This window comes from Panthera leo, chromosome C1 (assembly GCF_018350215.1).
Source record: "Panthera leo isolate Ple1 chromosome C1, P.leo_Ple1_pat1.1, whole genome shotgun sequence".
Classification (NCBI taxonomy): Eukaryota; Metazoa; Chordata; class Mammalia; order Carnivora; family Felidae; genus Panthera; species Panthera leo.
This window is the reverse complement of record NC_056686.1, coordinates 138315370-138603727: the sequence shown is the minus strand read 5'-3', so window position 1 is coordinate 138603727 and position 288358 is coordinate 138315370. Positions and strand designations below refer to the sequence as shown.

At 37.5% G+C, this 288358-nt stretch overlaps 2 protein-coding genes and 1 long non-coding RNA gene across 4 annotated transcripts; 1 reads left to right on the top strand and 2 right to left on the bottom strand.

The window, feature by feature from the left end:
• Positions 1 to 78766: 78766 nt before the first annotated feature.
• MBD5 (methyl-CpG binding domain protein 5) lies at positions 78767 to 238542 on the bottom strand. Of its 2 annotated transcripts, XM_042948725.1 has the most exons (13): positions 237496 to 238542; positions 220092 to 220213; positions 152039 to 152212; positions 140944 to 141617; positions 131467 to 131569; positions 130164 to 130344; positions 122444 to 124579; positions 109230 to 110255; positions 107386 to 107597; positions 102328 to 103536; positions 91475 to 91548; positions 82829 to 82904; positions 78767 to 79915 (listed from the first exon to the last, which is right to left on the bottom strand). In XM_042948725.1, exons 4-13 carry the CDS (start codon positions 141054 to 141056, stop codon positions 79844 to 79846), a joined length of 5202 nt encoding a protein of 1733 aa, XP_042804659.1. In that variant the 5' UTR covers positions 141057 to 141617; positions 152039 to 152212; positions 220092 to 220213; positions 237496 to 238542; the 3' UTR covers positions 78767 to 79843. The 2 variants fall into 2 exon arrangements, with proteins under 2 accessions (XP_042804659.1, XP_042804660.1); XM_042948726.1 differs by lacking the exons at positions 152039 to 152212; positions 220092 to 220213; positions 237496 to 238542 and adding an exon at positions 149925 to 150026.
• On the top strand, positions 109511 to 115896 carry LOC122226104. Its single transcript, XR_006205472.1, has 5 exons — positions 109511 to 109598; positions 110208 to 110333; positions 112129 to 112165; positions 112871 to 113036; positions 115629 to 115896. It is a non-coding gene; the product is annotated as an uncharacterized LOC122226104 (long non-coding RNA).
• Positions 228490 to 228879, bottom strand: LOC122225999 (ATP synthase F(0) complex subunit C2, mitochondrial-like). Its single transcript, XM_042948662.1, has one exon. The coding sequence runs from the start codon at positions 228877 to 228879 to the stop codon at positions 228490 to 228492; it is 390 nt and encodes a 129-aa protein (XP_042804596.1).
• Positions 238543 to 288358: the final 49816 nt, after the last annotated feature.

Here is a 288358-nt window from a genome sequence, read left to right as displayed (position 1 = left end):
AATACAATAAAAATAATAATAAAAATAATTGGGAAATATATGAATAGAAATTTGTAGGGTTAAAAAAGGGAAAGTGGATGCTGGGACAAATGGATATTGACATATGGAAAAATGAATTTGGATCCATACCTCATAACATATTTAAATGTTAACTCCAAGTGGATCAAAGTTCTCAAAGTGTAAGAGCTAAAACTGTAAAACTCTTAGGAGAAAACATAAGTATAAATCATTGTGAACTTGGACTGGGCAAAGCTGGGTTTCTTCAATATAATGCCCAAAGAACCACAACCAAAGAAAAAATAAATAGGGTTTTCAAAATTAAAAACCTCTGTGCATCCAAAAGACACTATCAAGAAAATGAAGAGAAAAGTCACAGATGAGAAGAAAATATTTGTAAATCATATTTCTGGTAAGGGACTATTATTCAGAATATATAAAGAACACTTACAACCCAATAATTAAAAGTTAAACACTTTTTATTACTTACTTTTTTTAAGTTTATTTATTTTTGAGAGAGAGTGCACATGCACATGAGCTGGGGAGGGGCAGAGAGAGAAGGAGAGAGAGAATCCCAAGCAGGCTCCATGCTGTCAGCACAGAGCCTGATATGGGGTTCAATCCCAAGAAGGATGAGATCATGACCTAATCCAAAATCAAGAGTCAGACACTTAACTGACTGAGCCACCCCAGGCCCCAAAATTTAAACACTTTTTTAATGGGCAAATAAATAAATTTAAAAATGGGCAAAGGATTTGAATAGGTATTTCTTCAAAGAAGGTATGCAAATGGTCAATAACCACATGAAAATCTATTTAACCTCAGTAGTCATTAGGGATATGCAAATCAAAACCATGATGAGGTATGACTTCATATGCCCTACAATAGTTTTCATTGATTTTAGAAAGGAAAATAAATACTGGTAAAGATATATAGAACTGGAACTCTCATATATTGCTGATGGAAATGCAAATGGTACAACCATCATGAGACATAGTTTGGCAGTTTCTAAAATAGTTAAAACATTGCATTCCAATGTAACACAGCAATTCTTTTTCTAGGCATATACTTAAGAGAATTGGAAATACACATCATACAAAAACTTGTGCAGGAATGTTTATAACAATGATATTCACTGGGCACCTGGGTGGCTCAGTCGGTTGAGCATGACTCTTGATTTCAGCTCAGGTCATGATCCCAGGGTTATGGGATTGAATCCCGCATCAGGCTCCACTCTGAGCGTGGATCCTGCTTGAGATTCTCTCTCTCTCCCTTTGCCCCTTTCCCCCATTTGCATGCTCTCTCTATAAAATAAAAAAAAATAATATTTACAATATGCAAAAAATCAAACAACCCAAATGTCCATCAATTGGTGAATGGATAAACAAAATGTGGTCTATCCACATAGTGGAGTATTATTCAGCCATAAAATGAAGTAATGACCCATGCTACGACATGGATGGATCTTGAAAACATTATTATAAGTGAAAGAATTCAGTCACAAAAAGTCATATATTACTTGATTCCATTTATAGGAAATGTCCAGAGATAGGAAGTAAATTGGTGATTATTGGGCTGGGACTTAGGAAGTAAGAGGCTTCTGCTGGGACTGGGGCAAGGGAAATGGGCATGACTGCTAATGGGTATGGGGTTTTTTGGGGGGGTGATAAAAATGTCTTGGAACTAGGTAGAAGTGGTGGTTGTACAAACTTGTGAATGTACTAAAAACCACTCAATTGTATACTTTAAAATGCTGAATTGTACGGTATGTGAATTATATCTCAAAAAAAAATGAAACAAAGCAAGTGGCTAATAAACTTGGGAATAGATGATCAAACTCACAACAATGTTGAATATGTGAATTAAAATAACAGTCAGGATTCATTTTCCCATCATTGGATTGGCAAAGACTTAAAAATCTATACCATACACACTGTTTCATGCTTGTAGAGAAACTGTTATATCCTTTTGAAGGAAGCGTAATTGGCATATTGTGTTCATACTCTGAATAAATAACTTCACTTCCAAGAATTTATCCTATGCTTATATTTGCATATACACACACACACACACACACACACACACACACACACATAGATACATATATGAACAAATGCTTAAAGATGATAGCTGTAGCCTTGTTAAGATCAAAAAAACCATTTAATTGTATAGCCATACAATAAAATATTATGCTATTGCTAGAACAATAAGGTAGGTTTATCAACAGTCCAACACTTAACCAACTGAGCCACCCAGGAGCACCTAAGGTATTTTAAAGACATCATTTTAGAGGAGAAAATAAAATTTTTTAGAATCTGCCATCTAGGATATCCTAAAGTGCTGTTTTCTTTTTTTTGAGTGTTGCTTTCTATGTCCTTATCATCAGTTCATGTTTTTTTTCCCCCCTCCCATATATTTACTTACAGTTCTTTTTATCTTTTTCTACCTAAAGAGAAAAGAGCTGGAGCTTTGGAAATAAGGGGCTCCTGCTGGGGGATCATAATCCTGCTATACAGAGAATAGCTATGCCCTTGGGGAATGATTAATTGCTAACATTACCATGATTATCAATAACTTCATGGCTAACAAAGAACTTCTGCGCATCTCACCTCATTGAACTGGGGGCCTAGAGCTATTCTGTGTACCTTAAGAGCAGGTTCCTATTTCATTAACTGCTGTCCCCAGGCTCCAGCTTAGGCAAAGTGCGCAATAGGTGTTTTCTAAACTGAACTGAACTGGAGCTGGAGAGTGAAAGAGTTGCAAGGATCCCAATTATCCACTTGCATTAGAGGAAATAGGAAGTGAGGAGGAGAATGTTGAAAATAGGAATAGGAATAACCTTTTTTTTTTTTTTTTTTGAGAGAGAGAGAGAGTGAGAGAGCGAGCGTGAGCATGGGAGGGGCAGAGAGAGAGGGAGAGAGAGAATCCCAAGCAGATTCCATGTGTGGAGCCTGACATGGGGCTCGACCTCATGACCCTGGGATCATGACCTGAGCCAAAATCAAGAGTTGGATGCTCGATCGACTGAGCCACCCAGGTGCTCCAGGAATAACCCGTTTAATTGGATATCAAGTTTCTGCCTCCCACCTCTCTCATCCCACCTTTGAAGAAATCTAGATAGGAAGGCAAGACAGGAAGGCCAGAGGAGAGTGATAAGAGACAAATGGACAATGGGAAATGACAAAGTCGAGTTTCACCTAGTCCTTGTTTTCCGGACCCAGCCCTCCAAGCACAGTGAACCGTTTTGTGTTTTTGTGGTGTTGTTGTTGTTGTTGTTGTTGTTGTTTTTGTTCTTGTTTTTTGGAAGCCAAGGTGTGATCTATCTTCAATATGTGGCTGAGTTACACTAGGTCGCTATTTGACATTGTCACAGTCCTCATACATCTCCATGCGTGACAAGCATAGCTCTAAATGCAGGTGGTCCAGAGTCTCCTTCGAACCTGACAAGTTGAGGTTTCGAGCTGTGGCTTGCAGTAGCTTTAAATTTTCTCTTTGCTCTGAATTCTGCTCAGTTCAAATGAAATTAATGCTTCCTACATCAAGAAAGACAGGAACCATGTGAAATTTCCTGAAACACCTGGTGCCAGGCAGGTTGAGGCAGGTGATGCTGTCCCGCTGCCCTTGACAGGTTTGTGATAGCATCTCTTTTTGGTCTTTATGTTATTTACTGGCAGATTCCAGTTAATGTCAGTGCTGATGAATGCAAAACAGCCACTGTGACTGTGCTATCAGTACCCCCTAGAGCACAGGCTTTGACTGATCTAGAGCAGAGTTTTTCAGACTGGAGGTGGTGTGACCCATTGGTAAATTGAAGAAACAATTCAGTTGGACACTTATGTAACACTGTGTTACACTGTGTTTGTGTGTGAGCACCTATAGATGTATATATAAATGTGTGTGTGTGTGTGTGTGTGTGTGTGTGTGTGTGTATAACAGTTCAGTGGATTGTGGCAGCATTTAAAAATAAAACCAAGTAGGATAAAATCAGTTTATTATTCACAGAAAACCCAAGAAACTGAAACTTAAGTTCCTGTATTTGTAGATTATAATATAATATTAAATACCTTTCTTACAGTCATGGTCAAAAGAGGTTGAAAGCCATTGATCTAGAGTAGAAGTTGGCAACATCCAACTCACTGCCTATTGTTTGTATGAACGGCTAGCTCAGTATGACTTTTGCATTTTTAAATGTTTGGGAAAGAAATCAGAAGAATATTTCATGACATGTGACAATTGAATTTCAGTGTCTATCAGGTATTATTGGTACGAAACCAAACCTGTTTATGTATCATCTGCAGCTGCTTTTGCCCAGAGTTGAGCAGACTTTATGGCCCATAAAGCCTAAAATATTTACTATCTTTATGGAAAAAGGTTACTGACCCTGATCTAGAGGAGTCATTTTTATGATCTTTTTTTTTGGTCTGTTCATCTGTTTAATTTGTAGAAGAAATAGGGAAACTATGGTAATTTAGGGGTTGCAGTGGACACCGCTTCTGCTCTCCATATCTCCTGGGATCCCCTGTCCCGTTTTCTGTGGCCCTCCTCTGGAATCTGTGGGTTCTGGTGGCCTGCTCCTGCAGATTTCTGCAGACACTTGCCCTTGTGCTTCTGGAGAGCAGGTTTGCCTACCTGTGTAAGAGCTGGAGGTACCCAGGTGCTTCAGCTCTTGTAAGCAGACCCTTGGCCAAAATGCAAGGGCATGGAATGCTAATTATCTCACCTCAAATCATGAGGACAAAACTGTGAAGGGTCACTGTCATTCCAGGGTGTCCTGTGGGATCAGGCAGAAGCTCTCCCCCTTCAGATTTAGCCAGAATCACTCTCTCTCATGTGGTTTCTCTCCCTTCTCTGTCCTGGAGTACTTTTTAACAGTTGGGGTCATATGAATCCCAGTCACAGAGTCATCTTCTGGCGATCCCAGCCTCAGAGAGAGGGAGTTGGGGGAGAAGTTTATAAAAGGCAACTATTTGACAAAATTCTGGTTCAGTCCCCAGCCTCTCTGGCTCACTGTGGACTCTGCATGCTGTTGGTGCTTTTCAGGAAGGGGAAAGGTGGTTTTCTCATTAAAGATAAATTTGTGATGTGCTGTAATTGCAAAGAGCTCTGGGATAAGTCAAGAGAATTGGATTCTAATTCCAACTGATCCACTGGGCAAACACTAATCTCTGTAAGACTCATTCTGCCCCACTTGAAAAATAGTTAGACTCGCTGATTTTTTAAGGTTTCCTCAAACTTTGAGTCTCCTTGTGAAGTGGGTGGTTAAAACCATCATCTTGAAGCTGAGTAATACTGATAGAGCCATCTAGCCCACAAACTAGGTTGGGCTCCAGAATTTCAGGCTGAAGTCTGCATATTACCCATGCAGTGGAGGTGCTTGCCCTGTGAGCACCCATAGTGAAGCAGAGCACCCCGGGGGTCCAGTGCTCCCCCCCATCACAACCTAGACTTTGATAGCCAGTTAGCAGCATTCAAGACTTGGCTTTCATAACGTGCAGCCACTGCACTAGGTTTTAGGCTTTAAAACTATCAACTCTCTCCTACCCCCTACCCCCCAGTTTCAGCCTGGACTCTGCTGGACTGGGCTTCCTACTTGGCACCAAATCTTTGGTCTGTCATTCTTTTCTGCCATGGTTATGCTCCATAGCTGGCCATTTTTGCATCAGTTCTCTCAGGGTACCAAAGCTCCCAACTGTGAGACAAGAGCAGCTCTCACAGGTAAACCCTGAAAAGGAAAACCTTGAAAAGGAAACAGCATAGGGTGGGGTGGAAAGAAGGTAGACAAGAAGGGGAAGAGGGGCAGAGAGAGAGGAGAGAGAATCCCAAGCAGTCTCTGCACTGATGAAGGGCTCGAACTCATGAACTGTGAGATTATGACATGAGCCAAAACCAAGGTTGGTTGGAAGCTTAACCACCTGAGCCACCCAGGTACCCTGTAATACTTTTAAAATTCTCAATTTTTTCTAACGTTTCATTTATTTTTGAGAGTGCGAGAGAGAGAGAGAACGTGAGCAGGGGAGGGGTAGAGAGAGAGGGGGACAGAGGATCCAAAGTGGGCTCTGTGCTGAGGGCAGACAGCCCAACATGGGGCTTGAACTCATGAATCATGAGATCGTGACCTGAGCTGAAGTCAGATGCTTAACCAACTGAGCCACCCAGGCTCCCCTATCATTTCTACTCTTAATTGGGTTTTAGCTTTTAGAGAAATCCTCTTAAAAACTACTGGTATAAGTGCTTCTGATTTAGGCTTTTGTTGGAACTGGTGACAAAATATTTAAAAAGACAACTATAAATTCTCTCTGAAAACACAATTGACTTCTCAAAAATGAAGCTTCCTGTTGCAAGTGCAGAATATTCCCACCTACCCTGGGTCAGCTGAAACTATTCCAAAGAGAAAGTTTACATTTCTATAGTGTTGTGGGGACTGGGTTAACCACCGTTACCAACTCACCTAGCTACCTTCATTTAGAAACAAAAGTTATGACTACTAATAGCAACTCTGTTACTGAGTGACCTGATCATATCAAACATCAGATTTCTGACCACCTTGAAAGCTCCACAGTTTAGGGGACAAAAAATACAAAGCAAATCTAACACTGGTCAATAAGAGAAGTCTCTCTGAAGTATTATCTGACCACTCTTCTCACTTCCTTTGGCTTTTTTTTTTAAATTGAAATATAATTCACATACCATAAAGTTCACCCTTTAAAGTGTACTATTCAGTAGTTTTCAGTGTTTTTACCCATCACCACAACCAAATTCTAGAATATTTTCATTACCCCAAAACAAATCCTCATCCTCCAGCCCCTGGCAGCCACAAATCTACCTTGATCTTCTTTTACTTACCCCTACTTGATAGTGACTGTAGCCTTGGGGAGGCAGTGGCCATTAGTATCACAGGCCGGGGGAGAGTTCTGTTTCCCAAGATGCTTTTCTCTTTCTGCCACCATCAGTAAATGCTATTGACCAAGCACAGACATCCCAGGGAATTCTCCATATGGCAATTATTCTTTGTCATATATATATATATATATATATATATATATATACACACACATAATGTGTGTGTGTGTGTGTGTGTGTGTGATGACTAGAGAAGGATTAACTGAGGAAGGAGCACATGCACTACTACCTTGGCTGAAGTGGAGTATTGATTGTCATGGACGGCTGAAGATGACATTCTCCCAAAGACATAAAATAGCAGGGCAATTTCTTTTAGAGTTAAACAAAGACATGTGCCATCACAGAGTCCAAGATTGGACCTTAAGTTTGTTAACATAACACAAAACTCTTAACTTGCTGACAATTTGTATCTGGCATTTTGTCTGGAAAGGGAGAAAGTGGCTCAGGAAAGAGCTACACAGGAAGATGTGAGAAGAAAAACAGCCTCAAAATCCAGGATTTGATGTGGCACTGACACCTAGGTCTTGTTCTTTTGTTGAACATAAACAATTTCACAGAACCCTAAAAGCAGACAAGGCCATTCTCTGACCATGAAGGATGAAGAGAAAGCAGAATACTCTGTGATTATGTCTGAACGTGGCCTAAACATGAATGTTGCCCAGACCACAAAGACGGCCCAACATCCTCCTTCCCTGGCTGTGAGGAGTGAGTGCCACTTCCTTACCAACCCCAGTTTTAGCTTATGTCCATTTCTCTCACCTTTTAGATAAGACTTATTAAAATGTCAAGTCACAGAATTACCTTTGCTTTCACACAGCACCCAATCCAGAGCAAGGCTCCACTTCCTTGACCCTCCTCAAAATCAAATAATGCAAGCCAAATCTTATTCATAAGTCCTTTCTAATATCTCTTGCTGAGATATCCCCACAGTTCTCCTTCACTGAAACAAGTAATAGACCCAACTTATTCATCTACAGATGTGTTCCTCTTGGTCTCTGGCTGAAGGACATTGACGGAGAATAGGTCATCTTCTACAAGGATGGTTTCAGGGCACCATACCAGGGCTCCTACCTGAAACTATTTCACCTACTTAACTGCCACAGGAAATACCTGAAATTCCACCATGAGAATGTTATTCCTTTAGGTCAAAACTTTAATGGCTATTAAATCTGAAATGCTCTTAGAAGAGAGTATAACCTGTGAAACACTCGGTGATAGATGTTTGACTTTGAGCAAGACCTTCCATATTTCATTTATTCTTTAAATTTCCCCACATTTTAGGCCTTTGAAATTAGGGCATATCCTATGATTCCTGATGTCTTAAATTCTCTGAGACATAGCGATACTATCTGATCTTCAGTTTCCTCAGTTATGAGTTCTAGTGGTAGGTTATACACTGTTCCCCAAACTTTAGTTATCTGCGTAAAACTCTCACAATTTTTGCTATACACGTGTGCTACAGTAATGATGTTCATATAATATTTGTCTTTACAGCAATTCACTTTGAATTGCTGTAAATGTATCTTTCTCCTCACAATAATATCTATGAAATCCTGGGCAAGATATGCTAGTTATAGCTTTCTCTAAAACATAGTAAGAAATATATACAACTATAACAAAATTATAAAATGGCTGTTCTTGTTCCATCTAAACTCATCTCACTTATCCTGCAGTGGTAGCTGTACCATGGCTGGACAAGCCTGAACTAGCTGATTCCTAGGTGTCTTCCTGTTCCTGTGTTTGGTAGTTTCTATGGTTCTAAGAGGGACACAGTCTATCCCCCAAAGTTTATAATCTAAGGGTCAAGACTGACATGAACAAAAAGAAGAAGAGATACAATCATATACATTTTTCAACGCAAAAATAGGCCCTATTCACTATTTATATGGCTTTTAAGTAAGGATAGTTGTGTTGGAGTCCCCGAAGCTTTATATTGGCAAAAACATCAGATCTCTTGATACCCAGAAACACACATGAAGGATTTCAGATGTGACCTTTGTTTCAAGTAATCTGAGGGAGGATTTTGTCCAGAAGATAAAATAGTTTTGTTTTGAATAGTCTGGGAAAGCCTCTTGGAAGGGAAAAGATTTTAGTAATTAAACAAACTCTTTCTTTTATTGCCAGAGGTCCTCTAAGCCCTTCCTGCTCACGGTATGTTTGGTGGACATTGGCATGGCCGGGGACTTGTTAGAAATACAGGTTCTCAGGTCATAACTGCAGTCCTGCTGAACTGGAATCTGCATTTTTCCTGATCCAGGATGATTCATATGCATAGTAAGTTGGAGAAGGGCTGCTCTAAAGCCACCCAAGCCCACCTTAGCTACTGCTTATCTGAAAATGGTCCTTCAATGACCTATCCCAAGCCAGGTAGCAAGGAAAAGCCTGAGGTCCCTGACAGATGAAATATATCATATTCATGTGTTTCCCCTCTACTGTCTTTGAGGGACACCACATTACACAGTAGACTTAGGAAGCAAACATTTATTTTATTAAGGGGGAAATAAACATCAGTTCAACTAAAATCAAAACCCCAAGCCATAACTTGTGGTCTTTCAGCTGACTGAGGCTAAGAATAAGATTCAAACAGCCCTCATTTTCTTCTTTCTTCTGACCACCCCGCCATCTCACTCCCCTGCACTTACTGGTCCAGAACCCATCCATCCTCCATTGCTTGCAAGCCTCAGTGAGAACACCTAAAGTGATAAAGATCCATATAAAAGAAATCTATTCACATGAAAAAGAAAATGTTATTTTTCCACTTGGGAAAGGCACAGGCATTTCTACGAGAAAACATTTTCTCTGGAAAGCTTTACCCCAGAGGACTCCTTCATTGATCATAGGGTCCCTAATTCCTTCCTTCATTCCTTTAGACAAATACTCAATAAGTATTTGTTGAGTGAATGAATGAAAATAATTTCCCCTCATGGGTAATGGCTTAGAAGGCCTCCTTCCCCTCTCAGCCTCTTTGGAAACTGGATTTTTGCCAAAGGCCATTTGATAGCACGTTTTCTGCCATCCCATCAACAGAATTAAATCAAAAGCATTTAAAACATTTTAGTGACTAAGCAGAAATTGTTTATTAAGAAGGCCAAATGAAATGAGTCAATCAGAAAACAAATTAGCCAGAGGCTACACTGATTCTTTTTAAGTGAGCTATACTCTAATATTTAGAAATAAATGAAAATTGTTTAGTTTTTAGTATATTCAAATTCTTTATTCCTAGGTTTCCATTCTGAACCTAAAATAAACCAGGTTCTAATACTGTCAATGTTATATTTCTGTGCCATATTTCATCAACATATTCAAAAGTTTTCCCAATGAGCCTCTCAGCAGTGATAAAATATTATTGTTTGAATATTATCTCATGTAATTACATATGATAATGAAAACTGATATATTCATATGAATAAGAGTACAATCATTTATTTGAGCTTGTATTTCCCTCAGTATGGACATTTTGGCAAGCACATTTCAAACCCTAAATACTACTGTGCTTTACTTTTCTCCAGGAACTTCCTAGCAAGAAGCAAGAGTGAAAAGGAATAGCCACTTATTGTGTCCCTATTCTGTGTCAGTCTGCTGGGAGCCTGGTAAGGAAAAAAGGTGAACAAAATATTAGAATAAGAGATATTATGGGTGGGCTAGTATGTGCCAGGTATTGTTCAGACTCGAAGTGCCTCAGGCAAAAATTCTAATGTAATGGTTCTCAGAGCTGGTTGTAGAGTAGATTCAGCTGGAGTCTTTAAAAGTATACAGTATAAAAGAATGATATGGACCCCATTCCCAGACATTCTGATACAATTCGTTGAAGTGGGGCTGAGTACTCCAGCATTTTTTTTTAAACTCTCTAGATGATCTGCCTGTGGGCCGAGGTCAAGAACCACTGCTTTGAAACATGTGTATTACAATATTGTAATACCATCCATATGTAAATCAGAGTGGTAAATTTATTGAGATTTCAGTGTAAATAATAGATACAACTTTTCTTTTTTAAAGCCTCTTGGGAAAATGGGCCAAGTCTTTTATCTCCAGTACTTACCACAGTGTACAAAAAGTAAATGTGTGTTAAAGATCTCAACACTGATGATTGGAAAGCTTCTTGAAGCCATACTCAAGCACTTAACTTATGTTTTTTAATTTAATTTTTACTTATTTTTAATATTTATTTTTGAGGGGAGGGCAGGGGAAGAGAGAGAAGGAGACAGAGGACCAAAGCAGACTCTTTGCTGACAGCAGAGAGCCTGAGGTGGGGCTCAAACTCATGAACGGCATGATCATGACCTGAGCTGAAGTCAGATGCTTAACTGACTGAGCCACCCAGGAACCCCTTAACACATGTTTATTAAATGAAAAAAAAAAAGCTTCAGTTAATGAAGGAATGATGATGAGGGGACATAGTACCACATTACTTCCTTGAAACAAGGAAAACAGAAACTGCTGGCTCTACGGTTTCCAGCTCTATGGAACTTCTACTGCCTATGTCCTCAGCAGCAAATGAATAGCATGAGTTCTTTGCCACAGTTGGACTCGAGAGCCCTCGTCCTTCTCTTGGACCCTCCCCTGCTTCATCTGAGGCTCCTCACTGCAAGACTCAAGTTGTGATCAGGCAGGGAGATCAAGTAGGGAGTGCTTCAGTGCGGGGATTAGACAGGACATTAGCACCACTGGTGAAGAAAGAGTTCCATTGACTCTGGTAGCTAGTAAATGAATTCTGCTGTGGGAGTATCTCTTTTCCTTTCTTACTTGGAGTCAAACATTTGTCCTTTTACAAATTCTTCCCTCTTTGATATGACTAACTACAGTGGGACTGAGCTCTCAAGCATTGAATGAGATTCATAAGATCAAGGGATATTATGCATGTACATGGTCTGTAAGATATGTTTAAATGTCACCTTCTTTGAAAGAGTCCTTTGAACCATTTGTGATGCCAGAATCTATGTAATATATCTTGCTGTCTTAGTACATACTAGGTAAGATGTATCACGTTGTGTTGTTCCCATAGGAGCATCCTACTACATCATAACATTTTATTGCAGAGATTTGGATACATTGAGAAATGAATTGTTTCATGAAACTCATAATGCTATAAAGGACACGTTCGAACATTGTCAGCTCCTTTGGTGGATATTAGTCTCTCCCCCAAATACCAGTATGATAAACAACTATCCACTATTTGACACTAATCTACATATCTGCTGCTGTGTGAGGCTCTATGTAGGATATTCTAGGAGGAGGTCACATGCTGCAGCATTAGTCATTGCAAATATAATTAGAGTTTCCAAGTGTCTCACTTGGGAAGATACTATCTCAAATGGAAGAATACACTGTTTCTTGGACTGCAAAGAGCAGCCACGGGGGATACGCACAAGGACAGAAGGAATTTGTCAGAACTCTGGGAGCCCTGACTATACACATATCTGTTCTATGATACCATCTGGAAAGGAAATGAGGACATTGGCACAAAGAGTGTTCACTTCTGTATGGTACAATCGTAGGAAGATTCTATGAACAAATTAAACAACCTCTTTGTAGCTCTTGCCTCCTTGCTTAGTCCATCTCCCACAAATACTCTTACCCAAAACTTCACCCTGTGTTCTTGATGCATTTAAAAATATGGGGTGCCTGGGTGGCTCAGTCACTTAAGCATCTGACTCTTGATTTCGGCTCAGGTCATGATCTCTCAGCTTGTGAGTTCCAGCCCCACGTAAGGCTCTGCACTGGAGCCTGCTTGGGATCCTCTTTCTTCCTCTCTCTCTTCCCCTCCCCTGCTTACGTTCTCTCTCTCTCTCTCAAAATAAATAAATAAACTTAAAAAATACACCTGATTTCTAGAATGAGGTAGAAAATAAATATGTATCTATATTGAATACCATATAAAAATATGTAGATCCAAAGATCTCTTTCCTTGAAGATTGCTTGTTATTACAGTTCATCCCATTTCACCTGCAGATTTATCACCTGCCTCTTTATGAACTTATCTTCTGCCACATTTCTTTACTCCTTCCTCTTGTCACTTACTCTTACTGTTCCAGCATCTCCAAAACTTTCAACTGTTTACCAAACCAACGTTCCCTTTTCCCCCTACTAATATTTAACACTAGGGAATAGTTACTATGAAGAAAATTACATAAGGTGCCAGTCATATTGTCTCCATTTTCCTAGCAAATCTTTCCTGGGATTTTGTTTATAAAATACTAACCACATTGTCTATAGTTTGATCTTTTTTTTTTTTTTTTCATTTCACTTTCCTTCAATTTCTCTGTTTCTGTACTAAAAGGAGACGATTGCAATCACCAAGGGAAATATGCCTGACAATTCAAGTTGGACACCAGAGTGGATATAATAGTTTGCTAGACCTATTGTAACAAAGTATGAGGTAGAATATAAATATGTATCTATATTGAATACCATATAAAAATACATAGATCCAAAGATCTCTTTCCTTGAAGATTACTTGTTATTACAGTTCATCCCATTTCACCTGTGGATTTATTCACCTGCCTCTTTATCAACTTATCTTCTGCCACATTTCTTTACTCCTTCCTCTTGTCACTTACTCTTACTTGTTCCAGCATCTCCAAAACTTTCAACTGTTTACCAAACCAACTTTCCCCTTTCCTCCTACTAATATTTAACACTAGGGAATAGTTACGATGAAGAAAATTACATAAGGTGCCAGTCATACTGTCTCCATTTTCTTAGCAAATCCTTCCTGGGATTTTGTTTATAAAATACTAACCACATTGTCTATAGTTTGATCTTTTTTTTTTTTTCATTTCACTTTCCTTCAATTTCTCTGTCTCTGTACTAAAAGGAGATGATTGCAATCACCAAGGGAAATATGCCTGACAATTTGAGTTGGACACCAGAACGGATATAACAGTTTGCCAGACCTACTGTAACAAAGTACCACGAACTGGGTAGCTTAAACAACTGAACGCTATTGTGTCATAGTTCTGGGGGCTAGAGATTCTAGATCAAGATGCTGGCAGAACTGGTTGCTTCTAAGGGCTGTGTCAAATCTGTTTCATGTCTCTCTTCTAGTTTCTGGTGTTTTGCTGGCAATTTTTGGTGTTCCTTTGGCTCATAGAAGCATCACCCCAATCTCTGGCATCTTGTATGTGTGTCTATTTCCAAATTTCCTCTTTTTATAAGGACACAATCATATAGAGCCCATCCTAATGGCCTCATTTTAACTTGATTACCTCTATAAAAATCCTATTACCAAATAAGGTTACATTCTGAGGGACTGGAGATTAGGACTTCACATTTGGGGGAGACCGCAACTGAACCCTTAATAGGGGGTTACTTTTCTGTATTGTGTATGGCTGGACTGGGCTATGCCTTGCTTCCTCAACAGCAGACTTGACTAGACAATGGACAGTTATTCCCACCTTAATTCTACCTTTTGACCGCATGACATTGGTCTCACTTGGTATCATCCTTCAAAGGAAATAGTCATTACTGGAGAGTGTGAAAATAGTGACTTGATTTTAAATAACCTGCCCATCTTCCCTATAGGAGAACAAAACCTCATTCATACTCTGCACTTCCTTGTTCCTGTCCCTCCTCATCCCTCCCCACTGCCCACTCCTTCTTCCAAGCTGAAACCCATCTGACCCTCCTCAGAAGTCTCTCTGGCTTAAGCTACTACCTGCTGCTGTGCAGAAAGCCAAAGAAGCAGCTTAGCTGGTTCTCCTTCTCAAATAGCAGAACTGCTGAGCCTTCCTGCTGTGAACCTTTGTCCCTCTCAGCCATTACCACAGGGAAAGACCTTCACTGAACCAGAGATCAGCAACAGGCTTATCAGTGAGTAAAGAGGTCAGTGGGATGAGCTGAAAATGCCACACCTGGGGAGCAGGGGGTGGATGTGTTTAAATGAAAATAAATAGGAGAGTCCACGTGGCCATCCAGAAAATCCTGCAGGGTTTTGTTTGTTTTCCCAGCGCCCATGATGTTTCCTGTAGACCTCTTCCTTCTGGAGAGAACATACCCCTTGGCCATCTTTCAGGCCTAGGAGAACAAAGCTGCAAAGCCAAGTGGTGGTCCAGATAGTTCTGTTTCGATTTTTCTAACAGAAAAGCTAGCACTTTGCTCACAACTAAACCATTTGCAATCTTTGTGTTCTTCTGATGCTTTGACATCAACAAAAATAAGAGGTACTTTTGCCTCAGGGAAACTTGTAAGCTAACTGAGTCACAGAGACTAGGAAAACTTATTGAAAATCATCTCCCAGTACATATGGGTATCAGACTTTCCAGAAAGTGATTGGTTACAAGGGGAATCAGAAAGACTAAGAAGAAATGAAAGAGGGAAAGTACCTTTTGACTGAGAAATTGTGGCAAAGGGCTTAACCTGGGTATGGAGGAAAGGGTGATCAGTTTGAAGTAAATGCCTCTTAATACCTCTGTGACTTAACCTTTCTGTTTACTTTTAAACTTGCTAAGTCAGGAAAATAGTCCTGCCTCATGGATGACTATTGCGTTGAGATGACACAGAATTACAATGGTTTTGCCTGGGCGGGTCACTTGGAAGCAAATTCTCCCGCCTATTTCAACGGAAAGATTTCATTATAGTTTTGATTCAAAGGCAGGAAAGGAATGGACAAGAAAGTGAGAGACAATAGCAGGAAAAGTAAAGTAGCTCCTTAGAGCCCAAGCAGGCCTCTGTGCAGATCTTGTCTGAGGAGCCCCTCTCATTCTGAGGTGCCAGGCTGGCCAGAGCAGGGCTGAGACAACATTCCTGGTCTCACACTCCCGATCCAGACTCAGTCCCTCCTAAAATTGCACAGAAACACATCCACCTGCACATGCATGTTCACAGATTGACAGGGAAACTTTATGATTGTTCTGGTGTGGGAGTTGAGGAACAAAAAAGACTTTCTCTGATGACTACAGCTCAACTCCAGCATCTCCTCTCCTAATGGTGTTCTCGTTCTGTAGAGTGCTGTAACTGTTCCATATACTGTCCTCTCTCCCCACATGAAGGAGAGATGGGGAATATGTCTTTTATTCCTCTTTTATGGACTGAAGCTCCACTGAGTAGATAGTAGATAATTAAATGCCTTATTAACTGGATTTCCACTCTGGCTAAACAGTCAACTTGTATGAGACCAACTCCACTAAACACAACTAGAATAGCTGGGTTTTTGTTCTTAGGTTTATTTATTTATTTTGAGGGGGAGCAGAGAGAGAGGGAAGGAGAGAGAATCCCAAGCAGGCTCTGCACTGCCAGGAAGGACCTGATGCAGGGCTTGAACTTAGGAACTGTGAGATCAAGACATGAGCCAAAACCAAGAGGGGCTCGAACTCATGAACCATGAGATGATGGCCTGAGCTGAAACCAAGAGTCAAGTGTTTCACTGACTAGGCCACCCAGATGCGTCTAGAACAGCTGGATTTTTAAAAAGATCCATCTGTTTGAAGTCACAGAGTTACCACAGCAGGCAGAAATTAGAGGCACAGTCCTGGAGAGAAAGGAAGTACACTGCGAGGAGAGCCAGCATGGGGCTCCTTCTCTGCTTCAGGTACTTGCTGACTCATAGGAGGGATGGGGCTGAGAGCTGAGGATACAGTCCATCGGAGAGGGATAGCTAATCAATTCTATATCAGTAAAGCTGGGGAAAACCCCTCCCCCTCAAAACAAATGTTCTTAGAACTCTAAGAAGAATTTTTTTTTTTAAAGAATTTTTTTTAAATTTTTAAAAAATTTAAAAAAAATTTTTTTTTAAATTTTAAAAAAAGAAGAATTTTTGGCTAAGAAACAGAGAAGCTGAGCAGTCTCATAAGGTTGAGGAAATAAAAACTGGGGCTGTGGGCTCATCAAAGAGAAGGGGCCTAGGTCAATGCTTCAGGCTCGCAGTTGTGATCCCTGAAGGGCTGCCCCAGGGAGTAAGGGGGAAATGGGAAATAGTGCTGTTGTCAGCAACACTGCAGCCCAATTCAGTTCAGATCAGTCCAAGTCTAGATTCAGGTGAATGGCCCTATCTGTTGTAACTGCCTTCCAGAAGCAAAAGTAGATCCACTCTGGAGGAAGGTAACATTTAAAACTGCTATACTTTCTCATATAGTTGTTTAATGATATTTATCTTTATGTATCTCCTCTACACTCACCTTTCAAATTCTCTTGGGAAGGTATGGAAAAGGTATGGAGAGGCAGAAACCTTGGCCTCTAGATCTGTTTCCTTATTTACAGGGTGAGACAGGTTTATCCAGCTTTGAAATTCTCCCTGTCTATGTATGGAACTGGACTCTGCCTCACCCTGCTTGTATTGCCTCCTATTTTTTTTTAAGGTTTATTCATTTTTAAGAGACAGAGAGAGACAAAGCATGAGTGAGGGAGGAGCAGAGAGAGAGGGAGACAGAATCCCAAGCAGGCTCCAGGTTCTGAACTGTCAGCACAGAGCCTGACACAGGACTCAAACTCATGATCCGTGAGATCATGACCTGAGCCAAAGTCAGACGCTTAACTGACTGAGCCACCCAGGCGCCCCTGTATTGCCTCCTATTTTAATCACTTCTTATTTGCCCCACTGTTTGGGGAGGATTCCTGCCTAGGGTTCTGGGGATGACTGAATGGGGGATACCCAACACAAATATACCCAGAGCCTCATATACTCACCACCCAGGGAAGACAGACAGGACACTGCATGCCTTGCAGGGCCACATGTGGGCTGTGCTTGAGAACAGAGCAGACCAGGAATCAGGGCTTTGGGAAGCAGGCTTTGTGGTGTCAAATGGGGGAATGACCCCTGGCTCCCATGGAAAGAGGTGATTGGTCTGTTTGAAATGTTCCATGGGCTAGTAGGGAAGTGGAACCCACTTCTCAGGGATAAGCAGGAACTGTGCCTGGTCCCCTTGATAATGAGGGTTGCTGGCAAGAGAATCTTACCTGTGGGAGCAGAGTTGGGGAGGGGAACTTGCAGATAGGCCATTTGATACTTTCATGATTTTACCAATTGATAGGGCAGCACGTAATACTGAGCCTTCCTTTTAGGCCTTACACCACACCTCCCAAGGGAGAAGGCCGTATACTTACACCCAGCGCCCAGCTTCTCCTCCATTGTCTTGACTTTTTGCCTATCTTTACATCTCATACTCCTTTCCTGCATGCTATGGCTCACACTGGACTTTGGGTCCTCGTCATCTCCCATCTGTTGTGATAACATCATGTAACAGATTTCTCTGCCTCTGTTCTCTCCCGATTGAATCTATTCTTGTCACAACTGACATTATTAGTCTTCACAAGATACTACTTTAACCACTTTGGTTCCCGGTAGCTTCTCACAACCCATCAATAACTCCCTACGGGGAACTTGTATTTGGCTTCCCCAAGTTGTGTGAAAACACAACAGTGGCTAGCACAATGGCAGGCTGACCGAGCTAACCGTGATCCACTGAGCTTGGGGAGCCAATTCTCTGACTTCAGCTTGAAACACTAAATTCCCGCCTCCATGCTGCTACTTTCTAAACATGATCACATAATCAAACTTAAAAAGTAAAGGGCTACCTGGGTGGCTCAGTCGGTTAAGCATCCAACTTCAGCTTTCAGCTCATGTCATGATCTCACTATGGGGATGGTGTGGAGCCTGGAGGCTGCATCGGATTCTGTGTCTCCCTCTCTCTCTGCCCCTTCCCTGCTTGTGCTCTCTCTCTCTCTCAAATAAATAAATAAACTTAACAAAAAATTTTTTAAAAATACAGTTAGTGCCAATTTTCTTAGTGACATCTTTTTCAGTAAAATAGGTAATCTTGGTTATAAGAATATGCTTTTTTACTTATCAGAGTCAAAAAGAGCTCTTTTTTTTTTTGGAGAAAGGGAGTACTTTTTATTTTTAATTTTTTAAGTTTATTAAAATTTTTTAATGTTTATTTATTTTTGAGAGAGAGAGAGAGAGAGAGAGGGAGAGAATGAGGGGGGAGGGGCAGAGAGAGAGGGGGACACAGAAACAGAAGCAGGCTCTAGGCTCTGAGCTGTCAGCACAGAGCCTGACATGGGACTTCAACCCATGAACTGTGAGATCATGACCTGAGCTGAAGTCTGGAGCTTAACTGACTGAGCCACCCAGGCACCCCTAAAGTTTATTTTGAGAGAGAGTGAGAGAGTGAGTGAGCAGGGGAGGGACAGAGAAAGAGGGAGAGAGAGAATCTTAAGCAAGCTCTGAGCTGTCAGCACAGAGCCCGATGTGGGGCTTGAATTCACCAACTGTGAGATCATGACCTGAGCCTAAACTAAGAGGCAGACACTTAACCAACTGAGCCACCCAGGCACTCTATTTTTCATTTCTAAAAAGTAAACTCTACCCCCAACATAGGCCTTGAACTCATGGCCCTGACTGAGTCAGCCAGGTGTCCCAAAAGGAACTATTTTCATTTTGAATGATTAAAAACAATGGCTATAACCTTTAAAAATTTTTTCTGAGTTGATTCGTTTCAAGAAAAGATTGGGGAAGATAGGCCCATTATAAAGACTTTCATTTTTTCTGCTTACTCCCTGGATGCACTGCCTATCACTGGGTCCACACAGGATCCCCATCACATAAATTCATCACTCATTCATCTGGCTCACTTTTTAAAAAATAGAATGTATATTTTTAGAGTAATTTTAGGTTCATAGAAAAACTGAACAGAAAGTATAGAAAGTTCTTATATATGCCCTGCCCCCACACATGGGCAACCTCCCCTACTATGTTCATCCTGCCCCATAGTGGCACATTTGTTTTAACAGATGAAACCACATTGACACATCATCATCACCTAAAGTCCAAGTTTTCAGCAGGGTCTGTGCTTGGTGTAGGTTCTATGGATTGGACAAAAATGCATAATGACGTATATCTACCATTGTAGTATCATACAGAATAGTTTCACTGCCCTCAAAAAAATTCTCTGTGCTCTGCCTATCCATTCTTCCCTCCCCACTAATCCTTGGAAACCACTGATCTTTTTACAGTCTGCATAGTTTGGCCTTTTCCAGAATGTCATAAGTTGGAATCGTACTGCATGTGGCCTTTTCAGTTTGGCTTCTCTCACTATATTTACATGCCCTCCATGCCTTTCAATGGCTTGATACCTCATTTCTTTTCAGCACTGAATAATACTTCATTGTCTGGATGAACCACAGTTTATCCATTCACCTACTGAAGGACGTCTTAGTTACTTCAAAGTTTTAGCAATTAAAAATAAAACTGGGGGCACCTGGGTGGCTTAGTTGGTTAACCATCTGACTCTTGATCTCAGCTCAGGTCTTGAGCTCAGTGTTGTGAGTTCAAGCCCTGCATTGGGCTCTTTGCTGGACATGGAGTCTACTTAAAAGACAAAACAAAACAAAACATCTGGCATCTGTGCCTCTGGCACACCTTTTGCCTTGTAAACAAACCTATGTGGGCTGTCTAGGCCAAACAGGACTGAGATGGGAATCTCCATTAACAGCAGCTTCATTAAGTGTGGCCATATGGGGTGTGTTTGGGTAAGATACCAGCTAACTGCACCACACACAGGCTGTATTATAAATTCCAGGGACACCAGATTTCCCCAGTAGAAATCATTCAGGGGGCTCCTGGGTGGCTCAGTTGGCTAAGTGTCTGACTCTTGATTTCAGCTCAGGTCATGATCTCACAGTTCATGAGATTGAGCCCTGTATTGGGCTCCACGCTGGAACCTGCTTGGGATTCTCTTTCTCTTTCTCTTCTTTCTCTTTCTCTTTCTCTTTCTCTTTCTCTTTCTCTTTCTGCCCCTCCCCCCCTTCTCCCTCCCTCTAGCTCTCAAAACAAATACACTTAAAAAAAAAGAGAGAGAGAAATTATTCAGTTAGCCCCTACAAGCATTTATAGAGTAGTATGTATAATCAATGTTAGGAGGATAATGGAGTGACTTAGAGGACTGCCTGCCCTCAGGATGGCTTGTGCACAGTGTAGAGAGCCCATGACAACTATAACATCCATATAACAATAAACCTTTATTGAGCAGGTACTAGGTGCCAAACTCTGTACTTGGCATTTCATTTAATCCACACAACAACCCAGCAAGGACATTTGATAGAACAGGGAATTGAGGCTTAGGCAGATTAAAGGAAAGCCTTCCCCAGCTGAACTGCAGAGACTTGAAGTACATTTGGGACAATCTGGACCTGCCCCTGTCCATTTGTCGATGTCCATAGGAAGCTAATCTTTGGACCCTAAGGTCCAATACTATGTTTTCAATTACTTTCCTTCTAGGCCAAGGGCAGTTTCAAGAATACATTGGAAAAACTCCTTCCTGGGATTCCTGTGATTCACACAAATCACAAAAAGCACAACAGGCCTTTTGTCCTAGCAGGGAAACTTGATGCTTTCCTGACAAACTGTTTGGTGCCCCTGAATTTGAGTAAGATAAAGACATGTAGCCAAAAATGACTACACACCTTAGGAGGTGAAGGAAAGAGGGGAAGTCATTATGAGCCTTTTGGGCAGCAGACTGTAGCTTTTGGCCAATACCTGCCCCCAAAGCTTTCTGTGACAAGCCATTCAAACGACACACTGATTTTTAAAGAGGGTGGGTAGGGAAAGTCAGGAAAAGAACAACCACCATAATAAAATAACAAAACACTAAAGCAAATCAACAAGAAGAAATTAATAAAAATACAAAGAGAAATTAATAAACTGAAAAAATAAAACTAATATAAATAAATGCAAAAGCTTATTATTTAACAGCAATAATACATTACTAATTAGTAATTTGTAATCTATACTACTAAGCACCATGGCTGGTCTAGCTACTGCCACTGTTGAATGTCCAACTACCCCAACAGGAACAGCACTGTGTTCCTAGTAAAGCACCATCCCTCATGGGGACCAGCCAACCAATCAGTGGTGAGCTGGTTACATTGGACTCCTTCCATCTTTCAAGGGTCAGTGATTTCCCTTGACTAGAATGGTCACAGATTACAGATTTTGATTTATCTTTACAACATCACTATCCATCCACTATCCTTTCAATGTTTCATCCACTAAGAGAATCCTGCAGAGTATCACAAAGGATCAAGGGACTCACATTATAGCCAGGGAGGCATGCTGTGAGCCTATCAGGGGATGCATTGATCCTCTTACCCACCACTCCACCCAAAAGTTGTCAACCTGATCAAATAATGGGGATGACTTAATGCCGGGTTGCCTTGTAAACACCATCTTCTAGGATGCAGGATGCACCTTAAGACAATGACCATTGTGAAGGATTGTGTCTTCAGTAGGTAGAATCCATGGGTCCAGGAGTCAAGGGGCAGGGGAAGGGGTGGGAAAGAAGGCTGTGCTCACCATCACTCCCAGTGATTCACTTGGGAATTTTATGTTTATAGCTCCTACAACTCTCTGTGTGCCTGTTTTGAGGTCCTGGCTCCCAGAGGGAGAAACCCTTGCACTAGGATTCACAAAAAAATCTTATTCATTGTTAAGCTATGACTGTTGCTTGTTCACTTTGGGCTCCTTGAGTAGATAGACCAGCAGCAAGCAGAGGTATTACTCTCTTGGCAGGGGTGATTAGCCTTGATCAGGGAGGACTACTTTCACACAAAGTGGCAGGGTAGATTATGTTTGACACCCAGTCATCCACTAGATATCTCTTGATAGTCCTCCGACCAATTACAATGGTAAATCAACAAGTGCAGCAAGTCTGGCTAAAGAAGGGCATGGCAACCGCAGACTCAGAGAGCTTAGAGTTGAGAATCCTCATTCTCCCCAAGAGGATAGTCACCTAGACTAGGATAGGTACTAGCTGAGGCTGAGGAAAATTGAGAACGGGTAGCAGACAATGAGGACCAGTTGTCTCAAGATCAGCTTTAGCTGTGGGGGCTGTAATTTGTGTCACTAACCTTATTTTAAGTTTCCCTAGAGAAATGAAGAATCCTGGGGAACATGTTTCGAATGAGATATGTTTCTTATACTAAAAAGCAGATCTTAATGCACAAGGGGTGGACTGTAGTGCACTGGCTAGAATTCCCCCTTCAGGGCTGAGGCTGAGGCACACACTGTATCAGCTGCTCTAGGAGTGTTGTTTGCCAGAGGCTTGGCTTTCAGTTGAGTCTCTCCCCAAGAATTGCCCTTAGCTGAAGGCAGGGATCTCACCCCCAGTTACAGTTATGCCCCTTGCTGGTCAGCCAGGATCTGATGGACATGAGGGTCTGGAAGGCCATCTTGACTCAATTTGAGACACATCTCTGGAGGGCCACCCCAACTTCAGAGCTGAGGCCTCTGTTGTGACTGCATCACAATGCAACTTCTCTGTCACCCTGTTTCCCCCATTCCCCTACAGTGTTTTTCTGGAGAGTACATTCCAACAATCCACCTGCACACAAATCTCCACCTCAAGTCTGTTTCCTAGGAAACCCAACTCATAATATTGGTGATTGGACATTTTAGAAGCTGATTCCACCTCCGCTTTGTGAATACCCACAAAAGGGAAGCTGAGGGTGGGGGGTGCAGAAAGATGACAGGGAAATCTCAGAGATACCCCCTTGCATCCTTGGCTCCTGGTTGGCTCTGCAGAGCAACAGCAGCAGCAGGAGTGAAGCCAGGAGTTCTACAGGCTCAGACATTTCCCTTTTTCTCTCAGTGGTTCTCCAGAGCCTGAAGCCAGAGGACCTGTCTCATTGCTCTTTTGTGCTGGTTATTCTGCCTTTCCTGACATCCTTGAGAGGCCTCCTGTTAAGCAATCAGCAAAAGAGCTGACTACTGCCAGAAATGAAAATAAAAGTGCTTCTTCTACTCTGTTCTTAAATGTCTCCTAGAAGAGAAACTAAGGGATATTTCCCAAACAGGATGTGGCTTAACATTTTTCTTTTAAAATACATTTTTAGCAACCTACGGTAAAAGAAAGTTTTATCCAAAAAAGAAGCTTTATCAACCTCAAAACCATTTCATCACACTTCAATTCTCTTCAACTTTTAAAAATGTGTCCTTAAAGTCTATTAGTCATCAAAAAAAACCAAAAAAAATTAGAGCAGACCAGAAACAAAGTTGGAGAGACAATGAATGATTCAGAAGATCGCCCTTGTGGTTTGGGGGCCCAGCACACAGTGAGAATTTGGCTGTATATATTTTTGTCAGATTTTCCGCAGTCCCAAATGTAGAAGTCTCCATGTTTTTTTTTAAATTTATTTGTATTATATTATTAGAAGTCTCCATGTCTTAAGGTCAGTGTCAGAGCCGGCACAAATGGCAAGTAGAAGGATGAAAAATCGGTAAATAAAGAGTTGCCTCTGCTTCTTCCCTGTGGTCACACAATCCTACAAAGGGGACTGGAGAGAATAGGCTCATTTAACAGGTAGGTTCAAAGACTGCTGGCTGCTAGCATACTCTACCTTCTTCCCTGTTCCAGTGCCTTCTCTGATGCCCACCCTCCAGGCCCAAGGAAACAAGGAAAGGAGACTGCCACTTAGTTTGTATTATGATTCTCTCAGGCAGAAGGGAAGGTGCTATGAATGCCAACTGGTAAGTGGAAAGGGATGGCTGGAGGTATTTACTTCAGTCTGTCTCTGCTGCCTGTCATAGGGAAGGACTGCTTTGTAGGACGGAAGCTATCCATACCACCTGAGAATGTTCAGGTCATGAAAGCGTCAGTTTACCACAAGATGCATTGATGCAGCATTTCATTGGCCACAGTCAATTTCCTAATAAGCTGACTCTCCTCTTCTCTCTCACAAAGACAGAGCTATCAGGTGCGCTTTTGCTCCAGCAGACTACTCTACATCTGGAATACATAGTTACAGGAACAAGCACAGGAAGAGTAGAGCCCTGCCCTGCCCCCTGCCTCTTTCTCTCCCTCTGTGGGGTCCCCAGCCTTGACCTTCCTTCCTTTCCCTGCTATCATTCTCCAATTCTTGTCCCAAAAGCTGGGGTGAGGATGTTTCCAGAAGGCCCAGGAGCCTTCTTTTATCAGGCTAGCCCTATGGAAGATCCACTTTGTACCTGTTAGCACAAAGAAAGCCAGGATGTGGTGATGCTGAGAAACCCCACATGCACAGCACTCTGGGTGGTGCAATAAGGCAGTGTATTCACCAACGCCCATGCTTCTCTCACCAGCTCACGCCCAGGTCTGGGCAACACTGGCCCCACAGGGAACATTTTCTACACTCTAGAGAGCTTTTAATTTGTGTTAACTTAACAAAATTTTTAACCCTGAGGATGGCCACAGTCTAATATTATGCTCACCCTTGGGCTCAGGAAGGTTTCTGGTTCAAAAGGAAAACAAAGGGAACTGTGGTCCCTCAGGGGCATGGATTCTTTCTCAAACATTTCTCTGTGCTTTTATCTCATGTTCTGTGTCCTTCCATCAGAAGCCTTTCCACCATCTGCAGGTCCTGCCATGTCTTTCAGTCCTGTGGCTTCAGTCAGCTGGCCTACGAAAGAGATGAAACAACACCATGGCTGTGGTGGAACGAGTTGCCAAAGGTCACTTTGTAATTAGGCTGCTTCTAGAAAAATCTCTTCACCTTAACCAACTCCTGTTGGCTATTCCACACTTGATCTTAGCCAAAAGGCTGAGAAGTGATCCTGTGTGCTAATCCAGAATAGGAAGACTGCTGAGAAGGCACAGTTCTGAAGTCCTGCCATTGAGGTATGGCACATGCAGTGATAAAAGGCTGTACAGAGAGACAGCATAGAGGAAGAAGTACATTATCCTTTTTCTTTTTTTCTCTTTTTTTTTTCCCTTTAAAAGTGAGGTGGTCAAGAAGCCCTGTAGAGTAGACAGCTGAGTGAGATGTTAAAGTACAGCTCTCAAAGCTGTTGCACTATTCACAGGTAGGAATATGGCAGTATGGACCCTGGAGGTCAAATTCTGCCTCCACTGCTTGCTAGCTGTGGGGCCTTGGGTAAGTGATTTAACCTCTCTTGTCAGAGTTTCCTCATCTATAAAACTGGAGAAAATAAAAGTTCCTGACTCACAGGTTTATCGTGAGGATTGGGTGAGTTAACATAAGTGAAGCTCTTAGCATAGTGTCTGGCATGTATTAAGTGCTCAATAAACGTTGGCTAGTAGACAATTAAAATTATTACTTTTCTTTATTTTTGAGAGGCAGAGAGAGAGCGCGTGTGGGGGAGGGGCAGAGAGAGAGGGAGACACATAATCGGAAGCAGGCTCCAGGCTCTGAGCTGCCACCCAGGTGCCCCGACAGTTTTCGTGTATCTGCTTTTATCCTTCCTGTGACAAGAGTCTTTTCATCTGGCCAGACAGATATAGAAGTAGAGAAAAAAACAAAACCCAAAAGATGGGGAGAGAAGAGGAGAAGAAAAGAGACGGGGCTGGAAGAGTGAAAGGAAGGGCAGAGCTGCAGGTACATCCGGGGGTTAGGATGGCAGAGACTCCCACAGGCTGCTGTGGCCCAGGTGAGAGCCTTCTCCCCTGGAGAAGGGGTGACTTGGACATTCCAAAGAAGAGGCATTGCCTAAGCTCTCACAAGAATCAAAAGGAGAGTATTTATATGATTTCTGAGAAAACTGAGAAGCTGTGAGACCACAAGTGTGGAAGATACACACCCCCCAGTTTTGCTGTCTACTGGGGATAATGCAGCATCATCAGTGGGGGAGATATGGTGGGGCACCCAGGGAAGTCAGTCCATGCACTTTGCATTGTTTTTATATGAGGTGGTGTAGGATATACAGAATCTTCTGTTGATTACATTTCTTGGTGTACTTAGGATACCATGATCCAGTATTTCATATGTTCAGGAATGCTGGGGAAAAGGGCAGGAAGCACTGTCGTTTGACTACATTCCATGCCACTGATTGCCACTGATGTTTAAAAAATGACTTGTGTGGCTACCACCAAGGGATGAAGAAGACTTCCCAGGTAGATAAGCAGGAAGGGGAGAGGCCTATCAAGCAGGAGGAAGAATGTGCCTAAAAGTCCGAATATGAAGAACAGCTTGGAATGTCTCAGCGACAAATTTTACCTGAGGGTAAAGTGCAAGCACAGGGAGGTGAGGCTGAGAGCTGGGGCTAGGAGGGACATGGTGGGTCTTGCCTGGGTACTTGGACTTGATTTTTCTGAGCTGTGAGAAGTCACTGAAGGATGTTGAGTAGGGGAATGCTATCTTAGAACACAGTGGAGAATGGTTTCAAAGAGGCTGTGACAGACAGTGGGAACAATATTAGAGGCATCCTGCAATAGTGCAAGAAGGACTGATGAAGGTCCGAGCTGCTGCAGGACTCCAGGGGATGGGGCAATTTACCCTCTGGAACTTTGCCAGTGGAACTTGGAGAAATTACCATTAAGAGAAGGGATGATACCCTGGTTTCTGGCTTGGGTGATTGAGGGGATGGCGGTGGTTTAGGAGGCAGTATGTGCAAGTGGAAAGAAAGCATCCCGTATGATGCAGGGCGGTGAGGACAGGCTGGGCGGGGAGGGCAATGTGTATACATATGAGCAGAAAGAGTGGAATTAGTGGAAGATGCCTTTTCTCGGCTAAATGGACAAGACGTTCAGTCTATTTGCGGTTTTTTATGATCATTGCCACCTCTTCTCTTCTTTAGAGAGGGAATATTTAAAGACTCTCCAAAAACAGAGCAACTAATATTTACTAAGTGCTTCCTTTGTGACTTCTTTGGGTGTTAGGCACTTTGCATATATTACTTCATTGATCCTCAAAACAGTCCTATAAAATGAATATTATCATGTCTAGTTAGTGACGAACACATTGAGATTCAAAGGGGTTAAGTAAGGCACTAAAAGCCTCACCGTTAATAAATGATAGAGCTGATACCACTCGAGAAGGATAAAGAAAATTTCAGGACAGAAAAAGTAAGAATTTTTCACCGTTCATATTTCTGGGTGGGGGAAGACAGGCTAAGAAATGTAGGTGAACAAATGAACTTTGGCAATTTTATTAACACCTTATGTTTACATGTTCATGCTTTCAAAACATGTTCACATCCATTATCTCAGATTTCTCTCCAAATGTCTACATGAGGCATCCAGGGCAGATGCTGGCATCTCTATCAATCCATGAAGCAAGTTAGCCAGTCTTTACGCCAACTGAGCTGCTGAGCATCGCCCCTGAGCAAGTCACTGTTCACAGGGTGTTTGCTGAAACTTCACCCATGGTCCTGCTCACAAGAGGTTTACCATCTTGTAAAGAGTTGCTATAGGGGGCTGTGGGGCACACAGGCTAAGTGCTAATTGGAGGCTTTCAACCATTCGTTTTCAAAGGAGATTCCCCAGATTCTAGTGCCTCTAGAGCAATGGTTCTCAACGAGTGGAATGATTTTGCCCCAGACATTTGGTAATGTCTGGAGACTTGCTATATTCTCCCATCTTTGGGGGCGGTGCTGCTGATCTCTCGTGGGTAGAGGGCAGGGATGCTGCTCCACATCCCACAAGGCACAAGACAGCCCCCACAACAAAGAATTCTCAGCCCGGTGTGGCTGTAATGCCAAGGTTGAGAAGGCTGCTCCAAGTTAATATGATTACTTGATTTGAATTTCATTTTTTAAATTACACTTTATTTTAAAATAGCAATAAAACAATAGCTATGCTGAAAATTACATACGAAATTTTAATGCATTGTACTCACCAAAGGATTAAACTTGTGCTACCAAATTAAATGCTTTTGTGGAGACTTGGACTAAATCTTCCCTACACGGTGAGTGTGAAGGAGAACAATGTCTTAACATTACCTGCTATGAGGAACATCCTACAGTTTCCAGATAATTATTGTTTTTGAAAATGTACCCATTTGTGACTATGTATCTGTCAGGATTTTCTCAATAAAATACAGAAATAAATTTGGAAGCTGAGGCTGACACAAGATAAGCAGTCATCCACAACACTCAATTTCATATTTTTGTATTTATCAAACAGCCCAAGTGATTGGCTTTGAAAGTAAATGTTAATGGGGCATGTAGGTGGCTCAGTTGGTTGAGCGTCTGACCTCTGCTCAGGTCATGATCTTGCAGTTCATGAGTTTGAGCCCTACAGATCCTCTGTCTCACCCACCCCCTCTCAGAAATGAATAAACATTTTAAAAAATAAAACAGAAGTATGGGGCTCATGGGTGGCTCAGGTGGTTAAGTATCCAACTTTGGCTTTGGCTTTGGCTCAGGCCATGATCTCACAGTTCGTGGGTTAGAGCCCCTCATCGGGACTGTCAGAGCCTGGAGCCTACTTCAGATTCTGTGTCTCCCTTTCTCTCTGCCCCACCCCTCCCTCTCTCTCTCAAAAAGAAACATTAAAAATATATATTTTTTTAAATAAAAAGAAAAATAAAATAAAAGTAAATATGAAGTTTGAACTTGTACAATTGAATTAATGAATGAATACTGATCTCATTCGGGGAAAAAAACAAAAGGCCTGTGTATTAGAAAGAAATTTGGAAAGCACTGATACGGGGCATAGGATTCGTGGCCTGGCCTTCAGAGAGCACTACTCAGACCAGCAGCGTCAGTGCCACTTAAGCGTTCAGTAAAACGCATGATCTCCGGCCCCGCACCAACCCCCCCTGTATCAGAATTGGCATTTTCAACAAGACTCGACACATATTAGCGTTGGAGAAGCACTGGTCTATAGGACTTCACAGAAAAGGAATCAAGTAGGGCTTACGGTATAAACAGACTGCGCACAAGGTGGGATTTCAACGGGGCATGACTCCAATTAACTAGGCAGGGAAATGTGGGGAGGGCCTTCCAGGTGGGGGGAGGGGCAAGATGAGAGGCCCAGTAATAGACCACCCTGGCCAGACAGAGGATTCTGCGAACAGAACCCTTAGGACCAGTTTGACGAATCTGGGGGCAAAGGGGAACTTGGGGCTGAGGAATGCAGACGGCCAGCCAGCTCGCCGGCTCCAAGCTGCTTCCTCATGGGCTGCTTCCGGCCCCCTTACCTTGTTGACAGAGCAGCTTTGGTTGAATTCTGGGCCAGAATCACCAACCACTTCACCACCATGAATCAATTAAACCTTCAATAGCCCCAAGAAGTTGGGGCTCATTATCTCCATTTTCTGGATGGAGAGCCAACCACTTCCGAAGCTGTAATTACTGAAGGTCAGAGGGCACCTGAGGCAGGAAGTCTGGTCTGTAACAGCACATTCTTAGCCCTCCCAGGTTCTCCCTCTCCAGGGGCACTGAGGAGCTGCTCACAGCTGCTGGGACCCCTTCCAGAACTTAAGGGGCTTCAAGGAGCCCTGGCAAGGAGAAAAGGGACTATCAGTGTCTCCACTAAGGCTGGGCTCTGGGAAAAGAACAAGACTCATCTTGAGTCAGGAAGGGGGAGGCTCCTGAAAGGGTTTGCTGGAAAGACGCTTGGATAGGGGAGCAAGAAGAGGGTGCTGGAGAGGGGTGGAAGAGAGGCAGCCACAGGGGAGAGCCCTGCTTCAGGGGGAGGCCTCTAGTGGGGCGATTCCTGAGAGGAGCTCGAACTATGATAGCCCTCCAGGCCAGCAGCAAAGAAACTTCAGTTAAGAATCACTTATTTTTCTTAAGAATACAAATAGGCTTAACTGAAGCCTTGTGTGTCAGCTGAATTCTTTACAGGCCCACAAATAAACCCTGGGAAATGAAATGTGCAGCTTGGCCGTTGGCCTGGAGCTTTGATTCTGACTGGGTCGTCCCTACCAGCCCTGGTTTTGCTCGGAGTCTGTCACAAGGTCAGCTTTCTCCTGACCTCTTGAGAGACCTGGTGAATTTCTAAGCCAAGGTAATGGACTCGACACCAGTAGAAAGACAAGTGCCTAAGGATAAGAAGAGGTGTCAGGGCGAGCTAGCCCGTCCCTGAGGGCCCCTTCAGCCACCCTGTCCTGAAGATGGAGAGTCTGGGACCCTACGCTCACTGCTCAGGGCATTTGTTGACATTCAGCTGGGGCCCCTTAACTCTGCCTTGAGGCTGATTCATCAACTCCTGGAGGCTGTGTTGAGGCCCTGCCTTCCCTTGATGCTGCCCTTTGATTCCTGGTTAATGACTCCCAGCTGTGCCGTCCTGAGTTTGTTCAGACTTTCTGAGAAGGAATGGCTCTGAAACCTGAGCTCTTCACTTGGTGGCTGTGGACAGGTTTGGGGACACAGCAAGTGCTGCTAATCTACAGTGGAGGCAGCACCATGGCCTGGGGCGTCTCCACACAGGGTGGGAGAAAGAGGCTGGGATTGTCAGGGGCGAAAGCAGGGAGGTCATCCCCACCTCTGGGCCTCTCAGACCTGCCAGACAGGCCTCAGGCACAAGGTCTTTCTCTAAACTCAAGGAATGATCTTTGAGACAGGTCTCAGCCTAAAGAGCCTAGGACTTCACCAGAGCAGAGAGACATGGATCTTGCCTCTCCCCCAAATTCCCGAAACTATTCTCTGATGGTTGCAAAAACCCAGGGAGGGAGTAATCTTAAGCTGAGGGCACCTTACTAAAAGAAGCCTGTTTGGGACCTTCTGCAAAGTACACCTAGGGAGGGGAGAGTGTAAAGAAAAACAGGGAGGCTCCAAGTTCATTATGCATTCAGGTAAGGGGTGACCTAGGAGGGGTCACCTTCCTCAATCAGGGAGGCAATGTGGGCACTTGAGAGTCTCCAGGGGAGCACTTCAGGGTAAGGCAGGGGCTGAAGAGAGAAAGGAAGACAATGAAACTCAAAACTGAGGGGTCAGTGCAGCCCCAGCCTAGGTCCCAGTTCCTGGTGCATTGGAGAGGAAGGCAGGTCTGGGGGCTGGGCTAGATTTGAGCTGCTGGGGCAGGTCATGAGGAGACCAGACACTGTCACAGCTGACAGATTTACCTCTCCAGAGGCCAGGGCAGCAGTGAGGTCAGGTGATTTCAAAACCTGAAGGCCTGGGGAAGTGTAGGATAGCCGTATACCCATAATGTATAATTATATATACATACATGCCAACTAGCCACTAAAAATCAGACTATTCTTTGAGAATACTTATGTGTATGGGGAAATTCTCTTGATACGCTTGCAAGTGAAAAGAAGCTAGTACTACAAATAGTGGACACAGATTCCACTTGCTTTGCTGAATACACACACACGTACACACTGGAAATCCACTGACACATGCACACTGCTTATCTCTGTTATTGTAGTACTGTGAGGAGCGTTTATCTTCTTTATATTTTTCTACACTTTCCAAATTTTCTATAAGCAGCCTGCGTTGCTTTTATGAACAGAGGGGACAATAACCGTTTCCTTCAATGATAGCAGATCTATGTAGAGTGTTAAAGAGTCAGTGGAGCTGTGAGCCAATGTGATGGGAGCTTGGTGAACACTGTTAGTTGCCTAAAAGCACCCATTTCCCCTTCTTCCTTCCTAACTTTGGCCAAATCAGAGGGTAACCTGGGGGCTTCTAGGCAGTTCCTTACTCCTGTGAGAGAATCACAGGAAGAGATGGTCCTTCTAACCCCCTCCTTCCTCTGGACTTTGGCCTGTCTGGGCACAATGCCCACAACTGCTGTGGCTATCAGCGAGGGAGCCAAAGAATCCTCCAGCCCTGAAGGTGGTCTTGCTCTGGACTTCCTGTCATGTGGAATGCCATATTTCTATATGGCTTACTTTGATTTAGGGCTATGTTATTAGTGGCTGGAAGCCTACCAAAGGATAGAGAATTCGATTGGTTGTATATTACCTTAAGCAAGGTAGTTCTAACGGTTTAAAGATCCCAGCACCTTTTTAAAAAACTTTCAAAACTTGGAAGCTCTTGTAAAAAAAAAATTCACCATGTATTCAGTGTGTTTACACGTGGTTGGCAAATGGTAGGGAAGCAAAATGTGTAGAGATTTATAGTCAGCCTCCATGTTAAATAGGGAGAGGGCCTGAAATAATAACGGTAAGGTAACACAAAAGTCTGTGTAACACAACTGGATATTCAATTCAGCAAACAACTATGAAACCTACATGCTAGGCACTTAGCACTGAGGTATCAAATCAGAATCAGACACTGGTCATTTTCCTTGAGGTGCTCTTAGATGGTTAAAAAAAAAAACATTTTTTCTAGGTTGTATTTCATCCAAATCATGGAAAAATAAATGCAAAACTATTCATCTAGCAATAATTGCACCGTTCACCTTCTGTACTGCTCTTGATTATATACTTTGTAAGAAATGTACTGTTATAATCAACATGAATGCAATTCAGAGGCAGAAAAATAGGAAGGGATTTGATTCAGAAAGATCACATAAAGTATGAGAACAAAACTGATCTTTACCCCCAAATGCTAAAAACTATGTTCTGCTTATAAAGTATTACTTGGAACTGTTATAGATCTTTCCCAGGGTCCAGTTGGAAGAGAACTACTTGGGGCTTGGGGGAGTGCGTGCTGGGCCTGCCCACCAAACTTTACAGTAACACAGGTAGAGACGGAGCCATTTCTCCAGCAGCCGACACCCTGCCCCTTAATTCCAGGACCCAGAAGTAGAAATCCCTCAGTGAGTGTAGAGGATTCCTCAATCAAAAATCACTCCCATCTCAACCAATTTGACAGTAAATTTCATATATTAAAAAAAAAAAAAAAACTGAGAACAAACTGAGGGTTGATGGGGGGTGGGAGGGAGGGCAGGGTGGGTGATGGGTATTGAGGAGGGCACCTTTTGGGATGAGCACTGGGTGTTGTATGGAAACCAATTTGACAGTAAATTTCATACATTAAAAAATAAAAAAAATATATATATAAAAAAAAAATCACTCCCATCTCTGTGCTGACAGTGCAGAGTCTGCTTGAGATTCTCTCTCTCTCCCTCTCTCTCTGCTCCTCATCTGCTCACACCATCTCTGTCTCTCTCAAAATAAATAAATACCCTTAAAAAAAATCACTGCTACGAATCTAATTATACACCAGAGAACCTTTCCTTTGGGTCAAGTAGAATAGCTCCATGAATCCTTTTCAAAATTCTAGTTCTCTTAGGAGTGGTGTTCAAATTAATTCACAAGAGTGGCTGATTCAATTTTTCAACAAAGCTCTGGGAGAATGGGACACAGAGGATGAAGAGAGAGATTAAGGGACTGTTGTTTGGGAAGTCTGGCACAGGAAGGAGATTCAGATTGGAAATCCCTGGCAGGTGGAAGGCTGAGTGAGGGGCCGCGAGACAAACCACCTACTTTTTCCTCTCTCCTAGGTCCTATTTCTCATCTCAGCTTAGCCTTCCTCTTTTGAGGAATGCTTAAATAGAAGCCAACCTCAGCCAATAAACTTTCTCAAGTTTTGCTCCATGGAACAAGATACCTTTATCTTGTCCTACAAGATACCCTTAGAAAATTCTGGGTACTGAAAGCTCTTGGAGAGTTACAAATAGGTGAGCACATTGATGCCTCTGCCTCTGATTCCTGCAGTTGGGAAGCCTAAACTGTGATTGTGCAATCCAGCATTTTCCAAACTTTTTTTTTTGATCAAAGAGCTCTTCAGTGCATGCGAATTATCATGTCTCAGCAACATATTCTGAGAAATGCTTATCTGATGCTCAATTACAGTGTTTTTTTTTTTTTACCTGGGTTTTTAGATCACATAGTCCTATACTCCCTTCTTTTTCCATTTCCCTAGTTAAGTGCCACCTACAGCATGTGAATAGGAAAGAGAAGAGGCCAAAGGCACACTGGACCCTCAGCTCTTCTTGTCGGCTTTCTTAGCAAATGATTTCATTGGAAATAAATTTAAGCAATTCCTTACTTTGTAGTTAGCATGTTAGCCACAGATTGCAATTATCTAAACTCAGTTCTTCATTAATCTGGAAGAATTGGAAGTTGGCTTTTACTGACTTGTTCTCAGCAACACTTGGCTCCGTTAAAAGCAGTAGCCTCCCTTAGGAAGCATCTTTTCATTATTCTGTAGTCTTTGGAAAAAGCCCAAACACCTCTCCTCCCCAAGGGGAGCGGGTTCAGGAAAACCACTATTATTCCTGGCCAGAAAACGTTTCAAATAGAATCATCACAGATATAACTGGATATTCAGGATGTTGCCTGGAAGACACCAAACCACTGGATATTTGGGACCACAAGAGACAAACCCAAGAGCTCATTCTAAGATCCTTCCTCAAAGTGATCTCTCTGAACTAAATACTGAGAATTTGTTAAAAATGCAGAATGTGCCCCTCCCCCAGACCAGAGAAGCAGATTCTGTATTTGAGCTAATCCCCAAGTGATTTCTATCACTTGTACATCAGAGTCTAAAAAATATCAGGATTTATCCCATCATTTCTCATTCATTCAACGAGTAATTATTGAGCACCACACGATACAACCGGCTCTCTTCTAGGTATTGAGGAGATGGTGGTTAGAAAAAAAAAGCAGAAAAGTTCCCAGTCCTCATGCAGTTTATACTCTAAGGGAGAGATAGACACAGACAAGTTTAAAATGAAAGATTGCAGGAAATGGTAAATGCTCAAAGAAATAAGCAATTATGGATTAGAAACTGACTGGGAAGTTGGGGGTAAGATGCAGTGGTCAGGGAGGGTCTGTCTGAACAGAGACCTGCACTGTGACACAGAGAGTGGTCCTAGTGGGTACCACTAGGGGTAGAAACATTCCAGGCGGATGGCACAGCCAGGGCAAAGGCAAAGGGGAGAGTAGGAGCTTGGGAACAGCAAGAAAAAAGGCCAGGGTGTCTAAAGCTTGGTAAATTAGGAAACTCAGAGGTCAGGAGGTAGGGAAGGGCCAGATTATGTGCACCAGTGGTTCTCAAACTTAGTGTGCATCTGAATCATGCCAAGGAGGGCTTGTTAGACACAGATTGCTGAGTCCCATCCCCAGAGTTTCTGACTCAGCAGCTCTGGGACACAGCCCAAGAATTCACATCTCTAACAGGTTTCAGGTGATCCTCATGCTGCTGGTCCAGGGACCACACTTTGAGAACTGTGGGGTCTTGTAAGGAGCTCAGTTATATTCTAAGTATGATGGAATGCCATTGGAGGATCCTAAGTAGAGGAGTGAAAAAATCTGATTTTCATTTTCCTCTGTCACTGTCGGAAGAGGAGCAGACCTTTCCTGTCATCCATTATCATCTGAACTCGCATCCCTTTCCTGCCTTGCTCATCTCCTGATTTGGGTTTTGTTTTGACTTGATTTTTAAGCTTTTATTTAAATTCCAGTTAGTTAATATATGGTGTAATATTAATTTCAGATCTACAGTATAATCACCACCTGATTTGACCCAATTTCCTACCCTTCCCCTCCATGTCTTCCCAAACATTTCCACTGTGTCTTCTGGAATCTCCCCACCCCTCATTCTTGGATCTACAATTCTTACACATCCTCAGCCCATGACTGCCTTCCCTGCCACTTCTTGGCTTGGTTAGAGCCAGGCTGGTCCCAAGGACACTGTACTTCTGCAGTTTTTTCTGGGAGAGCCTGTTTGATCTCTTGGAGCACACAACCTTAAAGGCCAGGAGGTGGTAAATGCAGGTGTCTGCTTGTTCTCCATTGTTGTTCCCAGACCATAACTCTTATTCCCTCTTACACAGCCCCTGCCTGGTAGAAGGTCCTCCTGCCTGATTCTATCACTAGATCATGTCCCTGTTCACTGAGGGCTACAGGCCCTGCCTCTCAGTCTTCCTGTCTACACAGCCCTCTTTTGTCAACCTCAGTGAGGTTAACTACACCCATGTCCATTCCAGCACCCTGGGTTCTCTGTTTCCTTGATCTTTTCATCTCTAATGGCCTTTTCTTCATTCCACCTCAAGGTCATAATCTGAACCTTGTCACCACCAGAACTTCATGCCTCTGCAAGCCCCTATGCCCACCATCTTCCCCAGCTTCCTCTCCTTCAATGCACTTGTTCAAGCGCTCACTGAAATAATTCTTCAACTCTGTTGAGATCTCCTTTCCGTTGACTCCAACACTTTTTGCTCTCCATCAGTCACCTCTTGTGTTCAATCTTCTTCTCCAACATAAAGTCCATCACTGTGAACCCTCCCATCAAAACCTCTCATCTGTCTGATCCCCTTGTCTTCTAGGATAGAACCCTACAAAACACCAAATGGATCCAATCATCTATTTCTCTATACTTACACTCAAATAATTTAAAATTGCTATGGAAAACCATGTCTGCCCTGTAAGCAGACTGTTTTCCCTTTATGTTCATGATCACAGACCTCAAAGGAGTGTACATAACTGCTAGGTAACATTACTGTGTTTTCTGGTAAACCAGCATTCATATTTTAATGCCTTTTTTATCTTTAAAAGATTTTTTTAATGTTTATTTACTTTTGAGAGAAAGGGAGAAAGAGAAAGAGAGAGACAGGGTGTGAGCTTGGGAGGGGCAGAGAGAGAGGGAGACACAGAATCTGAAGCAGGCTCTAGACTCTGAGCAGTCAGCACAGAGCCCGATGTGGGGCTCGAACTCACGAACGGTGAGATCATGACCTGAGCTGAAGTCAGATGCTTAACCGACTGAGCCATCCAGGCACCCCCATACCTTTTTTATCTTTAAAGCTCCCATGTCCCTTCCTGCTTCTTACTCAACTGATGAAGCCTTCTCATATTTCATTGAGAAAAGAGAAGCTGTCACATGAGAACTCCCTCATCTCCCCATTGTCCCTGAAATCTACCCAAGTGCACTTGTTGGCCTCTTCTTCCCTCTCTCTAGTCAGATATGTCTGTTCCCATTAAAGGGCCATCAGTCCCCTGGTGCTCAGGGTGGCCTCCCCTCATTCATGCAGTCACCCTCCATAGTGCCTCCATCTCTACTGAATCATCCCCACTGGTGGATGCACATGCTTTGGTATCTCCTGTCTGTTTCTTCTGTGATTTATACCTGTACTTCTAAATAATGCAGCTATTTTTTAGCTTCTTCAATTTTAGACACTTTCAATTGTCTTCCTGAACCCCCTTGTACACATTTCCCCTCCTTCCATCCTCCCAGTGTAGCTATATCACCAATTTTAGTTAAGTCAATGTTCAATATTTGCACTGTGGTCACTTAAGTACTCACAGCTGAACCATTATAATATGTTATTCTTTTATGGGTCGACTTTGTTTTTCTTGGGGTTACTAATTACCTCATTTTTTCATTGCTTAGTTTGTAAAGTATCTATTACTCCTTTCTTTCTTTAACCAAACTTTCTAATCAAATTTATAAAATCCCTCTCATGAGTCACAGGTAGCTAATCAAGATGGCTTCTTCACTCTTGAGTCTGGCACCTGGGTTGTTAAGGCTAAAGTACACAAAGCTGGGAATGTCGACCTGTGTACTTGCATGTAGTCTCTCCAGCATGATGGTCATAGAATAGCTGGACTTCTCACATCATAGCTCAGGACTTTAAGAGTGAGTGTTCTGGCAAACTGGGTGGAAGCTGTATGGCCTTTTAGGACATTGGTTGGGAAATCACATAGTATCGCCACACTGTATCAGTTGATATAGTCATAGGTTCACTCAGAGTCAAAGTGAAGGGACATAAGCCTCACCTTTCAATGGGAGGAATGGCAACGAATAAATGTGGCTATGATTTAAAACTGCCACAGAGACACATTTATACTTGCATATGAGTCAAATGTCTTTGGAGGGAATAGCAAGAAATTGGTAAGGGGAGAAAACTGGGTGACTAGGGAAAGAAGTAGGAAAGAAATTAACTTTGTCCTATAAGCCATTTTGTATCTTTTGAATTTTGTGTCATGTGCCTGAACTTTTTAAAAAATTAAATATTATTCACCATATCACAGCTTTGCCTAGAATTGCATCTGTCTCTAAAGGTCTGACAATTTCTAGGATACTCTAGACCAGTGCTGTTCAACAGAACTTGCTGTGATGATGGAAATATTCTATGTCTGTACTGTCCAATATAATAGCCACTAGCCACATGTGGTTATTAAAATTAAAATTAAACTAGACAAAAAGTTAATTCCTTACTCACACTAGCCACATTTGGAGTCCTCACCACATGAGTCTAGTGGCTACATATTGAATAGTATAGCTCAAGAAAGTGGGAGGGGCTTACACAAGTGGGATGAGGGTAGGGGAGCCTGAGAGGCCTTGGGTCAGTGGTCTCCAAACCCTTTTACACGCGTGCTTCCTAAAGTAACTTTAAGGAAATACATTACCCCCGCAAAAATTAAAGTTGCCATCTAAATCTTTACCTTTAATTTGAAAAATTTATTTTTGGGGCACCTGCGTGGCTCAATTTGTTAAGCGTTGTGGGACTCTTGATTTTGACTCGGGTCATGATCTCCCAGTCCGTGGGACTGAGCCCCACATCCAGCTGTGTGCTAACAGTGCCAGAGCCTGCTTGGGACTCTTTCTCTCCTTCTCTCTCTGCCCCTCCCCTGCTCACATGCTCTCTCTCTCTCTCTCTCAAAATAAATAAATACACATTTTTTTTAAAGTTTATTTTTGTTAGGAGTTACAAAAGATTCAACATTCCGTAAGATGAGAACTAACTATAATTAGAATAAATATTTCATGAGATGGTTTGATAAGATAGGTTTAATTACTGAATCATGCAGATTGAATCTGAGAGAAATTGTGTAAAAAATTTAGCACCACTAACCTATCCTGCTTTAGTTGTTCTAAATTTAGAGTATTTCAATGTGGGCCATGCTTCAGCCTTAACGGAAATACATGCAAGACAGGGAAAGACAGGAAGCCCTAAGAGGCAAAGATGCCTTGATGAATCATTAAAGAGCCTCTCCAGAAAGCAATATATCAATTCCTCCCCACTTTTTGGGGGGGCTTGAGGTTTTCATACCCTAGAGCAAAGCTCCGTGGTGAGATTATCATGAGTGAGGGGGACATGGGAACTTTTGTGAGACAGTTTCAGAAATGTGTACTTGGAAGTAAAGATTCTGAAAGCAAAACTCTTTAGATCATTCATGGACATTTATCCCCTTTAGAGTAGACCCTCAGGTGTACTTGAACCCTGGTTTGAAGATGGCTGCCATAGGAAGATGGAAGCTGGGCTTGACACCCAGGTGCCTGCTGGAGTAAAGATGAGGACAGGTCCCAGGTGCCCCTGAAGCTGAGATGGGATGGCACTGTCAGCGTCACTGCCACAGCCCTGGCCTGCTGTCCAAGGCTTGTTTGTTACTAAGGTGGAACGATTGCCTCAGGTTCTTCCATAGGAGCTTGCTTTCCTTGTGTGGAATTGTTAAGCCTTTTCCAAGAGGAAAGGGCCATGCACAGGGCTTCCCGGACTTGGGAACAATGGGCAAGGGCAGAGTGAGTTTCTTCTTACCAGTTGATTCTGTTCATACCTCCTTCCTCACCACTGATTCCCCCTTCCCTCTCCATCTAATTACTTCAGATGGAATATAGATTAGAGATGAAATTGGACAATCATAGTTCACTAGAATAGGGGCAAAAGGGCTGAGAGGGGCTGACCCGGTGCAACAAAGTGGACAGTAGTCTAACTGAGGTCTGATTAGAGTGGCCTCCCCACAGAGCTGTTTATCTGACAGCAGGAGATTGCTCATAAGATAAAAACCTCACATAGTCAAAATTCCCCTAAAAAGTCTCTGAAGTCAGCCTCTGAATACAGCTCACAGGGTGGTGTTTATGTGCCATACTGGAGACCAATACATCATCTCTCAAAATGTCCAGTATGGAAACCATTTTTTCCTTCTGGCCAAAGAAGGATAGATCAATGTTTCTTTGGTCAGATACTAGATGTGTAGTTGGCTTGCACCTAAGAATTATATTGTGTGAAACATATATTTCTTTGAACCCAGGAATCACACTAAGCATGTAGGGTGCTGACACCGTGAGAGGCTGGAGGGAGCTGAGACCCTGGGGGCAGAGCAGAGCTCTGTTCTCAGGCCTTCCTCACACCAGGGCAGATGAGCATTGTGTGAACTCAAGGGCAGAAGCCCTGAGCACTTATATGGCCATTTAAAAACCTTCCCCTGCTCTTCATTCTTGGCCTAGCAATCTGTAGTTGAATTTTGTGAGCCTGCATCTGTATATGGCATGTCTCTCCTGTATTCTCTCACTTCTTTACTATTTTTGGTTGTCTCAGAAAGGTAGCAGGTACTTAGCAATTGCTGCTCCTTGCCATGCCCTGGGCTAAGCAGCCTGTCCCCATCTTTGAGACAGGGGTTAGCATATAAGTCCTTCAAGGGCACCCCACTCTCCACTTAAAGTAGACCCTCCTCTATCTACTTGCAGAGCCATAAATGATACGGATGACTAGGAAGATAGACATGTTTGGCTTACTTCCTCACACATGAGGGCCCTGAGACTGCGGCAGTGAGAGGAGTATCGGTGATTAAACACCTAATGATCAGATGAGAGGAATGGAGTCCTCCTTGGGGGGTGGCAGAGGGTCCCAGACACACAGCAGCTGAACAATTTGAGTTGAAAATGAAGACAGATAAGTCTGAGAAAGTGAAGGTACTTCGTTTGCCAAGAGGGGTGCCATCTTGATGATCTTCAGTGGAAGAAGTTTAAGTCAGCAATGTATTCCCTCTAATTTTCTGCTTTGGGGTGATGTGTAAAACATCAATTACTAACTATACTGCATGTTAACCAATTTACCTGTAAGTGTCATTATAAAGAAAAGCAATTGCCTACGGTGAACATATTTGGCTTAATAGCTTGTAAGACCTGTCTCCATTTATTCCATCATGTTAATGTTGGTTGTGGATGCTCATCTCTTCTTGGAAATGGATTCCATATTAACATTGTCACAAGAAAATGCACATGCTGTTTTCTCTTGCCATAGCGCAGCCCCATCATTAAGCTTACGTTGTCCATTTCCCAAAGACCACGTGGGAAGGTGTGTGGAGGCAGGCTCAGCAAGGCTCCCCCTTGGCCAACTACCTAACTAGCCCATCTCACCCTGCAGACTCCAGGGAAGACACAAGTACAAACCAACCAGAGAGCAAGTGACATGAGCTCCCCAGGGAATCGTACTTCTGGTCCAACATTACCAATAGACTGCTTCCTGCCATTTTTAATAACCTGACTGATGCTTTATTACCTCTGTCACTGTATTTTATTTGAAGTACTCATTACCAAACTATCAGGATGCTATTTATCCAAGTAGAAAAAAAGGCTGGTGTTTCCCTTTGTAACTTGGAACCCAGCCTTTCTGCATCTCTCTCAGCATCAGGGCTCATCTGTTCCTGAGTCAGAAGCCCAAGTACCATCCACACTAGAGTGTCTGCCCTGGAATTATTAGTTGGCTTGTGCACTCTCTGATCACACATGGTCAGGGCCTGTCTTTTAAACATGTCTTCATGCCTAAACTCGCGATTCTGCTCACACTTCACCCCTGTGATTACCCTTCCACTCTTCTTCTGCTAAGGTCTAGTTGCAAGCAAGGGCATTCTTAGTTCTGACACCCACCAGGCATTCTCTCCCTTTGCCAATGCTGACACCTTTTCTCTCTGAGCTCCGACAGCCCTTCCATGCTGCCCAATTCCACGGCACCTATTTCTGCCCTGGAGTTGCTAATGCATTTGTATGGACAAGTCTTAGCTTCCTAACCAGGTAGGCCTTCATCTTCTTCAGAGCACAGACTTTGGCTTATTTATCTTGGTTTCCCTCTCCCCCCTTACTGGCATGTCTGGCACCAGGCCCTGCACAAGTAGGGGCTCCATCCATGGATGGAGCTCTGTTGCCTGTGCAGCACCCAGGGCCAGAGCTTGAGAGAAACACTTTGGCCTCTCAGCATGCAACCTGTGGGTCCACAGCTCCTCCTGCCCTCAGCCTCCCTGTTCTATTCTGGAGTCAAATAGATCCTTTGGTGGGCAAGGTGGCCTTTGGGGATTCCATGCTGGAGTGCTGAGTGGCAAGCACCTGGGTGGGCTCTATCTATCAGGTGGGATCACTCTGAGAGTCAATGCTTGGGAAACCTTCAGGCAATAGACAACTTGAGACCACAAGATAGAAAACCAAGGTAGGCCCTGCCTTTGCTGTATCTCTTACTTGAATTCCTCAGACAAATAAAAAATAACCTTTTTATTCCCTGCCATTTGACCACGGTAGTCACTGCTCCTAGCCCTGCCACCTTCCTGTCCCCTGCAAAGGAGCTTTAGCCCCTCCATGTGGGCAGGGGTGGAAAGGTCCTTGTTCAGGTCTTTATTCAACAAAGGTTTATGGAGAGCCTACTTTGTGTCAGTGAACAAAACAGACCCTGTCCTCAGGTACTCACAGAAAACACCTGTAAGAATGTAGAGGAAACATTTGGACAGTGGGAGTCAACAAACCACCTCAGATTTCATGTGTCACAGAATTCAAACATATAAAGAGCTCTTTCACTTATGGAAACATCACCCTTATCAGCAACAAGGAGATTTCCAAATAGGAACTGGGAACCTGGTAAAGCTCAGGGTTGGTGGTAGAAAAAACATTCAGAAGTTCCTGGGGTCTTCCTGATGGTCTTTGTGTTCATTTCCTAGGGCTCCCAAAACAAAGTGCTACAAACTGGTTAGCTTAGAACAACAGAAATGTATCATCTCACCGTTCTGGAAGCCAGAAGCCCCAAATAAAGATGTTGGCAAGATGATGCTCCCTCTGAACACGTAGGGGAATACTTCCTTGCCTCTTCTTCGCTTCTGGAGGGTGCTGGCAATCTGTGGTGTTACTTAGCCTGTAGTTTGCTACATAACCCCAGTCCCTGCCTTTGTTATCACACAGTGTTATCCCCACATTTCTGTGTCTTTACATGGTTGTCTTCTTATAAGGGCACCAGTCATGTTGTATAGGCTCCTTATAAGTAGGGCCCATCCTACTTTGCTAGAACCTTATCTTAACACATTATAATGGTGATATATTTCCAAATAACATTTTGAGGTACTGGGAATCAGGACTTCAACATATCTTTTTTAGGGGGACACAATCCAACCATAACAGCATTGGATTGGAAGAAATAGGGCCAAAGATAGATGTCCCTTCACAGCTGGAAATCTAATAAGAGAGAAAGTCAGAGATGACTACAAAACTCCTTTGAAAGTGGAAATATTTTCAGAAAGCAAACAGTCACGAACACAAGGGCACAGGTTAGGAAGAAAATAAGTCTTGTGGAGCAGCATGAAGGGGAGAGGAAGTAGAGCAAGAATAAGAAGAGAGGAAATACTACTTGGCAATGAGAAAGAATGAAATCTGGCCTTTTGTAGCAACATGGATGGAACTGGAGAGTGTTATGCTAAGTGAAATAAGTCATACAGAGAAAGACAGATACCATATGTTTTCACTCATATGTGGATCCTGAGAAACTTAACAGAAAACCATGGGGGAGGGGAAGAAAAAAAAAGTTAGAGAGGGAGGGAGCCAAACCATAAGAGACTCTTAAAAACTGAGAATAAACTGAGGGTTGATGGGGGGTGGGAGGGAGGGGAAAGTGGGTGATGGGCATTGAGAGGGCACCTGTTGGGATGAGCACTGGGTGTTGTATGGAAACTGATTTGACAAGAAATTCCATATTAAAAAATAATAAAATAAAATAAAATAATAAAATAAAACTAAAAGAATAAGGAGAGAGGAGGTCAAGGGAAGGAGGAGGCACCTGAGCCCAGAAAGACACACAGGCAGTGAGAGGCATAGGAAGGGAGGGCAGGAAGAACGTTCTGAAGGACAGGAAACCACAGACGCAATGTAAGAAATCTCGTCCTTGCAAGTAATTATCTTGGAGTTCATTAAGCAACTTCCTGCATGAAGCTAGAAGGGCAGTGAGTATTCTGTCCAGTGAGTTGATAATCCTGCTTCATCTTGGTTTAAAAGGTGGAAGAGCACACGAGAGAAACCCAGGGTCATAGCATTTTGAGCCAGTTCCCCTGAGCTGTGGCCCCAACCCCGGGCTGATAGACACCTCAGCTAGGGGACTGGCAGAAATGCCTGGAGGAGCAGAGCCCAGGGCCTGGCTGGATGCCGCCAGCCCCAACCCGCAGCAGGAAGTGGCACCCCCAGGTCCTCCCAGCAATCTCCACACAGGAAGAACACCACCCCTAGCAGCCAGCTAGACTCCCCAATGTCACCCTGTCCATCTCTCCTCCAAGGGCACTTGGCTATAGTTCTGGCTGAGAATGAATGAATGGGGTGGGAGGAGCAGATTCCTCCATGTGGGGTTATAAGGAACCATTTATCACCTCCTTCCAGACAGAGGCTATACAAAGCACAGATCTTTGTGGAACACTGATCTTCTTCAGGGTCACCACTCAGATTTAGGAAGGAGGTGGCAGTTCCCCCACAGCCTCCAGTCACCCAGCATCCTGGGCTAACATACTAGACTTCCAGGTCCTCATGGTGGGTCTGAACCTCTTGTGTCCTCCCCCCCACCCCCAGAAGTGTCCCTCAAAATAGCCCTATCCTGTGTTCCATTTGTTCCTAATAGTTGGAAAATCTTTAATTTGATAAGGTAATCAGAACAATGTAAAAGCCCCAACATATTATTAATGGGTGATCGTTATCAACTGACTCTCTTAGAGATTTTGCTTGCCCAGAGCAAGAAGTGACTCTAGGCACTTAGGTAGGAGTCATTTACTGAAGGGTCAGGCAGAGCATGGGCAGAAGGAAAAAATCAGCTGCTATGGGAAGCACAGCTGAGCAGAAGTGACTCTTGGGAATGTCTTCTTGGTTATCACCCTGGTGGTTCTGGCTGCTTGGCACTGTTCCCTTGGATTTGACCTGGCTGTACTACCCGTGGATCATCTCCAACTGGCCTGGGCCTTTGGTCCTGGCCTGTAGCATTTGGTTGGAGCTCAAAGTCCTGTGTCTCTCCAGTTTTCTCGAGGTGGGGAAAGACCATCCATAAATTCAGTTTCTGTAGTAGAAAGTATAGCCCTTTCTCCTATTTTAGGATTCTTCCAAAATAGGAAGAGTGTTCCATGAGGGCAACTCCAAAGAACAACTGTCCACAAAAATAATATGGTGAGTATTTGGAAGGGCCTCCTAATACAACTCCCTAATCCCAAAGAGTGCCCCTCTGGAGATTTCAGGCAGTATGGCGGTGAATGAGGAGACTTGCCTGATGTCGTAGATAGAAGCCCTAGAAGTCAGTCAAAGCTCAAGTCTTCTGATTATAGATCCATGTGCTTGCACCAGCCTCACTGAGTGCCTTGTACATAGCTGATGCTGAAGCAGTATTTGTTAAATTAATGAATGAATTGTGGAGTCTCCCAGTATGTAACCACCTGCCTCAAATACATCATGAAATGAAGCAGGTTAGAATCATCAATAAATAAAATAAAATAAAATAAAATCTGAGGGCCCTGGGGTAAGAAGTTATTTCAACTCTTCCACATCTCACTCTCCTTATCTGGTAAGTTAAGAAGTTGGGTAAGTAAGTAACTTAAGGGCTGATCTCTAAGAATTTACTTTTGAACAAACTATGAACAGAAATTTGTCACCTGTAAGACAACTTAAAATGTTTAGAAATTTAAACACTGCTTAGATAATTTGATAATATTAAGGAATGACTGTTAATTAATTATTTTTAAATTAATGTCATGGTTTGATTTTGAAGAGTGCCCTTTAATATGGATGGACCAAGAGGACATCATGCTAAGTGAAATAAGCCAGAGAAAGACAACTATGACATGATATCACATATATGTGGATTTTAAAAAACAAAACAAATTAACAAATAGCAACAACAATAAAAAGCAGAGAGGCAGACTCAAATATGGAAAACAAAGTGGTGGCTGCCTAAGGGAAGGCATTGGGGGAACGGATGAAATGGGTGAAGGGAGTTAAGAGGTACAAACTTCCTGTTATAAAATAAAGAAGTCATGGTATAAAAAGTACAGTATAGGGAATACAGTCAATAATATTGTAATATACTTATTGTGGTGAGCATTTTGTAATATATGCAATTGTTGAATCACTAGAGTATACACCTGAAACTAATTTAATATTATAGGTCAACTATACTGCAATTAAAATTGAAAAAAAAACAAAAGTGTTCTTGTCTTTTAAAGATACATGCTAGAATAATTTTGGATGAAATGATACAATGTCTGGGATTTGCTTTATCACGAAGTGAAGCAGGAAAGCAGGTAGGAAAATAGATTAAAAAGGCCGGGAGTTGCTCATCGTCAAGGCTTGGCAATGTGTATGTGGGGGTTGGTTGCACCGTTTTGTCTACTTTTTATATGTAATGAAATTTCCATAATGAAATGTTTTTTCAAAACTTACAATTCTCTTTTCCTACAGCCCCTGTAGTGCCCATCCCAGTCAGAGCTTATGGTAGACCCTGGTAGCTGCTGACCCAACATCTCTTGTTCCCTGGCTCTTTCTTAAAAACAAAAAACAAAAACCCAATTCCATCCAGGCACTCACTCTTCCACACAGCCCCTGTGACCCAAGGTAAGGTGACCCCAACCCAACCTCCAGCCCTAATTAGTCTCAGCAGATAAGAGTGAGGCCAACCTTCTCACTAGTGAGTGCTTCTGAGAGGATGAAGACTGAAGGAGAGCTTTGCTAGGACTTCTGAGAGGTTTCTCCCTACTCCTAGAGGATCACTGAAAACACTTTTCTCCTGTTGGAAAGAAGCAGGTGACCGCAAATGTCCAGCAGCCATGCTGTATCCTAGAGGAAACCAGCCCCAGGAAGACCGAACATGCCGAACAGCAGAGCAGAGAGATGAAAAAATCCAGAGTCCCTGATAAGTCCACTGAACTTCTGGATCCGATAAGCTTGAAGTCCACCCTCTCTCTGGACTCCTCATTATACAATATAATAAATGTTCTTTTTATTTTATTTTATTTTATTTTATTTTATTTTATTTTATTTTATTTTATATTTTTTTTACAACCAAGAGTATTTATAAGCAAGAGAACCTTAACAGACCCAATCTCAGTGAATAGTTGCCTTGACAGTGGTGGAATGGGGACCAAACTAAAGGGAGGGATTCCCCCCACAGTACGGCTACCACCATTTAGGATGCAGGAAGCAGTCAATGAAAGAGAAAAAGAAGGGTGGTGGTAGGAGGGATCTTTCAGAAGGTGGAGACATTGTTATACTCTGTACCATTTTCAGCCCAGATAGTTCTTCCTGATGTCTGGCCATCTTGCTTTGAATGACAATAACCTAAAGCTGCATAAACAAGATCAAGGGTCACCATTAGGAGAGTTGTGCCCAGTCCTTGCTGCTGTGGATTGCCTTTGAAATATGATGGCACCCATTTCTTGGCAGACATTCCTCACAGATATTATGCAAATCTACTTTTCTTGTTATGGGATGCCGAGAAGAGCCATTAGCAGAAGAGGGTGACGGGAGAGGGTATGCAGCCAGTGGAGGGCTCTGGTTTTCCCCATACATTAGAGATGGAATTGTGATCTTCTCCTTGTCTAAGTGTTCTTGCCTCCTTCTCAAGTGGATTGAAATCCAGTGGACAGCACCCTTGAATGAAGCCCGAGGTTATTTATAAAGCAGAAAGTGTCTCCTCCGTTTCCAGTGGGAGATGGTGTTGAATGTTTTCATCCTGTTACTCCTCACTCAGTCTCTTATTGGTTCCACTTTCTCTGCCACAGCCCCAGTGCAAATCACCACCATCTCTCACCCAACAACTGACCAAATGGGCACAACTACCTCCCTGAATGGATTCCTGCCTCTTTCCAACTCCATTCTTCTCACCACAGCCAGAGTGATCCTTTAAAAATGCAAGTCTGATGGGGGACCTGGGTGGCTCAGTTGGTTGAGCTTCCGACTTCAGCTCAGGTCATGATCTCACAGCTTGTGAGTTTGAGCCCCGCGTCAGGCTCGGTGCCGACAGCTCGGAGCCTGGAGCCTGCTTCAGATTCTGTGCCTCCCTCTCTCTCTGCCCCAACCCACTCGCATTCTGTCTCTGTCTCTCTCAAAAATAAATAAACATTTAAAAAAATGCAAATCTGATGGTGTGTTTTCCTTTCCTGGAACCTGTCAGTTGCATTCCACTGGCAACCAGGGTCTCCCTCCCTGTTCTCTTCACTCCAGACACGAGGACATTCTCTCACCTCAGAACTTTCCACATATGCTGATCCCCTAGGTTGGAGCTGTCTGTACTCCATCCTTCCTCATCATTTGCACACAGGCAACTCCTTTAGGTCTTACCTTAAATGTCACTTTCTTGGGGAGAAGACCTCTTACCCCCAGCCAAGCTACATACTCTTTACTTGCACCCACAGTATCTTGCCTTTCTCTTTCATAACATTCAATGTCATTGGAAATTTTGCTTAACATCTCTCTTCCCCATTAGATTTTAAGCTCAAAGAGTAGAGATTTTGTCCATATTGCTTTATACTCCATCCCGAGGACCTACCACAGTATCTGGCACATAACCGACACTGTGGACACAGTGTAAGTAAATATTGGTTGGTTACCTAGCAGGTGCAATCACAGTTGAAGCCTCCCAAAAGTGTGGCCCCAATGATTCCTCCAAACCCTGTTCAGCCTCTTGCATTCATGGAGCTTCACACCTACCAAGTTCCTGCTCTAGAGGACAGAGTATGGAAAGAAACAGATGTAGACAGATCAGAGTCCAATTTGGAACCGAAAAACAATGTTGTTGCCTTACAGAGCAAATGGCTCATTAGAATTCAAGACATTCCCCTTCCAAGCACACTTGTTTCTTATTGTTTGCTCTAAAGTGTTTTGTGTGACTCAGAGATACAGACTACAGACTTGAAACAGAAAGCAAAGGCTGAGAGGAAGAAAAGCCGGAGCCATTTCCTGTTCAGTGACAGCACACACCAGGGAGGAGAGTGTCCTTGTCCTCCCTCTGCTGCTTCGGCAATAAGCAGAAGGCTTTCAAGTCCCCAGGTCAATGCTCTCTCCTGGACTACAGGCAGAGGTCTAACAAGAGAAGCTACAGGTATGGTGTCCAGGGGGTGGGGATGTCAGGAGGTGCCATGGGTGGGAACTGCTGGTTCCTTTCCCTTGGACACTCAAGTAGTTCAACTTCCTGAAAGGAGATGTGATGGGGTGGGGAGAGTGCACTCTTCTTCCTCCACACTAGGCTGTTGGGCTTCCCTTTTCAGGATTACGTAAGCCTCATCTTCACTCTGTGCCAGTGGACACCCTCTTTTCTTCACAGCCAGCCACAACCACTAGAAATTCATCGCCAAGAATTCCTCTGGGAAAATCATGGAGTCACTTTATCCTGGAGTTAGATGTGGAATGGCTGAGACCATTCTGTTCAGGGAATGGGTTTAGTTGAAAGTCAAGGGAGCCCAGTGGCAGGTTCCCAGACCCAGTCAGCTGGCTAAGGCATCATGGCTTCCTATAAGTGGGCCTGGCCTCAGGGACTCTGAAAGCCTGCCATATTGGATGGAGATTGAGAAGGCCAGAAGATGGGAAGCATGAGGACAATTTTCAAAAGGTGCAGGGGTGATGATATTCAGTAGGCCTAGGCTTGAATTCAGGCCATGCAACTGAGAGCTAGCTCTTCACTTCTTGAGGCTCAGTGTCCTATGAAAACATGGGTCTTGAAATGTATGTGGATGCCCTAACACACAGTATGCTCTAGATTCAAGAGGCAACTTGTATAATTATTACCCAGGGGTTGAGCTCAAGAACCTAACTTCCATTCCCTTCTGACTCACCATGCTTCCTTCAGAGTGTTTTTTCCAACACATGAGCTGACTCCATCAGTCCTCAGTGAGGGAGATTTGGGGCCTCCCCGGGGTCCACTTCTCAAACTTTTCTGCTCTAGTGTCCCTAACAAGAGTGAATGTGTGCCTCGGAGCACCAGAGATGAAAATTCCTTTAAGTCCCTTGTTCTATTTTAAAAATTCATGTGAATTAGGGGTACCTGGCTGGCTCAGCTGGTAGAGGATGAGACTCTTGATCTCGGGGTTGTGAGTTCAAGGCCCACATTGGGTGTAGAGATCACTTAAAAATAAAATCTTTTTAAAAAAAGGTCATGTGAATTTATGTATCTTAATCTGTAATATAGTCCTGCTTGTTTAATATAAAAATAATGTATTCTTCAGCTATGCAAATAAAATGTACAGTTCTGGGAGGTCACTGGGAGAAGGAGAATGCACTGACCACGCACATGCACATCTGAAACCTTGTTTCATTCTCCCCATAACCGTTTAAAATAGAGACTTTTTAAAAAGAATGAAAACATTACAGCCATTACAAAGCAGAATGTGAGCATTCCCCACACTGTAACTCCCTAAAAGAAACCCTTGTGAACAGTATCTGTGACACCTTTCTTTTCCTTGGCCTTGTGAGTTGTTGGACGTCCCTGCCCCCTGGAGTCTGTGAGGTGTCTCAATTGTACAGTCAATTGCAGACACCGTCCCCACCCTTTCAATGGAGAGTGGCAGCCTCCTGCCCAGAACCCATTCTGTTAACTCACTGTAAGCTTTGACCTCAAGTCAGCTCTGTCAGAAATCAAGAGAAGTGTTAGGAGGAAATCTCACTTCTTCAGACTTTTGCCTGATCTTTATTTTAGAAGTAGCTGAACCTAATGGGAATGTGTTGTCTGGCAGAGCCACAAGCTGGTAGCCAGCTCCTCAGGGGTCAGTGTGCAGAAAGAGAGGAGGTGATGTGGACTTCAGTTCAGACCCTGGTGGGGAGGGAGTGGAGCTGGATGGTGTGCTGTCTAGGACTCCTGCTTTGTAGTAGAGGGGCTGGGATTGGAAAGAAGCTACAGGCAGGTCAGTGACCTGCTTGCAGTGGGAGCTTCCAAGACTCGGGTCCTGAGGACAAAATACAAGGCAGGATTGGGATAAAGGTCTATCTCCCTATGTCTGCAGGGTGTCCAGGAGCTCAAGGAGGAAGGCACTGCTTCCAGATATCCTGGCCAAAATGGCCATGAGTGGCTTTGGGGGCAGCGGTCAGCAGTGAGGGGCCAGGCAGAAGGGCCTGAGAGCAGAGATTGTTCTTTCACATAGACAAGTCTCCAGCAATACCCAGCGGGAGCCTTACAGGGGATTCCAAGGCACAGGCAATGGACCAGTATAACTGAATGTTAATGCTTATGTGGCCTAATAAGTATTCGCATCCAGGGACATCTTGAAGAAATTCTGTTTAGGGAAGAATTCTGTCAAGCATTTAATCATGGGATTTCTTTTGCCTGTATATGTTCCTAAAAACAAAAACCAAAAAAAAACAAAAACAAAAACAAAAAAACCCCACAAAAAAAACCCCACAAAGTGGAACTTATATGTGAAATGAATTTGCCCCTTCAAAGTGGTACTTTTGGAGCTAATGCACACATTCTAGGATGCTCGTGATATTTGCAGTAATCATCTTTGGGAACTGACTTCAGAGCCATCCTAAGAGTCAGACCTCAGAGTCAGCTGGTTTGATCACTCAGCTTATGCTTCAGATGTGTCTTTGAATAAGTTTTGTTTGATTCCAAAGATGAAATCCTCCATCAAGTGATTATGTTTTTTCACCAAGTCTGTTCCTCTGTAGACAGTAAATTTCTTGAACCAATGGAGCATGTTGGGCTCATCTTTGGCTGCAGGAGACCTGGCCGGGCACTTGAGAAATGCTTGATCAATATTTAGTTCTGTGCTTGTTAACTACACTCCATAGGCCTATTTCTGCCGCTGTTGTGTTTTGCACACATTGCAGACACACATTGCAGACATCGAAACATTTGGGTTTTCTTCTCAGGTGGCTTTTTGTATTAAATAGTTAATATTTAATCCAGAAAAGGAAGGGTTATTCTAAATCTGCACCCACCAAAACCCACAGTAGAAATGCCTTCTGGAATGAGCATCAACAATTTAGCCTTTTCTGTTGGTTGATGTCACAGAGAACAGTCTGTCAACATTTTTCCCTATGTTGCTTTTCTTTCTGGGGGCACAGAATAAAGATGAAAAATCACAGCTCTGGGAGCAAACAGAATAGAGAGCTGGCACTCGAGGGATTGATTATGTATTCACTTATTTATTATAATTTTTTAAAAAATGGCCCAGCTGCTTCAGCTTACACAAGCTGGGCTGAAATATTTCAGTTGATAGTATTCTCATCTGGTGGTTATAATACTGTTTTTTTAACCCTAAAAGGAGAAAATAAAAATTAAGTAAAAAAAATAATGCTTGAAACTAAGATTCAAACATTCCAGTATTCTCAAGAAATGGCCACTGTTTTGTTCTCCCTTCCTTGTGAGTTGATCCATAGTAGCCATGTTCACCAGGGGTACACGTGGGAACCAGCTCACCTGGGAGAATTTTCCAATTGTTCACGTGTCCCTCATGTGACCTAGAAGGCCCAGGCCCAGACCTGTTCACTTGTACGATGCAGACCACTGATTGAGAATATGTGATCTATAGCAATCTGACCACTGCTGCTCTGTTATTTCTCTCCTGTGGTCATCATTATGCCAAATAAGTTACGTTTTGGTCAAATGATAGACTAGCTCAACTCCAGCTGTCTCAGAGAGAAGGAGGAATGTATTGGCTCATATAACTGGAAAGTCCAGGGAAAGGTTTGGCACAAAATATTACTTGATTCAATTACCTAAATGGTGTCAAGATCAGGCTTCTCTTATCTCTTGGCTTGGCCCCCTAATTGGTACTTTTCTCACACAAGCTCTTTTGTGAAGGCAAGATGGCTGCCAGCTGCTCTGGCCTCACAACCTCCAACTCCATTGGAAAGTTAGCCTCTATTTATCAACTTTTGGAATGAAATTCTGTGATACGTCTCTCCTTGGTTCACATGGGGTCCCAAGTATCTATCTCTTCTGTACCAGACAGAATTCACTCAGAATACAGAAGCCACTCTAGATATTTAAAGCAGAGAGGGATTTCATTCCAGTACTGAGTTCTTACAAAATTGGTGGATGGTCTGAAGGAGTGAGATAGATAGATGATAGATAGATAGATAGATAGATAGATAGATAGATTTTTTTAATGGTAGCACTAGGGTTTATTAAGTTGTGCCTTAGTACAGGCTCTGGGACTTGCCCGTGGTGCTCTTGATGTATAAAGCCTGGATGTTCTGCCAATTCTTCTTGAGCAATGGTACCAGGAAATTGACAGCTAAGTGGATGTTGTACCCAAGCTCATCCTCTGTCATCTTCACATGGCCGATAGCCACTGCCAGATGCCACACCATCTTCAACTGGGAATTTAATTATGGACTTCACTTCATCTACTTTGGCCATCACGTTTTCACTGTGGATCAGCAAGGAAAGGAACTTGCCAGCTTTATTCAGGCCTGGTACCAGGATTTGTGACATTGCCTCCAAACTGCTTCTGAAACCCAAGACACAATTGACCAGATGTGGAACCACTGCTTCATGGAAAGTGTCCATAAGCATGCATGCCTACAGAAAATGTGAACATCATGGGATGCCTGGGTGGCTCAGTTTGTTAAGTGGCCGACTTCGGCTCAGGTCATGATCTCGCACTCCGTGAGTTCAAGTCCCGCGTCGGGCTCTGTGCTGACAGCTCAGAGCCTGGAGCTTGCTTCGGATTCTGTGTCTCCCTCTCTCTCTGGCCCTCCCCCCATTCATGCTCTGTCTCTCTCTGTCTCAAAAATAAATAAATGTTAAAAAAATTGTTTTTAAATAAAAAAGAAAAGAAAATGTGAACGTCACAGAGAAATTATCTCTTCCAAATACAGCTTGAATGGAAAATTTTGGGTAATAATTTGCATTCCTATCATTGCCTGTAGAAAAGTATAGAAAGGTGGTTTTTAGCTGTATAACTGCTACAATATGGATAACACACTGGAGGATGGTTTGAAAGGAGGAGAGTGGGAGGGTGCAAGGCTTTCCTATGCAAGGAGCCACACCCCCAGCTTCTGGGACTATCCAGGGTCAAGTACACCTGTAGCCCAAGGATTAATAGTGGGATCAGATTGGTTGTCCAGAGGAAATTTATGTTATGGGTTATAGTCTGGGTTAAATTTAGTTTATATTATGCTGATACTAGAAGGAGAGGAAAAGATGTTGGGTGACAAAACCCAAAATTGTCTCCTGCAAGGTGTATGATGCTTTATCATTACAAGTACCTTCACCTACACTGTTCCATTTGATTCTCACAAAAGCCCCATAACTCGAGGAGGATTGGTGGGGGGCGGGGTAGGAGGTGCAGTAAGGTCAAATACGGTTGTTCCCATCCTATAAAGGAGAAGTCCAGGAGATGCTTCGGAGGTTAAGAACCTGCTCAAACTAATCTCTTACAGCAGGTGAGAGGCAGCACTTGCATTCAGACCCAGTCTCCTGACTCCTGACTCCAATCCCATTTCCTTGGGCTACAGCAGAATGTTCTTTCTGAAACAATGGTTCCAACCCCCCAGCCCTCATGTGTAGAGCCTTATGCCAGGCTTTTCCTTTAGGGAAAGCATTCCTCTGCTTTTCAACAGCTATGGCCAGATTGGAACACAAGGTCATGGAAGATGCCAATACTAGAGAAGAGGGAAACTTTCACAAGTGCTTGGATGCTTTGTACTTCTCTTCATTTGGTCTTTATCTGAAGAATGAAACAGGGAGTTTCACATTTGTTTGTTTAATGCTGGGTGTTCCAAGATGCTATAGTATCATTTCAAATATCTGAATTTAGGACATAGATTGGCTGTTTCTCCCAAACAGCAATATTTTTAGTATTAGCCATTCCCACGTAAATGCAAAATCTTCTTTGATAATAGATCAAAGCAAATCCCTCCTCCTAGCCTTCCTTGTGGGCTGCAAAATGACTGGGTTTGCATAAACCAGATTAGAGCCGTGCAGAGCTTCCACCAGCATTACAAATGGCTCCTGGCGTCAGCACCCAGGAAACCCCCGCTGCCTTATCAGCAAGAGCTTCCTCTCCATGACTCTCAGAGATTCAGGCCACCGCAGTGACAGAGATCTCAAAACTGGACTACACAGCGTCCCAGAGGCACCACATCCCAAAGAAGGGGACTTGCCTCGAGGCCAGTGGGTCAACAAGAATCTAGGGACGTGTTCCTGGGGAAGAAGAGCAAACATCACGGCCTGCCCCCTGGAAGTTCTGCCTCGAGGTCAGACCTTGTGGGGCCCACACAGCGGCTGCATGCAAGGCATCTCCACCCCAATGGGCAATAGGGCCAAAACTGTGATCAAGGACGTTCTTCCTTTTCACATGTGTGGTTGAGGCATCACACTCCTAGAATCCTCACCATCTGTCTTAGCTCAGGCTGCTGTAACAAATTACCATAGATGGGGTGGTTTAAATAACAAAACTTACTTCGCACAGTTCTGGAAGCTGTAAGTCCAAGATCAAGGTCCTGGCAGCTTCTGTTCTGATGAGAGCCCTCTTCCTGGTTTGCAGATGGCTTTCTTCTCATATCCTCACATGCTGGAGAACAGAGAGAAAGAGCAAACTCCTGAATCTCTTCTTATAAAAACAGTTATCACATTTGCAAGGGCTCTACCCCCATAACTAATCACCTCCCAGATGCCATACTTCCTAATGCCATCACATTGAGGGTTAGGATTTCAACATGCAAATTTGAGGGGAACACAGATATTCAGTTTATAGCATCATCTGGCTGTAGAGAAGACTTTTGGCAGAAGCTGGTCACTCCTGAGGTCTTGGCCCAAACTGGCTAAGTTGGGCCAGCCTTTTTGTCATTCACACCAGGTCTCAGTGAAGCCTTTATGACATTTCACACAGTGAGCTAGTTAGTTCTTTTTTTCTCTCAATGCTTCATTTTAACAAAGTTAAGAAAACACTTCTGTTATAGGCTGAATTATGTCTTCTTCCAAAATACGTATGTTAATCTCCTAACCCCAGTACCATAAATATGACTATATTTGGAGATAGGGTCTTGGAAGAGGTAATCTAGTTAAAACGAGGACATTAGGTTGGGTCCTAATCCAGTATCACTGATGTCCTTATAAGAAAAGATTAGGACACAAACATGTACCAAGGGAAGACCGTGTGAGGACGTAGGGAGGAGACTGCCATCTGCAAGGCAAGGAGAGAGTCCTCAGAAGGAAGGAGCCTTGCTGACCATTGATCTAGGACTTCTAGCCTCCATAATAATGAGAAAATAAATTTCTGTTGTTTAAGCTACCCAGTCTGTGGTACTTGGTTACAGTAGCCTTAGTGAACTAATACAACTTCCCTCTAGACCAGCTGGTATGATTTCCTGCCTCCGTTCTCCAGCCCTTTTCCTTGATAGCACTACTGACCATTTGTCCTCTGGATACAGAGATGACAATGAGGCCATCACTAGTAGGTGTGTGCTTGGAGCCCTTTCCCAAGTACGACCATGGAATCATCCACTTATTCTCTCTTTCCCTGGACTCTCTCTAGGGCCAAGAAAACAATAACGGCTTACCACATGCTTCTGGCTGGGGAACATTTCATGAAGAGGAACTTCCAGGGGGAGAGGGCCCACATGTGTTTGATGCACCTCCTTGGTCCCCACATTTACCATTCTAGCCAACTGACTCACCACATATTTACACCTCCGTTTTCGCTCAGCATCATTGGTTTAATCCATTTGGACCCCACCTTCCTAAGTTTATTTCCAACTATGTTGTCACAACACACAGACACATGGATTGCCTGGATTGGCTTGTGTTTCCTCCACAGGTTTAGTACTTTGCCTCATGCAGACATGATGGACTCACCCATCTGAACTGATCAGACATTATCGATGATGACAGTTGACACATTGTCTTACTTTCAGCCCTTTACGGTATAGCTTGTGTTCTTGTTACAGTGTATTTAATAAGCATTGTGAACTCTTAGGAGAATAAGGATTAAGCATATTACTAGTGGTTGTACTGGGAAGGTTGCATCTCTTTCCCAGAAGTCTTATAGAACCTAGTGTTTTAGCCATCCTGGTTGCTCCACCTGTACTCGAGGCAATGGTATTTATATCTCCTGTCTCCTTAGCAATTGCCTCTTTGTGGACAAGCTTTTGCTGGGACTCTCTGTGACCTCCCCACTGTACCCAGCACAAGTCCTGACATGCACAGGGGCTCAATCAAGATATCCTATAGGAATAAATTATGCTTATTATTTAGATTAATTTGCACTTACTAGTCATTTTAATTTCAAAGTATTTCTCCCTTTTCATCCTCACAGTAACCACCAGAACAGTTAAGGAATCAGAGACATGTACCTGATGTGATTAAAAGGCTTAGGCCAGGGTGCATAAGAAATATTAGAATGCCTACTCGTCTGTATTTTTAATTTTGTAATTCAATGTATGTTTCACTGATATTATTAATGTGTTACATGGTACAGTGTATAATATAGTACATGTATGCACATGCCAACAAACAAACGAACAAACACATTGCAGCTGCCTGCTGAAGAAGTTTCCCTAAGGAGTTGGCATTTTTAGCAATGTTTCGAGACTGAACCAAGACTAAGAACCAGCCATTCCTGTCCCTCTGAGCCTCATTTCCTTACCTGTGACACAGGACCATCCACAGGTGTGGTCCTGTGACCAGGGCTCCTTCCCAGCTCTGCCAGTCCACTCTGTATGGACTTATCTAAGGGGCAGATTCCCCTGGAGCAAGAGAAGTTCCTGCCTCCTTGGACATTTTGGACTCTGGCATGATGATGCGTGTGATGTGTTAGCCCTGCTCCTGGCCTGTAGAAACCCACGTGTGATCTCCGCCATTAGTATTACTACTGAGAGAGCCTCAAATGATCAGCACTAAATAAATGTTTGTTAAATGAACATGTGAGATGCTCTGAAGACCAAGTCCCTGCCCTGGTGCTCAAAGGATATGTGTCTTCCTTACCCTGCTCCTTGGTAAGAGGACCAGTGGAAAGCAGGACTGTAAAGTCTGTAATTTGTCCCTATCTCCTGCTCCCTTTAGGGTCTAGGAAGGGGATGGGAGATTGAGAGTCTTTGACTTCATGAAAACCTGCAGAGATAATTCTTCATTCCTCTTTTGCCTGATGAGGTGCTGAGTTAGGGTATCCCCATGGGATTTGAGGGTAGCCCTGCCCTGCCTTAAGCCCGGATGGCAGTACAACCCTGGCCATCCCAGCCCCCAGTTCTGGGAGGCAGAACCAGAGAGTGAGAGTACTCCTGGGCCCTGGGGTCTGGGGGAAGCAGGGCCTGCTGCCTGGTGCTCCAGGGCCCCTCAGAGCAGTGCTTATTATACCCCTTCATTCCAGCTGGAGGTTTCTGGAAGGACAGCCCTTTTCTGAGAGCATGGGCAGCTACAGAAACCTGGCTTGTAGTGACATCCAGAGGTCATGGAGAGAGGCAGCTGATTGGCAAGGGAATGCATGAGGGTGGAAATATTAAAAAAAATTTTTTTTTAATCTTTATTTATTTTTGAGAGAGAGACAGTGTGTGAGCAGGGGAGGAGCAGAGAGAGAGGGAGACACAGATTAGGAAGCAGGCTCCAGGCTCCAAGCTGTCAGCACAGAGCCTGACGCGGGGCTCGAACTCACGAACCGTGAGATTGTGACCTGAGCTGAAGTCGGACGCTTAACCAACTGAGGGTGGAAATATTTTCATCTTAATTTGGGTGAATCTACAGTTGCATTTTTAGCTGGATATCAACAAGAGCCTGGAGGCACAACATTCCCTATGGGCACATTCCCAGAGTGCAGACAAATCCCACTCAGGCTGCCAAAGAGAGGGTCCCAAGGGGAAAGAGATCTGCTACAGAATAGCAGAGACATCTACACACACACACAGCACAACCAGAGGGTCTAGAGAGCTTCCTCAGACGTCAAGTGCATCACTGAGCTGGGCAGCTTGTTACAGACCCAGGTTTTGAAGCCCCGCCTCAAGGATTATGACCCTGGGGCTCTGGGGTGGTTCGAGGAAATTTGCAAATGAGCTCCTCAGGTGTTGCTGATAGGGTGATCTGTGAGCCACACTTTGGGAAACACTTTCTTAATGCCCAGAATTACAGTGATGAGAGTTTCGATTGCAAAGCCTGAGAACTAAATAATTTTGAAGCCTGACTCACTTTTGGGGGAGGCGGGTCTATCCCCACCCAACTACTCCAGAACACTGGTTGCAGGGTGGGGAAGATGGGGTATGGTTAAGGAGACAGAGTGCCAGGAATGAATGAAGGAGGAGATGCCAGTTTAGCAAAGGAGGTAGAGGATGCAAAGATACTTTCTGATCTTTAAATGCGTACTGCTCTTTCCTCTCTCCCTTATCTGGACCACTGTGGGAGGCAGCAGGGTGAGGACCAATCAGTCGGTGAACTTACTCCTTGTAGAGGCCAGGCTGGGCCAGCCTCAATGGGGCCCCGCTATACTGCGTCCTCCCTGCCTCCCCTGAACCTGCCAGGCCCCTCCAGCACCCCCACACCTTCTCACCTTTCCCCCACCCCATTCCACACAGGCCCACCCCACCTACCATCTTCTCCCCAGGAGAGGCCTCAGCGAACATGTTGGGCCTTGTTCTCCTCTTAAGGACAAAGGCAGGTTGGGAGAAGGCAGGAGGCCATCACCAGCTGCATCTCTACCAACTGGCTTAGGCGATGATAGCAAATGGGTTTCAGACCCTGCTTAGTAAAGCCCCACCTTGGTGGGCAGGTTTCTAGAACTCACTTCTCCCCTTTTGATCAGAGCAGCCCAGCTCACAGGTACCTCCTTTGTTTCTGCTTCCTGGCAAGACTTCTTTTGAAGACAGGCTTCTTGTGGTTTAAAGAAAAAAAAATGTTTTCAACCACAAATCTAGTGTGACTGCCTCGTTTTTCAGATAAGGAGGCCCAGAAAGTTAACTCGCCTTCCTAGCTTTCAGTTTTGATTTGGGTATTTGGAATATTTTTGTAAATGGGATCATATTTTTTATCCAAGTTCCAAAGTGGAACCAAAAGAATTATAGTGAAACAATTTTTTTTGGAAAGCCAAATTCAGGTCAGTGACATTGGCTATGGCTAACCAGCCAGAGAGCAAAGCAAGCTGCCAGAAAGGAAGGAGGCTGCTTCCCCTCCCCCTCCCTCCTTAAGTGTATGCAGCTGGGAACACTGGGCTGGAAGTCGGTTTGCAGAGCAACCCGGAAGGCCCTGATTTCTCATGTTCAACCTTTGTGTATCCAGAGTCTACATGTAGCCTCTAAACGCCACTCTTCCAGGTGTCCCCTGGCCACTGACCAGTCCCTCCAGCGTTGGACTGTGTGAGGCAGGAAAGAGAAGAGGGAGAAACAGGAGGACACACAGATGGGCTTTGCTTCCGGCACCAACCTTCTCAGCCCGATGCTCGCCTAGCTGGCTACCTCCCGGTCTCAGTCTGCCTGAGCTGCAGGCTGGGGGGCTTAAATAACAGAAATTAATTTTCTCACAGTTCTGGAGGCTGAAAGTCCACGACCAAGGTGCTGGCAGGTTTGGTGTCACCTGAAGCCTCTCTTCTGGGCTTGCAGATGGCCGTGAGCTCGCTGTGTCCTCATGTGGCCTTCTGTCTGGGCACGCACTCCTGTGGTGTCTTCTTATATGGACACCAGTACCGTTGGATTAGGGCCCCACCCTTGTGACCTCATTAAAGGTCGTATGTGCCCATCACCCTGGGCATTAAGGCTTCAGCATATGAATTCTGGGGGACCTGATCAGTTGTAATAGTCCCCTGAATCCGGCAGCAAGAATGCGTGGGGCAGAGGCTTACCCTCTCACACATCGTGTCAAGCGTCACCTGACTCAGGCCCAGTACAACTCTCACTGACTTTTTCAACAGGCAACTATGGGCTGGGAACCCATGGCCCACAGAGAGCTGCTTCCTCCTGTTTTGCTCATGGAGATCTGAAATCCTCAAAACTCAGCTGGGCGCTAGGAAACGTGCCCTTGTCTGATGTGACCCACATGGGACCTGGCTGCCCTTTGAAATTTAGGTTAAACCTGGCTCAGACTCTAATTGCATGGCCTCCTTGCAATTTCCTTGCCTTATTTTCTCCAGCTTCTGACTTCTCACTGTGACTTCTTGGCCTCAGACTGGAGCAGGAGTTTGCCCCTTTATGGTTCCCACACACATCCAGACTCACGTAGCATTTTCCCTGGTCACTTACTTTCCTGATTCCAGGCAGGGGCAGAGTGAGATTATACCAGTAGGGAACAACCTTCTGCAAACACCTCCTGTCTCCTCTCAGCCCCCCCGACCTTTCCCAAAGTCCATGCTCCCCTGCCTTATTTGGCCCCTGAGTAGTGGGGTTCAGTTCTGGTGCATAGATAATGCGGTGATGTGCTACCCAGATCCTTCCTTTCAGGGCCAAGGCACACATTCCCCCATCCGCATTGGGTGTTGCTTCTGAAAGTCTCAGAACTGAGCCTCTTCCCAGGAACTGCCCTTGACTCAAGGGAGCTGCCTCACCTAACAGAGCATCCCAAGCTCAAAGACTTCTCGGTGAGGTGGGTACAAAGGCACAGCCCATCGCTGTGGGGACAGTTCTGAAGAGCTCAAGTTCCCCCTGGAACTGGCTGCTGTCATTGCTGTGACTTCTCCCTCTGCTCAGCCAGATGCCCTCAGTCCTCACAGGTGTTGATACCGAGCACACTCCCTGATAAGCTTCCTGCACTCACACCTCCATCTCAGAGACTGTCTCTGGAAAACCTGACCTAAAATGCCAGGTCTGGCAGCCACAGGGGGCAGCCCCATTGTGCTGATCTGCACCTTCCTAGTCTCCCCAAAGTCTTGATAAGTCAAATTCTCTCCATTTTTTAAAATCATCATTCCCATCTTATTGACAGAGAAACCAAGACTCAGAAAGGAGGAGGCATGTGAGCCCAACCTCACCCCTTGTGTTGTGTTGCGCTCTCTCAAAAATAAATAAACGTTAAAAAAAAAAAAAAAAAAGAAGAAGCTCCCTCCTTCCCTGAAACCTAGCTACGGAGGCACCTGTTACCCCACAAAGGGGTTATCCCAGCATCTTTCCCTCAAATCCAACCTCCTCCCTCCAAAAACCTTCCCATAACAGCTACCAGAAAGGTACAGCCTGAATTATGTGTCAGTCTTGTTTGGTTAGTTAACTGGCTACCATATGGCACTGTGGGTGCCTGATGGTAAAACTAAGCCATATGGTTCTGGCTATGGGAGAGAAAAAGTCTCTCCCTTGCCCTTAATCCCATCCCCCTGTGCTTCCTTATAGGTCTGCTACATGGACACCCCTCTTTCTTTCATTTGGAAAGACCAAATCTCCCCATCTGGTTTGGTTTGGGTTATTTTGGTTGCCGGGAGCTGAAACCCATTCTGGATGGCTCATATGATCTCAGGATATCCAATAAAACAAAACTGCCTGAGCTTAGGAAGTGTTGACTCCCAAGGGCTGCAGGAAGTGCCTCTCATGTCCCTTTCAAAGGGCAGTAATGCATGGTAGCTAAAAGTAGGGAGTCAGGAGTCAGCCTACTTAGTTTACATCATGGCTTTACTGTGGGTCATCTTGGGCACCACTTCTTTGTGTCTTGGGTTCCTCGTCTGTACAATGAGGATAATCACAGCACCCATATCCAGGGATTTTTGGAGAAATAAATGAGATACTATCAATGTAAAGGACTTAGTACAGTGCTTGGCATATATGAAGCACCGTGGCTTCGTTATTGTCTCTTACTCATGGCTTCTCCAATTTTCTCCTTGTATCTGTTGTTCTCTTGTTCTTTCTTTCCCAGCCACTCTCTGTGGGCCCTCATGACTTGGATATGTACGTGACCTGAAAATATCCACTTTATTTTCCTTTGGTTTTCAGGTCAAGTGTCCATTCCCATGGAGCATGCTTCATCTGTACCTCTTAGTTTGGGGCTCCTATGAGAAGGAATGTGACTGTCCCCAGTCATCCTTTTGAGCCTAATCATTCAAGTGAAAGGTCATTGGCAGCTTAGATCAGCCCTCCTCACATCAGGTGCCCACCTCAGTGGAATCATCTGAGGCTGGGAGCATGGAGCTAACCAATGCCCTCTCCCTCAGAAGGCCCACTGGGCAGGGGCAGGCTCTAAGAGAAGGGTGTGTAGGAAGGGCAGCAATCCCCAACTCTGCTTGCTGCATCACTCTGTGAAGCTGATGCAATCTTTGACTTCCCCCATGACTATGGTTTCTCTCACCACACATGTTGAAAGAGTAATCTTTTATGATGGCTTTGCATCCTCTCTACCTCCTTAGCCCTTTGCATCGGACCGCCTGCTCTACCTACTCACCCAGAAGTAATTCCTTGAAGACCTTGCTCAGCCCTTTTTCTCCTTGAAGTGCCTGCATCATTGAACCTCCCAATCACCTCCTCTGTGAAATTTTCCCCTCTCACTTTTCAGGCTGCTAACCAGCCTTATGGTCCTCCAGCCTCACTCATCAGCTTAGCCACTTCTGCTACTTTAATGGATGCTTGGGCATCTAATCTTGTCTTAGATTGTAAGCTTCTAGAAGGCAGACGCTATCTTGTACAACTTCATATTCCACAAAGGCTTCCTCACAGTAAGCATGTAACTTACATTATGAGTGTTTTAGTCAGCTTATGCTAGGTTAAGCTGTAGTGACACCCCAAAATCCTAGTGCCTGAAACCAACAAAGGTTTATTTCTTGCTCATGCTCTTTATTTCATGGCTCTTGCGGGTCAGCTACAGCTCTGCTGAGCTCCATCCAGCTTCATTCTACATGTCTCATCTTCTGGGGGATTGAGAGTGAAAGAATACTCCTCATCTAAAATATAAATTTGTGGATACAGAAAACAGCAAGAAACATGACAGAAACACACAGTGACTCTTGAGGCTTCTTTTTGGAACAGGCTCTGTCACTTCTACTCACAATTCACTGGCCAAAACTAGTCCACAGTCAAGTCTGATTGTCAGCAGGGTGGAGAGGTAGAAAAACATCACAAGTATTTAAAAATGAAGTCCTTTTATAGAAAGAGGTTGTAGACAATTAGGGGAAATGATACAGTATTCTACAAAATGATTAAACAGTACTGTTTAAGGGAACCTTGACAGAGAGAGGCTTAACGGTATTGCATAGGAGGGGTCATGGTATCCACATTTCTACACAATGAGGGATCCATTTTAAGTTATGACTCCAATCAGAATATAAGTAATACCTCCCATGAGAAGGGTCATAAAGCCCTTGCTCCTTTTGGTGCTGTAAATGTGTAGTCATCTCCACAGGGAAAGCACAATAACCATCAGAGTGTGCAGGTGGTAGTGATAGGAAGCTACGGAACCTACCATCCCAGGGCCATTTTTCAGAGCTTGATGGAGGAAACGGAAGCATTTTGAAGAAAACAATTGACACCTAAGTGTTCAATGGCTATGTTTGGTGTAAATGTTGAGGCTTATCACCAAGAATCTGTGGCAAGAGGCAGCAGACGACAGTGGACAAGAACAACACAGGAAACCCAAAGTTGGCCTAGATCAGACCTGAGCTGTGCCTTCAGCTAGACAGATTAAGAGTTATTGCCACTTCCCTAATGAAAGGGAGCCAAAGACAATCCTGGAGGCTCTTTGGTGTAAGCATAAAGAAAAAATTTATTTGATTCTCACTACAGAGTGTTGGGTTAGTCTCAGTGGGTACTTGGAGTTGGTTTCATACTCATTGCAGAATTATTACATATCTGGACCAAATGAGACCTACCTTCCACGTAGATTCCTGGTAACCAAAGTAGGCAAAACAAGGTGAACAGCCCCTCAATCCGGAATTTAGTCTTACTGAGGTTTGTTCATATCTGGGTATGACAAGTGCCATAGACACTCAGTAAGCATATGCTCAGTGAGGAAATTCATTCTTCCTGGAACAGATTGGGCTTGATGCCAATTACTGGGAAGGATGAACAGGCTCCTAGTGGGACTGAAACTAGTTAATGAATTCCATCACTCTGTCAAGGACACGAACTACTTGTTATAGGGCATGATTTAAGAACCCAGAGGCTAGTGCCCCCCGCTTTATTAGCATAGGCTAATTTTGAGCAATTCATGATACAAAACTCACCCTCTAAACTAGCTATAAAAATAAATTGAACTGGAGCGCCTGGGTGGCTCAGTCAGTTAGGTGGCCGACTTCAGCTCAGGTCATGATCTCACGGTCCGTGAGGGCTGTGAGTTCGAGCCCCGTGTCAGGCTCTGTGCTGACAGCTCAGAGCCTGGAGCCTGTTTCAGATTCTGTGTCTCCCTCTCTCTGACCCTCCCCTGTTCATGCTCTGTCTCTCTCTGTCTCAAAAATAAATAAATGTTAAAAAAAAATTTAAAAAAAACATAAATAAATAAATTGAACTATACACACCCACCATGAATTTTTGTAATTTCACATAAAAATGTTGGAGGTCTGGGGGGAGTTCATGTTACACAGCACATAGCATCTTACAAATCCCTTTGCAGGAAAGAAATCTCTTTTAGATGTCTCTGCTCCTAAAATCTCCTTCTGATTGTCTTATGGAAAAAGGGGTGGGTTGGAAGGCCTGGAAATTGCCTATTTCTTCACCATTCTTCCACAACCCTCAATACCTCTCCCTTCAAGAAGCTCCCTCCTGGGGCATCTGGGTGGCTCAGTTGGTTGAGCGTCGACTTTGGCTTAGGTCATGATCTCACGGTTTGTGGGTTTGAGCCCCGCATCGGTCTCACTGCTGTCAGTTCAGAGTCACTTCTGGATCTTCTGTCTCCATCCTTCTCTCTGTCTCTCCCCCACTTGCACTCTCTCAAAAATAAATAAACATTAAAAAAAAAGGAGGTCCCTCCTGCCCTGAAACCTAGCTAGGGAGGCACCTGTTACCCCCACAAAGGGGTTATCCTAGCATCTTTCCTTCAAATCCAACCTCCTCCCTCCAAAAACCTTCCAATAACAGCTACCAGGAAGATATTTTCTCCTTATTGTTAGGAACTGTACAAGCATATTTTGTGTGTGAGGTTGGATACAGTTATACATCCACTTATTAACTTTGAAAAATCTATTTCATGCACCTGAAACTCATACATGCAAAAGAGAGCCTGAGGAAATGTTGACAGTTTGGCTATTAATGGACAAGCTTGCCTGGGCTCCTGTCCTGGGACTGCCACTTTCTACCTGGGTAACATGGACAAATTATCTAAGGTCTTCAAGTTTTAGATTCCAGATTGATGAAATGGGGAAATAACAGTACCTGTCCTGTAGAATATGGGATAGTTTGTCATCTAACTGTCACACCATGTAGCGTGCTTAGCATTGTTCCTGGCACATGGCAAGTGCTCCGAAAACATTAGCAATTATTTTATCTTAGCAATACTTACAGAGCAAGAAGAATATGTTCCAACCACATGTTTTGTTCAAAACTTACGTGGTGGTTTTAAATGTGTCTACAAATTTTTTTTCACTCCATCAAGAAAGGCAATCAAGGGGCACCTGGATCCTCAGTCAGTTAAGTGTCTGACTTTGGCTCAGGTCATGATCTCATGGTTTGTGAGTTCAATCCCTGCATCAGGCTCTCTGCTGTCAGCACAGAGCCCACTTCAGATCCTCTGTTCTCCCCTCTCTCTCTGCCCCTCCCCCCGCTTGCACTGTCTCTCTCATAAATAAATGTACATTTTTAAAAAATGAGAATATTTCTTTTTTTAAAAAATGGCAGTCAAATTTCCCTTTTCTAGAATACAGGCTGGCTTAAGGGCCTTGCTTCTAACCAATTAGATTGGGTAGAAGCAATGACATGTGACTTCAGAGGTTAGATTAGAAAAGGCAATACAGCTTCCACATGGCTCTTTCTCTGTGTCTTGGAGTATTTGCTCTTAGAAGCCGGACACAATGCTGTGAGGAAGCCCAGACCACAGAGAGAAGTCAAGTGTAAGTGTTCTGGCCAACAGTCCTTGTCAAGGTCCTGGCTGACAGCCTGCATCAATCAGCCACTGGACATGTGGAGGGGAAGCCTTCATCATGAGCCTTCAGGCATCACTGACTACTACCAAGATGTCGAATGATAGCCACCCAGCTGAGGTCGGGGTAGGCACACACAGGTGACGTGTACATAGTGGTGGTGAATCTTGACAGGAGGTGCCATTTATGTTCTTTGTTCTTTTCTCCTACCTTGGAAAAAAGGAGTTTCGTAGATGCAGAACAACATATGAATTACATGTCATCACGTAAGTGGCATCATTTTTAGGCATGTTGACAAGCACACTACCATTTTGTCACCTGGAATGACAGAATGTGATACTGGGACACCCCACCCCCATCTTCCCTGCCATTCTTGATACAATTGTCAGGTTGTCAGGTCATTTGTCTGATCTCACAGGGATTTGTTAATCTTGGTCATGGAAATTTCAGACATTGAGACGGGCTGGTATAAGTTTTGGTGCCCATCAAAGCTCATCCCATGTAGCTTCCTGTTCTGGTCCTGGAGAAAGCATTAGCTTCTTGCCTAATGAGGAGCTGTGCCTCATATAATCTTTTGTAGTAAAAAAAAAAAAAGGCAAAATCCAGTCGGAGGGAGCTAATAGCCTGCTGTGAGGTCTAAGGACAACATGCACACATCAGTGGGATTGTTCCTTGTTGCCCCATCTGTTTGATTTGATTCAGTCCAACAAAAAGGACAGTGTGAAGTGAAGGACTGTGTTGGAGGGGGGTGAGTTACATGGAGAAAGTGCTTCAAAATAAAAACTTAAATTAAAATATAAAAATAAAATTAAATTTAAATTTTAAAAAAGTACCTCAAGAAATTGTCTCTTCATTGTCAGTCCATGAGTAGGTATATCTGACAAAGATTAACCCAGAAGGCCCTAGCAGGGTTGCCATTGAATCTTAGAACATTAATTTGGGGGGGGGGGGGGCGCCTGTCTGGTTCAGTCAGGAGCACATGCAACTCTTGATCTGGGGGTTGTGAGTTCAAGCCCCACGTTGGGTGTAGAAATTACTTAAAAATGAAATCTTTTTTTTTTTAATAAAGAACATTAATCTGAGAATAAATCTATTATTTACTTGAAATTAGTAAGCCCAGTGAATGGTGTGATTTGCTCAAAGTCACATGGATAAACAGGAGCAGAGCTGAGACCACAGTATAAGACTTTTGATTCCAACCTTATGGCTCTGGGTTCTAAATACAATCGTATTAAGTTGTTGACCTTAACCTAGCTATTCCCTATGCCTTAATTTTGGAGGTCAATAATCTCTCTCTCTCTCTCTCTTTTTAAGAGAGAAGGAGAGAAGGGCAGAGGGAGAGAGAGAATATCTTAAACAGGCTTCACGCTCAGTGCAGAGCTCAATGCTGAGCTGGATCCCATGACCCTGGGATCATGAGATCATGATCTGAGCTGAAATCAGGAGCTGGACACTCAACTGCTCTACTGATTCAGGCACCCAGGCACCCTGAGGTCAATGATATCTTGACTGAGTATCTCAGAGAGCAGCTGGGTTTTTACCCTGAGGTCAATGGAGTGAACTTGAACTGTTGGCACTTTTCCAGGAGGATAGGAAGAATGATCTAACCTCTTCTCTGATCAGAGTGACCTTTCTAAAACAACATTAAATGGTGGCATAGAACCCTATGGTCATCATAACACTCATTACAGTTTAATAATCTTTTGGTGTCTGTCTTTGACCCTAGGCTATACATTCTATGAGGGTTGGAACATGGGAGTCACATTTACCATTGTATCCTACAGTAGTGCTGGCATATGTGAAGTGCACAATAAATAGAAATATTTGTTGATACGTGTATAGATAAATGATTGTTGCTCATCTGACTTAAAATGTTTCAAATGGCTTTCCATGTTCTGCTGGCCTAGAAGACTTGCCAGCACCCCACTTCCACCATGAGCTAGCTGGCTTCTCCTTACTTTCCAGGCTTATCATCTCCCGCTCTCCTTCCTGGAAATCAACTCAAGACTTACTGAGTCCCTCACAGTTCTCAGAAAATCATGTTGTTCTCTACCCCTTCCTATCCTCCACCCAGCCCCTAGTCTTTCACTTTATTCCTTCTCTTGTAATATTCTTTACCCTTGCTGGCAATGCCTGAATTCCTACTCTTCCCTAAGTCACTTAACCTGATTCCCCAATATTTAAGTCTCCCAATATTCCAAAGCTGTTTGTAATTCGCACCTTGCAGTGGCTCTTGCCAGTGTACTACAATGATTGTTTATACAACTTCCTCACTCACTGGAATGGGAGCCCTTGAAGGAGGGGCTTTTTTAACTTTCTCTCAGAGATAAGACGCTCTGTAAATATTTGCGGAATGAATGAATGAACAAAAAAATTACACCTCTTGGAAATCTTGGCATTATCTGGAAGCATGGAAATGTACCTAAATATTTAGAAGTCATCATTGTCCACTTGGTTTATTCTTTAGGGTTACTTATAAAGCTTCTAGGGCTCTGAGTTCAGATGAGAAATCTACCATGAGCAAATTTCCCTCTGAGCTGGGTTCCTCAAGAGAATATTCTGCAGGATAGTTAATTCCAAGATTTCTAGGACAAGTTTGTCTTTATGCCTTGAAAATACCTTAATACATGAATCTGAATACCTTTGTATTTGCACATTTTGCTTTTCGCAAAGCACCTTCATAAGTATGTTCATTTGAACTTCATGGTAACCCTGTGGGGCAGGAAGTATAATTCCAGTTCCCCTAGGGACAGATGAGAAAGCTCACATTGGAAGAAGTTAAGGCACTTGTCCAAGGTCACACAGCTGAGCTGGGCCTAGAACCCAGTTCAGCTCTTTTTCCACAATATCATGACTTAATGAATGAGATGCCTGGAACTACGCAATTTGGCTACTTGTCAAGAAAGTTCCAGAACTTTCCTGAGACTGGGGACGCATGGAGTACATGTGCATGTGCACAGTGAGGGTGCCTGACTAGGTTTGTGAGCATGGGTGTAGCCTCTCCTACCAAGAGTGGCATGGGCAGTGCTGGGCCTGCAGTCAGGGTTGGCAACTCTCCTGAACAGGTGACAGAATCTGACAGTGACTCTGTCTCACATCCAAACAGACATAATTAATAGACACTTTGAACTTATAGAGAGATTGAGGTTATTCATATAACCTAACATAAAACATGGATTCCATGTTATTTATCAGATTTCCAGGAATGCTTTCTTTCCCTTACCATTTAAGTAGAACTGAGCACAGAATGTTGAATAAGAAAAACTGGGTCCCCCTCCCGCAACTCCCTTTGATCGCTCAGTGCTATCACTGCCTTTGCTCACTGAAGCAACATATTCTGGCCTCCCTGTATTTCGTCACTTAAAGCAATCTTCGAATGTGGATACACACACCTCAGGCACAGTACAAGATAATCCACTGGGATGAGAGAGGGGAAAAAAGAAAAACTCTTATTTCTGTTCAGTTAATCTCAGTCTTTCTTAATTTGTATTTTGTGTGTTTCATAATGCACATCTATAATTATTGCAGTAGTACACACAACACACACACACACACACACACACACACACACACACATTTGTATATAGTTAGTCCTCAAAGTTTGGCAACCACTGCTTCACAACAAGGAAATCCATTCTTTGAGGGAGAAACCACACCTCTTGTTGATTTTGTTCTTCACTCAGAGAGCTATGCCTCCTCATGATGGCAGTCACCATGGTCTGATCTCTTTTGGCTGACCTGATTGCCTTATGAAGCACAGAATCACAACGCACACACTTTCTCTCCTCCCAGGATGCCCCACCTGCTCCACGATCGCCTTGGACATTTGGGAAGAGCTGGAAAACAATCAGAAAGGGGAGGGAAGGGTCTCTCTCGCCTTTGGTGACTCTTGCTCAGACAGGCAGCTTATCCATAGCAAGCCAGTGCACTTCGCGCCAATTCTTAAACACTTTCTTTTCCAGCTCCTGTGAGTGTCTGCTTCCCCATTCTTTGCCAACTAAACCAGAAGAGTGAGACTCAGCCTGAAATCACAGGCCCCTGACCTCCATGCTTGTTTTGAAATTTGAAGGAACTTATTGATCCTAGATGATCTCTATTTGATTGGGAAAGGGGGATAGAGCCCGTAAAAGGTCACAGAAGATTTCCTAAGGATATGTTCTCTGACCACAAAAGCTGCTTAAGATTAACTTGGCAGGAAAAACTATGTTCTGGGGAGGATTCAGTCACAGTCCAGGGACCAAAGCTCCTGGCGACTAGTCCCCCAGATGCTTTCCCACGTGTGTTGTTCTACAGCAGCCCAGGATACTGAACAGACGGGAAACCCCAAAGAGGCTCTGCCCCTGGGACCTAAGTGCTCAGCTAAAATCGACTCCCTCCATCAGTGTTTAACAAATTTTGCCCCCTCTTTCAGCAAGATGTGACTAAGAATTCAGTCTAAAAAGTCTAGGTTCAGTATTTAGACATAAACTTCCAATTTAAAAATAAATAATAATTCTTAATGACACTTGAAGATACTATCACTTCAGATTATTTGTTCTTTCCTCTCCCTTTTTGAAAGCATGTCTCAGTGTATTATCTCTTCTCATTTTCATATTAGTCCTCTGAGTATAGCTAACCCTAGGAGAGTTATGAACACTTTCCTCCCACCCTCCGTAAGTCTCAATTTTTTTTTTTAGGAAATTCCTGATTCTTGCTTGGTTCACAGTCTTACTCCTCTCAAGAGCATGCTTGTTTAAATCAGGGAAAAGAAATAAATGGTTAAATGTAAACAGTAGGATCCTCTAAAGTGATCATCCCACAGAAGACTGGATCTTTCTTTGAGACAAATAAAAGCTATGTCATTTCCGTCTGTGGATGAAGGAACTGAGGCTCAGCCCCTACTAGAAGTAATAATAATGACAACATCTAGACTTGCATAGCATTTACTCTATGCCTGACACTCTTCTAAGTGCTTCACATAGATTGATTTATTTAATCCTCTAGCACATTGATGATTCTATTATCCCTTAGTTTTCAGATGATGAAACTAAGGCACCAAGAAGGTAATTTGCCTGAAGTCACACAGCCACTGAATAACTGGTTTCGCATCCTAGGAGTCTAGACCCAGGATCTTTTTAGTGATTTGTTCTAAATCATGGAGTCAGTCAGCGGTAAGAACTGGGACCCCAAATTTCAGTCTCTTAAGTCAAATATACTCTTCTCTGTACTAAGCTCTGTAGGCCTGATCTGACTGATTTGAAATTGTTTAAACTTCCCATACCTTGAGCTACTTACTCAAAGAACTCGTTCTGACTTCACTCTGAGGCTGAAAGCTAGAAGTTCTGTTTCTACCATGGTTGCCACAGTCAGTGAATGTAGTTATCTTCTTAGAGAAGTCATTTTCCCGCCTAGTTTATTAGAAAACCATTTTATTGATTCATTTCTGCATGTGGCATTATGGGAAGTAGAATTAATCTAAGAAACACCATAGGTAGAAGATCCAGAAGCTCAGGGCTGGATAGGAGAGCCAGAAAAGGCTTCCATGATGCAGTTTGCTTGGGCCAGAACTGCCTTGGACAGGTAAATAGCACTTTCCTACCTTTAAAGCCTTTCTGGAGAGACACAACTCCTCCTTACCTGTGACACTTCACTGGCAGGAAGCTCCCTTTCCTGATCTAAATCTTTCATACTGCAGCTTAACAATACACGTTCTCTGAGGACCTGTTATGTGACAGGCGCTAAGAACTTTATCTGCATTATCTCATTCAATCCTTAACCCCATGAGGGAAGTGTTCTCCTTTTACAGGTGAATCTAAGCATAGATAGGTTAAATAACTTGCCCAAAGTTAAACAGCTGTTACTGGCACAGTCTAGATTTGACTGGATATGATCTGTTTCCGGGACCCAGTTTATCAACGTTATAATGGGCTGCCTCCCTGTCAAGGGTCCGTTTCCTGTATACAGGACCTGTTATAGAGGGAAGGCCTATTTGCTGGCCTCTGGATCATAGGATTGAATGCCTGTCATTGCACTGCCTCTGTTGTTGTTGTTATAGCTTTTTTTTTTTTTTTTTAACCGATAATTAGCTTTTAAAGCCCTTATGTTCAATGTTCATTGAATGTAGGAGGTGATAATAGTGGTTGGGGATACTTTGAAGGGCATGTACCTAATAATGACCTGGGATGGATGATGAAAGACCCCTGCGGTCTCCCCTGCTGTGGGGTAGATGCCCCTGTAGCCAGATGGCCTTGTCCCGGGTCCCTGACTCCCTGTAGTCCTGCTTTCCTGGGCTTTGACAACCCTTGGTGCTTACCTGGCAACTCTGGCGTCTCGTGAGCTCTTCTGCAGCTTCCTGTTTCCCAGTGGAGCTGTGTGGGAGGAAGTAGGCATGCCGAAGGTCTGTACCTGACCTACACTTACCTGTGCATTCTGGTTAGCAGGCCTCACTTTCTAACATTTCTTAACACGGTAATGCTTTGGGGTTCTAAACTTCTGTGGCCTCTGATCATCAAAATAGAAACATTATTGGTCTGCCAGCACAGCACTAATTTGTGTGAAGGAAATAAGGGATTGATGCTACCTCAAGACTGGGACGGGGCTTTGCTCAACAAATGTGGCATGAAGAGTTATGGTGGGCCCAGGATGTTTTTCGCTTTTTGAGGATTAAGTGCTTTTCGAAAATGCTGTACTCCAGATGAGATCTATGCTCCTCAGTGTCGTCTCACTCCAAATGCCTGTTCTTCCCACAGCTGTCGGAATAGTCTTTCTAAAACACAGACCTTGATCATATCACGCCCCACCTTAAAACCCTGCAGTACTCCCCACCACCGCCATGCTAAAGTGCAGTCTGGGGAATACTTGTCCAGATCCCCCTTAGGGCTTCACCCCACTTCTCTTCTCGACTGCCTCATGCACGCTACTCCTCAGCTGTTCTCTCACACTTCCGCCAGCCTCCAGCCTTAAGCGTGCCATTCTCTGTGCCCCAACACACTCCTTTACCCTCCTCCAGGCCACACACGTCTTCTTTGCCCCATTTCTATTCATCTTTCCCTCATCCTCACTAACCTAGGTCAGGGGCCTGCCATGTGCTTCCCAGACCAGCCCTTATCACCCTTTATTGTACTTACGTGTTCCACTGGTCATCTCCTTGGGTTGCTCTGTGGGGGCAAAGAATGGGGTCTGTCTTATTCACTATTGTATGCCTACTGCTGCCTACTGGGTATGGCATAGAGAGGAACCCAAGAATATTTATCAAATGAATAAATGTATCAGTGATATCTGCAAGATCTACGGAACTGCTTCCATCAGAACTAAGAGGAGGATCGCACAAAAACTACTGATACTTGAACCAGACTGCTATAGAGAGCTGTTAAAATGTATACATGGCATGGTCTCCTTAGCCAAATTCCTCATCTTGACCCAAGGCAGGCAGCTACACTATCAGCCTTCTATTACCTGAAGCTCCATACACACATCCAAAGCGGGCTATTAGCCTTCTTGTAAACTGAATCATGGTATTTAGATAACTCTCCTAAGCCCAACATGGGAGTTCTCAAAACATGATTGTCTTGGGTCTTATGATCACAAATGCCAAATGTGCTCAACATGAGGCTGAAGCTAATATATTCACTTCCTTATTGATGGATTGAGAAGCACTACTTTGGCATGGATTTTGTTTTGGATTTTGATCTAGGAATCAGTTTCCTGTTGATTACAGCAGGCAGAACATGCCAATATTTCACACAGACATATGTCCCCTAACTGATTCTGTTAAGACAGTGGTTTTCAAGTCTCACTTTGTCCCCTACACCCACTCTCCATTCCCCACCCCCACCCCAGGAGACATTTGGCAACGTCTAGCATCATTTTTGATTGTCACAATTTGGAAGGGATGGTACTGGCATCTAGTCGGTAGAGGCACGGGCAGCTGCCAAACATCCTACAATGCACAGGACAGGCCCCAGGACAAAGAATGATCTCACCCAAAATGTCAGTAGTGCCAGGGTTGGGAAGCCCTGCATTGAGGCGTCCCTCTGTAGACACATTGGTGCATGAGAACTAGGCCCTGTTTATCTGTGTAGTGCTTTCCAAGATGTGTGGAAACAAAGCAGAAAAGAACAAGTTAAAAAATGGTAAGAAGGCTGTGGTTCTTCCCTTGCCTATGATTTAGAAATTAAGATGCACAGCCTGTTCCTAAAGCAGAATAATTCAGTTTGGGGAGGTTTCCTAGGTAGGTCCCAATCCCAGATCAAGGACTCTCCTATGGAAATATAATAAAAGGCATTTAGTATGGAATTGAACAGACACTTGAGTGTGAAAAGGAGTTTTGGTGATTTCAAAACCATATTTGTTTTCCACATTGAAAATGTTCAGGTCATTTTCTTGTCCTAAGAAGATAACCACTTGGACAAAAATATCCACTTGAAATGCAGGTGAAATGTAAATTGCTACTCTTCTACACAGACAATCCAGTGTATTTATACTTAATCCATAAAGGCATGATATTACAAAACACATTTGTATATTGTGAAGCCATCTGGCATCAAATTTTCCAATTTATAGACAACTTTGTATTTACATAACAAATTATTAAATCAACCATCTTTCCGGTTTATAAAAGGTCGCTGAGGTACACACACAGTGTGTATAAAAGCAGATAAGGCTGATATTACATATTTACAGTAGATACAAATTAATCTTTCATATTTGAAGATAATGCTTTTTATATATTTTTTCTGTATCAGACCCCCCACTGTTAGCAGGATTTCCCATGCTTGAGTTGTTTATTGCTTTTTGGCTCACGGATTTAAAATTCACTTCTGGGTTGTTTACACGTATGAATTACTAATGTTCTTATCTCTTTGGCTAATGCAAATGTGATAGAGTGAATGAAAGAAAAGATAAATTAATTCAATATTACAGTTCTGGCTGTTGATATTATTTTTTTCATAGCCCCCAAATGAATCAAGTAACGCACAGCTCATTTTATAGGCTACATTGAAAAGTCTTGAGACTTGTGTTAAACACCATTTGGGCATCAATGGGGAAAGTAAACAAGGTATCATATTTTCGGTAAGGTCTAGAATCTTGGCTTCCTTTTCAGAAAGAGTAATGTCACCAACATCTGAAGCATCTTAGATTTTAAAATCTCAACGCAAAACCACTTGTGACTTACAAGGGAACATTGCAAACTGCAGAGAAGATTACCGGAGTTAACCACAATGTGTTACCCTGGTCTGAAATGAGAAAAGAATTACCTCATGGAATAAGTCAGTTGGGAATCTTCATAAAACTTACAGAAAGCAAAATAGCAGCTCTCTGCTGTTCCCACAATTCTGCAGTGTTATGTTCAAAAATGAAGGTGGGGTTTACTTGAAAAAGAGACATTGCCAATAACTCAAAGTCAGGGTCCAACTACAAGAGTAAAAGTGGCCCATGATATCACAAGGGATGAATGCTCTTAAAGCATTTACATTCACAAGGAGACTGAAAACTACAAACCAAAAATATTCCTTTAAATAAATAAAAACCCTGATTACTTTTAATGCTACAAATGAGACAAATCAAACAAGAGCTGCTCAGTTAATTTTCATTCGCTTGAAATAATCTTTAAAAACTACTTAAAGATGTAGTTTATTCTCGTTGTGCTTCCTAAGACTGTTAAGGGACACAAAATAAAATGAGATTTTCTTTTCCAAGAGGGGTATTATGTTCTTTAAAGGAGCAAAAAAATTTTTCATTGTTTCAATTGTCAGATTTGTTTGGGGGAGAAAAAAGTTTACTTTAGGAAATAAAAAATTTACTAATGTATAAAGGCTAGCCTTCATTTTTAAAAAATGAATTGGCTTCAATACAAAGAGAAAGAAATGGCTCTATGGGCAAAATTCAAGTATGAGTGACCAAGTTTTTAATTGTAAAGTAGGTGCAACATTTAAAAAAATGTTACAGCACTGCATGACCTGTAATGCTAACAATATTTACATTAACTGCTTACACGAAACCATATAACTGTAAAAGAGAGGGGGGAAAACCCCATGTGGACTGGAACAACAACACCTAGCAGCCACATCAAAGCCATAAGCAACCAGTGAAATCATGGGCACAAACATACTTTACATGGTCTACAGATGTAAAGTATACATTGGTGGGGAACCACACATCTAATTAGCTTAAAATATCTAAAAGAAGGCCAGGTGGACACAAACTCGTTCTAAAGACAGGAAAGGCTAAAAAAACTTCTACGTATCAACACACACATCCACACCCACATATACGCAGACACACGCCATGCACAAAACACGCATATGCATCTATCTGGGAATAAAAACAACCATGTAGACAGAACAGTAGAAAAGCAGATCGGTGGGGGGACAACAAAGGACATTTATGGTTTAAACATAGCAAACACGCAAAGATGTGTCAACTGAACTACACAAAAGATTACTTAGGGCGACTGCGCGAAGGACCGGCAGGCAATCCCACTGTTACATGAAAGACAAAATGGACCTACCCCTACAAGGAAGGTTTCCTGCCTCCAGGCCATGAAGCCTGGGTGCCAGTTGTATTCCATCAGGCGTGGGGGTAGGGGTGAGGGTGGGAGTGAAAGTACAGTGAGACACAGGAGACCCAGGAGACCCTGGGGGGAAGAACTAAGAGCTGTTGCTATCAAAAGTGAGCCCTGGTGGAGTGCTCTGTGCTGTGGCCCCAAGAAACCAACTGGAAGAATGACCTTGGTCTCCTTTTTCCTGAGTTACTGGAACTCTGCTACATCGTGGGAGTGAGGAGTATGCGGGGTGGATGAGAGGGAGGGATACTGGAGGTGGTGGGCATCTGGGGGTCCAGAGCCTGCTATTGAAGGGCTCCCGGTAACTGGAGCATGAAGCTGTTGAGTGAGCCCCAGGCCAGGGGACAAGGCAGCGAGCGCTCTCTAGGGGTTCATGGGTTTAGGGGTGGGGGCTGGTGATTCTAAGAATAAAGGGATAATGGATCCCTTCTTTTGACAATCCATCAGCTGAAGTCAGGCTGGAGGCCTGAAACTTCTCTCAAGTGCGTGGGAGACAGGGTTATACCACCACCACAAAAATCGTGAAAAAAGACGGAAAATCATGTTGTGCTACATTTCTTATTAATAACCTTGTACTTTACAATGGCTCACAGTTTTAGGTTTGTATACTTGTAATGTAGTATTTTCTCTCTACATTTGTTTCACATTTTTTTTCTTACTTAATATAATATAAATAATTTGGTTAATAGATTTAACCTGCACATTTCAGCCACATTAATATATATAAGAATCTGTTAATGGTATAAATAATTCTTTAAATAAAATAAATCTGATATGTTACATAATACTGATAAAAAATTACCATTGCTAATAATTTTGTAAGCCACCTTCACTTCTGGTTTGAGTAATACTGATGAATGGCTATGACACTTGCTGTGATGATTGGGTTTGTTTTTTTTTTTTTTTTTTTTTTTTTTTTGCCACTACAAGAAAACTGACTTATAATCAACCTTACCTCTGATAATGGTTTTGAAGGGGGGCTTTTGCCTCCAGGTGTGGAAACAGAGTTTTATCTTGTCCGGTATTGTTTGCCAAAAAAATTCAACTCTGAGCATCCATGGTGGTGCGGCCTAAGCTATCTGAGTCAAGAGGTGGCTATCAAACATTAACTACAGAAATGACTGAGTAAAATATTCCATCTAAGATTTTTTTTTTATAAAACCTATTCTACTTTAAAACTTAGGTAAAAAAAATATGCAACAAATGGTTGCAGTTTCTGAATTCTTAATTTAGACCTGTGAGCCCTCATCCCTTTAGGAATCTGCAAGGTTTTGATTTCCTAGGCACCCGAAATCGGGTCCAGTGCTTCCGGATAAGGTTCATTCCAAACAGACAATAGAAATGGACACTCGGTGGTGTGCAATGTATGTCATAATTCAGGTAATACATTGTCATGCCTTTTCTCTGCTGTTAAATACAAAAACAGCATCTTTTACATTATCATAGAAAAGCATTTAGGTTGTATTTTTATTTATCACTTTACACTGGTAGTCTCTGGTAGGTGTACTCCATAGAAACCAAAGAATTTTGTACACTATTTCTTTGTACAATAAAAGATAAAGTGTGCATTAGGTACGCTTGTACATGACAATATTGTACAATATTTACATTTCTGATATCGCCATGAAATTCTGCATTTTCTATATACAACATTGAAAATTCTTCAGAAACATGTGGACATTTCTTATAATCACAATTTTAGTATTATAGAAAAAGTTTCTCAGTAATCTCTTGACCATTTATTACTCTCATCATTCAGGGATTTTGATTGGTTTTCCAGCATTCATTATCCTTCCTCATCAAAAAAAATATCGTATCACTGTTTCTTTTAGCACCCTGTGGTGGTGGTAGCTATCTGCCATAGTATAAATACTGATATAACAGTGGCTATATCAATACCTATATAGAGATAATATCTGTGCACGTTCCTTTAATAAACACTGCGCATTGGTGGAGTAGTCCCTGTTATCTGGAGATCTTCCTCCTCTTGGGTTTGGGGGGTCTCATTTGTCTGTCTCCCTGTGGGATTTGGTGAACCTGGAAATAAAGAGGTGGGGAAAAAATAACAACAAAGGTTGAAAGTACAAGCACCATTCGATTTCTGACAAAGAAACAGGGGAGGAAAGAGATTCCACCTTTCATTTCCAATCACTGATCTCCTGAGCCATTTAAAATTTTTACCAAGATCTCAGATCTTAGTGTGTCCATAGTCACTACAGGGAATGAGGAGTCCTAGGAACAGATAAGCAGAGCAAACCTGTAACACTGGAACGCAAGGGAGGAACCAGAGAACATCACGTGTGGGAAATGACGTGTGCAGTTGCTACCTCTGCTGTGCATTTAAGACAAAAATAAAGCCCTTTTTGTTAGGGATCCCTAGATCGCCAACTTCAGCAGAGTCTAGAAAAGCAGAAAAATACATACCAAACATGTTTTCTTCTTTACTTCATCACCCGACTTATTTTACAACTACTAAGAAGGGTCAGAGATGGTAAGAATATGCACTCAGCTCAGCCCATGGAAGTTTATTTAAGAGAACAATCAGAGTGAAAAATAGAAGATCACTACCATCTGTTGGCAGATCTGAGCTTGTATAGTCTGGAAAGTGTAACTGATGAACTCATCTCTGTATACTAAATGCAGAAACTGTAGCAGTTAGGGCTGTGTATCAGATTGAGCAGGCATGGAGCATGGCAGAGTATGGTTACCAGGTATCGGACAGCAGGTATGGTTTGGAGGGGCAGAGAACAGGTGCTAGGGAGGTGATCAGGTGCCCCACAATGTATGTGGTTACTGACAGGAGAGGGCAAGCCTAGACCCAGGAAAGGCAGGATGGTCCCAAGGCCGTGGTGTAGCTAATGTTTAACAACCAGTACCCTGTGGAGGGACACAAGCCGAGTGTAGGATATGCCAATTTCCATGGTGTACGTACTTGTACCACAGCCAATTTCAAAGTTACCAACATAATGTCACAGAATTCATAATTAGGAGATGTTCCCAATCAGCTCTCAAGATCCACTACAAGTTGGCTTAATTGTTTTAAAATAATGTTAAGATAACAACGAAGGCCAATGCTATTCGAAGGCAAACGCAAAAAGCTGTTTTAAGAACTTAAATTTTAAAAGTGACATTTATAAGTTTGTCACACTGCCTCTTCCTCCTAACCTGTCCATATACATTTTTTAAAAACCACTAGTTTCTGACGAAGAATGATAACTGAAAACTTGTTATAATTGAGGAAAGAAGCCTTTATCCAAGGCTGCAAACAAGTCTTGGTAATCTGTGAACCAAATATGGCCTGAAAAGGTATTTTGTTTAACAGCTATATGATATTTCAATGTTTACAAAGACAGTTGTCAACATGAAAAAAGTTGGAATTTCACTTCTAGACTTAGCACCTTATGAAAAATTGGAGGAGCTGGCAATTCTGGCATAATTTCCCATAGGTTTGGACCTGCTGGAGTATGGAAGAAGGAGTTCCTTCTGGAGAGAGCATGGGTTCCAGGTTGCCCCAATCCCATCACTCCTCACTGCCTGCTGGCCACAAAGGCCAAATGTCCTGCAGCAAAGACCAGCAAGAGGCTCACTGAACCCATTTTCTCTTCTTCCTGAATGGGCACATTGTAGAATGCATTTCCTAGTCCATTTGCCTTAAGAAAGCCAGATGAGGGGGTCAGTCCAGTGGAAAACAGCAGAAGTGAGGAGCCTATCCTGGCACCCCTGTGCATACACACTTCTCTCACCTGCTGGGCTGCATGCAAATGATATGAAGGAGCACTCGGAGGCCCTGAGGAATGGGGGACATAGAAACAGAAAGAAGAACCTGGGCCTCTGAATGACTGTGTGTGGAAAGCCCTTCCCCAACCGGCACCAGACCGAAGTAAGCAACAGTCTCTATTGTGCTGAGCCTCTAAGGTAGCCTCCCTGACCTCTAGTTGGCATTTTTCAATCCACTTGAATTGCTGTTTTTTCTCACACCTGACCCGCTTTACTTAGTGTATTTGCCTGGCCTTGGAAGGTGTTGGACTTCATGATCCCTGCTTCCGACCTTTCCTACATTCTGTCAGGAAGTTTAACTTCTCAGGGCCTTAATTCATCCATCTGCAAAACGATGGGTTAGATCACAACATCTCTAAAGCCCATACCAACCCCAACATTCTATGAGTCTATAACTTATATCTGTCAATAAGTAGCCACTGAATGGGTTGTTGGGGTCCAGGTGACTTTAACACAAAGTGTTGAGTGAAAGTAAATTAGCTTTCATTGCTGAATAGCCTTGGATAATTCACATTTTTTAAAAGAAATTACCAAAATTATATTTTGAGTGTTTACACTCACCAATGTTTGAATTAGAGAACAATGATGAAACTTCTCACATTCGATATTATTATGTGAACAGTTAAGTAAAAATGTAAAGAAAGAACAGACACAACTTCTTGAAAACCAGAGGTTACTATGTTCAGTAATTTAACAATAGGACTTTGTGCCAAATATTTTACTTTTTAGGTAACAATAGAAAAGAAATGAGAGGTCGATACACTCTTGATCTTGACCCTATTGTTCAATATCCCTCTCCCCCTTTTTTTTTGGTTCTATGGACAAAGAGAAATTTGCATTATTGAATATTTAGGCAACAGTAATGGCTACTGCTGTGCAGAGAGTTAAATGCATAAAGCTGTGGTTTGAACTTTATTTTTTGCTGCTTACGTTTAGAAGGAATGTTATGTGGGAAAAACAAAAGTTATCTCAGAAAAAAGACACAGTTAATACTACTAGGTTATTTTTTTCTTAAATTACTTTGAATCTTTTCTGATATCAGTCTTTTTTGGAGCCTAGTAATTTAGTATTGCTACGTGAGTTGCTTGTCAATATTGAAGACGCTTTACCAAAAAGTGTAATACAATTTATTTTCAAAGAAACATAGTATAATGGAAAAATAAATTAACTTACAGTCCCAGACATTTTGTCCAGTTCACTCATGGCCTCATGAATAGCAGCTTCTAAATGGTTATTTAGCTTTCCACTTCTGGAATTAATGAAAACAACACACCAGATTAACAAATTAAGGAAACAAAGTCTCAATTTAATCCCCTAATCAGAAAACAGAAGCACCAATTCCACCCTAGAAAGTCAATTTATATTTACATTTGAAAAAGTCAGATGACAAACATCCCTGGATTCTCACCACTTAATACTAATAATAAAGTCGCAGAATTACGAAAAAACGGAGCACATGATAGGGGACAATGGATTCTTTCCCTTTCCACATGCTTCTTCCACAGTCGGATGATTTTGCAAGAAAACTGGGCCGTGGGTCTCTTTTCCCACAGACGCAGCCTGTCGTCCAGGATTCCAGCCTGCCCCGCACTGCCTGTTCTGGCCTCTCTTTCTCAGGCAGCCAGGCTGCGTGGCCAGGGGGAGGGCGGAGGGGCTGAACTGCAGACTCTGGCCACTAGGGAGCTCCCTCTGCCCTCGCTGCTGTATCCCGGCTTCTGAGTTGAGCAAGTGAAGGCTGAAATCCTGGTGCCTGCACAAGTTCTGGGTGGGAAACAGTTTAACAATCTATCACACCTAAGGCTCCCTCCTGGACCCACCACCTTTTCTGCAAAACCAAAGTGACTTAACTATTTGAACAGATAAAGAATGGCTGTCTCAGAGTGTCTATCGCTCATCTGACTTTTTCTCTCTACTCGGCCTAGCATTACACACATGTGCAGCCTGAATAACACAAAACGGTATATTCAAACTATAGGAAGCTGTGCAATGAACTACTTAAAATCCACCAGGCAAATCCACACCATCTACCTCTGTAATTATGTACCCTTTGTCTATTCTAACTAACTTACTTTATTCTTTTTTATGCATATAAATAGTTACCCAATTATTCTGAGTACTAAGCTGATTCATTTCATTTATCTTGTCACAACAATTACTAGAAAAGCTGCAGAGATAAAGCTGCAGGCTGTCAGCATGGTTTTCCAAGAGTTAAGTCTCACCTCGGCACGTACACGGAGATTGGAAATTTGCAGTTGGGGAAGAATTTGGCTCATAGTTCCATTTAGTTTGGCTCACGTTGTGTTTAAAAACATATTTGAACTTTAGTGGAATGCCTTTATATGAGGCCTTTTGGTTTACCACAGCCCCCACCAGGTTTTACCCTCATACGCAGGGACTAGACAATTCGTACATTTAGTTTCTGCGTATACCCTGAGGAGTATACTGCTGGGCATATCACGGATGTTCCACATACTTCCTAAATAAAAAATTTGTCCAAAGCTAACACGACGTCTGTATATTCTGGGATATACATATATGAACTTGAATCAGTTTAACTGGAAAAAAAGATTAATGTATTGGTTTTAACTAAATTATGTGGGCAATACAACAGCAACCCCTTACCTTTTGCCAGCCTGTAGGCTAGCCTCTAGCTTTCACATTCTTCCTATTTATTCTTAGAAATATAAACAATGCAGAAAAGTGCATAGAATAAGTTAACCTCTAACAAATCCACTTCTGAAAATAAACTGATAATAAATTATTATTTCCTTTCTTTTTTATTAAAAAAAAAGCTGAAATTCCCATTTGTTATCAATTCCTAGTCTCATTCTCTCCTCCTCTTCTCCCCAAAGGCAACTATGTTGTGTTTCTTTATAGTATGTTTTTATACTTTATACGATATATCCATGAATGGTACGTAGTGCTGTCTTTTATGTGTGTGTGTGTGTGTGTGTGTGTGTGTGTGTGTGTGTTTAATATACACACAAAGGTGTCCATCAAGGGTGGTATGGTATACATGCCCTTCTGCAACTTGTCTCTTTCTCCCTTATCACTGTTTTCGGGCACTGTTTAAGTTGATATAATCTATTCATACACTGTCTTTTATTTACCTACCTATTCCAATTTTAAGGGACCATGGGCATCTCATGGAGTTGGTCTGAGTTGCTTTCCCAGTGAGGAGTTTGCCAAGCCTGATTCTGGGTGACTGGGCGGGGGGGGGGGGGGGGGTGGAAATCAAATGCCAGGATTCCATGGGGTCATGTAAGCTTGGCTGGGGTTGGATTGGGATCCCATTTGTGGGCTGTTTGGCAAAGGTCTTGACAGTATCATACATTGCCTAGTTGCCTAACACTATTACACCTTGTGTAACATGTTACATAGATTTGTCCTATTTCTTTTGTACTTAAAAGTATGAATATACATTTCAAAGGATATTTGTTATGGATTTTTATTATAATATCTTATGGGTTTATATTTGACTACCTAAAATTCTAAATGTCTAAAATGAAGGTAAAACATTTCAATAGAAAACCATTAGAGAATTTTGGTTCTCTCACTTTTACCTTAATAACAAGAATTGTTACTATTTATTGAAAATTGTCTATTTGCCAAGAGTTGTGTTAAATCTTTACATACATTATCTCATTTAATCTTTACAGCAAGCCTATGAAATCAGTATATGACAACTGTTTCTATGCCATACTTTATGACTTTATAGGGAGAACTGGTGAAACCGATTCTAATTTGTCAATGAAGAACATGGATATTTAACTACAGTTTTTAAAAGTAATAAATTCAAAGAGTCATGAAAAAGGTTTCCCTATGAAAAGTTGCAATAACATCACCATTAAGGTACAAAAATAATTCAACATTACTTGCTGAACAAAAAGATAGAATTTAGGGGTCGCCTGGGTGGCTCAGTCAGTTAAGCATCTGACTCCTGATTTTGGCTCAGGTCATGATCTCACAGTTCATGGAATCAAGCCCTGCATTGGGCACTGCACTGAGCATCGAGCCTGCTTGCGATTCTCTCTTTCTCCCTCTCTTTCTGCCCTTTCTCCACTTGTGCGTGCGCACACACACACCCTGTCTCTCTCTCTCTCTCTCTCTTAAAATAAATGAATAAACTTTAAAAAAAGAGAGAATTTAGGACTTTGTGATCTCTTTCTTCAACAAGATATTTAAAACGTTTATAAAGAGTTTATATTAACTTAAGCTAAATTTATTTTTCCTTTAACAAACTTAAGTAGTTAACAGAGGGAGAATTGACTACTTGTGGAAGAGAGAATAAATACAGAGAGGTGGGGCATGAAATTACTTGAATGCATCATGAGGTTCAAGAGGTAAAGGGAGACTCTCCCAGGTGTTAAAGCTGCAGACTAATTTTTACACTAACTGGTCAGGTCAGGGAAGAATGCACTTAAAAGAGGAAGAAAAATTTCCATGAGTTCATGAAATGAATAATTAGTCAAAATTCAGTCTTCCAGTACAGAGGGCCTCCCTGTGGAGTTTCATCCACTATTTTCTATTTCCTGCTGACATTTAATAATAAACATTTTTACTAATGGACACTCTAAAACCTACTTGATTAAGCAATAGATGTTCATATAATGACATTTCTAGTTATTAATGGAGATAATTGCCACTTCCATTTTTCACTGCCTATATTGTCACACATTATCCTTATCTTCACTAATCAAGGAAAAAGGCAGGTACACATCTGTGAATGGTATAAGAAATGAGGGAAATGAGGAACCACATGTTGCTCTACACTGTCAGTTTAGAATTTAAGCAACTCGCTTCATGTAGAATGGAACAAATTTGGGTGAGACCTAGACATCAAGAATCGTAGATTCTGAAACTTAATCCGCAGAGAAAGTATGAAGAATTTAAGGAATTTAGCATAACTATAATTTCTTGATCTTAAAGTGGAAATAGGATGTATTTTATCACTTTATCACTTTTGAACTCCACAAAAATCAGGTTACCAGATTTTAAATTTATGTGTAAGTATAGGTAGAAGATTTGATCCTCATTTCAATGAAAATCATAGCAAATCTAAAAGCTATGAAATTTTTTTCTTTAATGAAGCTATTTCCTCTTTCAAGTATAAAATGACCCTGAGTAATGTTTTCAATAAATATGTTAATATTTCTTCTGTGATTAGGCTGTAATAAGCATATATGTTTAAAGATATTTATTATACAGTTTGGTTGTAGAATATTAAAAATTAAAATGATTACATAGAATTCTAAACATCTAATATGGTGGTAGAATGTTTCCACTGGCAAAAATATCTCATAATTTCATTTGCTTCACCTGTATCTTTATAATAAAAATAGCTGTTTACTAAATACTTACCATGTGCCAAGTACTGTGTTTATATGATCTATATAATAACAATGCTAAGAGGTAGATATTAATATGCCCATTTTATTTAAAAAATTTTTAATGTTTATTTATTTTTGAGAGAGAGAGAGAGGCACTGTGTCAGCAGGGGAGGGGCAGAGAGAGAGAGGGAGACAGAATCTGAAGCAGGCTCTAGGCTCTGCTCTGAGCTGTCAGCACAGAGCCCGATGCGGGGCTTGAACCCATGAACTGTGTGATCATGATCTGAGCCGAAGTTGGATGTTCAATCGACTGAGCCACCCAGGTGCCCCTCTATGCCCATTTTAGAAATGAAGAATTTAGGCTCAGAGAGGTTAAGCAACATATGCAAGGGCACACAGCTATGAAGTGATGGAAATAGGATATGAACTCAGGCCCAAAACCAGCCTCTAAATCATCTTATTCAAATGCCACTTTCCTTTTTCACTCACTTTCTCTCTCCTTTTCCTTTGTCTACAAAAAGCAGTCACATCATTGCCATTTAAAAAATTCTTCCAGTTATTTTTCAGGAAAATTTTATATTACAGGTAGAAAGAAGACCAAACTAATTTATATCAACTCTCTCTACTCCCTTCTCATTCACTCTTCAACCCATGGTCACTTTGTTTTTACACCTGCCACTTTATTGGAAATGGTTTTCACTAAGGTTGCCAATAGCCTCCAAATTGCCCAGTTTCATGGAGATTTTTCAGTTCTTGTCTTACTGGACTTCTGTTTATCATTCTGGAAGCTTTTAGTCTTTGGTTTCTAACACCCTGCTCCCCTGACCCCCTATTCGCTTCCTCCTTTTTGATGATTCCCATCTGCTTCATTATCTCTAGTAAACATTCAAATGCCCAAGAGGTTCAATCCTTAACCCACTGTTCAAACTGGCCAAAGGATCTCTGTGTGATCACAGCCATTTTTACGTAGTCAAATATCACTTCTTCCCAGTGTCAGACATGGGTTCAACATAGTCCACAGGCACCCCACATGCACTCAACAGCCCCCCTGTACTAAATGCCATTTCAGTGTCTCCACCACCCACCAGGTCACCCCAGCTGAAACCCTGAAAGTTGTCCTTGATTGCTTGCTCTCCATATTCCAACCAATCACCATGATGTTTTGTGAATTTTCCCTCCTAAATATTTCTTGACCACATTCCTTCTCCTCCATTCTCATCACTCCTGTTCTGTTTTGAGCCCTCATTCTCCCTTGACTGCTGCCATGGCATCCTAAACAATGTCCCTGTTTCCAATATGGCTCCCCTAAAATTTATCCTCCGTACAGACATATCTAAAGTGAAAATCCATCTAGCTGTCCCATCAGGCACTTCCAATAAGATAAAGGATCCCACTGGCCCTTACTAACCTTTTCATGATCTGATTGCTGCTTATACCTTTGGCCGTGTCTTTTACAATTTCCTGTCTGAGGCTTTATAGTCCCCCAAATCCAACTGCTGATCTCATCTAAACATCATCCCACCCCACCCCATCTTGGTCTTTGTTTTCTTTGTCTGGCTAATACATATGTATTGTGCAAGACCTGGCTCAGATATTTCCTCTAGAAAGTCTTCCTTTACCTGAGTTTAATGCCACTTTCTATGATCCCCAAATACACTATACATATTGCTGTCATTGCAATTTTAACATTTTAATGGCTTCTGGATCTCCCTCCTTTGCTAAACATGAGCTCCAGGGGCTGTAGCACTGGGCCCAACACAGGTTTTTGCTCAATTAGTCTCCTTAACTAGGGCAATAACTAAATGATTAAGTAAATGAATAAACACATGATTGGGTTCAATACACCATTCATCACTTATGTGACCTTCAACTAATTATTAAGGTTATTTGGGTTAAAGTGTCTTCATTCATAAATAGGCATAGTTATTCTGGCCCATCTTGTGATTGGGAGAATAAAATAATCGAGTTTAAATACTATATGCAAAATGTAAAGTATTCTAATGGGCATTTATAAGGCAAGTTGGTCTGAATAGACAATAGCATAATAAATAAAGCTGTTTTTACTAAAGTTTGCCTTAGATTTTCTTCTTTTACCTCTCCAATCCATATTCTAAGTTTATGGTTTCATGAGTTTACGTAGATAATGCCACTTAGGACCCATGCAAATTCACCACAACTTGTAAACTAGCTTTGAAGAAAAACAATTTAAAATTGCTATTTATTCCTCATTACCTTTCAAAATTGATTAATACCAAATTTATGGGGAAAATGAAATTCATTTCAAGGCAGTATATTTATAAATATATATTTAAAAAAATTTTAATGCTTATTTATTTTTTGAGAGAATCAGAGTGTGAGTGGGGGAGGGGCAGAGAAAGAGGGAGACAGAATCCGATGCAGGCTCCAGGCTCCGAGCTGTCAGCACAGAGCCCAATGTGGGGCGCGAACTGACAAACCACGAGATCATGATGTGAGCCGAAGTCGGGAAGCTTAACCCACTGAGCCACCCAGGCGCCCCTCAGGGCAGTATATTTAAATATTTTAAGGAGTTATTTCATTTCTGTGTTATCAGTCAATTGGATATTTTGCACATAATTCAGCTAATGGCATATCTCACTAGAGGAAAGATTTGAGAGATCTTTTACGTCAAATAAACAAGTACTATTGAATACTCCATAGCAAACAGCCCATTGCAAGTTTGTGATTTAGGTAATTTGCAATTTCCCTCCTTTTCTCCAGACCTTGTATTAATTCTATGGGCCTTATCCTACTACAAAGCTCTGCATAGCAAGTAGTACTTCAGTCAGAGCAGAGGGGACTTGCCTCACTGTATTCCTTATCAGATCTACAGCAAACCTGGCTATTCACTTGATCATCACCACAACCCTCACTACCTTCCAAAGAACTCCTGAACAAAAGGGGGAGTTTGCTTATTGTGGATGGCATCTTTTTGTGAGACATTCTATTGAGATGAAGAGTCTCCCCAAGAGTTGTTGAATTTTAAAATTTTACCTCTGGCAAGAATTATTAAAGATACCACTAAAAGAAAGAGTGCTCTTTAATAGATACTATTGATATCATTATGTACATAAGACACACTATTAATCATTCTGATCTCATAATTCTTAGATGTTCGATAATGTGAAAATTGTAGTAATTGAGCAGGTATGTCAATTATATGTATATATTTTTAAATGTTTATTTCTGAAAGAGAGAGAGAGAATGAGCAGTGGAGGGGCAGAGAGAGAGGGGGACAGAGGATCCAAAGCAGGCTCTGCACACTGACGGCAGTGAGCCCCATGCAGGGCTCGAACTCACAAACCATGAGATCATGACTTGAGGCAAAGTAGGAGGCTCAACGGACTGAGCCACCCAGGCGCCCCCATTATATGTATTTTTAAAATAACTTTTCATGTGCATGTACAGAAGCACATTTGTAGTTCTCTACCTTAAGATGAAATAATAATTATGATACATAAAACTACATTGTATGACAGGGAAACTGTGTTTCAAACATTATCTACTTGTCCTTACAACATTTACCCAGAACATACTAGAAATATTTGAATAATAACATCCCAAAGTAAAACTTCTTGTTATAATTCCAAAGAAAACCTATTACTCCTGCCCCAAGAAAAAAGAATTATTTACCATCACTTTGACTAATAGTTAATTGGATGAAATTACTTACTTGTGTAAAATTGGGGATATCTCCTCAGCCCTCCTCCTGAAGGGACAGACTTTTTTTTTTTAATTTTTTTTTTAACGTTTATTTATTTTTGAGACAGGGAGAGACAGAGCATGAACTGGGGAGGGTCAGAGAGGGAGACACAGAATCTGCAGCAGGCTCCAGGCTCTGAGCTGTCAGCACAGAGCCCGACGCGGGGCTAGAACTCACGGACCGCGAGATCATGACCTGAGCCGAAGTCGGCCGCTTAATTGACTGAGCCACCCAGGCGCCCCTGAAGGGACAGACTTTTACTATACTTTTATTTTTTAATTTTTTAAATTTTTAAAAATTAAAACTATATTTATGTATGTTTGTATGTATTTATTTATTTTTTAGTAATCTCTACACCCGGTGTGGGGTTTGAACTCATGACCATGAGATCAAGAGTTGCATGCTCTCTGACTGAGCCAGCCAGGCACCCCTTGCTATACTTTTAGAAACTACTTAATTGGCAAACATTGAGAGTGTTTCTTTCCCAGTAAATGAGAGGGATGGATATGGAGGGAGTGAGGAAAGAGATGATGAAGAGGAACATCCCATACACAGTACAAATTGTTAAGAAAAGAAAATATTTTCTGTAATAGCTAACTAATTTGGCTTGTCTATAATGATCCTCTTGGGCGATAACCATTAAACTACACTTAGGGAGGCCCTAAGATGGACAAAATTAGTGAGATTTTCTTGTCCCTCTGAATAAAACCCAGTAAATTATATACTTGAGAAAGAAATGGCAAAAAAATAAATAAAATTGGTGCTTACTTTCTGTTCCTTTTCCGGGCTCGGCTGTAGGCTTCTAAACCTTCTGTTAGTGTCTTCAACTTCTCGGGCTCCACCTGAGTGAAGGCATGAAGACCAAACCATATTACCCAGACCTGCAATTGTTAACACCGTTTTTTACTTTCCTGCTGTGGGGAGGGAAGCTTAACTTTCACTGCCCTGTCAGGTGTCCTGTCCTTGCTCAAGCTGGGGCTGATTGTGTGGCTCCAGGCTGTAACATCAATGGAAATGAAAGATTGGTTGGCTTTCCAATTGTCAACAGTTTGTAAAGAATGTTTTAAGAACAAAATCGGCAATTTAAATAATCTTCAATTCACAAAATCATATAAATCAGAGATGGTTTGCTTCCCCTACTGCCTGATACCCAGCTACTGCAAATCTGTACTCCAGGAGAAGGGGGACAGAAGCGGTGGTGAGTGAAGGGGGGCGGCCCAGCTACTGCAAATCTGTTATTCCAGCAGAAGGGGAACAAGAGCCATGGGGGCGGCCTTTGGAGCTGGCAGACGGAAGTTTGAATCTGACCTCCTCGGTTTCTAGCGTGAATAAAACACTCAAATGTTCTGAGCTCAGTTTCCTCCTGTTTAAAATGAGGACAACGATACCTACCTTCCTGCTACTATGGCTGTGATGATTAAAATGCAGCAAGTAATGTTGAACACAGCCAAGCACAGAGCAGCTATTATTACTTAGGACATGTTGGGTTCTGCAGAGGCCACAATTTGAGTGGGAGGTGGGCCACCTTAGTCCTTACTGCTGTGGGAAAAGGTGTGGCTACACCTTGTGGGCGTGTCCTCTCCCTTCTTGCTTCATCCCTGTCAGCCTGTGTGAAGCTTGCTACTTCTTCACAGTGCAGCCACCAATGGTGGCTGGGGTGTTGGTGGGGGTGGGGAGGTGCAGGCTTTGCCATTTGCCCCCAGTAATCTCTGTCACAGTTCTTGAAGCCACCCCCCACCAAGAAAAAGTTACTAAATAAGAAAACTTGTATGTAACTTGTGAATAAAAAGACCTTTAGAAAAACATTGTTATTTTTTGTCAATCTTAAAAAAAAAAACCAACTTAAGTAAAAACAGTGTTGCTTGCTGTGTAAACACAGCTTCAAGGCAAGTCTTCTCAGCCATCTCTTAGCCCCACCGCCCCTATGCTACTTTTATATAAAAATTCAAGAAGTTGTCAAAACGCCTCATGGGTAAGACAATAAATACTAAGAAGCAAGGAAATTATTATTAACTTTTCTCTTGAAATCTTCCTGAGTCATGAATACCATTATTAAGTAATTTTTCTTTGACCCCTTCAAATTGAGCACACAGTAATGGGTAACAAAGGGTTTCCTCTCTAAAGTTTGAAAACAGGCATTTCTAACTATTCAGTGAGGAAAACATATAACGAAGACACTTTCCTCTTCACAATTTTGTATTTTGTCCTAAAGGATGCAAATACACACAACTTCATGGGGGACACCCAATCTCTTGGATGCTAGAAAAGGAGACAATTTTGTTCTAACAGCACTTCACAGGAGCCATGAAGGAAAGTGTCTTGTTGAAATAAAAAAGGAAAGGAAAGGAAAGGAAAGGAAAGGAAAGGAAAGGAAAGGAAAGGAAAGGAAAGGAAAGGAAAGGAAAGGAAAGGAAAGGAAAGGAAAGGGGCCTGGATACATTTTCACATTTCATGTTAGAAAAGAGGTTTCATTTTGTATTTACTCACATGAAGAGCATAGGAAAGATATTTCACACATTAATTTATGTAATCTATAGCTAATTCCACAGATATTTAAATAACCTCCTTTGGTAGTAGGAAGGAAGCTCTCTTGTAACATAAACTCGTATTAGACACAAGTCGGTGTAGTGAAAGATCTCAGAAGGGAATGATGCAAAGCAACAGAAAGTGGATTCACAGTGAAATAAAGCAAGACACCAACATGAAGACCTACCCCCTTGGTCTTAGTTCCTCAAAGTTAAGTTAAAACTATTTTTTAAACCTCAGTTTTTATTTTTAGTTAAATAAAGAATAAGGGGTAATAAAAACATTTCTTGTGTGTTTATTACAGGAAAGGTACTGTTCTATCATTTAATATGGTAATACTGCAAACTAGTATTATTTTTGTTGTTTTACACATGGGACTCAGTGAATTTAAGTAGCATAGCCAGCATTGAAACTCAGATATGACTCCAAAGAACTCAACCTCTCTCCACCATACCAACTCCAATATACATTGAAGTATACAGTCATTTAAACACCCACTCCCCCACCACAGATATACCAAAAAAAATAGATCAAATTAATTTAAATCAATTACATTTTTACAAAAATTTAGATAACACATGCCTAAATTTATCTTTTAAAATTTTTTATGCTTGGATAATTTTCTGGTAATTTTGCTGAACTAATACTCTTCTGTGATTTTTTTCCCCCATTTAAATTGCTTGTAAGGCTGTAAGGTACTCCATAATGAACTATATTATTTATAAAGGATTCAATGACCTTGACACAGAAAGCAATGATGGTGCTTTCCAAAACTAAATATAAATAAGATACACATCACTGTTTATTTCTGATTTGACAAGATCATACATATCTAGAGGTAAATGTTTAGTTTATTTTGTTTCAGAATTTTAGTACTCTACTGGATTGTGAAATATATGAGGAGCGTACATTGTTTGTAGGGAATTATTCATACACTTATGCAATATTCAAGAAACTGTTTAAAGATACCGCTGTCCCCTAAGATGGTATCGGAGAACAAAATAAATTCAATTTCTAGTCAAATCGAAATCATATTTAATGATTTAATGAATACTCCCTCATAAATTACTTAGCTAACTTGTAAATGAGGAAAATACTGAGAAATCAAATACATAAATGCAACATTAAAAAGGAAAAACACACAAATATTTTTGTAAAACTTACACTGAAGGAGCCAGTAATTCAAGACACTTAATACTTTGATCTGTAATTATAACCTTATGTTCCTGTATAGTCATAAGTCAGAAGTTCCATAAATTATTTAATTCTTATCTTGGTGAGAAATCAAGGGAGGACTTTATAATGTATCTTTCCTCATAATCTGCCCCATATTCTTACTCAAATAAGGATGATGTGAATAGTAATGACCAACATTGAATAACTCTCTTCACAGATGTCAGTTGAGACTTAGAAAAAATTACCAGATTTTATATGTATTTATAGTTCACATATTACCTCATGTATAAATATATTTTTTGACTCCTAAAATCCTCCTTTCACTCATTCATATTCTTTAGACATCACAATTCTTCAACACAAATAGTTCTATAGCCTGTTTGTTCAGTATGGTTGGAAATATACCCAGAAACATACCCATATACTCTTATAGGGAGGAAGTTTCAGACTTTTCTGAACAAATCTGAATCTCAGTTGCTGTTTTTGTTCATGAGGCACACATTAAAATTTGGTAATTTAATTAAGTTTGATTTGGGGTCAACATGGTAGCATGTAGTGTATCATAGAGGTAACTTAAATCTACAACAGAGGGAGACACAAACCTTTAAGGGAGCCAAACTGACCCTCTGAAAGTGAGGTGGGGTATATGTTAGAACCTGGATCAAAGATCTTAGATCACTTTTTTTTTTTTTTACGTTTATTCATTTTTGAAAGACAGAGAGCATGAATGGGGGAGGAGCAGAGAGAGAGGGAGACAGAGAATCTAAAGCAGGCAGCACAGAGCCCAACGTGGGGCTCAAACTCACAAACTATGAGATTATAACCTGAGCTGAAGTCGGACGCTTAAACAACTGAGCCACCCAGGAGCCCCTTAGATCACTTTTGAATAGAGCCAGTTAGGTGGACACAATGTCAAAATTTCCTGCAAGCTTGAAACCTGGTAATGGGATTGCATTTCTTGGTGATTTACTTGGCTCCTACTTAGTGCTGAGGCAAAGTTGTTCCACAAAGGTCAAAGGACAGAGTACAAGCCACAATCCAGATTTCCTAAGACAGACAGGACAGCTGAACTCAAACCCGCTCTTCATTCCTTACATCTCCATCCAAGTTTTACAATGTCCTCAGCTCCTGTTATTGGGGAATGGTACTGTGCACAGAGTACCAAGCTTAGTTTAGGAGACCAGACAGGGTGCCTGGCTTAACTGCTTGTCATGTGTGTTCTTAGGAACGCCACTTTGCTGAGTGTCAGCTCCCTGGCCTGTAAAATGGGGATGGTTGTGCATCTTTATGGGTCATTGAGAGAATCCAAAAAGATAATGAAGACAACGGTGCTTTAAAAACACCAAAGTGTCACTGGTGTCACGTGAAACAGGACCAACCTTTAAACACTTTTAGTAGTTATATATTCATATGTTTATATTAGAAAAATACAAAGAACATTATACCTGTGATTTCACACATATTATATCTTAGACTAAGACTGAAGGAGTTATTTAAAAAGTGGCTTGAATGGTGCCTAGTTCATAATAGGAGTCCAAAAAGCATTTGTTGAATAAATAAATAAAGGAGTAAGTGAATTTGAATAAAGTTTCTAGCTAAGTGGTCATACAGGTAGCATGCAACTTTGGCTGAAGCCTGGGAAATACAGCTCTGAAGCAACAAGCAAATATGAGGCATTTATCAGGTTCATTATTGTCAAACATTTATTAAACAGTAAATATTAAAAAATATCTTCAACCTGAAAAAGTCCTGCTAACCTAAGGGCGATATTTCAGTATTTTTTTTTTAAAGAATGGGAAATAATGATAAAGAAATATTTTGGAGTAAAGAGTTGACTCACCTGTGACAGAAGGATGAATCTAATTTTCCATCAATCGTACTCGTGGAAAAATCCCTAAAGCGAATCCCATTGTTCTTCCAAATGAACTAACCAAATACACATGAACAATTTTTGCCAGTAGCATTATCTGAGGTTGTGTGTGTGTGTGTGTGTGTGTGTGCGTGCGTGTGTGTGTGCATGTGTGTTTCCTTTCTTCTTCACTTTGGAAGCAGTGTTTTTAAGTAGTGGAAAAGTATACTACAGGACTAGAATAAATCTATTCTAAATGTACAACAAATTTCACGTTGATCTGCCACACATAAATGGAATTAAATGGTTTGCGTAAGCTCATATTTCTAAAGCAGGACTGTTTAAAAGTTCACATCACAGAAACACGCATTGGCCTCAGACTAACTCTATGAACACTGTCCTGACAAGCTCGAGGACACTGTGTGGGTCTCAGCTATCTGCAAATGGAACTAGGCCTCCTTTCCCTCTTTAACCTTGTTTAGGGAAAAAAGGCTACAAAATTCCACAATTCACTTCAGTGATGTTTACAGTCTCACCCGGGCTTTTACTTTGCTTAGTCTTTTTGCTAATATTCACATTTTTGGTCTTCTCTATTTGTTCATTTTTATTATCCTCCAAATTTTGACCAGACACTGACTTTGTTAGCCTGGATTTTATCTTGCACAGAACTTTCCCAAAACTATTTTCCTCCCTTTTCAAGGAGATTCTGTTGCTACAGAGTGTTGATGGTCTTGCCACCCCACCAGCCACAACGCAGCCCAAATACTGTGGTTGGTGACTGGGTGCAGAGACAAGGACTCATTTCCAACTGTAGTTAAGAAAATATATAAGGCAAAGTTAATACACAAAGAACACTTTTGACGAGAATAATAGTACTAAAGAATACAAATAGCTAATTCTGATCATCAAGCACAGGAAGCTGGTTCTTCAAAGTAAAATGTTTAAACATCGCAAGAAAACTCAAACTTAAGCTATACATTCCCAAAATGCGACGGTAAGCTGTCTTTATGTTTCACACTGTCAAAATATGTGTGTGTGTGTATGTGTGTGTGTGTGTGTGTGTGAGAGAGAGAGAGAGAGATAGCCACCTGACATACAGAAAGTGTATTTCCTCAAATAAGTTTAGTTATGAGTTTTAATAATAAATGATGAGTTTTGTGTCATTTGAATGACTATTCAGAGAATTATTTTTATCTCTACCTGCCAAATATAATCATGTGAAAAAAGGCAAAGTGTAATTCTAAAGACAGAACCCTGCCCACTGCTATTAAAAACATGCCTTTATTTGGTCATGTAGTGTGGCACTGAAATGTAGAACTTTTCTGGGTAATCAGGAGGTGTCTCTACCTGTCCACCAACAACCAATGTTCCATTGAAAAGAAACATTATGGTGCCAATCTAGAAATAAATCCTATCCTAAATTTGGCTCAAGGCAGACTACACATTGAATGTAAGAGCAATGACATGAAGACCAACGGGAAATGTTCAAGAAGAGTAAAATTTATGTACTAAAAAAGGAATTTTATTATTTGATTATTACTTTGACAGACAATACTTGTAGGCTAGTTAATGTAAGATCAGAGATGGCAGATGACAATTTCAAAATATAGTTTAGAAAACAGGAGCACTTTTCCCATTTTTAAATAATGACTGAAACAAGTATATAAAGACACCCATTTCCCCCACCCCCGTTTCATAGACTCAAAATGCCTGTACATCATGGTGGAGGTGGAGAGGTGTAATGCCAGCCGAAGCCACTTCCCTTTCCAAGAATTCCCTAATACTGTGCCAAGACCTGGCAGTGCGCCTCTCCGGCTATGATGATGTACTGGAGCCCAGCACTGAGGGCTTATTCTTGGCCACTGAACCTTAAACTGTAAAGGATTTATGGTTCAGAGAGAAACTTGCATCATTTATTTAGAAAAAGTATAAATATCTTTCAGGCCATACTTCATTACAAACTGGTAACTGAAGGAAAGAATGTAGCAGAGGGTAAGGAGATGAATGCTACTTTCTGAGTGGTGTAATACCAGGCACAGGATATTCTCCAGTGTTGTCACATAGCGTCAGTATTGGGGCAGTATTCTGCAGGGGCGATTCGGTCCAACTTTCCATGGACTGTTAAAAATCTCTACTAATTAAAATTGTATATGTGGGGGTGGGGTAGGAAGGTAAAGGAAGAAAGTCTGAGTTGGTAGTTTTTAGCAACACTGTTGGGAGGGACTTTCAAGCTTTAAAATGCTTCCAAGTAGAACTCATGCTTGAAATGAACAGCTAATAACAACTTGTAATCCGATACGCCAATTTGTATGCGATGTGCTGAACTTGATTAACAAATGGTTATAAACTATTTCATCCATTAAACATATATATTATAATCCTCTCACCCTCAACCTGGTTAGTAAATCTTTTATTCATGGATAATGCATAGGTAAACAATAACTAAAGTCAAATTACCACAATTCCACGGTGGTGAAATCCAAATTAATAAGGTTGTTTAACATGAAACAACAACAACAACAAAACAAAAACAAAAATAAAAAAAACACAAACAAAGAGATGAAAAAAAAATGGGCAAGGGGGCTAATTTTTACTGAGCCTCATTTGAGTGTTGGATAATCTACTTATGGTATCTCATTTAATTCTTAAGACATTAGTTTGAGTAGGAACTGATATTCCCACTTGGGGGGTGAGGAGATTGCAGCTTGGGTGATTAATACAGCTACCCAGCATCATTTAGGAAACTGACGACCCTGGGATTAAGCTCATGTGAGAATGCCCAAAGCCTATACCTCTTTCTGCCACACTCTGCTTTCTCTCTAGTTCTCTGTAGACTATGTTTATAGAGTACTTGATGTTTTGAAATAAAACCTCTTAGGAAGCAATCTCAAAAACTGCTGAACAGTTCTAATGCATTATTAGTAATTGTTACATTTAATATCCCACCAAAGATTAAAAATGCCTTTCTAAGACCATAAACTGACCAGGTAGGTCGTTTACTATGACAGTTGGCTAAGGTATCAACTTAAGGACAACATGGACATCTCAGCCCTAGGCAGACATCAGTGCTCCAGTCACAGCATTGATCTGTTGGTCCAGAGAGGACCCACACAACCTGAAAACAAGATTGGTGCCCAGCTTAATTAATTACCATAATTTTTTTTTTTCTTTTTACTTTGCTTGCTTCTGAAAAGAATTTGAAGTGGTTTGCTGAGAACAAAGACTGCAATAGAAAATAAATGATAGGTTTGTGGGATGTGGGGGTGGGGAGAGATAAGATAATAAATCTATTCTAACACTTGAGTTAACATACACTTTATCTGGAGGGATCTGACAGAATCTTGGATTAATTTACTTTGGTGGACATGGAAATAGTATGAAAAACTGAGGAGCTAAGAAGGTTTAAAATGATAACGTGTAAGAAAATTGGTTACCTAACCTTTTCTTCTGAGATACTACAAAGATAAACACTAGGGGATGTGGTCCTAACATTCCACATTAGCAAGGTGGAATCAATTAGATTTTCCTATAATAAACAAATTGTTTATGGAGTCAGTCTCTATCTTTCTCTCTTGACTTTATTAAAATGTCAGCCTTTGCTACAGTATATAGAAGGAAACCTAATGCATTGCTTATCTTTTTAAAAGCAGAAATCTGATTATTAATGTACAAGACTTTATTTGTCCAGCATTGCTGAGGACTAAGGGGTTCTATGTAAATAAAATTTACATCATGACTGGTTTGTTCACCGGACTAAGAGTACACATTTTAAAAATGTTTTACTGGAAATCTTTTCAAATAGAATCATGCTTTGTCTTACACAGATATTGAACATAGTTTAATTTTTTCTTGATAAACCAGAATCATCAAGACATCAAGGAAAGGCCATTTGGCTTGAAGTCAGACAGACTTGTGTTTGAAATTTCGCCTTTCCTGGTCTTATACATTGAGAACATTGGCTTTCGGGGGCATCATTAAATAAGCTATGAGGAAGCCCTTCCTTTGTTTTGTGAACTATAGAAGAAAAAACAGTGTTTGTGAAACAGCACTTTGTTTTGTTTTTTTTTAATGTGCAAAAGTGAGGTAGGTCCTGAAAAGACCAGAGATTTTTAAAAATGTTATGTGCCCTAGAGCTTCTAAGGCTGTTATACCTTACTTTTTAATGATAGATAAATATTTCATGTGTTATCATTAATATTTTATTATATGTTTTCAATTTTGCACCTCTAAATATATGCTTTACATTATTTTTTGTGAATCACTAAAAATATTTTTAGCGTATCATGATATCAAGCTTTTCATACTAAGGTTGTCAGAATGCCAGCTTACAATGTCAGGCAGTGGGGAAGGACATTTGAATTGACAGAAATGTTATGCTCCCTGTTAGCAATTCATCTATTGCCTATAATAAGGAAGAAGAATCTGGATATTTTAAACACTTACAATAAACATAGTGAGTGAAAACCAGGTGCTTATTCAAATGCAGCAAAATAAATGTTTCTTGGACTCTTAGATAATGATTTTTTAAAAAGTGTATCTCCCCAAACATTAGTGAGCAACTCAGTCCCAGGAGTTTGCAAACACACACTAACCAGAAGATTAGGACCATTGTTTAATGTGAAATGTGTTAAAAGTACATGCCTTTATTCTCCTGAGGACATGAAGAGATATTTAGACAAGGCATTTAGGACAGGAAGAATGTTTCCAGGAAAGGGAGGCCATAATCTTTTTTTTAGCTAAGCTTTTTGTAAAATGGCACCTAAAAAGACGTGGTTTCATTGCACAGAGATTGTAAAACAGTTCAGCGTCTACATTTTAAATTTGTAGCAGTCCATTTATATTATAAAAGCCCAGTTTTGCTGTTTCTAATTACTTTTTGAATAAACTGTCAAAAATATTTAGGTTTATCAACCTAAAGAATGTTTTGTCTGGTCTCAGAGAGATTAGAGAATAAAATGTTTTGTGAACAAGAGTATGGAATTCATTTTCTTATCAAACGTAGAAACATTATGCCCAGAGCATATCCTGACAAGTATATATTAGGCATTATAAGCAACGGGTTTAAGGACCTCCTGGTCATTTGGAGAAAGACAATCTTTTTATTGTGCTGGCAAAAATGTTTTTGGTTTCCTGCCATTAAACCTAAGTGCCAGTGGAAGTTTGAGCAGAGTTGAAAATAGCTTTATATAATATACTGTTTAAGAGAATAATATATATTTGTAAGAGTAATTTTTATTTCCTAAGGAGATGAAAAATTACGTTTCTTCATTACATGTGGGGAATGTGCATAATTATCTCCTCCTGGTCAGATATAAATTTTTCTATCTGCTTTGAACATTCTGCATATTTCTTGCCTCGTGAGCCAATTCTACCATTGTGAGAGGGGGTAAAACCCAGAAGACCCCTACTAATTTCTTCTAAATTGAATGGTAGTTTCATGGAGAAGTTTTCATTTAATTTATATGATCAGATTGTGTTAAGTAGAACCAGACTGTGGGGTTAAACATTTCCATATGTTATAAAGGCCCAGAACTTTTCCTGAAAGGAGACACCATTCTGAACACAGACGTTACCTGTGGCTTCCAGAAATGGCTGCAATTGCACCCTGGTTTGGCCCTCTCCTCAGCAGTCTGTGTCACATGTGAGCACATGGAGGAGACGCTGTCCCCTGGCACTTCCTGTTGCCCTACCTCTGCCACACCCGTGGACTCCAAAGGTCACCAGATTTTTTTCCCAGTCATTGCTACTTGCCTTCATCCTCTGGGTATGGAATGAAGAGTTAGATAAATGCAGGGAAGGAAGGCAGAATTAACAAAACTCTGGAAATCTGGTTTCTAGGTTACAGGCCCTTGTGGAATCTACGAATGCTTCACAACTCACCCCTTGATAGGACATTTTGGTGACTATAACCATCCCCTCTTCATTTTATTCTCCAGAAGTTTGTGAGACCTCAATGAGTCATGAAGAATCCTAATTTCAAATCCAAAGAATCCAAAGTGATGATAACATAAAATAACAATTGACATCTGAGCAAAGGTTAGTATTTGACAATGGATAAAGATTGGTATACCTTCCCTTCCTCGGGGCTTTGTTGACATGAATTGTGAACGTCGTCTTCTCTTACTAATTTTCCAGGCCAAGAAGTGAGTCCTTTGATTTGGCCCCAGACCAAGTCGCCAACATTGAACGTCCTTGGCCTATAATGTATCAACTCATTTGAAGAAGGGGAATCTGGATTCCTTAGGTCATCTTCACTACTAATGCTCTTAGCGTCTGAAGGGCTAGGCACACACCCATTAATGCTTTTGGCATTAAAGTCTCCATTGTAATGGATGTAGTCTTTGACTAGAGAATTTTCCAAACTATTTGAGGAGCTTGGAGATTGCTCCTCTAGGACTAGGTCTTGCCTTGTGGTGCCCAGCAGCTCTCCAAAGCCCCGACTCTGTCGAGGTCTGTTCCCATTAATGTGTGCACATCTTTCCACAGTGTTCTCTAGTCTCTCCTTAAAACTCATCATAGTTCTTTTGTAGTTATTATACCTGAAATTTTCCTCCAGAATTTTATCCCCTTGACAGTTTCTTGGTGGTAACAGTACCGGGTGCTGTTCCCCAGGCAGAAATGGCAGTGTGGAGACATTGTTGGACCTTTCGTGACAAGGACTACTGTGGACATGGCCTGGATGATCTAAGAATTCCTCACACTTCCACCTGTTTCGCTCTCCTCCAGGGCTTTGCTCCCCATCCCACTGTTTTTTGGATGTGTGGCAACTTGCTGACTTGAAATATTCAAACCCATCTCCTTCATTTGAGTTCTTCCCATGGTCCAGATTCCTGGGCAGCCGAGCCCCTCTTGCATTCCTCAGCCTACCATCATGATCGACACTGCCCATGTTTCGTCCATGAATGACTGCACTGACAGCACTGGGGAGACTTAATGGGTCACCAATCGAGGCAGTGAAGGCACTCATGGCACTCAGAGCTGGAATGGGGCTGATCTGAGTTGTACTGTTGACTGCAGTGGTGATGACAGCCTGCACTCCTTTGCTGGCTGCATCAACCACTGCTTTGTAAATGGCATCCACAGAAGCATCGCCTGGGCCGCCCACGATGAGGCCGTCCTTCACCTGCTGACCAAGAGATGAGTCAATCCTTGGCTGCAACTCACAAGATGGATCTTGGAAAGGTGGAAGTGGGGTGTTTGGATTCTCAGGAAGAGCTGTGAGCCCCGGCTGAGTGCTTATTCTTTTGTTTAGGAGAGCTGCATCTTCCTGCATTCTCACCTTGAAGAAACAGACAGGAAGCAATGAGAGAGAGAAAAGTCTTTAAAGACCTCAAAGAGAAAGACCGTATTTTTAAGATTTGCCAAAATGCAAACAAACATAACAAGGAAAGAAATATAAAGGAAGAGCAAGGCTCAAACATGAAATAAAAAGTCACTCTGTTTACAAAAGCTTGTGTCCTGATCATATTTGGGTCCCGTTTCTTTGGTTGAAATCATTTCACAGATTTTTTTTTTTAGAAGAAATCATCATTACCAAACATTCTTTAGCAAAGTTACAGGTGAGGTGGTTGGACACAAACTGTTTTCAGGTGATGACTCCACCTATTTACCTGTCATTACAGGTTTTGCAACTTGGAATTCAAAGAGAGAAACAAGTCCATCACCAGCACTGCTCGAATTACAAAGGGAACCAAATTTTGAAAAGGATTTCTCACTCACTTATATTTCTACTGAAATACAACAAAGCTCCCTCCCTCTCTCTCTGTCTCTGTCTCTCTCTCTACATATATATACACATATATATGTATATATATACATATATATATGTATATATATACATATATATATATGTATATATATACATATATATACACATATATATGTATATATATACATATATATATGTGTATATATATACATATATATATCATACTCTTTTCATAACAACAAAATGTTTCTGATATGACACTATTTTTGAAGGTTTCAGATAGAACAGTGACACCTATTCTTCAATCTTACCTGGCTACCGGCTGGGGGACACCTCTCTGCTGTCAACAGTGTCAATGTCTCTCTATAGATGTGACTGTTAATTGGGAAGAAATGAAGGGAGGGAATGCCCACTAGGTAAGAATATGCATGTTCAGGACAGGAAGGATGATGCAGTTTGAAAAAGTCCCCAAGGTTATTCTAATTTCACCAACCCCACTTAAGAATTGCTGCTTCAGACCCTTGACACATCAATTTTTCCCCTCAATGATCTCTCCCTTCTTGTCTTCACATCCTTTTCCATTAACCAGAACCTGGGATCCATCAGCTTATCAACCACTCTCTTGTTATTCTTCCCCTGTCTACACCTACCAGATAAAATCTCAATCTGGGATCATTTTCACTGCCTGCTTATCTGTATCCACAGTGAGGTTGCTGAGTATCTGTCTAGGAATTCAGGGCGTTCAACTGCAGCTAGGGGTTTATTGTTCTCATCAATCCAGTGACCCTCTAGTTAGGTACCATTCTCCTTCACAGCCATTCAAATCTTCATCCACTTCTTGAAGCTGGCTGCTTACCATCTCTAGCACTATTCTTAGCTGATAGCCTTACTTAACAGAGAAAATGGAGTTCATAAGGTTAAGAATTCTCATAGTTCTTATATTCTGCTACTCTCTGCCCCCTGGCAGGACACACTTCTCTGCAACTATCTATGCCCCCAATCCTACCCTGCTTCCCAGCGTAAGGGAGCCCTCTTCTGCTCTCTGAAGGTAAATCCTTCATTTATGCTCTGGATCCCAAGGCACTCCTCAGGGATCTTACCTCATCTGTTATCCCTTGTCTTCCTTATGTTCAATCTTTTCTACTTTTCATTTTTATTTTTCTTTTTCCTTTAGCATACAACCATGTGCATAGCTTCCATATTCTAAAAGTTTGCATTCAACCTACGTCTGTTTCTCTTATGTTCTTCCTAGTCACGTTTTTGAAAGAGTAATCCATACTCTTTCATCCTAACCTTTTCATCCCTCCACCCACTGCAATCTGTCTTGTGCTCCCATCACCCCACCAAAACTGAATTCCACCATCACTGGTGATGTCCTAAATCTAGTGGATTCTCTTCAGGCTTTATCTGCTTGTTTCAGATTCTCAGTGACATGGCTGAGCACTTTCTCTTCCCTTCTAAATTTATTTTATTCCACAAGATGTACATGAACATTTTCTCATTGTCAAAATAGACAAAATTTTCTTTATCACTACTCCCCACCCAAATCTGACTTTCCCATCCCACTCTGATCCCATTTCCTTTCTCAGAAGTAATCAGTGCTGGAGAGCATCCTTGCAGATACTTATTTTTAATACATTAAGGTGTTTAGGTGTATAGCTGATTTTCTTTCTTTCCTTCCTTCTTTCACATAAATGGTTTTGTACTTTAGTATTGTTCTATAATACTACAGTATTGAAGTCTTGCAATCTTGTGGATCTTTTCAAATCAGTTATATAAATCTACCTAAGCCTTTTAAAGTACTAGAAAGATGGATATACCATAATATATTTAATTATTTCCCTACTGATAGACACTTAAGTGGCTTCTAATTTTTGCCACCACAAATCACATTGTAATGAACATTCTGGCATGTGCCCTTTTGTTCACATTTGAAGATTTCTCTAAAATAGATACAAAGAAGTTGAACTTCTGGGTCATAGGGTATGTATATTTATTTTTTACATTATTTTTGAAAAATGCTTATTTTTGAGACAGAGAGACCATGCACGGGCGCGGGGGTGGGAGTGGGAGAGAGAAAGAGGGAGACAGAGGATCTGAAGTGGGCTCCGTGCTGATAGCAGGGAGCTCAATGCAGGACTCACACTCACAAACCACAAGATCATGACCTGAGCCAAAGTTGAACGCTTAACTGACTGAACCACCCGGGCATCCCAAGGATATGGGATGGTAACCACCCAGGCATATCCAAGGATAGGTATATTTAAAAACCTGATAGGGGCACCTGGGTAGCTCAGTTGGTTAACTGACTGACTCTTGGTTTCAGCTCAGGTCATGATCTCACGGTTTGTGGGTTCAAGCCCCAGGTTGGGCTCTGTGCTGACAGCACTGAGCCTCCTTGGTTGGGATTCTCTCTCCCTTTCTCTCTGCCCTTCCCCTGTTGGCTCTCTCTCAAAATAAATAAAAGAAACTTAAAACAAAAACCCTGATAAACTGTCAAGTTACCTGGATTTGTATCAGCATACAATCTGTATCAGCATACAATCAGACCAACAATATCTCTAAAAGTCAGCAAGGAACATCAATCAATCTGATTGACACATGAGTGTTGTAATTTGTATAACTCTGATTACTCTTTTCATATGTTCATTAATAATTTATTTTTCATTTTCTGTTCATATCTATTGCTCATTTTTCTATTATCTATTTCTATTTCTATTATCAATTATCTTTTTTCTTCCTGATTCGTAGGAGCTCTTTTTGTGTAATGAATGTGGATTACTTGCCATTATTATGCAAGTATTTTCTGCCAGGTGCCACTTGTCTTTAACTTTGTTTAAAATGCCCTTGATCATATGGAGATTTTAAAGTTTTATGTATTCAACCTTATTACTTCTTTTCTTTTTGACCTCCTGATTTTGTAACTTACTGAAAGAAACTTCTCTGCCTCAAGATTATTTTAAAAAAATCTGTATTTTCTTTTTATATTTATTAAGTGTCATTCTTACCATCTAGATCCTTAATCTATCAGAAATGTATTCAGCTTGTAAAGGTAAAGGAAGGCTATGTGGCTGAAGCCAGGGAGAGTGGTGAGGGCAGGACTGGAGAGTCAGGCCAAGTTGGCATGTTAAAGATGTAGATTTCAGTCAGGAGAGCAGTGGAAACCACCAAAGGGTTTAAGAGGATCATATGATCAGTTTTTACTGTCCACTCCAAAAGGACCACTGAGAGGCCTCAGTCAAAATAAAATAACCTTCACACAAAAGACTGGAATGTTTAACAATAGTCATTCTTGGGAAATAATAGTAAGTGGATGTGAGAGGGCACATGACCTCCTTTTTCTGTCTCTTCCCCCCAGTTAAGTATTTTAACAGACCTAGACATTGTTTACTATTTGAATAACCCAGGGAAGGAGAGTACCTGAAAGTTCTGAAACAGACAAGCCATAGGGTTACTGTTAGCCGGGCAAGGAATTGTGGGCTGTCCTTGAAATGCTTGCAGGTTCTGGTACCCCTGGAGAAGTTGCTGCTGCGGCTGCTGATTTGGAGGAAACATCTGATTGTTGTTTAACAGCGACTGCAGATGAGTCAGTTGATGGTTATTCAATGTATTGTTTATTGAGGACATGTCACCTATAGTTTGAAAAACATAAAATGTAAGTCAGTGTGACTCTTCAGAGATCCTATGCCTATCTATGCACCTGAGGATTCCTGAAACAAAAACTGAAAACTGCACTTGGCATGGTCATTCTTTTCTCTTTTTCTCATCAATGTCTTACTAAGTGGTAAACAGAGAGTATTATTATTATTAATTTTATCTTTCGTAATTAGTTTTTTTACTTTATGTCCTGGAGACACTACTTAGTTTTTGCTCTATCCATTAGCCAATCATTATAGATTGAGCTTCAGTGTTATAAACTCCTTGATATTATTTTTGTTAGAGCACCTAAAACTAAAGGTGGAAATTAATCGTAAAATGTTTTAGTAATCATAAGTATCTGAGCAAATTATTAAAATGAGTGGATCTGATCAGGCCTTGTTAACAAAATTTAGTTCTCATGCCACAGTCATCAATAAATACCACCAAATAAAATCAGATTTGGCCAAGGAATATGTATATTGTTTTTAAGTAAAAGGTTGGTCACCTAAAATTAAAACTGTAAAGAAAGCTAATAATACAAAAGAATTCATTGCCATAATCATTAAAAACGAATATTATTAAATCAGATGGGATTAGTCAACAACTAAGTTCATATTCATAATTCAAAATTAACTTGTTTTAAAATTACATTGAAATTATCTTGAAGACAATGCCATTGAAATTGTCTTGTAACTTGAAATATGTAAACCTGTGATGTATTTTAGGTTATTTAAATATTGATTTTGACACCAAATAGAACGAATAAACTATAGCAACTATTAAACTATAAAATTAGTAAACTATATTCTAAAGGTGTCCATAAAATCTGGAAACATTATTATTAATTTTTAGGTACTGCAGATGCCCTTTTGACAGTGTTATGTGTATGTGCCTCTTTCCAGACTTTCTGGATAGATCTCTGCACTTAATATTACAGCTATCTGCATCAGTCAGTTGGATATACTTGCATTATTTTCTAACTTTTTTGCGATAGAATAATATACGTGAAGAATTTTGTTTTTAAGCCACAAAGTTCTAAGGAATTATACTGGCTGAGGAAATCTAACAGCAGCTATTGAGACTGTCTGTTTCCTTGAACTTGAGCAAAATTTATCTTTGGATGTTTTTATGCCTTGTTTCTTATTTTGCTGGATAAGCATTTACTTTTGTTTATGTAGGGGTCACCTGGAAGAAACACTTCCTCAAACAGTTTCCATCCACAGTGCAGCCGCTCATACTAACCCTGTGATGCCACACCAACTAAAATTCAAATAAGAGTTATTTTTATGATGGGCCTGTGCTTTATTGTTTGGAAAATAAGACTCTACTTGGCTTAAGAGAATGATAGGTAGGTTAAGTTTAAGTGGCATCAGAATTAGAAGATCAGAGAAAGCAGATTAAAATGTTATTCAGTACTGCTAGAATAGGGGAAGAGGAAAAAGTCATTTTCATGTTTGTATAACTATGGGTGTGTGTGGGTGTTATTATATTTAGTTCCTTAAGCAAGCTGTGACATAACAAAAACATTTTTAAAAATAGTGTGACAAAATGGAGTTTTTAAAAAGGAGAAAATAGAATTAGAAAAACGTTTCTTTTGTAAAAATTTGTGAAAAAATTTAACTTACCAAGCAGACCTGTCCCCAGTAGAGGGTTAAGTAGCTGTGGCACCACAGAGTTACTGTTGAGTTTAGCTGGACCAGGTGTATTCCCAGCATTATTAGATATATTCAGCAATGTTTCTGCCATTGACACCACTGCTGTCCCACCAAGTGTTGAGACAGTCAGTGCTGCCACTGCTGATGATGTAGTGGTTGTGGTAGTGGTTGCCTGGGAGGAAGTTGCTATGGAAACCTCTGGATGATTAGCGGTGTTGGCCGATGCTGAGTTCAGGACACCTCCCAACAGCTGGGGATTCAAGGCCATTAATCCTGAGGCCCCAGTGACAGCTGGGAGGAACAGGGGGTTAAAAGTAGTGTCACTGCCTGCAAAGCTCGGTAAAGGGTTCCCCAGGGGGCTGGTTAAAAGGGTCTCAGCTCGGCTGTTCTCTGACTGATTGCTTGGCAAATGGTCTGGTGGGGCTGTCATCTGTGTTAATGAGGGTAAAGGGGTATTTTGCTGTTGCAAAAGATCTGAGATGGTCAGATTGAAAGATGGCAGGGGAAGCATGGCAGCTGCTTGGGCTTGGTTCTGAAGCAGGGCTGCTAAGAGCTGAAAGTGAACAGGCTGCAATACCTGCCCATCCATGTCACCGGAGAGAAAAGCTAAAGCAGCGTTTACATTCGGGTTGAGAAAACCTAAAGGGTGGAGGTTGATCTCAGACTTGCCTTCTCCTGCTGAAGGCTGGAGGATATTTAATAGATTCTGGTTTAGGAGATGCTGTTGATTCACTGGCAAAGAGATAGGTAGAGAACTGAGGAGGCTGGGGTTCAAGGGGTGTGGAAGATGGTTGTTTGAAGTGCTGTTGGATGGAAAATGAAGTGCGTGCTCTTGGCCAACATAAGGAAAATCACTCCCAATAGGCAGCTGACTCTGCAGTGGGTTTCCAGCTGCGGTGGTAACTATGACGCCGTCTTGAAGAACAGATGTTGTCTTTGTGATGGCAGGGTGGCTGGTGCCAGCTATGGCTATGGAGGATGATGGTCCTGAACCGCCTAAAATGAAGAAGAAGAAGAAAAAACACTTATTAATTATGGACGTTAAAGAAGACAACCCCATAAAAATACATTAAGGTATATTTCAATTAATTTGTTACACACCACCTTTGGGAATTTAGATCAGATTAATTGTAATCAGAGATGATTTGGCACTGTTTAATAACACTTAAATTTAACTCTATACTTCCTCATCTACTTTGAAAATAGGTATATTGAAGAAGTTTAGAAATATTAAAAAATATTAAGAAATAGCTAACTATTCTGTCAAATAGCTTGCTTTTCACAAAGTGGACAAGGTGATGAAGATAGGGCAATCTGTGCTGTAGCTGGTAGAAAAAGGTAACAAGGCTTTATTTTTCAAAATATATTTTCATTTAAGAAAATGTTTTTGGTCTTTATTTATAACACTACCTTCCTTTTAGTGAAAAAAAAAAACCCCTAGAATATACATGAGAGTATAAAACAAAATAAAAAATACCTATGGAGATAACTATTAATATTTTAATGTGTAGTTCTGCAGGCTTTTCCCACCTGTATGTATATACATATGCAGACATATATACACATATTACATATTTTAACAAAAATAGAATCATGCTGTTTTGTAACCTTTTTCTTTTATCGATAGGTTTTGACTATCTTTCCATGTTAAGTCGTGTTAACTTTAGAGCCATTTTACTACTATCATGTATGAATATACCAAAATTTAATCAATCTACAGTCATGGATATCTGATTGTTTACAATCTTTTACTGTTGTAAGCAACACTATGGTAAACATTCTTATTAACTCATCTTTGCCAATATGCTCAGTTATTTTCTAAGGATAAATTCTTAAAAGTGGAATTCCAGGGACAAAAGGGTTTACATATTTTTAAAGCTTTGAGTACATATTGTCACACTGCCCTACAGTGAAGTTGATCAATGCACATTCAAGTTACATTTTCATAAACAGGGTATGGCAGTGTTCATTTCTCACCAACACTATGTTTTATCATTTAATTTTTTTTTGTCACTGATAGCATAAAGATACTCTGTACTTAGGATTCCTTAAATCAGACCAAATGCCATCACCCAAATAGCATTCTTAATCTTGAAAGTCTTACGCTTCAGACGAAAATTCAAGGAACTTAATATTTAAAAATATAAAGTTTCAGTTGCTTATTATAATCGTTTTGGTTGTTCTCAATCCAAGCTGCACAATAGAATTACCTGGAGAACTTCAAACAAACAAATAAACAAAAACAATGCCTGGGCCTTATCCCAGGCTAGTTGAAATCTCGTCTCTTAGGGTACAGCTTGAGCAGTAGTATCCTTTGAAATCACCCCTGGTGATCCAGATGCACAAGAGATGGGGTGAGAATCACATTCTGTTGAAAAGGAACCTACAATCATTGTTTTCATAAAAGGTCTTTCCCTAAAGAGAAGCATTATGTAATATATGCATTCATCAACTATTGTTACAGGCTTATGTAACATGTATATGATATAATGAACAACACTAGTGCTACTGAAAATCTAAAATAATCCAAACACTTTACTGTTGTGCTATGCCATCAAAAACTTTATATTTGACCATGTTACCATTGAGACCTTGTATAAATACATATACGCAGAAATGTTTCCATAGTTGTAATAGTACTACAAATTTTATATGCTTCTTGTTTTCTTCTAATGGAATAACACAAGAATTTTTCCTTTTTGGTATATGGACGTTTGCATGAATATTTTTAACCTTGTAGTCTATGGATTGTTCATATTTGTTGACCTATTGTGATAAAGTTTGGTATTTATACTTTTATCATCGTATATAACACAGGGATGAACATCTTCCTGCATATGATACTTTGCTACCTTTGAATTTTCCTTAGGAAAAACTGGCATGATTGTTGTGAGAATCAAAAACAGGTCAGTGACAGGCTTGTAATGTCTAAAAGTCTACACAAATAAACGGAGTTATCATTGTCAGCATTATTATTTACATTAGTAGCTGCGGTTAGTAGTGGTGATGTAGTAATAGTAGTAAGTATAAATCAGTATATCCAACACACCTTATAGAATATCTCTATATTGCATGACTTTGCAATTTTTCCCAGCTGTCATGTCTGTCTTTTTTTTAAGTTTTCAGTGTTTCATTTAAAGAATTAGATTTATAAAAAATCTGTTTAAAAATATATAAATATTTATAAACCTTTATCACAAGACAATGACTATGTGCACAATGAGTAGAGTAAGAACATATCAAATGCTGAAGGAGGCATATGGTATACAATCCTTTAAATGTTAATTCAGCTTTGTAACAAAACAGTCAACACCTTAAGCATTTCATTGCTTCGTAAAGCTTCCTATTTCTGTAAGTGGCAAAAAATGTGCTTTATTTGCATTTTGAAACCATCTTTTTAAACAAGCCAATAACAACTCTTATTTACTGGTAATTGCTATCTGTGGCCATTTTTTCCCGTCTGCTAACCAATAATGACATATTTAAATGTACAGATCACTGTTCTTTTAACCACAACCAGAGCACATTTTCAAAATACTCTAGCAAGGCATTATAGATGTAGGGTTTCCTTAGAGTTTACCATTATTAATATTTTTGTCTTGTTTTTTAAGAGAGAAACATCTACATTTAGGAGCCATTTGGGGACATTATTCTAAAAGTTCTTCATATAAGTATTCTTGAGGAATGACAATAAAGAAAGTATGGTTGCTCTTGAGGAATGACAATAAAGAAAATATTACAAACAAGAAGGTTGTGGACATCCCAAGCTTCTTAAGGGTAATATGTGGATCAAGCCCTATTTTTTATTTTCTCTAACTTTCAACAATGAGCAGGAAGGCTCTGTTAAATAAAAGGATAGAAATGGTGATATAAAACAACCACAAAAACAGCTCCCTGCCCTTTCCTGCAGGAACTCATTGTATAGGAAAAGTGATAAACACACAAATCTCCCTGTCTTTCTTTTTCCTCTTTCGATACACATTTATTGGGAGCTTATATGAATCAGAAATGTTAAAGCTCTGTTCACAGAGCTAGTGTAACTATAATGCAATATGCTAAGAGATTTGACGGATATACAACAAAGGGACAATTGGAAAACTACAGGTGTGAGGGTAAACTAAGCAATGGTAACATTTGATCTGGGATTTGAAACTGGAAAAGGAGATACAAACAAGGTCATTAGAAAAAAAGAGAAGGCGATAATGAAGTGCATGGAGGATAATAAAGTACTTGGAGGTACATATCCTGAAAACAAAGAAACTGACCAAAAATATTGTATGCTGCTTTTCCACACACACCTCCCCTCCCACCATGGTTAAACCTATTGCCTTAGACAAGCAGCACAGAAATTTGAAATTATCTTTCTAAACCATTAAAGGCAAGGATCACTTCTTATTTCTGAGACCTAACATGGTCTCTAACACACGGTTGACATTCCAAAAATGTTGGTTCAATGAATCTATTAAGAACATAAAACCGGCATTCAACGTCTAGAAATCAGAGCTTTTGATGCTGTGTGTGTGGCATGTGTGTATGGGAAGTAAGGGAGAGGATACCATCCATTTGTGGATAAAGTAAAAACTGATTTCAGTATTGGTCCAGAGCCAGGAGGTCAGGGACAGGAAAGGAGATGGTTGGAAGGTGACAAGTTACTTTAGACTCTCACGTGGTCCAGGGAGTTAAAATCACCTTACAGAGGAAGAGGCACATTCCAAAGTATTCTGAGTTAGTTCTTAAAGTCACTCAGAAATGCTTGGGGTCATCCAAAGAAGACCCTGAATTTTTATATCTGGAGTGAAACTGGAGATTGCTTATTTCTGAGCTGCTTAATCTGCTTAATAGGCACTCTCTGGCAAACCTACTTCACAGTTCTGCATAAAAACCATATGGTCTCTGGAAGCACATGGAAAAAAAATGTTTTCTTAAAGATGAATTTTTTTTTTTCCCAGCCAAGATGTTTTGTACTTAAACTAATGAAAGGGACAGTTACTAAGTTCTTTTAAAAAGCAAACTATTCACTAAACAATAAACAGTTAAATAGCCAAATGGCATCTGGAGCCTGGAACAAGTTAGTAAGTTGGAGAAGTCCTTTAACTGAAAAAAAAAGATTATTTCACACCAGCCAGCAGCACCATGAACTGGCACAAATTCTTTTTCTCATTGTCTCTGTTGCTTTTAATGAAGTAGGAGATGAGACTGAAAAGTCACCCAAATAAACTTTCCTGGAGTGAGGTCACGTGCCTAGACACCCAATCAGAGATTGAGATAAACTGGGACAATCAGGAATTGACACTGTTAACCTTCCCAGTGGGGTAGATTTCCAGATGTAAACAGTACTCTTTGCATACACATATGATTTATGACGTGTGTGAGTGTATGTATATGTGTGTGTACACACAGAAGTAGCACCAGTAAAATTTTTAAAGGTTTTTAAAGGATATTTTCCTATTATTACTAGTTTCATTCTTGAGATGTTTTTTCTGCTTCATTTAAATTTTTTTTTTTTGCTTTTTAGAACAAAGGTAATATCTACCGCTTTAGATTTATTTCTCTTGTCACCAATATTCTTTAAGGAAAGTCATTGTTTACATTATGCTAAACTCTTCTATGGTCGGCTCTTAAGTATTAATATTATTGTACATGTCTTTGTATACACACAAGAGATGGCATAAAACTTATACCAAATGGACCAATAAAGGGCTTTTAAAATGTCATTATACCCATTTGATCTATATCCCCAATTTTGAATAAACACTACTTTATGCTAGAAAATTTTTTCAAAGTTAATATGCCCAAATACTGATTTTTATCTATAAAAATTTAAGAGCCTAAGAGATGATTCATATAAAAGATATGCCTTCACCATTTGACCTTTATAATTTGCTTTGGCAAGTGTACTTTAAATGCAAACAAGGTCAATGGTAATCCTTAATAAAAATGAATGCTTGTAGAAACAAGAGGAAACATCATGCCCTAGTGAGTCTAATAAAATATAATTCACTTTTCAATCCTATGGAAATAGTAAAATTTTTTCCTCTATACTTAAAGGATTAATTTAAAAAATAAATAGAAAGATAACTTGTATGAAAAGTCTAGATCTTCCAACAAGACATTATTTTCCCAAGCCTTAGTAATTGCATTGTATATGTATTTATAAAAATATATCAATTTCTATCTTTGTGCTTTGGATCCTGATGTAAATTCCTAGCATTCTTTTAGCAGAAGTAGGCAGGAAGACCTAGGGACTGGTGGCTATTTGCTCTGTAAAAGGAAGGGAGGGAGGGGGACCCCAAACCAAAGCATTTAGAGAAGAATTGGGGGTAAGGGATCAATGGGAGAGTCTAATGAAATGCTCTCCGTCCTTAACAGGGCCAACCTGGTGGGGAGGAAGAAAAGAAGTGGAAGGGATGCTTGAATACTAGAATATGAAGTTTGAGTCATGACTGTATCAAGATCAGTCTTGTGGTGGTAATGGTGTCAGGCAAAAAAAAAAAAAAAGTGAATTTGTGTGTGTGTGTGTGTGTGTGTGTGTGTGTTACTGATCATTTGTTTCCTTAACACAGAATTACTCTTAAACTGTTGGAGTAAATGCAAAAATGCTTGAGATGTTTCAAGTAACAAAGTTTTGGTTTATTTTTAGAAATGCTTTTTATCACATGATAAAAATTTTTATTGTAAGGAAACCAATTTTGAGAAAAGAGGTTAAATCCCTTGCTTGGTGGGATTTCTGCTCTCTGAATATGAGTGTAGAGTAACACTTAAAATGTTTCAATATTCCATTCAGAAGTTTTATCTCCTTATTTTGTTTAATGAGCAGAGTAAACTGAGTTTCTAAGTTATAAATACAGTTAACTTTGTGTCCTTCCATTGTATACTACTTTATCTGCAGTGCTAAAACAGTGCTTAGCACATACTAGGTGCTCAATAAATATTTGTTGAGTTAATTACCTCATGAATATTCTAAGACAGTTTAGACCTATTTGGGGCTGCAAAACCAACTTAGTGTGCCCCAACCAGTATATTTTGATAAATGAAATAGAAAAACAAAAGAATACATTGTATATCTAGGGCACTATTTTGTGCAAACTGTTTCTGCTAATTTATATATATGAGTGCTAGGTCATGTTAGTAGGTGATAAAATCATTTCAGTGGGCCATGACTGTCTTAGAGAAAAAAAAAAAGAAAGAAATAGAATAAGACAGGATAAGATAGCATGGGATCAAAAAGATCAGAGTGCATCACATATAATTGTTTTATTTTTGGAAACTTTTGTTATAAATTAAAAACATATATCTAGTGGATTATAATGCAAGTTAATTTCTTACTGTAGGAAGGAAGAAGTACCAAAAGGCTGAAAACATTGCTTTGGAGTCAGGCCTCTGAGTTGCTCAACTTTGTGGGGAGTGGTTTGTGGAGCTGTGCTCCAGGAAGCATGTTTGTCAGAAGAGGTGTCCCTGTGGAGTTGTAGAGCACAGGAGCTCTGCCCTAGGTTATCTATGATAAATACTCTCCCTTGTACCTGTACCCATGGGTCTTGTACAGATATTTTGAAATTTCCTGGACTAGCTCTCACCGAGGAGTAGCTCAGCAACTCCTTCACACTTCTGTTGTTCCATTTTTAATCTGTATAAAGGTGAGCTGTTACTTTGAATTTGCAAGTATAATTCTTACAAAATAACTTTTAGTCTACTCTTTGCTTGACTGGCATGAATGCTGTTTGATGTAAGTTCCTATAAAGGAAGAGCACTAAGATTTATCTAGTACTACATGCATGTGGAAATGAAATCTATTTTGATGATACCACAGGAATATTTTTAAGCATTATTTTTAATGAGTCAAATTTGTGTAGAGTGAACATCACTGCCTAGAATTGGGTACTTTTAGAAGCTGCATCAGTGTTTTCAGACCACTTGATTTTAGTAAATAATAGCTTAGGCATGTCCTAGAGAACTGAAGGATTTCTAGTGACTTCATAAGTGAGTTTAGTGTATTGCAATGGAATAAAATTCTCCCAATTTGCACACTGGGACAATTTATTTCTTGAAAGGTACAAAATAGATCATTGAATCAGCAAACATATCACACCACTCTGAGTTCTGTCTTCACCTTTGATTATACAGACTCAATGTCTAAAGTCAAACATATTTTAAGTCCTTCTTTTGTACACAAGGAAACATTAAGCCTCGAATATGTAAACAAACAAGTGGTGTAACCCTGATAATAGGAAACCTTCTTAAACAGCAAGACATTGTTGTAAAAATATCTTACAGCAAAGAAGAAATGGCTCATTTTGCAAAAACTTAACTGAAAGAACAGACATAGATTTTTATCACACAATCAAGAATTTAATAGAGTTTTGGTATTGGCTAAAAAACAAAGCAGAAGGCAACTTTTAACCTGGAAGCCTTGTGCATCAGAGGAGGGATAAATTCTAGGCATTTAATGTTTGGTTGCAAATACTGTCAATAGCAACTATTAGTAATTCATTCACAACCTTAAAGGAGCCTTTGCCCTTCTTCACTCTACATTAGTCTCTGTAAGACTAGAAGATTATTTCCACACAAACGTCACGTATCCTGAGAGGGCTAATAACTTACATAGTACAATCCATCCGTGAACATTTTTATCCCATATTCTCTTTGCACCTGTAACTTCAAAGGTAGGGAATGACAATTTCCCTTTATTTTCTTTACTGGCATGTTCTGAGAATAAATAAATACATAGAACATAACACCAAGCTCATTGCTTTGCAGTCTTTTACCTAAAGTGTTCTTTTGTGGTCTCTATTTCATTTTCTTATACCTACCATATCAATGGCTGTACTGAGTTTCAATCACATGCTTTTTGTGCTGAAAGAAAAAACACTTTCTTTTCCAGAGTTTTTAAAAAATATATATAAATATCCGTGAACATATATTTATTCATAGGTTTATTTATATTCTTGTTAGTCAGTGTATCTCTTTAAGAGTTAAGGCAAATAAATGAATTATTTTCTCTTCTGGTACAAACTCATACTCTTCCTCTTCAGAGGATTCTATTTTCCTGTGTTTAGAAGAGTTGATTAAATGTTTTTTACTAGAAAAAAAAAAGAGAATATAAAAGGGGTTTTGAAGTGAAAAAGTTGTATTTAATGACTATCACATTGGAGAAGGTAAGGTTGTTATTAAGTTGGTTAGCAGAGTAGTCCCAATCTTTTTGCTTCTTCGAAATTGTGAAAAACCACAGGGCTACGGAAGGGATAAGCTGTCCCAGGGACACTGACAGGACTTGGTCCTCTGCAGAGGCCAGGGTTACTGGCGTGTGTGATCTTGTTCTATGGCCACAGCGGTCAGAAAACTGAGGAGGCACAGGCCTGATAACATTTGCCAGTCAAGGGCACCTGATTTGGGATTCCTCCCTGAACCAAAACCCCACAGGACATGTGCTGGAACCATTTAAATGCTGAAACTTGGCTCTCTTCATAAATGGAAAGTTGCTTTAAATGGACACTACTGATGGATTTCAGAACATACCTGCATTCAACAGTTTGAGTATTTGAACTGAGAATCAGGAACTTTGGGGTTTGGTTTGCCAGACCCAGCCAGGCTTGGCTTTACAACTTGAGGAATGTCAGCAAGGATCCTACTGGTCATTTTCTAAATCTGTTACATGGAGATACTAAGCTTTACTTGTAATTTGAAATCCAGAAAGTGAATAGAAACCTGTAAACTTTACGATGCAAAGTGTTCAGAGAGCTTTAATGGAAAGGCAATTTCAAAACTGCTAATAGAATTAATAAAACCTTGCATAGTCTTAAATTTTAGAAATATTTTCTAAGCATTTTATATCTTTTACCTGATTTTTTTTTATCTCAGCCTCCAATTCCCATATTTGAGATGTGATACATTTTTAAATGTTTCCCATGGAATCCACATGTAGGCCTAAAAAAATCAGTATCCGGGTTGTTTATAATAGAAAAACTCTCTTTAAAATAAGTTTCTGACAATAAATAACCAATCAAATTAAGTGTTCTCAGAGCGAGTGATTTCTCCTCTTAAAGTCTTACTGTAACATTTTTTAGTTGCTTAGGAGAGTGGAAAAGGCACTGGATTAAGCAGGTTACTTGAGTTCTGTCCGGGCTCCGTTACCAGAGAGAAGAGTAGCACTATGTTACCTGTGGGTTTCTTTCACCTTCACTGTGTTGTCATGCTCGGAAGGGCAGAGCTAGCATCTGCATAGGTGCCTCCTTCAAAGGTCTACTGACACATCGCCCAGTAGGAAACCCATTCTTATCTGATTGAATGAGGTGATACAAATTCATTAAAATGAAGGTCAACAAATGTGACTCACAAATGAGGGGCAGTTCTCTTGACAGTTTGGACATTTCATCTGTGTTGACACAACATCCTAGCATCAGAGTACGGAGAGAAGGCAAAAATCACTGACCTTTGTCTAAAAGTGCATCAAAAGTTTACAAATGTGGCTTGTAACATGCACTGATGTGTTTTAATGTATTACCTGTTGGGTATTTTTAAAAATTTTGAAAGTGAAACATTCAAAGTTTTTTTGAGTACTGAAGTTTTTAGATGAAGAACTTACACAGCTGGGAAGAAAATGGATTTTACGATCAGATGAACCTGAGTTCAAATTTTAATTCAGTTATGCACGAGTTTGGTCAATTATTTAAATTCTCTGAAGTTCAGTTACTCATGTGTAAAATGGGGGCAATAATACCTTATACTTTAGAGAACTACACAGATTAGAAAGAACATAGGTAAATCACTTGGCACGTCATAAGTACTCGATAGCTATGATAGCTTTAAGCAACATTTTAAGAGTAAAATGTATTTTTCTTCCAATGTCTTATTGGTATGCTAGGGCTATGTAGCAGAGATTATAGGGATAGCTGTGACTGCCACCTGCTAGCTCACTCTGCATGCCCAGCCTTGCTACTTATTTCATGGATGAATAAATGTCAGTGCAAATAAATATTTAGGCTAAGCAATTATAACGACAGTGCATTCAGTTGACACAGTTTACTGTGCATCAAAAAGAAACATGGAATTAGAGACGTTTTCAATATTCAGCTCATCAAAAGAGTTACAGTAATTAGTAAATCTACCCATTTTCACAACCAGCTGCACATCAGATCTATGTACTTTAATTAGTATTTAATTTTATTAGGTTTAATATTTTAAAACTTCTTACTGACCTAGATTTTTTATCAAAGTATATGCTTTCTGTTAGCTTACACATGATTGGTCAAATCCATATCATTACTAGACATTTATTCTTGTACAATTTAGCTATTTATATGCTAACACTTTTCTTAGATTAATAAATTTTCAACCTGTGTTTGACACTCCCAGCACTGGCAATCCAGATCTGATGCTTTACAGAGGTTCATGGAACAAGAAAATACATGTCCGAGACTGTATAAAATAAGTCTAAACTGAACATTCAGAAAAAACAAAAATATAAATAAATGTTGGTCTTTTCCATTACGGATGAATTGAAATACATCATTAATAAAATATATACACTTTGCAATATTAACTCAGACCTGAAACAAAGTAAGTTGAGGTAAGGGGTATCAAAACGTAAAGATATATAATACAATGAGACTAATAATGTCTCATCTAAATGATTGAAGGCATGCTTAATAAATATGGTATATTTTAAAATAGTTACTGATTTCATGTCACTTTCATCTGCTAAAAGCATAAGGTTAAATTTTCACTTTTGTGGAATTATTTAAAAAGGTATATGAGTCATTGAAAAGTTGGAAGCCCCTTTGGAACAAGTATCCTGTTAAACACATAAAAAATAGTTTCATGAGATTCTTTAGACTAAGAATATCTAGAAGGCACTAATCACTTCAATTATCTTCTCCACCTTATATTCTTTTTAACACAAGAGGTCAATGAACAGTTCATTAAATACTGACACCAAAACATAAAACAGCACAAGTTGTGGAGGATGGCAGGTGTAAAGAAGTGATGCCAGGAAGGAAAACACTCAATGTTACTACCAGCAACAGAGACATGTAGGTTCTAATGCTTTTCCAGCATGACGGTATAATACAGTCTATACATATCCAAACAATGTCTTGTTATTAAAAGCCTCAGCAGTTTTCTCATTTCCAGTAGCAATCTGGTTTTCAAAGCCCGTTGTATTCATATCTGAACAATATTGTCTCTACAATTATCTTTTGTTTCCTCCCTGTCATTTCCTACAAATCTCTCAAACCATTAGTGTTGGGTTTTGGGTATTCTTTCTGAAATACTTCCATGGTGAAATTTCCTGATGTCTCCATGAATTTACCTCTTTAGTGCTTCTTTACTGATTTTTATAACAATTTCTGATGACCCTATTGCACAAAACACAGTTCTTTCTAATGTGTCTACTTTTAAATAAATTGGTCTCCTTCATTATAGTGGATGAAGAGATATAATAAATTTGGGTTCAAAACCTTAATGTCAATGGTAAAAATAATGGCTAAATTCTACAAGAAAACTGTAAAATAATTTCAAGATCAAAAATTCTGGAAATCAGGTTTTCAAGCCTTTTTTATTAGAAAACTTAAATTATTATCTTTTTTTTTAAAAGGGAGTAGCCAATATCCATTTTTGAATTTTCTCAACAAATAATAATAAAGGATAGCAAACTAGGATAAGAAAACACATTAGAAGGCAGCTTTCTACTTCATACAACTTCTAGTTACCTTTCCTATCCATTTACCTATTTCTGGTCAGCAGCAAGAACAAAAATTCTGTTTATTTTTGCCTTTTTGGGTTTTCCAAGATGAGCATCATTTACCTGAATACAAACAAAAGCTAGGGGAAACGGCTTTTCTATTGGCATAGACCGAGTACATGTCTCATGAACCAGGAAACCCTGCCTTCTATGGCTTCTTTTGTAGTTTAGAGTCCAATGGTTATACAACCAACCGAAAGTCAAACAAAATTCAAAATGACAGATTGACAACAAGTAACGGAAACACATGGAATCCCCTTGGTTGTTATTTTTTCTATTAGACAAATCCCTAGCATTCTGTAAATAAAATTATAAATACTAAAGAAATGATGACAATTTCACAATGGGGAAAGGATCATTTCTTATCATAATAAATATTTTGGTACAAATTTTAAAAAACGTAGAAAAGTTTAGTACCTTGGGGTACTTTTTTCTAATAAAACCATACCTGCTTCAGAACTTGTTTGATTATAGCTGCTAACAATGCTGTTTGGTATCACTGGAGTGGAGGACGTTGAAATTCTTGACTGAGGTGGATTGGGATGTAATGAATTTCCTAAAGCCATGCCCGACTGACTGAGCATCCCACAGTTCCCGCTAGCCTGAATCTGATTTATTAAACCTGCAAGATGGTGGTTTGGGACTGGGCTGTTACTGTGAACAAAGTTAGTGTTTGCATTGTGGCAGTGCACGGCTTCCCCTCTCAAAGGTATGTTCTGTGTCAGTGAATTCTGAAGAGCACTGGAGTTCATACTGGGATCTGTAAAATGCAGCTGGTTAGCAGAGCAAGGCAAAGCAGTATTTGAGCCCCCACAACCCGGGGTACTATTGCTACTCAAGTGAGAGCTTTGACAACTCATAGACTGTAGTAACTGAGACATTGAACTGATGGGAAATGAACCCTGACCCTGCTTTCTTAGCAAGTCGGGTCCAGGTTTAGGAACTGCAGAACTATCCATTTGAGACTGTCTGAGCAAACTCAACACTGTGGTAGGTGGCTGTTTTCTTTTCCGCAATGAGTCTTTTTGCTGAGACATCAGCTTATCTCTTAGTGCTGCTCGACCACTTTGCCCTTCCCCTGTTGGGAGAAGCATGTTGGCAGTAGGAGTGAACATGGTGTTTAAAGTGCTATGTCCTTCAGTGTTGCCACTGCCAGCAACAGCTCCAGAATTGCTACTGCTGCTACAGTTGTTACCAGCAAGTTTGTTTTGATTTGCTAGCTGTGCTTTGGCTGCTGCTGAGAGTAAACTACTTGCTGGAAAGGAGGCAGCATTGTGCTGGTTCAAGATCTGATTTAAAGGCATTCCCAGCAAACCAGGCTGACTCTTTATGGAACCACTTCCGGCAGATGCAGTCGGAAAAGCTGCACTGCTTGGGGAATTTAGTACATTACTCATTCCAGCAATTAATGGGTTAGGGATATCCTTGTACTGATGGTGTCCATCGGACTTGGTAGAAGGGCTTGATGGCATTGATGGCCTTGGGGACCCTATTGTTGACCTTGGTGACCTGGGTGGAACCTTAATACCACTACAAGTGGCCTGGGGTCCTAGAGGTGGCATCATGAAATTTCCGTGATCTGATGATGTGGAAGATGAGCGTGATCTTTGGGGCGATGCCTCAATCCTTCCAATTCCAGTCCCCATCATGTGCACTGGGGATGTCACTGGAGAAGGGGACAGGGAGGTTGAAGCTGAATGCTGAACTCTTTGTATATGACTCCCATGATTCATATGACCAGGTTTTACGGTTGGCAAAGGGAGATTACTTGGCAAAGGAACAACAGCAGGAGGCATGCTTACATTCATCACAGGTACCTGAGAGTGGACATTTGAATGGAAACTAGTTGGATTAATGATAACAGGGTTCTGATTCACCGGTTTACTGGGAATAGGGTCAAGAATGCCAAGTGGATCTTTCTCGGATGTTAATGGCTTTTTCTGAAGAGCACAAGAAGGTGGAGGAGGGGGAGGTGGGCCTTGGGGTGGTTTGTGGTGGAACATTGCTCGTGGTATTTCCATATTAGTTGAAAAATTACACATTGGTTTTTTCATTACTGGACTCTTTGTAGTCAAGGTTGGGGAAAGAGGTATATTAGTCCTTCCAGCCATTGCACAGGATGACTGTACGGGAGAACCGTGTAGCATTACTGAAGGTGGAGAAAGAGGAGTCCTATTTAGATGAATAGGACTAGAATTGGGAGCTCCATGAAAACCAGGATTATTTCTTGGGAAAACATCAGGGCTTCCAAGTGGGTCAGTCCTTGGAGAGATTGAGCCATCTCCATATATCTGGGAACCTGACGATGCTGGGCTGGGGAGGCCTCCATGGCTGCCACGGAATGGAGATTTCTGTCCGTGTTCACTGCTGCCCAGTCTCTGCCGGGGGTAGATGGGGTGGAGTTCTTGTTGCTGGCTTCCAGGCAGTTCTTGTACATATAGCCTTCCCATGGCATTGGATGATCCAATCATTAACTTGAAAGGATTCTTACATTCAGGCATTACAGAATTTGTAATTCCTTCATGCGACTTATTTCTTACAGATCTTGGAGTTGCTGCCCGAGAAGGTACTACTGGAGTTGCATCTGGTGTGAAAGAGAGAGAGAGAAAAAAAGAATTCTGTTAGTAGTCTCAATTCTTTTGTGTTGGCATGGGGGGAGTGAAGGAAAGGAGGAAATGAGGAAGGGAGGGCATCTGGAAATAGAAATTTTCAAAAAGAAGCTGTGACCCTATGCGATTAAAAAAAAGTTCTGTACTCTAAAATAAACTTTGATGGAAAAAAAAATGCACATTATTCTCCCTTAGTTGACCAAAAGTTCTCAATAACTGCTCATTATGCTTGTTTACTTCTTATCTGTTGAGAAAGGATGGGGATCTGAATCAGTACATACTGACATTAGCCATCCTAATAATATTTGTAATGTGAAGACTCAAGATTGACAGCCCATACAGAAATGGCAATGTTACTATCTTGTTGGATTTGAATTTTTTAAGAACAGGGTTACATCAGAAAATTAAAATCTGCATAGTATAATTTCTTATAATTTAAATGCACGGCCATTTTCACCAGAAAGTGTGTTACCCTATAAATCTTTCTGTTTCCTTACTGAAACTTCCTCAGGACAGCTACAAAAACTCTTCCTTATCTCACCATTTTTACTGTGAGAGCAAAAGAGTCTTAATTTTTGTGAATTAAGTGGATGGGATTTTGAATCTTTTAAAATGGGAGTGATAACAATAGTGAGGGCAGTGATACTGCAATCACGCTTAACTTCATCAAGTCTGTAACACTATCCAACACTGCAATTTCTTTGCCCTTGATCAGCTGTTATTGTAAAAACAGCCTTAGTCAACCAACTTAGGCAAAAGATTGCAATTCTTTTATTAGGCTGGAATTCCTATGCAAAATTTACTCAGAATGCTAAAATCTTCAGTACTGGTTTCCAATCGAGTATTCTCTTTTTGCAGAAAGCATCGCTCCCTCTCTGGCTTTTTGGAATCCCTTCAGTTTCTTTGGAGATCAGACAGAATATAGGCAACAAAAGCAAGCTGGCTCATCACACAGAATTTTCATTTTATCATGTCCGAAGTCTAAGTTTAAGTTTTTTTAGCCCCTAAGGATGTTTAACTATTTATAAAGTTGTGCCTTTTAAAACAGAGATGGCAAATACAATCAGTTTCGTATGCCAATTCCCATCAACTGGTGGTGGCTGCTTAGAGAGCTATGTAGAAAGATGTCGAACTCCAGCTGGGCTCTGTGAGAAAATGCCAATGAGTCTTACAGGCACGGGATATGAAAGTGGTCCCATGTATACCATAAACTGGCCACCCCAATTCCGAGACTTGCAATATATTAGCAAGTATACTTGGATCCACTTGTAGTTAGAGGTATCTTTACTTAAATGGATAACTGTAGACTTAAGATAAATACCCTTTTCCTATCTGTTAGATCATATATAGGTCAAATTATATCATAACAATTTCTAAGACTGTGGTTATCAATCTGGGGTAAAGCGAAGACTAGGCAGGGTATATTAAAGAAATAAGAGAATGCAGTGAACATATAGTTTTCTTGGAAAAGTGGGCTTTCTATTTCTAGTATGGTAGAGATTATTTGATACGGTGGTTTCTGCATATAATATATGAAAAGTTGAGAACTAATGATATAAGAGAATTGCAGCCGATAAAGTCAACTTATTTTCTTGTTAAAGACAGAATTTTAAGGTTTATAATTAAAGGAATAAAATATGAAAAATACTTGGAGCATTGCACATAGCATCTAGTGAGAACACAGGTGTCTGCAGTAACATCACTAGCATTATTATGTGATTAACCGTGTCTTCTTTTTTTTTTTTTTTTTTTTTTTTTTTTTTTTAATTTTTTTTCAACGTTTTTTATTTATTTTTGGGACAGAGAGAGACAGAGCATGAACGGGGGAGGGGCAGAGAGAGAGGGAGACACAGAATCGGAAACAGGCTCCAGGCTCCGAGCCATCAGCCCAGAGCCTGACGCGGGGCTCGAACTCACAGACCGCGAGATCGTGACCTGGCTGAAGTCGGACGCTTAACCGACTGCGCCACCCAGGCGCCCCAACCGTGTCTTCTTTAGTAACAAAACCACTGAGTTGTGTCTGTTCTGAGTGTTTATACAGTGTACAGTTTATACAATATACAGACGTTGGCATCCTTATATTCAACAGAATTTAGAAAACAGCTGTGGTTTAGAAAGGATGTCTTCCATACCTGGGGAAAAATAGTTACCATCTTTAAAATGACAGGAATACTGAATAAACAAGTCATGCTGATGTTATGTTACGTTTAGGAATTAAGTAGTATAAGAATTGGCAAATAGAAATGCTAGGCACTCATCAAGTGTTTTCATGTACACTCAAGTAGACCTTTCAAAAGAATAAACAGAAACCAAATATATCCTTATGCATGCAAAATAAAGAGAGATGTAAACTACTATATGAGTCTTCTTAACTTTTAATTACTTAAATCCCAACCCCATAATATAGTTCAATATTAGGAATTTGAAATAAACACTATGTCTGAAGCTAGTGAAAGAATAGCAACTAATCCAATAAAGCATATCATTTTTTAAATTTTTTTTTTTTAACATTTATTTATTTTTGAGACAGAGAGAGACAGAGCATGAACGGGGGAGGGGCAGAGAGAGAGGGAGACACAGAATCAGAAGCAGGCTCCAGGCTCTGAGCCATCAGCCCAGAGCCCGACGCGGGGCTCGAACTCGCGGACCGCGAGATCGTGACCTGAGCTGAAGTCGGACGCTTAACCGACTGAGCCACCCAGGCGCCCCAAGCGTATCATTTTTTAAAAGCAGAGGTTTTAGGGTTTTTTTTAAAAATGTTTATTTATTTTGAGAGAGAGAGAGAGCAAGCAGGGGTGAGGCAGAGAGGAGGGAAAGAGAGAGAATTCCAAGCAGGCTCCATGCTGCCAGTACAGAGCCCGATGTGGGGCTCAGTGTCATGAACCATGTGATTATGACCTGAGCCGAAATCAAGAGTGGGACGCTTAACTGACTGAGACACCCAGACACCCCATAAAGCATATCGTTTTAAAAGCGGATGGAGATACACCTCTTATACCTGTACTAGTTAAAGATTTACGTTTAATTTCAATAATGAAATTTGTATGTATAGGGTATGACAAAGGACCTAGATCAAGATACTAGTAGGGTCAGGGGTGCCTGGGTGGCTCAGTCAGTTAAGCGGCCAACTTGGGTTCAGGTCATGATCTCACGGTCCGTGAGTTTGAGCCCAGCGTCGGGCTCTGTGCTGACCGCTCAGAGCCTGGAGGCTGTTTCGGATTCTGTGTCTCCCTCTCTCTCTGACCCTCCCCCGTTCATGCTCTGTTTCTCTCTGTCTCAAAAATAAATAAACGTTAAAAAAAATAAAAAAAAAAGATACTACTAGGGTCATTAAAAAAGCAACAAGGCAGACTTTGTAGAAAGAGGTAAAATTGATATAATGTGATATGAGAGCGGCAGCAGATATATGCAGGGTGATATGCAAAAATGAGAACAGTTATATCAAGGTGGCAAGATAATGGTATACTTCAAATAATTTATTACTATTAAATAGGTCTTTTAATTGTTGCAATATCTTTTAGTTTAAGAAAATGTAGCTCATTAAGAGAAAAAAAAATTTCCTAATTTTTTTTTCTTACATACCTTTGTGGAGCAATTTTTTTCTGATCATTCCTGTTAAAGTTCAAAGGTTAGAGGGTTCTTGAAGAAGAGCTCTCTGCTAATAACTGCCAAATTTGTCTCTTCCTACTCTCTTCACATGAGTTCTAAGTGTGAATCTTTAATTACCTGTATGATGTCACAACTGTTCCTCTTTGTATCTAAAGCTGTCAGTAATTTGGTCCCAACTTACTTATACAGGTTTAATCTTCCATTCAAGTCAGACTAGTTTCCACATCGTCTCTTAATTACGCACCACTCATCCTGAATAAGAATTTTCTTATTTCCCTCATATGTCCAAATCTTAACCATTTTCCAGGGCTAAAGATTTCTCTGATCACTGCAGGTTATACGTATCATCCCTAATTTTCAGAACTCTGCAGAACAATGTATAATTTGCCTTCATAAACAAATGCTTTGGTGCTCAGCCATGTTTTATCTTGAAATATCATTCAAAATATTGTAATATTTTGGAAGGAGTTCATATCCTAGCCCATACAAAAAAAATTTCCTCAGTCTCAAAGTATAATTCCACAAACTACATATTAGTTATAAAGGGAAGAGTTACCTTAACAACAGAGAAAAGGGAAGAGTTACCTTAACAACAGAGAAATTGGATATACCTAACTTTATCCAAGCACTCGAACTTAATGTCATCAATATGGGATAAACTGACATATGTGTCTTCTAATGAGGACATAACATTACCTATGCAGTATTTCTACCAAACTGTGTTTAACCTGAGTATGAATAAATATCTGGAAACAATTAGGCATATCTGAAATGAGAAACACCTGTAAAACTGACCCAGACTCTTCAAAAATAGATTTCAAAAGACTGGGAAATTGGTGTAGATTAAAGAAGTATAAAAAGTTAATGCAGGGGCGCCTGGGTGGCTCAGTCGGTTAAGCGGGTGACTTCGGCTCAGGTCACGATCTCGCGGTCCGTGAGTTCGAGCCCGGCGTCGGGCTCTGTGCTGATGGCTCAGAGCCTGGAGCCCGTTTCAGATTCTGTGTCTCCCTCTCTCTCTGACCCTCCCCCGTTCATGCTCTGTCTCTCTGTCTCAAAAATAAATAAACGTTAAAAAAAAAATTAAAAAAAAAAGTTAATGCAGTTGTACAATCTTTGATTGCATCCTGGGTTTAAAAAACTGTAAGAAATTATTAGGACAACTGGAGCAGTTAGAATATACACTGAATTTTAGATAATAATATTATCATCAGTGTTAAATTTTTTGAATGTGATAATTAGATTGTGGTTTATATAGGAGAACATCCATGTGTTTTGAAATCTTTAGAGATGAACTGTCAGAATAATTGCAACTTCTGCCACAAAATGTTAATTGTTGAATCTGAGCAAAGGGTACATGAGTGCTTGGTGAACTGTTTATGTAATTTTTCTGCACGTTTTAAATTAAAAAAAAAATAAAAGTATATGTGTGTGTGTGTGTGTGTGTGTGTGTGTGTGTGTGTGTGTGTTTGGTGGAGGTATAAAAAGCTCCTGACAAAGTGACTTCTCTTAGTAGGTGTTCAATAAATAGCTATTCAGTGACTGAAAGAACAACACTCTGGATGATATTGCTACTTGTGGGGGAGGACTTGAAACCACATCCATTCCAGCTCTAGCAAAAAGGTGACTTTTGTTTCCTAAAAACTGATGGCACCTTCTATTTTGTGAGCTCAGCTCTACATACTTGCACAGCATTTGGATGTGCTAATTGGTGTTTATTCTGCTCAGTTAACTCAAGGATTTAAATAGGAAATGTGGGGAAACAACTTTGTAGGAATTTTTCAGAACTAATTTGCTATCTGTAAAAAAAATGATAAAACACAGACAACTTTAGAAGCACTGTGTATGTTTTAAAAGGGGACTCAGAAAATGCTTCGCAGAGTGATTTCCAGTGACTCTTCTGGGAGAGAAGTTGCAGAGGCAAATTTCTAAACCCTTCACCGTATTACATACTTGTTCCTCCCCCAGGACTGGTGAGCACCAGAGAAGGATGTGGGGCTTCCATGCTCTTATGAAGTGTGGCCACTGCAATGATTTTTCTTTTATGTATGCATAGCTTTGTGACATCTTCATCTGCTTTAACATCTTCTGCGGTTCTCTGTTTCACAGCAGCTCCAGGATCGAAATTAAACACCTGGAAAAAGCACAGCCTCTGTTAGAATATGTCTGTAAAAACATCAGATTAAAAAAATCTTATCATCAAAAAAAAAGTTTTGCATAGATTAGGGCATATATCTGAATAAAAGTGTCTTGAGTTTTTAAATTTAAGAAAAACAGTTTTATATATAATACAATAAATACTTCTGCTGGACTCATGGTTTTTAGTGATAAAGTAAATAATGAAAATTATCCTAATTCTAAGATAGCCAAGGTAAGTATATGGAAAGGTATAATACCTGATAATGTTTTTAATTTTAGATACTTCCTGATGTTATAACAGTACAAAAACAGATGAGGTATAGTTAAAAAAAAACCAACAACAACCCTAAAAGCTGACATTGCTACATGTTAACTTTTTCTTTGGCTTTATTTAATTACTATATTAATATTACTTTTTCATGGATTTAAAAAGTCCATTACTCTATTTTTAAAAAATCTTACTTGCTGTGTATATATTGATAGGCTGTTTCCAATGCTTTGTGGCGGTATGTGTGTGTGGAATGAGGTGAAACAAATAAAAGGAAAAAGTGGTCTATTAATCTTTAGTTCTAAAATTAGCACATAATAGATACTCAGAGTTTCTATTCTACTGTTTCTATTCTACTCTAAAATAATACTTTGTCATTAAAAATAACTGTATTTTTTTACCTTGCAAAGGACTAAAACAGTTTTACTTTTGGCTCAGAGGGTTCAGCTTTGCGATTTTAAAAGTATTTGTTGCAGATTTATCAACACTCATGCAAAAAATAATATTGCAGATTGAGTAGTTATAGTAAGGAAGAAAATATTGTGCTATTAAATAATGGGCATGGGTATAGCTCAAATGAAAAGGTGTTAAAAAGATTTTGGTGAAATATTTAATATGAATATAGGTTTGTCACCTTTGAAAATGACTGGGACTTGAACCATTTTCTACAATTTTAAGCATTCCAGAGTGCATGCAAAAGATATCTAATTAGATAAAGACTTTAAAATGCATATATGATTGGAGAAGTAATATACAAATGAAATGCCAGATGAGAAAAATATATGAAACACTTAAAAAAACAAAAAACAAAAAACAAAATGGCCAATAGATGTGTTGTGAAATGGTTACCTTGGGAAGAATAAGAGGACATTCCAAGCCACACTTGCATGTTCCGTCAGTAAGCAGGTATGTTTTAACCTGCTCCAAGCAAGATAACAAAGACCCACTGGGACTGTAAAAAAAGTTAAAAAAAAAAATCAGGAAATAATTCTGACTGCACATATTATATGAAAAAAGGCGTAACTTAAGTCTTACTGTCCTTCAAAAGATAACATTTTCCTATTAAGGAAAATCATTTTCTTTGTCAATATTATGTTATCTGCTAAATTACATCTTTTAACACTATCGGTCTTTCTTCTAACCAAACTATTTCTCAGAAAAATAGAGATTTTCATAGAAAATTAAATAGAAGTATTTTGAAAACCAAGAGTGGACTAAGAATGGCAAAGAATGCTATCCTTAAGAAAGTACAGAAACAGGCAAGAGAGGAATGAGAAAACTACATGAAAGTAATCATTATTTTAAAGTAGATCTACTTTTAAAAGCTGTTTGAGGAAAGACTGAAATTTAGAAACATGTTGGAAGTCAAACCAGAAAGTCATTAAGTCTACAAAAGTTGTGGCCAGCAAGTTCTTCCTTTTAATCTTGGAATCTAGAACCAAACTGTCCCAATGTTAAAAACAGATTTCTCTTTTTTTCCCCAATCCCCAAACATTTCCCTGCAATGTTTCTTTGTAGATAGATAAGTATGGTCCAACTCAAATTGTACTGGGAACCAAACCATTTTGGCAAGGAAAGAGGAGCAATGCAGAACTGACAAAGATCACGAACTCTGTAAGAAAACAGGGTTTTAGATGTCAGAAGGTGCTGTGTACATCTTCTGGCTGGTAATTGGGGGTAATGCTCTCAATGTTACTGCTCTGTGGTCACAAAACGCAGTATTTTCTGTGAATACTGATCAAGTTCAAGTCTACAGGTTAGGTACAAATTCAGATGGTAGGACAAGTCTTTTGATTTGTATTTACAATGAGGGTTAGTTTAAAATGGGCAATCTGTATTAATATGTTGATTTTAATAGTATTAAATAGATATTATGCTTTGAAAACTATTATATACTTTTCATTCAAGAATAGCTTTTATTTGTGACTATTTACTAAAACTTTCACTTTAGTCTTCTGATCGAATTTATCCAGAAAAAATACTCTCCATGTTGTATACAAAGCATTACTCTACTGGGGGCAGACTGCTTGCATAAAAACACAGGTAATAGTTTCATATCTATACATAAATAAGGGGCGCCGGGGTGGCTCAGTCGGTTGGGTGTCTGACTTCGGCTCAGGTCATGATCTCACGGTTTGTGAGTTTGAGCCCCGCCTCAGGCTCTGTGTTGACAGCTCGAAGCCTGGAGCCTGCTTCGGACTCTGTGTCTCCCTCTCTCTCTGCTCCTCCCCCACGTATGCTCTATCTCTCTCTGTCTCTCAAAGATCAATAAATTAAAAAAATTGTTTTTATACATAAACCAGTTTTAAAATGCAATTCATATTTTATTTATGGACAGTCAAAGAAGTGACTTATGCACATAGAAAATCTCATTTAAAATCCTCAATTTTGTTGACTGAAACATTCATTTGTTTAGACGAATACTTTTTTTCAGATGATATGTAAAAAGTAATAATTCCCATATTACAGACTCGAGTTCCACCCCAGTGGTAGGGGCAATCTCATGCTTTTGAAAGTCTGGTAGTGTTGATAAAACAAGATTACCATTCAGTTGTCTTGTGAAGAATTCATGAATTTTGTGAAAAGAAACTGCCTAGCATTTTACAGTTAAAGAAAGTGTATGAACTGAATCCTAGAGGAATCTAATGGTAAAATTAAACATGAAGACAAGAATTCCTGAATTCTATTAGAGTACTCTACTCTAGACACTTAAAAACATTTCCTCTCAATCAGTCAGTTGAGTTCTTTCCTTCAGTTGTAGCTCTTTAATTAACTTTTGTGAGTAATAATTAACATAAAAAATAGCTACAAGTCTTATGGCACAGATAAAGCTCAAAAGATTGGAAGCAGGTGGGAAATTTAAGGTGCAGCCTCAATGCCACCCTGAAGCAGGAGCAGCTGGAGACTACCTAAAAATCACAAGCAAACTGCACATTGAGAAGGGAGCTACAGAAGGAGGGCTAGCTTCCTATCCATGTTTAAGTACTAATTTAACCAGTTATATATACAAACAAATAAAAAACCATGCTGACTTAATTTATTTGATGGTATTTTACCTTATCTGACAAAGTTTGCTTCCACAATAATTCTCAGTGTATAGATTTGAATTTGGAGAACTCACACTAAATGATAATGAAGTCTACTTACACTTGGCAAATCATGAATGAACAAGATAAATGACAGATTCCCAGACTTAACTTGGTTTCACTCAGCTCTCAGCAGTCTGAAAAGCTGATGTATCTTTCTTATGTAGTTTTATAAGATGAAGTAAAAAAATTAAATTATCAAGATTTTAGAGTCATTTGCTCTAAGATGAATATATTTGCTCCCTACAGACTAGAATAACCACAAATATAAACAACAACATTGAAATCTCGCTATATTTATAAGAAAGTATTTTTAGTAGTTTTTAATAGCATTGGCAATAGGAAACTTGGAAAAAGTTATCCCATATGACCTTGTCCATCTTATCTACTGTGGGGTGAGCTCCACATTCTCTGCTTTCTTATACCTTCACTCCAATTAACATAGAGCACATCTATACCATTGCAGAAATACTTATGTGCAAAAGAATTTCAACAGGTAATTAAGTTTACCTCAACAAACACCTCAAACAAAGCAAACACACCTGAGATAGAATCTGAACTGACTTTTGAGTTATTAAGGCATGAAATTGTTTGTATTCATATCATAGAAAATACCTCATTCATATAAATACATCTTTGCACAAATGGAGAATTCCACTGAAGCTGCGATACAAATCATCACACTGAAAAAAAGAGCATTAATGTAATGATACAACGTGATATCTTTTAAAAAGTCCTAAGCCTGTTTCTAATAGTTTTTTAATTATATCACAAAGAAAGATTTGTTATCATAAGCTTTCATACACTTACTGATAAACTACAAAATAAGTAACTTAGGGGTGCCTGGGTGGCTCAGTCGGTTAAGCGTCCGACTTCGGCTCAGGTCATGATCTCGCTGGTCTGTGAGTTCGAGCCCCGCGTCAGGCTCTGTGCTGACTGCTCAGAGCCTGGAGCCTGTTTCAGATTCTGTGTCTCCCTCTCTCTCTGACCCTCCCCAGTTCATGCTCTGTCTCTGTCTCAAAAATAAAGAAACGTTAAAAAAAAAAAATTAGAAAAAAATAAGTAACTTAGGTGCCACTTGTTTAATAATAAGACTAAAACTTGATCAAGGTTCAAGATGGCAGTGTAGGAAGATCCTGAGCTCAGCTCCACCCATGGACATAATGAATCTACAACTACAACACGAAGACCTAGAAACTAGATGAACAGAATCTCCACAACAGACGGCAGCACTGAAATGGATGGAAGAGGCAGAGAAACAGTCTCAATAAGGAAAAGAACTCTAGGGAGGAAGTTCCATGGTCGAGAAGGATCTCAAAGGTATGATATTTGTCCCTTAAAAGCAAGAGATTTTGCTGATGTGGGTTGCCTCCATATCAGGCAGTCCAACCCTTAGATCCTACATAGGAGGGACAAGCCCCCCAAGTAGCTGGCTTTGAAAACTAACAGAGAATATGTCTGGAAAAAACTACCTAATTATAGGGAAAAAATCTGGTCTCAAAAGGCTAATGCACAGACTGACTCGGCCCAGAAACCAGAGCAAAAACACTCAATTGAAAAGCGCATAGACCATAGGTGAAGGATACCTACTTACCAATCTTGGTGAGCCTTCTGGAGAGGCAAGAGGCAGCAAGGCCTCTTCTCAAGGACTGAGACCCTGGCGACAGTCATTTCTGCTACCTCATTCTGCCATGCTGCACTGGTGGGCACTATTTTGGAATCGTTCTACTAGACCACTAATGCAAACAGGGTATGCCCTGCTGAGAACTCTCCACAACCTTGTACCTCCACCAGCCTTGCAGCAAGCAGGACCCTAGTTGTGCCCACTAGCATGTCCGTAGCAGTTACCCCAGTGCCATACAGCCATCCAGGCCAGGAGCCAGCCCTATCCACAATTACATCCACAGCATTTGTGGCCACACTACCACAGAAGGGTAACTGCTGTCCACACAAGGGACACCCCTGTAGCAGATGGCTCTGGTGGCCAGGTAGGATTTCATTTCTGGGCCCATAGGACATCTCATATATAAAACTACTCCTTCAAGACCGGGAGATAGCTGAAATGCCTAATACATAGAAATAAACACAGAGAGGTAGGCAAAATGAGGAGACAGAGAAATATGTTCAAAAGAACAAGACAAAACCTCAGAAAAAGAACTAAACAAATAGAGATAAACAATCTATTTGATAAAGAGGTCAAAGTTAATGGTTATAAACATGCTTACTGAACTTGTGAGAACAATGGATGAACACAGAACTTGAACAAGGAGAGAGAAAATATAAGTACCAATCAGAGCTGAAGAATATCATAACAGAACTGAAAAATACATTAGGGGGAATAAAGAGCCGAAAAGATGTCACAGAAGAATGGATCAGCAATCTAGAAGACAGAGTAATGGAAACTGCCTAAACTGAATGACAAAAAGAAAAAATAATTTAAATAAATAAGTAAAGTTTAAGAAATCCCTGAAACAACATCAAGCATACTAACATTCGCATTACATATAGGGGTTTCATTAGTAGAAGGAAGAAATGAAAGTGTCAGAAAACTTATTTGAAAAAATTATAGTTGAAGATGTTCATGACCTGGGGAAGGAAACAGACATCCAGGTTTGGGAAGCACGAGAGTCCCAAACAAGATGAATCTAGAGATCTACACCAAGACACATTATAATTAAAATGTCAAAAATTAAAGATAAAGAGAGAATCCTTAAAAAAAGCCAGAGAAAAGCAATTTAGTTACATATAAGTGAACACCCATAAGACTATCAGCTGAATTTTCAGCAGAAAATTTTCAGGCCAGAAGGTAGTGACATGATATATTCAAAGTAGCGAAAGGAAAAAGCTTACAACCAAGGATCCTTTACCCGGCTAAGTTATCAATCAGGACTGAAGGGGAAGATAAAAATTTTCCCAGACAAGCAAAAGCTAAAGGAGTTAAACACAACTAAACTTGCTTTATAAGCACTGTTAAACTGGGCGCCTGGGTGGTTCCCTAGGTTAAGCGTCTGACTCTTGATTTCTGCTCAGGTCTGATCTCACGTTGGTGAGTTAGAGCCCTGTGTTGGGCTCTGTACTGACAGCATGGAGACTGCTTGGGATTCTTTCTCTCTCTCTTGGCCCTGTCCCCTTCTCTCTCTCTCTCTCTTTCTCTCTCTCTCAAAATAAGTAATTAAACTTAAAAAAAAAAGACCTATTAAAGGGAAAGTGGAAAAGGCCATGACTAGAAATAAGAAAATATATGAAAGAAAAAAAATCCCACTGGTATAGGCAAACATAGAAAAGGTAGTGGATCAACCTCTTGTAAAGCTAGTATGAAGGTTAAAAGACAAAAGTAGTAAAATCAATTATATCTACAATAATGAAAAGATGCACAAAATAAAAAGATGCAAAACATGACATCAAAAACATAAAATGTGGGGAGAAGAGCAAACATGTAATGCTTTTAGAATGCTTTCAAACTTAAGCAACCACCAACTTAATATAGATTTCTATATGTATAGGATGTTATATATGAACCTCATGGTGACCAAAAACCTAAAATAGATACACAAGAAAATAAAAAGAAAGGAATCCAAACATAAAACTAAAGAACATCATCAAATCACAGAGGAAGAGAGGAAGAGAAGAAAGGAACAGAAGAACTACAAAAACAACCAGAAAACAATGAACATAATAGCAATAAGTACACACTTATCAATAAATGCTTTAAGTGTAAATGGACTAAGTGTTCCAATCAAAATACATAGGGTGGCTGAATGGATTAAAAGAAACAAAACAAGACCCATCTATATGCTGCCTATGAGAGACTTAGTTCAGATCTAAACACACACACAGACTGAAATTGAAGGGATAAAAAAAGATATTCTATGCAAATGGAAACAAAAACAAAACTGGGGTAGCAATACTTATATCACACAAAATAGACTTTATAAGAAAGGCTGTAACAAGAGACAAAAAAGGAAATTTACAAAATGATAAAGGGATCAATTCAACAAGAAGACATAACATTTGTAAATATTTATTTACCTAACATAGTAGCACCTAAATATATAAAGCAAATATTAACAGACACAAAGGGAGAAACTGACAGTAATACTATAAAAGTAGGGGACTTTAACACCCCACTTACATCAAAGGGTAGATCATTCAGACAGAAAATCAGTAAGGAAACACTGGCCTTAAATGACCCACTAGACCTGATGGACTTATCAGATACATACAGAACATTCCATCTCAAGTGCACATGGAGCATCCTTCGGGATACATCGTATTTGACTGCAGAGTAAGTCTCAACAAGTTTAAATCATATCAAGCACCTTTTCAAACCACAACAGTATAAAACTAGAAATCAATCACAGGAAGACAAATTGAAAAACCACAAATACGTGGAGACTAAACAACATTCTACTGAACAACCAATGGCCAATGAAGAAATCAAAGAAGAAACCAAAAAATATTTTGAGATATATAAGCACAACATTCTAAAACCTACGGATGCAAAAGAAGTGTTAAAAGGGATGTTTATAATGATACAGGCCTGCTTCAAAACACAAGAAAAATTCTAAATCTTTTGAGATATATAAGCACAACATTCTAAAACCTATGGGATGCAGCAAAAGAAGTGTTAAGAGGAATGTTTATAATGATACAGGCCTGCTTCAAGATGCAAGAAAAATTCCAAAAAAGAATTTAATCCTAAACGTAGATGAACTAGAAAAAGAAGAAACAAAACCCAAAATTAGTAGAAGGAAGGAAATAATAAACATCAGAGTGGAAATAAATGAAATAGAGACTAAAAATAAAAAAAAAAATAGAAAAGATCAATGAAACTAAACGCTGGTCCTTTGAAAAGATAAACAAAATCAGAAAACATTTAGCTAGACTCATCAAGAAAAAAAAAGGGGGGATCCAAATGAATAAAGTGACAAATGAAAAAGGAGAAAAAACCCTGAATAGCCAAATCAATCTTGAGAAAGAAGAACAAAGCTGAAGGTAGTCACAATCCTGATTTCAAACTAAACTACAAAGCTATAGTAATCAAAAACAATATGGTACCAGAACTAGCACAAAAACAGACACCATGATCAATGGAACAAATTAGAAAGACCAGAAATAAACCCATGGTTATATGGTCAGTTAATAAACAACAAACAAGGCAAGAGTGTACAATGGGGAAAAGACAATCTCTTCAATAAGCGTTACTGGGAAAACTACACAGCTACATGCAGAAAAAGGAAACTGTACCACTTTCTTATACCACACACAAAAATAAGCTCAAAATTGAAGACTAGAATATAAGCCCTGAAACTATAAAACTCTTAGAAGAAAACATAAGCGGTAACCTCTTTGACATCTTAGCAATATTTTTTTGGATCAGTCATCTCAGGCAAGGACAGCAAAAGCAGAAATAAACAAATGGGACTATATTGTACCAAAAAGCTTTTTACACAGTGAAGTAAACCATCCACAAACAAAATTGCAACTTACTGAATGAGAGAAGATATTCACAAAGGGTATATACAATAAGGGGTTAACATCCAAAACATATAAAGAACTCCTACAACTTAATATGAAAAAATCAAACATTCAGATTTTAAAATGTACAGATGACCTGACTGGACATTTTTCAAAGACATACAGATGGCCAACAGGCATATGAAAAAATGCTCAATATCACTAACCAGCAGGGAAATGCACATCAAAATCACAATGAAATATCCTCTCACACATGTCAGAATGATTGTGATTAAAAAGATAAGAAATAACAAGTATTGGTGAGGATGGGAGAAAGGGAACCATTGCACACCATTGGTAAGAATGTAAATTGGAGCAGCAAGTTTGGAAAAAAGCATGGAGCTTCATCAAAAAATTAAAAATAGAAATACCATACAATCTAGCAATTCCACTGCATTGGCCATGCATACCACTTCTAGATATTTAACCAAAGAAAATGAAAACACTAATTCAAAAAGACAAATGCACTCCTATGTTCATTGCAGCTTTATTTGCAATAGCCAAGATATGGAAGCACCCTCAGTGTTCATAGATAGATGAATGGACAAAGGAGATTTGTACATGCACACACACACACACACACACACACACACACGGGAATATTACTCAGTGATAAAAAAAAGGATGAGATCTTGCCATTTGTGACAACATGGTTGATCCTAGAGGGTAGTATCTAAGTGAAATATGTCAGAGAAAGATAAATACCATATGACTTCATTTATATGTAGAATCTGAAGAACAAAACAAATGACCAAACCAAACAAAGCAGAAACAGACTCATTGATATAGAAAACAAACTGGTGGTTGCCAGAGGGAGATGAATGGGAGGATGGACAAAATAGATCTTTCAGTTATAAAACATGTTAGACATAGGGAGGTAATGTACAGCATAGGGAATAGTCAGTGTAACAATTTGTATGATAATAGATGGTAACTAGACTTATTGAGGTGACAATTTCATAAAGTATACAAATGTCGAATCACTATGTTGTACTAATGAAACTAATATAATATTGTATATCAGTTAAGAAAACCCTGAAACTTCTTGGCAACAGTTCAGTTATTCCATTCAACTTGCTGTACACAAGATATATGCCACCAAAATTTTAAAAAGCAGGCATTTGCATTTTATTTGTATGATTTTAACTTGTGATATGAACAGCCATCTCCATCATGACTTTTTCTCTTTTACTGTTATATGCAATGGAATAGATTTAAAACTGCGCAGAAAAAATTAGGGAAATTATTTTTAGTTAATATCAGGAATTAAGAAGACTAATGATTGAAACTGTCTATAGATAAAAACACTCAACCTTATATCAGAAAAGCCAGCGGAAGCACGATGAAGGACAGAATAATACAGTCAAGAAATATTGGGTTTATTTCCAGTATTTTACATTTTCCTATGAATGTGGTAACGGTGCTTATATGTTTCTTTTAGAAATCTTCATATTTTTCCTTATCCTTGTTACAGAGATAAACAGAATGACACCTTATATAAACACAAGTAATGCATAAAAATTCTCTCTTGTAACCTAAGGCAATTTACATTGCAAAACAGTACAGAATAAAACGCTCAAATATTTCTAGCAGGAAGGTCATTTATTCAAATTTATGTGAGGTGCTGTCAGTGACAGTATTTTGTTCCTCAAAAGAACAGACTCTACCTCCTTAATTTGGGGATTGCAAACTTGGAGGTGACACGGATAATAACAAGGCTCACCTGACATAAAGCACTCCGTTTTGATCCACACGACGCTGCCAACCCACAGGAACTTGTATAGCTGGAAGACCTCCATCTTTGTCCCCTCCGTCACAGTCCTTGCCTCCATTCATTTTCTGTGTCTGCTTGGGACTTTCCAAAGATATCAGCAATAAGATGATATCCTTATATTACAGGGCATGATGGCCTTCAAAAATGGCCAGTGCAGCACAGTTTTTCCCAGACTGTACAAAATGCATTGGGAAGCTTCGGCTCAGTTTGGAACCAAGTCCTTGAAATCTGCCATTGTGGAAAAAATCAGTTTCCCATTATAATCTACATTAAATAACCAATATTTAATTCCTAAGGATGGTCTACATGGGTAAAAATGAGTGCTTCTGACTAAGGAAAATCATATTCACCAATGCTGGTACCTGTCTGAAGTGGGGGAGGGGAGGAGTGTAAAGTTTTTAGTTCAACATTTTGTCTTGAACCTTGATGTCAGACTAAAATAACCTCTATTGTCTAGAAACCGGTCTCATTTTTACAGTGTGAGTCGGTTAATATTTCCAGGTACTACCCGCCTTTAGAGGCCACATTCTTTAAACTTTCTCTTCATCTTCCAATCTGAATCCAAGATGTTGCAGGTTGGTTCATCTGATGTTTTCATGTCTTCAAAATTCCAATAATGTAGCCTGAAACATATGTAAATGTGTAAACTGTATATTTAATATTGAAAAACCGAGAAGCCGCACACTTTTAAAAATGGAATAAACTGCTACGTGTACCAAAACACTTTGATGTTCTCTGCCATGAACATCACATGTCAAATTCGTCTTTTCTTCTTCCAACTTGTTCCACTCACTCTAGTTAAATCAACTTGCTTGCTCTTCATCACATGTAACTTTCTAATTATTAAAGATAGACCCATAATCATGGCATATCACACACACACATAACCTCCTTCTTACTCACAAGAAAAATTTATCACCTCTTAGGTTCTGACAATTGGAAAGTTGTGTGTTAATCCAGTTACATTTTCTCACTCTTTAATTGTAAATATTCTTATGATTTACTTTTCTTTTCTAATCATTTTATTAGTCTGAAGAAGAAAATTTTTTTAAAGAAAAAAATTAAAAGGAAATCTACAGTACCTTTCCAAATATAAGAGATTTCCCCACCCCCAGCCCCCCGTTCTTGCATATAAGAGTGGGAGTTGCTTTATAGTTAAGATTTACAAATTCCCATCCATTACAGGGTACTCTGTTAATTCCTTTATTAAGTCACAAGGTGCTGCTTGGGGAAGACATACTGGCTTGAAACAATAGCAATAAGGGCTAGGGTGGAAAGCTTGTAAGAGGTCATCTTAAGGGATCTGTTAAATAAGAAAAGATGGCAAATAAATTTTTAGAAGATTTAGTACTTACTCCTAATGGAGAATGTGTTATTTCTTGTGGTATACAAGCCTTTCTATAATCAATTTAATATATAATGTGTGATTATACTGTGGGACTCATGAAACTTACTAAAAGATGAATGAAAATAATTATTCTAGTGTTATATAAGTGGGACTTGTGGCTTGTGATAAAAATTTCCAGTGACAGCATCACCCACAGGTTAAAAAAAATGCTGTGTCTCAGACAACTTAACTGAAAGTGAAGGTGTTATGCTCTGGAAAGGTCTGTATTAAAAGACTTAAGATTCATATGAAAATATTAAAATTACTTCAAAAAATTTAAATAAAAGGACTTATATTTTAGATGTTTAAAATATGTATGCATAACTTAATCAATGAATGAAACTGTAAATAGACACATAACTACTTTACTTACATTCCTAAAAAAACTTACATAATTAAGTTAGCTCTGGACATTTTTTGAGCTTTCTTCACAGGAGAATGCCTTATGCTAAAAGGCATCATGTATTCAGGCATAAGCTCTATTTGCAGCTTGGGCTGAGACAGAAAGTGTTGCAATGAAGCATATACTCATTTAGCTGAAAGTCACAAACCATGGGCATGGATGTGGTAAACATCATCAGGCAATGGGAAAAGTAGCAAAAATTTATTGGGAAAAATGTGGGGTATAAGGAAAAGTGCCAAGTAGTAGCATTCCCAATGGTGTCTCAAGCTAACTTGCATTGCTGGGGCCACTCCATTGTGTCTATGTTTCTCACAGAAATGACCTACTTGTCTCCCATCCACTGTACCTTTAACTATGACCCCTGTTGATCATTTATGAGTTTATTGACGTTTCATTCCACAGTTAGTCAACAGCTATTATGTACGAGGTGTTATGCTATGTGCTGCAGTACAACGATGGTGAGACCCTTCTTTATCCATAGTCCAGTATAATGTTTGGCACTAAAGAGATGTTCAGTGAGGAAGAATATAAAGGAAAGAGGGAGGAAGGATGAGAAAGAATGGAGAGAGCAAGGAAGGGTCAGTCCGGTCCAGTAGAGTTCCCAGTGCTAGTGGAAGATGGGAAAGAGGCATGAATTTTGTGCCATTCTGGACTCCCAGTTTTGGCAAATAGTGACAGACCCTGATTATTGAACCTGTTTTTTTTTTTTTTTTAACAGTCCTTTTTCATGCTCATTTTATTAATTTGCTTTTCCTAATGAAATCTCTTTAGTGGTTTGTGATCATTAGATTGAACTGGCTTTCATTCTCCCTACTTCTGTTTTTGAGCTTTGTGATCATTTGATGCCTATTTTCTTTCCTTTCTTCTTTCTTCTTCTTCTCCTCCTTCGCCTTCTTCTCCTTCTCCTTCTCCTCCTCCTTCTCCTTCTCCTTCTCTTTCTTCTTTGTTTGCCTGCTCTTGAATGCAACTCCAACTTCCCCAAGACTGGCTGGTTCACTCCATTAAGTAATTTGTGTATCCGCCAGATAATAACATTGGCTTGATTCCTGCCAAATATCTCTCTCATATTTCAGTAATGAAAAATAGAAATATCTGATGGCTGGGTTTTGCTTAGACCAGCAATTCTCAGAGCATGGTGCTGGGACAACCATTACTGTCAATAATGCCCAAGAACTTGTCAGAAATATAAATTCACAGGCCTGGCCCCAGACTTAATGAATTAGAAACCTTGGGGGCCCTTCTGTTCTTTAAGAAGCCTTCCAGGTGATTCTGATGCATGCTCAAGTTTGAGACCCACTGACTTAGACTAATGCCCCTGCCTCCCTTCCCAGGACATGGACGTTTTATTTATTTATTTATTTATTTATTTATTTATTTATTTATTTATTTATTTTTGAGGAGGGGATTGTTTTTATTTTTTATTTTTTATTATTTTTTTTAATATGAAATTTATTGTCAAATTGATTTCCATACAACACCCAGTGCTCATCCCAACAGGTGGCCTCCTCAATACCAATCACCCACTCCCCCCTCCCTCACACTCCCCATCAACCCTCAGTTTGTTCTCAGTTTTTAAGAGTCTCTTATGTTTTGGCTCTCTCCCTCTCTAACCTCTTTTTTTTTTTCCTTCCCCTCCCCCATGGTCTTCTGTTAAGTTTCTCAGGATCCACATAAGAGTGAAAACGTATGGTATCTGTCTTTCTCTGTATGACTTATTTCACTTAGCATAACACTCTCCAGTTCCATCCACGTTGCTACAAAAGGGGACATGGCCCTTTTATATCTCTACACTATGCAGGCAGCCAGCCCTCAACTTCCTTTTGTCCCTGGGGAAGAGGGGTGGGGGGATGGGGCAGCCATCCTTTTTTTGCTGATACTTCAGCCTTCTAGAAGCAGCTCAATTGCAAGGGCCTTAGGGAGTCCTCACAGAGTGGAGGTCGAGTATCTACATAGTTATCATTTATTTATCTGTAAGTGGCACCTATTTCCTCAACATTCATTTGTGAATTTGGAAAATTCGGAGATGTTTGAAGGTGAAAATTAAATTGGACTGTAATCTCAGTGTTGAATAACTACTGCAAACCTGAATGTACTTTCTTTTAATCGTTGTTTTTAGAAAATTTTAAAAGCACATGTTAAAAAAGAAATTATTATAACAATAAACCACTACTCCAAATTCACAATGTCAGCATTTTGTCAGTTTTGCTTATTTTTAAAAATAAAACTCCATTACAGATAGAGCTAAATACTATCTCCCTCCCCCACCCGTCTCTCTTTTTAGTCCTATTTCTTTCCCTTCCATCTTAAAGGCAACCACCATCATAAATCTGGTCCTCATTCTTATAGGCTTTGCTTTTATATGTTTATTCCCTGTATATGTATATGTAAACAATATTTGGTATTGGTATATGTGTTTCAAAATTTTTATATAAATACTATTACACATATATATCATTCTGCAACTTGCTTTTTAAAATTCAACACTGTTTGAGAGTTATCTCAGTTGAGATACATAGATCTGTCCCTGTTTCAGACATGTAGATCCAATTTGTTAATTTTTAACATCTGAATGGTATTCTATCATATTATTATAGAACTATTTATTTATTGGTGTATCAATCATATTAATGTTAGGCTGTAGAGTCTGCACAGTCTCAATTTTTCAGACACTGCCAAGTTGCTCTCCAAAGTTGTACTGAATCCAAGTTTTTTTCATGTTCTAAACATGTCTTTTTCCTTTAAATATTGGATCATGACCACTTTGTACTTTATTTTCATCCTGAGCATTTTACTATGGCATTAAATATTTTTCCAAAATATTATTTTTAATTGCTGGATAGTATTTTTAGGGATACACACACACAGACACACACACACACATATATAATTTATTCACTTCCCTCTTGTGAACATAGATTTTTTCCTAGACTTTAGCAACTACAAATAAATCTGAGATAAATATTTCAGCCTTTTTGGCATATTTACTGAGAATTCTTTGTTAAAATGGAATTGCCAAATTTTAAGACCCTTGATAAATTTCTTAAAGTGACAAAAGGGTAGTTTTGGGAAAGCATTTCAGGCCATGGTTCTCAAACTTTTGAAACCCTCTTGTATGTCCTCTTTTGCTAAATATTAAAATCTTCTCTTTGCCCCTAAGATTCTGATAACTTTATTTCCTAAAGAGATTCATCATAAAATATTTAGTCATGCTTTATTTTTATAGTTTATATCTAAAAACAATAGTTTCTCCTCTTTTCCAAATTTAACATTAAAAAAAACCCTGCATATCCACAACATTTTCCCTTCATCTCCCCCGAAGATTCCATTATGACCCACCTTGTTTATATGGCTTGGTTTAAGCCCAATAGACACAGGTTAAAGCAGAAAAGATATTGTGATATGAAAGGTACCTACATCTCACCAACACTCAGGATCAGGGATAGATCTTACACTTAGGACATAATTCAAATTTATTCCACAAACAATTCTAGCAACAACAATATAAAATTCAAAAAGTGGTGTGTGGGGGTGGGTGGGTTGTGGGTGTGTGTATATTCTGAGATCTACCACAATTCTACAGACATTTTAATTTTTCTACTTTCTTTAAATATGCAAATTAGTTTGGGAATTGGCTTTTAGTGAAATGAATTTTAGTGGCTTGATTTACTTCTTTGCATTGGCTTCTTTTGATCATTCAGAATTCAAATTAGATGTTACCTCCTCGAAGAGACTATACTGTAAGCCATAGGTAATCTCTCAAACTTTGTCAATTCACTGGTACCTCTCATCATCCATTTGTTTATCATTTATTTGTTTGTTTATTGGCTTTCTCTCCCCATAGACTGTAAACTTCCTCACAGCAGGGACCATGTCTCTCTAGGTCCTTCCTATATTCCTAGTTTCTGGTATAGTGCCTGGTCTGCAGTAGGAGCTTAAATACTTCCTGAAGACTGCATATTCAAATCAGTCAACATAATTTTATATTCTGATTTTTACCATGTAGGCTTATAAAAATTTAGCAACACATGCATCTAAAATGAAAGGTTTTTTTTTAAAGTTTATTTATTTATTTGAGAGAGACAGAGGCACTGTGAGTAGGGGAGGGGCAGAGAGAGAGAGAGAGAGAGAGAGAGAGAGAGAGAGAGAGAGAGAGAATCCCAAACAAGCTCTCAGCACAGAGCCCACTGTGGGGCTTGAACTCACAAAACTGTGAGATCATGACCTGAGCCAAAACCAAGAGTCAGACGCTTAACCGACTGAGCCACCCAGGTGCTCCTGAAAGAGAGGTTTTTAAAAGAAGCCAGTGGAAGCTAATGAGTGTGAATGTTGACAAAATATATAAAAGATGTTTTGCTCTAGATTTGTCCCTGATCTCATAATCTCTGATAATTTCTGTGTAGAAAGTATGATAGGGCTTCTAAGAAAATCAATAAAGTGACTTTATATTTTATTTGTAAAGTGCATCAGTTTTATTTATGAAGTGGTTTATATATACATTTTAATTGGATTAATAAAGAAACCATTAAAATAAATGAATCCAACAATTTAAAATTAAACTTATATTTCAGTAGGATGCTAATTAATACAACAGACCTTTTTTTCTTAATCTGCTTTACTGACATTCTTTTCAACCTAAGAATAAACTCACTAGTTTATGCAGTGTTAAATGTATATTTTAAAAGTTATACTCAAAGCACCATGAAGACTATCAGATTATGACATCATGAAAATAAGTAAGTAGGTATTCCTCATAAATCTTTCTGAATAACATCAAATGTTATAAATTCTTCTCAATAATGTCACACAAACTTTACTAATGGTAAAATAATAAATTGATTTTTTGAGTCATGTGATATCATGAGTAAATTCTATTAAAATGTTTATAATGACATCACACATTGATCTTGTGCCTTGTGAGGTTACTTGTATATATATAGTAGGATAGAATGAATACCAGATGAACTACTGATTTTTCAAGGTAAGACTACGTAAATTAGTTTACGTAAAATACTAATATTTTATAATTATATAAGTCTAAATCATTTATTTTTATATGCTATGATTATAAACTTAGCCCTTGAAATGTTTAGAGTGAAATAAGGAATCTATTCCATTCCAACATTTGCAAGTGAATGTCTCATGTTCTCCAATGAGACCAAGTCTCCCGTAGAAGCTACCTTTACACTTAAATTCCAAAACAATATGTACATACCACAACAGATACGATTGTATTAAACAATAACATCAGCATTAGAATTTTGGAGAGTAATGTCTGAGTGGCTACAACATTATTATCATTTGATTGGGTAATAAATGGATATACTCATAATCTTTCCATTATTATTAGTTAAATTATGCTTGTTAGAGCAACCCTAAATCACATTTCCCCTTTTCAATTATCTTTCACCCTCATATCAATTATTCAAACAGCTCCTTTACAGCACTTAGCCAGTCCTCCCATCCAACCTTCCCATCTGTTTCACCTTTCACCTATTTATTCAAGCTATGCATTTTTATTTATGAACACACTTATCTTGCAGTTACATCTTTTTTCATTTTTAAAAAACTGCTTCATAGATTATTCCTATTTCCACTCTGGTTATTATTGCCATTTGGTTCTTAATTTCATTTTGCAGCCACTTCTTCTAAAACATACTTCTCAAATGCATCCTATGTAAGGCTCTAACGGGTTCTGCTACCGAATGGGCTCTACTTACTTACCCCAAACTACCCTCAGTGCATTTACATTTGTTTTATACAGCTGTGTAGAGTACCATAAGCACATCTTTCCTGCCCTGATTACCAAAGCTCTCTAGTTTGAATGTCTTTGCCCTTTTAATGCAGAAGAGTATAAAAATTCACAATCTGTACATGAGGGATCATATTCACATAGGAAAGTTACATTTTTTCACAAACTTGGAAGGTACAGGGATAGGCTTCTCAGAGTGAGGCCAGTTCTCAGTCAAGGTAACAATGGCCTATGCCCATTTATGGTTAGGAGAATTATTTATACCAGGCCATTTCTTGCTGCCAACGATAGGCAACTTACACATACATCCTTGCCATAGAGAAGCCTTCAGAGAACTAAATGCTGAGTACAAATAGTAGACTGCAATTGGCCTCAAACACTCTGTAGCTCCTTTTACCAGAAGGTAGGATTTATTGTTCCACACTTTGAATCTGGGCTGGCCTTGTGACTTGCTTTGACCAATGGAATGTGATGGATATGCTACTATTCAAGTGCTGAGTCTAAAACTTGATAGGCCTTGCATCTTCCACTCTCGCTTCCTGGAATGCCATTGTCTCAGGACCAATCTGAGCCTGCCTGCTTGAGGATGAGCGTCCACATGGAGACAAAGAAGTCCAGCTGGTCCAGCCAGTCCAGCTGAGGGCCCAGTCATGTAAGTAAGTCTAGTCAAAACGATATGGAACATGGATGAGCTGGCCCCACAGAGCCCAACCTAGACTGCAAACCCACAAAATCATGATTATTTTTCAAATACCCCCAAATTATACTGGAAACAACCTGAAAGTCTAAAATAGGGTTTTATGTAAATTAATTACTGCTTTTAGAAGCTATGTAGCTCTATACTTTATTAGCTTGTGATCTTGGACAAGTTTTAACATTTCTTTCCTTATAAAAGAGAGATTATAGCCCTACAGAATTGTTCTGTGGATTAAAGTTAAAAGTTTTAAACCAGTGCCTAGCATGTGGCAAATATGTGAGTTGTTGCTATTTATGCATAGCTATTAAAATCATGTTATGGAAAATTTAATAGCACTGGAAAAGATACATGATATTGTCAGGTGAAAAAAACATACTACAAAGTTGCATGTAGAATTATAAATCTTGGGGAGCCTGGGTGGCTCAGTCAGTTAAGTGTCTGACTTCAGCTCAGATCATGATCTCATGATTCATGGGTTCAAGCCCCACATTGGGCTCTGGGCTGAAAGCTCAGAGCCTGGAGCCTGCTTCAGATTCTATGTCTCCCTCTCTCTATGTATCCCTCACCCACTTGTGCTCTGTCTGTCTCTCTCTCAAAAATAAACATGAAAAAAAATTTAAAAAAAAAGAATCATAAATCTTCATTTACAAAAATGCTACTACATATGTAGATGCAAGAATACAGAAACACTAACCTCTCAGTGGTTGTCTCTGGGTAGCAGGAATATGAATGATTTTTATTTTCTTCATTGTTTTTCTGTATTTTCAAAGTTTTCCAGAATAAAAATCTATTGACTTTGCAATCAAGAAAAATATTATTTCCAAAAAACTAAATATTATATCCATAGAACAGCCAATTAATGTTTTCCTAATCCTTAAAAGCACTAGGAATACTTTTTTATTGGAAATAGTCACAAGCTTTGTAGCTGGTATTATGCTATTATTTCTTTTTCTGTTTTAGCCAAGTGAAAAAGATACAAAATACTGCATTAACTTGGATGCTCTAAATACTAGAAATGAAAATTAAGACCATCCCTTTGACTGGTTCTGAAATGCTTCAGAGTGTCACTCTTACTTTTCTGCTTGGAATACGTCTCCCATCCCTACATTCTTGTTCTTCATCAAACCAACTTCTGTTTATCTCAGTTTAAATGTCACTTTCTCAAAGAGGTCTTCCCTGGTTTCTCCAGTCATTAGGTTTTCCAACTCTAACTTGGGTTCCCCTTTAATTCTTCCTTATAATATCTAGTAATTCACATGTATTACTACACATAACTGAGCTTTCATTTCACCCTTGTCATTCTACCTGCCTGCAAAGAAAGAGCAAATTGAGACAGTTAACTTCAAGTTAAAGCCTCCTTTTGTGCCTTTAAAAATATTTAAGGAAGTAGAAATTGAGGGTCTATATACATATGTAGAAAATGCTTACTATGCATTTTAAAAGCTCTCTTAAAAGCCAAAAAGTGCACAATCACCAGCTCATATTCTGTAAAAAAGAATTAGAGAACTGTTTTAAGTATAGTAATAGGTTACACCAGAACATCTATAAACTAATTGATAAAGTCACTATATTGCTGAGGGAAAAATTATCTATGATTTATTTCTGTATATTAGTCACCAGCAGAGTTTGCTATTTTTGCTTTTCTATAGAATAGTGAAGTTTCTCATAGAGGATATTTTTAAAAAATACTTGTCTACATTTACATAGTCTATTTTACAGCAAATTTGAGGAGTAACTTTCACATCTTATCTGTACGTTACTGGTATTTTGGCTACTCAAGGAACAGCTCAATATACATATAGGTCAAATCATTTTTGAGAAATGATGTACATCAATATTGGTTTTTCCCCAAACTGTACTAGGAATGAAACAATTACGAACTATACTCATTTGGGGTTGTATAACATTTAAATAACTAATATTTATATACTCTTTTAGTCTTTTATATACTCTTTTACTTACTTACTTATTCTTTACTATACTCTTCAATTCACCTGGCAACAGACGCCAAGTTCGTACTTGGAGCAATCAGTTCTGTAGAGAGGTAACGGTGACCCCTAGTAACCTTGAAAATAAGTTCACTCAAGGTGGAAACAGGAAGACTTGTCAGCCATTGTAGAAACCTATCTAAAGACACTGTCTCTAAATATGTGTAAGTATCTAGGAACACTCTGGTCCAGTCAACACGTCCAATAAATGTAATTAAATGTAAAAGAGAAGTATAGTCTAATTAATTGTTCCATAAGGTCTCTAAAAAAGCAAGAAGAGGAATATCGTCTGTACATGGATTCAAAAAATAAGAGTCCAAGATACACAATCTCTAAGTCCCATGAAATAAGCGACCTTTTACTGTGTTTATGCAGCTCACATATCAGGAATAAAATGAGTAAGTAAGTAGTAATACCTGCAGATGTTCAATGGTGTCATATGAAAAGTATCTCAAGGAGACTCCATTTAGCATTTTACTGCTCACTGGAATGCTGAGGGAGGCAGAGAAAATGTAGCAGCCGAAGAAAACTTATGCACACAGTACTCAGGTTGGAGTGGAAAGGAGTTTTAGTATCATAACACCAAGCATAGAGTATCTTAGAGAACATGCTGAAGAAAAGCAAAACCTATAGAAAATAACATCTCCTATTTAACAAAGAGTTAAGCAAAATATAAGACCAAGTTACAAACAGGAGGACTCTGGGCCAAGTCCTATCTGCGGAAGTGTTTGGCATGTACACAGTTTGAGAATAATGATGAATTAGTTGACAATATTTAAATGAAAGGATATTGCATGAACATTTGCATTTCCTGCTTTACCTGAGAGACTGGATGATGTGGTAATACTAGGTCAACATTCCTGCCTTGCAACAATTATCTGGAACGGAGCAGTGACTGCTCCTTCAGAAAGGACTTGGCTCTCCAGTTCAGTGCAGTGGCTTCCTGCTTCATTCCCACCAGCCTGGCCTCTGTAGGCACTTGGGTTTCCAATCTCTGGAATAGAAAGGACCTTGAGATAAGGCTTGAAAGACTCACTATAGTCCTTGACAAGGAGTACAATTTATTTGTTTCTTAATGACCACTTAACCTATAATTCGTAGTGTCTTCACAAGGGTGGAGGATGAACACTCAGTGGATCATCATACATTATTAGTTTGTGAAGGAGTTCTAGTAAGCTAGCTAAAACCAAGAGCAGATAGCGAACTTTCTTAATAAAATTGAGTTGACCCTGCAACTGTGGTGATTTTTGAGTTAGAGGAGGTAGAGGGTACACAGAATTCTCACCCAACTTCAATCTTCTATCTTCCATTCTTTCTTAGCCCCATCGTCAGTAATACCACAAATTAGCATTATCTCAAGAACTCATCTTGGGATCAAAGAATCATGGAACCAAATTGTACATTACCATTACTGAGTTATAAAATGCTGCTCTCCTCCCCCTCGCTTTTAATATTGTTTCCTTTCAGCCAATAAGGGAAAAGATTACTTATAAGGACTTTCGAAAGTGTACTTGAGACCTTGTTAACCCTCATCCTATTTTCTCTGAGACATCAAGGAGACACTGACAAGGTTCTTTCTCAGTCAGAGCAAAGTAATCCTTGGGACAGTGTAAACTCATTTGTTCTCTTTCCATAGCTAATGAACAACCTTCTGATTATTTGTTGGATTTCATAGGTGATTTGATATCATTAAGTTCATAACTTGGATATCAGGTACAAGTATTTCAGTCAATGAAAGCAAATAAACAAATGGGTTATGTTTGGCTTATAAATTAATTTCTTGTAAATACAGATGATCTGCGTCAAACCCTAGAGGCCCATCACCCTTGAGAGCAATGGAAAATAAATTTTTTCTTCTTTTCTTTTCTTTTCTTTTCTTTCTTTTTTAAAGTAATTTCTTTGCCCAATACAGGGCTTGAACTTGTGACTCTGAGATCAAGAGTTGCACGTCTACTGACTGAACCAGCCAGATGCTCCTCAACATTTTCTTTTAATTGGAAGAGTAAGGACCACATCCTGGACCAGCCAACTTGCTCTTTTTTTCTTTTTGGTTTAGGGCCAAAGCAGGACAGGGGGATGTGTAGGACAGGGTGTACAGCATGCTTGAGTATTGCTATTTCTCAGAAAGCAGCCAGGAGAGACAAAGGAGCAATTAAGGTATGCAGAACAAAGATTAAATAACAATGTCTCTATAATCTTGATATATTAAAGGTACTCCAAGTATTGGACTTAGTGTTTTAAGCATTTACTAGCCATCCCCTACATGTGGAGCACAATAATGGATACTAAGAAACTGGACATAAAGAGAATACAAGCCCCATCTCAAGAAGCTATGCCTTGGAGGTGGAGGGTAGGGAGCTGTGCAATCCGATAAACAGGTAATTATAAAACTGACTGACACTGGCTACAATAGGGCTAAATATGTAGTGCTAAAGGAGTACAAAGAAAGAGCTAGTCTAGTTCTCAGGGATCAGAGAAAGGGGGATGCTGGATACATTTAAGGATGCATTGAAATTAGACAGACAAAGAAAGGTTAGTAGGAGACGTGAAATTTCACCTAATCCATGCTTAGCTGGTAAGCAAGCATAAAGGTCTCATTTTGTCAGACCTTTTAACCTTGAGATGGTATAAGGGATGAAGCATTAATGAATATTTTCCACAGGAAGATCTGGATGTCTGCCTCATGCCTGAAATAGAAAATGGTGACCTGACATCCAGATAAGCAAAGAAGAAATACTATCAAAAGACGATGATTCACTTCACTAAGAAAGTATTATTAGATGTGAATGCATTGGAAGCAGAAGCTAAAAGGAGCAAGATATGGATGAGGGAGTCTTAGCCTATAGATAGAGTAGTTCAAAACTGTTTGGAAGTATATCCATTAAAAAAAGAAGTTCCTAACTGATGAAAATAAGATGGTTATTGTTCTAAAGTTATTTTAGACAAATGTATAAATAATATTAGCTGACTTCCTACCATCTTCTGGGAACAGCACTGAGCATTTTATACATACATCTATTAACTAACTTAATACTTGTCACTGTCCTATAAATAAAGAGTATTGTTTTTTCTTTTCTAGAGTTAAGGAAATGGAGACAAGATAAATTAAACAACTTTACCTTCTCTTTTCCTCTCTGGTAATTTATATCCGCCTTTCCTATTTTATTGTTTTTCTCCTTAGTGTTTATCACTAACATACTGTATATACTATTTACCCTATATTTCCTCTGATAAAGAACATAAGCTCTGTGGGCACATGGACATATTAGTCATCATAACAGATAAAATTCCCTAGAATTTTTTGCTTTAGGTTCAATAGCTCCTTGAAGGCTAGGTGGATCACAACTTTTCATTTCTCATAGCACAAAGTACAGAACCTTACACATGAGCATAATCAGTAGGCATATACGGAGCCCCTGTCACGCTTAGCACTGCATGTGTCACTGTAAGATAGGGAAGGACAAAATACCATCAGTGTTCTCAGAGAACTTAACACCTAGACACAGAAATAGGTAGAAGCATGAGGCATGCCTAGGGCGTTCCTCACCTACGTTGTACCTAGGGAAGCCTCACATTCAGGTCCAATGTGAGTAATTTCATTACTTCTCTTCTTCAACTACCTAACGATGTCTAAAAGCGCTTATCCACCACTCCTCCCAAGACACCCTAGTTAGTCTGTGGCATTAACCTTTTGTGGAAATGCCAGAACTATTCACAACTCTATGCCTATGCACATGTTGTTCCCTGGACATAGAAAGATTTCCTTCCACGTTCTTAAAGCAAGCAACCTTGTGCTCTTTAAACTCTCCGGTCAATTCTTCCATGAATCCCTCTTTAGACTCCTTCTCAGAGTTACTCATTCATTGCTCTCTCATTCTACAGTGCTGCTTACACATATGTAACAGCACTTAATACACTCTGTTTTATGTACACACATTCCTTGCTTTATATACCCTGTTTTTGAGGTTGCCAAACACATTACCAGGTACATGATATGCAAACAGTGTACTCTAAGTTGAATTATTTGTTTTTCTCACCTTTCAAAATGCTAGAGAATGTTTTAAATCCCCTAAAATATAATCATAAAATAAAAAAGTTCTTGTTAGGAATATGTTAAAACCACCCAGTGATATATGAAGGTGGCTAACTGCAGATGAGTATTCAACCAAAATCAAATGGAGGCTGTATAGAATCTACTTTTCTTATTCTATTATCAGTACAATTTCTAAATGCAGGGGCTGTCTACAGTGCCTAGAGGAGTGCACGGTACACAGAGAATTACTTGTGAGTAAGTGAATGAGTGCTTGTACGCAAACAGAATGCCATAGCATAAACTAAATGTGCTGTAGAAATTCAGAGATGAGGTAACAAATAATAGAAAGAACAGTGAGGTAAGAGGAGGTTTAGAATCTGAAATTTTCTGGCTGTATAACTTTAGTAAGACAATTAACCTGAGCTTTAATTTTTTAATTTGTAAAAATTAATGGGCTGAACTAGATCAGTATTTTTCAAATTATTTTTGGTGTAGATTTCTTTTGTCTAAGGAAATCTAAATGGAATCTCCATTACATATTACATATGTATAATCTCCATTGCTTACTGGTAATAATTCATTATATATATAATATGTATAATCTCCAATGCTTGCTGGTAATAATTCATTTTATAAGACCAAATGATAACATTACTTATTAAAATTCATCAATAAAAATAAGGGACTACTTTGATTAATAGAAAGTATGAAATCAAGAGATATGGGTGACAGTTGCAATTTTAAATCATCTTCAAAGGAGTCATTTCTGTACTTTGTTCTGGCTTTATAATATTAACACAGTTCTGATTACCACAGAAAAGCTATTGCTAAAGGCAACTTTTTTTTTTTTTTTTAATAGTGAATTTGGTTTCAGCAACATTAAGGTCTCTGCAATTAAAATGGTCAAGAAGCTTGAAGGGAGAGTAAAGAAATCTTTTTTCCACGGACTTCAACCTGTATTACAAAGCTGTAATCATCAAGACAGTATGGTACTGGCACAAAAACAGACACTCAGATCAATGGAACAGAACAGAGAACCCAGAAATGGACCCACAAACATATGGCCAACTAGTCTTTGACAAAGCAGGAAAGAATATCCAATGGAATAAAGACAGTCTCTTCAGCAAGTGGTGCTGGGAAAACTGGACAGTGACATGCAGAAGAATGAACCTGGATCACTTTCTTACACCATACACAAAAATAAACTCAAAATGGATGAAAGACCTCAATGTAAGACAGAAAGCCATCAAAATCCTCGAGGAGAAAGCAGGCAAAAAACTCTTTGATCTTGGGCACAGCAAATTCTTACTCAACACATCTCCGGAGGCAAGGGAAACAAAAGCAAAAATGAACTATGGGGACCTCATCAAAATAAAAAGCATCTGCACAGCGAAGGAAACAATCAGGAAAACTAAAAGGCAACCGACGGAATGGAAGAAGATATTTGCAAATGACATACCAGATAACGGGTTAGTATCCAAAATCCATAAGAACTTAGCAAACTCAACACCCAAAAGACAAATAATCCAGTGAGGAAATGGCAAAAGACATGAATAGACATTTCTCCAAGGAAGACATCCAGATGGCCAACCGACACATGAAAAAATGCTCAACATCACTCATCATCAGGGAAATACAAATCAAAACCATAATAAAATACTACCTAACACCTGTCAGAATGGCTAACATTAACAACTCAAGCAACTATAGATGTTGGTGAGGATGTGGAGAAAGGGGATCTCTCTTGCACTGCTGGTGGGAATGCAAACTGGTGCAGTCACTCTGGAAAACAGTATGGAGGTTCCTCAAAAAATTAAAAATAGAACTACCCTATGACCCAGCAATTGCACTACTAGGTATTTATCTAAGGGATACATGTATGCTGTTTCAAAAGGACACAGGCACCCCAATGTTTATAGCAGCACTATCAATAGTAGCCAAAGTATGGAAAGAGCCCAAATGTACATCAACAGATGAATGGATAAAGAAGATGTGGTGTGTGTGTGTGTGTGTGTGTGTGTATACATATATATATATATATATATGTATACACACACACACATATATATGTATACATATACATATATGTATACACACACACACACAATGGAGTATTACTTGGCAATCAAAAAGAATGAAATCTTTTTGCCATTTGCAACTACATGGACAGAACTAGAGGGTATTATGCTAAGTGAAATTAGTCAGTCAGAGAAAGACAAATATCATATGACTTCACTAATATGAAGACTTTAAGACACAGAACAGATGAACACAAGGGAAGGGAAGCAAAAGTAATATAATATAAAAACAGGGAGGGGGACAAAACATAAGAGACTCTTAAATATGGAGAACAAATAGAGGGTTACTGGAAGGGTTGTGGGAGGGGGGATGGACTAAATGGGTAAGGGGCATTAAGAAATATACTCCTGAAATCATTGTTGCACTAAATGCTAACTAACTTGGATGTAAATTAAAAAAATAAATTAAATAAAATGGTAAAAAAAAGTCTTGTTTCCAAAATTGAAACACTATATCTAATCATTATTCATGTTTCTGGCCATGAATGTAAAATATAGGCAAGAAATATCCAAAACTAAAATTAAGCAAGAAAACTTGCTTGCTTTAATACAATATTATCATATTAATCTGCCATCGTAAAACTGTTAAGGAATGATAAGGATACATGGTGGGAAGATACCCCTATGTTGTGTTTGCATTTTTTCAATGAAGCATACATATGCTGCAGCAGTGCTCTTGTTTGTATAACTTGATTTGGATAAAAAATAGTGAACTCAAGTTTTTAAAAAGCCCAGCTAAAAGCTTAAAAATAAAAATGCATACCCATAAGAAGTTCAAAATGCACATGAATATTGGTAGCAAAGCTTTAGTCAGCAGTGCATAAAAATATAAACTAGTTGGGGCACCTGGGTGGCTCAGTTGGTTGAGCCTCGGACTTTGGCTCAGGTCATGATCTCACAGTTTGTGAGTTCGAGCCCCGCTTTGAGCTCTGTGCTGACAGCTTGGAGCCTGAAACCTGCTTCAGATTCTCTGTCTCCCTGTTTCTCCCTCTCTCTCTCTCTCTCTGGCCCTCCCTTGCTTGCACTCTCTCTCAAAATAAATAAACATTTAAAAAATATATACAAACTAGTGTCATGGTTTACTTTTATTTCATGATATGTTTATGTGTTTGTTTCAGGATGTGTTTCCAATGTGGTATAATGCATTGAATGTGCATCTTAAGTTTTTTTTACAGTGTTAATATATTTTTAACATTTAATTTGTGTCCCCCATAAGGAAACCTTTGAAGAATCTCTTCTGAGTTGGATGCTCTTCTGGTCCAGCCAATTCTATCATTTCTACCTAATCTAGAAAAGCAAGAGAGACTTCATAAAGATGACTTCAATTTTTTCAACTCAATCTTACATATGTTTACTGAGATTAAGACACCCACTGGGGTGCCTGGGTGGCTCAGTCAGTTGAGCGATGGACTCTTGATTTTCACTCAGGTCATGATCTCACAGTTCATGGATTCCTGACCCTGAGACAGGCTCCACATTGATGGTGTGGAGCCTGCTTGGGATTCTGTCTCCCTCTTTCTCTACTCCTCTCCTGCTTGTGCACACGTGCGCACTCTCTCTCTCAAAAATAAATAAATAAACATTAAAGAAAAAAAAAAAGACACCAATGGAACAGGGAAAAGCCTGATCAGATTGAAAGTGTAAAGTTGTGTTAAGAAGTTTCATGAATATAACTTTAAAAAACGTGTCCATCTTCCTAGCATAGGGTGAATCTCTATGTACATAAGCTCAAAAAAGTTTTCATATCATAAATCTGTGACATTTCTAGCATAAGCGTTGCTGGTCTATAGGTATCTTAACTCATAAATGCAATCTCATTCCTATGTAGTTATTTGCTGATAATGACATCTGTCAGATGGAGAATGACTTAGTGATTTTGCAGTTATTTACTTGAAGAACATATTCTAATTTGAACTACAGAGGAAACTCCCTTAGCTGACCTCCACTTAAACAAATCTTCAACTAATCAAAACACCATTTCTATTTGAAAACAGACAAATGTTTACCTCTGCTTTTTACCAGTTGAGTTGTATGCTTTCCAATATTAGTTGTGTTGTTTCCAAAACTGTCTGAGTCAGTAACACTTGCTGGTATAATATTTAATAAAATATTTTGTAAACTAATGAAATGTAAGTATAAAAAAAGAATGACTATTTCTGTGAAAATTAAGCTAAAAGCATAACTTTTAAGACAAGCCTCCTAAAAAATGAGGTCAAATAAGATGAAAAAGTGGAGAATCTTGGGGTGGGGTGGGGGAACGCTAAAAATGTTGACTAATTCTGTATTCAAATCATCTTGCAAGTGTCTTTGAATTCTTGTTCCTCTTCAAAGTTAAAAAAAAATAGCACATAAAGACACTGCTGTAAACTCATTGGGAACAAGTAAACTCATAGGGAAATGTTTTGATCTAAAAAGACTGTTGACTACTCTTACCTATAGAGAACCAACTGATGGTTACCACAGCGGTGGTGTGTGGTGGGGATGGGTGAAATAAGAGATGGGGATTAAGGAGGGCACTTGTCATGATGAGTGCGGGGTGATATATGGAAAGGCTGAATCACTAAATTCTACTCCTGAAACCAATACCACTGTATGTTAACTGACTGGAATTTAAATAAAAACTTAAAAAAAAAAAAAGATTGTTGACTGAATGTACACTTACAGATTATAAATTGAAATGTTTAATTATAAATATTTTTAATGATCCTTTGCTTTAACGCATCTTTTTGATTAATGAACCAATTAAGGGTTGAGATTGTGATGGATAAGAGGTCTCTATTACTGTTACAAAAGTAATGTTTGTTTGTGACTGAAAGTATGAATTTGTTGAAATGATGAAGTTGTTTGCAATGGAAGGTCTATTTTCATTTGATTCTCATTATTTTAAAAATATATTGATAAGGAAGTTATATAATTATTAAATGAAGAATCTTTAGCGAGAAACAAACTTTGAAAAAAGATATACCTAACAATATCCTAAAAATAATTGACGCCAAAAAATGACAGAATTATAATCAGAAACTAATCAATCCAAAATCAACATACAGTGATTGTGATAAATTTATCAGTGGAAACTGATAAATCAAATAGGCAAGAAATTAATAAAGATATACATGATTAGAAGTACATAAAATGTTCAATCTGATGGAAATATACAGAGGATTATACAACGTGGTGAGAATTATAAATACACATTTTTAAAAAGAACACATGAGATTGGAAAAATTAGCACAGTATGGTGGTTGTGAGCATGGATTCTGGACCCAGACTGCTGGAATTAAAATTTCAGCTCGATTACTTTTTAGACTTAGGGTAAGTTACATCTCTGTCCCTCCGTTTCCTCATCTGCAAAATGAAGATAATAATCATATCTACCACATAGTGTTGAGCAAATTGAATAAATGAAGATTTCTTAAGCACTTAGTGCCTGGCCCATAGTCAGCGCTATATAAATATTTGGTAAATAGATGAAAATAACTGGCCATAAAGACAATCTCAAAGATTTCAAACAAATGAAATCACACGGACTGTATCATCTGATTAATTTCCATAAACACAGAATGTCTTAAGAAACTAATATCCCTAAATACCCCTGTGTTTGCAAATTTTAGAAAGAGTGACTCATATATGGCAGCCTTGAAAGTCAATATGAGGTCAGTGTTCATAAATTTATGGCATAATCCAAAATGTGATCTTATTTACCAGAATATGACTTGGCAGACAAGACAGCAGAATGAATAGAGTTGGATTTCTGGATTACTGAGGATAGGCATGGAAAAAGCAAAAACAGAATAGATCACATGTTTGCAATTTAATATAAAAATGTTCTAAAAAACATACACAAATACACACACAGGATGTGTGTGAGAGAGAATGATAAAGCAAACATGGCAAAATGTTAATTGTTGAATTTGTGTGTAGAGATAATAAACAGATACATAGATAAACAGATATCTAATAAATAGATAATTTATATGTACTGTTGTAACTTTTTGGTAAGTTTGAAATCATTTCAAAATAAAAAGTTTTAAAAATGTAGGGGAAACATGAACAAAAATAAAACAGGACCAGGGTTGTAGAGATGGGTGAGCAAAAGACAGAGAGGGAAGGAAGTTTGAGATATGGCAACTGTGTCACTGAAGATATGGAAAATAGAATCTAAGCTGGAATAAAGGTCTATATGAAGAACATGCAATACAGGTATAAGGAAAGGAGGAAAGGAAATATAAGTGGATAAAAGGCAGGAGAAATGGTCTGATCTGAAGGGGTTAAAATGTTGGGGAGACAAAACATGGACTCATGAAAATTATAAGGCAAAGTGGTTAAATGCTCATATAAATAAAAGGCAAAAAAATTCTGTTTAAGGTGAGAGAAGGTGACTATAAATGGCTACTGTACTTTTGAACCTCTTCCTTATTTTGCCTAACTCCCTTAGCCTCATATGTGGGTTGGAATAACTCACATTTAAGGTAAAGAAATGTTTATATGAAAAACAAACAAAAACCAACAAAAGAAAAGACAAGAAAGAAAAAAAAAAGATGTGGAGGCTAAAGAAATTGAGAAAAATAATTCTGATTCATCTTGCATGAATAGGGAAGGACTAAATTTGGGAAGGGGAACAGGTAGAGAAGGTAAACCTTCTGGAGAAGTTGATAGAAATGGGCCCCTTCATAGGTATTTATGTGAAATTGGACTGGTATTAAATATTGACTAATGAATTGGTTTTGAATATTTAGCAAGACCAACAACTGTTATATGAGATATACTTAACAGAAATAAAGAAAAAAAAAAACGTTAGTACTTGAGGTCAATGTGATCATTTACTTAGAAAGCTCAAAATGAAAACTTATTAGAACCAATGAAAAAGATATTTAGAGGGTGGCTGGGTATAAAACCACCATACAAAAACAAGAAAGGGAGAATTGCCCTATCTAACAGTAAAATATATTAAAAAGTTGTAGTATTGATGTAAGAATAGGCAAGTAATATAATAGAAGAGTATGGCCACAGGTAAAGCCATAGATAAGCAAATTCATCCTAAAGGTATCATTCAATTCTATAGGAAAAGGATGGCCAATTCGATACATAGAATTGGGACAACTGGATACCCATTTGGAAAAAAAGAATGAATTACTTCCATAACTCATGTAATTCACAAAAAATACATTCCAAATGACTCAAGACTTAAGTAAAAAATAAACACTAAATCAAACTAAAATATAAGTGTATTAAGATAATATAAAAAATATGTTTAGGGGCGCCTGGGTGGCTCAGTCGGTTAAGTGTCCGATTTTGGCTCAGGTCATGATCTCATGGTTTGTGGGTTAGAACACCGAACTTTGTGCTGACAGCTCAGAGCCTGGAGCCTGCTTGGGATTCTGTGTCTCCCTCTCTCTCTGCCCCTCCCCTGCTCATGCTCTGTCTCTCCCTCTCAAAAATAAACATTAAAAAAATTTTAAAGACTACGTTTATGCCAGATTTATGAAGCCCTTTTAAAAGAGATGAAAAGCAAACGTTGTAATGAAAAAGATTGTTCAATTTGACAACATCATAATTTAAAACTTCTGTTCAGCAAAAGAATAACGAAAAACGTAAAAGATAATTGATAAGCTAGAGAAAGTATTCAAAACATATTTAACAGTCAAAGCATTAGTATCTGAAATGTATAAAGAGCTGCGAAAACAGTGATAAAAAGATAAAAGGTCCAAAAGAAAAATGGACAATAAATATGGATAGGCTGCAAAGGTAAAACAAAAGGCTAATAAATGTAAGAAAGGATGCTTAGTAGTAGTCAGAAATGCAAAATAAAGCAATAAAGAAGTATCACTTTTCACTTATAACAAGGTAAACATGTTTAAAAGATTGGTAATATCAAGTTTGATTGAGTATGGGAAAAGTAGTGGCATGAACTACTTAGAAGGACAAACTGTTACGTCCTTTTAGGAGGGTAATGTATCAGTATCAGTATGAATTTAAGATGTGCATATCCTTTAAAACAGCAATCCCTCTTCATCACACATGGAAAAATAATCAAATATGTGCACAAAGAATTATGTATAATGGGAGGCGCCTGGGTGGCTCAGTTGGTTAAGTGTCTGACTCTTGGCTCCAGCTCAGATCATGATCTCACAGTTCGTGGGTTTGAGCCTCGTGTTGGGCTCAGCACTGACATTGCAGCCTGCTTGGGATTCTCTCTCCCCTGTCTCCTGCCCCTCCCCCTCTTGTGTTCTCTTTCTCTCTCTCTCAAAATAAATAAGGTTAAAAAAAAAGAATTATGTAAAATGATATTCATAGTAGCATTGATCACTAGAATGAAAAACACAAAATAACCTAAATGCCTATTAATTAGGGAATGGATAAATAAATAACAGTTATAGAAGATAATACAACACTTAAAAGAGATAGTTCTATAGTGATATGGAAAGATTTCTAAGACATAGTGAAGTATAAAGTAACGAAAAGAGAGTTGAAGCACATATTCTAAGTGTAAAAACATTTAAATGACATTTAAATATCATACATAAGGTTGTAGTACTTTTAGTATCTATAGATGGTGAAATTGGGTTTCCTTTTGCATAAAATACCATGCATTTCCAACCTTTTCTTCCCTGGGTGGTCTTAGTAAAAACAATCTTTGTATCTTCATCTTCGGAGACTGAAATTACATGTTAGTTCAAACAAACATGTACTGAGGCTCTACTATGTAAGTACTCAAAACCAAACAAAACATGGTATACTTTCTCCAAACCTTTTTGGAAATTACTTGAGAGGCTCACTTAAGTGGCATGAAGCAATCAGGTACTTAGAAGAGAATTATGTTTATTTTTGGCAATGGGCACGAAATGAAATTGTAGTTTCAAGAGCTGAGTCTGGCATAAAATTTAATGCATAACAGAGGTGCATGAGGTCCAATTACTCACATTAAATACTGGCTTTCTATGTTCATTAACATGGACTTTAATATTTTACAGCAAAAAAGCCTAGAATGCTAAACATAAGCTTTTATAAAAGGATTCGACTTTGTTTATTTTCATTATGTAAATATCCTTAGAATTCTTCAGCTTGTAATTCCAGGTTTTTCCTTGATGACTTAAAATGCTTAAAAGAATTTTTGGGGGACCAAGAATGAAAATATGACAGCAACCTTGATACTAACATTGAACACATTAATGTGCTATATTTGAGTTTTAAGAACACTCAGCATGGGAGAAACTCTTGAGAATCTGTACCAGCTTGGACACTAAAGCTCTAAAGTTGGCTTAGGAGGCTTTATGAACATGAGGAGAGGAGATGATGCAAGCAATTTCATCTCTGGGCAAATCAATTTAATGTTAATGAAAAAAATTTCCATGGCAACGTAATACAGAAGCAAAAGAGCAGAATAAAAAGATAAAGCTTTTTTTTTTTTTTCTTAGTTCTAACTATAGGTACTATTTGAAGACTTTATTCTTCATTGCAGCTTTTTGTTTTTAAATTCATAATTAGGATATGTTTTAATATTTTTATTTTTATAGTTTTCAAGATGGATACTAATGACTCAGATTAACCAATCAGCTAATAAATTAGTCTCTCCTGACTTACAAAGGATGTAAAAAGATTACATAGCTTTAAGGGACGTATATTAATTTAGCTCATAGCTGAGCAGTATTATAAGCTATTGATTCATTACATTGGTTAGAAAGATACCTAAATTAGAATCAGAAAACAGATGGTGACAAATAAATAATCTATTAAACATAGCAGGCAATCACAAAACATAGCTAGATTTTTTTACACTAAAAACAAGAGGGACAAATGAAGGAGTTTGCCAAATTTATAAGATAATAATCCTGAAACCCTCAAGTAATCTTCAAACTTAGACTACTAGGTCATTTCCTACTAGTAATAAGCAATTAATAAATAAATCTGAAGACACGACTGCAATGATAATTCTAATGCTTCAAGCGCGAACACTTCAATAGACAACTGCAGTAATATTTTTTATATTTTAATCATGAACACTTCAACAAACAATATCATTTAAAAAATGCCAGGATATTATAGTACAAGTGCTATGATTTACCTGTATTAAATAACTAATGTTGAATAATAAAGAGATAAAATTCCATACCATTTCATATTTTCAACCATGGTTTTATATCAAACATTACCAAACAGTTCACTACTACATAAGTTCTGTTTTTTAAAGAAAATTCCTCAATATACTTGATATATATAAGTATTCACTAATATTCATATAAATATAATTTAACATATTATGTATAAAATATGAGTCACTGAAAAGTTTCGTATCATCACGAATCTTACAAAATACAAAAAGATCATAAACAGTTAAAAATGAAATTATATTCAGCAAAGACGCATGTTGCGAGAAATGTTGATGTTAATCTTTTTCATTGCTCATGAGTAGACACACAAGGGTAACTGGATCACACTGAACTAGTAATTTGGATCATGAGATTTTTATAATGCCTATGTGTCTTTTTTTCTTCGCTGACCTTTTTGATACCAAAGCATTTAAAAAACCTTTGTCAAAAAGTGAATTTTATTCTAAATTTTATGATTTGCTTTTTAACATGTTTATTCATTCATTCATTCAAAAACTGAACCAGGTATAAACTCGGGTGAAATTATTTAAATTGTTCATTAGGGTCTACTATATATCAGGTATGGTTCTAGGCACTGGTGACATTGTATACGGGACGTTGTAGTGGTGGCAACAGAACAAAACCAATAAGCAAATATATAAATACAATAACTGCAGGTCATGCTAAGTGTTATGAAAGAAATAAACAGGGTCTAAGAGAAAACAAGGATGGGGGAGGAGGGATCTCCTTTAGAGACATGGAAAATTCTCTGAGGAGGTGAAATTTGAGAGGCCCAAAGGAAAAGAAACTGGCCATGAGAAAAGAATCGGGGGAAGAGCATTCTAGGCAAAGGAAACAGCATGTGCAAAAGTCTAGAGTTGGACAAGAGCTGGGTGTGTTCTAAAAATGAAGTTAAGATTGATGTCACTGGAGTGTAATGAGGGAAAGCGGGAGTGGCACGAGATTAAGAAACAGGCAAGGAAGGAACCATGTCGGCTGCCTTATTCATCATCACATCTTGAATTTTATTTTTAATTGCAATGGGAAAACAACAGTAAAGTTTAAACAGAGGAGTGACAAGACCCTAACTGCACTTTAGGAAGTTATTTCTTTTTAGCTATATTAAGAGTGGACCGGTAGAAGCAATCTGCTAGAAGTCTGGTGATAAAAGCTGACAAAATTTTGGATGCCTATTCACAATGGTCTCTTAAAACTACTTCTTTGTATTTAACTCTGAATAATAATAGGCACAACTAGAATAATTGGAGAAATGGGTCATGTTATCTTGGGGATTGTAATAGCCTAGGAAGTGCACATTGGGAGTGGTTACACAGGTATTTTAGACTTTGGAAAGCATATTTCAAAGTATTCAAAGAAGTAAAAGTGCATTGTAAGCATCCATTATAAGGAAGGCAAAAAAGGTTTTAAAGTTATTTAAAAATTTTTAAAAAGAGCATTCTGATCATAACCATACAACTAGCCTAAGCCCAAATATAAAGAAACCAGAGAGAAATCTGTAGAAGCTCAAGGGGTTGTACAGAGAGCTTTCTATGTGGCTTAGTTATAAAGAGGCTGTGTTTAAAAGGCAAAAGGAAAGAAAGGGACATAAATCTAAGATTCAGCCTTTAAGACCTTGTGTGATTGGACCTCTGAATACTTCCTGACCACATTTTATAAGTGTCTCTCCAGTCATGTCCTTTCTTCTGTTCCCTGAATATGTCAAACTAATTCTTGACTTTGGGCTTTTGCAGTTGCTTTCTCTCTTCTAAAATTGTTCTAATATTTGAACTCGAATATCACCTCAAAATACCATCTTGTTTATTTTCTTTATAGCACATATTGCTAACTTAAATAAAATACTATTTATGTGTTTATTGTCCTTCTCCCATCACTAGAATTTCAGCAAGAGAGCAAGGACTTTGTCTATTCTTTTCATGGCATTATCCTCACTGCCTAGCATAGCATCTGACACATTATAGACCTTTGATAAATGGATGGAAAAAAGGAAGAAAGGTAGAAATAGGGGAGGGAAAATGAAAAGGCATCTGAGAAAAACGTCCAAAAGTTTATTAAATCCAGAATAAAGTGGGGTTTTAGAAAAATCCTAAAGATATAAAAGGTACTTTCAAAGATATGATTAGAACAGGAAGATTAAAGTATAGTTGGGTAAGCAGCGGCAATAATAAAATAAAATTAGAAGAAAATTCAATTTCAATTTTGTTTCTATTTTCTTGATTAAGGAGAATAAATCTTATGTCAAAATGAAAAAAATATATCTGATTAAGAATAAATCATGGAGGACTTTTGGATTCTAGTCAAGATGGAATAACAGGGGTAAGATGTACTCTTGCTTGAAACAACCCCCACCCAGAAAAAAACAGGCAAAATATATGAAACAATGCTTTTTGAAGACACGAGACACCAAGCAACCAAAAGAGACAACCAGGAAACAAAGGATAGGAGCCCTAGAATTGCCTTAACTTATTTCCTTGAGTGAGTTTCCAGACTATGTGCAGAGAGGGTGGACCCAGTTGGAGCTCAGCAGACTCTCTAAGCTAAGAAGACATAGCTAGTGTCAGGGGAGACCAAGGCAGTGTAAGTTTTCAGGACAGAGTGTGGGATAAGAAAGAGCTCCAGAGGGAGATATACACAGAGATCTGCAGAGGGTTCCCCCCTTTTTAAATATGGGACTTCACATATACTTTATTATAATTTAAGTAAGCTCTATGCCCCATGTGGGCCTTGACCTCATGACCCTGAGATCAAGAGTTACATGTTCCAGGGTGCCTGGGTGGCAGTGTCAATTAAACGTCCCGCTTCAGCTCAGGTCACCATCTCTTGGTTCAAAAGTTCAAGCCCTGCATCAGGCTCTGTGCTGATAGCTCAAAGCCTAGAGCCTGCTTCGGATTCTGTCTCCTCTCTCTGCCCCTTCCCCATTCGTACTCTGTTTCTGTCTTTCTCAAAAATAAATAAAACATTAAAACAAATTTTAAAAAAGAGAGTTGCATGTTCTACTGACTGAGCCATCCAGGCACCCCAGAGTGTTCCCTTTGAGTATCTAACAGAGAACTAAACAGTGCATGCATGTGAGGAGACTAACTGAGGCCAAGGAAAGAATTCCCAAAAAGGATAAAGCAAGTGGGACTTGACACTCACACTGGGCTAGTAGCTACTATACTATATAACTAATAGATAGAGTAAAATACTCAGAAGTATCTTGCTCAGTAGTGGGGAATATGTAGACTTAAACACTTCTAGTCCTGCCTAATGAGTTTTAAAAGAAAGACCTAAAAGGATCAAATTGTTATTTCCAAGTAACTTAACTGCAATCCAGAGCAAACCTGAAAAACATTTAAATGCATACAAAAATACCCAGGACCCAACAGACAAAATTCAAAAGGTCTAGCATCAAATAAAAATTATCATACATGGAAAAAAGCAGAAAAATAAAACACAGAGTGAGGTGAGAAATCAATCAGTCTTTGATGAACTTCCAGCGAATTATGTTGAGTGACAAAAGTCAATCCCCAAAGGTTATATACTATAGGAGACCATTTATCTAGCATTTTTGGAATGACAAAATTTTAGAGATGGAAAATAGACCAGTTGTTGCAAGGGTTAGTGATGGGGGTAAGGTGGGGGGCAAGATAGAAGTGGGTACGGCTATAACAGGACACGAAGAGGGATTCTTGTGGTGATGGAACTGTACCTTGACTATGGTGGCAGATACAAGAACCTAAACATGGGATAGAATTGAACAGATCTGAAAACATATGGGCACACAAGTAAGTACCAGTAAAATTAGAGAAATCTGAGCAAGATTAGTGCTTTCTATCAGCAAATTCTGGTATGATATTTTACTAGTTTTACAAAATGTTACCATCAGGGGAAAGGAGATAAAAGGCACAGGGGATTTCTCTGTAGACGAAGTTGAACTTCCAAAGATGAAAAGTAATAATTTATCAGATGAAAAATACACTCGGTGGGATGAACAGCAGATTAGAGATTGCAGAAGATTAGTAAACTTGAAGACATAATAGAAACTATCAGAAATCAAACAAAGAAAAGAGATTGAAAAAAAATAGAGTATCAGTGATCTGTGAGGCAATTCAAATGGATTACTATATGTGAAAGTGAAATCTCTAAAGGAGGAAAGAGAGTGGGGGACAAAAAAAATTTGAAGAAATAAAGGATAAAAATTTCCCCAATTTGATAAAAACTATAAACTCATAGATTTAAGAAGCAGAACAAATTCCAAACACAAAAAGCATAAAGAAAACTACACTAAGGTACATCATAATCAAGTTGTTCAAAATCAGAGATAAAGAAAAAGTCTTAAAAACAGCCAGTGAGGGGAAAATGTTATGTACAGAAGAACAAAGATAAGGATGATTTTTCAATGAAAACAATGCTTATGAGATGACAGTGGACTCTCATATTTAAAGTACTAAAAAATCCCCCCAAATCTGTCAACATAGAATTCTATATATAGCAAAAATATATCTTCCAAAATGAAGATAATATAAAGACTTTCAGATACACAAAAACTGAAAGAATTCATCATTATCAGACTTCCAGTACAAGTATGGTAAAGAAGGTTCTTCAGGAGGAAGCAAAGTAATACAAGATTGAAAGAAGAATCTAAGACAAAGTAATGAGGAACACCAGAAATAGTAAGTATATGACTAAACACACATTTCTTATATCTTATAAACATATTCTTATATTTAATTTTTAAAAAGATAATTGACAATTTAAATTTTAGAAAATGTAGTGCAGGGTTTATTTGAAAAAGTAAAATATATGATGACTATACTACAAAAGCCATAAGAGGAGAAATGGAAGTACACTAATTGTAATGCTCTAAAGCTACAAGTGAAGTGATACAATATCATTTGAAGGTAGATGATGAGAAGCTAACGATATATGCTATAATCTCTACAACAACCAATAAATAATGAGACAAAGAGTTATATCTAAAAAGCCATTAAAGGAGATAAGAATCAAATCATAAAAAGTACTTAATCCAAAAAAAAAAAAAAAAGGGAAGGGAAAAAGAACAAAAACACATTGGACAAATATAAAAAGGGAAACATGGGGCAAATAGCAAAATGATAGATGTAAACCTGATTATATCAATACCTATATTAAATGTAAATGGTCTGAAAACCAAACTAAAAGGCAGAGGTTGTCACATTGTATGTCTGTAATCATATAGGAAAAAGAAATAAAAGGCATCCAAATTGGTAAGAAAGAAATAAAACTGTCACTATTTCCAGATGACATAATACTATACATAGAAAACCCTAAGACTCCACCAAAAAACCATTAGATGTAATAAATGAACTCAGTCAAATTGCAGAATACAAAATTAATGTACAGAAATTGCTTGCATTTGTACATACTAGTAACAAAGAAGCAGAAAGAGAAATTAAGGAAAAGACTCCATTTATACTTGCAACAAAAAGAATAAAATACTAGGAATAAATTTAACTAAGAAAGTGAAAAATCTTTATTCTGTAAACTATAAAACATGCATTAATGAAACTGAAGACAACACAAGCAAAATGGAAAGATATCCCATGCTCATGGATTGGAAGAATTAATACTGTTAAAATGTCCATTTTACCCAAAGTAATCTACATATTCAGTACAATCCCTATCAAAATACCAATAGCATTTTTTCACAGAACTAGAATGAATAATACTAAAATTTGTATGGACAAGCAAAAAACCTGGAATAGCCAAAGCAATATTGAAAAAAAACAAAGCTGGAGGTATCACAATCTCAGATTTTAAGATATACTATAAAGCTATAATATCTAAAACAGTATGGTACTGGCACAAATACAGACACATAGATTATGGGACAAGGTAGAGCCCAGAAATAAACTCATGTTTATATCGTCAATTAATCTACAACAAAGGAGGCAAGAATATACAATGGAGAAAAGACAGTCTCTTTAATAAATATTGTTGGGAAAACTGGACAGCTACATACAAAAGAATTAAACTGGACCACTTTCTTACACTAAACACAAAAATAAACTCAAAATGGCTTAAAGACCCAAATGCGAGACCAGAAACCATAAAATTCCTACAATAAAACACAGGCAGTACTTTCTTTAACATTGGCCTTAGCAGCATTTTTCTACACATATTTCTTGAAGCAAGGGAAACAAAAGCAAAAATAAATGACTGGGGCTATCCCCAAAAGAAAAGCTTTTGCACAGTGAAAGAAACAATCAACAAAACAAAAATCAACCTACTAACTGGGAGAAGATATTTGCAAATGATATACCCAAAAGGGCTTAATATCCCAAATATAAAAAGCATGTCTACAACTCAACACCAAAACCCTCAACCTGATTAAAAAAATGGGCAGAGGACCTACATATTTTTTTCCAAAGAAGACATACAGATGGCCAACAGACACATGAAAAAATGTTCAACATCGCAAACAACCAGGGAAATGCAAATCAAAACCACAATGAGATATCACCTTAAACCTGTCAGAATGGCTAGTATCAAAAAAAAAACAAGAAAAAATAAGTGTTAATGAGGATGTGGAGAAAAAAAATTTCTGTGCACCACTGGTGGGAGTGTAAATTAGTGCAGCCACTGTGGAAAACAGTGTGGGGATTCTTCAAAAAATCAAAAATAGAAATATCGTAAGATCCAATAATAATTCCACTATTTGGTATTTACCCAAAGAAAATGAAAACACGAATTTGAAGGATATATGCACCCCTATGTTTACTGCAGCACTATATATATACACATTGGAATATTACTCAGCTATAAAAAGAAATGAGATCTTGCCATTTGCAACATAGATAGACCTAAAGGGTATTATGCTAAGTGAACTAAATCAGAGAAAGACAAATGCCATATGATTCACTTATATGTAGAATCTAAAAAACAGATGAGCAAACAAAAGAGCAGAAATACATTCATAAACACAGAGAGCAAACTAGTGGTTACCAGAGGGGAGAAGGATGGATGGATGAGCAAAAAGGTGTAAAGGGGAGTGGGAGGTACAGGCTTTTAGTTATGAAATGAGTAAGTCAGGAGGATTAAAGTTATAGCATATGGAATATTATCAATGGTATTGTAATAGCATTGAATGGTAACAGATGGTAGCTATACTTGTGGTGAGCAAAGCGTATGGTATAGACTTGTTGAATTGCCATGTTGTACACCTGAAACTAATGTAATGTAATGTTATGTGTCAACTATAATTCAATAAGTAAAAAAACAGATTGGGATAAATGTCCCAATAAATAAAAATGCAATAAAATACTGTGCATGGTAATAAATGAACAATAAATAAAAGTAAAAAAGCAAAGCCCAAGTATATGCCACCTATAAAAATCACAATTTAAACATAATGACATAATAGGTCAAAAATAAAATTATGGACAAAGATAAATCTGTTAACACTAATCCAAAGAATGGATACTTTAATAGCCCAAACTAAAAATAACCCAAATATCTATTACAGGTGGTTAAATGAATTTTGGTATATTGATAAAGAGAATGTAACTCAGGGGGAAAAAAAAAGAATTACTGAGTTAGGTAACAGAAAGAATAAATCTCAAAATAATTTACTCAAAATAATCTCGAGTGAAAGAGGCCACACGAAAAGAGAGTGTATACTGTTTTATTCCATTTATATAAAATTCTAGAAAGTGCAAACTAATCTATAGTAACAGACAGCAGTGCAATGGTTGCCCGGGAAAATCAAGGAGAGTGGGAGGAAAAGGGAGGTAGCAATTAGAAATGAATGTAAGGAAACTTTTGGTGGTTATGGATATGTTCATTATCTTTATTGTGGTAATGGTTTCACATATGTTAAAACATTAAGTTGTACTCCTTATATATGTGTTGTTTATTATATATCAACTATATCTCAATAAAACTGTTCAAAATAAATAAATTAAAAAAGGAAAAACTCTTCCTTACAGAAGTATTTCAATCAATAAATGCAGAAGAAATGAGGGAGATAGAAAACAAAACAGATGAATCATTAGGGAAGGGAAGAAAAAAATAAGATAAAAAGAGAGGGAAGCAAACCATAAGAGACTCTTTTTTTTTTTCAATATATGAAATTTATTGTCAAACTGGTTTCCATACAACACCCAGTGCTCATACCAAAAGGTGCCCTCCTCAATACCCACCACCCACCCTCCCCACCCTCCCACCCCCCATCAACCCTCAGTTTGTTCTCAGTTTTTAAGAGTCTCTTATGCTTTGGCTCTCTCCCACTCTAACATAAGAGACTCTTAAATACGGACAAACAGGGTTGCTGGAGGGGCGTTGGGTGGGGGGATGGGCTAAATGGGCGATAGGCATTAAGGAGGGCACTTGTTGAGATGAGCAATGGGTGTTATATGTAAGTGATGAGTCACTAAATTCTATTTCTGAAATCATTATTACACTATATGTTAACTAACTTGGATTTAAATAAAATTTAAAAATTAAAAAAAAAAAAGAACACCACACTAGTAATTGAGGCAGGCATGATCCATTAGCAAATTCTAAAAACACTAGGTGAATGTTCAAGAAAAGAGAAGATAATTGCATGATATCAAATTATCTCCTTCCAAATATTTATTAATTACAAAGGGAAAAAATAGCAACTTTACAGTGGAGACACCTGACACACACACCCTAAACCAAGTGATCAAGGTTAACATTATGAATAATAGTACATATCAACATCATGTGACACTTGTTATAGTGCCCTGAGGAAGGTACATCACTTCCAGTATTTGTTCCCAAAATGAATAATCTCCTATAATCAGGACAGAACATCAGATAAACCCAACTGAGGGACAGTCAATTGAATGTCTAGTTAGTAGTGAAAGTGCCAAGGTATTAAAAAGATAAAAAGAGACTATGGAACTCTCACAGATTGGAGGAGATGAAAGAGACATGAAGACTAAATGTAATGTGGGATCCTGGATTGTATCTTGGAAAGAAAAAGCACACTGATGGGAAAAGTGGTGAAATCAGAATAAAGTCTATGATTTGGGTAATGATATTGTAACAATATTAGTTTCTTAGTTTTGATAATTGGATGGTGGTTATGCAGAGTGTTAAATTAAGGGAGGGTATGGGGGTATATGGAAATGTTCTGCGCTATTTTTGCAACTCTTCTAAAAGTCTATAATTATTACCAAAAAAAAGTTTTTTAAACCACAAGCTTGCACAAGAGAAAAAGTAGTTACAGATTTCTAGCTGCTTTAATAGATCTTTTATTTGTATCTTGACCTATATGATTGCCTGAAAAAAACGAACAAGAGAACCTAGAGATGAAATAACAGGATTGGTGATGGTAATTTTTGAAGCACTGTAGAGACTAGAAGAGATGATGGAAGGGTAGATAATGAAAGAGTTTCTAATTTTTTTTTAAAAAAGGAGCATAATGTGGAGAGCTCAAATGATAAACCAGTCAGCCTTTAAATCATGCTTTTTAGCCTTGTAAGATTTCCAGAAGGAATTAATGAACAGATAGTTTTATGTGTACTTAGAACGGAAGGCAATAATAACTATGAGCTCGTTCAGCTTCACCAGGAACAAGTTATGTCAGACTAACATTTATCACTTTCTGAAAGGATGGCTTGTTTGACAGATCTAAAAAATCCTCTAGACCTAGTAACTTTGATTTCAAGAAGGTATTTGGCAAAATCACTAGAAATCTTGTGAACCAGATGGTAAAATAAGAGCTAGATGATATTTCAAAAGTTGTACACATTCACTGAATGACTATTTACAGGTTTACGACTCAATGTCTAAATTCAATCTCCTATCAGAATTCTCTATTGGCAAATCTAAAGGCTTTCTCTAGAGTCGTATCCAAGTAAACATTTTCTATTAACCAGGATGAAGAAACACTGAGTTGGAAGAATGGTTGATGGCTGCAGAACAGAATTAGGATCCAAATATCCTTAGAGGAATTTTGAAAAAAATCTTTAAAAAATAAGATTGAATGGAAGATAGAAGAGATATAATTTATAGTATATGATATAAAAGAGATTTTTTTTTTGGCTAACTGCAAGTTCAGCAAGTCTGTACAATGCAGTTGGTAAAAGAGTTAGCAAGATCATATTTATCAGAGAGTAATATTAACCCTAAATTAGAACGTGAAATTCTTCTGATAAACTGCAAGCATTTCCACTCATCGAATTTCTTTAATTCATAGAAAAAATGAGAATAAATAAATCTTTACGATATATGGTATGTTTCCATACTTGGAAACAAGAGCTAGAGAAAATAAATAGGCAAAGACAAATACTTATTAATCACTGGTAATAGATTCTGAAGTCATATTCCTGTTGTATCTTAAGTGCTAGCCTTACTTTATCTAGAACCAATTCTACCTTTATGTTATATATTAGGATTCTATCTGAGATTCCATTAGATGAATCTTCCCACATTTATAAATAAAATAAAGCAAAATTTTTTTTGATCTTTTAAAATACAAAGATTAGAAAATAGAAAACAGAATAGGGCCCACATGATAAACACTCATGAATTAACTAGACAACAGTAATAAAGCCAAATATAATCAAGTATGCCACGTAATCAGCTTGCTAGGGTTTGGCAGTCTTTGCTAAATAGTTTGCTTCAATATAAATCCTTTTCCCTTTCACACATTTATTTCACAAAGAGAGACTAAGGGCCTGAACTAGAATTCTGAGAGTGAGAGTAGAGAGAAGAGATACAGTTGAGTAATATTTGGGATCTGAAACAAGCAAGTTTTATGGATACATGATGTAGGATGTATGGAATGTAGGAAAGAAATGGCAAATAGGTTTTAATTCACGTGCATTATCAGTCAGGGCCTGGCAGAAAACAAGACAAGTACACTCAAATTAATTAAAATAAAAGTAATTCATGGAAAACTTTACATGCAAAGATGTGGGCAAGATTTATGGAAACTGAAAAGGGATAGTATATGATCCCAGGGCTGGCAACAGGAGACCTATGATCACCCCTAAGTCAGAAATGAGGAGGAATTGATAGGAGTTGTGCCTTTCAGTAAAGAAATGTATCCAACCTGTTGCAACCCCTGTAAGAATAAATATCCCAGCATCACTCTTGTCCCACTTTCCAACCTTCTGTGAATGCCTCTGAGAAAACCCAAACAGAAGACAGGGCAAGAAATCTCTTGAAGGAGTCTTGCATAAAAGTTATTGCACAAAAAGCAGAGTAGCAGAAAAGCAGGGTACCAATCCTAATTGATTGACAGTAGTTGTCTGAAACACCATGTAGAAAAGGATTCTGTGATGTCCTGCAACTTCATTAGGACACATAATCATGAAAGGCATACACCTATTATTAGAATGGGATGAGGCAGTGTTAGCATGTGTGCTCATGAGCCCTATGTCTGTAACAACCATGGGTTGGAGGAAAGGCAGCATGTGTGTCATATGTTTTCCAACCCTAGACTATGAAGACTTTCATGTTTCTAGTTGGTCTGAATGGTAAATGGCTATACCAACACATATAACAAAAAAAATATATAAGAGAACAAATTCTGGAGCAGGGATGATACATTCAGGTTAGGAAACGCTGACTTTGAAATGTTTTGATTCTGGGATGCCCAAAGACCATCTGTAGATATTTGAATCTTAAGTTCTGTGGGGAAGTCTAGAATGTAAATAGGAGCTTTGGAATCCACAGTTTACAGGTGATGAAACCATAAAGTGAAGAGAACACAGAGAAAATAAATAGTGGGTATGTATGAAATCAAGGGAGTATCAACATTAAGTAAAGGGCATAGAAAAAGCCAGCAAAAAGAAAAAGAAAAAGAACAGTCGGAAGGTTATACACAGCACCAAGAAAATGTAGACTCAAAGAAACCAAGAAAGCAGAATATTTATAGAAAAAAGTTGCCATGAATGTCAAAAGTTGAAGAAAGGGCAGTAAAATCTAGACTGAAAAATATACACTGGATATGACAATTAGAAGATTATTGGTGCCCTCAATTAGAACAGTTCCAGGAATGTAATAAGAAAGGAAGCCCAATTTCAATGGGATGAGAAGTTAATGAGAAATAAGAATCTGAATACAGCAAAAAATAATCTTTTGAGTACAATGGATGAGGTGAAAAGGAGAATGAATTGATGGCAGCTGGATGAAAAGAGGATTTAAAGAGGATTCTTTTTAGAGTGATTAAACAAATAAAATTAGAGTATGAGGAGAAGAAAACTAATGGAGTAAAACAATATATAAAAATGAGAGGACTATTACAGATGTCTGGAGCCTGTCCTACCAATGCATCCCTGAGGAAAAATGTTTTGCTCACAGCTGCTGTCCACCATAGTACAGGTTATATTATGTGGCTTCTCACTCCTCAATACTGGTGATTGACTAATGTAGGCACATATGTTAGCTATCTATGACAAAAAGATGAGTTAAGTCAATTGGATTATCTTTGTTAGGAGTATGAAGTAAGAAATATGAAAATAATTGGCTGATTAGCAGTATAATGTCAGATGGAAGGATGGTGATATGAAAAGAAAGGATAGTGTACTCAACACCAAAAAACAATCCAATTTTAAAATGGTCAGGGGACAACAGAAATTTTTCTAAAGAAGATCTATGGATGGCTAACAGACATATGAAAGGATGTTCAACATCACTAGTCATCAGGAAATGCAAATCAAAAACACGATGAGATACCACCTTATACTCATTAGAATGGCTAAAATCAAAATGACAAGAAATAACAAGTGTTGGTGAGGATGTGGAAAAAAAGAATCCTTGTACACTGTTGATAGGAACGTAAATTGGTATAGCCAATGTAGAAAACAGTATGGAGTTTCCTCAAAAAATTAAAAATAGAAATGTCGTATGATCCAAAAATTCCACTACTGGGTATTTATCCAAAGAGAACGAAAACACTAATTTAAAAAGACATATGCACCCCTATGTTTACTGTTGTGTTATTTACAATAACCAAGATATGGAAGCATCCTAAGTATTCATCAATAGACGAATGGATAAGGAAAATGCAATACACACACACACACACACACACACACACACACACACACACACACAAACGGATATTACACAGCCATTTGAGACATGGATAGACCTAGAGGGTATTATACTAAGTAAAATAAGTCAGAGAAAGACAAATACCATACGATTCCATTCATAAGTGGATCTACAAAAAAGAATAAACAAACAAAAAGGCAGAATCAGACCTATAAATACAGAGAACAAACTGATGGCTGCCAGAGGGGAGGTGAGTGTGGGGTTGAGCAAAATGGATGAAGGGGAGAGGGAGACACAGTGTTCCAGCTATGGAAGAATAAGTCACAAGGATAAAAGGTACAGCATAAGGGATATAGTCAATAATACTGTAATAGTGATGTAACAGGAGAGATGGTAGCTACACTTGTGGTGAGTAGAGCATAATATATGAACTTATCAAGCTATACACCTGAACCGAATGTGACATTGTGCATCAACTATACTTAAAAAAAAAAAAAGATAGTGTAACAGCAATTAGCCATGTTAAAGCTAAAGTTAGAAAAAATTAAAAAAAATATGAGTGGCAAAAGGAAGCATTTATAAGGTAGAACGTGAGGAAGCCAGTTCTCAGAGAAACAGAAGAGGACAGAGATGTGTGGAGAGAGGCAGAGGCTTCCTGAGAGACCATGTCCCTTTAAAGTAGAGACCAAGAGAAAGAGAGACTCCCTGGTATCTGATAGCTTTTTTTTTTAAGTTTATTCATTTATTTTGAGAGAAAGAGAGTGTGTGTGGGGGGGAGGGACAAGAGAGAGATAGGGAGAGAGAGAGAGAGAATTCCAAGCAGGCTCTGCACTGTCAGTGCAGAGCCCAAAGCAGAGCTTGAACTCAGGAAACATGAGATCATTACCTGAGCTGAAACCAAAGTCAGTTGCTTAGCCCACAGAGCCACCCAGGTACTTTTGATAGCTTTCAAGTTATGGTTCATTGATATCCTTACATTAACTCCTCTTTTCTCTTAACATGAATTAGTTTCTGATCCCTGCATCCCAACCTCCAATCTTAAGACCAGGAATAAAGCAAAATCATGGAGAAGTCAAAGTGGAAAGGGTTGCGTGAACAAGAAGGGAAAATCCAATCCTCAGTGATCCTAAGAAAGAAAGAATGGGTGTTAATGCGGGAATCAGAAGGAAGTCCATAGCTCAAATATATTTACCAAAAAAAAAAAAAAAAAAGAAAAATATTAAAATTAAATGAGATAAGCATCTACCTAAAGAAGTTAGAAAAGAACCATAAAGCAAGCCCAAAGAAACAAGAAAGAATGAAATACAAATATAAGGGCTGATTATACAGAGAACAACATCAATAATAACTACAATAATAATAAGAACAATAGAAAACCAAAAGCTGATTTGAAAACATTAATAAGATAAGCAGACTTCTGACAAGACTGAAAACAGACAAAAAAGAATGTGTAAACAAACAAAATATGTACTGAAAAAGGGGAAATAAGTATAGACACTATAGAGATTAAAAAATAAGAATGGGTGTTATGAACAACTATATATTAAAATATTTCAAACTGGTTTTGTTGATTGTTTCCTTTGCTGTGCAGAAACTTTTTATTTTGAGGTAGTCCCAATAGCTTATATTTGCTTTTGCTTTCCTTGCCTCAGGACATATATATCTAGAAAAATGTTATGGTCAATGACAGAGGGATTATTGCCTGTGCTGTCTTCTAGGATTTTTATGGTTTCAGGTCTCATGTTTAGGTCTTTAATCCATTTTGAACTTATTTTTGTGTATGGTGTAAGAAAGTGGTCCAGTTTTATTTTTTTGTATGTAGCTGTCCAGTTTTCCCAACACCATTTGTTAAAGAGACTTTTTTTCCCATTCAATATTCTTTCCTGTTTTGTTGAAGATCAATTGACCATATAATTGTGGGTTTATTTCTGGGTTTTCTATTCTGTTCAGTTGATCTGTATGTCTATTTTTGTGCCAATACCATACTATTTTGATTACTCCAGTGAAGGAAATAATCAACAAAACTAAATGGCTACTATGGAATGGGAGAAGATATTTGCAAATGACACATGAGATATGGGTTAGTATCCAAAAATTTATAAAGAATTAATACAACCCCAAACCCCAAAAACAAATAATCCAATTGAAAAATGTGCCAAACACAGGAACAGACATTTCTCCAAAGAAGACATACAGATGGCTAACAGACACATGAAAAAATGCATGTGTCAACATCACTCGGCATCAGGGAAATGAAAATCGAAACCACAAGGTGATATCACCTCACATCTGTCAGAATGGCTAAAATGAAAAAGACAACAAACAACAAGTGTTGGCAAGGATGTGGAGAAAAAGGAACCTTCTGGCACTGTTGGTGGGAATGCAAACTGGTGCAGCCACTGTGGAAAACAGTATGGAGGTTCCTCAAAAAGTTAAAAATAGAACTACCCTATGATCTAATAATCACACTATTGGGCATCTACTTCCAAAATACCAAAATCTTAATTCAAAGGATACATGCACCCCTATGTTTATAGCAGCATTATTTATAATAGCCAAGTTATGGAAGCAGTCAAAGTGTTCATTGATAAATGAATGAATAAAGAAGACATGGTATATGTGTGTATATATATATATATATATATATATATATATATACAATGGGATATTATTTGGTCATAAAAAATAATGAAATCTTGCCATTTGCAACAACATGGATGGAGCTAGAGAGTACAATGCTAAGTGCAATAAATCAATCAGAAAAAAATAATATATTTCCCCCATATATAGGATTTAAGAAACAAAATAAATAAGCAAAGAAAAAGGGGGGGGTGGGGAGAAAGAGAGAGAAACAAACCAAGAAACAGACTCTTCACTACAGAGAAAAAACTGATAGTTGCCAGAGGGGAGGTGGGTGGGGGATGGGTGAAATAGGTTACGGGGGTTTAAGGAGTGTAGTTGTTGTGATAAGCACCGGGTGATGTATGTAATTGCTGAATTTGGAATTGTTGAATCACTCTATTAGACACCTGAAGCTAATATAACACCGAATGCTAATATTTTAATGGAATTAAAATAGAATCAAATTAAAATTAAATTAAAATATATTTGAAAATAGAGATGACTTATATAAATTCCCAGGAAAATATGAAACATCACAATTGTTACAAAAATAAATAAAGAACTCAAATAAATAATAAAGAAAATGAAGTGGTAGTCAAAGACCACTTCTCCATTTATTTTTATTTTTTTATTAAGTAAATTCTACCTCTAATGTGGAACTTGAACTCATGACCCTGAGATCAAAAGTCACATGTTCTACTGACTGGGCCAGCCAGGTGCCCAAAGACCACTTTTTTTTTTTTTTTTTAAAGAAACTCCAGGACCAGATGGTTCTACCAAATTTTTGAGATATATATAATTCTTATTTCATGTAAGTTGTTCCAGAAAATATGAAAAGAACAAAAAGTACCCAAGTTATTTATGAAGCTAATATAATCCTGATCCTAATACAAGATAAAAACAACATTGTAAAAAACAATCTAACCACATGGTGAATTTAGTATGGCAGAAAAGAAGAAAAGGGACCTTATACGTTTGTTGATGCAAAAATGTATTCAGTATTTGCAAAATCTTAAATCAGATTTGTAGCATAAAGCAGTAAAACATATAAGTTATATACTAGACAGTAATAGTACCATTGCCTAAATTTCTACCTTAAAGTTATAAGCATGACCTTTTCCTTCCAATTCAAAATTATAATATATTCTCAGTAATTTTCGACAACTCCTCTTCTTACTCCCAATCTATCAACTTCCCTTCCTTGTCATTGTACTGTGTCATTGCTACTAATCCCTCATGTGTGTAGGGTTGACCATGAACATCGTGAACATCTGCTCTATCTCCAGTTTATCTGGGAGGAGGCTGGGCTTTCCTATCAAAGTTGGTGAACTTCAGGCTCAGAAAATCAGACTTCCCAAACCAGGATAAAAGCGAGAAAAGATTAGCGTCCTGGACAAAGGAGATGTCTGCTATTGACCCCCAAATCTTGTATGTCTGGTTAACTTGAGTTGGAATAACTTAGAAACACTGGTTTATAAATCATAGGAATGAATGAAATTAGCAGTGGTCTGTTCTTTTGATTTTTGGGGTGCACATCTTTCTCAGTATGGCTTCAACATCTATTTCCTGCTACTCGGTGAAGATGACATAAGGCTAGAGATGTCTTTGGAAAAGAGAGATGTCAGTCACAGACCATGTTGCCTTTTTGTTTTGTTATTTTAATTAGTAGGGGAACCAGCAAAGTCTGATTAATTTACTGTTTACTTTGCTTAATTCTAGACTTTTGACTAGGTGATTTATTTCTTTACATTATATCATAGGGGTTAAAGAGGAGATCCTTAAACCTATAGAAAACAGATTAAGTGGATATTCATTTAAAAGATTAGATAGGAATATTTTTCCACATGATTGCCAAACTTCTCAATTCCCTAAAACATTCAGGTAGTTTCCTTTTTCCTTTATCCAGAAACTCTCACAGGAGTCAGAGCTGAGTAATTTCTTTGAAGGTTTTTATCTTAAGCCCTTTTGGTTTCTATATAACAAAAAAGTCTATCTAAAGGTCTGTGGTCTATATTGTTTTTGGAACTAACTACATCCCAATAATAGAAAGCTAAAGGAAATATACCATTACTCCTAGTAGAGAATTTATAGGGTATAGTTAAGAGGTCTGAAGGGCAGCAAAGTTTTTAAACTTGGTTTTAACTGCTCCAGTTTGCAATTACATTGAATGAAGAAATGAAAGTGAATCTTTCATTGTAAACACTATCCCCTAAGTGAATACTGGACCAAAATATTTCTTTAAATAGAGCAAGAGATAATCATTCCTAAACTCACTATAACAAGTAAGAATGGGACAGATTTTACAAATGCTGCCTATGCTTCAGGCCTGATAGACAAATGCAGGACAACCATCCTGTAACAGATAAAGAGAAGTTCCTCGAGTAAACTAGTGTAGGGTAGACCATTTAGCACTGAATCAGAGTTCAGGCTAGTTCTTGGTTTAAGTTGTTGTTTGATTTGGAGCAAGGTATAAAAGAGCCACAATATATATATAATACTATTAACAAGTAATTTGGAAACATGCTCACCATTATTAATCATCAGGGAAATGCAAATCAAAAACACGATGAGATATCACCTCAGTAGCTATCATCAAAAGACAAGAAACAACAGGTGTTGGCAAGGAGGTGGAGGAAAGGGAACCCTTGTGTACCGCTGGTGGGAATGTAAATTGTTGCAGTCATTACGGAAAACAGTAAGGAGGTTTTTCAAAAAATTAAAAATAGAACTACCATATGATCCAGCAATTCCACATCTGGGTATTTACCCAAAGAAAACAAAAACATTAATTTGAAAAGGTACATGTACCCCCATATTCACTGCAGCAATATTTGCAATAGTCAAGATATGGAAATTACCTGAGTCCATTGATGGATGAATAGATAAAGAAACTGGTATATACGTATACAATAGAATACTATTCAGCAATCAAAGAGAAGGAAATCTTGCCATTTGCAACAACATGGATGGATCTAGAGGGCATTATGCTAAGTGAAATCAGTCAGACATAGAAAGACAAATACTATATGGTTTTGCTTAGATGTGGAATTAAAATGAAACAAAAACCAAGCTTACAGATATAGAGAACAGATTGGTGATTGCCAGAGGAGGAGTTAGGGGAAGGGCAAAATTGATGAAGGGAGTCAAAACATACATACTTCCAGTTATAGAATAAATAAGTCATGGGGATATAATATACAGCATGGTAACTACATGATATTGCATATTTGAAGCTTGCTAAGAGAGATCTTAAAAAAATGTTTTTGTAACTATGTATGGTGATGGATGTTAACTAGACTTATTGTAGTGATCAATTCACAACATATGCAAATATCAAATCATCATGATATATACCAGAAATTAATATATTGTTGTATGTGAATTATACCTCAGTAAAAAAGTAGTAACTTGGAGGATGGGACACAAATAAAAAGGCAGGCAACAAAACTCTTTCAGTACCCAGGCTATGGTGAACAATAGTGGTTCTTCAACTGTAGAGTGCTTAAGAATTACCAGCGTCATTTGTTAAAATGCAGATAGCCAGGCCAGACTGATGGTATTCCGACTGAGAAGCTATAACATAGCATCTAGGCATCTGTATATTTAATAAGTACCTCCAGGTAATTCTGACAGGAGAGGAAGTCTAGATATAATACATTGAAAAAACTGGTCTATGATATAAGAAAGAAATAAAATATTTGGCAGTTCTCCATGTAATTTTGTTAATAAAAAGCAATCAACCCCATAACAAAGATTTGAAATTTGGAACTTTTGCTGTGTTACTGTGTATTGTCTATACAGCTCTTATTATAGAAATAGCCATAGCAATAAGGAAATGCAATATCATGTCTTCCAGAAAGCCCATTCTAGTATGAACTTTGTCTATATCATTAGAAAAATACACATTTTCAATAAATAGCTCCATTTTTACATTCAGAAAAAAAAAGCCAATGAAATCATTTCTACTTTGTGAGAAAAAAGTAAAACAGAAATTTACATAATGTAGTGTACCAGACTGAAGGAAGCTACAGAAAAAAATTATTAAATGTTCCATTTGCTTTTCAGTAATTCAATACAAGTCAGAGAAAACAAAAAATACATAAAAAGGTCAATGGAAATACTATTTTATAGAATACATGTTGTATATTTATATTCCTTGAGGAACAAATGCAAAACCTAAGACAAATGAATATTACCTTATCTCTTTTCAGAACAATTACTTGTAAATATTTGCTTTTATCTGACAACTTTATCAATATGTCTATTAGCTTTCAGGCTATTAAGCTTTGACAAGATACAGACTAATTGAAGAAATATGACTATTGTAAAAATATCTGGAAGCTTCCATTAATTCTTACTTACATGGTTAGTAAAATCAGGCAGATGAACACATTAGACTGGAATGCTGCCTGCTGATAAGAAACCCGTTCTTTGTTTTAGGTGACGCCCAAAGTACATTACTTATGAAATATATGATGTCAAAAGAAAAGCATTCTAGAGTCAAAAATTACTTTCAGGCTGGAAAAAGAGATTTAAATAGTATAAATTACATTAGATCATCTGAGTATTTGCTAAAATTCAATGCAGAGAAATATTAAATCATTGAGTCATTCAGTCTGAGCAAAGCAAGAATATGTCAAAAATATAGCTGGGCTGCAAATTAAACCTGAACATTTTTGTTTGTTTGTGTTCTAAAATATAAACTCATGTGACACAACTATTTTTAGATATGAATTTTTTCCCTAGTAAGTACTGTTCTTTAACATTGTTTTCTGCAACATCTAAAGAGTAATCAACATTTCTCTAAGCCCTTTATGGAAGATTAAAAAAATCCCTTGCAATATACCTTGAGACTATCTAAGATTAAATAAAATATTCAGAAACCTCAAAACATTTTCTTCTCTGGTCTCTTACCATTATAAGGTTTGTTAAAGAGTCCTGGGAGTTTCAATTTACTGACTTGAAATGTAGACTTTACAGACTTATGCAGAGTGATTGATGAATATGCCTGTTAAGGGATATAACCATTCCTATCCTAATCAGGCTCACTTAGTTGCTTTTCTTAGAGAAATACAAAAAGGAATTCCTAAAGAGGTTAATATAAGAATTTCTGAACACCAAGAGGATTAAGAGTGTGGGGTCCAAGTTCTATTTACTTTTTTAAATTAAAAATTATTGTTATATGGACTGAGTTGAGTTCCCCTAAAATTCTATGTTGACGCCCTTAACCCCCCAATATGACAGTACTGGAGAGAGGGCCTTTATGGAAGTAATTAAGGTTAAATGAAGGTTAAATGAAGGGTGGTATCCTAGTTCAATAGACTAGCATCCTTATAAGAGGAGAAAGAGACAATAAGGGTGGGACAGCACAGAAAAGGCCATATGAGGACATAGCAAGAAGGCAGCTATCTGAGGCAAGCCAAGGAGAGAGACCAGGATAAACCAAACCTGTCAATATCTTGATCTTGGACTTTAGCCTTCAGAACTAGGAGAAAATAAATACCTATTGTTTAAGCCCTGCAGTCTGTGGTAGCCTTATAAAACTAATATATTTATATTAAGTATATAACATATATGTCATATATATGAGTTATAAAGCATAATAATAAAGTAAATGCCCATGAACACACACTAACTCCCTAATAAAACCCTGCTCCAGAGGACATCATTATTTTAAATTTTGTATTCACCATTAGTTTGCTTTGAAAAAAAAAGTTTTATCATATATTTAGGGATCTTAAAAGAATATATTTTGTTCAGTTGGTCAAGTTGTCTACCCCTCTGCCAATACCACACTTTCTTAACTTTATAACAAATCTTGTTACCTGAGAGAAGAAATTCATTAACCTTATTTTTCTTTAGGAGTCTATTGGCTATTCTAGCCTCTTTGCTTTCCCACATAAAATTTAGACCCAAGTAGAGTTCCTCAAATACCCTGTTAGGGTTTTTCACTGGAATCCCATTGATCTATGAATCAAAAATTTGGAAAAGACTGATGTCTTGTCTATATTTAATCAAATATATTAGTGCAACTCTCCAGTTACACCTTTAATGTTCCTCAATAAAGCTTATAGTATTTTTTTCATAAAGCTCTTGCACACCTTTAATTCTTTGTACTTTATGTCTTTGTGGATGTAGTAAATAGTATCTCCTCTAAAATTTTTTAATGTTAGAAATGTAGTTTATTATTGTATATTGATTTTATAGTCAGTCACCAGGCTAAATTCTCATTATATTTCTGTTTCCCTGTAAGTTATTTTGAGTTTTCCATGTAGACAATCATGCCATCTACAGATGAAGGCAGTTTAATTTCTTCCTTTCAAATGATTATACTTGATATTTCTTTTCTCTTCTTGTGAGGACTCTGACCTCCACTAAAATGTTAAATCATCTTGTTCTAATTTTATTTTATTTTATTTTATTTAAAAAATTGTTTTAACATTTATTTATTTTTGAGACAGAGAGAGACAGGGCATGAAAGGTGGAGGGGCAGAGAGAGAGGGAGACACAGAATCTGAAGCAGGATCCAAGCTCTGAGCTGTCAGCACAGAGCCTGATGCAGGGCTTGAATCCACAGACCGTGAGATCATGACCTGAGCTGAAGTTAGACACTTAACCAGCTGAGTCACTCAGATGCCCCATCTTGTTCCAATTTTAAAGAAAATGCTTCTAGTATTTTATTGGTAAAACTGATATTTGCTGCATATTCTTGATAGATACCCTTTATCAATTTAGGGAATCTTTCCTTCTTTTGCAATTTTGCCAAAAGGATTTTTTTCTCCCCCATTAATGAGCCAACTGAAATAAAAAAAAAAAAAGTCTATTGAGATGACCATGTTTTTTTTTTCTCCTTTAATTTGCTATGCTAAATAGCATGTACAGATTACCCTCCAACCCTGCCACCAATATTAAACCATACTTGCATTCTTTAATGCCCTTCTTCATCATGATGTATTTTCCTTTTTTAATACATTGTAATATTCTGTTTGCTCAAGTTTTGTGTAGGATTTGATATTAACATTCATAAGTGAGAATGAATTGTACTTTCCCTTTCTTTTGCTATTTTTGTTTGGTTTGGATATTAAGGTCTTGATAGAGACACATGTTGCTGAGTTTAAGAATAATTCTTCCTTTTTCTGTTTTCCACTAAAGTATGTAAATTTGAAATATCAGAGGATATTTGAAAGACCAGAGGTCAATTGTAATGATGTGAGATTTGTGTTTTTTGTATTAATGAGAAGGTTTAACAAAATAGTTAATTCTTTAAGGGTTACAGGTTGACCCTCACTTTTTCAGTTTTTTCTTGAGTCACTTCTGGTAAGGTATAATTCTCAGGGATTTGTACACTTCACCTAAGTTTTCACAATTCATTGGTATAAAGTGTCCATAGAAACCTTTACCTTTTAGATATCTACTCGATTTGTTAGTGGAGTATTTTTACTCATAATATTGTTTGTTTCTGAGTTTTCTCTTTAATTCTTAACTGATTAAACATTCAGAGGTTGATTTTTTTTAAAAGAGGCAATTTTAGGCTTTGCTGATCCTCCCTGCTGAATGTATGTTTTCCATTTCATTAATTTTCCTCTTTGTTATCTCATCTTACGTCTTATTTATTTATTTATCTATTTATTTATTTATTTATTTATTTATTTATTTATTTATTTATTTATTTATTTACCAGTCTGAAGTGTTCCTTTTACTTGAAGCCTTTTGGTTCTAATAAATTTTTTTAAATTTTTTTCTTAATGTTTTTATTTATTTTTGAGACAGAGAGAGAGCATAAGCAGGGAAGGGGCAGAGAGAGAGGGAGACACAGAATCAGAAGCAGGCTCCAGGCTCTGAGCCATCAGCACAGAGCCCAATGCGGGGCTCGAACTCACAGACTGTGAGATCATGACCTGAGCCGAAGTTGGACGCTCAACCGACTGAGCCATCCAGGCGCCCCTGGTTCTAATAAATTTAATACAGTTACTGATACATCATGGGCAGAAGATACTCTTTGGTTAGTTTCATTCTTTTATTGCCTCTTTAAAAATTTTTTTAATTTGGTTTTTTTTTCAGTTTTTATTTATTTTATTTTTTAAATTCACATCCAAGTCAGCATATAATGCAACAGTGATTTCAAGAGTAGATTTCTTAATGCCCCTTACCCATTTAGCCCATCCCCCCTCCCACAACCCCTCTAGTAACCAACCCTCTGTTCTCCATATTTAAGAGTCTCCTCTGTTTTGTTCCCCTGTTTTTATACTCTTTTTGCTTCCCTTCCCTTGTGTTTATCTGTTCTGTGTCTTAAAGTCCTCATATATGTGAAATCATATGATATCTGTCTTTCTCTGACTAATTCGCTTAGCATAATACCTTCTAGTTCCATCCACGTAGTTGCAAATGGCAAGATTTCATTCTTTTTGATTGCCGAGTAATACTCCATTGTGTGTGTGTGTGTGTGTGTGTGTGTGTGTGTGTGTGTGTGTGTGTATCACATTTTCTTTATCCATTCATCCATCGATGATGGACATTTGGGCTCTTTTCATACTTTGGCTACTATTGATAGTGCTGCTATAAACATTGGGGTGCATGTGTCCCTTCGAAACAGCATACCTGTATCCCTTGGATAAATACCTAGCAGTGCCATTGCTGGGTCATAGAGTAGTTTTATTTTTAGTTTTTTGAGGAACCTCCATACTGTTTTCCAGAGTGACTGCACCAGTTTGCATTCCCACCAGCAGTGCAAAAGAGACCCTTTCTCTGCATCCTCGCCAGCATCTGTTGTTGCCTGAGTTGTTAATGTTAGCCATTCTGACAGGTGTGAGGTGGTATCTGATTGTGGTTTTGATTTGTATTTTCCTGAGGATGAGTGATGTTGAGCATTTTTTCATGTGTCAATTGGCCACCTGGATGTCTTCTTAGTTGCTCATTTTCTAACTCATTAAACTGGAGGCCTATGTCATGAAATTTCAGCCTCCCTCCCTTTTTATAACTAAGCATTTAAGGTTATGTATCCTATAAATTTGATTATGTTTAGTTAAACATATTTGTTTCGTCAAATTTAGACAAATTTAGACAAATTTGTCTAGTTAAAAGCATTTTTTTTAGCTCATGACTTACTCTTTTTTAAAATAAATTTCCAAATGTATAATCATTGAAAAATTGATCTTTTTGCTCTTGACTTTTATTTATGTAAGAAGATGTTGGTCTGTAAGACAATTCTTTGAAACTTACTGACATTTTGGGCTAAAAATATAGTCAATTTTTGTAAATGGTTAGTTACTTGAGAAGAATGCTCATTCTCTAATTGTTGGGTGCACAGTTTTACATACACAAATGTACATTGAACTTTATAATGATATTGATCAATTCATTCCTTTAATTGTATTGAATTGTAATATATTTTGGGGCTAAGTTATTATGTGTATGCAGGCTTAATATTATGCTTTTTCTAGTGAATTGAACCTTTTATTATTATATAGTAAACTCTCCTTATCTCTAGTCATGCTTGTTAAATTAAAATTGATGCCCCAGCTTTTGTTCGCTTGGTGTTTGCCCAGCATAGCTTTTTACTATTCTTTTATTTTCAACCTTTTAATGTCTGTATGCTTCCAAAGTGTCACTAACTGCAATTGCCAATGTATTTAGATTTGTTTTGAGTATCATCCCTTTTGTTTTTTATTTGTCCAACTTTTCCCATGCTTAAAACAAAACAAAACAAAAACAAAAACACGTCTCTTCTTGCCTTAAAAAATGGACTGGTATAGTTTTTATTTGTTTGAAACGTACTCCATTTTCTCCCCTCTATAGGATTGGATATCATATACTCCTTTTATACGCTTTTAGTGAGTTACTTTGAAATTTCACTATGTACTGATAATCCCTCCTGAACTCTTCCCCAGGCTTTCATGCTGTTGTTGTCTAACATTATATTTCTGTCATTTTTTTCAACCCCTGAAACTTTAAATAATATCTATTATTATTATTAGCAATAGTATTTATACACATTTTATTGGGTTTGCTCCCATTTGCCAATTTTTCTATTCATCATTCCTTCTAGTATCTCAAATTTTCTTTGGAATAATTTTCCTTTTTTTCTATCATTCCACTGATTTTTTCTTAATCATTTTCTTTCATAAATTCCTTTAGTTTATGTCCGTTGGTGGTAAACTATGTTTTTGCTTGTCTATCTTTTTTACACCCTTAGCTTGAAAGAAAGTTTTGCTAAGCACCCAATTTTAGTTGACAAGTATAGTTGATCCTTGAATAACATGGGATTTGGGACGCTGGCCCCCTAGTCAAAAATCCATGTATACATGTGACTACCCTCAAGCCTAATTACTATTAGCCTACTGTTGACCAGAAGCCATACCAATAACATAAACAGTTGATTAGTACACATTTTGTATGTTGTATGTGTTATATACTGTACTCTAACAATAAGACAAACTAGAGAAAATAAAGTGTTATTAAAAAATCATAAGGAAGATAAAATACGTTTACAGTACTGTACTGTATATACTGAAAAAAATCCACATATAAATGGGCCTGTGCAGTTCAAACTCATGTTGTTCAAGGGTCAGCTATATTTTCTCTTAGCACGTTAATATTCCATTAATTTCTAGTTTCCTTTTTTGCTGTTGAGAAGTCTGTTGTCCACTTCATTGTTTTTTCTTTCAGGTGATGTGTTTTTCCCCCCACTCAGGCTGCTTTTAGTATCTTTTCTTGCTTTTAATGTCCTGAAGTTTTACAACACAATTTCAAGGTCTTGATTTCTTTTTATTTTTCTTGTTATATATTGTGATTCTGCTATCTGTAGACCCCTGTTCTTCACTATTTCTAGAAAATTAACAGTTATTAGCTCTTTAAATATTCTCTACCCTTCACTTCCTCTATTATCTTGGTGGGAGTCTTTGGTTAGTCTCAGAATTTCACATTTTAGCCTACAAGTCTCTACCTTTATTTCACGGTTTTCATGTTTTTGTCTTTCCCTGTTGTATTCTGTCATTTTAAAACATTTCTTCGAATCCACTAATTCTTCAGCTGTGTCCATGCTGATATATAACCCACTCTGCCATCTACTTGTCTGTTGAGTCAAAACCCTCATTTCCACTCTTCTATACTCTGTTTTATATTGTTAGAATACGGAGTGTGCAGATGTCTGCCCGCTCTGACAAGTTTCCTATTAAATTCTTCCAATAAGAGGCACCAGTAGGAGATTATAAGGGAAGAACTGTTAGTGGGGCAGTAGCGATAAGGGGATTATGGAACCCAGTAGTTTGAGAAGATGCAGTAAATTTTTGGTAATTCAAGCACTTGTTGAGGTGACACCACTTTGGTGGATCCAAAAGTAAATGCAACAGTATCTCAGTGAATTTAGGCTTACAGGCTCCAACCAAGGAATGTTAGCAGCTTCTGAGCACTGGCTATTACTCCTTTTCTCTTTTTTATTTGCTCTGCCAGTTATCTTCTCTTTGTTTTTCTAGTTCTTTCTAATAACCTAATTCCCTGTATGAAATGGTCCTTTAAAATAATTAGAGTAGTTTCTGTTTTATTGACTAAATACGAATGTATCTATTCATTAAAGATTCCTTTTTCATTTGACAATTATATATTCCACTTTTTAAAGTTCAATTCTGCTGGATTATTATTATTTTTTAACATTTCAGATTTGTTTTAGCATATTCTATATCAGCTGTAGTCTTGGGGTCTACATTTGAAGTTTGTCTTTTCTGCTAACTCTCAGGGTGGCTTATTTCCTTACGTGTTTGATGGATTTTGATTATGAACTTAAGGAGGACAAAAACCCCACCCAGAAATATTTCTTCCAGCTTCTCTATCTTGCTATTGGCCTATATAGTTTCCTTCTGGATTAAGTGTTGTTCTTTTCATTTACTATTGAGAAGTCCCCACCTGTCATACTTTTACTGTTTGTGCCTTAGTTTCTATCCAAGTTTTTTTTCTTCCCTGCTTAAGATTTTATTTCTACCTGTGGAACTCAGCAATGAGAAAATATTAAGTTTTATGCAGGATTTGATTATTTTGTATTAAGGCAGCTCTTCAGAGTAATCTATTACATTGCTAAAAATAGATGTCTTCATACTGATTTTCTACTTATTCCACTTCTGTGCTATTTGAATATTTTCAAATTGGTGTTATTTTTATAATAAAAATTCTAGTTCCTAAAAAACTTTAATATAGCAGTGCAGACTTCAGCAAAAATGTATTACATTATTTTTTCCAATTAAAGATTTCCTTTAAATTTAACAATAAACGATAAAGTTTTAATATCAATTTATGTTTAATTATAATATTTTTATATGTTGCACCTTAATTTCTCTAAATCCTTTTTATTTAATGTAATAATATATAAAATTTAAGTCTCACTAATATTAAAAATAGGAAGATATAAGCCACAAAAAATTTTTGCTTTCCAAATAGGACAATGGATAGCCAATAATTATGTTTGTAATTACCTAACCACAAATTTGTAAATAAGTATTTTTCATATATATATTATTAAAATATACCTAAGCTATGGCAAATTCCACATGAATTTTAATTAGATTAATGGACATTATGGAGATACATTACAATACAGCTAGCCAAAATTAATAAATAAAAATGTATTGATCAGAATCTGAGTTATTTCAAGATAATATAAGATAAACATTTCCCCTCTTTTTTAATAATAGAAAAACCTTAAGTATTTCTGGTAAGAAAGTTCTCTGTAAATGAGCTATAGAGCTATTTATGATATAGTATAAAAACTGAAACTACCCTGATAAAAAGCTGAATTATTTATTCTACTTAAAAGCAATATGAAAAGAAATTTAATCATGCCCTCATACTTTCAAAGCTATAACTTATTAAGCAGTGAAAGAAATGCTTAATGTAAGGAAATTAGATGTTACTCTTCAATTTTGGAAAGGTATGCTCCTAAACTCTTAAAACAGGTTAGCAATTTTGGAGGTTAATTTGAAAAAGCAGCAATATGATTCAGGTCAACTTTGAAATTTATCAAGAACCAAAGGTCATGAAACTGATTTTTTTTTTTACTTATTTATCTTCGCTTAGAATAATTAAGGATTAATATATAAAACCATTTCACTCACATAAACTATCATTTTTTAAGGAATGAAAATATATATAAATTAATGAATACTGCAGAATGCATTACAAGAAAAAGACAATTTATAAGGCTTATCTATAGTTCCTTGATATGCTCTGAATTACAGAAGGATATGCAGGAAGTTTTTTAAAAGAGTGTTTCCATGCTCAATCCCAAATCCTGACTATATAATAGATAATTTCCCTATTGTGGGAACAACCTTTCAAGTAAATTTAATGTAATGACAAAATGGATACTTTTATTTCATTTGTTCCCATGATAACCTTAAGAAATATGTTCACCAAATTTCTGAGGCACAAAGTTTAAATCCAAAGTGTGAACTAACTTTTCCTCCCTTCCTTCCTTCCTGTAGGTATCCACTGTCAAGATTATCCCTGAGGAAGGGAGAGGATGCAGAATGTTTATACTGAACAGAAGGGGAAGAAGACAAAGCAAAACAGAAGTACTAGAGGAAAGAAGTGAATTACTAGAGGCCTACACAGAAGAGGTAATTAGATTGACATAATTTCATACATTTTGAGGAAAGAATTTAGGGGGAAGCAGTGAAAGACAACATCAATGGTCAGACTCTAAGAAGCAGAGAAAAAGTAGTCAAAGGTGGTATTTATTTATTTGCATAAATTGTTCATAAGCAAAGACATAGTTGCACCTTAGCAGCTTTCAACTGGCAATGTTTTAGTACCCTAGGAAAATCTGCCAATGTCTGAACACAATTTTGATGATCATTATAGGTGTGTGTGTGTATGTGTGTGTGTGTGCATGCACACACGTGCATGTACTAACATGCATGCTATTGGCATCTAGTGGGTAGAAGCCAGAGATGTTGCTGAACACCCTACATTGCACAGGAAAGCCCCCAACAACAAAGAATTATCCATTCCAAAATGTCAATAGTGCTGAGGATGAGAAACCCTGCCTTACAACAGCAAAAGTGCTCCTCTCTTAGTTCAGACATGAATGATGGTTAGAGGAGCTAACATTCGGTAGAAGTGACTCACTAAGAAAACAATTTAGGTGCCTACTGAAGGCAAAGATTGGGATACATTTCTCAGAGGAAGACAATGACCTGTACCTGATCCCTAGAAATTTTAAATGATATAATGAAGATTTAAGATGAAAACTATCCAGTACAATGTCATCTGTGGACAGATGTTATGTGTGTTCTGACAGCTGTTATGTGTGTTCTGACTGTTTTACTGACCAGCTGTTTTCCTGTCTCTCTCCCTCTCTTCAGGCCTCCCTATTCTCTGAGATACAATAATATTTAAATTAGGTTAATTAATAACCCTACAATGGCCTTTATGTGTTCAAGTGAAAAAGAGTCAGTTGATGCAGCAAACTTCACTGTTGTCTTATTTTAAGAAATTGCCACAGTCACCCCAACTTTCAGCATCTACTACCGATTAGTCAGTAGCCATTAACTGAATCAAGGCAAGATCTTTCACCAGCAAAAAGATTGCCAAAAGCTCAGACGATGGTTAAGCATTTTTTAGCCACAAAGTTTTCTTAAGGTGTGTATATTGTCTTTGGTTTTGGACAGAATGCTACTGCACACCTAATAAATTACAGTGTAGTATAAACATAACTTTTACATGCACTGGGAAGCAAAAAAATTCATTTGAACTCACCTTCTTGTAATATTCATTTTATTGCAGTGGTCTGGAACTGAACCCAAAGTATCTCTGAGGTATCCCTGTATTTTGTTAATTTTCTCCAGTATGATTCCAGTTTTCTTAAGGCAGAAATCAGACAACTAGCATTCTCAGACTGTCTTACAGTTAGGTAAACACCTTAGGTCCCAGCAATCAAATTCACAGAGCGTGATTTGCAAATGGAAGCAAGAAACTTGAGGATGCAGCCTTGGAGAACTTCATTTGCTGGTGGAGACATCAGGTTCTTTGGGGATAATAGTGACATTCAGTCTGATGCGTCTTAAGTGCTTGGTGCCAGTGGAAACAGTATTTTGGGACAGGAGCTTCTGGAATATGCTCCCATAATGTTACTGACTGTCTTCAGAGCTGCTCTGTGATTCTGTTAGCTACTTAATAACTTTCAACATGTCTCCTTTATTGTTAAACTGGCCAGAGAGGGTTATGTTATTTGTAATAAAGAATCTTGACTGATACAATAATGTAAGATTTAAAAATATTTCTTCCCTAAATGCCTTAGCTACCAATAAAGTGACTCAACTTATCATCAGTAGACCTAAGACATACTATCCAACTCTGATGTTTTAAATCTTGTGCTTATAGTATTTTCATTAATAACATGTACAATACTTTGGAAAGGATGCTAAAATAAGAGAAAAGTCCAAGGCTATCTCATTCAGGATCAATATGTAACATAATATTTATACGCAGCAGGCATTAAATAAGGTTAGCTAAGAGGTTACCTTGAATTCAAAACAAATTCACTATATTGGAATAGTGACCAAGTATTTAAAATAGTACTGTTTTCTAGTACATCTGCCTGAGCTATCATCTTCTTCAGTATCCCAGAGTCCTGAGAGGACATAATCTGTCCTCCATACCACAACCCTCAGGCAAGGGAATGGACTGGTCACCTTTAGGCTCATCTACTATGGAAAAACACTGAAATGGAAGGTCATTAGGGGCTAAGCTTTCATTTTCTGCTCTTTAATATCACCTTCAATTTTAGGTTCCACGTAGAAAGTGTTCAATAGGCACTGGCTAACTAACTATAATTTATGGAGGTTAGAAAAATAAGAAAACAGGACACCTTAGTAAGACTCATAAAAAGAAATACAGAACCTGGTATCATATTGCTTAGTATTGCTCCAAGAGTCTTTTACACTGTAAATGGTAATAAGATGGTTGAGGCTTGTTAGATACCTACATATACATTCAAATTGTTTTATCTGACTTTGTAATTAAAAACTACCTGAGCACATGCAGGTTCATGTGTATAAACACACATTCACATGTACAAGGATTCTTTTTGTTTGTAACAAGTAAAAGGCCGGTGTGCTATGTACTAAGCTTTGCAACAGTCTAAATGTGGCAAACTGGCATCTAGTAAGGCTCTCCAACCCAATCAAATATTTCAGTATATCAGTAACGTAATCATATATGCCTAGATTCAACATTTAAAACGAATTTGTGCACCGAGAAAGGAGAGTGTGGAGGAAGGCCACAAAGTCAATAGTAGTATTGTGAATAATTCTAATCAGTAAGTACTAAAAAACAAGATAAAAAGGGATTGAGTCACCTGATGACTACTGAGAGTATTTTATTTGGTTCATGTTTTCGTTGAGGACTTTCTAATAAACGTAACTGGTTTCAAAGTCTCCCAAGAATGTGACTTGCATTTAGATGGAAGCTTGTCCATTTACTCTAAGCCATCATCAATATTTATATAATATCAATACTGTTAGTTTGAAATTTTCAAAGTCTTGAAGGTTCTAAAACACTTTGATCCAGAAAAGTCTTATGGTTTATCAATTATTGGAAAGATAATGGATGTAATGTACAATAAATGAAAGCAAAAATGGTATTTGTATAGCCTCTCCTTTCAATAACAAATACAGAAGAACATGTTTGTATTTTTCCCCATATCACATAAATAAACAAGGATCATTACTGTATTACAACATTATCTGGTTATTCAATATGTACTTTTCACTGTAATGAAATGCTATCACTGAACAAGAGTTATTATAGCATAATTGTATCTTATCAAAGATACTATATCTTGGGACACCTGGGTGGCTTAGGTGGTTAAGCATTGGACTCTTGATTTCAGCTCAAGTCATGAGATTCAGCATAGTTCATGAGATTGAGCCCCATGTTGGCTCTGCACTGGGTGTGGAGCCTGTTTGAGATTCTCTCTCTCCCTCTCCCACAAACCCTCCCTAAAAAAAAGATATTATGTCTTTCTGCTTCCTGAAAAGTTTATATAACTATGTTTAGAAAGCACTTTTTACTTTTTATTTTTAAATTATTGTTATTTTTTAAGTAATCCAGTGTGGGGCTTGAACTCATGACCGCAAGATCAAGAGTCACAGTCTCTACTAACTGAGCCAGTCAGGCGCCACTGCTCCCTAAAAAATTTGAATAGGTAAGCCTATTCATAAATTAGGTGTGCTTGCTTTCCTGTGATATCATAAAACTAATATTCAGTGTTTACTAAACTCTGTTCTTACCAAAGTTGAAACTTAATTTTATATCCACATCAACACATAATTCTAGAAAAAATTCAGGACCATATCCTGCTAAACTATGTGTTTATTCCAGTATGCAACTAAAGTAGGTCTTCATTACACTGTAAAGAGCTAATTAGAACAACTGCTCAAAGGCTAAACTGCTTTTCTTTAGTTACCTTGCTAGCAGAGTTGGTGGAAATTAGAGGCAGAATTGTAGAAAACGACTGCCCAACCTCTCAACCTCAAGTATCAGCAGCTTTACACTAAGTCTTTTTGCATGATATTCAGCTATCAATCTCCTCAAACTTCTTGAGCCAGCTATATTTTCTTTCATTATCTACTTCACTTAAACTCATGTTCTCTTTGCTACCCTTTCCCACCTTCTTACCTTTAACTTAGTTTCTGTAGTTTCACTTTTTCTTGTAGTTAGAAATCTTCCTCTCTGTTTAAGGTGTTTCTTCAAATTTATAAGTACTACTTTTCGGAAACACTGCAACATGCTTTTCCTACTGGTGACGATTCCCAGTATAATAATGATTTATTGTACTCCACACACAAGGATGAAGGTAATGATCCAACTATATTAGTAGGCCATGAGTTTGAGTCAGCTTTTTAGCAGTAAAGGATGGACTTTCATTAATGAACCCACATTGTTCTCCCTGGGTGCCTCAGAAAGCCAATGGTATGTATGAGTTGTGTGGCCTGAATTGGTGTATGCAGTTAACCAACCATAAAGGGCCTAACAATCAGAAGAAATGAGACAAATATTTTCTTAAGAAAAAAAGTCCATTATTATTATTTTAGATATCTAACACAAATGACAAGATTGCATTTGTTGTAACATTTATCATATCATAGATATTCAATAAATTGCTAGTATTAATGAGACTAATGTTTACCTTGAAGTATACTGATTTGGATCACAAAATTCACCTCATATTTTTCTAATCCCATCTTTGGTAATCAAAATCATTGACTTCCTAAACTACCCAGTATGGATTAGGAACTCTTACTACATACCTTTATAGCACATTGTACTACTTTCACCACATTTATTATACTGCATTGTCATGGTTCAGTTTGCTTCTCAAGCAACTTGAGAATGGGGACTATATCTTCTATGCCTACAGCTTTAATCTAACCATAGAACTTAGCAAGTATGTGTGTGATTTATGCTGAGTGAATGAATGAATGAATGAATGCATACAAACATATATACAAACAAACATAGAAGCCAAAGCAGCTTTTTCAACAGGGCATCAATCAGTAGTGAATTTAATACATTCATTTTTTTTTTTTAATAGAAAGGTCACTAGATGTATTAGAGTCTTAAGAGGGTCCTAATACTGGTATTATAGGGGGGAAATCATTGGGAAAAAATCACTTCTATATTTCCAATTGAGCTATTTATTTGGACCCATACTAATTAGGAGATTAGAGAACCAAAATGGCTTTCACAATAAGTGTAAGGAGATGATAAAGTCATCTGAAGTAACACAGACCTTACTTTGAGATTCTGTGACTTTCTTTCCCCCTCTGAATGATGAATTTCTTACTAAAAGATCAGACAGTTTAGAGGAGCTTTAGTAAAATTTTGAAAATCTTAAAGTTCTGGAATTAACCTAGTATTTATAGCCTTGCTTCCTAGAGCATTTTTTCCCTCCATCTGCTGGTTGTTGATATGGTGTAACCTTATATTCAGATTACAGAAACACAGCAAGAATGAGTTTCTCTTTTTTAATATATTGCAATAAAATTCTGGCTTCAAATCTTGGTGTGAGACAGTTATTCTCTCACTAAAAAAATCTGAATGAAAAAAAAGTAGGTCAATATTGGTGCTGAATCCATTCTTATGTAAATAAGAGCTCCAAGGTTTAATTCTATAAATAATTTTACATGATGCCACATGACCATTTTCACAGATAAATTATACAGTCATTAAAAGGGCAAAAATATTATTGACATGTTTTATAGAATACATTTTGAATGTAGACTATAAAGTTCTTGGTAGAATAAAAAAAAAAAAAACAAACCTAAAATAAAAACCTAGTTTATTTGCCGAAATGCTTATACATTTACCTTTCCTTAGAAAGCTATTAAATTTTCTGTAAGGAAACAATCCTTCATGTCTTTTAATATTTATAATGTTAAGAGTAATAATAGTCCTTTTTACACGAAACATCAAAACAATTTTAAAAGCCTGCTTCAGAGGTGCTTGGCTGGCTCAGACGCTACTCTTAATCTTGGGGTCATGAATCTGGACCTCATGTTGGGTGTAGAGATTAGTGAGATTAAAAAAAAAAAGCCTGCTTCAAGCACACTCATATATTCACACATAGTTCCTCTTAGTTTACCACTCTTTGAAATTGTGTTTTTGCTTTTGGTTTAGACTCTTGTAATTAATCAGATGATATATGAATCTATGACAGCTTTTGCCTCTTGACTGTCTATTAAATGGTAAATAACTTAAAAAAATTAAACTACAGTACAATTTAGTCCTCCGGGGTTTTTTTTTGACTTACCAATGTCAAACCACTAAAAAGTAATGTTGACCTCTGAACAGAAAACAAATATTGATTTGTTTATAAAGACTCTATAGCTTATGAACACAAAGAAGGTAGAATTTATGCTTTGAGAAAGATAAGGAAATAAAATTATGTTTTATATGTATATAGATAAATATATACATAATATATGTGATCACATACATAATATAAATATACATAAAGTGCCCAGTTAAAAAATTGTGATGCACTCAAAATATTAAAAATTGAGGTTATTTTAATAATTATCCCATTTTAGAAATAAAATATGCTATAGTAATTTATGACACAGGCAAGTATCAAAAACTAGGCAATTTCTTAATAGAAAATGTTTTTTAAAAGACATGTTTCTCAATTTAATACATAATCTATCACCTTTATAGAGTTGTGACAATGATTTATTATAAACTGTAGAGGGCAAAAAAGGTTTCTGGACAAAGCTTTTGTTACACTTAAATTAGCCAGGTAAAGTGGGGCATGAAGGATAAATAAATGTGTGGCAGGTGGGGTGGAGGTTGGGGAGAGGATGGATGTCGTAGTTTTATGTCTCTTGAAATAGCTCTCTATTGTACATCTTCTAAGTGCATTCACCTAAAATATTAATACCCTGAATTCATATAGCACATTTAACAGAGAATTTAACGTGGCTCACAAATAAACGATCTTTTCTTGAGGGAGGGGTGATTATTAACCATCATATTAATTTTACCTCATACTTTTGTCAATTTGAACAAAGTGCAAGGGGTACATTTCTAAGGTTTGGCCTTTTTTCTTACATACTTGTAACAATTTGAACCATTATACTGAAGTAGGTTTTAACTCTCCATAGGTATACTCAAATTTTAAAAAAGGACTACATCTTTTTATTTCAGTACAAATCAAACTTAGATGTTGCAAGAAGAGGATGAGGAACTCTCGAGAAACTTCATCCAGATTCCTCAGTTGTTTACATTTTGCCCCCTTTGCTTGTCATCTAAATATCTATCTAATTTCTTCTTTTGAGAGAAAACTGGTAAATGTGCCAATTTACCTTTAAAAACTTCAGTAAGTTTCCTCAAGACATACCTATTCTCTTACACAGCCACAATGCAATTTTTGAGATCAAGAAATTTAATATATCTAATCCACAGTTCATATTCAATTTTTGACAACAGTCCCATAATGCCCTTTTAGCATTTTATACTTGTTTTTTTAAACCCGTGGACCATGATCTAATCCATTATCACACATTATGTTTAGTTGTTAGTTTACCTAAAAATGGAACTTTTCTCTGTCTTTCCTTGTCTTTCTTGATCTTGACATTTTTGAAGAATGCAGGCCTGTTATTTTGTTTAGTGTTCCTCATTTTTAGTTCGCCTGATATTTCCTCTTGATTACCCTTAGGATATGCATCTTGATGGGAATATTACAGATGCAATGCCTTTTCCTTTTCAAGCACATCATATCAGGAAGCATATGAAATGTCACTTTAATCCAATACTGGTGGTGTTAACTTTGATCAGTTTGTTAATGTGATGTCCACCAGTTTTTCCACTGTCAAATTACTAAGTTTTCTTTATAATTAAGAAGGAATTTGTGGGAAAATATTTTGAAACTATTTTATATAAAGTTTAACCATTAATTTTGGTGTCTACTGGTGATTTTCTAACACCATTATCCCTTGTCTTAGTTGGCATAAAGATGAGCTTTCTCTTCTCTCTCATTTATTTATTTATTTATTCACTTATATTAGTATGGGCTGATGGATCCTTATTTTATTCAAGGTGTTATATAATTCATTACTATTGTTATTTATTTTGATGTTCAACTTGTTCCAGATTTGGCCAGTGAGTGTTTTTTCAAGCTGACTCTATTCCAAATATTTTTGCAAGTAAATTTTCCTTAAAAGACTTCCACCTTTCACTCTCTCTCTAAATAAATAAAGTGTCCTTCCACTATTTTTTTTTCAAAGCAGAAAGTTACTATAATGTCAAATTCAAAAAATTCTAGGAGAAAAACATGCTAAGGATATGATACTGATGATTACTAAATTAAGTGATGACAACAACTGTGTTCTATTTTGGAAAAGCTATTTCTTCTTTTACTGTTATTTTCTTAGAGTTGTAATGTATGTAATTTTTTAAAGTACAAAATAATATGTGCATGATTTTAGAGTATTTTATCTAGAAACCATAAAGACTAACACTATATAACAACTTTAAAAATCTTTAACACTCTACTGTAAATACTTTAAAATCATACACATATTACTTTTTAAAATTTTATTTATTTATTTTGACAGAGAGAGAGCATGAGCAGGGGAGGGGCAGAGAGAGAGGGAGAGAGAGACAATCCCAAGCAGGCTTCACGCCATCAGAGTAGAGCCCATCATGGGGCTCCAACTCATGAACTGTGAGATCATGACCTGAGCAGAAAACAAGAGTTGGGTGCTTAACCGACTGAGCTACGCTGGTGCCCTTTATACACATATTATTTTTAATTAATTAAAAAGATCTAATTAACCTCATCTAGATAAGGAGTTTCTACACAGCAAAGGAAACAATCAACAAAACTAAAAGGCAACTGATGGAATGATAGACGATATTTGCAAATGACATATCAGATAAAGGGTTAGTATCCAAAATCTATAAAGAACTTACCAAATTCAACACCTCAAAAACAAATAATCCAGTGGAGAAGTGGTCTAAGAATATGAATAGATACTTTTCCAAAGAAGATAGCCAGATGCTAGCAGACACATGAAAAGATGCTCAATGTCACTCATCATTGGGGAAATACAAATCAAAACCACAAGGAGATACCACCTCACACAGGTCAGAATTGATAAAATTAACAACTTAGGCAATAACAGATGTTGGCCAGGATGCGGAGAAAGGGAAACACTTTTGCACTGCTGGAGGGAATGCAAACTGGTGCGGCCACTCTGGAAAACAGTATGGAGGTTCCTCAAAAAATTAAAAATAGAACTATTCCTATGACCTAGCAATTGCACCACTAAGTATTTATCCGAAGGATATAAAAATGCTAATTTGAAGGGGCACATACACCCCAATGTTTATAGCAGTAGCCAAATTACAGAAAGAGCCTAAACGTCCATCAACTGATGAATGGATAAAGCACACACACACACACACACACACACACACACACACACACTGGAATACTACTTCGCAATCAAAAATAATGAAATCTTGCCATTTGCAACAATGTGTATGGAACTGGAGGGTATTATACTATGTGAAATACATCAGTTAGAGAAATATATCATATGACCTCACTCATATAAGAAATTTGAGAAACACAACAGATGAACATAGGGGAAGGGAAGGAAAAATAAGATAAAAACAGAGAGGGAGGCAATCTATAAGAGACTCTTAAATATAGAGAACAAACTAAGGGTTGCTGGAGGTGAGGTGGATGGGGGGATGGGTTAAATGGGTGATGGGAATTAAGGAGTGCACTTTTTAAAAAAATTTTTTTAATGTTTATTTATTTCTGAGACAGAGAGAGACAGAGCACGAGTCGAGGAGGGGCAGAGACAGAGGGAGACACAGAATCCAAAGCAGGCTCCAGGCTCTGAGCTGTCAGCACAGAGCCCGACATGGGGTCAAACTCAAACTCACAAACCATGAGATTATGACCTGGGCCAAAGTCAGCTGCTCAACCAACTGAGCCACCTGGACGCCCCAAGGAGTACAATTTTTGGGATGAGCACTGGGTGTCATGTAAGAAATGAATCACTGGGTTCTACTCCTGAAGCCAAGACTACACTGTATGTTAACTAACTTGAATTAAAAAAAATCTAATGAAATGTGGAGTTGTTATAAGATAATCCTGTAAACTAAGACATTTTTCAGGTAACACTGGTCCTTCACAAGCACACGGTTGGTTATAAATGTACATCCTCTTTTTCTTTTAAGGGTTAAAAATGTACAGAAATAATTTAAGATCATTGAATATATCATCAGAATTACAAGGAAGTCTAAAATATATTCAGTCCTGTATTTCCCAAACTATGAACTGAGAATCACTTAATATACATGGTACAGATATAGAGTAATACAAAAATCTTTAATACTATATCCATCTTTTGGAAATTCACAATGCACATTAATATTGGGTATGGTAACTTGTTTCACTTAACTTTGTTTAATATAGAATTTCCCAAATTTCAGCACTGAAATTTGAAACTTTTTAGAAGGTCATCCTGAATACCTAGCTGGGATACAGTAATCTTCTCCTTTTTCAGAAAAGAACTATCTTTTACAATGTCTCATACATAGCTGATGGCAGATCCAGAACAGAAAATACAAATCTCCTGCTACTAATAGTTCTGTGTCTTGTTATAACACACTGCTTCCTGTATTAACATAAGACCACTTCCAGATCTTTTCAGTTGGAGTCCTCTTTACGAAGAACTAGTAAGATAATGTAATTTTGAAAAACATGCTTTGAAGCTTATATTAATGTCTAGGGATTGCTGTCCAAAATATGAGATCAGTGTTGTGGAGTCTAGCTTCTACGACTTAACACATTATGTGATCTTTCAAAATAAGTAGCTATGGCAATTGCTTATTTGTCTGTCTATATAAATAATGTGAGCCCTTTTTGTATCAAAGACTGGATCACATGCAAGGTTGCAATAGCTATATTAGTAAATACTAGGTAAATTCAGCCATTCATTCTGCCTATACTTTACCTTTTAAAAATGGCTTTGCAATAGCTGATTAAACACTAACTAAACAGGATAGTTTCTTAAACTGGTGTCCTGAAGAGCACAGCTCCAAAGATGGGATTTGATACGATGTAAAATAGTGTCAAGGTCAAACAAGTTTGGGAAATGTTGGGTTTATAGAACTTTTCCCCTCCAGGACTACTCAGAAGCCATTATATGATAAAGGGCATTGTGAATTTTTAAGAGAGAAAAATATGAAGAATGTGCGTGTGTGTGTGTGTGTGTGTGTGTGTGTGTGTGTCTGTGTGTGTGACTTTAATTCCCCAAATTTACTTGACAACTGATATTTTCTCCCCACTTTGATGATAAAGCTTTTAGAAGATTGTTGTATAAAATAACAGTTTGGGAAATACTGATTTGATTTAAAAAGGAATGAGCTGGAGACAAATCAGAGCTAGGTTTACTGTTTGTTCATTTATAGTAAGTTTTTAGTCCTGATAAGTCTTTAATGGCCACTCCCCAAAAAGGTATTAATATGCTTTCTGTTCAAAGTCCTGCTTCTGGGCCACTCTCTAATATCTGTTTATTGTTTATTGCATCTCATTCTGCTCAGCATCTGCCTCATTTAGTTGCAATTCTTACTTATTCCTCTCTCTTCCTGCACGTCAGATTTTTAAATTAAAAAAAAATTTAATGTTTATTTTTGAGAGAGAGAGAGTCAAAGCGTGAATGGGGGAGGGGCAGAGAGAGGGAGACACAGAATCTGAAGCAGGCTCCAGGCTCTGACCTGTCAGCTCAGAGCCTGACATAGGGCTGGAACCTACAGACCACTAGATCATGACCTGAGCCGAAGTTGGACTCTATGACTGCGTCGCCCAGGTGCCCCACCCTGCACTTCAGATTTGATTCTCAGCATTGGGTTTCCAGATTATGTCCTTAAACTCCCCAGCACAGACTCTGGGTATCTGCCTTCATACTTGGTAGTTCTCCCTGGCTATGTAAAACAAACAAACAAACAAACAAAAAAACACACAAAAAAAACTCATGAAAAAGTTTGGCAAGCTAATCTTTTTATCATTAAGAGGACAAACAAAAACTACACAGCTAATCCTTAGCACATCTTTGTTTTAATTTTATTAGCTGAGAATTGTGATGTAATCTGTTAGTTCTTCTACTTTATGATATTTTTTCATTGAGGAAAGAGGAACCAAGTGAAACTTTTTCATTATACATATGATGCTTTACTTGAAAGTCAGTCACCTGTGTACATGCTTTAATTCATTCAATGCTTTCCTTTCAGAGTTTTATTTTTACACAGAAGTCTTAAAGGGTGAACTAGCGTCTTCTACATTGAGAGAATATGGCTTCCTGAATGTAAAAGCTGACTTTTTGTTAGAGATGCTCTATACCAAATTGACATATGATAAAATTAACTTCTCCTGATGAACATAATTTTATAATGCTGATTCTAGATATTATTTTATTTTTTAATAAATTAGCAGAGTTCACTCGAAATTAGGAAATAAAAACTAATTGCACCTTATTGGGGTTAGATTTCAAAATTAGCAGATTAGTATACTTCTAAATACAAGGTAAATAATGGTGGGGGCCAAAATCCATGATGAGTCACAAAATTTTAAATGAACAATGATTACGTGTGCATTTGTAACTGGAAAGGAAAGCATTATGTTTAATATTTGAATCTTTTTAAACAGTATTTTAATGCCAGCTTAAAAAATGATTGTGCAGACTTTCAGATACCTTTTAAAATATCAGCAATATGAAACAGTGGGCATCCCGTAATTCTAGCATGTGGAATCAGAATGTTTCCAAGGTTTCAAAGTAAATATCAGCAATGCAGCACACTCTACCTCAATTTTCAATATCTAGATCACATGGACCACTTTGAATACTGTGAATAGGAAAAAAAAAAAAACCAAGCAGGAAGATTTCTGTAGAGCTACCAAGAATTCATAACATTCAGATTATGACAAAAAACATATCATGGTTTTTAAAGTAACAATTCCTATATAATATAGAGAATAGTGCCTTAAAATGAATATCTGATCTATTATGTAAACTAAATAAACCTTTGAAGAGTATTATATTCTTAAATAAATATCTTCTGTTTTTACTGCTCCCTCAGATGTGTGTGTGTGTGTGTGTGTGTGTGTGTCCATCTGAATAGTCAGAAACAGAGAAGAATACTGAAAATAAATGTATTGTTAACTAAAAAGCACGTGCAATTTAGGAAAAGTCCTGCCATAATTAGCAGTAATCAGAAATTCTAACTTCCATTTACAATAAAGGCAAATAGTTATGGTAATAATGATATCTGAAAGCGCAATCTTTTTATTTATATGAAAGAGATATAGAAGGTTGACAATATACTTTAATTATGAAAAATGCACAGTGGTTTTGTAATTTCTCTTCTCCATAAACATATAGTTGCAGATATTTGGAGCCTAGAATTGTCTTTACTGTAGTTTTTATTATTTTCCTTGAAATCTACTGAATTTATTAATTATGAATTTAAAATTTCTCTTTGTCCCTTTCTCAAGTTATTATGTGAAACACAGAAAGTGAAGATGGGAGACTCTAACTCAGCTACCACTTACAATTTTTATACATATATAGTTCTTTTCATGAGAAACAGAAATGAAAGCAACTTGACTGAGTGCATTTTTCTTAATCTATTTGATAACACTAGAGGGAAATCACATATGCATCAGCGTAACAATTAAGATGGGAAATGCTGAAAAACTACATTTAAATGAGTAGGATTTACAGAGCTAGAGTTTTAATAAAGATATTATTTATATTACAAAGACTTGGTTATAATCAATGTATATTATTTAACAATACTAAGCCTTGCAAGTATCTTTTAATGAAGCACATCAAGGAGCTGCTTAAGACTGCCAGGAAGCAGAAAAAACACTGTTTACATGTAACATACCATTAGTTAGCTGGAGTTCTCTTTAAGGCCTCAAAATTTTCATACAGATACTGGCTAGAGGATTTGGATTAAAGAATTTACTATAGTTACAGAGATATTTCAGAGGTGGTTTAAAAATGGGTCGATAGTCCTAATATGAAAACCCCACAGTGAATATACTCAGCAGGAAAAAACTGAGAGCTTTTCTCCTAAGGTCAAGAATAAGACAAGGATGCCCACTCTCACCACTTCTTTTCAACATAATAGTGGAAGTCGTAGCTTCAGCAATCAGACAACAAAAAGAAATAAAAGGAATCCAAATTGGTAAGGAACAAGTCAAACTTTCACTATTTGCAGATGACATGGTATTATATATAGAAACTCCACCAAAAACTACTAGAACTGATAAATGAATTCACTAAAGCCTCAGGATACAAAATCAGTGTACAGAGATCTGTTGCATTTCCATATATTAATAATGAAGCAGCAGGAAGAGAGATTAAGAAAACAATCCCATTTACAGTTGTACCAAAAATAATAAAGTTTCTAGGAATAAACTTAACTAAGGAGGTGATAGACCTGTACTCTGAAAACATTAAAATATTGATGAAAGAAATTGAAGACACAATGAAATGGAAAGACATTCCATGCTCAAATATTTAAAGAACAAATGTTGTTAAAATGTCTATACTACCCAAAGCAATCTACAGATTCAATGCAATTCCTATCAAAATACCAAATATAGCATTTTTCACAGACCTAGAACAAACAATCCTAAAGTCTATATGGAACCACAAAAAATCCTGAACAGCCAAAGCACCTTGAAAAAGCAAAGCCAAGCTGGAGATATCACAATTCCAGACTTCAAGTTATATTACAAAACTATAGTAATCAGAACAGTATGGCACTAGTACAAAAGTAGACACACAGACCAAGAGAACAGAATAGAACATCCAGAAATAAACCCACAATTATATGGCCAATTCATCTTCAACAAAGCAGGAAAAGATATCCAATGGGAAAAGACAGTTTCTTCAATAAATGGTGCTGGGAAAACTGGACAACTGCATGCACAAGAATGAAACTGGAACACTTTCTTACACCAGACACAAAAATAAACTCAACATGGATTAAATACCTCAGTGTGATACCTGAAACCATAAAAATCCTAGAAGAGAGGACAGGCAGTAATCTCTCTGACATTGACCGTAGCAACATTTTTCTAGATATGCCTCCTGAGGCAAGGGAAATACAAGCAAAAATAAACTATTGGGACTATGTCAAAATAAAACGCTTCTGTACAGTGAAGGAAACAATTAACAAAACTAAAGGGCAACCTACTGAATGGGGGAAGATATTTGGAAATGACATATACGATAAAGGGTTAGCATCCAAAATATATAAAGAGCTAATACAACCCAACACCCAAAAACACAAACGATCCATTTTAAAAATGGGCTGAACATATGAACAGATATTTCTCCAAAGAAGACTACAGATGGCCCACAGACACATGAAAAGATGCTCAACATCACTCAGCATCAGGGAAATGAAAATCAAAACCACAAGGAGATACCACCACATACCTGTCAGAACGGCTGAAATCAAAAAATGCAAACAAAATGTGTTGGCAAGGATGTGGAGAAAAAGGAACCCACTTGCACAGTTGGTGGGAATGCAAACAGTGGGAAGCCATTGTGGAAAACAGTATGGAGGTTTCTCAAAAAGTTAAAAATAGAACTACCCTATGATCCAGTAATCACACTACTGGACATCTATCCCCCAAATACAAATGCACTAATTCAAAGGGATACATGCACCCCTATGTTTATAGCAGCATTATTTATAATAGCCAAATTATGGAAGCAGCCCAAGTGTCCACTGATAGATGAATGGATAAAGAAGACATGGTGTACACACACACACACACACACACACACACACACACAATGGGATATTATTTGGCCATAAAAAAGAATGAAATCTTAGCATTTGCAACAACCTGGATGGAGCTAGAGAGTATTGTGCTAAGTACAATAAGTAGTCAGAGAAAGACAAATGCCATATGATTTTCCTCACATGTGGAATTTAAGAAACAAAACAAACAAGCAAAAGAAAAAGTGAGAGAAACCAAGAAACAGACTCTTGACTACAGAGAACAAACTGTTGGTTATCAAAGGGTAGGTTGAGGGGGAGGATGAGTGGAATAGGTGATGGGGATTAAAGGAGTGCACTTGCTGCGATGAGCACTAGGTGATGTATGGAAGTGTTGTATACCTGAAACTGATATAACACTGCATGTCAATTAAACTGAAATTAAAATAAAAAATTAATAAAAAAAATAAAAATAAAAATGGTCCCGGGGTGCATGGGTGGCTCAGTCGGTTAAGTGTCCAACTCTGACTCAGGTCATGATCTCACAGTTTGTGGGTTCGAGCCCTGTGTCGGGCTCTGTGCTGACTGCTCAGAGCCTGGAACGTGTTTCAGATTCTGTATCTCCTTCTCCCTCTGCCCCTCCCCTGCTTGCACTCTGTCTGTCTCCCTCTCAAAAATAAATAAACATTACCAAAAAAAATAATAATAAAAACAAAAAGGTTCCATAGGACTAAGAAAAAAGGGAAAGAATGAACATTATATATTTTATCTCATTTTAGTTATCACTGCCAACCTATAAGATAGTTATTTTCATCCTCATATCTGTCAACTTACTGCAAATAAAAGATTATAAGCTTCTAGAAGTTAATGGTTGGTTTAAGACTAATTTAGTGCTATTCCATGCAAAATCACATTTATATTCAATGATAAGGTATCGAGTGATAGATGGAAACACTACTAGAGTAGTTAGAGATTCAATTACTTCTGAAGAAAGTCACTTTTGTTTTGGCCAGGGCAATTTTATGCTAAATATATATAAAACATATATATTTTATGATATAATGATATATAAATATGTATATATTTATATATAGCATATATATTTTATAATATAATATAAATATATAATAACACATATATTTTGCTTTCAGTAGGAGAAAGTAACTTGTTTCTAGATGATTGTATTTTGTTAAATATTAACCCATTTATTTATTTAAGAATATACTATTTACATCAGTATTTTAATAAATAGTTTTATTACTATATCTTGGGCTTATACCACTTTTATGTAAGTAGTATAAGAATCACAGTTAATTATAGGAGAACCTAGTCTATTAGTTGATGCTGCTATAAGTTAAATTTTAGAGAGTGATCTTTAAAAATAATTTTTTTTAATGTTTATTTATTTTTGAGAAAGAGAGGGACAGAGAGCAAGTGGGGGAAGGGCAGAGAGAGAAGGAGACACAGAATATGAAGCAGGCTTCAGGCTCTGAGTTGTTAGCCCAGCGCCTGTGGGCGGGGCTTGAACCCACGAACTGTGAGATCATGACCTGAGCGTAAGTCGGACACTTAACCAACTGAGCCACCCAGACGCCCCAAAATGATCTTTTTAAAATGACATTTTATCTGGTCGTTTTTTTGACTAGAAATTTTCAAGGCATTCTAAAGATGGTAAGATCATACATGGTTTTACTTCTTTTAAGACCTACTAAAATGATAGTACAGGAATAAAAAATAAATAACACCACAATGGTTGGGCCATCAACAGACGAGAGATTTTGAAAAATTAATGTGAGCTAGAAAACAGAGAAAAACTGCAGCCAAGGGGCACAGGAAACCACAGCCTAGCAGACATAGAGTGATAAATGTTTATTTATTTTTGAGAGAGAGAGCACAAGGAGGGGAGGGGCAGAGAGAAAAGGAGACAGAGGATCCAAAAGTGGGCTCTCCACTGACAGCAAAGAGCCCAATGTGAATCAAACACACAAACCATGAGATCATGACTTGAGCTGAAGTTGGATGCTTAACTGACTGAGCCACCCAGACGCTCCAAAAAAAGGGAAGTTTAAAAGGACTTCCAGGTAATATCCTCAGGGACAGCGAGCAGACATCAGATTCACAAAATAGTAATAATGACAATAATTATAATAATAATTATAATAGCAAATACATATAAGGTTTACTCAATCCCAGATTTTATTCCCAGGGTTTTATGTTTATCAGCTCATTTACTCAGGGTTTTATGTTTATCAGCTCAGCTCAGAACTCTGAGACAGGTGTACTATCATTATCTCCATTTCAGGTTAAGGCAGAGACACAGAATTTAAAGTTGCTTAAGATCACAGACTTAAGCGTGGGAGACTGGGATTCAAACTCAGTCTGGCTCCAGAATCTACCCTTTTCAACTTAAAATAAATAAAAATAAACAAAAACTCCAGAGAATATGAAAGACTCAAAAAATAAAACAAAATTTTAAATTTCAACCTTCCTACAAATCTCTTTTTGGGGGGTTTTGTTTTAGAATGAAGAGCACTGCAAATGGAAACAGATTTGAAAAGAAACAGAAAGTATCATAAGAAAGATGATCATTAGATGTTCAGCTACGTAGTCCTTCATAGAATGACAGATATTACAGAAAGAAGAAAAACAATAAAGAAGGAAGGGAGGAAATTACTAAAGAAATAATGCAAGATAACTTTCTAGGAATGAAACTCCTTAGATGAAAATGCTCACTGAATTCAACAGTAAAATATGGACAGAAAAAAGCCAAGACACATCATCAGGAATTGAAAAGCACCAAGGAAAACCAAGATAGGGCCTGAAAGTTGCCAGAGGGAAAACGAGCTGCAGGCTTAGGCTGGTGTTAATGAATTTTAGAAAACTTTCCAAGCTCAGGGAGAAAATGATTAGTGCTCTAGCATTCCAGAGAAACTAGAATTCAGACGGAAGCAGTTAGGCAGCAAGTGCTTCTCTTCAGCATATTCTTTAAAGGTGGTGCCTTTTCTACAAGTTTAACACAATGATTGTTGAGACTTTTATAAAAGGAAGTTAGCAGAAGAGGCACAAAATGTCAGTTTTTATATAGTATCTCATGTGGACCAGGCAATCAAAACTGTGGCACTTAAAAAAAATGTTTATTTATTTTTAATAGACAAGCAGGGGGAGTAACAGAGTGACAGGGAGACAAGAGGATCCGAACCGGGCTCTGCACTGACAGCACAGAGCCTGATGCGGGGCTCGAATTCACGAACCATGAGACCATGACCTGAGCAGAAGTTGGACGCTTAACTGACTGGGCCACCCAAGCACCCAAAACGTGGCACCTTTTAATGTGTTTTCTTCCTTTCCGATACTGATGCACACACACCCACCTCTCCCCTTTCCCCCAGTGAGGCCGGCCCCCAGGCCTGTACCTTCTGACGTTAGGACCTGGATACACCTCTAATGAGAATAAAATAAACAACATTTCAAATATGTGAAAGTTCAAAAAATTTATCATTCAAATATTTTTTCATTGAAAGTGGCTGAGGGATATGCTTCATTAAAGGAAGATGTACAATGAAATAGAGAAAAATGTGGGTTGTCTGTCATCATGCCAATGGGAAGAACAGGAAGGAGAAGCCCAAGGATGACAGCTGTGTAGCCAGAGGATGTAATAAGGCTCCAGAAGAGCATTTCGAAGGGAAAAGAATAAAACCAGAGAGAGAGATCACAGCATGTTATATATAATGGAGAGTCAGAAAGAATCGGGGATATGATAAAGAAAAATAATGTACGAAAAACAAAAGCAAATGAAAAATTTTAAGAAAAGTGAAAAATTGCCTAAGTCAGGACATATAACCAAAGAAGACTATTTGGGACTATAATCAGTCACTAACTAAAATGATTCTGTTATCAGGTACTGTTTTAGCTATCGGGAATATAGTGAGGGAGCAAACAACAAACAAAAATATCAAACAAAAATATCAAACAAATTAGCAGAAGTAGATGGTATTCCTTGCCTTCTTGAAGCTATAGTCAAGAATGGGGAGAATGAAAAGTTCAATGAGGTAAGATATATAATTTGTTTAACAATAAGTGCTATGGAGAAAAACATAACGGGAAAAGTACAGTAAGAATCTCACATAGAGGGGCACCTGGGTAGTTCAGCTGGTTAAGCATTTGCATTTGGCTTAGGTCATGATCTCATGGTTTGTGAGTTCAAGACCCACATCGGTCTGTCTGCTGTCAGCACAGAGCCTGCTCTGGATTCTCTGTCCCTCCTCTCTCTGTCCCTCCCCTCCTCTCTCTCTCTCTCAAAATAAATAAACTTAAAAAAAAAAAAAAGAATTCCAGGTAGGGGAGATGCTATTTCCAATAAGATGTCCAGGAATGGCCCTACTGACTGGCTGCCAGTTGGTTTGAGTATTTAAGGAAGAGAAGGATCAGACAGTGCAGTCATCTGGTAATGGATGTTCAGGTGGAGGACGCAGCAAATGCAAAGAGCCTTTCCACACAATAATGTAAATACTTGATTTTGGTTATAAAATAGATATAAATGGCATCAATTTTAGAGATACAAAAGTGAAAGAACTGAGGACGGAATCACAGAGAAGGTGGGTGCACTAATGTCCTTGTCTGACAACAGGGGACAATCCCAAAGCAGCATCTATGGTTAAAGGTACTGGTTTATTATCCACAGTTACAACAGAGAAATCAAAGAAAGATAAAACTAACTGAGGAACAAAAGAGAAAAGGTAGAGGTAGGGTAGAGTGAGTGAGTGAATGTATAATGCCTCTTTTATTTATGTGTATGATAATAGATGATACCTAAAAGTGACAAATAAAAAATCTGAGGTGAAAGTAAATGACGTTGACCTGAATACATGAAGATATCAGAAGGAAAAGTGGAAAGAGAGGTGAGGCATAAAAGTGGGAGAAGTTGGATCACAGAACTGTTGATTTTAACCATGTGCACAAATTTGATTTAAACCACTCACCCCCCCACCCCCCCTGCCACACACACACACACACACACACACACACACACACACACCCTTTGGAGGTCTCCCATTACTCGTAGGATTAATATCAAAATCCGAAACAAGGCCTCCGGGGGCCCTTCCTCTCTCACCAGCCTCACCTCTTTCTCCCTCCCCCACACTCTGCTCTAGCCACACCTCCCTTCAGGCCCTTCCTGAGCAGGCAAGGCCCTCTAAGCTTCTGAAGCCTCTGTCTATGCTATTCCCTCCATCTGAAATGTTTCTGGCCCAATATTCCCACTCCTGGACTGACTTACCCATCCGGTCTAGTAGGTACAAGAGCCTAGGGCTCACAATAATACTCTTAGGGGTCCACAAAAAAGCTTTCTTTTAAAATAAGGGGAAAAAACCCTTTTAGGTCAAAGAAAATATTTTAATATACAATATTAACATACTTCTCTCTATACCAATATAAATGCAAATCTCAATTTTTAATATTGTTTATGGAGGAAGGGACCCACAAAAGCAAAAGTGTCTAGGGCCCACCAAAATCATTGTGTGGCCCCCTTGGTCTCCAATTCCCCAATTCTACTGCCGGCGTGAATCTTCTCATCCCTTAGCTCCCAGCTGAAACACTCCTTCTTCAGGGACTCTGCCTGATTCTCCAGGCAATATGCGGTCCCTATGTATATTCTCCCATCACTTTGTAATATGGAAACAAACTAAATAATTGTGTAAATTTACATTTAATGAAATCAGGAACTGTGTCTACCTTGTTTACTGCTATATATTCCCAGCACCAAGCCTTGTATTCACTGATGTGAGACTCTGAAGGACTCAGAATTTTCTACTGTGGTTCTCTCAAGTCCTTGTTCACTTTTCTGATCCTAGATTTACTACTGATTAGTCTCTGATTGACTCAGTTTCTTCATTTTAAAAATAGGAATAATAATGGGAGTTATGAGTTAGAATAGTGCCTGCCACACAGTAATAACATTCTTCATGTTATCAGATAATTACTCCTACACTACCATTTTTAAAATTACTATTATCATCATCATTATTATTTCATACACTGGATGAATTAGGTAAATATTTTGTTTTGTTAATTTCCTCCCTTTTACTATCTCTAATGTAAATATGTTTTTAAAAGTTGTGGATGCCATTTTAACAACTTAACTCACAAGGGTTTAGGAAAAGAGCAAATAGCTGTAAAGACCGAGGAGAACCGAAGTTTTGGTAACTGAAAATACAAAATTATCCATGAAATCAAGACTTCAGGGCTTTCAAAATATCCACACCCACCAACTCATAATTTTACATGATAAGATCAGGCTAGAAGAATACTTTAGCAAAGTATAGTAAATCAGAATTCTCTCAAACACAAATTTCCAAGAAAATCTAATAAAAATGAGAGGTTGAATTTTTTATCTTAAAAAAATCTTACCTATTTCCCTCAAATAGATGCTCTGCAGAGTTGAAAACAATTTTCAATAGTGATATTACTTTCTTAGAGTTATAATTTTTTATACATAATTCCTTCTGCAGGTAAATAAAAATACATACCCCAAAGCAGTAAAAATAAAATAAAGCAACAGTAACTGAAAAGCCTACCAAGGGTTTTCATTTTGGTAAACATTTATCTCACCATCTAAGCTTCAGACTCCTGATACGACCCTCGGGATAAAATGACAGACTCAGGTTTGATTCCCTCTGGTATTTCAACCAATACTGTGTACAACCTGAGGACCGTTTTTTTGAGGATAAATGACTGGCTAGGAAGACTAAAGTCCTGAGGCTTTGCCTGGGGCCTATAATCTCACCTAATCATTATTCACAATCCCCCAGAAAAGCCTCGAGCTAAAATTGTGATTGCTATTTAGAACTAAACTTGCAAATTCATTTTTGAAAATCTTTTCTTCTTTTGTGATTTCATTTTTTTGTTTAATTCATGACCACCTTTAGATATCAACTATAGCAAGCATTAAAACCTAGAGCAATAGTCGTCCATCTGTTTTGAGTGTTGCTTTCTTTACTAATTTATAAAAAAGATATTTTAATAGCAAAAATGCCTAAGGACTACATTGCGTAATACATGCAACTAAAAATGTAAAGTCCTTAAGGGGATATGAAAAGCAGTGATAATGGAGAAGAGTTCTGTAAATTTAGAATTTTGTAATTCAGTTCTCATAAGCCATTTTCAATTTGAAAAGCCAAAATAATTTTTATAAATGCAAAGATGAATTGAAGGATGCAATATCCTCTGAAAATCAGGGAATAAGCTAGAGTCAAGCCATACCACAAATTTCTTTAATTAACCTTTCACTTTTTTTTTTTTTACTTAGGATGTAAAAAATACTTCTTGCTATCTATCCTGCCAAAATGTTCCACTCTTGCTTATTTCTAGGATTGGCCATTGCAATCCTCTCTGTGTTCTTCCACTAAGTCTACTTTATTTAATACTGACATATAATTTCTTAATGATGATAACACTTAAGAGTATCCTCTCTTAAAAACAGCACTTAAGAGTGAGGGCTGTTAAGTCTCAGACTGCCTAGACTAGAGTCAGATTCCTTATCTCTATAAAGGGGATAATAATAGTTGTTACTTCAAAGTATATTGTGAAGATAAGTGAGACAAATGACTTAAAGTATTTAGTAGATTGTCTGGTACTTAATAAGTACTCATAAATGTTAGTTATTGTTAATAATGAAAACTTTTTAGAACCTTTTCTTTACTTCTTAAAGGTCTCCTGAGAAAACAAAACACATTTGCTTGACTTTGGACAAACTTGAGTTAAACTCTTTTTTCTTTTGTTTTCTCCTTTATAAAATGAAATAATCTGACAATATTAATCCAAAGATCTTTCTTAACTGTAAAAACTTACATAATTTTATTTAGCTATGGCTAAGGTTCAGACTTATTTTCCTTTTCTGTTTTTAATGTGCATGGACAATTCTTTTTCTGGTTGAGACTAACTTTTCTTCTTTGATTAAGAACTACATCTGATGATATTCTGTACCCCTACTAGCCCTAGGAATCATGGGGTATTTTCCCAATTTCCTATGATGAAGTATCATATTCACAATCAAACTCTACAGAAGCCCCTAAGAAGGTATTGCTTTCTTCTGAACTGATACTTTAAAAGTGAATCCGATATTAATTACATATAATATGTAAAATTTGGTGTTCTATGTAATCCAAGGATTAAACAAAAATTTGTTATGTTTTTGGAGAGGCATATGTAAAGTTTTATTCAAAAATGTTAACTTATATGGCAAAAATGAAGTACACAAAATAAAAACAAAGCATCATATCAAAATATTAAAAAATGAAAAAATAAGAAAACATAATTGTATCACATGTGATTTGTAGTGTTGATAGTCTTAATATGATTCTTCATTCTTATCAATAAAGAAAAAGCCTCAAAGACCACCAAGAATAATTTGGAATGGGGCATAAGTGACATAGGCATGAAAGAAATATAAAAGACAAATAACAATATGCAAAGATATACATTTTATTAGTAATCAAATAAATGAAAATTAGAATGCCATATACTTTTCTCATTTCAGATTTATTTAAATTGAATACCAATGGCATTGGTTAATACCAATGGCAAAATTACGGAGAAAGTGGCACTCTGATGCACTGTTGGTGGAAATGCAAATTGGTAGAGCCTTTCCATATATTTCCCCTTAAAAGAATATACCATAAGCTAGCATTTTCCAAAGTGTTCAGTGGGATGTTGATACGTTCTGATGTTATTTTGTGTGTGTGTATGTAAAAGTCTAAATTTAATTTTAAATGTAAATGTATACAATGGCATTCAAAAACTTTTCTTTCCCTTTTTTTTAAATAAAATTTATTTTTCAGAGAAGTTTTAGGCTCACAGCAAAACTGAGTGTTAAGTATAGCAATTTCCCATATTGTCCCCTGCCCCCATACACCACAATTTCTCCATCCTGTAGACAGATGTTATCTTAAGAAAACATTCTATAGTCAAATAAGTTTGATTTCTCAGACCTTTGTTACTACTATACATAGGTATTCTCCAAGATGGTGAACAGTGGTTCTTTATGTAATAGGCCATGGAATCCTCTTATCAGAGAGTATGCTTAGGAACTAAGAGTCTGCAACACTTACTTTTTTGGAAACTGTCCTAAAAAATCACTAGACACAAATGCAAACATGTATGTACAAGAATGTTCACTGAAGTCATATTTAACACAGGAAAAAACCTGGAAAGATTCCATATACTCAATAATTGGAAAGTGGTTACATAATTTATGTTATATTCTTAAACTGGAATATTATATAACCATTAATAATGGAAATGCAGATGATATTTACTGACATTACACGTAAGGCAATAAGTTGCTAAGTAAAGAAGCAATCTAGCCAAAGAACATTTATATCCTATTGTTACCAATCCTAATCATAATATTATATGGACACATATATTATACATTGTATACAAATATATCAATGAATTCAGAAAGACATACAACAAAATATAAAGAGTAGTTATCACAAGGTGATAGATTACTATACTTTTCTGTTTGTCTTTTCTTTTTTTCTTAATGAACATCTATTAATTTTATAACAGAAATATTTTTTAAAGGCAATGTGTTTATACGTCTTAACTGGAGACATCTGGCATTTTATTCTTTAGGTGTCAGATGCTTTTCATATTTAACAAAAATTAAGTTCACAGTCAAGAAAACTATAATTATATAAAGAATTCATACAGAAAAAACACAATTCCTACCTTCTGGAGAGAAACTGATAAAAACATAACAAGTGCTGTGAGAGCCAGCAGCGTAATGGAGGCAGTAAATCTCTAGATGCTCTATGCCTTTATGAGTCCCTATAAGGGAGTACCTCTTCTCTCTGTAACACAAATAACATAAATACACAAATTTATTTAAAGGAGCAGCTGAATGAAAATCATCCTTAAGTATAGCTTGGAGCTATACAGGCTGCTTGTTTCCAGGTGTGATCTCACAGGTAAACAGTTAGAAATATTACCACTTTGTCTCTTTATGACCTTGGAAAAGTTACTTATCTTCTCCAAGCCTCAGTTTCCTCATCTGTAAATAGGGATAAGGATATAACCAACTATAAAGATTAATATTCATAAAGTATTCATAACAGTGCCAGATACTGTTGCTACATACGTGGTTTCTACAAATAAATACCTGAGTGGGATTGATTGTATTAATAGAGACCCTCCACAGAGCACATTGCTATTGGTGATATTTTACTTCTGTTAACATCTCAAGTAATTCTCATCTCAATCCTGTAAAGTATTGTTATTATTACAAGCTAGCCCTCAGCTTGCATACCAGAAACTTGATTTTATCAACTCCCTAAACTGATACAAACAAACTCACAAACAACTGATCAATTTAAAAGAGAACCCCTTCTCTCTCCACCCCCTCCCCAAATGATATCCATTGAATAAAATAGTATGTACTAATATCTGGTCTGTGTAAGTACTGAACCACTTAGACATTATCTGATTACTATAAAATTAAAGCAAGGAGAATTAAAAACTCATATTGGACCTTTCATTAAGCCATAGTTGTGTGATATGCTTTTCTATAGTGTTACTGTAGAAACATTGGTAGGAAAACCAATTTCCTCATATTCTTGGTATGATACCTTGAGAAGGCACGGCATCACCAATGAAGTATTCTTGCCAAGAATATTCAATCTGAATCTAATAATAAAATAAATTTTTAGAAAAAAAATCTAAATTAAAGGACATGTTGCAAACATTGGCCCAGACTTAAAAAATATCAGTGACATGACACAAAGAGGCTGGGAATTTTTTTTAGATTAAAGGAGATTAAGTGGATATGACAAGTGAATAAAATGCATGATCCTTAATTGGATCTTGGATTGGAGAAAAAAAGACAGCTATAATTACTGGACAACTGGGAAATCTAAACTGCAGACTTCAAAAATCTCTATCGGTTAATAAATTTAAAATTAACTTAGGTGGTTTGTACCTGCAGATAAAATTATTCATTAATTCATTTATATTCATCACGATGTGTTAAATACCTATTCAGTGTGATAGGCCTGAAGATGACAAAAATTCCTGCAAGTAACAAACCCTAAAATGCAGATATGGCTTAGCCAAAGAGGTCAGGTGAACTCAGTCTGGCAAGTTAGCAAATGAAGGTATGTAGCTAAACTACTTATCTGTTATATTTGAGACTCTGACCATCTTCCTACTGAAGTATTCTTCTTTCTAACGGAGGGGAAATTTTCAGAATGTTAGAGCAGGTCACTGCTGCTTCATGCTGCCTTTAGTAAGGTTCCACAAGAAAGAGAGGCACATCAGGAAGCAGAGAAGGGAAAAAAAAGATAGCTTTGCCAAAAGAGCTACTTTCTGTCTGTGGCTGAGAATCAGATCATCTGAAGCCTGGCAGGTTGAAAAAGCCAAATTATAAATGTTTTATGATCAACTTTTACTTATTTTTGAATAGGCTATTTTCATGATGTAGAATTTGAAAGGTACAAAGAGGCAGTGAAAATTTCTCTTCCACTCTTGTCCCCAAGACAAGACTGTTTTCCCTCCTCAGAGGCAATCTCTGTTAACAGATTCATGTATTCCTCCAGAAATGTTTAATGCATTGCGAATCTACAGTTGTATTTACAGAAGCAGAGCAGGTTATACACTCTTTTACAGCTTGCTTTCTTCATAGTATGTTTTGTCAATTGATCATCTCGGTACCTATAGAGTTACTTTTATTTTATTTTATTTTTTAAATTTTTTTAACATTTATTTATTTTTGAAAGAAACAGAGAATGAGCGGGGGAAGGGCACAGAGAGAGGGAGAGACAGAATCTGAAGCAGGCTCCAGGCTCTGAGCTGTGAGCGCAGAGCCTGACGCGGGGTTCAAACCCACGGACCGCGAGATCATGACCTGAGGTGAAGTCAGACGCTTAACCGACTGAGCCACCCAGGCGCCCCGCAGATGTTTTCTTAAGCAAAGCAAATAAGGTACTGGCCACCAGGAGGAAAGGAGCATTGAGATGTCTAAGTGTAGAGTACTGAAGATAATAACTAAGGAATGTACCTGGGAGGATTTTCTTGGAGACTTCTTTGGATTCTAAGCATGCCAGTGTATTGTGGCAGAGCATCTGAAAAGTTATTGAAGCCTCTGCCATGAGAGTGGTGCAAAAGTGGCTAACACTGAGTTGGCAGACATAAAGGAGACTGAGGTTTGAAGAAACAGGGCAAAGAGTACAGGGTCCTTACAACTGGAGACTGTGGCAAGAATTATGGCAGTAGATCCCGTATATGAAGTCCAGAGGCCAAGCAAGAGGAATTATGTCTTGGTGGAATGTGGTACATGGTGCCGAAATGTCAAGGGTCAAGCAATAACTCAGAGGAGACAAGCAAGCAGGGAGAGGGGTATGGAAAGCCACACTCATCCATTGATGACAGGAAGGTATGAGCCTCCCTGGAACCTGGAGAAGTAGAAGGGAAGGAGAAAATCCTTCTAAACTAAGGGTAAAAATCTTGGTTTAAAGCCTAAATTGATTCAATTTTACTTCAGAAGTAACCAACCAACTACCAATTGGTAAGATTAATTCTTCCTTTATCTGTGGAAATGGTCATGGGGACAGTGACATACATGTATTAAGTATAACACATTGTTTGGCCCATGGTTGGTGGACTTAATTTCTCTAAAGTTAAAACTATGTTGCCCAGATTTTGATTTGGAAAATTTGACCATCTTTTTAAAATTTTTTTATTCTTTTAATGTTTATTATTTTTGAGAGAGAGAGAGACAGCAAGCGGGGAAGGAGCAGAGAGAGAGAGAGGGAGACAGAATCTGAAGCAGGCTCTAGGCTCTGAGCTGTCAGTACAGAGCCCGATGTGGGGCTCGAACCCACGAACCACGAGATTATGGCCTGAACTGAAGTTGAACGCGTAACCAACCGAGCCACCCAGGTGCCCCTGGAAAATTTGATCATCGTGTCATATGTCATTAATATACAAGATTGAGCTCTGTAAAATAAGGCTCCTAGTTACTGTTATCAGGCTGATGGAGTAATAAACATCCCCATATGCCATGAAGGAAGCAGGTCTCTGTCATAATAAAAGCATTTAAATATAAAATACAAACATAAACAGCACTCCTCTCAAATATACCCTAAGACTGAGGATAAGGATTAGATATAGTTATTTCCCATTTCCCCCAAATAGATATTATCTTTTTTAAAAAAGGTATTTATCTTAAATCTAACAAATGTTAAAAAGAAACTACTTGGTGGATAATAAAAACAATATTGATTTCTGATTAAAGAGGTAGATTGAACATACACATTTAACTACATTCCTTTTTAAAACTGTACTAAAATACAATTTAGTATTAAAATTTTTATTAAAAAGCATAAATGAATGAAGAAAAGGAGAGTGAGAGATGAATCACAGTAACAAAAATTTGGAAGCTAGACGACAGAAGGATGGTAGCTGACTGACAGCTGATTCAAACAAGCAATTCATTTTAGGTAGTAGGTAAAGGCAGGAAGCAATTTCATTTGTACTACAGTTTCCACAAAAACTTGGGAACTGGTGGCACCCAAACTTGTGGAAATGAGTTAAGTAAGAGCAAACCTAGTTAGAAATCTATTTAAGAATTAGTCTTTTGCATTGTCTCTCTACCATTCACAACTGAACAAGTACGCCTCCCTCTCTCACCCTGGAAGAAGAGTAAATATTTACTCTTTGAAGTGTATAAAACAGAAGATTCCCCAAACTGGGAAATTTTGAAGAATTCTGGAGGGTAGAGTACTGTATTTAAAACAGAATTAAATGAAATTTTATATGATAAATATTAAGGCTCCCAAGTCCTCTTCTACTAGGTTTGCAGAATGCTAGTAGCCCATCATAAAACTGGAGAGTGGAAGAGTCTCCTTTGGTGAATATAACTGGAATTTAAAAAAATGGTGCTCAATGAAATGATATTGGAGGTTCCTGAACAAAGAAGCATATTCAGATCTAGGGAATTCATAGTCATTAAGCTCCAGTTATGTGTTATCCTGGCATCCCCCTTTCTTACTATCTGAAATATGAACCGGGACAGCCAATGACCGCTAGACATCTGGGGAAAGCTCCTAACATGAAAGATGGAGACTAAAACAAAACCAAACCAAAACCAAAGCCAAAACAGAAAATAGAAAAAGGAAAGAGAATTAAAAAAACAGAACCCTATCTTTAAAGAGATAAGAGAAGAACTGCATCCATGAAACAAAAACACACTGCTTTATTTATTTATTTTTTAAGTTTATTTATTTATTTTGAGAGAGAGTGAGTGAGAGAGACAGCAGGGCAGGGCGGAAGGAGGAGAGAGAGAGAATTCTAAGTAGGCTCCTCACTCTCAGCACAGAGTTCGATGTAGGGCTTGAACCCATGAATCGTGAGATCATGACCTGAGCTGACACTGAAAGCCAGACAGTTAACTGGCTGAGCCACCCAGGTGCCCCCAAAACACATTGTTTTAAAAAAAGAAAAGAAAAAAAAATCCTGGAAACAAGAAACTACTGCTGGGAAACAAAATCATGATAGAAATGGAAGCCTCAACAGAAAGGTTGGAAAATCTCCCAGGAAGTAAAGAGATTAAGAGAAAGAACATAGGAGAGAAAGGATATGAAGATTAGAAGAGCAGTCTAGGATGTTCAACATTCAACTAACAGAAAAAGAGAAAAGAAAATTGAGAAAAAAATCATCAAAGAAATAACTTATGAAAAATTTCCTAAATTAAAGAGCATAAATTTCTACTTTAAAAGGGATCACTGAGTGCCTGAATGAAAACAGATCTCCAACAGATCACATCATAACAAAATTTTAGAACTCTGTGACAAACAGAAAATTATAAAAGCTCCCGGAAAGGAAAAATATATAAAACAGAAAGTAGAATGTCTCTCAACTTTTCAACACTGAAACTAAAAGACAATAGAGATAGACCATAAAAATTCTGAGAAAATAAATTCCAAACCAGAATTCTGTATTTAGCTAAATATCAATCAAATATCAGTAAAGCAGAAAGACATATTCAGACAGGCAAGACCAAAACTATTGGTAGATGTGCTTCTTCAAAATGGGAGAGTAAATGAAGAAGGAAAAGACATTAAAAACAAGAGTTCCAACTCAAAACAGGGACACAAGAAGTCCAAAGGTGATAGTGAAAAGTAATCCATACCACGTGGGAACAGAGGTTGCTGTTGAATCAGAAACAAGTACATAAGACCAAGCAAAAGAAAAATGAGACAATCATTAATTTTAGGGAAAACAGACAATTGGAAACATGATGTGGTTCGGCCATCAATTAAGTTTACAAAGATATAAATGTGTTTAATGAAATCTTAAACATCAAAATCATGATATAATTGTATTGAGAAGATGAAGTATTTGTGGTGATGGGGTGGGGATATAAAAACTTTAACTTTACTGTTAAAGTTTTACTTTACTTTACTTTACTTTTAACTTTACTGTTTCCATACTGGGAAATTAATAGATTATATGCAAAGCTGAAAAAAATCAAGAAGTAAAAATATAATCGTATTATTGATGTATTTATTTTTATTTTTTTGAATGCTTATGACAGCTTTATCATAAATAGCTCCAAACTGGGAACTACTTAAATGTCTATCAATTGGTAAACAGATACACAAATTATAGCACATCTATACAATGAAATACTACTCAGCAATAAAAAGCAATAATACATACAACAGAAGAATCTCAAAAGCATTACATGAAGTGAAAGAAGCCAGACACAAACCCTACATATTGTATTATACCATTTCATGACAATCTGGAAAAGACAAAAGTACAGAGACAGGAATCAAATGAGTGTTTGCTACAGGCTGTAGTAAAGGTGGTGGTGGGGGGAGACAGATTATAAAGACACATGAGAACTTGCTGGGGTGATAGAAATGACCTATAGCCCAATTGTGATGGTTACATTATGTTATACATCTGCCAAAACTCAACACATTATACATTTTAAAATGGTGAATTTTATTGTATGTAAATTATTCCTCAATAAACCTGAATTCATAGGCCATAAAAGGCATTGTAGCTTTATCCTACTTCTCTCTGGGATCACTCACTCTAAGGGAAGCCAGGTATTGTGAGGACACTCACCACCCTTATGGAGAGGCCCACATGATAAGGAACTGAAACCTCTTGCCAACATGTGAATGAGACACCTTGGAATCTGATCCTCGAGCCCCAAACCTTGAATTAACTGGGGCTGCTGCCCTGGCCGACATCTTGCCTGCAACCTCAATAGAAGTCCTGAGGCAAAACCAACTAGCTATGCCAGTCCCAAATCCTTGACCCAAAGAAACTGTGGGATAATAAATATTTGTTGTTTTAAGCCACTAAGCCTGGGGTAATAATTGTTACACAATTATAGATAGCTAATATACTGTGAGATGGGGGAATAATCTCAGGTGAAGTTGGTGAAGTGGGTAGAGAGCAGAGATCTTGTAGACTTATAGGCATTGTGAGTACTTCAGATTTGAGTCTTAGTTCAATGGTAAGGCATTGGTAGTTCTATTCAGAATAACCATCACAATTTCACTTTAAGTGTCACTCTACTATGGAGTGGTCCAGAATGGAGGCAGACAGACCAGTTAGGAGGCCATTGCAGTAGTCTATGTGAGATGATGGTGGTTTAGACTAGGGTGGTGACAGCGGAGATAGATGCATAGAGTCGAGGAAGTAGAGAGGAATCAAAGATGAGTCTAGGGTCTTTTGGTTTGACCAGATGAAATGAGAATAACTATAAAAGGAATATACTGGGAGAAGTGAGGGATGAAAGCCAGTCCCGAAGGAGTGTATAAGCATGATGTATTTGTTGCAAATTGCAAAAAGGTCAGTACGGTTGGAGTTTATGGTGACTAAATGGGAGGAGAGAGTGATGAGAAAGGAAGCTGAGAAAACAGGCATGGAAGAAAGACCCTATTTACCACCATAAAGTATCTGGACTTCATGCAGCTAGCCACTGGAAGCCACTCAAAAAAATTTTTTTTTAATGTCTATTTATTTTTGAGACAGAGAGAGACAGAGTGTGAGCAGGGGAGGGGTAGAGAGAGAGAGAGAGAGAGAGAGAGAGAGGGAGGGAGAGGGAGGGAGAGGGAGGGAGACACAGAATCCGAAGCAGGCTCCAGGCTCTGAGCTGTCAGCACAGAGCCTGACATGGGGCATAAGTCACGAACCATGAGATCATGACCTGAGCCCAAGTTGGATGCTTAGCCGACTGAGCCACCCAGGCACCCTGCCACTCAAAGATTTTAAGTAGGAGAGTGACTGATCAAACTCACATTTTAGAAAGGTAACTAGCAGCAGCAATAAAGAGTTTGGCTTGAAGATGGGAGACATTGGAAAGTAGGAGATATTTTAAATAACTTTCTTATTTTAAGGAAGCAGCAAAGTATAGTAGGAAGAACAAATGGCTTTGGAAGCAGACCCAAATTCAAATCTTTTTAATATTTAAGTTTATTTATTTTGTGTGTGTGTGTGTGTGTGTGTGTGAGAGAGAGAGAGAGAGAGAGAGAGAGAGAGAGAGAGAATCTCAAGCAGGCTGTGTGATGTCAGCACAGAGCCCAGTTCAGGGTTTGATCTCACAAACCATGAAATCATGAAATCAGCTGAAACCAAGAGTCAGACACTTAACCAAATGAGCCACATAGGCACTCCCCCAAATTAAAATCTTGACATAGCAAATTTCCATCTATTACAAGTTGAATCGTGTCTCCCCTCCATCTCCAATTCATATGTTGAAGTCCTAACCCTAGTAACTCAGATGTGACCTCATTTGGAAATAGTCATTGCAGTTGTAATTAGTTAAGATAAGGTCATAGTGGAGTAGGATAAGCCCCTAATCCAACAACTGGTATCCTTATAGAAAGAAAAAATTTGGTCATAGACATGCATGCAGAGATAATGCCATTTGAACATGAAGGCACAGATCTACAGGTCAAGGAATGCTAAAGATTACCAACAAATCACTGGAAGCTAAGGGAGAGGCATGGAACAGATTCTTTCTCACAGTCTTCAGTCTTCAGAGATTCTTTCTCACAGTCTTCAATTATACCCCAGTAACCAACTCTGTTGACACGTTGATCTTGGACTTTCAGCCTTCAGAACTGGCATAACCAATGATAAGGCTCCCAAACACAGTCCCAATTCCAGCCCCAGAACCAGCCACCCCAACTGTGGCAGCCCCAGCCCCAATGAACTTGGCTGCTGTGTCGATGTGCTTTGAAACAGCGCTAGTTTGGAAACTGTGGCTAGGAATAAGTGAGGTCAGGGGACGTGGGGCTGCCCAGCTGTTGAGGCTCTCATCTGTCAGTGTCTCTGGTGGTTTTAGTGCCACTGCAGACAGTGATAGGCTCGACAGCTGAGAGGTGCTCCAGACCAAGAAGGGGGCAGAGACGAACTTTGCACAGGCGTACATTTTCAGGGGATGAGGGACTGTGGCAGGAGAGTTGCTCCCGGTGCAGAGAAGACAGAGACTAATCATATTATTTAGAATGTTCTTTTTCATAAATATAAAAAGAAACAGCTAAAAATAAACTGAAAATGACTGCTTCTGGGAATCAGAAAATTGGTGGAAGGAATTGCAGAGCAGGGGACTGCCTCTGTTTTGTTTTTGTTTTGTTTTTGTTTTTAAGTTTCATAGGACTCCGTGACTTTTTAAACTATGTCCATGTGTAATTTTTATAAATACAAAACAAAACAAAAAATAGCATAAGATTACCATTAACAATGATCTGTGAAACTTAATAGGTGTTTATAAATTCTTTTTTTTAAAGTATTTATTTTTTTTGAGAGAGGGGAGGGGCAGAGAGAGAGAGAGAGAGAGAGAGAATTCCAAGCAGGCTTCGCACTGTAAGTGCAGAGTCCAACGCAGGGCTCGATCTCTTGGATTGTGAGATCACGACTTGAGCCATAATCAAGACTCAGATGTTTAGCTTTCTGAGCCACCCAGGAGCCCCAGGCATTTATAAATTCTTAAGTGTCATTGCATATGAATTGTTGTATTATACAATCGTATAGGGCAAGTTTTTAGAAAAAAAGTGTTGCACCAGACAAACACCTGCTATGGCAGCCAGCAAGTACTTGGCAGGTATTTAAACATTGCTACTTTAATTGGTAACAATGAAAAACAAAAACACGCACTGTTTTTGTAGAGGCTTCTAGACTTTAGAGGTTCTACCTCTTTTTAGTATATAATCTTGGACCTCTTTTTGCTTATGATTCTTTATCTGTAAAACCCTTATTTCACAGTAATGTTGTGATTGCTAATTGATACAGGAACAGTCTTTAGCACACTGCCTGAGACATAATAAATGGTTAATAAATAATTGCTATTTTAATTGTAATTCCAAATTCTTAATTCTTTATTGTCAGAATCATATCCGCTGTACTTCCTTCCACGCCCTTCCATAGAACTTGGAGCAATTTATTCCCCATAAACATGTTGTTCAACCACCCCACAGAGATCAGACTCAATTGTTACCTTAAAATTAATCATGACTGGTATACTTTGAAACATAACTAGAAATAAATGTCATACTTGGAATCACGCCTCTCCCTTTTTTTAAATCCATTACTGCTTTATTTTATTTATTTGTTTATTTTATAAAAATAAATGGCATCCAGGAACAGGGTTTGTAACCAGAAGACCTAAGTTTGGGTAGGTCATTTAACCTTTCAGACTATTCATTTTCTCATCTGTAAAGTGGAGATGATACCTGCTGGAATGGACATTTGATGTTTGCCTCCCTACTATACTTTTCTGCTACTTCTGGTAACTGTATACTGATTTTCCTTTGGACAACTTATCCATTTCCCAGCTCTAGAGGAGGGTCTTACTGCCAAAGTAACTCAGCATACTACCCTATCCCACTGTCCACAGTTATGTGTTCAAGGATGAGCACTTAACCAAATCAGGACCAGTGACACTAAAAACTGCCAGTGTCATCAAGTGTGGAGCTGACAGTGGAGCCAGGTCAGCTCCAAATTAGCCTATCTGAAGACCATTCCATGCTATGGACCAAAATATCCTTTTTTAGTCTAAGCCAGTGTGTGTGTCTGTGCTGTAGGAAGGGTAGGGAGGGGTAGGAGAGGTAGGGCAGAGAGGGAGAATGTTCTTCACTGCAACCAAATGAATCTTAACTCCTATCTACCTTATAACCATTATCTCCACTACTTCTAAGATCAACTGAGACAATAAATGAATTAAAAATTTGGTAAACATAAAGCAATATGCAAATGTTGTTACTATTATAATTGTTAATAACAAAGCCCAACTCCTTCAAAAAGCGAACTATATCTTGCAATGGTCTTACAAAAGATTTTCACAAAAACCAAAGTAGCCTATTTAAAATCTGGGCATGTTAGATATTATTTGTGAATATATGTTTTGTATAAAAACATATGAATATGCAGTTGTTCAAATCACTGTAGGTCATGCATGTGACAGCAGCTCAGGTGGCATCCTTACTCATCAAACTTAAAATGTTAGGCTAGTATCCCCCAATCTCTATTTTACCCTTTGATATTTATGGTTGTATGCTCCATAAACCTGTTTGAATCTTTTAGAAACTATGTATTTTCTACTAGTTACTTACAAGTGAATTTTATCAGACAATTAATTAGTCAAGTCTGGAGTATTTTACAATTGTTTTATTATTTATAAATAAGATGCTAATTAAAGGGAAACTGAAAAATGGTAACTGCTTCCTATAAAAGCTGACTTTATAAAATGTAAAATAAAATACTTTGAAGTCAGAGGAAAAAATTGGAAGTAAATGGATATTTCAAATGAGTTCAAAGGCTTTGAAAAGGTATTTGTTTGCTTAAATAGATCTATCTCTTCATGTCTATAGGATTAATGTGACTGGCAATTCTTTTCTTTCTGGCTAAAGCAATAGTAAATTGTAGCTCAATTCCTATTTCATTTCTCAGAAACTGAGTAAGTGCAGCTGAAATAAATGCTGTTTTAAAGTATTTGCTCCATCCGACATGTCCATGGTCTTATTTCCAGATTAGGCTCCTTCAGGTAAAGGATCAGCTAATCAGGTAATGAGGATGATTTTTGGTCTCACCTTTCATTATCACTACCTGATGAAAAGAATGAATATAATGATTTCATGAAATGTTTCATGAATGTAAACATTTTCTTATGATGAAAAATATCTTAAAAAAATGAAAAACTGAGCTATAATCACATTTTTTACAGAAATAAAATGATGAAAAAAAGAATGATATTCTCTAGTTGAAAATAAGTTATGATATCAGTTTTGCAGGTAAAAGTTTCATAACAATTCAAAATAGTATTAGATTGATTATTAGTCAGAAAACAATAAAATGCTTCAATTCCAGTTTTCTTCCTAATAAATTCCAGTAACTCTTCTTAATAAACCAGAGTTACTAACTGGGCCTATGAAGAGTCTGGTATTTTAATATGTATACTTTAAATCAGTTTTGTCTTTCAAAATGGTTATTTTGGGAAGTTATAAACCAACCCCAGAAATGCTGGAATTGTTTGAAGTATTTTTGGAATTTATATTTTGTTAATTGCCTTTACAATTAGCTTTTGCACCACACAAGATCTCTTGTTGTTTTTGATCCAAAAAAGGCATACATAACTTTTGACCCACTAAACTTAGTTTGAGATGACATTTAGTTGGTTTCAGAATTCAGATGAAATTAGTGTGTAGATTCAAAATAGTGTGTCACAGAACAAAAGCAATTCCATAAATATTTTGTGCAAAGGCAGTGCTTATGGAATGAGTCTACAGTGTAAGTCTACAATAAGTCTCTCAAAAGTTCTACTGAGAAAGAGTCAAATAATAATGCAGATTTAAAAATTTTGTGTTTGTCACTTTCCCTACAATTAACATCTTAAATTAGGAATCAAATAGCAGTCTGAATATGCAGACATAATATATTAAGTTGTAGACTGTGCAATTAAGTTTTTCTAAAATCAGTAACTCCTGGAAATTAATTCAATTTAACAAGCATTTATTGAGTATATTCTACATACCTATAGTAGTGCTAGGTACAATAGGAAATAAATAAATAATACAAAGCCAGGTCCTCAAGGCACTTATAAGCTAACAGAAGAGGAAGTTATATACAATAACCACTAAAACATTCTACTTCACTTCATTCTAGACTGGACTATTCGTTGTTTTTTTTTTTTTTAATTTTTTTAACGTTTATTTATTTTTGAGACCGAGAGAGACAGAGCATGAACAGGGGAGGGTGAGAAAGAGGGAGACACAGAATCTGAAACAGGCTCCAGGCTCTGAGCTGTCAGCACACAGCCCGATGCGGGGCTCGAACTCACGGACTGCGAGATCATGACCTGAGCCGAAGTCGGCCACTCAACCGACTGAGCCACCCAGGCGCCCCTAGATTGGACTATTCTAAATGAAGTTATAATCTTAATTGTATAAGTTAATTTAAACATTTTAGTGCTTATTTTCTCATGTGTATCGTATCACCACTACCTTTGTGTACCTTTATAAATACATATCACATTAAATTGTGTAAATTTGTTTATATGTCTGCCTCCTCAGCTAGCCTATGAGCTCCTTCACAGTAAGGACTAGAGTAGCATAATGTCTAATATAATGTGAAACATGCACAACAACTGTATGAATCATAAGGCAGGAAGTTAAGTGTACATCTAAAAGATGCAAACTGGTATGAGAAAACTGAACAAAGAATGGTTTAATTTTCACTGGAGAGCTTGGGGAAAGCTTCAAAAAGACAGCTTCAAAGAAAATTGAGATCTCAATAGAAATAGAAGAAGAAAGAGAAGATATAGATGGATGGAACAGGAAAGGTTTGCAAAAGCATGAAAGTAAAAAAGTACTGGGTATGCTTTAAAACTTCATAATCTAGTGTAACTGGAATTGTAAGCTTTTGTGGTTTATTAACAGATGCATTAGAGGTATGGAGAGGTGTAGGAGGAGAAACACCTAGACAAGTCAGTAGTGATCTGAGTGGGTTTGTTTTTCCACACCTGTACAACTGGGGGACCGATACAGGTGTCATGAAAATGGCCTTTGGGAATCTGTCACATGACCGAACACAATTCAACTGTCTATACTGTTTTAGAATAATGTAGAGCACTATTTACCAAATGGTATTTTAGGGATAATACACTCAGAGAAGTGTAATACACTTCTGGGTTTGCAGAGCCCAGTTCAATCTAGCGTATTTTCCCAAATAATTTGATCATGGAATCCTTTTGAAATTCCCATTAACATCCCAGTTTGGAAAACATTATTGTAATTTCCCTATGTTTAATATGTAAGTTTTCACTATACTTAAACTCAAAATCTGAGTCATCAGATCAGTCTGTTTCAAGCCTCTTGATGCTATATTACTAATGGGAATAACTCCTAAATATCCACTAATTTGGTAGTAACAGAGGATATGAGACAGGATCATGATAAATAAGATTATCAACATGTTTATACTTGTCTTATATACCTAAACCTACCTGAAATATTTAATATTTCATGACAGATTGATCAAGACTACAGTGAAAATTAGTGAAATAAACATAAGGTTGACTTAGATATAATACCTCAAAAATATCAAGAAACTGGAACAAGGTGAATGTCAATAAACAGAGGAATAGTTGAATAAATTCTGGTATATCCATACTATATAATATATTGCAGTCATTAAAAATATTACAGGGGAGGGGCACCTGGGTGGCTCAGTTGGTTAAGTGTCCGACTTTGGCTCAAGTCAAGATCTCATGGCTCGTGAGTTTGAGCCCCTTGTTGGGCTCTATGCTGACAGCTAGAAGCCTAGAGCCTGCTTCAGATTCTGTGTCTCCCTCTCTCTGCACCTCCTCCGCTCATGCTCTATCTCTCTCTGTCTCAAAAATAAATAAACATAAAGAAATTTTAAAAAAATAGAGGGGAACCTGGATGGCTCAGTCAGGTAGGCATTTTGACTCTTGATTTCAGCTCAAGTCATGATTTCATGGACAGGCTCTGTGCTGATGGCATGGAGCCTGCTTGGGATTCTCTCTCTCTCTCTCTCTCTCTCTCTCTCTCTCTCTGCCCCTCTTCCCTGCTTGTGTGCTCTCTCTCCCACTGTCTCTCAAAATAAAATAAATAAACTTTAAGAAAACTAGAGCTGTTTCTACAAGGTATTATAGAGTAAGAAATGCAAGATACAAGGCTGTGTGTGTGTGTATATGTGTGAGAGAGATCCCATGTTTTAAAGCAATGAACAAAATTCCTGTCTCTGTATATGCGTATGCATTGAATACAAGAAAGATAATATACTGGGTTAAGAAGAAAAGACTGAATAAAGATATCATCATAATTTTACATATATGTAAAATAAAAATAAGATCCAAGTAAATGAAAAATATTAAAAACTACAAAATTTACATCAAAGTTAATTATGACTAATACAGTAAATCATCCTCTGTTTGAATTTTTTGATGGTTTGCCATTAATTCAGTGGGACCTGGGGTAGGTGGGATGTATGTTTCTTAGAAATTGTCATATATCCCTTCATGATCTGGTTCCTATTTTTTTCACATTACCAGTGTATATTCTACATTCCAGCTATTCTAAACAACCTAGCATTTACTAGAATGCCTTGTGCTACTTCATATTCCTGTGTCTTTGTGCACACCAGGTCCATTGCCTGAAATGTCCTTTTTTTTCCCACTTCTCTGTGTATTGAATTCTTACTTAAAAAATTTATGCATAAGGGGCGCCCAAGTGGCTCAGTCAGTTAAGCATACAACTCTTGATTTTGGCTCAGGTCATGATCTCATGGTTTGTGAGATCCAGTCCCGCAGCAGGCTCTGTGCTGACAGTGTGGAGCCTGCTTGGGATTCTCTCTCTCCCTCTCTCTCTCTCTGCTCCTCCCCCCGCTCTTTCAAAATAAACAAATAAACTTAAAAAAATTACATGTAATATTTAGTCATACAAATACAAAATACAGGGGCACCTGGGTGGCTCAGTCGGTTAATGGGTCTGACTTTGGTTCAGGTCATGATCTCACAGTTCGTGAGTTCGAGCCCCAAGTCTGGCTCTGTGCTGACAGCTCGGAGCTTGGAGCCTGCTTCAGATTCTCTGTCTCCTTCTCTCTGCCCCTCCCCAGCTTTCACTCTGTCTCTCTCTCTCTCTCTCTCTCTCTCTTTCAGAAATAAATAAACATTAAAAAATTAAAAAAAAACACAAAATACATAACATTTTCTATCACAAACATTAAGTAAGTGTTACAGGAACTCAGAGTCTTGACTGGGACAGCCAGGAAAAGCTATTTGAATTAGGTCTTGAAGGACTAGCACTTTAACAGAAATGAGATGAGATGGAATTGTAAGCAGGGAGAAAGGACAAAATCCAAGATATATAGGTAGTATCAGTGCAAGATATCTTTAGAACACACTGCTTGGTACAAAGAGGGTATGTGGTAAATAACTGTGGATGGGTAGGTGGATGGATTTATCAGAGGTTAATGCAGGGAAATAGCAAGTTATAAGATGGGAAGGTTGGGATGGGGCCAAGTAACTGGGTCTTAAATATGTAGTGAAGATACCCAAAATCTATTCTGTATACCTGGGCTCTTCAAATAGGAGTATGTATACTTTATGTGACAAGAGAAAGCCCAGAATACACATGAAGCATCTTTCTGACTCATCAATTTTATTTGAAAATTTAGAATTAAGTAATTTAAATGATATCTAATTTTAAACATTATTTTTATATTAAACCAAATAGATGGGGGGTGTCTGGGTGGCTCATTTGGTTAAGCACCTGACTTTGACTCAGGTAATGATCTCACTGTTTGTGAGTTTGAGTCCTGCATGGAGCTCTCTGCTGTCAGCACAGAGCCCACTTCAGATCCTCTGTCTCCCTTTCTCTCTGCCTGTCCTCTACTCATGCACTCTCTCTCTCTCTTTTAATGTTTATTATTTTTGAGAGAGAGAGAGAGCAATTTGGGGGAGGGGGAGAGAGACAGGGAGACACAGAATCCAAAGCAGGCTCCAGGCTCCAAGCTGTCAGCACAGAGCCTGACACGGGGCTCGAACTTGTGAACTGTGAGATCAATGACCTAAGACGAAGTCAGAATGGTCAACTGAGACACCCAGGAGCCCCCCATATAATAAACATTTAAAACAAAACAAAACAAAACAAAACAACCTGAACAGATGTATTATAGAGTGGGGTGCAAAATTTGTGTGACTTTTTAAGATAAAACACAAAACTTCAAAGAAATGTTGAGCTTATGGTGAGGGGCTTTCAGCTGTGCTACCAGATCCTGGTGTATGATGTTTACATCCTTTCCTGGCAGTGGAAATGTAAAGAAAGTCATGAAAGGGATTTGAGCAAGGTAGTAACAGCACAGAAGTGATGATTTATTTGTATTAATCTAGCATTAGGATGTCATCTGGCCTAGGATGGGAGAACATTAGAAATCTGTACCCTAGCTAGAGAACTACTGTAATAGTCCATCCAGAATGGCAGCTATCAGAATGGAAAGAGGCACAGCAAACTCCATGAAAGAACTTAGTATTTTTTTTTAATTTTTTTTAACGTTTATTTATTTTTGAGACAGAGAGAGACAGAGCATGAACGGGGGAGGGTCAGAGAGAGGGAGACACAGAATCTGAAACAGGCTCCAGGCTCTGAGCTGTCAGCACAGAGCCCGATGCGGGGCTCGAACTCATGGACTGCGAGATCACGACCTGAGCCGAAGTTGGCCGCTTAACCGACTGAGCCACCCAGGCGCCCCAAGAACTTAGTATTTTAACCAATATTGCAACTCCTGTAAGTATTAAAACTTATTCAGGGATACTAGACCTCCCTTATGTTGCCAGGCAGTCTACTGTTGGTTAAGTAGCAACTCTGACACCAGAATGCTTAAGTTTAAATTTTGACTCAGGCACTGACTTGTGTGACTTTGTACAAATTATTTAACTGTTTTGTACCTCTAGTTCGTCATTTGTATAATGGGGGTAATGATACTTACTATTAGCTACTTCACTAGATTGCTGTGAAGATTAAATGAGTTAATATATATAAAGCACTTAAAATAGTACCTGCCTCAGTAAACACTAAGTGTTACCTGCTATACTTACTATTATTACTGTCTTCAAAATTATTTATAGTGACCTTCATCTTCCTGAGATTTTAAGTTTCCGGGAATTAGGGAGATCTATAGGTATAAGTATACATTCTCTGATTCTGTGATGGTTCTGGAAAATCCCTGGATTCTAGAATATCAACCAAGAGATTGATGAGGGCATTAAAAACATTATAGATTGGGTCAATTCACCAGTACATTTCTACCCTCTTGCCCTTTCTTAGAATTAAAAAAGTCTCTTTTGAGTTTGATAATTTCTTTTTTAAATGTCCATAGCAAATGTTTCTGGCACCTGGTAAGAGTATAATTGTTTGAAGAAGTAAATGTTTTCTGTTAAAATTAATTGTTGATAACAAAAAATGGAGAAAAAATGTATTTAAATGTACTCAGAATGGGCAAACTCGATGATATCCTGCATGTTATGGTATGCCACAGCACATTGATAGGTTTTATTAGGCAGAATCACATGAAATTACCCATATTAAATCAATTTTGACTAGCAGAAATGACAATTTCATACAGTCCAACTTAATATCCCTTAAATGCGCTTTGGACGAGGAATATACACTTTTATTTTTCTTAATCAAATTCTACACTTTTCTTTGTTAGTTAAAACAACCAAGAGACAATGTGGACAAATAAGGTCAACAAAAGCCAACAAAACCACTCATAAAAAGTAACAGTCTGGAACTTTGAAAACTCTTGTCTTTGCCTTGAACATTTGATTCTTTTCCCTGCTCCTGCTGTGCTATTGTGGTGAGCAGGCTGGTCTGATGGGTGGCCTTACAGACTTCTCTCTACCAACTGTTCATAATTAACCACCACAAGTGTTGCCTTTGTTTGGAATACTGCTTTTTAAAGTATGCTTAGAAAGGTTTTCTGGAAGGGTAAACTTATTCTTCAGAAATTAAAGTCCTCTGCCTATACCAATGAATGAAAAACCAAATTGTTTGTTTGATTTACCACTGAATACCTTTTGTAATCATTTGGGGGATTTACTCAAATTCAGAAGGTCATATTTATTAAAATCAGTAGCAGCTCTAATTATTTGGCTGATTACCTGCATTCCGGCCATCTGTAATCATTATTTGACTCTCTGAGACCAATTTAACATACAAATAATATCTTCAAATTTAATTTTAGTTTTGAATGGCTCTTGAAATAAAGACAATAATATAATGATGATATATAAAATGATATACTATAAAGAGACATTATTAACATAGTGTGGTATATCCTTTTTTTACTTTTCGTTTTTAGTTTTAAAAGAAAAAGATGGAAGCTACTCTAACTTTTCAAACAAGCAAACAAACCCAGAACTGCTTTAATACCTAGATATCAAAAGAATCCAATCTAAGTTATATATCTGTATGAAATTAAATGGACTTGATAAAAATTAGAGTCTCTTCATTAGCAAAAGTTACTAATAACAGTAAGAAACATGTATAAAATATTGCCCTAGCCTGTTCAGCATCTTAGCGTCAAAGGTTCAAGGGCTGCATAATGACAGAGGGAACATCTTCACTTTGGATTGCTCCAAAAGGAAAATTTTAGGATGAGTAGGAGGACATGGCCAGAAGGCAGTGATCAGCTTGGAACAATATAGACCTCTAAATATTATAAGCAGAACTCAAATCCAAGTAAAATCACCAGCATTTCCCCACCTCCAATATTTTATTCATGCTACAGAGTAATTTCTTTCAAAACAGAAATCTGAGCATTACATCTGCCATTTAAAAACCCTCACTACCTTTACATTGTTATTGAGCTTATTAAAAATAAAAATGTCTTCAAATGGTCTTGTAGAGGTACTGTGATCCCATTATTTAATTCCTCTAACAGCTTTCTATTCACTGACACCTTTCATCAATTAGTTCACTTTTATCTTTTAGGCGCAGGGTCCCTTCGGTTCCTGGTATTCTCTATGTTCCTTCCAGTCACATGGCTTCCTACTATGCCTTCTGCCTAGAATGTCCTTTCCTTGCCTTTTGACAGAGTTAATCCATATTCTACTGGCAATTAACAATAAGACACTATGATTTATTCTTATTTGGCCTGTGAATGAAGTGCTATGAGGGCTATAGAAAGGTGACTGCTTTATTAGGTGTCTCTATATCTTAGTTGCCAGTGATAGAAACCAATGTGGTTTAATTTCAGCAGAAAATAAATTTATTAAAAGATAGGAAGCATCTCACAGAATTCTCCAGGAAGCTGTAGAATCAGCTTTGGAGGCCACCAGCCATGAAAAGAGGCTGCAATGTGCAATGCTCCTGCTTGGAAGCTTCAAACTAGATGCTACCTCTAGAACGACATCTCTATTTTTGGAAACTGGAAGTTGCTGCCCATTGCTACTACTACCTTCTTTAGAAGTCAAGTCTATGACCTGTTTTCTCATGTCTCTAGTTTTTGCTTCAAAGATTGAGGTGTATATGCCTAATTGGCAGAGTCTTGTTTATGAACTCATACTCAATGTGTGAGGCAGGCTGGGAAAGTAAGCAGTTGGCATTTTGAGCCTCTGAGGTAGGAACTATCTTTAAGTCAGAAGGTAAGGGACCCCCTAAACACAGAAAGAAGGATCTGATACTAATTAACCAAGAAGAACAACAAATATCCACTAGATTAAAAATGGAGATAGAATTGAGGAAAACTTTTCAGAGAAGGTCGTATTTTATTTATTTATTTATTTATTTATTTATTTATTTAAAATTCTTTTTAAATAAATTTATTTATTTTGAGAGAGACAAGAGACAGCACAAGCGGGGAAGGGGAACAGAGGGAGAGAGATAGATAATCCCAAGCAGGCTCCATGTTGTCAGCATGGAGCCCAACACAGGGCTGAACTCATGTAACTCTGAGATCCTGATCTGAGCCAGAACCAAAGTCTGATGCTTAACTGATTTAGCCACCAGGTGCCTTGAGCAGGTCGTATTATAGTTGGGTCTCTCTCGCTCACTCTCTCTCTCTTGTCTCTCTTTTTTGGCTTTTGTTGAGCAAGATTTTATCAGACAAAGTAAAAGCAAGTGTTAGGGGGGATACTGCAGGGAAAGAGAAGATAATAGCAATGGGCTTTAAGTAGCTTTAGAATCAACTGAGAAGCTTTTGAATAAATTATTACACATAAAAATTCTGATTCCATAGGAGTGAAGTGAGGCCCTGGTATCTCACATAATTATCAGAAGACTGTTGCAATCGGTTGGTTAAGCATTTCTGATATCAAAAGCATGGGCATGTGAAATAAATGGTATGTTTGGAGAAAGTAGTGAGTTGTTGGCCCAGTATGAGTAGAACACAGGCAGATCAGAGATGAGGCAAGAAAGGTAAATAGTGGCCAAACAGGAAAGATGATGAATTAAGCTCTTAAAATTTAATATTAGAACTCTTAAATAAGTTCTGAACTTTAGACAAAGTTCTTTAAACAGAGGACTGACAGCCTTTTGCCAGGGAAGCTCTGGGAAGAGAATGAAAGAGAGACCAGCCTGAACTCGTGCAGTTTGGGTTAACTGGGGGATAGTCTTCCATCAGAGAAAGGGGAAAATTTCCCTATCCCTGCTGGATAGAGGCAATAAGTGATAAAAGCCAAGACTGGCTGTGATCCAGAAGTGCTTATTCCTTTTTCTTGCAGATGACCTACAAAGTACCATCTATATGAACAGGTATATGAACAGGTTGCACCTATTCACACATGTTGACTTCAAGTCTAAACATGTATTGTGATATTTGGGGGTGCTGTGATTCTTTGCCATGTAGTGTACAAAGTCGTTTGTGGCATGATGATGCTGATTTCTAGAGCTAAAACCAATAGACTGATAAACAATAAATCATGCAGTAACAAAGATCCTTCTGAGAAGAACAGAATGGTTGATGGGATCCCATCCAAAAGTAAATGTCCCAGATCCACTTGAGAACGGAGGAGGAGTAAGGAGCTTACCAGTGAAACAATCATAACTGGCAAAAATTATAAAGCACAACTATTTAAAAGTTCTGGAAATTGCCCTAGGGGTAAAACCAAATGCAGAAACATTTTGCAATTGTAATCAGCCCTTACTTACAGAAAAGTTTTACTCCAGGTGAGGAAGGCTGAGAACAATGTGGCCCCAATCAACCTTGTCCCATAGACGTTCCACACCAGGAGGGGCAAACAAAGAATATCAGAGGTTACTGTTCCACCAATTGTCCCACTCATAAAACAAGGGTGTCACTCCAAGAAAAGTGGGACACTGTCCCTGCCCTTCACTTTGGAGCAGTGACTCAGAGATTTAGCCCAGGGACAGATGCAGGCCTTGAAAACAGAGAACTCTAAAGTTCTCTCCAAAACAAGTCATTTTATTTAGAATAGTGTAGAAAAGTTTAAGATTAAGGGTGCTCTAGATACAAGTAAGCAAGTAAGAGGAGGCTAGTAATTCCACACAAGAAACAAGGCCACATCAGCGAAGGCAGGCCACATCAGTGAAGAATTGGAAATGACTGGATTTATCAGTTACCAACCAGTTAACACGCTAGGAAAATGGTGTTTTTACCAGAGAAAACCAAGGCTAGAGACAGCTTAGAATAGTCCCTCCTTGGTAGGAATAAACTTCAAAGAAAGGCCTCAAACTACTCTAGCAAAGGGACCAGAATTTAATTGGATCAGAGTGTGGAGTAATTTGTGTCCCTAAGCCTTATCAAAAACAGTACCGTATTCCACTGGCAATCAGTGAAGCTAAACAGATGTGTGAGATACCAATAGAGGCAGACAGCATAAGAGAGATCAAGGAAAAGAGATAGTCAAAAGAGCTCTGTTATAAACACTATCATTACATGGTGACCATGTGCGTGTGCAAGTCTGAACCCTTTGAGGAGTATTATCAGAAGCTGACACAGTGGGGGAAACAGACTTCACTAAAATAGTCTAGCTAAGTAATTAAACGAATAAATAAGCCAGCAACAACAAAAAGTCCTGGGAAAGAGGATCTGTATCTAGAGTTGATATAATATGTTATTGAAAATGTCAAGGTTTCAACAACAACAAAAAATTATAAGACATGCAAAAAACTGACCCAAACACAGGGGGAAAAAATGAACAAAAACTAATTAGTGAGAAAGTCCAGATGTCAGACCTAACAAAGGCTTCAAGGGAGCCAGTATAAATATGTTCAAAGAAGCAAAGCCAATACAATGACATAAACTATTCAAGGAGAAATAAAATAAACTGACTCAGGAAGAAATAGAAAATCTGAATAGATCTACAAGTAAAGAGAGTGAATTAATAATTTAAAAACTTCTCACGATGCATCAATATAAGTTCATCATTTATAACAAATGTGCAATTATGGTGGGGGATGTTGATAATGGGGGAGGCTATGCATGTATAAGGAGCAGGAGGTATGTGAGAAATCTCTGTATTTTCTCTTCAATTTGCTGTGAGCCCAGGTGGCTTCACTGGTGATTTCTGTCAAACATTTAAAGAACAATTAATACCAATTGTTCACAAATTCTTTCAAAAAATAGAAGAGGAGAGAGCATTTCTCAACTCATTATGAAACCATTATTACTTTGATACAAAAGCTAGATGGACATCAGAAGAAAACTACAGATCAGTATCTCTTATGAATATAGGCTTAAACATCATCAATTAAGTAGCAGCAAACCAAACCCAGCAACATATAAAAAGGACCATACACCATGACTATGTGGAATTTATCCCAGGAATTAACATCTAAAATCAATTAATTTAATACACCATAACAGTAGAATTAGACAAAGCCCATGTCATTATCTCAACAGACACAGAATAAACACTTGACAAAATCCAACACCTCTTGATAAAAACACTGTACAAATTAGAACTAAAAGGGAACTTCCTCAAACAATAAAAAACATGTATTAATAATCCATAGCTCATATCATAATTAACAGTGTAAGACTGAGTGCTTTCTTCCTAGATTAGGAAAAAGACAAAGGATGTCCACTCTCATCACTTCTATCCAACATTGTACTAGAGGTTCTAGCCAGGGAAATTAGGCAAGAAAATGAAATATAAGGCATCTAGATTGGGCATAAGTAAGACTATCTCTATTTCAGATGATATGATCTTGTATATAGAAAATCTAAAGGAATTCTCTAAAACTATAATAATTTATAAAAGAGTTTGGCAAAGTTGCAGGACACAAGATTAATATGAAAAACCGGTCACGGGGCGCCTGGGTGGCTCAGTCGGTTGAGCGGCCGACTTCGGCTCAGGTCATGATCTCACGGTCTGTGAGTTCGAGCCCTGCATCGGGCTCTGTGCTGACAGCTCAGAGCCCGGAGCCCATTTCAGATTCTGTGTCTCCCTCTCTCTCTGACCCTCCCCTGTTCATGCTCTGTCTCTCTCTGTCTCAAAAATAAATAAACGTTAAAAAAAAAATAAAAAAAAATTTTCTCTATATTAACAATGAACAATATGAAATAAAGTTAAGAAACAATTCCATTTAAAATTGTATCAAAGGAGTAAAATATTTAGAAATGAATTTATCAAAAGAAGTATAAACTTACACTCTAAAAACTACAAAAGATTTGAAGAAAATCAAGACTTAAATAAATGGAAATACATTTCATGTTTATGGATGAACATGAGCCTTAATATTATTAAGAGCAATATTCCCCAAGTTGATCTTCAGATTAAATGCTATCTATAAAAAATCACAGCTAGCTTCTTTGTAGAAATTGACAAACTGAACTTAATACTTCTATGGGAATTTAAAGGCCCCAGAATAGCCAGGACAAAGAATCTTGAAAAACAAGGACAAAGTTGGAGGACTCCTTATATCAAACATCACAAAGCTATGGTAATTAAGACAGTATAGCACTAGCATAAAGATAGACATACAGGTCAATGGAATCAAACTGAAAATCCAAAACCAAATCTTTTATGGTCATTTTCAATGAGAATGCTCAGGAAATTCAAAGGGGGGAAAACAGTCTTTCCAAATGGAGCTATAACAAACAGATACTCATAAACAACTGAATATGATTTTTATAAGATTAGGGAATACAAATAAGCGTCAGAATGAAAATAGTTCTACCACTCAAACACAACTGTTAAACTGTTTATTTTTGCATATCTTCTTCCAGACTTTCCCCCTATGCTTTTTTCTTATAAAGCACTAATACTACTATACCTAAATTTCATGCATTTTTAAGCCAAAAAGCCCATGTTTCAACAGATACTTTGCAAACATTATGTATAACAACCTCATTTTTTATAATATAATAAGCACTATAATTTGCTCACTATCATTCACTATTGTTTATCATTTAGGTTCTTTCCAAATTTAATTATTATAAATAATCTTGCAAAGTTTCCTTTGGATAGGGCTTTTCTAGACTTCTTTAGAACAGATTTTTAGAAATTGGTCAAGGATAATAATATCTCTAGGCCTCTGATATACATATATACCTTAATTGCTTTCCAAGAGTTGTACCAATTTATATCTACCAGCAGCATAAAAAAATACAGTTGACCCTTGAACAACATGAGGGTCATGGGCACTAACTCTCTGTGTAGTCGAATATCCATGTATAATTTTTGACTCCCAAAAAACTTTACTAATAGCTTATTGTTGACCTAAGCCTTACAGATAACATAAACAGTTGATTAGCATAAATTTTATGTTACATGTATTATGTGCTGAATTCTCACAACAAAGTAAATTAGAGAAAAGAAAATGTTATTAAGAAAATCATAAGAGAAAATACATTTACAGGACTGTGCTGTATTTATCAAAAACAATTCATATATAAGGGGACCCATATAGTTCAAACCCATATTGTTCAAGGGCAAACTGTACCTGCTTCTACACACCTTCATAAACATATCATCTCATTTTCAGGAGCATTATCATCTTTAAATGTCTTAAGAGCATGAATCTGAAATTCTACTTACAACCTATATTGGAAGAAGAACTAATTATAAGTTTAGTGATAAGGGTGATATTTAATATTTGCTATAAAGGTTTTGCATATTTTATGAGATTAATGTACCATACATGAAATAGGAGTCAAGTTAATTTTCATTCTGGAAAAGAATGGATTTGTATCAGTCAGATCAAATAAATATTCTGGCCATATCTACAAGGCACTGTAGTAGTAGTGGGAGAATGCAATGGATTATAAGAAGTTTATAGATTGGTTGGAAAGGTATAAGCACAAAAATACTTCAATAGTAATAGGAGATTTAAATAAGTTTCACATGGGGAGCCTGGGCAGCTCAGTCGGTTAAGTGTCTGTCTGACTTTGGCTCAGGTCATGATTTCATGGTTTGTGAGTATAAGCCCTGCATCAGGCTCCATGCTGACAGCTCAGAGCCTGGAGCCTGCTTCGGATTCTGTGTCTCCCTCTCTCTCTGCCCCACCCCTGCCTGCACTTTGTCTCTCTCTCTCTCTCTCTCTCTCTCTCTCTCTCAAAAATAAATAAACATTAAATTTTTTTTTAAATAAATAAGTTTCAAAAAAAAGCAGAAGGTCTCAAGGTTGATACAAAATTATTTGTCAAAAAAGCAACATGGAAAATGTAGCTTCTAGAAGTTCAGAGGAGACAGAAATCATCTCAAGTTAGGATGGATTTATTTACTAATTACAGAAGTTAGTATGTATATATAGGAAACCTTTCTATAGAAAAGTCTTTGTCTTAACATTATTTAAAGTCTTTGAACAATAAATGTTAGAATTTTAAAAATTCTGATATATGATTAATGTTTATAATATTTGACCATTAATATGGGCATTAATAGCTCTCATTTCTAGATTACTGTTTTTTTTTCTTTTCATTTCTACTTCAAGACTCACTTCTAACAAATTAGCTTGTGAAATAATGTACTAAATTCATCCCTGCAGTGAGTGGTTAAATGTACCTGTCCTTCATCTAATCCTGTCATTAGGGCTTTCTTTTTCATTGTATGGATTTGTGCTTGGGGCATTTATTGTAATGTAATAGTGAGTTAACTGGCACTGCATTCTTTGGTCTATTATCTATCACACAGAAAAATATCTTGGGTAGTAGAATATTGTTCATGTTAAATAAATATCACTATCAACAATGACAGCCCAGTTTAGTCAATGCTGTGAATGAATTTCCATCTTATTACTTTGAAGAAATCAATTCGCTTTTATTCAAAGTCTGAAGTCTACACACACACATACACCCATACACAAACACATTTCTGTGGTATTTTTAAGAAATAGTTGATGAGTTTTTGTAAGATGGGGAAGCTTTTACATTAAACTTGAAAAGCTGCAGAATCTGCCATCCAGAAAGTCACAGTTCCTTATCTGAAAGACTAAAGACAAAACAGAGAGTTCCCATTATCTGAATATTCATCACCCAACAGAAGTTCTCATATTATAAAATACTGATTAATGCATACATTACCCACTAATTGTTCCCTACTCAAATATTCTTCCCTCTTCAACACTTACCTATTATGATACAAGTTTTGTTAGTTGTTTTTTTCTAAATCATTGGACATTGCAAATGTATCTATTCTTTTAGGATTCTGTTTATGGCTATAAATAATATAATGCAAATTGACAAAAGTCAGTATCAAGGAAAAATGCAGGATTTCATGAGGTCAGTGAAAGTGATATTTGAGACTATTCAAATAGTCACATAAAGCTATTTAGACCAGTTAAAAAGTGAAACAGAGAAAATCAGCAAGGATCATGACTCAATAGGTGCTTCAAAGGGGAATAATCTGAACATAAAAAAGTGGAAAGACCCTTGGGAAAATTGAAAAAACAAAGACCCTGAATATTTTTGCAAAGAAGTATCCTCTTTAACAGCATCCTAGAAAGTTAAACATTAAGGGTAGGATGTCATATTGTGTTATCAACTGTGTTACAAATAACAAAAAAAAAATTAAAATGCCATTCTTTCTTTAGTGATTTTTATTATTTCTACACATAAAACTATAACCTGTATTTAAATAGCTGTTGGTTTAACACTTTCCATAATAAAGTCCTACTAAACCTTCCTTTTCTAGTTCCATGCCCCCACTACTTACTATACATCTTTAGTTTCTATTTCATTTAGATTCCTTGTCCCGGTACTGATTATTCTTAGATAACAACAATAATAGTACAGGACAGTCATGAAAAGAATTTTGATTCTTAAAATAAATACAAACAGATTAAGTGAATTCCTTTTTAACACAGATGTGAACCTTAAGTTCATGTGCTCATAAACAAAGCATTCCATAGTTTTAATACAGTGTTAAAAAGAAAGCAGTGTCCATCATCTTCAATCTTTGTTTATACCATGAAAGACTTCGATGCAGAATGTAGGGTATTGGGTGAACAAGTAATTAAAGCTCACCTAAATAAACAGAGGTCTGTAAAGTCTGGAAGATTAAAATCAATGAAAAGTTATATGGTAAGTCAGCTCGTCAGCTCAGGGATCGAAATCCAGAAGAAATATGATCATAACTCTGATTAACTTTGCCGTAACATTTCTCAGCAAGTAAGGCTTTTTAAAGATATATATTAAAAGTCAAATGACATGGATATGGGATAATCAATCTATCACATGAAAAGCAAGGATCATTTGGAAAGTAATAAAAATCAATGATAGTTTTCCAAGATGACAGGAAAATATATTCATTTATTTAGAGGAGAAAAAAAATTCCTATGTTAAGTAGTCCAACCGTTAAATAAAATGTCAGATTTCATGTTTGTAAGAACAAATACTTTAAGAACAAGTACTGCATTTTTTTAACTGAAATATTATTGGTATATACTATATGGAAACTTGAGAATACTGGTAATAAAAACCAAGTGTTTGCTGATGTTTAAGCAATTAAAACTTTAACTAAAGTATAGAGTATTCTGAGGAATAAGCAGAAAAAAAATGACTCAAGTGGCCATGTATAAAAATGTAGTGAATTAGAGTACACACCCCATTTAACAGTTGTGTGATAATATGGATGCCTGTGGCCAGATATTCTGATTATTCAAAGTCAGAGATGTGAATTTTACTGTAAAATTTCCAAATTTTGAAAGATTATATGACAAATGACACAAGCCTGCTGGCTGAATCTGGCCTGTAGGCAAGAGGTTTTGCAAACCTGGTATAAAGTAATACTATTTTGGTTATGTATAGTTGATTTACACTTATAATGAAGAAAATGGTTCCAATACTTTAGCCCAATCTTCTCTTGTCAATCTTATTAATATCCTTTCTTTCAGTAAGTTGACACAGGGAAATACAAAGTTGTAAGATCTTAACCGTGCTTTCATTTCCAAATATTTTGACATTGGGTAGGATGCAGAAGAGAAAAGAGAAGCTATGTGTGCATCCAAACTTACGAACATTTAGTGAAGAATAGTTACAATCTCAAAGATACACAACTACAATCTAGACTCCTTTTTTTGTTTTGTTTTGTTTTCCTTCAGTTATCCCTTAGTTAATCAGAATGACAGAATGCTGTGAATGGAGTTGTCTATTTGTTTCAGGAGCAGATGGGAAAAGTAGCTGCTTTAAAATGTGATTAAAATATGAGGCCTCTGTTTAGTATTTATTTTTCTTTAGGCTTAAGCAACTTTAATCAAGGGAAGAAGGACCAAACAGCTGCTGCAGCTCTAGTCCAATGCTTATGTCTCTGCATGGGAAATGCTATAACAACAAACAATCACAGCAAATAGACAATCAAATCTATCTTTTGCCAAAGCTGTGAGAAAAAGTCACTCATATATTGTTTTGGGGGAGTCCAGTGTGGGTGTACAATCTTTGTGGAGAGTAACTAACCAACATTTATTAAAATTAAAAATGCATTTACTAGGGGTGCCCAGCTGGCTCAGTTGGTGGACTATGCATCTCCGGATCTCAGGACTGTGAGTTCAAGCCCCACGTTGAGTGTAGAGATTACTTAAAAATGAGTCTTTAAAAAAATGCATTTACTATTTTGTATTCTGGATATGGTGGTGGTTACGTAAATCTATGCATGTGTTAAAGTTTACAGAACTGTACATCCAAAGAAAGAAATCAGTTTTACTGTATGATAATCTTTTTTAAAAGAGCAAGTAAACCTAGTATATTAGTACAACCTAGTATAAGGGTTGTGGCCATTTTCAGGTTAATAATCACAGCACCTTAAATGTGGGCAATGTTTTGACAATTCTCATCCATTGTCTCATCTGATTTTATAATTACCCAATTAAGACAGAGACTAGTCTCCAGTTTTTGCAGAAGGCTACATCGAGGCTCCAAGAGAGGGGAAGTGACTTGCCTAAAGCCACATGGCAATGGAGCAATGAAGCCCAGACCAATCCAGGCCTGTCTACACAATTCTAAACAGGCCCATCCCCAATGCTCCCACTCTGTTGCTCTGAGATGGTTGAAACAATAAAGATTTTTTTTAACATTTATTTATTTTTGAGAGACAGAGAGAGACAGAGTATGAGCAGGGAAGGGGCAGAGAGAGAGAGGGAGACACAGAATTCAAAGCAGGCTTCAGGCTCTGAGCTGTCAGCACAGAGCCCGATGCAGGGCTCGAACTCACAAACCATGAGATTATGACCTGGGCCTAAGTCGGATGCTTAACCAACTGAGCCACCCAGGTGCCCTGAAACAATAAAGATTTTTTTTTTAAATGTATTTACTCTCTGACCTAGTAATCCTGCTTCAGAAATGTATCCTTACAGATACCATACACATGTACACAACAGTAATATTTTTTTCACTGCAGCAGTGTTTATGTCACCAAAGATTGAAAAAAACTCAAGTGTTCCTCCACCAGGAGCTGATTAAATAAACTATGACATACTTTCAATGGAAAACCATGCAGCTCTACACAGGAATAAAGAATATTAACAACAAACAAACAAACAAACAACAAATAACCCCTCCACCCAGAACTCCAAGCTAAGTTGGTCAACAAAGAAGGCAAAGTACAAAATAATATATGCACTATACTATGATTTGTGTAAGAAAGGTGAGAATATATCTGTATCTATATCTATCTATGTTGTTATGTTTATGTGTATAAACAAACAAGAAAGTTTACGCAAGAAACTAATAATAGCCTTGACCAGAATGGGTTGGTGGTGGGAGAAGATGGGGACAGGGGTAGAAACAAGATTCTCAGTGACTACTTTTTAATATTATTTTGAATTTTGAACCACACTGAAAAGTTAAGACAGTTAAGAAAGGGATTATAGGCAGCTGAATGGAGCTATGTTTATGTGCTAACCTTTTACTCTGCTCTCAGAAGCAGCAATTTTACCTTAACCTTTCTCATGCTCTAGCAAGAACAAAGCATGTTCCACTTAGAGTAATTTCGGCTACATTTGGGTCTGGAGAAGGAAGGGGAAATCTGTACTGGGGACTTAGGTGGAGAACACATTTACTGTGACTTAAAAAGAGCCATCCACTAAGGATAAGCAGCTTAGTTCCTAGATTTGTTCATCATAGTCCACTAAAGGTATGCAATAATTTTATCTGAAGAGTGAAGGAAATACCTACTCAACAGATTTCAGAACTAAAATTAGGATTCCTTTATTTCTGTTTCAAATTGTTAAGAACTAAATGTTGTATGCTGTGTTTGAAAGAGCGAAGGATTCTAAAACCTTGGCCTCAGCAGTTAAACCATCAAAGACAAATACTAGATCATCCATATCTACTTCATTACCATCCCCTAAGAATCATTCTTCATAGAACCCTCACTGAGAGTTCCTTATTGTAAAAAGTACAGAATGATTTGTAAGTGAAACAAACTTTCCAGCCTCAGGGTTACCTGATTTCCATAGAAGCTCTGTAAAGCTGCTACAAATGACAAGAGGCATTCATAGCTTATACTTTTAGAGTGATTTACAATTTATAGATTAAACTCTCCCATCTCATTTCATTTGATCTTACACTCTGGTATGTGGCGATTATTAACTTTGTTTTATAAATTAAGAAATTGAGGTTCAGAGAGGCGAGCGGTTAGATAAGATCTTACCTCCAGAGATTGGCAGACAGGCAGAGGCCAGACTGGACCCCAGATTTGATTCTGAGACCAAATGATTTTCAATGATCACACAGTTATATATATATACATATATATGTATATATATGCATTATATATGTGCATATATGCATTATATATTTGTATATATATATTTGTATATATACAAATTTGTATATATACAAATATATAATGCATATATGCACATATATAATGCATATATATACATATATATGTATATTTGTATATATATGTATATTTGTATAAATATGTATATTTGTATACATATATATTTGTATATATGTATAAATATGTATGTATATATATACAAATATACAAATATATATGTATATATACATATATACATACATAATGCATAAAATTATTAATGCCTGCCATAAATACACATATGACTAGTTTAGACATAACTAGTGATAGTTATATCTGATGAGAAGGTTAAGTCTTAAAGTTGGTTTGTAATGGGGCACCTGGGTGGCTCAGTTGGTTAAGTGTCGACTTCGGCTCAGGTGATGATCTCACCGTTCATGAGCTCGAGCCCTTGCATTGGGCTCTGTGCTGACAGCTCAGAGCCTGGAGCCCGCTTTGAATCCTGTGTCTCCTTCTCTCTCTGCTCCTCCCCCGTTCGTGCTCTGTCTCTCTCTCTCTCTCAAAAATAAAATAAACATAAAAAAAAAGTTGGTTTGTAAGGAAAAATATCCAGTAGTAAAAAGTATCTTTAGAGATCATTAAAACACTCACCAAGTAAAAAACATGTAATATGGGTGGTTCAGCAACCCTGGTTCTGATAAATTTCAAAGTACAAATTAATATATTACATAAACTTATATTACATAAATAGGTATATACCTGAATATTTTATGTTACATGCACTTCACAAAAAAGAATGACTACAGGTGAATTTCTACAACTAAATGTACATATCATGCAAGTGCACTACTGTACCGATAACTAACATTCACTGAGAGCTTTCTGAGAGTCACATATTATGCTAATTTTTATGTTACCATATTTAATGCTTTACAGATGTCTATGAGGTAGATCCAAACTCACAAATACAGATGACGAAACAAAAGTCTTTGAAAGTTTTAGTCACACAGGAAGTAAATACCAATGACACAATTTAAATCCATTCATTTTGAGTTTGGAACTCACACTCCTGGAATATGAATTAGCGTTCATACTCTCGTTTGGATGCAAATAACTGTGCATCAAACAAGGCAGCAGAAAGAATCTTATAGATATCAAAGATGATAGGTTTGTCAAAGATTCATAACCCAATTTCCAAATTCTTATGTGAAAACTATGGCAATAGGACTTCTAATCAAGATGGCACTGGAAACACACATTAGAGACTTGTCTGTTTCAAATACATAGCATTATAAAGTACAGAGAGAAAAAAATCAAAAGACATGTGTACTAAAAAATTTTTTGTTACTGTTTATTTATTTTTGAGAGAGAGAGAGAGAGTGTTAGCAGGGAGAGGCAGAGAAAGAGGGAGACACAGAATCTGAAGCAGGCTCCAGACTCTGAGCTGTCAGCACAGAGCCCGACGTGGGGCTCAAACTCATGAACCATGAGATCATGACCTGAGCCAAACTCGGATGCTTAACCGACTGAGCCACCCAGGTGCCTCAAAAGATATATGTGTACTAAAAATAAAAATCCCCATGTAACAGAACACAAAGCAATAAGTAAGGTTGGTGGTGTAGACTTGTTAAGTTCCAGGTCTGGTAGCAGACAGAGACACCAGGGGTTGATATTGTATGGTAGTGGAGATGAAAAAGAACACCTGGCAAGAGAGTTCAGCCAGTCTCACTGCATGAAATCTGCACTGAGGAGTGATTCACCAAACTTTGAAAAAGAGACTGGAAAAAGTTCAGCTAAAGCTTATGCAAACCCAGGGATCCAGAAGATGAAGACAAAGCCAACCTCCTAAAATATAGGACAAGACCCTCCTGCTGCCCCTACTTACTCAATGATTAGAATGAGCAGAAAAAGAGGAGATAAGAGAGAAAAGTTTTCTTTTCAGTACAAGCCTGCAAGCTAATTTCCAATGCACATGAGGAAAACTTAAAGCAAAGAAAGATAAGACCTCAACAATTAGCAGAGTATATAAAGTTAAAAAGAAAAGAAATATGCAAAACAAATACATACACAGAGCAATCAGAAAACATCTTAAAAATGAGGTTTTAAGATTCTCAAAGAAATAAAGGAATAATATCTGTAAAAAGAATGAGAAAATATGAAACAAAGTCATAAGACAAGAATATATGTATATAAAAATATAAGAAACATCTTTGAAAATGAAAATACTCAGGGCGCCTGGGTGGCTCAATCGGTTAAGCGTCCGACTTCGGCTCAGGTCATGATCTCATGGTTCATGAGTTCGAGCCCTGTGCTGGGCTCTGTGCTGACAGCTCAGAGCCTGGAACCTGCTTCAGATTCTGTGTCTCCTTCTCTCTCAGCCCCTCCCCTGCTCATGCTCTCTCTCTCTCTGTGTTTCAATAATAAATAAACATTAAAAAAAAAGAAAATGAAAATACTGAATTAACTGAAAAAGAAAACATTAGTAGACACCAGAAATTCTAAACTGGATATAGGAGAAAACACAATAAACTGGAAAACAGATTTGAGAAAATCACAAAGAATAAGACACTGAGATACAAAGAGATGAAAATGGGGAAAGAGTAGTTAACAGTCATGGAGGATAGATGCTTTAACATATATCCAAACAAAATTTTCAGAAATAGAAGATAGAAGGCATGGCAGATATGCAATGTTTGAATATATAATGGTTGAAATATTTCCAGTATTAAAGGTCAGTATGATACCCATGATTAAAAGCATCATAATCGTTGAATCTATAGAAATATACATGAAAATAAATTCACACCTCAACCTTTCATATAGCAAATGCAAAAATCAAGGTTAATAAGAAAGTTTTTTTTTTTTTAAAGTAGGCTCCATGCCCAGTGTGGAGCCCAATGTGGGGCTTGAACTCATGACCCTGAGATCGAGACCTGAAATGAGATCAAGAGTCGGACACTTAACCAACTGAGGCACCCAGGCACTCCAAGAGAAAATCTTAATACCATAAGAGAGAGAGAGAGAGAGAGAGAGAGAGAGAGAGAGGTGGGGGGTGGGGGGGAAGATTATCTGTAAAGTAACAATAATTAATTGGCAGGCTTCTTATCTATATCAAAAGATTCTGGAAGATACTAGAGTAGTATCTCCAAAGTACTGATGGAAAAATAACTGTAACCTAAACATTTAAATGAACTAAATTACCATCAAATAGGGAGGCCAAAATAAAGATATTTTTAGGCCTATGAAAACTAGTTTATTGCTAGACATGTTGAAATTATTTCTTATAGCCAAAAAAACCCCTCCAAAATAAAAAACAAAACAAAAATAAAAAACAAAAACCCAAAACTGAACACTGTGGAAAGGCATGGGACATAAGAGAAAAATGTGAGCACAGAAATCAAACTAATGTGTGTTTTAGAATAAAACCAACAGGAGTAACTGGGTGGCTAATAAGTGTCGGACTTTGGCTAAGGTCAAGATCTCACAGTTCATGAGTCTGAGCTCCATGTCGGGCTCTGTGTTGACAGCTCAAAGCCTGGAGCCTACTTCAGATTCTGTGTCTCCCTCTCTGTCCTTTCCTCACTCATGTCCTCTCCTTCTCTCAAAATTAAATAAACATTAAAAAAACTTTTTTAAATACAATAAAACCAACAAAACACCAAGGAGAAATTACAATTCTAAATACATTTGTAAAGAAAGGTAACAGATAAAATGTGGAGATTATTTAGGGAGAGAATATTCTAAGCAATTTTAAGTTTCGTGAGAAAATACTATAGTACTTATATATATTAAAAATTTATGGGTAATAACTAAAAGAAAAGAAATGCAAACTTTATAGCTTCCAAACTAGCAGAGTGGAGAAAAAAGGATGAGAAAGAAAGAAAGAAAAAAACAAAATAAAAATGGGTCCAAATATGTCTATGACTACAAAAATCATAAATGTATTAAATTAACTTCTTAAAAGAAAAATACTATCAAAGTGGGCTTAGAAAAATAATTCCAGCTTTATTATGCTCAGATGGGACACACCTAGAACAAAATGGTTTGGTGGTATAAAAATAAAAAAGAATGCAAAAGACTTTCCAGGCAGATACTAGCTAAAAGAATGTATGAATGTAGGAGACAACATATTAATAAGCTTTCCTAATAGCTGTATATTAAAAAAAACCCAGCTCCAAAAAATAGGGAATTCCTATTATACATACATAATTACTGATTCAATTTATTTGCTGGTTATTGGGCTTTTCATGGTTCCTATTTCTCCCTGTTTCAGTTTTGATAGTTTATATGTTTCTGGGAATTTATTCATTTCTTCCAGGTTATCCAGTTTGTTGGCATATAGTTTTTCATAATATTCTCTTATAATTGTTTGCATTTCTGTAGTGTTGGTTGTCATTTCTCCTCTCTCATTTGTGGTTTTATTTATTTGGGTCCTTTCTCTTTTCTTTTTGATAAGTCTGGCAAGAGGTTTCTGAATTATATTAATATGTTCAAAGAACCAGCTCTGGTTTCATTGATCTGTTCTATTGTTTCTTTAGTTTCTATATCATTTATTTCTGCTCTAATCTCTATAATTTCCTTCCTTCTGCTGGCATTAGGCTTTGTTACTCTTTTTCTAGCTCCTTTAGGTGAAAGGTTAGGTTGTTTATTTTGAGATTTTTCTTGCTTCTTAGGTAGGCATATATTGATTGATATTTCCTTCTTACAATTGTTTTTGCTGCATCCCAAAAGTTTTGGACCATTGTTTTCAGTTTCATTTGTTTCCATGTATTTTAAATTTTTTTTAAATGTTTATTTATTTTTTAGAGAGAGAGAGACAGAATGCAAGTGGGTTGGGGGCAGAGAGAGAGGGAGACACAGAATCCGAAGCAGGCTGCAGGCTCTCAGCCGTCAGCACAGAGCCTGACACGGGGTTCAAACTAACAAGCTGTGAGATCATGACCTGAGCTGAAGTCGGACACTCAACCGACTGAGCCACCAAAGCGCCCCTATTTCCATGTATTTTTAAATTTCTTTTCTGATTCTTGGTTGACTCATTCATTGTTTAGTAGCATGCTGTTTAACCTTCATGTATTTGTGGACTTCCCAAATTTTTTCTTGTACTTGCCAGGGACTGAAGGAGAGGGGCTGACTACAAAGAGATACAGGAAATTTTTGCGGGTGATGGAAGTTGTATAAATTAACTGTGGTGGTAGTTAAATGAATAGGTAAATTTGTCAAAACTCAGAATAGCACACTAAAAAGATGATTTGGTTTTATTTAAATTATACCTTAATTAACTTGATTTCAAAAGGTCTGCTTAATTGCTTAAAATAGTGGTAAAAACATTGCCTCAAACACATTTATTAAATTAGAAAAATGATTAAAAATCGATCAAATGTTTTAATCAAACAAGTAAGATAAAAGCAGAGTAAATGTAGGAAACAAGGTGAGAAATGATGAAGATAATCTAGCAAGACTGATGAACAAAACAAACAAAAAACCATTATGGGTATATACATAAACTTTACAGACTTTAAAAAGACTGCATATTCATATACAGACTTAAAAAAATTTTTTTTAACATTTATTCATTTTTGAGAGAAAGAGTGTGAGTGGGGGAGGGGCAGAGAGAGAGGGAGACACAGAATCTCAGGCAGGCGCCAGGCTCTGAGCTGTCAACACAGAGCCCAATGCAGGGCTCAAACTCATGGACCTGCAAGATCATGACCTGAGCTGAAGTCGGATACTTAACAACTGAGCCACCCAGGTGCCCCAAATCCAGACTATTAATAACACCTTAGGACATATTTGATACCTAAATGAACCGATCAACTTATTTACTTTTTTAATTATTTTTGAGAGAGAGAGAGAGTGTACAAGTGAGTGAGGGACAGAGAGAGAGAGAGAATCCCACAAGGGGCAGAGAGAGGGAGAGAGAAAGGAAGAGAGAGAGAATCCCAAAGTGCGGCTCAAGCTCATGTGATGTGTGGCTTGAATTCATCAACTGTGAGATCATGACCTGAGCCAAAGTTGGATGCTTAACTGCTTAACCAACTGCACCATCCAGGCACCCCTGAATTGGTCAATTTATACATATATATTTTATATATATATAAATATATATATATATATATATATATATATATATATATATAATATATATCTGGGTTTTTTTCTGGTAGAATTCAAGAAAGGAATGGGTTTTACAAAATGCCTCATACGGTCATACTCCAACCAAATTTTAATGATCTGTATTCATTAAACTCTCACTAGGAATATTTTACTTATTACTAAAATCTTATCCAACTTTTCAGTCCCAAGGCTTTGAGCTTTCCATAAGCTTTTACCATTTCTTTCCATTGCTCTCTAATTGCCTTACCTATACGACTGTTGTCTATTCAACCTCAACTTACACTTATTTTGTATTCTTAACTGGATTTCACATAATGCTCTATAACTACTGTGAGTGACAAATGAAATTGTTTTTTTTAAGACTGGTGTTGAAGAAAGGAAGACACGATTGTTTTCTGAAGTTATAGAGATGAGAGTACCTCAATTGAGTATATTAAAACTAGAGAAAAAATAAACTTTCCATTTCCTCTTCTCTGGGTTTAAATTTTTTTATGGACCTATATAATCTTCACCAAAAATTCTGAATTCCTGACACTGGGTATTTACAGAACTGCTCTTTATGATGAGAAAACAGAGAAAAATCATCATATGTACATATAAATAAGGGGTTCCTTCTGAGGAATCATATCAAATATTTCCTTATGAAACAGATGTACGTCAAGAAAGAGCAGATCACTTCAAAAAATATCTTACATGATAACTAAAGGCAATGTATGATTCTTGACTGAAACTTACAGAAAATAAATGCTATAATAGGATAGTATCAAAATAAATGGCAACATTTGACTATAAGACTGTATATTGGGGTGCCTGGGTGGCTCAGTCGGTTAAGTATCCGACTTTGGCTCAGGTCATGGGCTCGTGGTTTGTGAGTTCAAGCCCCACGGTGGGCTCTGTGTTGACAGCTTGGAGCCTGAAGCCTGCTTCAGATTCTGAGTTACCTCTCTCTGCCCCTCCCTTGCTCTCTCTCTCTCAAAAATAAATAAACATTAAAATTTTTTTTAAAAAGACTGTATATTACATGATAGCATTGTATCCATGTTAAAGTTTATGAACTCAATAACTAATTCATTGTTGCTTTGTGTACTGTAAGAAACATCATCTAAAATGAAAAAGATGGAGCGCTTGGGTGGCTCAGTTGGCTAAGTGTCCGACTTTGGCTCAGATCATGATCTCACAGTCCGTGAGTTTAAGCCTCGTGTCAGGCTCTGTGCTGAGAGCTCAGAGCCTGGAGCCTGCTTCAGATTCTATGTCTTCTTCTCTGTCTTCCCTTCCCCCTCTCATACTCTGTCTCTCTTTCAAAAATAAAATTAAAAAAAATGAATAAAATGAAAAAGAAAATCAGGTTGACATCAGACTTCTCTCACACAACCATATATAATAGAAGACAATGGAGCATGCTCAATTAGTTTTTAAAAGTAAAAGATGTCTACCCAAGAATTCAAAGCTAGCCTAGCTCTATTATTCACCTCTTTAAAAAAAAATTTAATGTTTATTTTTATTTATTATTTATTTATTTATATTATTTACTTTTTATTACAATAAAAAAGTGTGTGCATGCATGTGCATGGGGGGGCAAAGGTAAGAATGAGAGGAAGTAAAATTATGTTGAGTCTCTTATTGTACATACAGGGAACTATTATATAATTGTATTCACGACACTGAAAGAAGGATGTAGCACTTGCAGAGTAAAAATATAATATATAACTCACAAATGGGAATGAGAATAAAGATAAAAAAAAACTTAGCAGGTTCAGCAAAATATAGGAAGAGAAAAAGAATAGGAAAAAGCAAAAAAATAAGTATTAAAAACACAGTTCAGCACTAAGTACACATGATGAAAAAGTTCCATATCCATGAGGAACACAGGCAAATTTAAGTACTCTCACTTTCCAGGGCTTCTATGAGATAAGATAAAGAAAGAGAAGAAGAAAATGTTTTCTAAAAAGAAGTGTAAAAAATAGTATAAAGTAAGAACAAATCTATTTTTTTTCATAATAACAGTGAGATCATTCAGTTCTTTGACTAAAAAAATAAGACCTTTAGGCTTGTCTAAAAAACAAAATCCAATCCTTTGCTGATTTCTATGTTACATAAGCAATTTTATGCTATAAGACTCACATCTTAAAAATTTATAAGCAAAAGTTAACATTAAAGGAACAGGGAAAGATACATCAGATGACACAAACCAAAAAGCAAGAGCAGCAACATTAATAGCATACTTGTGGAAATCAAAGCAAAGTATATGATACAGGCAAAGTCAATTATTTTTAACTGATTAAAAAGTATGGATCTACATTAAGGATATATATTTTATGAACTTTATGCTACAAATAACATAGCACTGAAATATGAAACAAAGCTATTTGAAATTCAAGAAGAATATGAAATTTTGGAAGTAATTGTTGGGAAAATAACTTTTCTCACAGTCATTTTTACAAATCAAGCATCCAGAATTAAATTAAAAAATCAACCAACACAATGTATGTGCATAACTTTGGATATAGAAGAGACCATAATTTTCTTCAAATGTCCATGTAATGTTTATCAAAATTGATTATATTGTATACCACAATAAAAACTTCAATGAACTTCAAAAGCTAAAAAATTTATAGTCTAGCAACTAATCACAGGACAATAAACCTAGAAACTACTGATTAAAGATAAAAAGAATAAATAATACTATCTAGAGACAAAAAAAATCATTCTCTAAAGAGGAAATAAAGTCATAAATTAGATATTTCATATTTTAAAAATAACAAAAAGGCAGTCAAAAGTTCTTAAGTTAGGTTTCAGTTATGAGATGAGAGGTTGAACTCATATTTCTATCTCCTATCTCTTGAGATCTCATTAAAATACTAGTAAAGAAATAATTTTTAAAGGGAAAAAACATACAATTAAGAGAAGGGATGAAAGACAACCTATCAGTGGAAAAGGGAGTTTAACAACTTCAGAGAGAAGGAAAGTAGAAGGAGTTTTAAGTGCTAAAGCAGAACAGTAAAGCAGGGAGCCAACCCACTTGAGGTAGCCCAGAAATGCAGAAAACACAAAATATGACAGACTTTGGTAGAGAGACATAGAGCTGAAAGCAGGAAATAAATGAAAGTCAGAAGACAAAGTTGTGCATTTCCCAACTACTTGTCACCCTAGGATGATCAGCAGTCACTTCCACCCTTACTTCAATTAAAAAAAAATGAGGTTTCTTGTCCAAAGAAATTTCACACACCATCTGGTATGAATCAGGGTGGCTAGAATGAGAGGCAGTGCTTCCCATCAGAGACATCAGCATTTTACACTTAGGGTTTGTAAAACACAGTGACTATTTTCATGTATATCTCATACAAAGTGAAGTCAGCCAATATACGAGTCTATACTAAAGCTCTTCTATTTACTCTATTTAAAAAGTAAACAAGGACCAAAGATCACCAACTACTTGAAGTATATCTGCCACAACGAAGAGAAAAATAAAGACCACAAATGGGGGGAAACTGACTATGGAGAAAGTGGAGAATATTTACAAAATATAAAATAACTTTGAAAAGCTTCCAATACATCCATAAAACAAGAACAGGATATCATTAAGAAAGAATGAGGTTAAAATAAGAAGGAGCCCTTGGAAATTAATATATGATTACCAAATTCAATATTTGGAAGTTTGGAAAATCAAGTTAAGAAATATCTTTAAAAAACAGAATAAAAAGTACAGGATAGGCTTTGAGAAAGAAGTTAAGAGTTACAGAGGATTGATTTTAAAGGGTTACCATTCAACTAACAAAAAAGCCTCAGAATGAAAAAAACTGGGGATATATACAAGGAAAAATAATCATAGAAATAATAAAAGGATAATCCAGAGATTAAAAAAGGATATAAAACTCCAGATTAAAGGATCCCTGTATGCCAAGCATTATAGATTTTAAAAAAATCCATAATTAGGCATAGCTTCATGAAACTTTGGACCACTAGGTAAGGAGATCTTAAAGCCTTCTAGTAAGAAGAAACAAGTCAGATAGCAATCATCTGATGAGCAATACTGGAAGAAATGGAGCAGTCTTAAAGTTGTAAGAAAATGATTTGAACTCTGGTATCTAGCAAAAGCAGTTTTCAAATATGGAAATAGAATAAAGAATTTTTCAGGTCTACAAGGACTTAAAGAATTTACTTCCTATACATACTTTCTGGAATGATTACTTGAGCTTTTGCATCGAATCTAGCAAAAGAAGAGAGGAAATCAAGAAAGAGGAAGACTCGGGGATCAAAGAAATAACTCTCACTCAGGACATTTGATTAGACACATGTTTAACTCTCAGACTAAAATATAGACTAGCAAATTGAAAAAAAAGGAGTGACTGAAGGAAAAAAGAGTAATTCACAGAAGAATATTTAGCAAAAACACATGCCAATTCAGTTAAGTCTTATTGTTAATGTGCATTGGCAAAAGAAAATTAAGTTATAATCTATCATGGTTGTGGGTGTAGAGAAAGGTGAGAGAAAATTCAAGCATTTTAAAGTTTTTGTTTTGTTAGGATTTACTGATTACGTCTATATTTTATTAAGAGAATGAAAGTTTCTTATCCGTGGGTGTGGAAAAAAATTAATACAGGATGCAAAATTTCCAAACCACAAAAAGAAAAACCAGGATAAAAAGGAATGTTAGATCAGTTCCACTGAAAGCAGGAAAAAAAAAAATAAGACAAATAAATATGCAAAAAAGTAATAAGTAGAAATCTAATTATGAGGCAGGAAATAGTGCAAATGTATCAATAATCATAATGCATACTAACAAATTCTATTCTTTCATTAAAAGACAAAGACTCTGGCTAAAAAGAAAGAAGGAAAGGAAGGAAGGGGGTAAGGATGAATGGAAGGAAGGAAGGAAGCAAGAAAGGAAGGTAGAAATTCCAGCGACAAACTAGTTTAAAAAGGCACACTTAAATCAGTATGATGGAGAAATGTTGAAAATCAAAGGATAAAAAAGATAAACCATATAAATGATAACAAAAGAAAGCAGCTATAAGATAAAAAAAAAATTAATGTTTATTTTGAGAGAGAGAGAGTGAGCATACGTGTGTGAGCACACAGCGGAGGAGCAGAGAGAGAGGAAGAGAGAGAGAATCCCAAGCAGGCTCTATGCTGTTAGTACAGAGCCTGATGCAGGACTTGATCTCATGAACCATGAGATCACGACCCGAGCAGAAATCAAGGGTCAGATGCTCAACTGACTGAGCCACACAGGCACACAGAAAAAACTTTTTAATTGAAGACAAAATCCATTAGTTATGACATGAAGGGTATTTAAATTGAAAAAGTCAAATTCCAACAAAAACATAATAATAATCTTGATGCCTTAGTCTTATTTAGAAACATATGTTCTGTACATACACACATACACATATATATACTATTAATATATGTAGTATGTGTAGTTTAGTATACAATAGTACATATTACATAATATATAGTATTTATATTAGTATATAATAGCATATAGTATAATATATATACTGTGTGTATATACACACACACAATATTCATAGTACATATCTGTTTGTATACACATACACACACAGATATTGTTTACTAATATAAGGAGAAATAGTCATATCTACAACCATAGTAGAAAACTAAATAGAGCGTTTTCATAAATTAACAACCAAGTAGTCAAAAATAAATGTCAGAAATATTAAGCTTCATCAACAGAAAATACGTATTGTTCGTAAATACCCATAGAGAATAATTATGTATTAGGCTATAAAGAAAATTTCAATAATTCCCGAAGTGGAAATTATGCAGAGCATATCATCTAAACTAAGAAATAACACTATCAGGGCACCTGGGTGGCTCAGTCAGTTAAGTATCTGACTTTGGCTCAGGTCATGATCTCATGGGTCGTGAGTTCGAGCCCTGCATTGGGCTCTGTGCTGACAGCCTAGAGCCTGTTTCAGATTCTTTGTACCACCCCCCCCCCCCGCCCCTCCCCTGCTCGCACTCTGTCTCCGCCTCTCTCGAAAATAAACATTAAAAAAATGTTTTTAATAAAAAAAATAACACTATCAATCGACAGCAAAGAAATAACTAAACACATATCCTCTTAGAATTAAAAAAAATATTTTTCTAAATAATGCCTGTATTAAAGAGGAAATAAAAAATAGATTACAGACTATTCAGAAATAATTGACCTCAGAAAAAAACCCTAGAGCTTTAAAAGTTTTTAAAAATGTTTTACAAAAACATTTATGTATTAAAAAAAAAGACCTACTTTGAAACATATGAACCAAGCATTTAATTCAAGGATCAAGAAAAGAAAAATAATATAAACCTAAAGAAAAGAGAACAAACAGATGAACAGTGATAAAAAACAGAAATAAAGAAAACAAAAACAAAATGGTACACTTGGACCACCAAACAAAAGCTGGCTGTTTCTACAGTCCAGTAAAACAGATAGTTCTGGTACTATTTCAGTATTTTGAATGATCTTAGAGAAAGAATAAAAGCCTTTAAATTTACTTTAAGAAACTGATGTACTTTGCTATGAAACATGACAATGATATAAAACATGACAATGATAAAGCAAAAATAAAAACTGAAAACTAATCTCACTTATTCTTTCATTCAGTATTTACTGAGAGTGTACTGTATTTCAGGTACTGCACCAGGGACTACGGATAAAGCAATGAATAAAAAGACAAATCCCTACCCCACCACCATTTGCTTATTTTGAAAATAAGCAAATCAATACACGACCAAGTACAGTTTATAAGAGGAATATGAGCTATCTATGTTGAGTATTTAATAAAATATATTATTATATTGATAGGTCAAAAAACCCCATATGATCATCCTTAAAAATGGTTAAAGTTATTTGATAAAGTTCAATATCTACTTCTATTTAAACTACTTTAGGTAAATAAGAAATTGTGCATGATATACTTATTTAACATTATTCTGCAAGAATTAGCAGTGCAACCAGATAAAATTATATGAGATGCAAACATTGGAAAAGATTTGGAATTATCATTATTTGCTAATGATAAAACTATGTACATGAAAAAACTCAAGTGTACCAGTTAAGCTAGTAAGATACTTCATGAAGTAAGATAGTTCATGCCTGTTATAAATAAATGTATAATGGGTGCAGGGGTGGCTAAGTCGGTTAAGCATCCGACTTCCGCTTAGGTCATGATCTTGCGGTTCATGGGTTCCAGCCCTGCGTCCGGCTCTGTGCTGACAGTTCAGAGCCTGGAGCCTGCTTTGGATTCTGTGTCTCCTTCTCTCTCTCTGCCCCTCCCCTGCTCATGCTCTGTCTCTCTCAAAACTATATAAACATAAAAAAAATTAAAAACAATAAATGTACATTAAAAATAAGAACAAGAAGAGTTTTATATAAACAGAAACATAGTAGAACATGTAATAGAAAAAAAGAGAGTTCACAACAGCAACAATGGTAATGGTAATACCATAGAAGCTGCACTATTAAAATCAGTGGGAATAGGAAGAGCTCTACTAGACAATGTGTCGGGCTCTGTGTTGACAATGTGGAGCCTACTTGGGATTCTCTCTCTCTTTCCCTCTCTCTCTGCCTCTCCCCTGCTCATGCTGTCTCTGTCTCTCAAAATAAATAAAAAAAACTTAAAAAAATTAAAAACTAAGAAAATTTTAAAAAGTGGGAGATAAATCAGAATTAAGTGTAGCTTGATTTGATTGAGTTATTTTATTACCTTCTGTACTTTTAATATGTTTGAAATATTTCATAATGAAAAATAGAAACTTTGCAACATCTATAGTCCATTTGATCTTTATTTTGGTGTAAATTGTGAGATTAGGGGACTAATTTTATTCCCATTGCCACACTATTGAATAATCCATGCTTTCCCCATTTTAATTTGAAATGCCTGCATCATATTGTAAATTTTTCTATGCTTTTCTATTTCTGTCTTCGTTCTGTTCTTTTTAATGTCTATTCTGGCCTCAGTACTAATGTTTTAGTTATTAAACCCTTTAAAATAAGTTTATAAATGAATAGATGGCCAAACCTATATTACTTCTCCTTCTCTTTCCTGTCCTTCTTCCCCTCCCCAAAACATTTGCCTGGTACCTCCTTTGTGTTTATTGTCCCTCATAGCATACCAAGTAAATGTTAGAAGATCTGGAATAACTCCTGATGAAGCTTGGAATACTTTATGCCAGCTCCATAAAGACAGGGATTTGTTTTATTTTTTGCTGTATCTCAACAGCTTCCACAGAATTTGACATACAGTAGTGTCTGAATATTTGTTCAGTGAATTCATTCATTTAAAAAAATGCACAAAAAAACCCTGAAAAGCTAGGATTTTATTATATTAATAGACTAATGGGAGGATATTTTGCATCTTTATCATATTTAGTCATGCCAACATGGATCTGTTTGTTAATGTGGTTTTAAATGTCTCCCAGCAAAGTTTTACAATTTTCTTCAGCTAAATTGTAAATGGAATTCCTTTTATGTTTATCCTTTGTATGATTTTTATTATTATTAATATCCTTTTTCTTTCTTCTTAAAAATTGGCATTGGTAAACAGGGAGTTACTAAATTTGTGAGTTTATTTTTTATTCAGCAAACTTGCTATCTTCTTTTAATCTGAAAATAATATTTTGTGTTTTGCTAGCCAATCTATATATTTCTCTTCTTTTTCTTTTCTTATTTTATTGGGTAGAACTTGTAGTAAGTTGAGATGCTGGAGTGATGATAGGCAACATTTTTTTTTTGAGACTTTCAAATGGAATGCTTGCTGTTTTATAAATTTTATTTTTAGATTTTTGTAGATACCTTTTTATCAGATTAAGAAATTTTCCTTCAGTTCTTAATTTGCTATTTGTTGTAATTGTTGAATTTTACTGAATGCTTTTTACACATAATTATACAGTTTTTCTCTTTTAATATATTCAATGTAGTAGATTACCTTGATAGATTTTTTTTTTTTTTAAAAAAAAACATTGAACCATTCCTGGAATAAAGCCTACATGCTCAGGAGATAATACCCACATACATAAACATTATTCACTTCAATCTGCCAATATTTTATTTACAATTCCTGCATCAAAGTTTCCATGTGAAACTGGAATATAATTTTTCTTTCTTTATTGTTTTTGCCTTATTTTGACATTAAAATCAAAAGAGAGACACTTTCCCACTGTTTCTGAAATATTTCTTTCCTTTTTCACCTTAGTCTGAGCCACCATCTGAATTATCCCCTAATCCTCCCTTCTTTTCAAATTTATTTTTTCTATTCCCTGACCCCATTTTTTCCTTCCTGCATTTTACCACCTCACACATACTCTAGAATGTAAGCTCCAAGAGTAAGGAGTTTGGGTCTCCCCAGAAATTTGGCTTCTATTACCTATAACCTTGTTATAACCCTATAACAAGGGTTTCAAAATTTCTGTTGAATAAATGAAAGAAATAAGATCCTACTTTTCATCGTTCAGTCTGGCAAAGATAAAAAGCTTGAAATGCCCATATTGACACTTTGGGGAAAAAAATGAACATACATTTATATGCATATATTCTAAAAAGTAATTCGAAGATAGCAACCAAAAGCCTTTAAAATGTGATACCTTTGACCAAAGAAGGGTAGTTCTAGCAATTTATTTTTTTGATATACTCTAATAATGTGAAAACATTTTTTATCAAAGCATTGTTTACCAGGAAAAAATGGCAAACAACCTAATTGTTCAATGATACGTAATTTTTAAATAAATTATGATACATCCATTGAGTGGAACAGTATGTACTTCTAAAGTTGTCATGGAAAGATGTTTAGGACAAATTGCATACTTTAAAAAGATGGTAATATAATATGCACAATCATTCTATTCTGGTAAAAAAGTTTACTTCTATATATTGAACAACGCCTAGAATGTGCACAAAAATATTGCTATGGTTTACCATTAGTACTAAGATAAACAAAACTCTTTTTCTTTTCCTTTACCCATATTTTTCTACCTTTCTATCATGAACACTATGTTTTCGTTGAAAAGCATAATTTTAAAGCAAATTCTAATATCACGCTGTCACCAATTTAATGAAAAGTCTCTGGGTTTGGGAAGTAAGATCAAATATTCAAGTGTGTGTACGTGTGTGTGTGTAAATGACATCTATTGTGGGCTACTCAGTATCTGAACACACTTCTTATTTTGGGGAATCTCACAACAAATTACTAATGAGAAATAATGTGACTTAGGTTCAGGCAAACCAATGCTTCCATCTAGAACTTTCAATTCTGTGACAGCAATGCAGAGACACAGAAGTCATTAGCAATTACTCATTGAACATGTGCCCAACTGAGATACCAAACTCCAAGAGTGTCCAAGGGCAGCAGAGTGCAGCAGCATGATGAAGAATGTCCAGTGGAAACTATGTTAGTAGCAGCTCCTAAAGCAGAATTCCTATGGCATGATATTGGCTATGCTTTGCCTTCTTTGGTTTCTACTACATTCTTAAGCCTGGTTCTCCAGTGCCCATACAAATTCTGTAGAACTCTATGATATGTTTCCAAAAGAGTCCTTTTGTGCTTTAGACAGGTTCAGCTTCTATTGCTTAGAATAGATGTACAGTAGGAAATGTACAGTATAGTAGGAAAGGCACTGGAAGATATGTAGCTCCTGCAATCCAAGAACATCTATTGTGGTGAAAAAGAGAAATAGTCAGTTGTAACTACATGTGATAAACGTTGTGATCTAGAGCACATACTGGGGCATATGGTATAATTCTCAATTGGTATAGCTGGCATCTGGTACAACTGCTTTGCAATTATCACCAGTTAATGCTCTTGCATTTCAAAAATTGCCACTATTTTTCTAGGTAGTTCAAAAGTTTACTAGAGAGTGCATGGGTTTAATGCCAGAGAGATCAGGTATGAATACCAGCAATGATATTTACTATTTTGTGACCTTGGACAATAGATCTAATCTCTCTAGGTCTTAATCTCTTCATTTGTTAATTATTGTGAGGATTCAACATGATCATATTAAAATTTCACATATCCCACGCTGAAATTCTTAACTCTGCTCCTTTATTCTGTGGCTCACATTATATCTACACTTTTAATTCATGTATACTTCCACTATAAACACCACTTGCCAATATGATCAGTTCTTTCTATCTCATCAGAATATGAAACTCCTATGCATAAATCTAAATATCTGCTTTATTTCATACTATGCATCAGCTACTGCAGTTCTGGTAGAGAAATTAGAAATAGCCCATATAAAGTCAAGCTGCCCTTTGCCCAGACTCACAATGCTATGTTCAGATAAACACAAACAAAATGGTAGCCCATATCCAAAAAAGCACTGAAAAGTGAAAAAAAGAATTTAAATCTTTGCTGAACTCTCATGAAGAAGAACTAATGTAAGATTTCATTGCTAATACATAGCAAAAAATCTTAAAATTCTCTTTTGTCATCTCCTTAAATCACAGAGTAGGGTAGCTGCCCAGAATCTTAACTTAGACCCTCAAATCTTCCTCAAACTATCTCTCTAAGCTCCACCTAATATAACTTTTTCCCTTAATACATCCTTTCTTCCAGTCTTTCTGGATTATTTTCTCCCTCTAACTTCCTAATGTAAATGAATCAAGCTTTCTCAGCTTCTTTCAATTCTCCTCCCTTCCCATCTATATAAAACAGCGCGTGCGCGTGCGTGCACGCACACACACACACACACACACACACACACACAAATGGCCCTGAAGCCTGAGCAAACAGAAAAAGATTGATTAACTTTTAAGTATTCATAATCTTTTATCCTTCCACATGCCTTCCAAATTTCTCCTTCCCTCATTCCCAACCATCTCTCCCCTTGTCCCTTTCTCCCTTCCTGCCCCCCCCTTTTCTCTCTTTCTCTCCCTCTTACTCATGCCCACACCCCCACACCCACAATTGTATAGAGTTGAGCCATGAAATATTTTGATTTGAAACTGCAATTGTGTCTTTAAAAATACTTGGCAATCCTACATTTTTCTGCTTGGTCTTTTACTCTTTCCCAGCTCTGATCTTTCTCCTGAGCTACAGATTCACAAATGTCTCTACCTTCTGAACATCATCATTTGGGTGCTTTAGGGGCATTTCAAACACAAAATTTAAAGTGAATGAAAGACTCAGAAACTTGCTCCTTAAATCTTCTTTTCTCTCCTGTATTCTCTATCTCAACTATCAACTTTCACTTGGTCAGTCAAACAAAAAGCCCTGGTGTGATCCCTGGCTTTTCTGCTTCCTTCATACTCTATGTTCATTAATCACCAAATCCTGATCTTTCTCAGTGTTATAATCTGTCACATTGTACAGTATTATACACATTAGCTGTTACTACCCTAGATCAGACTAGCTTCCATGTTTTCCTCTATCTGGTCTTCCTGTTTCCTGGTCTGTCTTATTTCAGTCCACTGTTTTTACTATTGTTAAAACAATCTTTTTAAGATGCCAATCTCATTCCGTCACTTAACAACATGGGTTCTGGAGTCTACTGTTAAGTTCTGAACCTGATTTAATCATCAACTAGGGAGAGGGGAAAGTGTATGTTATAGTGGGTAAGCACACAGACACTAATTTCTGTTTGCCTTGGTTCAAATGCCAACGTTATCTTTATTAATAGATGACCTTGGAACTATTAGTTAAATTTGTAGGACATGATCTTCTTAATTGTAAAACTGAGATAACAAAAGAATCTATACTACAGAGAAGTTGTGAGGATTACATTAATAAATAGAAAGCTCTGACAGAGCCATGTAAATGCTATTATTATTATATGGCCTTACCTAGATATATAGCCTTTTAGTTCTTCAGTCGCCCTATCTATAAATCGAAGTAATATGTACAACACAGGTTTTTTGATATTAGACAACATAAAGAGACTCACATTAGATGTCATATTCTCTGTTAAAATATCCTCTTATCTCTCAATTCCCCAAGGCAGAAATCAATGTATATGCCGCCAGTGCCCCAGTATGTGCTCTAGATCATAACGTTTATCACATGTAGTTACAACGGACTATTTCTCTGTCTTCTTCATCACAATGGATGTTCTTGGATTGCAGGAGCTACATAGCCTCCAGTGGCTTTCCTACTGTACATCTGTACATTCCTACTGTACATCAGCAAAATTTTATTCTACAAGTTAATGAATGAATATATATAAAGTGCCTTTCCCAGTGTCTACCAAATAATGTCAATTCTCTTTATCAATTTTTCAGTCTGTATGGGGATGATGGTAGGACAATTTCCTACTAGAGTTCTCTTTGCTTTTAATTTTGACCTCCACCAAAGTACTAGGTCATTTGGTGATGAGCCCTTTTACCTGGATCTAAGCCAACTGTCACTGCTGAGTTTCAGTATCCCAACCTCAATAATCTCATAATAAGAAATTAAGTCACTTTTCCATTTCTGTGTCTTTTTCTGAAGGGCCAACACTGAAGAAAAATGTCTCTAACAATAGTTCAGGGCACATTCTTCAAACACTACAATGCCATCGTGACATCATTAAAATTGATTCTTTCCCCACTAAAACATCTTCATGGAACGGATGAGGTTTGTTAAGTTTAAAGATTTTGCCTTGGAGATCCCTTAACTCTCGGAGGCTTTTCATAAACATATTTGGTATTTTACACATATTCATAATTAAAATATGAATGTGAATCATTTTCTTTCAGTGTTTCTTAATGAAGACACCTCTTATAATTTGGATAAATCTTTGGAAAAATCTTTGTTAGATGGGACTGTTCCATCCTCTGCAAGAAATCTGAGACTTCTGGACCCTTCCACTAGCACTCTCCAATGGCAATAACACTTTCCCATCACTGTGATAGCCAACAATGCTTCTAGACATTTCCAAACTCTCTTTGGGGAGCAAGAGTCAGGGGGAACAAAAATGATCACACTTAGATGAGGATCATTTTCAGTTAGATCATTCATCTAACCTTTAAAATATATCCATTTCTCTGGTATACTTATTACTTTGTCCCTATATCTTACTGATGAACTCAAGGCAAAGGTAAGGGTTACTTATTTTCTCTCTCAAGAAATGTATTTTTTCTTTACAGAGGTAAGATGTTAAGAAGAATCAACACTTGCATTAATTGAATAGGTATATACTTGCTAAACATTATCTTTGAACTATTTTTATTTGTAGTTAGTTAAACCTGCAAACTTGGCACTCTCTCCTACAATGTGAAGGAATTCCTCCGAAAAGTGACCACAGTTCTTCAAATCCATGACTAACAGATATTTTACATTGAATAGAAATTATGTAAAATGCATGTTTTAAATAGATTTTTATGGAAAATTCTACCTATCTAATTATTAGGTATAGTAAGTTACTGGGAAGTTTCTTAAAAATACTATGAATAGATATTGAATATTTTCAAATGCCTGTCATTTTCATCAAAATGGTAATCCAAACTAAAAATATCATAAAAATGAAGACCAATAATTTTTTATTTTGATGATAATAAGAATGACAAACTACAAAGAAGTACAAATTGTATGGGAGTTCTTGGCTTTCTTTACTTATGACAACCTCACTGCAACAAGACAAAAAATCAGTGAGATAAATGATTCAAATACATCAAATAATAAAGTCTTCTGAAGTAGAGTTTTTATATTTCAATTGGAAATATAAACAAAGTCTTATTTTATAATGCAAATCTAACCTTTTCTACTTTGAAATAATTGCCCTGGCATGTTTCTTACATTGTTTCGAAGAAGTCAGGCATACCTACCTTTCCTCTTTGCACCCATCTGATTCCTAGCTTTTTCTTTTTAAAGAATATTTATTAAACATTTGTGTGTGTGTGCCCACAGCACTCTATTAAGTACTCTGAATTATGTCAGGGCAAGAAATGAAGGAAAAGGGGAAGCGCAAATTAAAACAACAGTGAGATATCGCTACACACCTATAAAATGGCCAAAATCTGGAACACTGACAACACCAAATGCTGGCAAGGATGTAGAACAGAAGAAACTCTCATACATTGCCTGTGGGGGTGCAAAACAATACAGCTATTGGGGAAGGCAGTTTGGTGTTTTGTTTTTTTTTTTATAAAGCTAAACATACTCTTACCTTATGATCAAGTAATTGCACCCCTTGGCATTTAAGCAAAAGAGCTTAACATTTATGTCTGCACAAAAACCTACACACAGATGTTTACAGCAGTCTTATTCATAATTGCCAAAACTTGGAAGCAACCAAGATGTCCATCAGTAGGTGAACAGAGAAACTATGGTATATCCAGACAATAGAATATTATTCGGTACTAAAAAGCTATCATGCCATGAAAAGGCTGGATAAATCTTAAACACATATTACTAAATGAAAGAAGCCAATCTGAAAAGCTACATACTCTAGAGTTTCGATGATATGACATCTGGAAAAGGCATAATTATGGAGACAATAAAAGATCAGCAGTTGTCATGGGTGGGGTGGGAGTAGGGATAAATAGACATAGCAAAGGATTTTTAGGGCAGTTAAAATACTCTGTATGATATTATACATGTTTCCAAACCAATAGAATGTATAACACCAGGTATGAACCCTAAGGTAAACTATGGACTTTGGGTGATTATAATATGTCAGTGTGGGTTCATCCTTGGTAACAAATGTACCATTCTGGTAAGTTATGTTGATAACGGGGGAGGCTGTGCATATGTGAAGTTAGGGGGTTATGGGAAATCTCTGTACCTTCCTCTCAATTTTGTTGTGAATGTAAAACTGTTCTAAAAATAGTCTTCTTAAAAAATGAAGGGAACCAAGAAAAAAGGATGTATTTTTAAAAACACACTATTTTTCAAATAGCTTGCTTTCTAGAAAAAAAAAGCCTTAAAAAAGAACTACATGCAACAAGCATGGTACAAGCCACAAAGTGCAAAGTGGCAGAATGGAATAGTAGAAAGAACACTAAACTTGAGTTAGAAAACTTGGGATCAAATCCAAATTACTGTGAAATTGGGCAAGACATTTATATTTACTTTTTCTAAATCCCAGTTTTCTTTCCTGTAAAGTAAGAATATTAACATTTCTTTTAGAGTTGTTTGGAGAATTAATGAGCTAAATCTCTGAAAATACCAGCATAGTATAATGACTGGCACACTTAACTAGCCACCCATTAAATGTTTCTTTTCCGTAAGTCTAGGAATGGAAAGCAAGGGGGAGCAAAAACTGGCGGGATTTTTTATAGTTTTATTACTTTGCCTACATGTCATAATTTATAGGGGAAAAACACTATCACAATGTATAGAAGAGCAGGAAACCCCTGGCTGTCTTCATTCAAACTTATTTCTGCCAAGTCATTCTCCACTTTCTGTATTATCTTATGGGACCCAGTGAAGAAAAAGGTGTATTGTATGGCTAGATGTTAGCTGTAGTAGCAGAATTCAGAAACACTGTTTTTTACATTGGGAAAATGGTCTATGAAGGCAGCTATTTCCAGAAGAGCCAAAAATAGAAAGTAGACAGGCATGCTATGAAAGTAGCTAGAAAGGCAGCTCTAGGGCAGGGCTTCTCAACTGTAACACTAATTGCATTTTGGGCCCCATGGCTCTTTGTTGTGGGGGGCTGTGCTGTGCATTGTTAGATGCGTAGGAGCATCACTTGCCTTGTATCATACCCCACTAATCATGACAACCTCAGTTGCCAATAGATATTGCCAAATGTTCCTTTAGGAGGAAAAACTTCCCCTGGTTGAGAATCGCTGATTTAGATGGTAACAATGGAAGGAAAAGAAAAAGAAAAAAGAGTGAGGTAACTAATAATACTGTCCAAAAGATTCACAGTTAAAAAACAGGCACAATTTTAAAAGATTTATCAACACAAAAATGATATATGTTTATATGAACCATGTCTGGGGAAAACTATCAGCAGTAGCTCTCAAGTAGATCATGTCATGAGCAGACGAAGAATAAATGTCGTATAATGACTGTGTCGAAGGTCAGAAGCTGAGCGAAAGAAATAATGAACTGGGTGGGGGTAGACACAAAGATATGGGAGTGAGCCAGGTCTGTGGTGATTTTTTTCAGTGTGCCAATTTTAACTTTTTTTTTTTTTTTTCCAAAAAACTAACTGAGGAAAACATGGTAGTAGATGGCAGGTGGATAGACAGGCAAAAGGATTAGAAATAGTCATTTGAAAGCATAATCAGATTAAAATATAAAAAGTCTTTTGTCCACTTTTCTTTTTTTCTTTTGAGGGGGTATTGATTTGTAATAATTCTTTTTCAATTACATGTGTTAAAAAGTCCTCTCCAGTTTGTAACTTGTTTTTTTCATTCTCTTTAAGGTGACTTTTGAGAGAAGAAACATCACAATTATAATGCAATAAAATTTAATGATCTTTTCCGTAATGACTTTTTTCATTTTGTATCTTAAATTTTTCCCTACTCTGAAGATATTTTCTTAAAATTTTATAGTTTTGCCTTTCACATTTAATTCTTTACATCACTTAGAGCTGGTCTTCATATAAGGTATGAAGCAGGGGTCACAACCATATAAATGTCTCTGGGCTGTCCTAATTCACTCCACTGGCCACCCCACCTGTCTTTGCACCAGTATAGTACTGTATTAATTACTAAAGCTTTATATTAAATCCTCAATGCTGGTAGGTCAAGTCTCCCCACCTAATTCTTCTTAAAGAGTATAATATCATTACCTTAATCCCATCTTTTATTTATTAAACAGATGTCTTTTATGTTCTGTGCAATAGTTTTAACATGTGAAATGTTTGCAAATCTTCTTCTTAGTATGGTTTCTGATACTCTTTCTTGATACCTTGTATTGTAAGTATTTAATGTAAGCTCATTTTTTTTGGCGGGGATGGATTTTATCTGTGGGAATTTTTTGAGTCCTATATTCTAAATAGATTCTTTAGGAGAGAATTCATGTTTGCTTCTACCAGTGACTTGGGGGATTTTAAACTTGGGACCACACTAAATTCTTGGCTTTAATTTTCCTTTTCATATCATATTCATAGTGTGAAGCTCAGTAGCAAACCCACAAGACCAGCTTGTGGTTACAAATGATTAGGGAGGCATTTTATTATTCTCAGGGCCAAGATAGGAACCAATCAGATTTTCTTGAAGTGCTATGGGAAGTGATAGGCTGATCTTATTATGCACTCTCACAGTGAAGGTGCAAAGGTTTGGAAGTCTATGCTGAGGGGACCTTATGTTTATGAAGAACCTTGGACTTTGATTCTTTCTTGTTCCTCTTTCTTTCAATGAGGACAGAGTCTGTGAAACCCTAGCCCAGGGCTAACCAGGCTCGACAAATACCCTAAAGCTTACCTCTCTGGATGGCACTTTTACCTAGGTTTGTTTGTTTTGTTTTGTTTTAGCCTTTTAGGATAAACACACCATCACCATCTTTCACACCATCTTTCCAGTTCATAGTTGAATGCAATATTATGTTTATATCAATCATATCATTTTTAATTGTTTACCATGAAATGCTAGGGTGTCTAGTTCACCATACTAACAAGACATAAAGGTTAAATTTTATTTTTCTCCTCACCTTATCTATCTGTTCTCTTTTCTTTTTTAATTCCTGGTTTCAAAATACAAGATACTCATTTTGGAAAAAAAACCTCAAGTGATATGGAAGTATAAAAGTAAAAAATCACAGCCTCCTATCCAACCTCCCCATAACTCTAAGGAAAAGACACTGTTATAGTTTGCTCTCATACAATATATATTTTTATTTTTACAAAAATAGTATTATGCCTACAAACATTCCCCTATTGCTCCTTAACATGGTTCTAAAAAATAAACAAACATACATCAGGTAGAATTTAACATGTCATTAATTATAGATCTACATCATGAATATTTTCAAAAAAAAATACTGTCTTGCAAATATTGAATTTCTTTCTCTTTTCTTCAATATAGAATCCTATTTTCTGAAAGACATTCTGAAAGTGTATTTTAACTTGTTTTATTAAATATGCAATGTTTCATTACGGATCCACATTTCACTTATAACTATGTTATTTACCAATAAACATAGATTCAACATATTTTCAAGGTTTGATATTCTCATTTCTCTTTGTAAGACTGCATGATCAGAAGTTATCAACCTCAATGGGTTTAGAAATTTGTAAGTTATTAGTTAATAGTGGGTTTACAAAATATTCCCAACATGCTATGCAGGTGTTATTTCAAATGACACTAAGCAGATTTAAAGTAGTTATACTCCTTAAAGGGACTCAATATTCTCACTGGCTTTGAGGTACCACCTTCTCTGGCTGTTCACATGTGCTATGAAAGAATAGTTCTGAGAGATCAAATGAACAATTAGTGACATTTACCAATATTTTGGATGTCCACTATCTAAGAAGATAGATGTTACACATATTTTAAAGATGTGCTGAAAACCCATACTAATTTATTTAAAGTACTAACTGATTAAAATATTCCACCAACTATAGAAGTTATTTATTGTGAGAAAAAGATCAAAGATCTTTGTTTTAAATTTTGTCTATTTTATCAAAAGATGTTTTAAATATGGCTTTTGGAAAACTTTTGGAAACAAGGGAAAAAGCTCTTTAAGAATTAAAGTTCATTTCTGGCAGGGACGGGTTGCAGAAGCTGCAACAAAACCTGCCACAAGTTTAATAAAGTTTAATAAAAAAACAACTGTATAAAAATTAACATTTATGCCAACCATATTTTCAAAGAATAGTGACAGATAGGAAAAAGAATAGGTGGAAAGAATTTTTTTTTCTAATTATAGAAAGCTCATGACAGAGAACAAGAGAAAAACTCTAGGCAATAAAAAGTGCTCTACATGGAAGGAAATGTAATTATAGCATACTAGGGTTTGCAATGAAGAATATTTACATAACACCAGTAAGCTAATTATTTACTTTTAAAACTACATTGGCAAGACGCGGGGGCAGAGAGCTACCAGGTGGTACAAGTGAGCTAGGTCATCATCTAATGATAATAGATAAATTATCTATAATTTCTATCTGTAAACAATGTATAATAATGGTAAGCTTACATAGAGCAGTAAAAAACCCTCCATATTATTTACAAATAGGTGGATGAATTACTTGGGAAAATAAAAGCAAGTGAAAGTTAAGGCAGTTAAAAATTAAAAGCAGTTAACTGTTGGTGGGCTCGTAGGGAGGGGACGCTCAATACCATTTGACTCAACATACGCAAATAATATTTTTTTTTTTTTTCTTAAAAAACAAAGGGAAAAGAGTAAGGTCCTAACAGGGAATCTAAGGCTGCCTATGCATTCTCACTCCACTTCTGCATTTAGTATCCAATGGAGAATCAATGTAGCGTGATGAGGGTTGGGTTTGGATACACACAAATATGGGTTTGAATTCTGGCTCTGCAACTGACCAATTCAAACATCTGTGAGATGTCGCTTAATATTTTACAGGCCATTTTTTTTGTATATAATTAGTCGGTAATGATTTCTACCATGCAGAGTTACTGTGAGGACTACCAATAACCTACGTGAAGCATATGGCATGTAGAAAATGCTTGTTTAATAGTAGTTGCTATTATTAATCATTACCTCTTGCTAAGGAAAACAACAGCACACTCAATCAAAGTTTATAATTTCTTTTTTTTTTTAATTTTTTTTTAACGTTTATTTATTTTTGAACAGGGGAGGGGCAGAGAAAGAGGGAGACACAGAATCTGAAACAGGCTCCAGGCTCTGAGCTGTCAGCACAGAGCCCGATGCGGGGCTTGAACTCATGGACCGTGAGATCATGACCTGAGCCGAAGCCGGATGCCTAACCGACTGAGCCACCCAGGCGCCCCCAAAGTTTATAATTTCTAAAGCTACAATCTTATTTTGGAATCTAAATCATATAACTATCAGGTGAGTTTTATTATCTGCATTTTACAGTTGAGCACAAAGGATAAGCATGCATGACCATATCTTTCTATTAGTAGGAACTTAAACTTGAAACAAAGCTGCAAATAGTCTCTCTCAAAAATAATTCTGCCTCATTTAAACAATAAACAGGAAAGCAGAAAAGGTCTTTTCTGAGGTTTTGTAGAATGTTTTAATCAACAAAATTTTTTCATTATAGTTAGCAATAGGGTGATTAATGGTGGGGAAGATATAAGAAAAGTTCCAAACAGAAAATAGCTGTGAATCTAGGTACCAGTCCAAGGCCCAAGGCTTCCTAGTATTCAAAAGGTACAGAATGTAATTATTTTTACTTAAAGTAGCCTAGATAATAGACCTAACAGAACTCTAATAGTAGAGTTAGATTCAACTGTGATCATGTACTTCCTGACCTATTCATTTGTACCTAAGTCTTCATAACTCTGTAAAGCGGGTTAAAAAATTCATCATTCTTGGGGCACCTGGGTGGCTCAGTAGGTTAAGCATCTGACTTTGGCTCAGGTCATGATCTCACAGTTCTTGAGTTCAAGCCCCGTGTCAGGCTCTGTGCTGACAGCTCAGAGTCTGGAGCCTGCTTTAGATTCTGTGTTTCCTTCTCTCTCTGTCCCTCCCCTGCTTGTGCTCTGTCTCTTTCTGTCTGTCAAAAATAAATAAACATTAAAAAAAATTATCATTCTTTTAAAATGACAGACTTTAAAGAAGGTGGGCTATTGACATAACTTTTCAAGTCTGATGCTGTCATGTCTTGTTATAATTCATGGAGTCAAAGAAAGAAATGCTCATTCATGTGACATCTACTCCCTAAATCTAAGCACAGCATCTAGGATACTGTGGACCACCTTTGAAGGCCCAGATTTGCAAATCCAGGTCTGTGAACAATGAATTAGAATTCAAACTAAATTTAAACTTTGATAACAGGGAATTAGTCACCAGTGCTTACCACAGTGTCAATGCCTGGCAGACAGCAGGTGCTTGGTCAATATTTGTGAAATGGATAAATAAATGAGTGAAAGAGTGAATAATTCTTAAGTGATTATTTGAGTTTTCATTCTGCAAAGATAAAATGACCAAGTACAAAATTAAATAATAAATTATTTTATTTATAACGCATGAATTATTTTTCCTTAATTGAAAAAATAAAATAATATAGATTAAGTGAAGTATCACTTGTAGGAAAAATTCTGCCACTTACATACATGTAAAGTCAGTGGTATAGTTTCACTACTTCTGTTTCATAATGAGGTATTTTCACCTATCCCTTAGTAGCAAAACTAATGAGAACAGTAATAGTAAATGTAACAATGTTTTTTAATCTAAAATACTATAGTCACTATAATATAGGCCTGACATTTATTATCTCATTCACACTTCACAACAAACTTATGAAACAGATTATCACCACATTTGACAGATGAAGAAAATGGGGAGTTTAAATAGGTAATTTGCACAAGGTCACAAAGATGATAGAACCCAGAGAAAAAAATCAGCCTAATTCTAAAATAACTGGTTTAACCCTAGGGGCAGTTAACACACACACACAGTCCTACCACATCTCGCCTGCTGTCCAACCCCAACCATGACACAATATTTTATCTATTCTTTCAACATCTATTGTACACTAATTATACTCCAGGTACTATGCTAGGCTCTCCTAAAGATCACTTGTAATTCTGAAATACAACAAAAAATGCCACATACCAACACTGCTCTCTGGAACCACACTGTTGAGGACTAGACTCTGAAAGTTTCCACACTCCGTTCATATGCATGTGTGACATGTGTGCTTTTGTTTGTCTTTACTAAGCTACACACTTCTTTTAGGCAGGGTGGTACCAGGTTTATTTTTATATCCCTTAAAAATGCCTAGCACAGTGCTCTGCTCATAAAAAGTTCCTAATAAACACTGTTCAAAAATAACACTATGTGTAAATTGAACTAAATTTCCTTGGCTGAGAGAAAATGTAAATGAAGATTTTATCTTCCAATCTTCTGTGCAATTATCTTATACTTAAAAAAACCATAAATTCCCAAAACAGGACAGTTTTATTATTTTAAATCTTTTATTGGTAAGATTTAATAAAATTGTTAAATTTTCATGGAAACATATGAGATCTATGCTGATAAATCGCATGTGCATGTAAATAGATTTTATTTGCTTTTCATATTTTATAACCTTAGGTAATTTTCTTTTTATAACATGGCCTTCCCCTACAATCCAAGTTAGGACATATGATTGCACAAGGATAAATTGATTCCATTTTAAAGAGGATAAATAATAATTTTTCTGTTTTTTTCTCAGAGCCATTATTATGATTACAGAACTATATGAATACTTGATTATGTAAGAATTAATATAAAAAAAGAAACCACATCCTGGCAGGAATTATTTTATTTCCTCTTCTGACACTGCTTTTTGCTTTTTAGTCTAGATAAAAATAAAATCAATTTGAAAAGACAGATTTTAATCTGAGATGATACTGAGCATTTTTGTGTGTGTGTGGAAAAATAAGATATGTGGCAATTCATACTATGCGTTAGAGATATGACTCTGGCCCTGAGTTTACATGATTGATGGGTTTCTATCTGAATAGGCATAAATGTGAATCGTAACTGTAATAATGCTTACCAGAGACAGTGGATATGACCTCAACCAGTTTCTCCTTTTATCTTTAGCATTAAATTGTTTCCTCTATAGCAAAATGTTTTTGAAAAGCACACATAAAATCCTATGCATTAGTTAAAATATAACACAAAATAACACATACACACATCCATAGCATGATTTCAGTAGACAAAACAATGATGTTCACTATTCCTAGAAAACCTCATCCAATAACCAATTTCTGAAATTACATGCTTGCCCAGGGTACAAATCATTCATTTGTGAGTTAAAATAAACCCAGAGGGCAGAATAGTTGCATAGCAGTATATTTTGTATTATTTTCTTTACTGACCATATATACAAATGCTACTTATTTTACTAGGCCTGAGTATTCTCACTGAATATTCTGTCTGGCTCTAAAATTAGAAACTTATTTAGACTCATTCTTCTCTGATAGGACAAAAATGCTACAGTGCTATCTTCTGGTCACCAGTCAGTTGGCTGGCTCCTAAGTGCTCACAGAAGAGAAAAGGACATCATCACTCAGTACACTGACCATGTAGTCTTATTGTTAGTAATCTTTGTTTTGTTGTTCCTCCTCTAAATCATAATGAGGCTTTTCTCCTTCTTATATGGTATAATACTGAAATTTAAACTGGAACCCCTGGGAGGCATAAACTTATCTTGCAGAAATGATTTAATTAATCTGTGCTCTTATTACTTAGTAGTAAGATCTTAGGTAAGTCATCCCACATAGTAATATTTGACATTCCAACCTTATAGAATAACTATGGTAATAAAGGGTAGCAGCATTTAAGAAGTCCAATGAAGGCCCTGTGCCACTTGTTTTACATATATTGTCAAATTTAATATTCAAAGCAACCAACCTTATAAGGTAAATATGGTCATTTCCACTTTATATATAAGGATACTAAAAAATCATAAATTTGAAGTAATGCCATAATAAATGGCATAACCAGGAATCAAACCTAGGTCTACATGACTAAACTGATCATGAAGTGAAATAAAATATATGAAAGTAAGATAATGAAGTGAATAGGTAATTATAAAAGCAAAAAAAATCCCAGGAACTGCAATCCTGGTGATGGTACAGTAACTTGAAACAGACTTGTTATCATCCCATGGTAACAATTACAAACTGAAAAAATCCTAAAACAAACAAATAAAAAACAACTATTTGGAGACTGATCAAAAGTAGCCAAAACCAGAAAAAGAGACTCCGACCCTTGAAAGAAGAGAACATTCCTGGACAAGATCTGTATTTATATAGCTTTTCCTCTGAGGTAAAAAGTTGTGGGAGTAGCCAGAACTAAAGCAGAAAGTCACATTCTTACTGGCTTGAGGTATTAGAGGCCAGAGTTTAGGGCTGAAAGAATGGTTGAAAATTGAGGGTTGTAGTAGGACGTGGATTTTGGAAAGCAGGGAAACACAGAAGGAGAGATTAAAAATTTTGCATATATTTCCCACCCCTGAACTACACACACATGGAGAAGACTTCAAAGATCCTACTGGAAAAAAATAGCTGAAAGGATGAAAAGGGATTTCTGCTGCTTCCCATTGCACAAGACAAAGAGTTTGGAGTTTGAATCCCACCAAACTGAAGCAGCTTGGTGAACAACTTAGACTTTCCACAGAAATCCCCAAAAGGCCACATTTTTGGAGTTAAGATTATATCCCTGTATTAAAAGAGTCACCCCAGGATTTAAGGTAAAACCAAAAGAGACCCATTCTAACGAGACATAAAACCAAGCCTTTACTAGAAAAAGATAAGCAGCCAGTAATTTAACTGTTAGAAAAAAAGTTAATATTCTCCAGAGGAAAATAATAGAATCCAGAGTCTCTGAAGTATATAATCTACCCAGTATAGAATAAAAAATCTCAACACATGAACAAATAGGAGACTGTGACCAAAAACTCATAGAAAAAGCAACAACAGAACAAATTCTGTAATAACTGAGAAAGTACTTTAATGCAGCTATTATAAATATTATCAAGAACATGGGAACCGTGGTTGACTTAGTGGGTGGAGTATGTGACTCTTGATCTTGGGGCTGTGAATTCAAGCCCCATGTCAGGTATAGAAATTAGTTAAAAATAAAATCTTAAAAATAAAAATAAATACTATCAAGAACATAAAAAATATCATCATGATGAGTGCACAGAGAATCTTAGAAGAAATGGAAACAATAAATAAGAATCAAATACACTAAAAATGGTTAAAATTATAAATTTTATTATGTATCTCTTACCACAATAAATTTTTTAATGATTTAAATTGAAATTATAGAACTGAAAGTGCTTTATCAAAACAAAAATTCACTGGATGGCTTAACAGCATATTGAAGATGACAGGAAAACCAGCCAGAGAACTTGGAGACAGATGAACAGAAATTTCTGAAGAGTCTCAGTGACCCACATAGCCAAGAAACAGAATCAAGTAATTTATCATACATGTATATAGAGTCCCAGAAAAAAAAAAAGAAAGAGAAAATAGGCAGGAAAAAATATTTGATTAAATAATAAGTAAAATTTCCCATGTTTGGTGAAAAAACATTAACCTACAGATCTAAGAAGCTCAGCAAAACTCAAGAACAAAACATACAAAGAAACGTAATCTAGGCACATCATATCAAATTGCTAAAGAACATGGATAGAGAGTAAGAAAATTTAATTCTGTCATCAGAGAACTGATTCTTATAATTCATGTAACTCTAGAAATTCAACTGTTCATTCAGTCCTATTTCACTTTTTAAAGAATTTTTTGATTTGCAATTAGTAAAACCTTGGATTGTGAGTAATTTATTCTGTGAGTGTTCTGCAAGATGAGAAAATATTTCTAATAAATTTTAACTTGATAAACAGTGATGTCCTGCAATACAAGTAGTACATGTCGCCGAACGCCACATGATCACAGCTGAGCCAATGGTTCTTGAAATTCGCTTTGCTATACAAGTGCTCTGGATTACAAGCATGTTTCTGGAGCAAATTATGCTTGCAAATCAAAGTTTTACTGAACCTATTTTTCCTTTACTCAGAGCTATGAGAGCTATAATAGTGTGTGTCATATCTATAGTGGGAAAAGTATTTATAGGTTCGAAAAAAGTTAAAATAATTAAATTAATATTGTTCTGGATATACTATCTAATTAGGTAGAAGAAAGAAATAGAGATATAAATATTAGAAAGGAAGAGGCACTACCCTTAATAATGGATAAATTCAGATAGAGACTTAATAAGAAAATAGTGGATTTGAACAATACTATAGATCAAATGGACCTAACAGACAACTATAGAACACCCCATCCAATTAACAGAAAAATATATATTCTTTCCAAGCATGTACGGAACATTTTTGAGGACTGATCATGTATTAGGCTACAAAACAATTCTCAAAAAATTCAAGAATATAGAAATTTTAGCAAGTGCGCTTTCTATCACAATGGAATGGAATTAGAAATCATAATAGGAGGAAAGCTGAAAAATACACAAATATATGGAAATTAAAGTGTATACTCCTGAACAAGCAATGGAGCAAGGAAATCAAAAGAGAAATTTAAACAATATCTTGAAACAAATGAAAATGGAAACACAACATACCAAAATGTATGGGATACAGCAACAAGCAGTTCTAACAGTAAGGTTTATAAATGCATACACAAAGAAAATAGACCTCAAATAAACAACCTAATATTACATCTCAAAGAACTAGAAAAAGACCAAACTAAGTCCAAAATTAGCATAATGAAGGAAATAATAAAAATTAGAGCTGAAATAAATGAAAGAATAAGGAAACAAAGGATTAACAAAGCTAAGACTTGGTTCTTTGAAAAAATAAACAAAATTGACAAACCCTTAGCCAGACTAAGCAAAAGAAAGGACTCTAAATAAGATTATAAATGAAAGAGAAGACGTTACAACAGAAACCACAGAAATATAAAGGATAATAACAGACCTACTATGAACAATAATATGCCAATAAATTAGACAATCTAGAAAAATGAATACATTCCTAGAAATATACAACCTACCAAGACTAAATCATAAAGAAAGAGAAAACTCAAATAGACCAATGAGTAAGATTAATTCAGTAATCAAAAATTTTATAACAAACAAAAACCCAGGACTTGATAGTTTCACTGGTGAATTCCACCAAACATTTAAAGAATACCAAACCATCTCAAACATTTCCAAAAAAATTAAGAGGAGACAAGACTTCTAAGTTAATTTTTACAAGGCCAGAATTATCCTACTACAAAGGCAGATAAGGATACTATAGTAAAAGAAAACTACAGGTCAATATACCTAATGAATATACAGACAAAAATTTCAACAAAATATTAGCAAACTGAATTCAACAGCACATTAAAAAGGTCTTCACTATGATCACGTGGGACAGATCCCTAGGATGCAAAGATGGTTCAATACATGCAAATCAATAAATGTGAAATATCATAATAACAGCATGTAGATCAAAATCATACAATCTAAATAGATGCAAAAGAAGCATTTGACAAGTTCCAACATACTTTCATGATAAAAACCCTCAACAAAAATCTCAACATAATAAAACCCTGTATAAGAAGCCCAAGTTTAACATCATATATAATGGTGAAAAATCGAAATCTTCTCTCTCTTATAAGATCAGGAGCAAGACAAGAAAGTCCACTCTCACCATTCCTTTTAAACAAAATACCGGGAATGCTAACTAGAGCAACTAGGCAAGAGAAAGAAATAAAAGTCATCCAAATCAGAAAGGAAGAAGTCAAAATTTCCCTGTTTGCAGATGATATGATCTTATACACCAAAAAGCCTAAAGTCTCCATCAAAAAACTGTTATAACTAATAAATGAATTCAGTAAAGTTTTAGGAACAAAATCAATATATAAAAATCAGTTGCATTTCTATACAATAACAATGAACAACCTGAAAAAGAAATAAAGAAAACAATCTCATTCACAGTAGCATCAAAAACAATAAAATACTTAGGAATACCTTTAACCAAGGAGGTGAAAGACCTGTACAATGAAAATCGTACGACACTGATAAAAGAAAGTGAAGAAGACAAAAATAAGTGAAATGATATCTCATGTCATAGATTAGAAGAATTAGTATCATTAAAATGTCCATACTACCAAAAGTCATCTATAGATTCAGTGCAATCCCTATCAAAATTCCAGTAGTATTTTTTTTTATAGATAGAAAAAATCTTAAAATTCTTATGGAATCACAAAAGACCCCTAATAGCCAAAGCAACCCTGAGAAAGAACAAAGCTAGAGACATCATGCTTCCTGATACCAAACTATACTACAAATCTAAAGGAATCAATAATATGGTATTGGCATAAAAACAGACACAAAGACCAATGGAATCAAATATAGAACCCAGAAATAAACCCATATATATGGTCAACAAGGCCCCAAACCGACAAGGAAGGAGCCAAGAAAATTCAGTGGGGAAAGGATACTCTTTCCAATAAATGGTGTTGGAAAAACTGGATATTCACATGCAAAATAACAAAAGTGGACCCTTATCTTACACCACTCAGAAAAATTAACTTGAATTTAATGCTTAAATGTAAGAGCTGAAACCATAAAACTACTAGAAATAGGAAAAAACTTCTTGACCTTGCTCTTGGCAATGATGTTTTTGATATGACATCAAAAGCACAAGAACAAAGAAAAATTAAACCAGTGGGACTACATTAAACATGCTTCTACACTGCGAAAAAAAGAAAATCAACAAAATGAAAAGGCAACTTATGGAACAGAAGAAAATATTTGCAAATCATATACCTGATAAGGGGTTAATATCCCAAATATGTAAGAAACTCCTACAACTCAACAGCAAAAAACCAAATTATCCAATTTTAAAAATGGCAAAGAAAATAAATAGACATTTTTCCCAAGTAAATACCAAAGGTATGGTCAAAGGTACATAAAAAGAGCCCAACATCAATAATCATCAGGAAAATGCAAATCAAAAACCACAATGAGATACCACTTCACACCTGTTAAAATAGGTATTATCAAAAATACAAGAGATAGTAAATGCTGGTAAGGATGTGGAGAAAAAAGAACCCTTGAGCACGGCTGGCAGGAATATAAATTGGTACAGCCATTATGAAAAACAGTATGGGGGGGGTCTTCAAAATATCAAAAATAGAACTACCATATGACCTAGCAATTCCACTTCTGGGCGTATATTTGAAGAAAATAACATCACTATCTCAAAGAGATATCTGCATCCCCATATTCACTGAAGCATTGTTTACAATAGCCTAGACATAGAAACAACCTGTGTCTATCAATAGATAAAGAAAATGTGATCTGATGTGTACATGCATGTGTGTGTGTTTATAACATGAAATATTCATCCATACAAAGAAGGAAACCCTGCCATTTGTGACTACAGGGATGAAACTTGAGAATATGATGTTAAATGAAATAAGTCAGAGAAAAACAAAAACTGTATGATCTTACTTATATGTGGAATCTAAAATAAAAATGAACTCATAGAAACAGAAAGTAGATTGGTGGCTGCTGAGGTGGAAGAAATGGGTGAGGATGGTCAAAGGGTACAAACTTCCAGTTATAAGATGAGTAAGTTCTGGGGATCTAATGCACAGCATGGTGACTATAGTTAACAATACTATATTGTATACCTGAAAGTTGCTAGGAGAGCAGATCTTAAACCTTCTCTCCACAAACACACACACACACACACACACACACACACACACACACACACACACAGGAGCTATATGAAGTGATGGATGTGCTAACTAAACTTATTGTGGTATTCATCTGCAATACATACTTATATCAAATCATCATATTGTACACCTTAAACTTATACAATGTTATATGTCAACTCAATAAACTTAGGTGGGAGGAAAGGAAGAGATAATTGTATCCTTATTTCCATGATAACACGCATGTATATTTGAGAAACCCAAGAAAGTCAACAGAAAACCCCCTAAAAGGAATTTAGAAAGGTAGCTAATTACATAATTAGTATATGGAAGTCAATGATTCTCCTATATATATATGACATGCCCAATTATAAAATAAAAACTAGTAACAAACTCATTTAATATGAAAATCACAAAAATAATAAGTAACTCAGAATAAACAAATCCGGATATCTATAATATAATCTGTTT

What these genes read in the sequence shown, in the direction of transcription:
- LOC122225999 (XM_042948662.1), bottom strand. Translation starts at nt 228,879, where the DNA reads ATGATTAGTCTCTGTCTTCTCTGCACCGGGAGCAACTCTCCTGCCACA.
- MBD5 (XM_042948725.1), bottom strand. Translation starts at nt 141,056, where the DNA reads ATGAATGGAGGCAAGGACTGTGACGGAGGGGACAAAGATGGAGGTCTT. An exon ending in AACGGAGTGCTTTATGTCAG is followed by an intron (nt 131,570 to 140,943) that starts GTGAGCCTTGTT and finishes CTTTTTTTACAG; the next exon opens with TCCCAGTGGGTCTTTGTTAT. An exon ending in GTCTGTTTCAGAACTTTCAG is followed by an intron (nt 103,537 to 107,385) that starts GTACTCTCCTTC and finishes TGTTTCTTCAAG; the next exon opens with GTGAGAATGCAGGAAGATGC.